At 44.5% G+C, this 288,358-nt stretch overlaps 1 protein-coding gene across 1 annotated transcript; it reads right to left on the reverse strand.

Annotated features, from left to right (window-relative positions):
• Nucleotides 1-4,719: 4,719 nt before the first annotated feature.
• Nucleotides 4,720-161,268, reverse strand: LOC120919380 (G protein-activated inward rectifier potassium channel 1-like). Its single transcript, XM_040331524.1, has 3 exons — nt 160,374-161,268; nt 21,249-21,465; nt 4,720-5,611 (listed from the first exon to the last, which is right to left on the reverse strand). Exons 1-3 carry the CDS (start codon nt 161,037-161,039, stop codon nt 5,010-5,012), a joined length of 1,485 nt encoding a protein of 494 aa, XP_040187458.1. The 5' UTR covers nt 161,040-161,268; the 3' UTR covers nt 4,720-5,009.
• Between the last annotated feature and the right edge of the window lie 127,090 nt (nt 161,269-288,358).

Consider the following 288,358-nt stretch of genomic DNA (forward strand, 5'->3'; position numbering starts at 1 on the left):
CGTTCTATACCTTATTTCCTAGCGCCACTCTGCACTCATGACAGGCTGCCTCTCTCCTCCTCTCATTCTTCTGACTGACGTCAATAGGGGATACTCGGCCCCTCCTGCTGTAGCTGTCAGATGAAGAGAGGAGAGAGGCGGATGGTCACGTGAGCGGTGCTAGAAAAAAATGTATTTGATGGTATTTTTTTAATAACATACACTGGGGCACACCGCGTTATGGAAGACAGGGGATTGCCTAAAAAAGTGGGGTTACAACCACTTTAACGGCTTGCCGACCAAGCGCCGTCATTATACTATGGCAGGTTGCCACGGCTGCGCAAATCGCCGTAGGTGTACGTCAGCCACTTTAAAAGCTCAAGGGGGCACACGCACTGCCAGAGCAGATGACTGGAAGCTGCGATGCCTACTGGTGACGCGCGGTCACTCCTCAGAGAGCCAGAACAAGGATCTGTCAATGTAAAAAGACAGATCCCAGTTCTGTCAGGGAAGTAGAGAGAGCTCTGCTGTTTCTAGTGATCAGGAACAGCAATTTCTCTCTACTCCCCGTCAGTCCGTCCCCCTGACAGTCAGAAGCACCTCCCTTTGCTCGCCCCCTAGGGTTAACCCCTTCCCTGCCAGTGACATTTATACAGTAATCAGTGGCTATTTTTAGCTTTGATTGCTGTATAAATGTCAATGATCCCAAAAAAGTGTCAAGTGTCCGATCTGTCCGCCGCAATGTCGCAGTCCTGCTAAAAATTGCTAATCACAGACATTACTAGTAAAAAAAATTATAATAAAAATGTCATAAATACCGTATTTATTCGAGTATAACGCGCACCCGTGTATAACGCGCACCCCTAATTTTCAATTAAAAATCGGTATAAAATCATTTTAATTGCCAAAAATCATTTATGTCCAGCCATGCCCCCTGTATGTCCAGCCATGCCCCCTGTATGTCCAGCCATGCCCCCTGTATGTCCAGCCATGCCCCCTGTATGTCCAGCCATGCCCCGTGTATAATCAGCCATGTCCCCGTATGTCCAGCCATGCCCCGTGTATAATCAGCCATGCCCCCTGTATGTCCAGCCATGCCCCGTGTATAATCAGCCATGTCCCCGTATGTCCAGCCATGCCCCGTGTATAATCAGCCATGCCCCCTGTATGTCCAGCCATGCCCCGTGTATAATCAGCCATGTCCCCGTATGTCCAGCTATGCCCCCTGTATAACCAGGCATGTCCCCGTATGTCCAGCTATGTCCCCTTACCTTTAATCACGCGGCGCGCGGGAACATTACAGTCAGCGTTCGTTTGAAGCTGTTTTCCCTGCCACGCATAGACACTCCCCCTTGCTCGCGATTGGACAGATCCGTCCAAGGGGGAGTGTCTACGCGCGGCAGGGAAAACAGCTATTCAAACGAAAGCTGTCTAATGTTCCCCCGCGCCGCGTGATTAACGTTGTAGCGGCGTTGGCTTCGGTGGCGGCGGCGGTAGCAGCGGCGTGTGCGGCGGAGGTAGCAGCGGCGTGTGCGGCGGCGGTAGCGGCGGGGGGGACAAAGTCCTCGAGTATAACGCGCACCCAAACTTTGATCTTTTTTTTGGGTATAAAATTTTGCGCGTTATACTCGAATAAATACGGTATATCCCCTATTTTGTAGATGCTATAACTTTTGAGCAAACCAATCAATATACACTTATTGCAATTTTTTTTACCAAAAATCTGTAGAAGAATACATATTATTGGCCTAAACTGAAGAATTTTTTTTTTCGATATTATAGCAAAAAGCAAAAAATATAGTTTTTTATTTTTTTTCAAAATTGACACTTTTTTGTTTATAGCTCAAAAAATAAAAACCGCAGAGGCGATCAAATACCACCAAAAGAAAGCTCTATTTGTGGGAAAAAAGGACATGCATTTTGTTTGTGTACAACGTCGCATGACCGCGCAATTATCAATTACAGTGAAGCAGTGCCGTATTGCAAAAAATGGCCTGGTTATTAAGGGGGTAAATCCTTCCGGTCCTTAAAGCGGAGGTTCCCATCCAGCATACTTGCGTCAGCTACAGTATGCTGGTTTTTTTCACTGTACTTACCGTTTAATCGTTCATTTTCTTTTCATCCTCCCGCGGGGAATAGGCGTTCCTATGAAGAGGCGTAGATGATTGACGTGCGGCTAAGGCACATCACGCGTTCCGAAAATAGCTGGACTAGGACTCGGCTCTTCACGGCGCCTGCGCACAGACTAGGAGCTGACTGCGCAGGTTCCGTATATAGCCGAGTCCTAGTTCGGGTATTTTCGGAACGTGTGACGTGCCTTAGCATGGTTATGGGGCTGCTTTCACACTGATCCACAGGTGCAGCACAGTGCACCTACGGCTTTCCTGCAGGTTACTTGCACTGATCTATAGACTTCTATTATTTCCTGCGGCTTTGGTATGCTTTCAGAAAGTGCACCACACCTGCAAGATATAATAAAGGAAAATAATGGAAAAGCGCAAGAAACCTACGGAAAAGCTGCAGGAGTACTGTGCTGCACCCAGGGTGTGGGTACACCGCACCACAGCAGTGTGAAAGCAGTCTTCGGCCCCTTTTACATGATCGGTCTAATTGGGTCCGTCTGTCTGTTTTTTTCGGTAGACCCGATTAGACCCATTAATCTCCTCTTTGGAGTGGCAGATTGAAACAGACTTGTGTCTATTTACACCCACCTATCTCCAATCTGATCTGCTAAAAAAACAAAAACAGAAGGGGATCGCAAGATCAGAGGGCCCAAAGAGCATGCTCGTATCTCCTATGCATATTCAGGGTAGACTCGGACCTGGCATCCACCCACTCAGCACTGTGAGGAATCGGCAAACAGAGGGGCCATACAGGGGGCTCAAGACAGTAAGGGCTTGTTTACATTACTGTAGCACCCCCTTGCTTTCAGCATGGGCACTACGCCTAAATTTAGTGGGGAAGGGAGAGTTACTTTGCTCCCTTCCAGTGGTTGTTTAAATTTGGGGCCTCTGTCGTTCTGGAAATGTCCACTGGGTCGGTCTGCGGTCAGGGAGTGCAATGCCACCCCTGGCCGGCAGCTGGCGCCAGAGGGGTTCTAGCAGAGCAGATCTACTCCCAGCAGAGGTCATGTGTTGAGGATCTTTTCGCTGGGTTCCCGTTCCAGGTGCGATACCCACCTTCAGGGTACGCGCATCCATGGACCCCGCCGGCGCGGCCCACCTGGCCAGAGCTGAACTTTGCAGCGAGCCTCATCCTGATGAGAGAAGGGATCTCAGCGTTCCGATGGGTTCCAAGGCCTATTGACAGAATCCCAGCCTGGGATTGGGTGTCCGGACCACTGACAGGTATGCTTGCTGTCATCCGGGGACCATTTATAGAAAAGTCTACTGGGAGGTTTCCCTTTCCTTATTCACTCAAGTCCTCTATTGAAATTGGCCCGTGGCAGGGGCCCTAGAGTCAGGTCTGTGTGAGAGACCTGTTCCTCCCAGTATTATCCAGAGTGACGCTCCGGCTGCCAGGCCTGTTATAGGGGTCTGTCCGGGGGCACTTTACCCATTCCAAGCAGAGTGGCGATGTGTTACAAAATTGGTTCGATGCAGAGCAGTGTATTGCTCAGTTCTATATCCAGGCCTGATACCGCATAGTTCTCTTTCTCTTCCTTCATCAACTTTGACCTTCCCAAATTGTGTTGATGTTGGCCGTGTTTGGCCTGGGCAATAAAAGCATTGAAAACTCTTTATTGGATGTCTGGACCTCCACTAACTGTTGCTATTCTCACAAGTTACACCCCTAGACACTGCCAGGGTAACTTAGTAGGCCGATCCCAAATCAAACCAGCGGCTCCTTCGGGGGTAGCGCTACATTACATTGTGCACATGACCAGTTACCAAATCACTTAAGTGACCCTTGCTCTTCAAAAGGTTGAGTACCACTGCTTTAGATGGTGTTGATGGTTGCAGATGGGAAGCACCAACTGAATTGCCATACCAATATCACATCTTATACCTATGATTTCTAAATATCTAGACTATTTATTTAAGAAAGGTTCATTACCACTAAACCTGGAAAGTTGTTCTAAAGCCCTGTACACACGATCGGATATCCGATGGAATCTAATCTGATGGATTTTTTCCAATGAAGCTGACTTTTATCAGTCTTGCCTACACACCATCGGGCAAAATTCCGACCGTGTCCAACGCGGTGACGTAAAACACTACGACGTGCTGAGAAAAATGAAGTCAATGCTTCCGAGCACGCGTTGACTTGATTCTGAGCATGCATGGATTTTTGACCAATGGACTTCCACACAGACAATCGTTAAAACATGTTCTATTTTTTTTCACCAATGGAAAAAAAAAAAGATGGGGCCCACACACGATCGGTTTATCAGATGAAAACGGTCCATCGGTCTGTTTTCATCAGACAAACCGATTGTGTGTACAGGGCTTTAAAGTGTCAAAAGTAAATCTGGATCACTTTGCTCATTACAAGTGGCAGCTGAAAAGACCAAATAAAAAATACATCCTTTTATATCCTTCAGATTTCACAAGCTGGCTGTTACTGGGACAAAATTATATACATATATTACAGATCTGCAGTTAAATCGCAATAAATGTGCTCTGCATTCTGTAAAACGCCTATAAAATAAACATTTCCATTCCTCCTATGCAAAATAAAATTAAACAAAATAAAATAAAAAAAAGCAATTTCTGCTTGATTAAATTCAGAAAAAATTAATTCACAGTGAAAAGAGACACTCTTTATTATTATCTTCAGCTTATTTCCTGATCTGGAACATACTGCAATGTTTCCAAAAACAGATTCCATGCCCTAATTTTCACATTGTATGTGCATTTCATGCATATTAATGAAAAGACAACAGCTTTTAAATGCATGTTTAATGCTTAATGTTTTTTATGACAAAAATGTAGAACAGTGAATGTCTCTTACTGTCACAAATTTAAGGCCATTTTATTATTCCATATAGGATGTCATGTTCCTCTTCCATTTTTTATTTTATAATTTTTTTAGCTGATACAGCCAGAATTCATTTTACGGAGCTTTGCAGGCAGATTGGCATCGAGCATTGTTCCCAAGGACATCATGCCTTGCGCTTTCTTCTGCAGCTGAAGGTTACCAGTAGACTGGGTCATGCACTCGGGTTTAACCTTGAAATATTTTAGTGGAGTACTTCCCTCACTGTCTTCACAGGTGGACACTGTAATCCTTTGGATCTTGAGGGGAAGATCTCCAGTACTGCAAGCTCTCTCTACACTATTGCTGCACATTCGTAATAGTTTATCCTGAACAATGTCTCTTCCCCGACTGAGTTTCTGAAGTTTGTTAGGAAGTATACCGCTTCCAACTTCAAACACATTAAGATAGTCTAAAGAGCAGACCCTGTCCCTGTGGTACTTTTCACTACAAAGGGAATTTAGAGGTGAACTGGGGGGTAATTTCTCTTCCTGTTCCTTTACACTATAATAAGGGGTAGGTACTTCAAACGTAGCATGGAACTGGGAGTAATCCACTCGAAAGAAGCCTTCTTCAAGCGACATGACCGGAAGAAATCTGTGTCCCCATAGTACTTCATCTTCAGTGTAAGATGTTCTTGCCTGGCAGGTCATTCCTGTAAAATAATCAATATCTTATTACATGCATTAAAGGCACACTATATAAATAACCCACACTGGTACTGCAGGCATCTCTGATCTCAATCCTTAACAGGAAAAAAATCAAGGCTGTGAGTTCTGTACATATAAAGGGCCTCCACACTCCACAGGCAAGCAATACAAGACAAATTATTCATAAAACTGCTTTTGGTAAGCAACTATGTTGAAGTGAACAAATGCTAGATAATTTACCTTTAATTCAATTTATATTTAGCCCTTTCATGGCTAGAGGTAATTGAAGCCTAAATGTCCAGACCAAATTTACAAGAATCAATATGCATTGGTTAATTTGGCAACTTGACAATAACTCTACGGCAGGGATCCTCAAACTACGGACCTCCAGCTGTTGTAGAACTACACATCCCATGAGGCATTGTAACACACAATGGTAATGATGATGGTAATTGTAGTTCCTGAACAACTGGAGGGTCGTAGTTTGAAGACCCATGTTCTACAGGGTCATTTAAAAAAAGTGGTATGGCCTTACTGCTTAAAAAAAAAAAAAAAAAGCATATTTAGAAATGTTTCTGGGAGCAGAGCCTGGTTACGTGACCTGTCCAACTCATGTGATCAGCTTGCTTATACCATATATACTCGAGTATAAGCCAAGTTTTTCAGCCCTTTTTTCAGGGCTGAAAATACCCCTCTCGGTTTATACTCGAGTCAGTGTACCTTGGGCGTCCATTTTTTAAAACTTGCGTCTTCCTCCTGGTGCCACCCTGTTCCGTGATAGGTGTTTGACACTGTGTTCAGTGTTCTGCCTATCACGGACGTTCTTTCATTCTCGGACTCAGTTTCCCAGCAGACACTGTGTTCAGTGTTCCGCCCATCATGGACCTTCTCTTGTCCGAGAATGAAAGAATGTCCGTGATAGGCGGAACACTGAACACCGTGTCAAACGCCTATCACGGAACGGGACGGGCCAAGGAGGAAGCCGCGAGTTTTAAAAAATGGACGCCCGCAGCGCAGCCTTTCAAGAATTTCAGGTACGCTGCAATGGGCAAAGTGAGGTTGTACTGGGCACAGTGAGGTAATGGCCACAGTGAGGCGTGCAAATGGGCATTGTTGACCCTCTTTTCCGCTTACAGTGGCTGCTGAATTATCACCCTAGGCTTATACTCGAGTCAATACATTTTCCCATTTTTTTTGTGGTAAAATTAGGTGCCTCGGCTTAGACGCGGGTCGGCTTATACTCGAGTATATACAGTAATCATTATGTTCTCTCTGCTGTATTTAGCAGAGAGAACTCTGTAGGACATCCCAGGTTTTACATTGTTGTTTTATGAATGTGATGCAGTATGGAGTAACCTTGCAGAGTATAGAGAAGTATATCTGGTTTGCATGTTTTTTTTTTAAGGGTATATATTAATTTTATTTGGTACACATATGGTCAAAGTTAAAATCATAGATTGATTTCCAAATTTGAATTTCAATTATTTCTAGTCTACTCATGTTAATCCTAACAATTGTGAGGTTCGAAAACTACATTTTTAAAGAATCCAAAGAATGCAGTGACACGTATTCATTTGCCCTGGCAATTATATACACTGGATGGCATGAAAGGAAGCCATCCATTGTTTACAACTGTCATGTGACCTGCTGTGATTGGTCACAGTGTCACATGGTACCAGCAACCAGCCAGTGCACTGATGAGTCATAGGCTGTGTCCGGTGGACACATTTGGTAACAGATCATGCCGCTGTGTGACCCCATGAGCAGCAATTTCTGAAAGGACATCATATGATCTCCACTCAGAACAGTATAGCCGGGTCACCCAGCAGTCATTCTGCTGTAGGCTGGGCGTGAAGGTGTTAGATAAATCAATATAAGCTTTACAGATGGACAAACAAAAAACTGCACATTTCTATCAAATAACCTTTATCCAAACTTCTTTCACGTACTACAAATATTTCACATACCTTTCTGGTAAACTCCAGTTGGCATTTAATATTTTTGCAGGTTTTCTTCTCATCACCTTTCTCTAAAGCCCATCTTTGTGGGTTGTCTGAATTAAAGGTGCCCGGGTATATATTTTATGCCATTTCAGCTGCTTATCTCTGCAGCTGCTTTAGATTTACCATTGGTCCCATTGTTGTTTCTCTAGGCAACACTAATGTTTTGCTAAAGTGAGGGAAGGGTTATGCCACGTACACACAATCAGAAATTCCGACAAGGAAAGTCCGATGTGAGCTTTTGGACGGAAATTCCGACCGTGTGTATGCTCCATCTGACTTTTGCTGTCGGAATTTCCACCAACAAAAGATTGAGAGCAGGTTCTCTATTTTTCTGACGGAAAAAAAATCTAAAAAATTCTGTATGCAATTTTGACGCGCAAAAAAACATGCATGCTCGGTATCATACCGAAAACGATCACGGTTATCCATGCTTGTTAGTGTGGTGAGTCCACAAATATGCCTACGACAGTCCCTGCTGCAGGAACAGCCTCTAATGCATTTCATATAATAGGGCTTAATCTTGGAGATCTCTACGTATTAAGCCCTGTTGGACTGTTATAGGCATGTTTGTGGACTCTCCACACTGATATACATCAGTAATCCTGTTCAGTGTGTGGTGGCTTCTTTTCCCTGAATTTGGTCTGTAAGCATGGATGGCTTTCTCAACTCCCAACACTCATGCCTCGTACACACGACCAGTTTTCCTGGCAGGCAAACTGCCATGAGAGCTTTTGGCCGGGAACAGGAAAACCTGTTCCCGGCCAAAAAAAGAGAACATGTCTCTTTTTTCCCTCCGGGATTCCCGGCGGTTTTTAAACCGGCGGTTTTTCTATGGGGAAAGCCTGCGATGGAGCATACACATGGCCGGGTTTCCCAACTAAAGCTCTCATGGCAGTTCTCCTGTCGGGAAAACCGGCCGTGTGTAGGGGAAAAAGCTACTGAGCGGGTCCTCGGTATTCCCTGCGGTTTTCCCGGCTGACTTTTTACCGCCGGGAAAACCGATCGTGTGTACAAGGCATCAGAGTCTGAGTGGTAATATGAAGGGGAGGTTTGAAGTGTGTGTGTGTGTGTTCAGCATAGTACTGTATTTGCTGACGTATAAGACTACCTTATACACTTAAAAAAAAATGGCCAAAAAGCAGGGGTCGTCTTATACGCCGGGTCAGCTGCTCGCATGCCTGCTAGATGTGCGGTAATACTGTATGTAGCTTCGGCTACATACAGTATATACCGCTTAGCCAATCCCGGTGAGCGATGTATTCAAATGAATACAGAGCCTGCTCGGATTGGAGTAACAACCTCTGCCAATCTGAGCAGGTTACATACAGTAGCCTGCTCGGCTTGGCTTTGAGAGTCAGAGAGGTGCGGGCTGATGATGTTACAGCCTCTGCCAATCCAAGCAGGCTTTGTATTCATTAATAGAATACATCGCTCGCCGTGATTGGCTCCAGCTCTAGCTCCAGCAAGAATGAAGAATAATATGGTTCCAGCAAGAAAGAAGAAAGAATATGGCTCCAGAAGGAAGAAATATGAAGCGTCGGAAGCCTCGGAAGGGGGGTCGTCTTATACAGTGAGTACAGGCAAAAAATCTTAAACTATAAAATTAGGGGGTCGTCTTATACGCCCGGTCACCTTATACATTGGCAAATACGGTACTTATTATTTAGAGTAGGGAAAAAAAAGCAGCAGTGCAGTCACCCACACAAATGTACCTGCCAACATTAAAGGTCTAATGAGTTAAGGAAATGTACCTTGTCAGCTACCACCCTTAAAGTCATAATAGGTATGCCACTGAGTATATTAAATTGGCTTATAACAATCTTTTCTTTATTTCTATAAGGGTTAAATGTTGCTCTCTTGTGTTTGTTTTTCATTACAACGCGAAATCTGGAAACATGGATGTCAATCATTTCAGAATGTATAATTTTCCATTAGAAATGGTATCAGCTGTTGAGCAATCTAATGGGACATTGGTACAATGGAAACATCAGGGAATGGTTGTTTGGAATTTAATAAGCATGTTCCACTTGTAAAGGTGGGCAGAACATTTTCCTTTGGAAATGTGTTTTTGATCTTAAGTTCTATAAAGGGCTTCTGGGGTATGCTCTTGGCCAATAAAGTGCAGATTATTACACCTTAAGCATTTTTCACTGCCCTTGGTGCGGTTCTGCCATGCCAGGACTAGCCATGGGTGAGCAATAATTTCTAGGTCTTAGGTCCTAGAAATCTGGTCTACGGCCACCACATCTCAAGAAGGCTTCTAGCCCAGAAAATGGTTTGGCAGCTGCACCTGGTATTTACTATGACATATCTTTTGATCTTTTCAGTGATTTGATTATACCTTTTTTTCATCTTCTCTTGCACTGTGGAGAATTTGAAAGACCCAATGTCAATTGTGGGTGTGGTGGTATTCACTGAATAATAGCCTTGGACGATGTGCTCAGATAGAGCTCTTAAATTATGCAGCCACTTGCATCCAGAGTTGAAGGTACATACAGTATAAGCCTTCCTTCTCTTTTTTAATAATGCATTTATTGATGTTTTGTAGAATGTTAATATATATTTTTTTTATTACCCAACCCTGATTAGAGATTTTTTTTAGAAAATCATTCTCCAGTTGCTGGATACCTCCTTGGCTTTTGTGATGCTGTTTGTTTAGATACGGAGAACACAAAATCCGAAATAAAATAAACCGTGAATTGGGAAAATGTTTGTGTTACTTTTATGTAAAGTAAACCTCTAGTACTATGAATTTTATACAACACTAAGAGCATGATAAATGGCCACTGAAATCTGTGAAACACTAACAAAAAAGCAATTCCTGCCTATTGTATGTACATTACAATGCTAATGGCTGACTCTGCAGGAACTTCCATTTTATTTCATATTTCTGAAAAGTATTCCACTAGTTGATGCTGGCAATGTTAATGGGTTAAAGGTACTGTCTCTATGTTTTTGTTTTTTTCAATGATACAGTTTTGTTCTCATGGAAAATTCTGTAAACTGCAAAAAGAATGTCACATTTTATACAGGAGTAGGAGATAAAATGGGGAAAATTGTAATAACCATTAAAGGGACAGCAAGCTTAAGATGTTAACATTACATTACATACATATATTAGTATGTAAATATTCTTAAACATATAAAGGTTGAAATATTTGACATTATGAAAAGTCAAAAAAGGAACCACAATCCACTGATATGACTAAAAGGTGTAAGCCACTTTAGATCTCACTTGATAAGACATCCCCAAAAAAAAACTGAGGGCCAGATCCACAGCCAGCCGCCGTAACTTAAATATTCCCATTTAAGTTACACTGGCTGAAAATTTCTACCTAAGTGCCCGATCCACAAAGCACTTACCTAGAAATTTTAGGCTGTGTAACTTAAATCCGGCCGGCATAAGGCGTTCCCAATTCAAATGGGGCGAGTCCCATTTAAATTAGGCGCGCTCCCGCGCTGGACGTACTGCGCATGCTTGTGACGTCATTTTCCCGACGTGCATAGCGCAAAATTACGTTACGCCGAGCTTCGTGAATCGCACCGGGTCCAAAAAGTTGCGTCGGGAAAAAAAACGAGTTGCGGCGAAAAAAAAACAAAAAAAAACAGCGTAGCTGGAAAGAAGGGTCTGCTTTTACAAGGTGTACTAACTTTACACTTTGTAAAAGCAGCCCTAAATTTACGATTGCAAACTAATACTTACGGAGAAAAAACGAAGCTGAAAAGCTTCGTGGATCTCCGTAAGTGCTAATTTGCATACCCGAGGCGGCATTTCGACTCGAAATGCCCCCAGCGGCGGATGCGGTACTGCATCCTAAGATCCGACAGTGTAAGTCCCTTACACATGTCGGATCTTCTGTCTATCTCTTGGAAACTGATTCTGTGGATCAGTTCCAAAGATAGAAACAGGGATACGCAGGCGGAACAGCAGATCCGCCTCCGTATCTCTTTTGAGGATCTGGCCCTGAGATCTTGGTAAATTAGGATGTAAGGAATTTTTTTGAAATGTAGCTTTTAAAAATCTTGAAAATCCTACAAAATACTTAAACAAGTAGTCCAGCCTAAGCTCATTTGGCTGGGCTTCTCCTATTGGTCACAGGAGTGCAATTTATTTTGCAATCCTGTGACCCGTTTTCAGCAGAGAGTGGGCTGAAGTTCGCCCTCTGCTGACATCACAGGACTGACACCCAGCTCAGCCTCTGAGCAATCCAGTGAACGTGGGGGGGGGGGCAGAGTGGAGAGCTGCTGATTGACAGGCAGCAGCTCTCTGCTCGGAGAGTTGTGAGACTGAGCCATCGGCGATGTTCGAACACTTGGTTCTCAGTGTAGAGGTGCCGGGGGACAGATGCAGCATCGGACCAATGCTGCATCCACTTAGGTAAGTATGATGGGGTAAAACCAAGAAACCCATACTTCTCTTTTAAAAACATTGCATTTTAACATTGTGGGGTTCCAAATTCCATAGGAATCCAAAATGTATAAACAGATTTATTGTCTCTAACAAAACTGAAACGTCCTGTTTATCCAGCGCAATCAGAATGAATGGGTATATTTTGTGCACTAGAATGTACCATATAAATAACACCGTGCATCATATACCAGACCGAACCAAATGTACTAAATTAATCATCCATAATGCCTATTTAGATATTAAGTACTATTTTAAACTGGTCCTTAGTTCTTGTAATATCTGTTCAAACAACACATTCTAGCATATCTGCTTGTCTTCAACATAACATATGAGGATATACAGTTCAGTAAGCAGTGTTGCACTTAACACACATTTTTATGGATTTAGGGTAATAAGTCACCTTTTATATTACCAAACATACTGTATGTCCAAAGAGCACCCTGAGGCCTCATACAGACGATCGGACATGTCTGATGAAAACGGTCCATGGACCGTTTTCATCGGACATGTCCGCTGGGATCATTTGGTCTGATGACTGTACACACCATCAGACCAAATTCCCAGCGGACAGGATACGCGGTGACGTGGCGGCGACGTACGCGACCCCGGAAGTTCAATGCTTCCACGCATCACTTCGACACATGCAAGGGATTTCGGCCGAGCGGACATGTCCGATAAGTCGTACTGACCATCGGACATGTCCGACGGACATGTTTCTTAGCATGGAAACCTAGCTGGAAACCTGTCCGCTAGGCCGGGAATCCGGTCCGGTCGGCCCTACACACGACCGAACATGTCCGCGGACCAGTTTCAGCAGACATGTTCGGTCGTGTGTACGAGGCTTTATAGACATGCCCTCCAGAATTCACAGATTGACTATCTTTTTAGCATACAGTATCTCACAAAAGTGAGTACACCCCTCACACTTTTGTAAATATTTTATTATATCTTTTCATGTGACAACACTGAAGAAATTACACTTTGCTACAATGTAAAGTAGTGAGTGTACAGCTTGTATAACAGTGTAAATTTGCTGTCCCCTCAAAATAACTCCACTCACAGCTATTAATATCTAAACCGCTGGCAACAAAAGTGAGTACACCCCTAAGTGAAATTTATTTTCCAGAACTGCCTTAACCCTCTTGGGTATGGAATTCAGAAGAGCATCACAGGTTGCCACTGGAGTCCTCTTCCACTCCTCCATGATGACATCACAGAGTTGGAGGATTTTAGAGACCTTGCGATCCTCAACCTTCCTTTTGAGGATGCCCTACAAATGCTCAATGGGGGTTTAGGTCTGGAGACATACTTGGCCAGTTCATCACCTTTACCCTCAGCTTCTTTAGCAAGGCAGTGGTCATCTTGGAGGTGTGTTTGGGGTCTTTATCTTGTTGGAATACTGCCCTGTGGCGCAGTCTCCGAAGGGAGGGGATCATGCTCTGCATCAGTATGTCACAGTACATGTTGGCATTCATGGTTCCCTCAATGAACTGTAGCTCCCCAGTGCCGGCAGCACTCATGCAGCTTCAGATCATGACACTCCCACCACCATGCTTCACTGTAGGTGAGACACACTTGTCTTTGTACCCCTCATCTGGTTGCTGCCACACATGCTTGACACCATCTGAACCAAATACGTTTATCTTGGTCTCATTAGGCCACAGGACATGGTTCCAGTAATCCATGTCCTTTGTCTGCTTGTCTTCAGCAAACTGTTTGCAGGCTTTCTTGTGCATCATCTTTAGAAGAGGCTTCTTTCTGGGACAACAGCCATGCAGACCAATTTGTATGGTCTGAGCACTGACAGGCTAACCCCCACCTCTTCAACCTCTGCAGCAATGCTGGCAGCACTCATACGCCTATTTCCCAAAGACAACCTCTGGATATGATGCTAAGCATTTGCACTCAACTTCTTTGGTCAATCATGGCGAGGCCTGTTCTGATTGGAACTTGTCCTGTTAAACCGCTGTTTGGTCTTGGCCACCATGCTGCAGCCCAGTTTCAGGGTTTTGGCAATCTTCTTAAAGCCTATGCCATCTTTATGTAGAGCAACAATTATTTTTTTCAGATACTCAGAGAGTTCTGTGACATGAGGTGCCATGTTGAACTTCCAGTGACCAGTATGAGAGAGTGAGAGCGATAACACCACTGTTCCCAATTCACACCTGAGACCTTGTAACACAAACTAGTCACATGACACCAGGGAGGGAAAATGGCTAATTGAGCCCAATTTGGACATTTTCACTTAGGGTGTACTCACACTGGTTGCCAGCAGTTTAGACATTACAGTGTTTGTTAAACAAAAAAACAGATTCTGTTCCTTTAAAGCATGTTATACAGCACAGTGCTTGTGCTGTGTAATTTGGCACCCTGTAATACCTGGCTGATCCTGCCTGGCTATACCCTCCCCTCTGCAAACAGACCACGATAATTTATGGCTGCTGAGCCCCTGACATCGTGGTCTGTTTACGTGCCTCCATCATCCGCCGCCTGCTCTTCTGTGTCTGTCTCCTCTGTCCTCTCCCCCCCCCCCCCTTCGCTCTTTGCATGTCACCTAGTGACAGTGCCGCACCATCCCCCTCCTGCTGCAGGAATAACTAATAGATCTATATACTATTTGCTGTGTCTCCTAATACAGTGTCCGGCTGTCTCTGTTTCATTCAAAAAATACCTCCTTCACTGTATCTCACAGCGGCTCCCAGCGATCACGTGACCAGCCGCATCTCCTCTCTCCTTTCGTCCCGCTGACATCAGAGGAGAAACCTCAGCCCTGCCCGCTGCTTCTGCAAGACGGGCAGAGAGGAGACACAAATGGTTACATGAGCACCAGGAGCCGCTGTGAGATACGGTGAAGAAGGTATTTGTTTAACCACTTCTGGACCAGCTCACGCCGATATACGTCGGCACTTTGAAGAGGGATTTTGTTGTTATGGCAGCATCCGGTGCCCTCCGCCACTTACCGGAGCTGCTAGCAGCGGCAGAGGCGATTGGATCCTTCTCCCTCTTAGGTATGAAGATGAGTGAGGGAAAGATGACCCCCACCCGTCTCCATACCATTGCAGGGCCGAAGCAATGTCAAAACATCACTTCTGCCCGTAGCTCTTAAAGGGACCCTTTTTTTTTTTTTCAAACGACAAAAAATGTATTTAATTTTTTTATTGCATTTTAGTGTAAATATGAGATCTGAGGTCTTGTTGACCCCATATTTCAAATTTAAAAGGTCCTCTCATGCTTTTTTTCTATTAAAAGGGATGTTTACTTTTCTTGTAATAGTAATAAAAGTGACACCATTTTTTTTAAAAGAACAGTGTAAAAAAAAAAATTAACATAAATACGATTTTTTTTAATACGCCCCGTCCTGCTGAGGTCGCATGCAGAAGCGGACGCATAGGTGAGTAGCGTCCCGCAAACCACACATGTGAGGTATCACCACAATCGTTAGAGCGAGAGCAATAATTCTAGCCCTAGACTTCCTCTGTAACTCAACCTGTATAATTTTTTTAAACGTTGCCTATGGAGGTTTTTAAGGGTAAATGTTTGTCGCCATTCCATGAACGGGCGCAATTTTGAAGAGTGACATGTTGGTTATCAATTTACTTGGCGTAACATCATCTTTCCCAATATAATTTCCTGCCCCATAGCCAAAACAGGAAGTGAGAGGTGATCACTTCATAGTGAGGGATCCCCAGGGCGTCACCAAAACAAATGTTCCCATTGAAAGATTTCTACTGTATCTCTGTTCTGATGACAACCCAAAATCTGAGATTTTTGTTCACTTTCACTCTTAGGCTCTTTTCACACTACAAAATAAATCCGTTTTAATAATCCGTTTTAAAATCCGTCAGATAATGTTAAAAAACGGAAAAGTTATACGTCCTTTATAAAATATCATTAAAGTCTATGGGATTTTTTTATGTTCCGTAAAGATCCGTAATAGTCCGTTATAACATACGGACGTTAGTTATAACGGAATATGTGACGGGTCTTGCACTATTTTTTGTAAATTTTTTGTCCGTTGCAAGTAACGGATATATTAACGTCCGTTATATTTTAACATTGAAGTCTATGGCACATGGACGTTAGTAAATGTCTCCGTAAATGTCCGTTATGTTAACGGACGTTAATTTTACTGAGCATGGATATTCAGGGGAACCCCGCCGTCAATTTAAAACAAAAATGACGTGCGGTTCCCGATAAATATCCATAACCAGACCCTTCAGGTCTGGTATGGATATTCAGGGGAACCCCGCCGTCAATTTAAAACAAAAGTGACGTGCGGTTCCCGGTAAATATCCATAACCAGACCCTTCAGGTCTGGTATGGATATTCAGGGGAACCCCGCCGTCAATTTAAAACAAAAATGACGTGCGGTTCCCCCTAAATATCCATAACCAGACCCATTATCCGAGCACGTTGACCTGGCCGGCCGCAGAATTGTTTTAAATTGACGGCGGGGTTCCCCTGAATATCCATACGACTTCTGGAGCTGGACTTCAAGAAAGGGTGAAATGTTTTTTATTAACGGACGTTAGAAAGGAATGATATAACGGATGTATACGGATATATACGGATAAACATTATCCGTTTTCAATAAAGGAAGAATGGTAAAATATTTATCCGTATGTATCCGTTATTAAATCCGTTAATAAACGTCCGTTAATAGGTGTAATACGGATATTATAAAACGGACATACAATCCATAGTGTGAAAGAAGCCTTACAGATAAAGGTAAACAGGACAACTAGAGAGCATGAATCTCCTTAATGGGGGCAGAGACGGCAATAAAAACCTGAAAGGTGTTGGAAATCCCTTTCCACTCTATCTAAAAAAATAAACAAATTTTCCTTTAGTATTTTATGGGAAATGTGTCTTGAGGGAAAATGGTTAGGCTGATTCCTTCCCTTCATACACTCCAAACAACAATGTATGTGGTGGATTTAGAACTCTTCAGCTGCATAATTTCTCTTAGGCCTCGTACACACGGCCGAGAAACTCGACGGGCAAAACACATCGTTTTGCTCGTCGAGTTCCTTGTGAAGCCGCCGAGGATCTCGGTGAGCCAAATTTTCCCATTGCCATCGGGGAAAAAGAAGACATGCTTTCTTTTTGGCCCGACGAGATCCTCTGCGGTTTCCTCGTTGAAAAGTGTACACATGACCGGTTTCCTCGGCAAAAAAAAAAAAAAACAGCAAGCTTCTTGCTGGTTTTTGCCGAGAAACTCGGCCGTGTGTACAAGGCCTTAGTCAGGAGTTAAATGTGCAAAGAAGCTGACCAATGTTGTGGAGGATGTCAGAGGGCTTCTCTTTATTGTTTCTCTGATCCCACTGACCAAATACCTGACCTACCTGATCTGACCATTATGAGGTTGTTTTTTCACTGTAAATTCTTTCTGTCTAATAAGTAGAATGCTATGATAATCTTAGGTGTGAGTGGTGTTCTTCCAGTCGGAAGACTTCTATAGTGGAGTCCACAAGAATATCTTAGAAGTTAGTAATTTCTAAAACAAGGGGGGGATAGGGTTGGGACTTTAAATGAGGCCTATGATCTGCTTTCAGTTTGGTGGTATTTTGGTTTGGTAGGCAAGTTTTTTGTTCCACTCCTACTTTTCTTTTGATTTCCAGTGCTCTCTTTTGCTAGACCAACCTTAGGTAGGGGCGGGTTTTAGGTTATCACCTGCCCCCTATCTATTGATTAGCACACCTGTGCTCCTTTTCAGGAGACCTTAAAATTCATAGGTAGGACCTGCAGCTTTACAGAGTGCCTTGTCGCTGGCCTGCAGCTTCCCAGGTATCTGCAGATACGTGCAACTAAACCTCTGTTTTTATTTACATACATTTAGACAGATTAATTTGGTTTAGTGCTTTTTTGGTTTACAACTTTGAGCCTAGCTAATATGGAAACATTTTTTATATTCCATATATATATTTAATTGCATACTGCTAAAAACGCATCTCATCTAAAGTCCCAACTCTTGTTTGTATCCTTTTACAGGGATGGAGGCCTGTGGTAGTTCTATCATAGGCCTCATTTAAAGTCCCAACCCTATCCCCCCTTGTTTTTGAACACTATCCAGGGATGGAGATGCGTTTTAGGAGTGGAACAGAGTGCCTCCACAGATCTACCACCGACCAGATTAATTATGCAATGTCATTCTTTGACTAGCTGACCCAGTTTGAGTTGGTCTGCTTTCAGTTTGGTGGTATTTTGGTTTGGTAGGCAAGTTTTTTGTTCCACTCTTACTTTTTTTTTGATTTCCTGTGCTCTCTTTTGCTAGACCAACCTTAGGTAGGGGCGGGTTTTAGGTTATCACCTGCCCCCTATCTATTGATTAGCATACCTGTGCTCCTTTTCAGGAGACCTTAAAATTCATAGGTGGGTCAGCTTTACAGAGTGCCTTGTCGCTGGCCTGCAGCTTTCCAGATATCTGCAGATACGTGCAACTAAACCTCTGTTTTTATTTACATACATTTAGACAGATTAATTTGGTTTAGTGCTTTTTTGGTTTACAACTTTGAGCCTGGCTAATATGGAAACATTTTTTATATTTCATATATATATTTAATTGCATACTGCTAAAAACGCATCTCATCTAAAGTCCCAACTATTTTTTGTATAGAAGTTAGTAATTTAACTCACCAGTATCTACATATAACTGAATATCAACCTCTATATCAGCCTTTCTCGACCTTTTGAACACAGAGGAACCCTTGAAATAGCTTTTCAATCTCATTGAATTCCTGCTAAAAATTACTATACCAACAACACATGATACATTAGCAGGGCCGGTGCAAGGATTTTTGACAACTCAGACGAAGGTGCATTTTGACGCCCCCCCAGCACGCACACACACACACACACACACACACACACACACCATACAGCAGTGCTGTTGAGGGGGGTGGCACTGGTGGTGTTGAGGGGGTGGCAGCAGTGGTATTAAGGGGTGGCAGCGGTGGTATTAAGGGGGAGGCAGCGGTGGTATTAAGGGGAGTGCCGGGGGTGTTGGGGGGGTAGCAAGGGTGGTGTTGAGGGGGGGTGGCAGCGGTGGTATTAAGGGGGGTGGGAGCGGTGGTGTTGAGGGGAGTGGCAGCCGTGGTATTAAGGGGGGTGGCAGTGGTGGTGGGGTTGGCAGCGGTGGTGTTGAGGGGGTGGCAGCGGTGGTATTGAGGGGGGTGGCAGCGGTGGTATTGAGGGGGGTGGCAGTGGTGGTATTGAGGGGAGTGGCAGCGGTGGTGTTGAGGGGGGTGGCAGCAGTGGTGAGTGGATGGGATGATCAGTAAGAGGCAGAGGTGGTGAAGGTTGAAATCGATTGCACTAGCAATTTGTCACTTACTTAGTTCAGGCAATCGATTCCTCCTCAGAACTCTAGGGATGCCTTTTCCTCATGGATTACCAGGAGAGAGCTCCTCCCCCTTTACGTGATTGTTTTTTAGTGACCACCCTCGCCTCCCTACATTCTCTCTGGATAGGGGCAGGGTTGGGCGGTCCACATCCACTGTCTTAGCACTGCCTTCTCTCCCCAGTCCCCTCATCCTCAACACTATCAGCGGACGAAACCCCCCCTCCTCCCGCAGCGGAGCTAACTAACTGGCAGGCCCCTCACACTGGTAGATGGACGGGCTGGGGGGGTCCGAGGGCACCTCACACTGACTCGTCCTGACTCCTTCAGATGCCACCCGCAGCGGCAGCCGGGCCCACAGACACACTTTATGATCGGGCAGGCGTCTCCCGGTCAATTTTCCGCCCTGTTCCCGGGCGCCATAAGGCAAGTGCCCATGTTGCCTTGCGCTAGCCCTAGCCCTGTACATTAGTGTGATGGTTAGTGGGAAGAATGCTTGTTTAACCACTTCATTACCCGCTCATAGTCATATGACATCCACAGATCGCATCTCCCATCCTGAGTGGACGTCATATGACGTCCTTGACTTTGTGGGGGATATCTGAATGATGCCTGCAGCTAGAGGTATCATTCAGATATCATTCTTTCATCCCGGCGATTCTGTGCAGGAAAAGAACGATCATAGCGTCAGTTCCACCGCTTGATCGTTCTTATAGGTGATGGGAGGGGACATCCCCCTCCCGCCGCCACCCCCCCTCCCGCCACCATCCGGTGCTTCTCCGGGCTCTCCCGTGCCATCAGGGGCACAGAGAATGAATCGGCCGTCTTTGAGGATCATAGAGATTTCCGGTGACCAGATAGTCACCAGTCACCTCTATGACCGTCGGAGGCCCAGGCACAACGTTATGACGTCACGCCCAGGTTCCCGGAAGTAAACAAAGCCGCGGTTGCAGCTACTAAGCATGAGATCTGTGATTTATTTTTCCCGATCTCTTGCTTTCCAGCCTGGAGGAGAGATGCGGGGTCTTATTGACCCCGCATCTCTCCATAAAGAGGACCTGTCACAAACCATTCCTATTACAAGGGATGTTTACATAGGAATAAAAGTGATCAAAAAAATGTAAAAAAAGTGTAAAACTAAATTATGTAAATGAAAAAAAAAAAGAAAATTTTTAAAACGCCCCTAACCCTGGTAGCTCGCGCTCAGAACCACACATGTGAGGTATCGCCGCATGCGTTAGAGTGCATGCAACAATTCTAGCACTAGATCTCCTCTGTAACTCTAAACTGGTGACCTGTAGAATTTTTCAAAGCGTTGCCTTTGGAGACTTTGAGTGTGCGCAATTTTAAAGCATGACATGTTGGGTATCTTTTTACTCGGCGTAACATCATCTTTCATATTTTACCAAAAAATTGGGCTAACTTTACTGTTTTGTTATTTTTTAATTCATTTTCCCCAAAAAAAGGCGTTTGAAAAATGATTGCGCAAATACAATTGCAAGAAGTTGCAATGACCGTCATTTTATTCCCTAGGGTGTCTGCTATATATATATATATATATATATATATATATATATATATATATATATATATATATATATATATATATATATATATATATAATGTTTTGGGGTTCTGAGTAATTTTCTAGCAAAAGAATGATGATTTGTACATGTAGGAGAGAAGTGCCAGAATAGGTCCAGTATTGAGGTGGTATAAAAGCAACATCTGGAGGAACCCTAGGGGTCCAACCCCTGGTTCAGAAACCCTGCTCTATATAAACAAATGAAGTTGTAAAATACATTTATGTGTATCTACACACCTATTATTGACAATTATACTATACATTTATTACATTAATGGAAATATCATAATATTCTAGTGCTCACCTGTAGTTTCAACAATTCCTTCAAGAATGACAACAATCTCAAACTGCTCACTCCTTAGTGACTTCTGTGAGAGATCAAAGAATGGACTTCTACGGTTGATTTCATGACAGATAGTTAGCGGAGAAACTAGGAACAGCTGGTCAGCTCCAGTGCCAAATCCAACATCAAGCTCACGTTGGTCGAGTGGCAAGAATTCACCTTCAGGAGTCTGTCTTGACTAGAAAGCAAAACAAAACACAGAATGTGTGGTCAATTTGCAAACATATTTAAATAGATAAAATAATAATAAAAAGAAATAGATAGCTATTTCCTTTTACATCGTAATATCTAAAAGGACTAGCATGTGTTGCAGAGTGGTCTTGCTTTCAAAATAGTGCTAACAGAGAATTATATGATAGTAATTGGAAACAGAGATGAAAGTGGTGTAGTTTCTTAAGAGCAAAGTGGTAATGCCCGCATGTCTATATGTGCTGCACAGTATTATTAATTTTGCCAATGGGACTTTAACTGAGGCACATTACTGGATAAACAAATCAGTTAAAAAGAAAACATAAATGTATTAATAACTACAGAGAAAAGTAGGTACTGGAAAATAAGCCACCGGTTTACTAGTGGAAGCACATCAACACTTCATCCCCCAGCTTATCGTGTGATAGACAGTATGGCGGCACTTCACTTAGTATGTATTATAAGAGACTGATGATTAACACTTAGGAGATGATGGTGTCAGGGTCAAGTAGAAGTTCTGTGAAGAAATGGAGATAAAGGGCAAAATCTGAGCCCAGACTGGCTATGCGTCATAATTCTACCACTTCTGCCAGATACTCTTCAAATAGAAAATTGCGTTTGAGACAGGGTGGATTTGATTTAGATCTCCCTAATTGTAGTACTATGATCTTAGAATTGTGTTGAGGCACGCCAAAATAATTAAATAAAAAAAATCTGTAAATTTTTAGTAAATGTAAATACTAAGAAACAAACTTTATAAATGACACACAAATATGAGTCTATTGGGTGTAACATATTACATATATAAAAAATGTACCAAAGCAACGTCCACTGTGAAAGGGAATTTTTACTTAACCACTTGCTTACTGGGCACATATACCTCCTTCCTGCCCAGCCGAAATTTCAGCTTCCGGCACTGCGTTGCTTTAAAGTGGAGTTCCACCCAGGAAAAAAACATTTGCCCAAAAATCATTAAAAAAATTGAAAAAAAAAATGTGAAAAAAAAAAGTATACTTATCCGAAATACCGGTTGTTCGTAATCTGCCTCTTCCGTAGCCGCGGTCCGTCTTCTTCTTCTTCATCTTCTCCTAGTGAATGGGGCACGCTGCTTTCTGGGAACTGTGTGTGTTCTCAGAGAGCAGCCGCCCATTCACAAGTCGGAACGAGACTCGCGCATGCGCAGTAGGAAATGGGCAGTGAAGCCGTAAGGCTTTACTGCCTGTTTCCCCTAGTGTGATTGGCGGCGCGGGACCTGAATCGATCGTGGGATCGGCATCGGGGGGGCCATCAGCGCGGGCAAGTAGGACAGGTAAGTGTCCTTATTAAAAGTCAGCAGCTACACTGTTAACAAAAATTTGCGGGTGGAATCCCGCTTTAACTGACAATTCGTGCGACGTGGCTCCCAAACATAATTGACGTCCTTTTTTTCCCCACAAATAGAGCTTTCTTTTGGTGGTATTTGATCACCTGTGCGTTTTAAATTTTTTGTGCTATAAACAAAAAAAGAGCGACAATTTTGAAAAAAAAATATTTTTTACTTTTTGCTATAATAAATATCCAATTTATTTTTTATTTATTTCGGTTTAGGCCGATACGTATTCTTCTACATATTTTTTGGGGAAAAAATAAAAAATCGCAATAAGCGTATAGTGACTGGTTTGCGCAAAAGTTATAGCGCCTACAAAATAGGGGACATAATTATGATTTTGTTTTACTAGTAATGGCGGCAATATGCGATTTTTATTGGGACTGCGACATTATGGCGGAGACATCGGACACTTTTGACACATTTTTGGGACTATTCACATTTATACAGTGAACAGTGCTATAAATATTCACTGATTACTGTATAAATGTGACTGGAAGGGAAGGGGTTAACAATAGGGGACGAGGAAGGGGTTAAATGTGTACCCTGGGAGTAATTCTTACTGTGGGGGGAGGGGACAGATTGGAGGAGGTGACCGATCTGTGTCCCTATGTACAAGGGACACATCATCGGTCTCCTCTCCCTGACAGGACGTGTGATCTCTGCTCAGTTACTGGGCAATCGCAGGTGCCCGGCGGCCGCTGGACACACGCATCGTGTTCCCAGTAACGCGGCACGTGCGCCCCCTAGTGGCTCTAAAAGACGAAGACGTCATATGACGTCCTGTCAGAACAATGGAGCTATCGTGCCGCCGTCAATTGAAGGTGGCCGGTAGTTAAGTGGTTAAACTAGAGAATGTGGTGAAAGTACACTTTGCAAAGAATACCCAATCAGGTGCAAGGATAATTGAAAAAACAGGATTTTTGCCTGATTGGATGACTGGATCAGCTTCCCTGCATTTACAAAGTGAAAATTCCTTTGTGAAAACATTTGTCCCCTTTAATAAATTAGATGTATATGGGCTTCTTCTTAGAAAATCATGTGAATATATTTTTCTCCTTTAGTAATGACTGGTTGAAACACTTTTAAAACAAAACACTATTTTTTGAACAATTGGTGATGCGGTATAAGTTAATGTTTTAAGATACACCAAAACAAGTCTGCTGACAATGATAAATGCTAAAATAAATATTACCCGGGTGGTTATGGATTCCCTCTTTTTTTTTCATATATGTATTAACTCGTCTATTCCTATAGTTAGCTAGTCTATTAAAACTGATAATTTTACTGTTGATAGTACAATGATATAAGGTTAGCTATTAAAACAAACACACTGCTTAGTAAAACATCTTATTTATTTCCCAAGAAAATAGGAAATGCTAGCATAAAAACACTGAAGGAAAATATTACAGAGCATATAAAATATAAAACAACAAAGATACGTTGCGTAAGGTTGCCCCCTAGATATTGTCTTGTCAGCTGGGCTCAAAATGGTAACAGAGAGAGCTTTCCCTCTCGGTCAGCACTTTTTAAACTCCATATATACACCGTCCAGACCCAACCCCATTGCCAGCCCATATATTTCTGTTCGTCCTGCTGTATTGACCTCTAGGGGCAGCATTTGTCCATGTATCATCACTATGTGACCCGGGTCATTTTCAGTGACTGTTGATGCTTTGATCTTTTGTAGCCCACCTTCATCAATCATCCTGGCAGCCATGGCTCTCTTTGAAGCTTGCTTGCAGAGTGTTCATCAAGGCTTTCAATCTTATCACATCCAGTTGGTGTATCCAGATTTCATTCAAACACATCTTGTATTATGAAATAAACACAATCAGTAAACACCAATAAAACACTGCAAAGTCAGTTTTCTGAAACTGCTACTTTCCTGAGCTGCTGTCAGAAAAGGTTCCATCCGCTGGTAATAATTTTTAGTTGTCTCGCAGTACTGTGGTTCACCAGAAGGTGTCTCCTGGCAGTTTGGAACTGTCAGGAGAACTTCTCCCTGCTGGTGTTATATCATCTTTGGGACGCAGTACTAATCTCCACCAGAGGATGGATCATGGCAGTGTGGATCGTACGGCTCTTGCTGCACTCAGGTGTGACTTGAAGCCAATCACTGACATCCCTATTTATACCCGGCGAGTGCAAGCACACCTCGCCTTGGTATCTCTCTTCCTGACCCTAGCCTACTTCTGACTCGATCCGATCTGATCCTTATCCCAACCCCTTAATGGACCTGTCCTGTCTTTATCCTGATTTCCCTTTGAATCCCTCCCCCGCAGCCTATCCATCCCTGCTCTCCCTGTCCGTCTTGCTCCTTGTCCCTCATCCTGCTGATATCCCCTGGTGTATGACCTCGGCCTGGCTTATTTACGTTCACGGTATCTCCCCTGTATTTGTATATACTATTTGTTGTGGGTTGTGCACTGATTGTTTTCACTTGTTTGTCACTTTTTTAACAAATACCTTTTTCTTTCACTTATATGCATTTTTGGTCTCCTCTATGCAGTCACACAGTCTGGTCTACTAGCTCTGTGACAGTATACCAAGGCCACTCCTTGACCAGACGTGCCTGCATTGAGGAACCATCCTGGTTTGGTGCGTTTTTCTAATATGGATTACAATGAAACCTTTACTTATCTCTGCTCGCAGCAGAGGATGAGGAATATTGTTGCCAGGTTTTAGAAGGGTGGACTAGTGACCAGCTGATGGAAACCATCCGATCAGCTCATTCCTTGGTGGATCAGGGCTATATGTATCTTAATGATGTTCAGCCTTTAATCCGGTTATGAGTATAGCCAGCCCTGTCATTTATTCCTGATGGAAGTGATGATTTCTCTCCCCCCTTCAGTCGTGACCAAGTTGAATCCCTGGTATGGTTAATAGCGGATGATCTGGCTTCTTTCAATGAACATTATTTCTCTTGTCCCCAGCAGAAGTTATCTGATTGTATTAGTTCAGTGCAGTCTCTGATTAGACAGGGTGTGTGTAAACCAGCTTTTGTTCAACCTGTGCTGCAGGCATGGTCAGATCTCCTGAATTCAGCCAAGCCACTACATTCCAGCCCTGCCATTAATCACATGCCTTTCCAAGAATCTATCCGTCCATCGCCTATGGCAGCCCTCAAAATTTCACTCTTTTGCTCGCATTTTGCGAGTGGAATTTGTTCCAGGGCGAGTGAGGAGCTGGGGAGAACCAGGCTGACAGTTTCCTGGCTGAAGCGATCAGCCAGAAAACTGTCAGCTGAAGGACACAGAGAGCGGCAGGGCTGGACTGCCCTGGCACCGCTTTAAGCCGAGGCTGCAGCGCTCTCCTTCTCCCCCTCTTGTATCACACACAGCGGGCATCTTCCGCTGTGTGTCATGGAGCGGGGTCTGTGTTTGGCGGTGCAATGTGACAAGGTCTCGCCCCCCAGCTAATGTGATAGTAGATTGAATCGGTGTTCTGCCTATCACATTAGCCGGTCTAGGGGGGCGGGACCTTATCACACAGTGCCGCCAAACACAAACCCCGCTCCATGACACACAGCGGAAGATGCACGCTGTGTGTGTGATACAAGAGGAGGATGAGAGCGCTGCAGCCTCGGCTCAAAGCGGTGCCAGTGTTTGTGTGAGGTGAGTCTGAAGTAATGATGGGGCACAGTAATGGGGCAAAGTAATGCAACAATTGATGGGGCAAAGTAATGCGACAATTAATGGGGCAAAGTAATGTTGCAATTGATGGGGCACAGTAATGCGGCTATTGATGGGGAAAAGTAATATTGCAATTGATGGGGCACAGTAATGCGGCAATTGATGGGGCGCAGTGATGCGGCAATTGATGGGGCGCAGTTATGCGGCAATTGATGGGGCACAGTAAGGCTGCAAGTGATGGGGCACTGTAAGGCTGCAAGTGATGGGGCACTGTAAGGCTGCAAGTGATGGGGCACAGTAAGGCTGCATTGATGGGGCACTGTAAGGCTGCCTTCACGGGCACACTGAGGCTGCACAGATGGGTACTGATATGCTTTATGTTACTATTGTTAAAGTTGTTAATATTTATTTTTGGAACTTAATTCTGCTTAAAATATTTAACAGTGTAATTTCATGAGATAATTTACAAGGGCGTGTTTAGGGGCGGACTTAGGGGTGGGGCAGGGGAGGTGTTGGGTGGGGCAACTGGTGGCGAGTAACTCTTAGGCCCCGTACACACGACCAAACATGTCTGCTGAAACTGGTCCGCGGACCAGTTTCAGCAGACATGTTTGGTCGTGTGTAGGCACGAGCGGACCATTTTCGGGCGGATCGGACAGGTTTCCAGCGGACAACTGTTTCCTGGACTTGCTTTAAAACAGTCCGCTGGAAACCTGTCCGCCCGGACATGTACGGTCGTCTGTACAGACCTACTGTACATGTCCGAGTGCCCGCCGTCCCTCGCATGCGTCGAATGACTTTGACGCATGCGTGGAAGCATTTAAAAGGCAGGCCCGCCCACGTCGCCGCGTCATTGTCGCGGCGACACCGCGTCATCAACGCGGCGACACCGCGGACACGCCCCGCGTATTGTTTACGCGCAGAGTTCTGTTCGATGGTGTGTACAGCCATCGAACAGAAGTCCCCGGGCAGACATGTCCGATGAAAACGGTCCGCGGACCGGTTTCATCTGACATGTCTGCTCGTGAGTACAAGGCCTTAAGGCCTGGCTAGTGGCTCAGGACTTGAAATTTTGAGTCCTGGCCTATGGCAACCCCAGCTACAGCCCAGTTTACCCAGCTTCCTGACAAATATTATTACCCAGTGTCTACTGGTTGCATCTACCCCGCCTTCAATCCACCTGCTTCTTCCCTTCCACCTGTAACAGCTCCACAAAAACCTCCTACATCCACTGTTCCTGTGTCTCTACCACATTCCAGCCCTTCCTCTGACTCAATTCCATCCTTTTCATACATCCCTCCCGTTATTTACAAATCTGCAGTGACTAAACCTAAAAAGAAGCGGAAGTACTTCCCGAACCCACACCATCTTGCCAGCTACCCAGGCTGACGTCCCAGTGCCAGCTACCCAGCCTGTCGTCCCAGTGCCAGCTACCCAGCCTGTCGTCCCAGTGCCAGCTACCCAGCCTGTCGTCCCAGTGCCAGCTACCCAGCCTGTCGTCCCAGTGCCAGCTACCCAGCCTGACGTTTCAGTGCCAGCTACCCAGCCTGACTTTCCAGTGCCAGCTACCCAGCCTGAGGTCCTAGTGTTGAAGCCCGAGGTGCCAGTGTTGCAGCCCGATGTTGTGGTGCCAGTGTTGCAGCCCGATGTTGTGGTGCCCACTGTCTGCTGCCCAGCCTGATGAGCCACTGTCTGCTGCCCAGCCTGATCTTCCACCATCTGCTGCCCAGCCTGATCTGCCACCGTCTGCTGCCCAGCCTGATCTGCCACTGTCTGCTGCCCAGCCCGAGGTGTTCCTGTCTGCTGCCCAGCCTGGTGTTCCAGTGCCTGTCTTCAAACCTGGTGTTCCGGTGCCTGTCTTCAAGCCTGGCATCCCGGTGCCTGCCTTCCAGCCTGGTGTCCCGGTTCCTGCCTTCCAGCCTGGTGTCCCGGTTCCTGCCTTCCAGCCTGGTGTCCCGGTTCCTGCCTTCCAGCCTGGTGTCCCGGTTCCTGCCTTCCAGCCTGGTGTCCCGGTTCCTGCTTTCCAGCCTGGTGTCCTGGTTCCTGCCTTCCAGCCTGATGAGCTTGGTTTCCAGTCTGATGTGCCCACTTCCCAGTCGGATAAGCTTGGTTTCCAGTCTGATGTGCCCGCTGTCTGCCCGGATGTGCCTGCTTTCCAGCCTGATGTGCCTACTTTGCAGCCGGATGTGCCTACTTTGCAGCCGGATGTGCCCACTGTCTGCCCGGATGTGCCCGCTGTCTCCCCGGATGTGTCTGTAGCCGCTGCTCAGCTCAAGCTGCTTTTCGTTCAGTTTAAAGCCATGGACTTTCCTCATATCCAACCTGATGTGACTTTACCTGTTGCCCAGTTTGTCACCATGGACTTCCCCCAGCAACAGTTAGTTGGAGCGTCCGGAGGCCGCTCCTTTGAGTGGGGGTACTGTCAGGAAAGGTTCCATCTGCTGGTATTTATTAGTTGGCTCGCAGTACTGTGGTTCACCAGAAGGTGTCTCCTGGCAGTTTGGAACTGTCAGGAGAACTTCTCCCTGCTGGTGTTATATCATCTTTGGGAAGCAGTACTGGTCTCCACCAGCGGATGGAATCTTGACAGTGTGGAGTGTACAGCTCTTGCTGCGCTTAGGTGTGACTTGAAGCCAATCACTGACATCCCTATTTATACCCGGCGAGTGCAAGCACACCTCGCCTTGGTATCTCTCTTCCTGACCCTGAGCCTGCTTCTGACCCGATCCAATCTGATCCTTATCCCAAGCCCTTCCTGGACCTGTCCCGTCTGTATCCTGATTTTCCTTTGGATCCCTGCCCCACAGCCTATCCATCCCTGTTCTTCCTGTCCGTCTTGCTCCTTGTCCCTCATCCTGCTGATATCCCCTGGTGTATGACCTTGGCCTGGCTTATTTACGTTTACGGTATCTCCCCTGTATTTGTATATACTATTTGTTGTGGGTTGTGCACTGGTTGTTTTTACTTGTTGCTTTTACTTGTATGCGTTTTTGGTCTCCTCTATGCAGTCATATAGTCTGGTCTACTATCTCTGTGACAGCTGCCAGCTGAGTTGGGGGTTGTATAGCCATATTAAACTACACCAAAAATTATTCTAACACAGACCCATTCCAGTATTTGTCATGGACGGTGCTTAGTGTCCTTTTAGGTATTTAACCACTTCCCGACCTCCTCATGTACATATACGTCAGCAGAATGGCACGGACAGGCACATGTACGTACCTGTACGTCCTCTGCTAGACGTGGGTGGGGGGTCCGATCGGGACCCCCCACCAGTTCATGCGGAGGTCGGGTCCGCTCGGGGAGCGATCTGGGACGACGGCGCGGCTATTTGTTTTTAGCCGATCCGTCGCGATCGCTCACCGGAGCTGAAGAACGGGGAGAGCCGTGTGTAAACACGGCTTCCCCGTGCTTCACTGTGGCGGCGCATCGATCGGGTGATCCCCTTTATAGGGGAGATCCGATCAATGATGTCATTCCTACAGCCACACCCCCCTACACTAGTAAACACACACACAGTGATCCCTAAATGTTACAGCGCCCCCTGTGTTTAACTCCCAAACTGCAACTGTCATTTTCACAATAAAGAATGCAATTTAAATGCATTTTTTGCTGTGAAAATGACAATGGTCCCAAAAATGTGTCAAAATTGTCCGAAGTGTCCGCCATAATGTCGCAGTCACGAAAAAAATCGCCGCCATTAGTAGTAAAAAAAAATAAAAATGCAAAAAAACTATCCCCTATTTTGTAAACGCTATAAATTTTGCGCAAACCAACCGATAAACGATTATTGTGTTTTTTTTTACCAAAAATAGGTAGAAGAATACGTATCGGCCTAAACTGAGGAAAAAAAAATGTATATATGTTTTTGGGGGATATTTATTACAGCAAAAAGTAAACAATATTGTATTTTTTTCAAAATTGTCGCTCTATTTTTGTTTATAGCGCAAAAAATTAAAACCGCAGAGGTGATCAAATACCACCAAAAGAAAGCTCTATTTGTGGGGAAAAAAGGACGCCAATTTTGTTTGGGAGCCACGTCGCACGACCGCGCAATTGTCTGTTAAAGCGACGCAGTCCCGAACTGTAAAAACCCCTTGGGTCTTTAGGCAGCAATATGGTCCGGGGCTTAAGTGGTTAAAGACAACTAAAGCAACATACAGAAGGGAAAATGTCTCCTCTGAGGTCCCCAGTCTCCCTTTATAGATGACAGGATTAGGATGAACAAGTAAAAAGATGGTAAAAATATTTATTTGAACCCCCGAATTCTAATTTACCATATGTTTTTAAATTCAATACTTTTTTTTATTGTTTCCATACATATATAGCAGAAAAAAAAAATACAAATCCATATTTTATACTCGTGCATTATACTAGTGCATTATATGTGCATACAGAAAATTAATTGCATAGGTTAAAAATTTCCTTCAATCCCATTCCCAACCCTCCCTCCCTCCCTCCTATCTTACTTTTAAAGTGCATACACGTTTTTTGGTTCTGTTCTTTCCTTAGATTATTCTTTACCTAACTTTCCCTGATTAAAGTGTGCGGCCTATTTTACATAACCAGTGCTCCCATATTGCATTAAATTTTTTGATGTTACCACGTCTAATCCATGTTCCCCTTTCCTTCCCAATTGTGCTGTTCATTACGTTAAACCATTCCTCTACTGTGGGTGGATTTTGTGCTTGCCATTTTAGTGCGATCAATTTCCTCGCCTGAAACAGGCATCTTATAGCTGCTACTAATATATCCCTCTGCCCCATTCTCTCCTCAATGCATCCTAATAGACAAACCCTGGCTTCAAGTTCCAGAGTGGTTCCAAAGGTTGCGTTTATAATGTCCAGAATCTTAGCCCAATATCTATGCAGTTTTGGGCATTTCCACATCATGTGGATGAGGTCCCCTGTATTTTGACATCTGGGACATTTGTCATCTGACTTCCATCCAAATCCATATAATTTCTTGGGGGTATAGTAAACCCTGTGGAGGAGAAACAAATGAGAGACCCGTTGTGAGGGGGCTAGTGAAACCACTGTCCCTAGTTCCAGTATCCTATCCCATTGGTCATTTGTTATGAGTCCAATATCCTCCTCCCACCTCTGTTTATTCTTGCTCAGCTTCTCTTTTCCTATTAACTGATCGCTGATCCGTTCGTACAATTCTGAGATAAGACCTTTCAAGACCCCCGTCTTGATTAGTCTTTGGAGATGCGTGAGCTTTTGCCATCTTACCGGCTGTAATTTAAATTGGGCTTGTAGTGCGTGTCTAACCTGCAAATAGGCAAAAAACATAGAATTTGGGATGCCATATTCCCGACTTAGCTCTGAAAAGGGTTTTAATGTGCAGTCTGTGTAGAGTTGTGCCACTCTGGTTATCCCACGTTTATCCCATTCTTTTAATTTTCCCATGGCCAAAATTTCTTTTAAGTTATTATTTTCCCATAGTGGGGAGTATTCTGTTAATCCTTTATAGCCCAAGGCTAGTTTTCCCGCTTGCCATATTCTTACCATCATCTTTACTGTTGGACTTTTTACCGAGAAAGAGTTGGCCTCTAAGGTCTCTATTACCGATCTATGAGGAGACCCTCTTAATATCATTTTCCCACTTGCATTTCCTCCCCCCTCTATGATACACCCCCCCAAATGCTGCAACTGTGCCGCCAAAAAATAGCTATACGGGTGCGGGACCGATAGCCCTCCTCTATCTGTTGGCAGTTGCATACGTAATTCCAATTGGCTGAAGGATGTTTGGTCTATTCAACCTTCAAAATATAAATTTCTCTCACCTCTGTAAGGACATCCATTTAATAAAGATAAACTCATTTATTGATAGCAAATGTTGAAATATCATTGGGGGGGCCCCACTGGTCTAAAGTATTTTATAGACATCCTTATATTCCATTCTATGATAAGCTACAGAATGTCTATACATCTACAATAATCTTATATAATGAGAAATCTATAATGATTTGGCAACTCCTGGCAACTTGACAGGGTGTATTTCATGTGTACCACAGGTGTATAAAAGTCTTCTAAATAGGGATAGCCTCAAGGTTTGGTCTGAACATTGGCTGTTCATTGAACAAACATTGGGCCAGATTCACGTACGACTTACGCCGACTTATCTGTTGATACGTCGCGTCGTATCTATGCGCCGTATTCTTGAAACCAGATACGCCTGAATTCTGGCTCCATCCGACCGATGTAAGTCTCCTACGCCGTCATATCTTGGGTGAATATTTACGCTTTCCGCTAGGGGCGCTTCCATTGATTTACGTGTCGAATATGTAAATGACCTAGATACGCCGATTCACGAACGTACTTGCGCCCGTCGCAGTAAGCTACGCCGTTTACGTAAGGCGTATAGTTATCCCTCATAAAGCAGGGATAAGTCTTGTTAGGGTATGGACGTCGGAACAGCCGTCGGATTTTACGTTGTTTGCGTAAGTCGTACGTGAATGGGGCTGGGCGTAGGTTACGTTCACGTCGTTTGCATTGAGCAGTCGTTTCTTAGGGAGTATATGCGACGTGATTCTGAGCATGCGCGCGCATGCGACGTTTGTTTGGCCATTCATTTACATGGGGTCACGGTTAATTTTAATACAACACGCCCACTACCTTCCAAATTTGAATTAGTCGGGCTTACACTGGCCCATTTACGCTACGCCGCCATTACTTAGGGAGCAAGTGCTTTGTGAATACTGCTCTTGCCTCTCAGAGTTACATTGGCGTAGCGTATGAGAGATGCGCTATGCCCGCTCAACGATACGCCAAGCTACCTGAATCTGGCCCATTTTATTTATATATATATATATATATATATATATATACGGTGGGATAGCATGACATCACTGGGGAGACCCCAAAACCTTGATTGCCTTTAGCGTGGGGGCTCTGGGAGATGTCATTAGGCTCAAGTCAGCGACAACATGGTGAGAGTCTTTCATCATGATTGACAAGGATTTGGATCTCTGGAAAACATGATCTTGCGACATTTAAAAAAAAAAGGACAAAGTTGAATTATGGTTTACCTTTTTCATGTGAATATGTACGGGTGCTATGTACCCCTTATTATTGTTAAAGGGGGCTTCCAGATTATTATAAGCCTCTGCACATTGAACCCCACATCAGGACAGAGTTGTGGGGAAGAGGCTCTTGTCCTCATCAACATAGAAACAAGGAGCTTTGCCAGAGTAGCCCCCCATATTGAGGGGCATGTGGCTTGATATGGTTCTAGGAGCACAGACAGTGCGCCCATTGCAATACAGTCAGCCGCCTGAGACTGCCCCACTCCACCTCCTGCCACACATCCCTGCCCAGGCTCACAGAGCATGCTGTTCAATAGGTGTAAAGAGCCGCCTGGGACCGCCCCTCTCTGCCTCCCTACTGCTGCACATCCCTGCCCAGGCACACAGACCATGGACTTCAATAGGTATAAAGAGCCGCCTGGGACCGCCCCTCTCTGCCTCCCTACTGCTGCACATCCCCGCCCAGGCACACAGACCATGGACTTCAATAGGTATAAAGAGCAGCCTGGGACCGCCCCTCTCCGCCTCCCTACTGCTGCACATCCCCACCCAGGCACACAGACCGTGGACTTCAATAGGCATAAAGAGCTGTCTCGGACCACCCCTCTTCACCTACCTCCTGCTGCACATCTCGGTCTGCCCTCAGTGTGTACCGATGACTGATCCCCGTGGCTGCAGAATGGTAAATATGACCGTGTGCTGGAGGCATTGGTACAATGAGGGATTAAACAGGATGTGTGTTGGGAGGAAGGAGGAGGGGGAGCATGGGATTGAGAACAAGCATGTGCTGGATTTGGGGGGGTTATTCGGAGGCATAGATAAAATGGATTGGGAAGTGGGGATGGAAATGTAGGTCTGTATCTATCCTTCCAATTCCCCCCTCCCCCCAATCCATCATACCTATGCCTTCAATTCCAAACCCAAATCTATCATACCTATTCCACCCCCCAATCCATCATACCTATTCCACCCCCACCCCCAATCCATCATACCTATTCCACCCCCACCCCCAATCCATCATACCTATTCCTCCAATTCCACCCCACCAACACCCCCCCTAATCTATTATACCATATGATAGATTGGGGGAGTGGAGGTGGAATTGGAGGAATAGGTATGATGGATTGGGGGGGAGGGGGTGAATTGGAGGCATAGGTATGATGAATTGGGGAGAATATTGAAAGCATAGATGAGCTGGATTTGGGGGGGGGGGGGGTTGATATTGGTAAAGTTGTTGTTAATATTTATTTTTATAACTTAATCCTGAATAAAGCATTTAACAGTGTAATTTCATGAGATAATTTACAAGGGCGTGATTAGGGGCGGGCAGTTTAGGGTTTGGGTGAGGCAACTGGTGGCGAGTAACTCTTAAGGCCTTGCTAGTATCTCAGGACTTGAAATTTTGAGCCCTGCCCTAAAGCATTATTAAAATTAGCGAAGGTGCTAGAATTCACATAGCTCCCTTCCTTCATCAGGCAGAGGGAATCCATTACTCATGTGCCTAATTATTTTAGCTGCTAGATTTGCCAGTGGGTGGGGGGGGGGGGGCGTCGGTCATATACATAGTGGGATCTTGGGCACAGCTTTTTAGGCAGGCAACAATATGTTTGCAAATATTTACACCATGTCTATGCTATGTATATTATTTTTTGGGCAGAATCTGGTGTTCTTACTTAAATAATACATCAAATTACCCAGTTATGTATCCATGATGTAGTAGTAGACTCTTGTAATTCCCTGCAAAACAGCATTGAGACTGCAGAGGAAAAAACAGCCCTGAGAGCCATTTGATTTGGATATACTGCATGTGGAGGGTCAACTTATTAATATTCTGCTTTTTCTTCAGTGTCCAGTCATAGGCTGGGGCAAAAAGGTGACCTGGCTGTATTACATAACTTTACCAAGGAAATGTCCGGTCACCCAACTGGCTTGACAAAACGACAAATCCTTTGGCAAGTAAGACAGTTTCTTTTATCCATAGTTTGACTCTGGATTTAGCTCTTTCTTCATTACATACGTCAGACATAGCCAAAGAAAAGTATTTATTTAGCAAGAACTCTTTTAGTTTATTACCAAAGAATTCTGTCTCCATGCTGAAGACAAAGCACGTGTTTATGCATGCAAAATGCACAAAGCATTGCAACGCTTCCAGGAAATTAATTTTGTGGCATCGGTGTTTTTTGATAAGTGATCTAATAAAGAGCATCCTGAAAGTTTCCCAAATGTAATAATGTAGACAGCATAGATTGTACTTGCATAAAACAAGGCAGACATTAAGGAAACAAGGTGCTGAAAAACATCACCATAAGAAAATTGCTCTACAGGAAGCACCATCCTGCTTCTGCTTATGCACCTGAAGCACCAAGTGGATCTCTGGTGTTGGTTCTATTCCACTGCCTGCTTACAGTGACTTATGCCCCGTACACACATTCGGAAATTCAGACAAGAAAAGTCTGATGTGAGCTTTTGGACAAATTCAGATCATGTGTATGCTCCATCGGACTTTTGCTATAAAAAAATTCCTATTGGAAATTCTGATCGTCTGTGTGCAATTTCGATGCACAAAAAAACATGCATGCTCAGAATCAAGCAGAAGAGCCGAACTGCCTATTAAACTTCATTGATCTCGGCTCATCGTACGTGTTGTACGTCACCTCGTTCTTGACGGTTGGAATTTCAGACAATATTTGTGTGACCGTGTGTATGCAACACAAGTTTGAGACAACATTCCGTCAGAAAAAAAACCACAGTTTTCTTGTCGGGATTTACGATCGTGTGTACGCGGCATTAGTCAACTCCTCCATTTGACACCCTCATCAGTACCAGCTGCCCGAGTTGTTGAGTACTTGAGGCATCGCCTTACATTGGGCCTAGCTGCCATATGACCCAGCATGTCTACTCCAAGACACACACAGTACAGTCCCCCTGCTACAGGTGACCTCACTCCATATTCACACAATAGTTCTGAGGGTGTTTGCTCAGTATCCCCAAATGGAACCAACATCTGGAAACTGGGACCTCTATCATCATATAACCCTAATCTGAGGAGTCTATTTAAGTTCCAACAGCCAAAGGCTGCAGCACCTCCCATGTCCACGGTAACTACTATATGTGTCCCAACTGTTTCTGCACTGCTACTGGACCATTTTGTACCAAGGGTTCTAATTATGCTTTGTGCCATCCCCGTCAGAGTCTGCCACTTCCTGTACCTGTAAATCCCAAGGGTCTACAGATTCAGAAGCCCAACGGTCAGTTTTTATGTGTCACTGCAGTCACCTGCGGTTGACTTGAATATACTAGGGATTGTTTCAAACCTTATTGCTGCAGTGTAAATCACCTTGCATTTGGAGGATAATCTGCTACAGTACTAGGATCTTTTAGAAATACTGCAGCTGTAAACACCTTTTCCCTACACCAATTGTTTGAGGACTTTTTATGCAGACAGGAAACTGATCCTGGGCCCCACCTGCTAGAGCATTACCTGTTTGAACAGGGATTCTTTAATATGTGTTTTTTGTCCAATGTGGATGCTCCAGTGGTTCACATTAACAAAAATATCACTAGACAGGACAAAGGTATACTTACCTTTTAGGACTTCACTGATAGGAAGTTAAATTCTACTCTTAGATATCAACTTAAATTAACTGGTTTGGCCCTCTGTCGTGTGTGGGTAGTAACTCCAATCTGTCAAACCATTTCAAAATTGATTAAACTTCTTGGAGAGAATCCTTTTACCACCAAGATTGATTTCCCCAATTGTGGAGCAGATATATTGAGCTTTGTGCTTTAGCTATGATGGGTTTTTTTTGTTTACAAGCCTCTGAACGGTATGTTCTGTACAAAAGCATATAGCACTCTGGCTATGTGTGTAGGGTACAAACTAGTTGTCCCAGGAACAGCTGGTTCATATTCCCACTCGAGATACATAATCTCCTTGGATCGGCACTTTCCAAAGTCATTAGTAACACCTCACGGCCACAGTATGCTTTTACCAGAGTACAGGAGATATGTGGAAGGAGCAACGAAGCACTGTTAAGGCTCGTACACACGATAGGTTAAACCGATGAAAACGCTCTGATGGACCATTTTCATCGGTCCAAACCGATCGTGTGTGGGCGCCATAGGTGATTTAACCTTCGGTTAAAAAAAAGCAAACTTGCTTTAAAATTTAACCGATGAATTGCTAACCGATTGGTCAAACCCGGTTAAAATCGGTTAAAATCCATGCATGCTCAGAATCAAGTCGACGCATGCTTGGAAGCATTGAACTTCGTTTTTTTCAGCACGTCGTTGTGTTTTACGTCTCCGCGTTTTGACACGATCGTTTTTTTAACCGATGGTGTGTAGGCGCAAAGGACCATCAGTCAGCTTCATCGGTTAACCTAGGACAACTGTCCTTCAGACTGTTTTCATCGGATGGACTGATCGTGTGTACGAGGCTTTACTCTACTTCATCTGCCTTAACAGTGTATACTCATAGATCCTTGGCGTATATCTTCTTGAACTTAAGCTCCGAAAGCCAAAGATCAGCAAACGCCTCTGCCAAGCCTTCTGTATGAAGGTGCACCACTGCTTTTACAAACTGGGGCTGTTTGCACAATCAGATGGGTATTGGATCTTCTTGACTTTGGATACTCATGATATCCCCTTATGCTCACAGGTCAATTACTTGGAGATGGATCTATTATGCTGCCTGTTGCATATTTCCTACTACACATAGCTATACCTTTACCTAAGCCTCTAGGGATCCCTGCATTATGGGACCCATTGTTTCTGTCTTAGTAGAAACTTGACCTTCCAGGTAATTCCTTACCATGATATTTCTTCCCCTCCTTAGGAACATTTTATATCCTTGAACAATGATGTTCCTCAATATTGTCTCTTCCCAAAAGAACCATCTAGTTTACAGTCAGTTGGAACCAGTGTCCACTGTCACTCAGTGTCATTCAAGTGTTGTTGACTCTGGACCTTATGCCTGCCTTAGTGACTTTTCTTGGTAACCCCACTGTGGGACACTTAGGGGTCCATTTTTTCTGGTATTTTATTGGCAGAATTTTTTTTTAGAAGGACACAACTGTTTAAAGTTTTCACTGACTAGAGCCTTTCATATATTTAGTGCTGGTAACTACTGGTCAAAAAACAAGAGAAGTTGACCAGCCTAGATATTTGCTGAAGCACTCCACACCCTCTGGGTTGCTGAACTCTTCCCTACTGGGTTAAGGGAATGTGGGGGCTTGCCATTGTTACAATGCTTCCCCCTCTATTGTTGGCTTTCGATCTTCCTTTGTCTCCTCCTTAGTAGACTGGGAGTCTGCATTTGAGGTGGGACTGCAGGTAGTCATTATGGGTGAAATTGTCATGGTTTTGTAGCCTCAGCCTCTGAAGGGTCTATGAAGTGAAATTACCTCCCCACATCATGTTAAAATGCCTATCACAGAGATTTAGATGATTACAACCTAAAGTGTTTTGCTGGAAAAAACACAGCTATTCCGCTCGGGTTGTTCAGCCAACTCCTATGCCACTTACAGTGTGTCTTGCTGCCCACAACCAACACTACCACATATTTCTTTACCTAAGGTGCCCCTACAGCCTCCATCTATTAGCACTGTACCCAATAAGACAAAACCACCTCACCTTACTCCTAAGTCCAAGAAAAAACCTAGAGTTGCAGATTCAACATCTACACCCAGGGGTACCTGACCCAATTCCAAGGCAAGTCTACCCACTCCATCCAACAGCTTCACCCACACCTTGGTGAACCCCTTAGATACAGTTAAAGTGGATGTAAACTCGATTCATAAAATTTGAGCTGGGCACATATAGATGCAGTATTTTCTTATCTCTCTCCAAGTCCTGTGTGTTTCTTCTGTTCAGTAGCTCTGTTGTTAGCCTGACAACTTCTGACAAGTTCTCAGAGATGGGAGATAAAAGCAGCCTGAAGTTAGCGTTGTGGGAGGTTGCTATAAATAGATTAGCAGACAGCTTTCCATCTCACAGCACAGCTCTCAACATTACTTCCTTCCTTTGCCAATGTGTGTGTGTGTGTGTGGGGGGGGTGTGCCTTTCCTCCAATCAGCTGTAACATGATGTGCCCTTTATAAAGGATATATAGAGCTGAAGACAGCAGATATCAATGTAAAACTTATGTAGGGAGATTTGTTTCATTCCTGTGTATCATCTGAGGCTGTATATGTGAGGGTTTACATCGACTTTAAGCCCTGATCATGATCACCATGGCTGTTCTATCCCGAATGCTACAATTCCACATCCCCTGCTCATGTGGGCTCTATGCAGCCTCATGTAGACATTCAGCCTCATATTCAGCCACAGCATCCAGCCACTTCACAAGCCATTAACAATGCCACCATAGCTTCCTCTTTGAACAGTGATGATTTTTTACAGAAAGACCCCCTGCAGAGCCTAACAAAATAAAAATACGGAGAAGAGGACGGAGGAGGGGGGGTTGCAGAGGTACAAAGAAGGAAAGAAAAATGTATAAACTTTAAAAATCTATAACCTTTCCACCCAATTGGAGAGGTTATAGATATAGAATGCATTAAGGTGAAAAAACATGAGGGTTTACAACCCCTTTAAGCTGAGCAAAAACATAACAGATTCCTCAATCCACACATTCTGACTGCAGGAACCATCACTGTCAGAATATACTGATCAGTGGCCACGGCTGCTAATCTACAAAAGTTTTCCAGCATGCCCTATTAACGGAATTTGATCAATCGACTACACGCTGATTGGGATTTCGACTGGACCCTGCTGCACCGGACTAATTTTAATTAGTGTTTGGCCAGCTTTACATACAAGTCAGGCTTACTATAGTTATCCAGTTCTAGCTTTTAACCCTTCATAAACAACTGTAAAACATCCGATTTACACCAGTCTTGTGGGATTGTCTCAGTAAGAAGACAGGCTACAAAAATAAGCTAATAGATGTAATCTCCCTCCATTAATTGATATATTTTTTCACTTTTTTGCATTTTTTAGGGATTTAATATAATTAGTAATCTGTTTTTTAAACCTGTTACTAAACCCACAACAGTAAAATCAGTCTGTATATGCAGTAAATCATGCTTGTTACTCACTGTGGAACCTAAGGGGTTAATCGTTTGCATTATGTATAAAAGCTGTCTCTCTGATCTTCCTCTCTTTCCACTGTCTCTAAAAAATAACTTGGTATTTACAGAGCCAGGGGATGGGCTGCACAAGTTTGGTATGTAGTGCTAGAGAGTTTTTTTTTACTTGAGAGGGTGCTTGTGATTAGCACAGGGCCAATCAGCACTGCCCAGCCATGTCTAGACAGAGGAACAGGAGAGAATGAAAACTCCTCCTAAAAGCTTTACTAGGAACTAATATAAATCACAGGACTGCGATATACTGCTGCTGAGAAAAGGTATTTATCGGTTTGTTTTTACAGGTGAAACTCGAAAAAATTTAATGTTGTGCAAAAGATAATTTATTTCACTAATGCAACTTAAAAGGTGAAGCTTATATTTGAGATAGACTCATTACATGCAATGCAAGATAGTTTGAGCTGTGATTTGTCATAATTGTGAAGATTATGGCTTATAGCTCATGAAAACCCCAAACCCACAATCTCAGAAAATTTGAATATTGTGAAAAGGTACAATATTCTAGGCTCAAAGGGCCAGATCCTCAGAGCGAGTACGCCGGCGTATCTACTGATACGCCGGCGTACTTTCAAATTACCCGCGTCGTATCTTTAGTTTGAATCCTCAAAGCAAGATACGATGGCATCTGGGTTCGATCCGACAAGCGTACGGCTTTGTACGCCTTTGGATCGTAGATGCAATACTTCGGCGTCCGCTGGGTGGAGTCCTCGTTGTTTTCCGCGTCGGGTATGCAAATTAGCTATTTCCGTCGATCCACGAACGTACGCGCGGCCGTCGCATTCTCTTACGTCGTCTCTAGTCGGCTTTTTCCGGCGTATAGTTAAAGCTGGTATTTTGCGGCGTATAGTTAGACTTGCCATGTTAAGTATGGCTGTCGTTCCCGCGTCGAAATTTTAATTTTTTTTTTTTGCGTAAGTCGTTCGTGAATCGGGATGGACGTAACTCACGTCTAAGTTAAAAAAAATGACGTCCTAGCGACGTCATTTAGCGCAATGCACGGCGGGAAATTTAGAAACGGAGCATGCACAGTTCATTCGGCGCAGGGACGCGCTTCATTTAAATGAAACACACCCCCTAATCGCAGATTTTAATTCCGCCGCCAGAGATACACTATGCCGCCGTAACTTACGGCGCAAATTCTTTGGGGATTCGAAATTACTCCAGGTAAGGTACGGCGGCGTAGCGTATCTCTGATACGCTGCGCCCATCTATTTCTATGTGGATCTGCCCAAAAGTGTCCCACTCTAATCAGCTAATTAAGCCATAACACCTGCAAAGGGTTCCTGAGCCTTTAAATGGTATCTCAGTCTGGTTTAGTAGGAATCACAATCATGCTGACCTGACAGTTGTGCAGAAAACTATCATTGACACCCTCCATAAAGAGGGAAAGCCTCAAAAGGTAATTGCAAAAGAAGTTGGATGTTCCCAAAGTGCTGTATCAAAGAAAAAGGTGCACAAGCAGCAGGGATGACCGCAGCCTGGAGAGGATTGTCAGGAAAAGGCCATTCAAAAGTGTAGGGGACTTTCGCAAGGAGTGGATTGAGGCTGGAGTCAGTGTATCAAGAGCCACCACACACAGACGGATCCTGGACATGGGCTTCAAATGTTGTATTCCTCTTGTCAAGCCACTCCTGAAAAACAAAGAATGCCAGAAGCGTCTTACCTGGGCTAAAGAAAACAGACCTGGTCTGTTGCTCAGTGGTCCAAAGTCCTCTTTTCTGATGAGAGCAAATTTTGCATCTCATTTGGAAATCAAGGAACCAGAGTATGGAGGAAGAATGGAGAGACACACACTGCAAGATGCTTGAAGTCTAGTGTGAGGTTTCCGCAGGCTGTGTTGATTTGGAGAGCCATGTCATCTGCTGGTGCTGGTCCACTGTGCTTCATTAAGTCCAGGGTCAACGCAGCCGTCTACCAGGAGATTTTGCAGCACTTCATGCTTCCTTCCGCAGACGATCTCTATGGGGATGCAGACTTCATTTTCCAGCAGGACTTGGCACCTGCCCACACTGCCAAAAGCACCAAAACCTGGTTCAATGACCGTGGGATTACTGTGCTTGATTGGCCACTAAACTCGCCGGACCTGAACCCCATAGAGAATCTATTGGGCATTGCCAAGAGAAAGATGAGAGACATAAGACCGAACAATGCAGAAGAGCTGAAGGCCGCTATTGAAGCATCCTGGTCTTCCATAACACCTCAGCAGTGCCACAGGCTGATAAATTCCATGCCACATTGAGGAAGTAATTTCTGCAAAAGGGGCCCAAACCGAGTACTGAATACATACGCATGCTTATACTTTCCAGAAGTCCGATATTGTTCTATGTACAATCCTTGTTTTATTGATTGCATGTAATATTCTAATTTTCTGAGATTGTGGATTTGGGGTTTTCATGAGGTGCAAGCCATAATCATCCCAATTATGACAAATCACGGCTTGAACTATCTTGCTTTGCATGTAACGCGTCTCATATATTAGTTTCACCTTTTAAGTTGCATTATTGAACTAATTGAACTTTTGCACGATATTAAATTTTTTTGAGTTTCACCTGTACTAAAAAAAAGTTTTCCATGTACTGTGTAGACATGTGCACAACAATTTTTTACTTTTTATTTTCTTGTTTCATTTCGTCTCGTTCCATAGATTCGTAAAGATGCATAATTTCGTAAGACGCAAGTTTTCCTATTCAGACCCATTCGTATTCGTTGATACTGAATGATTCGTAATCCTGTCTAATTTATTTTCGTTGATTCGAAATTCGTAATTTTGTTAGATAATCATTTTCGTTTATTCGGTACACTATTCGTAATTTAGTAATTAGAACTTTGTAACATTGTTTTTGTTTTGGTTGATTTGACTTCGAATGGATTCGTAATTTTGTACTTTTCGTAAATACATTCGCAATCTCGTATTTTAGTTTCATTTTCAACACGCGGCTAATCCATATTAAGACTTTCTCTTAAGCACCGTACACACGGTCGGACTTTTTGCCAACAAACTTCAAAATGAGCAAGTTTTCCAAAAAATCAGACCGTGTGTACGCTCTATCGGACAAACTTTTTCGGTTTTCATCGGACAAAAGTTCGCTCTGCAAACGGACAAACTTTTCGGCAACAAAAGTCCGGCCACCTCCCGTTGGACAAAAATCCACGGAAAAGTTTGTTTGAAGTCCGATCGTGTGTACGAGGCTTTACACTGTCCAATGTGACTCAGCACAAAAGGGATAAGCTGATTGGTTAAGATATTAAGTAAGATACATCACTCACTAACTACACTGCCCAGTGCCCATTCGAAAGAATGATTCGAGTACACAAATTTACGAACAGACAAAGAAACGGATTTACAAAACACACGAATGAAAATACGAACATACGAATGAAAATACGAATATACGAAATTACGAACAGACAAAGGATTTAAAATACGGAATGCAAATCGTTCATTATAGATGCAATTTTTGTTCTTTTGCTGTTTCGGTGTTTCGTATTTTAGTAAGTTTCTCCAATCGTGTAATTCCGTAATTTTCGTATTTTAGTACTTTCAGCTATTCGGTGTTCGAATTGATCCGAATGTACGAATACTAACATATTCGTACGAAAATCCATTTGTTACGAACCGAATCGCACATGTCTAGAACTGTGTGAGTCCAGGTATAATGAATGTAGGGTCCTGGGTTTAGTAACACTTTAAGCCTTTGGTTCAAATTATTTAAAATTATAAAAAAATGTCCTAGTTATTATTGAGTTATATTTGAATAATTAAGTAATGCGATCCTTATGCGATCTTCTTTTCTGCCTTTATCATATTTATAACGTTCCTACTTGGCCAAGTGTTATTTTATTCCAAGAGACTTTGTTCCTATAGTATATGTACTTGTCAGAATATTTGTTAAAGGTATGCATGGTAGAGGTTTTATTATAGAGTTTTTATATAGCACAAATGTGAGTACATATTTTCAACAGCAGTGTGTTTCTAGACATTATTTTGAAAAGCTGTCTCACAGTGCATTACAGTATTAGTCTATTAGAAATGTGAAATGATTTCTTAATATGGACTGGTTAATTGATGTTAAAATCAACATTATTCAGCAAAAGCTAAGAATGAAGAATCTGAATGTAGATACAGACCTTAACTAACAACATTTCCTGCTGCCCATGCAACCTGCCTTTGGGCATCTGTCATTCCTTTACATCTCAGCTAACATTTAAAAGTCTAACAAGATGACTGTTCCATCCCTTGGTAGAACAATATGCTATATACTGTATATAATATATGCATTTTTTTTTAATTGAACCAGTGGCATGATCACTTATGCTCCTGTTTAGTTAGCATGCTGGAAACTAGAGATGCAACTAATGATTATTTTCATAATCAATTCGTTGGTCGATTATTGTTTCGATTAATTGGATAAAAAAATAAAAAAAGTGTCATGTGCAATTTAGTTAATATGCAATGTTAAAAAAATTGATATATATTCTTAAATATCAATATGAAGTGGTAAAACAGAAAATCGTATATTTACCTGACCGTCATTTTCCTTTCCTGATGAATAAGCATGACAGCATACCGGTATGGGTACACGCCACGACTATTCATGTATGCTGTCATGCTTGTGTCAGGAAAACTTAAAATTGTTGGTTAATTTTAATTTTCCTTTCCTGATGCATAAGCATGACAGCATACCCGTATGGGCAGAGCCTGTACCCATACCTGTATGCTGTTATGCTTGTGTCAGGAAATATAAATAACCAGCTATATGGTTAGGGAGCAGATTATCTAATCCACTTTCAGAACAACAGAAGAAATATATATGTATAAGAACTTATATCATATACAGTAGGTATAGAAAAGAACCATCCCCTTTAAAATAATCACATGCTGATGCTTTGCAGCCTGAAATGAAGACATGCCCCGTTTTTGCTTTATCCAGCTGTACCTTAAAACATCCAAGTGAAAGATATAACATGTGCAAAAACAATAAGGATATGGACAGCCGCACTCCAGTAACTTGAAAAAAAGACGTGCCCTTTATTGGGTACAGGAAAAAATGCACTACAGGTATCAGCACACAGTGGGATAAACAGCTGACGCGTTTCGCATTGAGTGTCAATGCTTAATCATAGCTATAGATGAAATAAAAAATAACAGATATACATATACACACAGAAATCTATGCTTAATTGGACCCACCCAGTATGTGATTGACTGCAGCAATTAGCCAGTATCCAACACACATGCGGGGGGGTGGGGAAAAAAGGCATAGGTGAAAAAAAGCACACATGAAACAAACTGGCTTGCAAAGTGAAACAAATCTGTAAATACAAGTGTGGACAATAATAAATGTGACCAAAAAGGCAACACATAATTATGTAAAAATATAAATAGTAATCAAAAACATATTAAAAGCTGAGGTATGACAGGGATGTGGTGTAAAATATAAATGTGAATAAAGAAAGTGAGTTGATGATTAATGAAAATGTATTATAAGCATGTGCTAAATAAAGACCGACAAGCCCATATAATCGAAGCATGTGATGTCACTTATATTTAAAGCAAGGACAGAATGATGTGAGCAAGGAACCAATTGCAATATATATTATAATAGAAAAAATTGTGATTATTATGTTATGTTAATAAGTATGTATAAAATGTGAAAAGTATACATGGGTATATATACACAAATATATGTGTAAAAGATATATATGTATAAAGGTGTCATAAAACTAATAATGAACCGGTAAAAGATTATATGAATGCAAAGGTGCCCAGTAGTGTGTGGTGTTGGAAAAAAGTAATAAGTAAAAGAATAGACAGAATTTCGAAAGGTACATCACTAAAGGGATGTATCACCTCCCTCAGTGTATGTGTATATGTATAGAGGTCCATTACCGTGTGCTGTGAAAAAGCCCAACAAGGGCAATAAAAAATATATATGTAAATATATATATATATATATATGCACAGAACGTATGAAGGCCGTACACATAAGGAGAGGGGGGGAAAGGGGTACCAAATGAAATGTGTCTTTGGAAGTAGTGAAATTTTTCCAGATAAATAAAACCATGTTTTCTTCATTTTTGAAATTATAGGTAAAATATTAAATGAAAGTAAGATTCTAAAACCAAAATCATGTAAGTGGTAGGTATATTGATGTATTGTATAGATGATGTGACAATCACAACAAGTGTATGAAACCATACCAAATAGACAATTATGGTGGATAACCTGTAAATCATGAACCGATGCCAGAACCCAATAGGTACATGAAATGAGATCTGCAGTTAATCAGGCTAGTAATGGATATATATATATATGCACATGAGGGAAAACCAATGAAAAATAAAAAAACTCCAACTGCACATGTATATAATATGCATGCATGTGAATGCATGTGTATATGTACTCAGCTAGGGCATATACTAGTCCTTACTGCCAATGATGTAGTATATCTGATATTGAGGCGCTTGACCCCACTAGTACTAGAACAAGTGTGAAAGGACCCTGTGTGAAAGGGCCATGTAAAAAGAGGTTACATATGGGAATCGCGTCTAAGCAAAATCACAAAGCATGAAGGGTTGGAGCGGGGTACAAGAGCTATATATAGTTTGTATGGTGGGCTGAATAGCCACACACATGAGTACCCACATGCAGATTAGTAAATACTGCATGCGGACAGCCATTTTAGTACTAGTCATAAACCGTTATCAAAACCCAATAGGTACATGAAATGAGATCTGCAGTTAGTCAGGCTGGTAATGGATGTATATATACACATAAGGGAAAACCAAATAAAAAAATAAAAATGAAAAGCTCCAACTGCACATGTATATGATGTGCATGCATGTGAATGCATGTGTATATGTGCTCAGCTAGGGCATATACTAGTCCTTACTGCCAATGATGTCATATATCTGATGTTGAGGCGCTTGAACCCATTGGTATTGAAACAGGTGTGAAAGGACCCTGTGTGAAAGGGCCATGTAAAAAGTGGTTGCATATGGGAATCACGTCTAAGCAAAATCACAAAGCATGAAGGGTTGGAACGGGGTACACGAGCTGTATATGATATGTAAGATGGGCTAAATAGTCACACATATGAGTATGTGTTTTATCTTCAATTTGTCTTCCTTTATGTGCATATTTATATCTATTACCAGCCTGATTAATTGCAGATTGTATTTCATGTACCTATTGGGCTCTGGTATCGCCTTATGACTAGTACCAAAATCTGTCCGCATGCGATATTCACTAATCTGCATGTGGGTACTCATATGTGTGACTATTTAGCCCACCTTACATATCATATACAGCTCGTGTACCCCGTTCCAACCCTTCATGCTTTGTGATTTTGCTTAGACGTGATTCCCATATGCAACCACTTTTTACATGGCCCTTTCACACAGGGTCCTTTCACACCTGTTTCAATACCAATGGGTTCAAGCGCCTCAACATCAGATATATGACATCATTGGCAGTAAGGACTAGTATATGCCCTAGCTGAGCACATATACACATGCATTCACATGCATGCACATCATATACATGTGCAGTTGGAGCTTTTCATTTTTATTTTTTAATTTGGTTTTCCCTTATGTGTATATATACATCCATTACCAGCCTGACTAACTGCAGATCTCATTTCATGTACCTATTGGGTTTTGATAACGGTTTATGACTAGTACTAAAATGACTGTCCGCATGCAGTATTTACTAATCTGCATGTGGGTACTCATGTGTGTGGCTATTCAGCCCACCATACAAACTATATATAGCTCTTGTACCCCGCTCCAACCCTTCATGCTTTGTGATTTTGCTTAGACGCGATTCCCATATGTAACCTCTTTTTACATGGCCCTTTCACACAGGGTCCTTTCACACTTGTTCTAGTACTAGTGGGGTCAAGCGCCTCAATATCAGATATACTACATCATTGGCAGTAAGGACTAGTATATGCCCTAGCTGAGTACATATACACATGCATTCACATGCATGCATATTATATACATGTGCAGTTGGAGTTTTTTATTTTTCATTGGTTTTCCCTCATGTGCATATATATATATCCATTACTAGCCTGATTAACTGCAGATCTCATTTCATGTACCTATTGGGTTCTGGCATCGGTTCATGATTTACAGGTTATCCACCATAATTGTCTATTTGGTATGGTTTCATACACTTGTTGTGATTGTCACATCATCTATACAATACATCAATATACCTACCACTTACATGATTTTGGTTTTAGAGGGTTCTACTCACTCATTTTTACTTTCATTTAATATTTTACCTATAATTTCAAAAATGAAGAAAACATGGTTTTATTTATCTGGAAAATTTCACTACTTCCAAAGACACATTTCATTTGGTACCCCTTTCCCCCCCTCTCCTTATGTGTACGGCCTTCATACGTTCTGTGCATATATATATATATATATATATATATTTATTTACATATATATTTTTTATTGCCCTTGTTGGGCTTTTTCACAGCACACGGTAATGGACCTCTATACATATACACATACACTGAGGGAGGTGATACATCCCTTTAGTGATGTACCTTTCGAAATTCTGTCTATTCTTTTACTTATTACTTTTTTCCAACACCACACACTACTGGGCACCTTTGCATTTATATAATCTTTTACCGGTTCATTATTAGTTTTATGACACCTTTATACATATATATATATTTTACACATATATTTGTGTATATATACCCATGTATACTTTTCACATTTTATACATACTTCTTAACATAACATAATAATCACATTTTTTTCTATTATAATATATATTGCAATTGGTTCCTTGCTCACATCATTCTGTCCTTGCTTTAAATATAAGTGACATCACATGCTTCGATTATATGGGCTTGTCGGTCTTTATTTAGCACATGCTTATAATACATTTTCATTAATCATCAACTCACTTTCTTTATTCACATTTATATTTTACACCACATCCCTGTCATACCTCAGCTTTTAATATGTTTTTGATTACTATTTATATTTTTACATAATTATGTGTTGCCTTTTTGGTCACATTTATTATTGTCCACACTTGTATTTACAGATTTGTTTCACTTTGCAAGCCAGTTTGTTTCATGTGTGCTTTTTTTCACCTATGCCTTTTTTCCCCACCCCCCCGCATGTGTGTTGGATACTGGCTAATTGCTGCAGTCAATCACATACTGGGTGGGTCCAATTAAGCATAGATTTCTGTGTGTATATGTATATCTGTTATTTTTTATTTCATCTATAGCTATGATTAAGCATTGACACTCAATGCGAAACGCGTCAGCTGTTTATCCCACTGTGTGCTGATACCTGTAGTGCATTTTTTCCTGTACCCAATAAAGGGCACGTCTTTTTTTCAAGTTACTGGAGTGCGGCTGTCCATATCCTTATTGTTTTTGCACATCCTGTGCATTGCCAGCACCCATCTGCTTCTGAGTGGACATCAATTACCCTAGTGAGCTCACCTGGAGCGGCAGCTCTCTTACCTGTTTGTCGTTTTTTGAAAGATATAACACCAACATGTCAGAAAAAATAAATTCAAAAACAGAATCACTGAGTTGGAAAAAGGATCACCCCATCCTAAAAATGACTTGTAAACTCAATCTGACTTTCAAATGTGATCAGCTTTGATCATTTTGATTAGCGCAGCATGAAAAGAGCTTTCCTGGAGCATTTCAGTCCCTGATAGATCAACTGAAGCAGACAATCAACTATGGGTGGCAAGGCACTCTCAAAAGATCTCCGGGCCAAAGCTGTGGACAGGCACACGTCAGGAGATATACAGTACAGACCAAAAGTTTGGACGCACCTTCTCATTCAAAGAGTTTTCTTTATTTTCATGACTATGAAAATTGTAGATTCACACTGAAGGCATCAAAACTATGAATTAACACATGTGGAATTATACATAACAAAAAAGTGTGAAACAACTGAAAATATATTTCATATTCTAGGTTCTTCAAAGTAGCCACCTTTTGCTTTGATTACTGCTTGGCACACTCTTGGCATTCTCTTGATGAGCGTCAAAAGGTAGTCACCTGGCGCAGCACCCCATCACTCTCCTTCTTGGTCAAATAGCCCTTACACAGCCTGGAGGTGTGTTTGGGGTCATTGTCCTGTTATAAAATAAATGATGGTCCAACTAAACGCAAACCGGATGGAATAGCATGCCGCTGCAAGATGCTGTGGTAGCCATTCTGGTTCAGTATGCCTTCATTTTTAAATAAATCCCCAACAGTGTCACCAGCAAAGCACCCCCACACCATCACACCTCCTCCATGGTTCACAGTGGGAACCAGGCATGTAGAGTCCCTACGTTCACCTTTTCTGAGTTGCACAAAGACACGGGGTTGGAACCAAAGATCTCAAGTTTGGACTCATCAGACCAAAGCACAGATTTCCACTGGTCTAATGTCCATTCCTTGTGTTCTTTAGCCCAAACAAGTCTCTTCTGCTTGTTGCCTTTCTTTAGCAGTGGTTTCCTAGCAGATATTCTACCATGAAGGCCTGATTCACACAGTCTCCTCTTACCAGTTCTAGAGATGTGTCTGCTGCAAAAGGTGGCTACTTTGAAGAACCTAGAATATGAAATATATTTTCAGTTGTTTCACACTTTTTTGTTATGTATAATTCCACATGTGTTAATTCATAGTTTTGGTGCCTTCAGTGTGAATCTACAATTTTCATAGTCATGAAAATAAAGAAAACTCTTTGAATGAAAAGGTGTGTCCAAACTTTTGGTCTGTACTGTATAAAGATTTTTTTTTAAATGTCAAAGGCTTCATCAATGCCTAGAAGCACAGTGAAGTCTATTAATAAAAAGTGGAAGGTATTTGGTACAACACAGACCCTCTCTAGATCAGTCTTGTCAAAATTCCTATCGCACAAGTTCCTGGAAAGTATGGCTCTTAAAATGGTGGATGCTGTAGGGATTACCAGTTGGGTCCTGGAAACATCAAGCAAGTGAACATATTTGCCAGCACACCATGGATCAACACTTCTGTCCAAAGGTTTTTTTATTGAAAGAGAACACATCACAGAAATAGGTGCAATGTTTAGGAGCCGTGCAGGGTCCCTTCGTCAGGCATGTGATCGATCCTCTCTGGATCACTCTAAACTGGGTGAAAGAGCCAAGAGGAAACAGCAACAGCTGTAGAGGCCTACAGCAACTCTGAAGCAGTTGCAGGAATTTATGACAAAAAGTGGTCATTGTGTGCATGTGACAACAATATCACAAATTCTCAACAAATGTGGCTTGCATGGGTAGGATTGCAAGAAAAAAGCCACTCCTCCAAAAAAGGTCACCTGCAGTCTTGACTGAGCTTTGCCAAAACACACCTTCTGAGGCCACATGGAAAAGGGTGTTATGGTCAGATGGTACTAAAATTGAAATATTTGGTCTCAACAATGTCTGGCGGAAATCAGTTTACCATCCAAATAACACCATTCATACAGTAAAGCATGGAGGTGGTAATATTTGGTTTGGGGGGTGTTTCTATGCAGCAGGGACTGGAGCACTTGTCAGGATAGAAGGAAAATGTCAGAAAGTTGTCAGTGGGAAGAAGGTTTACCTTCCAACATGACAATTATCCAAAGTATGCTGCTAAAATCCTCAAAACAAGATACGACGGCATCTCGGCTAGATCCGACAGGCGTACGTCTTCGGATCTTGGATGCAATTTTTCGGCGGCCGCTAGGTGGCGTTTCCATCGAAATCCGCGTCGAGTATGCAAATTAGCTATTTACAGCGATGAACGAACGAACGTCCGTCCGGCGCATTTTTTTACGTCGTTTCCGCTCGGCTTTTTCCGGCGTATAGTTAAAGCTGCTATTATGAGGCGTACTCAATGTTAAGTATGGCCGTTCTTCCCGCGTACAATTTAGAATTTTTTGCGTCCTTTGCGTAAGTCGTTCGCGAATAGGAATTTGCGTAGAATGACGTCACCGTTGTAAGCATTGGCTGGTTCCGGTTTAATTTCGAGCATGCGCACTGGGATACCCCAGGGATGGCGCATGCACAGTTAAAAAAAAAAACGCCGTTTACGTCGGGTCACAACGTATTTACATAAAACACGCCCCCATTACATCCATTTGAATTCCGCGCCCTTACGCCGCTGTAACTTACAGCGCGGATTCTTTGTGAATTGAAAAAAAAAAGATAAGTTACGGCGGCATAGCGTATTTTAGATACGCTGCGCCCGGCACAAAGATACGAGGATCTGCCCCTATATGTGCAAATATTGTAAAGTTTATATGTGCAAAGTCTACTTGAGCAGTTCTGCAAAGAAGAGTAGGCAAATATTGCAAAGTCTATTGGTGATTCAACAAAATACTGACACAAGGGGGTGATCCTTTTTCCAACTCAGTCTGTTTTTGAATTTGTTTTATTTCTTTGTTACATGTTGGTGGTATATATTTCACTTGGATGTTATAAGTTGCACTGACTAAATACAGCTGGATAAAAGAAAAACTGTGTCTTCATTTCAGGCTGCAAAGCAACAAAATGTGATTATTTTAAGGGGGTGGTTATTTTCTATACTCACTATATATACAGTGCCTTGAAAAAGTATTCATACTCCTTAAAATTTTCCACATTTTGTCATGTTACAACCAAAAAAGTAAATGTGTTTTATTGGAATTTTATGTGATAGAACAACACAAAGTGGCACATAAATGTAAAGTGGAAGGAAAATGATAAATTAATTTCAAAATGTTTTACAAAAAAATATCTGAAAAGTGTGGCGTGCATTTGCATTCAGCCCCTTTACTCTGATACCCCCAACTAAAATCTAGTGGAAGCAATTGCCTTCAGAAATCACCTAATTAGTAAATAGAGTCCACCTGTGTGTAATTTATTCTCAGTATAAATATAGCTGTTCTGTGAAGCCCTCAGAGGTTAGTTAGAGAACCTTAGTGAACAAACAAGCATCATGAAGGCCTAGAAACACACCAGACAGGTCAGGGATAACATTGTAGAGAAGTTTGAAGCAGGGTTGGGTTATAAAAAAAATTCCCAAGCTTTGAACATCTCACGGAGCACTGTTTAATCCATTATCCAAAAGTGGAAAGAGTATGGCACAACTGCAAACCTACCAAGACATGGCCGTCCACCCAAACTGACAGGCCGAGCAAGGAGAGCATTAATCAGAGAAGCAGCCAAGAAGCCCATGGTAACTCTGGAAGAGCTGCAGATATCCACAGCTAAGGTGGGAGAATATGTAAACAGGACAACTATTAGTTATGCACTCCACAAATCTGGTCTTTATGGAAGAGTGGAAAGAAGGAAGCCATTGTTGAAAGAAAGACATAAGAAGTCCCATTTGCAGTTTGTGAGAAGCCATGTGGGGGCACATAAAACATGTGGAAGAAGATGCTCTGGTCAGATGAGACCAAAATTTTACTTTTTGGCCCTAAAAGCAAAGCTCTATGTGTGATGAAAAATCGAAAACGGCAAACTGCACATCGTGAAACATGGTGGTGGCAGTGTCATGTTGTAGGAATGCCTTTCTTCAGCAGGGACAGGGAATCTGGTCAGAGTTGATTGGAAGATGGATGGAGCCAAATACAGGGCAATCTTAGAAGAAAATTTGTTAGATTCTGCAAAAGACTTGAGACTGGGGCAGAGGTTCACCTTCATTTTCATGTGTTAGAATGGCCCAATCAAAGTCCAGACCTAAATCCAATTGAGAATCTGTGACAAGACTTGAAATTTGCTGTTCACAGACCCTCTCCATCCAATCTGACAGAGATTGAGATATTTTGCAAAGAAGAATGGGTAAAAATGTCCCTCTCTAGATGTGCAAAGCTGGTAGAGACACCCCCAAAAAGACTTGCAGCTGTAATTGTAGTGAAAGGTGGTTCTACAAAGTATTGACTCAGGAGGGCTGAATACTAATGCATAACACACTTTTCATATATATATATTTAGTTATAAAAAAAAATTGAAAACCATTTATCATTTTCCTTCCACTTCACAATTATGTGCCACCTTATGTTTGTCTATCACATAAAATCCCAATAAAATACATTTAGGTTTTTGGTTGTAACATGACAAAATGTGGAAAATGTCAAGGGGTATGAATACTTTTTCAAGGCACTGTAATAACAGATATACCCAAAATTAGGATATACAGGGTACTTTAACTGGATTGGGGGTGGATTATAAATCTTTTTATGTGAAAGTAGTACTAAAGGCTGAGACTTTTTTTGCATGGATTTTTAAATATAATGCACAATACTTTTACATTGCATTTTATTGTGATGTCTTAAAGGGATAATAAAGTAATTTTTATAAAATAACCAATATGTTATACTTTCAATCATTTTGATCAGAGCAGCCACAATCCTCTTCTTTTTTTTTTCCGGCCCCTCCGCTGGCACTCCTGGCTCCTCCCACCTGCTAAGTGCTCCCATAGCAAGCGGCTCCCAAGACCCGATCTGTGTGTCTATTGATGCAAACAATGGGCTCTTCCCCGTCTCCTGCTCTTTCCTCAGGCTGTGACTGGCAGCTTGCAGGCACTTACTGACATATATGCACAGTGAACTGAGCTGTATGTGTGCTGCACTGAGTACACCAACATGTAAACAAATAATGCATTTTGTATACATGCCAAATAATCAGAGGACCAACTAATCGAAAATGAAAATAGTTGACAAATTATCATAATCAATTATGACGATTAGTTGTTAAAACCCTACTGGGAACGATCTATATAATGCTGCTGTTGTTAATTGAGTGGAAGGCTAGCCATTTAGGTGTTGTTGCTTTATTGTATGCTTAATAGAATTTATCTACATATTTTTTCTACGTTATTTTCAAATCTGAACCAGTGGGGGCTGCCATTCTGTGTCCTGGAAATTGCCTATGTATGTATTTTGTATAGTTGTATGAGTAGGGGCAGGTCATGTAGAAATGATGCCAGAGGAGCTGATCATCCTCCAGGTGCTGCTGTGCTTGTGTCTGGGGGGAATTAAGAGTTCCACCCTAAAAATGAACTTTCTATTAACAGCTTGCCTTTAATGTAAAAAAAATTATAAAAAAAATTGTACTCACTGTTGTAATATATGTGGAATGTTATATATATATATATATATATATATATATATATATATATATATATATATATATATATATATATATATATAAATATAATGTCGTATTATTGTGTTATAAGTCCAAAATTGACCAGGCCAGATTTCAAACCTGTAATTACATGTTACACATCAAAAGACGTACATGATCTATTTTAGACATTAAACCTGTAATTACATGTTAAAGACGCTTGTCGATTGTCAATAGGCAAAGAGACAGGATGAATCTGTTTTTACACATCAAGCCATTTATCAGGCCACATGTAATCTAATTACTTATTAGAGGGAGCTTATTGGTATGCAAGGATGTATACTAGTTAGCTCCCTAATACTAATTGGTGACTCCGGTTGGGAGTGACAATTACCTGTCGCTCTGAAAGACAGGATGTAGATCAAAGACGGCCAATCAAATTGCTCAGCTATTCAGTGGATAGAGAATATAATCTTGGAAATGAGCCTGGTCACTCAGAGAATATTTTCCCTATGTATTCTCTGTATGAATATATGTAGGTCTGGAAGTGATCAGAATATATATTCTCTATGTATTCTCTGAGAAATATGGCACAGGTCTAAGATGAGACTTTGAATTACTCTGTTGGATTTTGTATCATCTGTGGAATTTAGACTTTATTCGTTATTGAAAGTTAATTAAAATGCGTTCTCTGGAGAGCCTGTGTGTTGCTGCGGAACAACCTAATTTATAGTCTTCATACTATACATCTATATCACTACATTTATTCTGTATTGGAAATTAAACAAATGCACTCACTTCACTACATTGGATCTTATGGTTCTGTGTTGGATACTTTTATATCACTACACTCACTTCTAGCTGGCTGTTACTAGGCAGATTTCATAATCTGCCTAGTTTCTGGTCCTAGGTGGTTCAACTTTTTGTCCTAAGACCCCATTGCCTCCTGGGAAATGATGACACTCATTTCCCAGGTCTCTGGGCATTATTGTGCCTAAAAATCGCCCAGCATGCACCTCTCCCTGAAAACCAGGAAGAAAATAGAACTGGGCTTCACATGCCCACACATATGATGGATACGGCCACAACATGAGCTGGAGGATATAAGGCAAGTGTTTGCAATGATTTCTGGAACGATTGGGGAGCTATTAATATGTTTTAGGGACTATTTAATGTGATTAATATTAGTTTGCAAAAAAAATAAAAAATTATGCCCGGAACCCCGCTTTAAAGTGACTGTAAACCACAGACATGAAGAATGAACAAAGCACATCCCTCTATAGTATGTATTAACCTGAATCCAAAGTTCTTTGCTATCTGCATAAGTCACTGATAGAACTCTAATGCCCTGTACACACGATCGGAAATTCCGATGGACTTTTTCCATCGGATATTCCGATCGTGTGTAGCCCCATCTGAGTTTTTTCATTGGAAATTCCAATGAATTCCATCAGAGTTTAGATATAGAACATGTTCTATTTTTTTCTGATGGAATTCCGATGTGATTTGGCCGGGCAAAAGCCTGATCGTGTGTATGCGGCATAAGTTGACGAAACACAGGCGCTGCACATCTAATTTTACAGATACAACCGCCCCTTTTGAGGGCAATCATAATGCTGATGCGACCCATGATTAAATTGAGTTTGACACCCCTGTCCTAAAAGATGCCTTTTCTCCCAGCACACAACAGATGACTCATAGACTCAGCTCTGTAAATTTTTCTATGAGCCTGAGTAGGTTGGGGGGTCCCTTTCTTTCATTCAGCTATCAGGTTACAATGGGCTCTGTGCTCTAGCTCTGCAGTGTGTGTGACATCAGATCCCCACCCCCTGCTTTCTGCTGCTGAGAAAAAATCCTTTTAATGTGTGTTTTAGAAGGCTCTACAGAAGAAATGAGTGCAGATAAACAGGTGTGTGTGTGTGTGTGTGTGTATTACCGGAGGCTAGTCACTTCACTTAGCATATGTAAGGGCTTCCAATCATTTCTTTTAAAGGTGTTTGTTTGTTTAAGTTTTTGCTTAACCACTTCCGGACCGCTGCACGACTATATACGTCAGCACTTTGAAGCGGGATATCTCTGTTATGGCAGCAGCTAGCTGCTGCCATAACCCAGATATCCTCGTCTTCAGGTGGCGGTCTGGTTTACGATAATGGTGGACTCTGCGGTGTATTTGCCACGAGATCACAGTTTTCTCCCTTGCCCTCTGTTGCTTACCGGAGCCGTCGGTAGCGGAGGAGATCGGGTCCTCTTGCCGGCTAGGTATGTAGACGAGTGAGGGGAAGATGGCCCCCACCTGTCTCCATACCATAGCAGGGCGGAAGCGACGTCCAAACGTCACTTCCGCCCATAGCTCTTAAAGCGCCATTTTTTTTATATTGCATCATAGTGTGAATATGAGATCTGAGGTCTTTTTGACCCCAGATCTCATATTTAAGAGGACCTGTCATGCTTTTTCTATTACAAGGGATGCTTACATTCCTTGTAATAGGAATAAACGTGACCCATATTTTTTTTTTTTTTTTTTTAACAGTGTCAAAATAAATAAAATAAAGTAAAATAGATAAGAAAAAATAAATAAAAATTTAAAGCGCCCCGTCCCGATGAGCTCGCGCTCGGGAAGTCCCACTAAAAATAAGGTACACACTCCCCAATAAAAAAAAATGACATGCCATGTGGCATGTCAGGGGGCGAGGAGTGCTAATTGCTTTAAATCCCCTTTCTTCCCCATTCTAAATCTTGGTTTGAACTTCAGCAAGTCATCTTTACTATGTGATTGAGTTGATGCCATGTGATTGGCTGATTAGCAATTTTTGTTACCAAGCAATTGAACTGGGGTACTTAATAAAGTGTCCAGTGAGTGTGGGGCTTGGTCTTCTTGGAGTAGTGCTTCTGGATGTGCCAATGTCAAAGTGGTTATATTTGCAATTTCAACTAATGCAATTAAACCAGGGTAGTGGGAGTGGGGGTGGTTAGGGCATAGTGGGGGGGGGGGGGCACTATTTAAAAAAAAGTCTTGGCTACATTCGTCAATAAAATATTGAAGTAGCCTTCAAGGGACGTATAGATACTACACACAGACCATATGAGTCCATTCTCCTATATATTGTTTGTCACATTCCCATCAAGTTAGACAATATATAATGTGATATGTATGGAAGGTTTGTCTCGGTTCCTTGAAAATCTATTTGCCAACAAATGAGATGAAAATACTTCAAAAGCCCTGTACACACGGCCCGGATTCTCGTCAGGAAAAACGTTTTTCCTGACGAGACTCCTGGCAAGATTCTCTTGCTGGCCGAGTGTACACACGTACGATTAAAAAAAACGCTGTTCTTTTGAATGGCACGAACGCGGTGACGTCATCGACTACGACGAGCATGCGCTCGTCACATTTTATGGCGTTGCCGCCATCTTGCTTCACCCTACCTATGCTTTGGAAGCTACCGTGCATGCGTCAAAGTCATTTCGAGCATGCACAGGTTTCCATGGAGAGGTAAGTATACACACGCTCGGGTTTCAAATAGAGAGCAGGTTCTCTATTTTTCTCGTCGAGATTCTGGGCAGTTTTCTTGACGAGAATCCTCAAAGCCTCGTATACGCGCACGGTTTACTCAGCAAGAAAGCTCTGCCAGCAGTTTAAAATGTATAAAAATGCCCAGATCCTATTTCTCAGTATCCAAAATCATGTTCCAAGCTAATGAGAGGTTGTGTTCTGGCATGAGAACAGGTCAACTATATGAGCTTCATTAATGCTACAAAGCCACTTCTAGGTACCTTTTAGAAACCTCAATAAAAAAGACTTTAATTTTGTCATCCCAATTGACACCAGGGCATTTCAACAAAATGTCTAGATTTTTCACCAAGATTCCAGGGCAGCAAAAACAATCAGACAGATGACAGATCTCTAGATATGCCATTAAGATCAAGTGGCAAAGCAGTGAACTGAATGTTCTTTTTGTTTTCTTGATATCAGCATTCCTCTGCTTTCTGTGACAGATTGCCGGAGGGAGACAAAGCAATTGAATGTACAGTATTGTGTTAGAGTTTTTTTTAAAACCCTTTATACTGAAGCCAGAGGTCATTGATGTCTGATCCAAATTTAGATGTATCAACATACATTGGATAATTCCAAGATTATCTAAATCTATTTATTTTTTTAAGCAGATATATAGGGCCAGATCCACATACATTTCGATCGGCGCAGCGTATCAGAGATACACTACGCCGCCGTACCTTACCTGGCGTATATTCGAATCCTCAGCGAATTTGCGCCGTAAGTTACGGCGGCGTAGTGTATTTCTGGTGGCGGATTTCAAATTGGGCGGGTTGGGGGCGGGTTTCATTTAAATGAAGCGCGTCCCCCATGCCGAATGAACTGCGCATGCGTCGTCCCGAAATTTCCTGCCGTGCATTGGGCTAAATGATGTCGCTAGGACGTCATTTTTTTAACTTAGACGTGAGTTACGTCCATCCCTATTCACGGACGACTTACGCCAAAAAAAAATCAAATTTCGACGCGGGAACGACGGCCATACTTAACATGGCAAGTCTATCTATACGCCGCAAAATACCAGCTTTAACTATACACCGGAAAAAGCCGACTACAGACGACGTTAGAAAATGCGACGGCCGCGCGTACGTTCGTGGATCGTCGTAAATCGCTAATTTGCATACCCGACGCGGAAAACGACGCGAACTCCACCCAGCGGGCGCCAAAGTATTACATCTAAGATCCGAAGGCGTACGAAGCCGTACGCCTGTCGGATCTTACCCAGATGCCGTCGTATCTTGGTTTGAGGATTCAAACTAAAGATACAACGCGGGAAATTTGAAAGCACGCCGGCGTATCAGTAGATAATAAAAAATATGTTCTGTTTTTATAGTCTGACAAATGCACAAAACATATTTTTTTCCAGTTTTAATTTGTTCTATTATTATTTTCTAACTGTCATCTGATAATTGTAGCATTAAAACTGTTTTAAACTCCAAAACAATGTACCTTATATACCCGAGTATAAGCTGACCCGAATATAAGCCGAGGCACCTAATTTTACCACATAAAGCTGGGAAAACTTATTGACTCGAGTATAATCCTAGGGTGAGAAATGCAGCAGCTACTGTAAGCGGAAAAGAGGGTCAACAATGCTCATTTGCAGCCTCGTTGTGTCCATCTGCATGCCTCAGCCTCACCGAGACCGGGTCTTATATTAATTTTAGTCTCAAAAAACACACTAGGGCTTATTTTCAGGGTAGGGCTTATTTATTTACGGGAAATAAAATGATGATCTAAAAGTGGTTGTAACCCTAAAAGAAAAAAATTATATATCCTGTTCTTTTAAAGCACAGTGCTTGTGCTTGATGCTGTGTCATTTACCCCTAAATCAATCAAATATTCCTGTGTCCCCTGTCTTCTCTTCGTCTCCCCGAGTCAGTATTTTGACATCATTTAAAAAAAAAAAACATCTTGCTTAAAATTATGTAATCTGTTTTAATAAAAAGATTATACTGGTATAAGTGTATATACTGGCAGTTTTATCAGAAATACGGTACGGTACCTTTCTAACAGATACCCTGGGCCCGCACGTGATCTGCTCTTCTCCGCTCCGAGATCCCTGCTGACGTCAACCCGCTCTGAGCTCTGAGAAGGGAGGGGCCCCAGACGTCAGCTAGATGGAGGGAAGAGCCGAGATCTCCGTCAGCGCGCTCTGAGCTCTGAATAGGGAGGGGCCGCAGACGTCGCCGGGAGGAGGAAAGATCCGGCTGACGTCAGCCCGCTCCGAGCTCTGAAGAGCAAAGGGCTGCAGATGTCAGCCGGGAGGAGAGAAAGAAACCTCCAGCAGAGCGGTGGCTGTAAATACTGTATGGAAATATTAAATACAGTTACAAACGGAGACGCACACTTATACCAGTTTAACCATTTTTTAAAGGAGCGTTACTAGGGCTTATTATCGGGGTAGGGCTTATATTGCAGCCCACCAAGATAATCCATGTAGGGCTTATTTTTGGGGTAGGGTGTATTTTCGGGGAAACGCGGTAGTAGCAGTGCTCAGCAAACGCAACCTCACCAGCAGCGATCAAATGCAACCTCACCAGCAGAGATCAGATGCAATTTCAGTAACAGTGAAAATGTTTACTTACCAGGTGACTGGGGCTCACCTCTGCAGCTGGACCGTGCGGCAGTGGGCAGAGAGGCAGAGCTGGCTGTAGCAGGAGACTGGTGGTGACAGACAACATGACGGTGACCAAGCTTGCTGGGAAACGGACAGATCACTGAAAGTCTGGCACTGATGATCAGAGCAGCGCAGGGGATGTCTCCTTATGTTCCTCCGTTTGATTTAGTCGGCTCTGGGTCTGGGGGAGGAAGGAAGGAATGAATTCTCTACATCTCCCGGTGCTGTGATATTATGCTGTCTAGTCAGCGGCCATGCAGTGTACCAAAGCCCTGCCTTCTCCTCGTCCGTAATAGGCTGAACACTGACGTCCTCGTCCGTCAGTGTTCAGCCTATCACGGACGAGGAGAAGGCGGAGCTTTGGTACACTGCACAGCCGCCGACTAGACTACATAATATCACAGCACTGGGAGATGTAGAGAATTACCACAGATCCTGCCTTCTTCTTCCAGATCATTACCCTTCAAGGCAGAAACCTTCACAGGACAGCCGGGAAGGTGCAGATGGACACAGCAAGGAAACCTGACTTGAGTATAAGCAGAGGGTGGCATTTTCAGCACAAAAAAATGTGCTGAAAAACTTGGCTTATACTCGAGTATATACGGTAATATTTTGCAGATTATTAATCCTTAAATGCAATAGCTGCATTTGTTTTAAATTATAACTAAAGCCTCATACACATAATCGGATTTCAATCGGACAAATCAGTGCATTTTTGTCAGAAGGGCGTTGGCCGTGAATTTGTTCTGCATATAGACGGCAGAACTTTTTCAGCCAACATTCACGAAACTACGTGGTTTTCCTGCTCTTTAGAGTCACCCTTTGGGCAACTTCTGCTAATGTCTGATGGTTAGCATTGGTTCGGAGCATGCGTGTTTGTACTTTTGTTTTTAGTCCGACGGACTTGTGTACACACACTCGGATAAATATTTGTTGTCAAACAATTTGAGAGCACGACCATCCATTATTTGCTGTTGGAAATTCCAACAATTGTCCGATGGAGCATACAGACGGTCAGATTATCCGACAAAACACATCCGACAACAATTGTGTGATGGCATATCCGATCGTGTGTACGAGCCTTAAAGGTGAAACCTTTTGACCCCTTTCACACTAAGACCCCGCTAAAACAGCGCTAAAGTGATGGTCGTTTTTTGTAGTGCTTTAGCTGTGTTTTTGCAGCCATTTTTGGGCGCTAGCAGGGTGGTAACGTGACCTTAAACAAAGAAAAATAAAAATGTCCAGTTTTGTGGCGCATTCAAAGTGCTTTTACAAATCTGACAAATAAAAGTGAAGTAAAAATGTCCACATAAATATATAAATAAATGTCCATATGTGAAAAACACGAACCCAGATGATGTCCTTGGGACGAAACGCGTCGGGAAGACCCCACTGTTGCTACTACTTTGCACAAAGCGCTTGTACATCCATCTAAATGTAAGTGTTCTTTCTACATTAACCACTTGCTCACCTTAGGACGTCCATTGACATCCTCGACTTTGCGCGGTGATATCTGGATGATGCCTGCAGCCACAGGCATCATTCAAATATCCATCAGTCAGATATCCATCAGTCTTATTGACCCCACATCTCTCCATAAAGAGGACCTGTCACAGTGATTGCTATTACAAGGCATGTTTACCTTCCTTGTAATAGGAAGGTGATTTTAGTGATTTTAGTGATTTTTTTTTTTAACCACTTGAGATCCGCACTATAGACAAAATACGTCCGCAGCGCGGCTCTCAAGTGCCAAGTGGCCGTTTAAACACGGCCTTTTATGTGCATTACCCGCACGCGCCACTGGGTGGCGCGCGGCGGGTAGAAACTGTCCCGGCGCATCGCCGAAGACCCGATGCGTGTACCTGGCGGCCGCGATGTCCGCCGGGTACACGCGATCGTCGGTGACACGGCAGGTGACAGCAGGGACGTGGAGCTCTGTGTGTAAACACAGAGCTCCACGTGCTGTCAGAGGAGAGGAGACCGATCTGTGTCTCTTGTACATAGAGACACAGCATCGGTCACCTCCCCCAGTCACCCCCCTCCCCCCCACACAGTTAGAACACACCCAGGCTACACAGTTAACCCCTTCCTCACCCCCTAGTGTTAACCCCTTCCCTGCCAGTCAAATTTATACAGTAATTAGTGCATTTTTATAGCACCGATCGCCGTATAAATGTGAATGGCGCCAAATTTGTGTCAAAAGTGTCCGATACGTCCGCTGCAATATCCCAGTCCCAATAAAAATCGCAGATCGCCGCCATTACTAGTAAAAAAAAAAAAAAAAAAAAAATCATAATTCTGTTCCCCATTTTGTAGGCGCTATAACTTTAGCGCAAACCAGTCGCTTATTGCGATTTTTTTTTTTTTTTTTTACAAAAATATGTCGAAAAATACGTATCGGCCTTAACTGAGAAAAAAAATAGTTTTTTAAAAAAAAAATTGGGATATTTATTATAGCAACAAGTAAAAAAAAAAATATATTTTTTTTAAATTGTCGCTCTTTTTTTGTTTATAGCGCAAAAAATAAAAACCACAGAGGTGATCAAATACCACCAAAAGAAAGCTCTATTTATGGGGAAAAAAGGACGCCAATTTTGTTTGGGAGCCACGTCGCACGACCGCGCAATTGTCCGTTAAAGCGACACAGTGCCGGAAGCTGAAATTTCGCCTGGGAACGAAGGGGGTTTATGTGCCCAGTAAGCAAGTGGTTAAAGTGTAAAAGTAAGAAAATTAAGTAAAAAATTATAATAATAATAAAAAAAAAAATTAAAACGCCCCTGTCCCGGTCGCACGTGTGCAGAAGCGAACACGCATGCAAGTCCCGCCCACATAGGTAAACACCGTTCGAACCCCACATGTGAGGTATCATCGCGTGCGTTAGCGTGTGCAACAATTCTAGCACTAGACCTCCTCTGTTACTCAAAAATAGTAACCTGTAAAAAAAATTAAAGCGTCACCTATGGAGATTTTTAAGTACCGAAGTTTGGCGCCATTTCATGAGTGTGCGCAATTTTAAAGCGTGACATGTTAGGTATCCCTCCCTGGGTTATTTACTTGTAATGTTTTTTTTTTTATTATTATAGGTGCTGGTATCTCAGGGAGGGTTTTGATTGATTTTCCGTTTGATCAATAAAGGCAGATACGTCTCGGCATGGTGACTCCTTTATGCTTACTGTATAAATGGGGTCGCCAGGGCGACTTTTTTTTTTTTTATATGTTTTCCCCCCTTCTTTTCCTCCCTATCACTGTAAGCTTCTCGGGGGAGTGTACCTGGCCAGCACAGAATAATGCGCTATAGCAAGCAGCTGACCGTACTGACGAATGCTTCACAGTTTTCACACCCAGGCCGCTGCTTATCTAAAGATAACTTAGTCCTGTTTATCCTCTGTTCCCCACTGCCAAGTGCCTCAGCCAGACAGTACCTGTCTCTCCGTATCTCTCCGGGAGCGATATAAATTCGATATAAATGAATATGAAAACAAAAAAATGTAGCGCTAATTTAATTAGGTTGGCATAAAATTTCAAATTACAAATCTGACAATAAAAGTGAAGTGAAAATGTCCACATAAATACATAAATATATAAATAAATGGCCATATGTAAAAAACACGAATAGTGTAAAAATACAAATCTGACTATAGAATAGCCCAGCAATAATATTGGTGAATTCCAATGCCTGGTGATAACTTCAAAGAGGTGCTAGAGTTGTAGGAGCGTTGACCAACCTAACTTAATTAGCGCTACATTTTTTTGTTTTCATATTCATTTATATCGAATTTATATCGCTCCCAAGCCGCCCCAAAGATGGTGCTTTTTGCAGAGCTTTTTCTAACGTCCCGCAAGCGCACCACTCTACTGTGAAAGCTCTCATTGTAATGAATGGGAGGCAGTTTTCTGTCACTTTTTAGAGTCTATTTCTAGCGCTAAAATGCCTGAAAACTGCCTCAGTGTGAAAGGAGTCTTTTAGTTTTGGATAGAGTGAAGAGAAATTTAGGACACATTTTTATTGCTGTCTGTGACCTTAATGGCAACCCAGATTAATTATGGTGACCTTAATGGCAACTCACTTTGGAGGGATTTCCTCTTACTGGATAGAAAAAAAAGGTGTTAAAACTGTCACTCTAAATAAAAAAAAAAGTTTTTCCCTTCATTCTACATTAAGCTAATTAACATTACGCAAACTCTCGAACCTGTCCCACAAATATACTGGAAGTGGCTGGCTTTGACCTGATGAACTGTAAAGTCACAGTTCTAGCACATTTGCCAGCATGGATGCACCTGATTGGATTCCAGCGTAGAAAGCATGCTATTTCCTCTGGCACTGGAGCGAAGAGGGAGATGATTTCTGTTAATACAATTCAGGACAAGCATGGAAAGAATACTGAAGCTGAAAATACATTCTGCACGTTGAAGAATAATTCTGCAGACATCATTGTTGGCTTACTACGGAGTGAAACAGGTCTATCAGTGTCCTTATCACTGTCCTAAATTAAATTTGAGCTGTCGCAAGAATCAGAGACGGTGCTGAATCTCAGGAATGTTATACACTGATTGTAAAAGACACTGTTTTCTGTATAAAGTGATCGATTCTGACAACCTAAGAGACATCACATTTTACTATAACATACCAATAACAGAAGCTAGATAGCTCTGCATGCTTCTTGTTATATCTTGATTGTTGCTAAAATTACTAACACAAAAGATTTTTATGAAATGGCATTAGCCTGTACTGAAAGAATATGCAGGTTAGCCATGCTAACCTTTTCTTTCTGAATTATATGGTTGGTTGGCTGTTATACTGATCCAGCAACTCTGATGCCACGTACACACGACTATTTTTAATGGTCTAGAAAAAACAAAGTTTTTTTCAACCCGATTATTGTTAAGCCGGCCTTGCCTACACGCGATCGTGAAAAAAAATGCTCTAGCAAAGCGCGGTGACGTACAACACGTACGATGGCACTATAAATGGGAAGTACCATTCGAATGGCGCCACCCTTGGGGATGCTTTTGTGTTAGTAAAACTTTGGTGAGAGACGATTCGCGCTTTTCAGTCTGTTACAGCATGATGAATGTGCTATCTCCATTACAAACGGGAGTTTTACCAGAACGAGCGCTCCCGTCTCATAACTTGCTTCTGAGCATGCACGTTTTTTTCACGTCGTTAAAGCCCACACACGACCATTTTTTACGACGTTAAAAATGACGTGACCATGTTCTAAATTTTTAATGCCCATTTTTTTACGTCATGAAAAATGCTCTGGAGCACACATGCGGTCGTTTTTAATGACATAAAAAAATGTAATTTTTTACATCCCAAAAAACGGTCATGTGTACGCGGCATAAGGGGCCATTCACAGTAACGCATTATGTGCATCAGTGCAATGTGGTGCCATTCAAAATTAATGGCACCCAACACACCTACATTGCCATGTACCGTAGCGTGCGGCAATGCAAAACATGCTAGAGAAAAGGTTCATGCACAGTTGTTGGTCCATTGCGGTAAGTTAGCAGCCCATTCAAATGGCAAAACCAGCGCAGAGGGGAACCAAACGGGTTATCCCAGAAAGAGTTACATAAGCGGAACCAACCACAATGTGTGTTGTCTAGAAAAAATACTTCAAAACTCACAGGCCAATTGGCCATTACCTCAAAGCACCAACAAGTAAAAATGAAAAACAGAGTGGACAACGTTATCACACACATGCAACAAAACAGGGCCCCACACTCCCATTCTTGCGTTCTACAGATTATCATCCGATGTTTACTTCCTGGTAACGGGCCGAGGAACTAGGCAGGCGAGTCTAGGGTAGAGTCCAGTGCGGTGCACACCTAGCAGGAGGCTATTGTGCAATTAGAACAACCGTGACTCCACACCACTGCCCTTTAAAAATTCTCTAGTGTCCTAATATCTAGCCCTAGTGCCCCAATATCTAGTATTTTTTCTAGATAACACACACCGTTGTTGGTTCTCCTTATGAAACTCTTTTTCTGGGGTAACCCATTTGGTTCCCCTCTGTGCTGGTTTTGTGGATTATTACCAAGTTGCGGAGGTACCCCCTCCAAAGGACGAATTGGTATTCAAACTATCTAGTAGATCCCCTGTATCTAGGTTAAGGCCCCATTTTTTGTTTTTATGTTGGTATATTGTAGCCCACTCAAATGAACTTAAAGCGGTAGTTCACCCTCCTTTCCATCATTAGACCATTACATTCGGCATCGTAGCGCGAGCTACGGTATGCCGGTCTTAAATTTTTAATCCCCGTACTCACTGTGCTATCGATGATTGAAGAATCCGACTCCCGCGGGGAATGGGCGTGCCTATGGAGAGGGAGGATGATTGACGGCCGGCTCTGGCACGTCACGCTCCCCGAAGACAGCCGGAGTAGGTCTCGGCTATTCACGGCGCCTGCGCACAGGCTATGCGCAGGCGCCGTGAATAGCCAAGCCTATTTCGGCTATTTCCGGAGAAGCGTGACGTGCCAGGGCCGGCCGTCAATCACCTTCTCTCACCATAGGAACGCCCATTCCCCGGATTCTTCAATCATCGATAGCACAGTGAGTACGGGGATAAAAAATGTAAGACCGGCATACCGTAGCTCGCGCTACGATGCCGAATGTAATGGTCTAATAAAAAAAAACTTTTTTTTTTTTTTTTTTAACAGGGTGAACCCCCGCTTTAAGGCAATATGCGTATGTTTAACACGATGCAATAGACCTGACTTGTTTGAATGGGTCCTAATAGCCCTAACACAAGAACAAATGGGGCGCTGGATTTATCACTGGGCAAACTGGCTCTGGTTTGGCAGCATTCCACGAAACAGGGACCATCCTCAGGAAAGGGAGTCTAGAATCCATGCATATACCATCTAATGAGAGCACCAAACAAACATCAAAGAGTCCAAGAAGTCTGACTCGGGGTTACATTTTTGTGCTGCGATCGGTAACCCCGAGTCAGACTTGGGCCCGCCTCGCAGAATCCACAGGCATTGTTTACTTACCTTGTCCCTGGAGCCAACGATGCCACGCGCTGTGTGATCGCTATTTCACACAGTGCCTCTGTGTGCCGCCGATCTCCGTTCCCTGCGACGTTACGACGCACGGGGCGGAATGTTGTATTCCATCATCTACTTTTGCATACCTCCCAATTTTTTGGAGATGGGAACAAGGGATGCCTATTAGAAAAATGATGTAGGCATAGAACACCCCCCTGCTACGCCCCTTTAAAGGAGAATTATACAGAAAAAATATGTTTTTGTTGTTTTTTTACCACTACTATTCCTTTATACTGACTGGGAAACAGTTTTTGAAAGATAAATAGTGCATTTTATATACAACTCTATAGATAAGACCAAAATGAGGGACAAATGAGGACGAGAGAGGGAGTTTGTTCCAAATCAGGGACAGTCCCTCAAAATCAGGCCTATTGTTATTGTTCCCCTTGCTATACACAGTTGTCCTTCATGTTGGGAAGGCGCCATTAGCTTTTGGTCTTATGACCGTACTTCACCTTTGGGTATGATCCTGCCCCTATTTTTCCTACACTGCATGAACATTCCTTAACCATGTACTGCATCATTATTGTTTGCCACCATTTATATTTTAACACTCCATATGGTGGGGGCGGGGGGCTGTGCAGGGTTTAAGAAGTACCCCTTGTGCTGCTACTGGGACTTTTTTGAGGGGCCAAAAACCTGATGTACCTGCCTATTCCAGAAGGATCTCACATATCTTTTCTCTGATGTGTATTTGTTAGGCCACGTACACACGACTGAACATGTCTGCTGAAACTGGTCCGCAGACCAGTTTCAGCAGACATGTTCGGTCGTGTGTACGGCCGACCGGACAATTTTCCGGCGGATTGGACAGGTTTCCAGCGGACGAATGTTTCTTAGCATGCTAAGAAACATGTTCGGTCGTCTGTACGACTTACCGGACATGTCCGCTCGGCCGAAAGCCCTCGCATGCGTCAAAGTGATTCGACGCATAAGTGGAAGCATTGACCTTCCAGGGTCGCGCATGTCGCCGCATCATCGTCGAGGCGATGGCGCGGCCACGTCACCGTGTATCCTGTCTGCGCGGATTTCGGTTTGATGGTGTGTACAACCATCAGACCGAAATCTCCGAGCAGACATGTCCGATGAAAACGGTACGCGGACCGTTTTCTTCGGACATGTCCCCTCGTGTATACGAGGCCTTAGACATGTGTCTGGAAGTGCCCCAAACTCTATAGCTACTGGAGGGAAATAGTAGAGAGGATAAATAAGGCATTTGGAACATCCCTTGATCCAGTGGCTAGGACCTGCCTCTTGGGGAGCATAGAAGACACAAGAGTCCCTCAAGACAGCGGGGAAGCTATACTGAGATGCCTCTTCCAGGCACGTAAGACGATAGCCCAAAAATGGCAGGCGCAGACCCCCCCGTCAGTAGTCAACTGGCTAGCATCCATAAAATTAACAATCTCAAATGAAAGAGTATACTTTACCAGACAGGGGAACTATGGGAAATTTGTAAGAATTTGGGGGCCGTGGTTGAAGACGACGGGAAACCTAGTTTAGGGGATCCCGCGTAAACGATTCTAGAACGTCATCCGTCCCCGCCCCCCCGGCATCGATGGTTGTTTTCCCTCGATGCCGGGGTGGGATTGCCGGGAGCGCTGATAGGGCAAACCACCCTGGGGAACTTGTCTTCTCATATTAACACAAGGGGACTCTGTTAACAGAAAAGGGCAGGGGCCTCCTCCATTCTCTTCTTGTTGTCCTACACAGCAGATCAATTAAAGGGCTAATACGCTTCCTTAGATAGGGGTAGGTGGGGGGACGGGGAAGGGGCAAGAATAGATGTATGGCTAGGAGATATAGCAGGCAACAGGTACTCAAGGGTAATTATGCTAGGAGTACGGGCAGTATTGGCTGTAGAAGCTGTTTCCTTTTTTCTTTTTTTTTTCTTGGCTCTTCCGTATTGTATGTATTCTTATATGGTGTAACACTGTTACCTGATGAAATATGTGCCTGCTGTACTAAGTCATTTTAAAATCAAATAAAAAAACAATTAATATAAAGACATGTGCATTCATTTTCGTCCGAATGCATTTTCGTTCGAATTTTAGGTATTTTCGTTATAACGAAAGCACAGAAAACGAAAAACAAAAGATCCGACATAAACAAATGGTTTACTTTCGTTTTTGTTGCGGTCGAATGTGCCCAACCTTAACTCTATTAGTCCAATATTATTCTGCATAAAGAGAAAAGATTCGACATTGAGAGAAAAGATTCGACATTATAGAGACATGAAGAAGAGTCGACATAGAGAGAAAAGATTAGACATAGAGAGAAAAGATTTGACATAGAGAGAAAAGATTTGACATAGAGAGAAAAGATTCGACATAGAGAGAAAAGATTCGACATAGAGAGACATGAATGGGGAGATTTACTAAAACTTGAGAGTGCAAAATCTGGTGCATCTCTGCCTAGAAACCAATCAGCTTCCAGGTTGTATTGTCAAAGCTTAATTGAACAAGCTGAAATTAGAAGCTGATTGGCGACCATGCACAGCTGCACCAGATACTTTGTGCACCACTTTTAGTAAATCTCCCCCGAAGATTCGACGAAGTAGCTAAAAACATACGATCGCAGCAAGCGGACATTTATGGTGAAATGCTAATGTTTGTTGACTAGTAATAATAATTTATAAATATAATTATTACCAGTGTCATACAACATTATAATTCTTCTATAGCTTGTAGGCGGAACATTCCACCGGAAATGTACTATTGCGGCATCGTACAGTTTCGTTGCTCCGTCCAATCTTTTTTTTTTTTTAAAGATTCTGTCGAATCTTCTTTTTTTTTAACATTCCGTCAAATCTTTTTTTTAAAGATTCCATTGAATCTTCTTAGAACATTCGACAGACACCATAAGCCTTCAATGACAGATTCAACCTTAATTAATTTGGATTTTCGGACAAATGCATTTTTTTAACGAAATAAATAAAAACGAATTTTGGGAGTAACTAAATAAATGTATTTTTCGGACGAAAACAAAATTCCGAAACAAAATATTTCAGTTGTCTGTATACTGTAAGTGCCCCTGTGGTTGACTTGTATATCCAATGTATAGTGTGTTTAATATTGTAAATTGTTGCCATCTGTAACATATGATTATGATATATGATTGATTTATGCTTTTGTTGTAGAGATCAACGATCAACCTCTGTTAACCCCCTGAGGATGGCTGCAAACAGTTATGCCATACTCTTTCTATTTTCAGATGATGGATTGAACAGTGCTCCATGAGATGTTCAAAGCTTGGAATATTTTTTATAGCCTAACCCTGCTTTAAACTTCTCCACAACTTTATCCCTGACCTGTCTGGGGTTTCTTGGCCTTCATAATGCTGTTTGTTCACTAAGGTTCTCTAACAAACCTCTGAGGACTTCACAGAACAGCTGTACAGTATTTATACTGAGATTCAATTATACACAGGTGGAGTTTATTTACTAATTAGGTGACTTCTAAAGGCAATTGGTTCCACAGATTTTAGTTAGGGTTATAGAAGTAAAGGGGGCTCAATACAAATGCATGCCACACTTTTCAGATATTTATTTGTAAAACATGTTGAAAACCAATAATTTTCCTTCCACTTCACAATTATGTGCCACTTTGTGTTGGTCTATCACATAAAATCCCAATAAAATACATTTACGTTTTTGGTTGTAACATGACAAAATGTGGAAAATTTCCAGGGGTGTGAATACTTTTTTAATGCACTGTATGCAAAAAAATATAGGTTATATATACACTTTAAAACCTGTTCTTCTCACTCATGTAGCCTGTTCGCCTTTGTGGGTGTACCAACCTACAGGAGGTGGTTACAAGGCCAGTCCTCCTATACATGTAAAAAGAACAGCAGTGACCAGTCTTTATTACAGGAAGCTATATAACAGAGACAAAATGCAAGAGTTATTTTGTGTGGGATTACTACACAAATATTGAGGACATACACAAAGAATACACCAACATTCAAATAACAATAGAGACACGCCTCTTGATATTACACAATAGTTGATTTGCACAGAGTTCAGCTTTAAGTGCCGATACAAACAAAATGAGATAAGAGTATGGGTGGAATTAACAAAGAGTGGTGTAAGCATAATTTTTGCACCACTCCTCCAAACATAAAAATGGAGCAGATGCTGCTCCTAATTAACAAAGGGTTCTTTGTTTTGAAATGTCTGTGATGGATACAGCACATGCCACTGGAACAAAGAGCTGAATCTGCATGCTCCAATCTCTCTACCACCCCCACCCTACTTATCTGGTCAGAGTGGGAAGGAAGGGGAGAGTTTGTAACCCTGCAGGCTCTGCTTGTGTAGTGTAATCACTGCACAAGCAGAAAGAGGGATGGGAGCTGTCTCACATCCCATGTGACAAGGTCACACCTGCTGGGAATCTAAAGCAGTTTTCTTTATGTAAAATTGCTACATTCCCCTTATTAATTAGGGACAGACCTCCACAATTTTCGATTTCACTCTGAAATAGAAATGAGTGCGGGTGGCGCAGCCAGACCAGACAGAGGTCTATCTCCTTCTTCTGACAGTTTGCTGCACAATTATACTGACAAATGGAGTTCATGTAATTCCCCTGAAGGTGAGCAAAGATAGAAGAGCTGTGTAAGGGTTTCTGATTTCATATGCCCAGAGACAGTTGTACCCCCTGAAGCCATCATACAAATTATACCCATCTTGAAGCTTGAGAGAATAAGCTTGTAAAAGCTCTCATACTGCTGATTAATGACATTAATGAAATCATTACAGTTGCAAAATACTGTTAGATGAACAGGACTATTGTATTTTTCTCACTAGACAATAGCAGCCCCGTACATAAAATTCCCTGTTCAGTCATGCTTACAATTCCATTTTCCATGCCTGGGATACAGTGAGATTAATGATTAGCCCATAGCCACAAGGAGCCAGTGCAAACAAAATGTGCCTTCAGTTCTTCATTCAGCTCTCTGCATTCTTATGCCCTATATACAAAACCCTATGCCATGTATCGTATTTAGAGGAAAGCCATTTATATGCTAAATAATAATTTTAATAACATGTTTAAGCTATTCTAATAGATATACTACTCACAAAAATAAATCCCTACACTAAACACAACACACTTGAAAGAAGTCATGTAAAGCTGAACTGTTATATCTCGCAAAGTATCTGTACTTCTGTCCATCCAGTCCTAAGATTGATACAGCTCTAACACACCACACAGCCCTGTCTAGCAGGAGAGAAGAACAGATTTAGTAATACCCCACCCACAGGGCCGGACTTACCATTGGGGTTGACTGGGCTCAAGTCCATGGGCCCCGCCCAATAGGGGGCCCCTTACGTTTAAGTTTTTTCAATAATATGCCAGTGGTGTAATGTAAACACTCGGACACAACATTTTTTTAAAAAAACAGGAATATAGTCTGTGAGAACTTCCCCTCTGTCCGGCACAGAAGAGAAGTCTTGCAGTTTTTAGCTCCTTCCACTCATCCTGATACTCCCCCGTGTGACTAAAGAAGACGTCACAAAAGGGGAGTGAAAGAAAACAGCAGCCGCAGACACAGCAAAGAATGGTTAGGGCGCAACGGCGCATGCGCGAGATTACCGACAGGGACACAGAAAGGGCGGAAGCGATGTCATAATTTGAATCACATAACAGCAGTATGAATGACGCCTGAGATACCCGGAAATACAGAGAAAGAAACCATCCTAAAAAAGGTATTTGCAGGCCTCATTTTTGGGGGATATATATATATATTGTGGCATCAGGCAGGTTAAATTCCCTGGTTGCATCCAAGATGCAGTCTATATATCCCCTAGGTTCAGGCTTTATGCCACTTTATACCTCTAGGGGGAGTGCTGGGAGTCCTGCTGGAGGACTTGATGGGCACAGCTGATTTAGGTGAACTCATTAGGTCCTCTACAAAAGCTCCCAGCATGCACAGAGAGAGGCTCCAACCTGGAACCAGATTTGTGTGATTAGTCTGGGGAGTGTGATCGCTGTGCGGTGAGACCAAGCCTGTGTGGCTAATGCTAAAGAGATTTAAACAACAGGGAGTCAGGGACTGGGGCAGCACAAGGCTGTACCCAGTTGTTAGTTAGGGACACCAACGTGTATAGCGAGCAGGTCAAGTTGACCAGGATTTATTTTTGTATTTGTTTTGTTTTCTGTCATATTTTTATTTTGTATATAGCTCAAATAAAGCCGCACCTTTTTGTTTTCCTCCTACCACTGTCTGCTGTGCCTAGTGTTTTTGTGTGCTGAACCCTTCCAGGGGGTCACACACACCCGCTGCTGGGCTAACCCCTCACAATATATATATGTATTGAAAATAATTGGTAATCAAGATGAATCCGCCCTCTTGATTTCCCACCGTTGCGCTGGCTGGAAAACCCCTAAAGGATCCTAGCTGCCACTTTAAGTAAAGAAATAATGTGAAATAAATATGGTGACTACTAAAACACACTTCAGTGTCAGCAATATTAAGCAGCGTTCAAATGAAATATGTGTATATTCCTCTCAAAAATGCACACACGAATGAATAGATACAAAAATAAATGTAACTATTCTGTTCAGAATAGCTTCCAAAAATGAATGTGAACCGCTATAAGAAAAATAAATGAATATATATATATCCTATGTTTGTTGCTGACATATAAGTAACATGTGTGCCAAGTTTCATGTTAATATCTTTAGCCGTTTGGACGTGATGCTGGAACATACATACATACATACATACATACACACACACACACACGTTGAGTTTTATATATATATATATAAAACACAACGTGTGTGTGTGTGTATATGTATGTATGTTCCAGCATCACGTCCAAACGGCTAAAGATATTAACATGAAACTTGGCACACATGTTACTTATATGTCAGCAACAAACATAGGATAGGTGGTTTAACCCTTACCCACCCCCATTTGCCATGGTCGGGGTTTTTCTTTAAAGTCCCATTCAACTCTATGGGAAATACATGTTACTTCATAACTTCTAAACGGCTGTACATATTTCGATAACACTTGATCACATGTTACTTATATGTCCACTTAAACTATAGGATAGTTAATTTATCCCTTAACTACCCCCATTTGTGAGGGTCGGGGTTTTTGTTTAAAGTCCCATGCAAATCAATGGGAAATGTAGGTTCCCACATAACTTCTGTACGCCTGGAGATATTTCAATAATACCTGGTACACATATTACTTATATGCCAAATAAAAATATATGACAGTTAAATTAACCCTTACCTACACCCTTATATAAAAGATGGGTATATTTATATTACTATGATTTTCCTCCCCAAAAGGTTAAGATAGGAAGACCGGGCAACGCCGGTTATTCAGCTAGTTTAATATATAAAGTAAAAAATTAACACTCAGGTATAGTGCCTAAGGACCGGCACAGAGTCTTTTCGGCAATGCTTTTGGGATTGACATGTAACGTTTAATCCTCCGGGGCTGCCGTGCGGTCCAAGCCTCGCTTTCGTGTGGGTTGGGGCAGGAAGTGACGTTGACGTTACCCAGAAGCCTCTACGTGTTTCACATTCTCTTCAGGAAGCTAATGGCGTCATATTTGTCGTGGTATTTATCCCCATTACCTGGCCAATCATTTAGGCGCAAAACCGGAAGAACATTTACCGCCATCTTACTTACAGGAAACCCATACCCATTCTCAATCTAGTGATTTCCTTTTTCCCCCATATGTGCTATTTCTATAGAACTGGAACCCGCGATCTCGACCGATACCCATCTCCTCCCTATCTATATTTTATTCATTAGTTATTTATTGCTGTGCAGTTTCATGGCACCCGGTACCTCCTAGAAGTGGTTGGGGGATGCAAACCAACTATGCCAACACAGATCTGCTCCTGTTCAGTACTTAACATGGTCAGTTTAAAACTGGAAGCAAGGGAAAGTGACTGGATCGCCAGGTATTTTGTAGCTACACGTCAAATTCAAACATTGAAAGATATGTTAATTAAAAAAAAATATTTGAATAGCCTAACACAAATTTTAAATCTGAACTTTTAAGGGAACATATAGTTTAAATATGTTTCAATCAATAATAGGTCTAAAGTTGACAGGTATGGACCGTAATCTCTTTTTAATTGGAGGTACTACTTGTTTTCTGCCAAGCCACTTGTGCCATGGCAGTCATTAAAGAGCCTGAAACAATGGCTTGGAAATGACTAATTATAGCTCTAAGAAGACGTGGGTGTAAGCAGGGCCGGCCTTAGGCCTTTAGGCGCCCTGTGCGAGAAAGCTTTACAGCGCCCCCTAGTGACCACGCCCCTCAGTAACCACGCCCCTTGGTAACCACACCCCTCGGTAACCACACCCATTTCTCCAATACCGGCTCCATTTAAAGCCTTCCATTCCGTTAAGTTCCCAACAAAAAGATTACAAGCTATGATAAAAATACAACTTTTATTCACACGCTATAATAACGCCACATATAAAGTAAATCACAAGCTATAATAACGCCACATATAAAGTAAATCACACGCTATAATAACGCCACATATAAAGTAAATCACACGCTATAATAACGCCACATATAAAGTAAATCACACGCTATAATAACGCCACATATAAAGTAAATCACACGCTATAATAACTCCACATATACTGTATATCACACTCTATAATAACGCCACATATAAAGTAAATCACATGGTATAATACCACTACCTGTAAATTTACTATCAAATATCAAACATAATTACAATAAAGTATTTTTTAACTTTTGCATTTACAGTTCCATTAAGAAACACCCTATTTAAAAAAGATAATACAAAACAGACATTAAGCAGTACACTGCACTTATAAAAAAAAGAATTTACTTAGAGAAAAAAGTTTTCACATCCGCTGCCTGCTTCTGTGGATTTTTGCCCTCCTTTGTCTTTTCAGTGCGCATTGCATATGAGCTCCTCATAGCAAGGCAAGGACAGCCGCCATGCCGTCTTTCCGGCAGAATCCGCCTGTGGCCTGCCAGGTGTACCTTGAGCATTTGGCAACCGGGGCGGATTCTATATCTGCCCCCCCCCCCATAAAATGTAAAAACACCCCACTGTGCCCCCTGCATCCTTCAATATCTCTGTCACTACTGTGTACCCTCTCTCCACAACTGTACCAATGGACCTCTCTACATTACACAGCACCCTGCACCTCTGGACCCCTTTACATTACACAGCACCCTGCACCTCTGGACCCCTTTACATTACACAGCCCCCTGCACCACTGGACCCCTTTACATTACACAGCACCTCTGGGCCCCTTTACATTACACAGCACCCTGCACCTCTGGGCCCCTTTACACTACACAGCACCCTGCACCCCTTTACATTACACAGCCCCCTGCACCTCTGGACCCCTTTTCATTACACAGCACCTCTGGGTCCCTTTACATTACACAGCACCCTGCACCTCTGGGCCCCTTTACATTACACAGCACCCTGCACCTCTGGGCCCCTTTACATTACACAACACCCTGCACCTCTGGACCCCTTTACATTACACAGCCCCTGCACCTCTGGGCCCCTTTACATTACACAACACCCTGCACCTCTGGACCCCTTTACATTACACAGCCCCTGCACCTCTGGACCCCTTTACATTACACAGCACTTCTGGGCCCCTTTACATTACACAGCACCCTGCACCTCTGGACCCCTTTACATTACACAGCACCCTGCACCTCTGGACCCCTTTACATTACACAGCACCCTGCACCTCTGGGCGCCTTTACATTACACAGCACCCTGCACCTCTGGACCCCATTACATTACACAGCACCCTGCACCAATGGACCCCTTTATATTACACAGCACCCTGAACCTCTGGTCCCCTTTACATTACACAGCACCCTGCACCTCTGGGTCCCTTTACATTACACAGCACCCTGCATCACTGGACCCCTTTATATTACACAGCACCTTGCACCTCTGGGCCCCTTTACACTACACAGCACCTTGCACCTCTAGGCCCCTTTACACCACACCTTGCACCTCTGGGTCCCTTACATTACATAGCACCCTGCACCCCTGGGCCCCTTTACATTACACAGCACCCTGCACCCCTGGACCCCTTTACACTACACAGCACCTTGCACCTCTGGGCCCCTTTACATTATACAGCACCCTGCACCTCTGGACCCCATTACATTACACAGCCCCCTGCACCTCTGGACCCCATTACATTACACAGCACCTTTGGGCCCCATTACATTACAAAGCCCCCTGCACTTCTGGGCCCCTTTACATTACATAGCACCTCTGGATGGACCCCTTTACATTACACGGCACCTTGCACCACTGGGCCCCTTACATTACACAGCACCCCACAGCTCTGGACCCCTTTACATTACACAGCACCCTGCACCTCTGGACCCCTTTACATTACACAGCACTCTGCACCTCTGGACCCCTTAACACTACACAGCACTTTCCCCTTCTGGGCCCCTTACATTACACAGCACCCTGCACCTCTGGGCCCCTTTACATTACACAGCACCCTGCACCTCGTTACATTACACAGCACCCTGCACCTCTGGACCCCTTTACACTACACAGCACCTTGCACCACTGGGTCCCTTACATTACATAGCACCCTGCACCTCTGGGCCCCTTTACATTACACAGCACCCTGCACCCCTTTACACTACACAGCACCTTGCATCTCTGGGCCCCTTTACATTATACAGCACCCTGCACCTCTGGACCCCATTACATTACACAGCCCCCTGCACCTCTGGACCCCATTACATTACACAGCACCTTTGGGCCCCATTACATTACAAAGCCCCCTGCACTTCTAGGCCCCTTTACATTACATAGCACCTCTGGATGGACCCCTTTACATTACACGGCACCTTGCACCACTGGGCCCCTTAAATTACACAGCACCCCACAGCTCTGGACCCCTTTACATTACACAGCACCCTGCACCTCTGGACCCCTTTACATTACACAGCACTCTGCACCTCTGGACCCCTTTACACTACACAGCACTTTGCACTACTGGGCCCCTTACATTACACAGCACCCTGCACCTCTGGGCCCCTTTACATTACACAGCACCCTGCACCTCGTTACATTACACAGCACCCTGCACCTCTGGACCCCTTTACACTACACAGCACCTTGCACCACTGGGTCCCTTACATTACATAGCACCCTGCACCTCTGGGCCCCTTTACATTACACAGCACCCTGCACCACTGGACCCCTTTACATTACACAGCACCCTGCACACCTTTACATTACACAGCCCCGGACACCTATATGTAACACAGACACCCCCCTAACAGTTCTGGACCCCCTGCATGTTACGCAGACCCCCGTACAGTGCATACCCCCTCCCCCTAAAATACAGATCTCTCCTTACAATACAGAACCCCCTCTACAATACAGATTTACCCCTACAATACAGAACCCCCCCCTACAATAGACCACCCCTACAGTGCAGACCCCCCAACAGTAAAGAACACCCCCCCTACAATAGACCACTCCTACAGTGCAGACCCCCCTACAATAAAGAACCCCCCCACATTACAGAACACCCCCTACAATAAAGAACCCCCCCACAATACAGAAAACACCCCCCCCTACAATACAGATCAACCCCTACAGTGTAGACCCCCCCCCAACAATAAAGAACCCCCCCACACACACAATCCAGAAAACACCCCCCCCCCACACACACACAATACAGATCAAACCCTACAGTGCAGACCCCCCCCAACAATAAAGACCCCCCCCACACACACACACACACACAATTCAGAAAACAACCCCCCCCCCCACAATACAGATCAACCCCTACAGTGCAGCAGACCCCCCCCCCCCCAACAATAAAGAACCCCCCCCACAATACAGAAAACAACCCCCCACCCACAATACAGATCACACCCTACAGTGCAGACCCCCCTACAATAAAGAACCCCCCCCCTAAAATACAGACGACCCCCCCCTTCAGCCCTGTCATGTTACATGATATTATTTTTATTATGTACTGTCTCTTTAATCCCTATCTAGTTTGACTCTTGTGGCATTCCTTAGTTTGCATGCTGCTCAGTCTCCTCCTCCTCTTTTCTGTATCAGTCATTTCAATGCTGTACTTCATGTGACCTGTATGTTTCTTCTACCTGCATGTAAGAATCGTTCTTTTACCTGTTGTAACTTGCATTCTACGGATCATACGACGAATAAACATCGCCAGATCTTCTTTCATGTGAGTTGTGACTGAGTAAGCTATCTGGAAAGGTGATTTGGGATGGATAATCTCTTCAGGGCAATGAGCTCCATGTGCTACTGAAAAATACATTCATAGCCTTTGTAGCCGATTCAGAATAGTAAAAGAACGTATCCAGCAGCCTGCACAGAGATAACTGCGTCACAGAACAGATCATAGTGAAGTGTAACTGTGTGTATTGCATGAGAATTCTGCATACAACCCCAGCACAGCTTGTTACAGCTCCTCACAGTATACAGACACTCTTCACTGCTACAGCCAAGCCTGTGTACTGCAGGCCATCATGAGTGGAAAGGGCTCAGTGTGTGATGAAACACCACAGCATGCTTCACACAGAGAAAGCCAGGATGAGGACCCAGAGTCCACTGCATTGACCAAACGCTCTGTGAAACCCACTTGGAAGGTTAAAGAGAACTATGAATCCATGAGAACTGAACTAGCAACCAGTTTGAAGCAGATTTGGGATAAAATCCTCACCCACATTGATGTGATTTCATATTCCCAGCCATGAGGTACTGCAACTAGAGGGCGCCATAAAGCATCTCTCTGCCTCATACGAACTGTACCAGACTACAAGCAAGAAATATAAAACTATTCTGCAAAGCATCAACACTGAGGAGTCCTTAGAGCAACTTAACAATGCCCAGCTTCTTAATGAGGAAAGAGAAAGCTTTATCCAGCGAACTAAAGCAAAGGCAGAAGCAAAATTAATGCTGCCACGGGACACTGTATCTCACAAATCTGTATCCACCAGACGTTCTAAAGGTTCCTCTAGATCCCGAAGTTCAAGGCACTCAACGCTTAGTGAACAGCTAATAAATGCCCGCGCCGAAGCAGAGGCTATCAAGGTACGGGCCGCATATGCAAAAAAGAGAGCAGAAATGGAAACCGAGGCAGCGCGTCAAAGGGCAGCAATTGAAGCTTTAAAGGAACAGAGCAACTACGAGGCAGCTGCAGCAAAACTAAAGGTTTTGGAACAAGCTATCGGTGCAGATGAAGATGCTAGCGAAAGGGTCAGCGTCAAGGCAGATGTAGAAGATCCTTTTGAACGCACTAAGAACTATGTTCTAAACCACAGCAGTGAACACTCAATTACCTCCACGTTTCACGGCAACGCAAGGACTTCACCACATCATCAGGTAAAAGCTGTTCCAGCCACTTCCTACATGCAAACCCACCCCAGTGCAGCTCCCGACTGTCATGCTGATCCCGCATATGTCACAAAACGGCACACTAATCCGCAAGCAAGTCGCCAGCCTCCTGCTAACAGTACTGTTCCAGACCTTCACCCAACAATTCAGCTGAATGCCCTTGCTGCACCATATCTTCCCACGTCTCTTTGCAACGATACCATAAACAATGCTATCCACAACAATCAACCAGCAACCTCCTATGTAAAGTCAGAGGCAACAGAGGTAGTAAAGTACTTACTTCGACATGAGCTCGCCAAGTCAGGCCTAGTAAACTTCGACGACCATCCTGAAAATTATAGAAGCTGGAAAGCCGCTTTCAAAACTACATTAGGCGGTATCGGTTTTACCGCCGATCGTGAGCTGGATCTGCTGATCGGGTTGCTTGGCCCACAGTCAACAGAACGTGTCAAGAGCCTCAGGTCAGTTTACATCGACAATCCAACTGCAGGTCTCACCGCAGCATGGGAGCGTCTAGAACAGACTTACGGTAGTCCTGAAGCCAAAGAGAATGCATTGCTCAAACGATTGGAAAATTTCCCAAGGATATCTGGTAAGGACAATATAGAGTTCCAGAGACTCAGCGACCTTCTTCTCGAAGTCCAGCTTGCCAAAACTGACCCTAAGCTACCTGGCCTCAGTTACCTGGACACTGCTCGAGGAGTTAACCCTATCGTTTGCAAGCTTCCGCATGGCCTACAAGAAAAGTGGATCCAAGTTGGGTCATCATACAAACGGGAAAACAAGGTTTCCTTTCCCCCGTTCTCCTACTTCTGCAATTTCGTCAGGAACATTGCTGACACCAAGAACGATCCTAGTTTTGCATTCAGCGAGTTCAATACTCCCTCACCTAAAGGTGACAACCTACATACTAGCTACAGGAACCGCAGAGGTCCCGTGTCCGTTAGGAAGACAGACATTATTCCCACTCCCGCCCCAAACAAGAGCGGCAAGATCGAAAACCCAAACCGATTATGTCCCATCCACAAGAAGCCTCATCCCCTCAAAAAATGTATCGGTTTCAGAAAGAAGCCCCTACAAGAACGAAAGGAACTCCTAAAGACTTTTGGGGTATGTTATAGATGCTGTGCTTCCACCGATCACTTTGCCAAGGAATGTAAAACTCCTATCAAGTGCATAGAGTGCGGTTCCGAGGACCACGTGCAAGCACTCCATCCCCTTGAGTCCAATCCTTCACAACATGCAGACCTTCCTCCTGGGCAGAACCACAGCGGGAAGAGTACAGATCACGTATCTAATTCCACCATGGTATTTTCTTCGTGCACTGAAGTCTGTGGGGAAGACCACTGTGACAAATCTTGCGCTAAAATATGCCTAGTGAATATTCATCACAAGGATCAGCCAGAAAAGACTTTAAGGGTGTATGCTATCTTAGACGATCAAAGCAATCGATCGCTTGCACGATCCGAACTGTTCGATCTATTTTGCACAAAAGGAGAGGTTCACCCTTACACATTAGGCACTTGTAGTGGAACTACAGAGGTTTTTGGAAGAAGGGCTCATGGATTTATTGTGTCCTCCCTAGAAAATAACCTACAATTACCCTTACCTACACTTGTAGAGTGTAACCAGATACCAGCCAACAAAGAAGAAATACCTACACCAGAAGTTGCCTTCTACCACCCTCATCTAAGGTCAATAGCCAGTGAAATCCCACCACTTGACAAAGATGCTAAAATCCTTCTTCTGCTGGGAAGAGATATTCTAAGGATCCACAAGGTACACAGGCAGGTCAGCGGACCTCCAGAGGCCCCATTCGCCCAGTACCTGGACTTAGGCTGGGTCATCATAGGCAACGTCTGTATAGGCAAAATGAAAAGGCCTACTAACATTTCTTCATTCAAGACAAATGTATTGCCAAATGGTCGTAATACTCACTTTGAGCCATGCCCACATCACTACTGGGTAAAGGAGAAGGTAACTAGCTGCAAGTTGCAACATTGCAACACAAACCTTTCCCGCACCTACGATGACAGCTTTGGTTCTACAGTTTTCAACGTAAGCAGTGAAGACGACAAGTTGGCTCCTTCGGCAGAAGACAAAGAATTCCTTAAAGTAATGGACAATGAGTTCTTTCAGGAAGATTCCAATAGCTGGGTAGCACCCCTACCCTTTCGCCTCCCGAGAGAGAAGCTACCAAACAATCTACATCAAGCAGTCAAAAGATTCTCCTCCTTAAAGCGTACCTTAAGCAGGAAGCCAGAGATGGAAAGACATTTTGTGGACTTCATACAGAATATCTTTGACAGGGGTCATGCCGAACCCGCACCCCCATTGAAAGAAGGAGAAGAATGCTGGTACCTCCCTTCCTTCGGTGTGTATCACCCACGAAAGCCAGACCAAATCAGAGTTGTCTTTGACTCCAGTGCCCAACATGAAGGCTTCTCACTTAACGACATGCTCCTCACAGGGCCCAACTTGAACAACAACCTCATTGGAGTCCTAATTCGCTTTCGTCAAGAACCTGTAGCGGTGATGGCCGACATTCAACAAATGTTCCACTGCTTCATCGTCAAGGAAGATAACAGGAATTACCTCAGGTTTCTATGGCACAAGGACAACGACATCAACAAAGAGGTAATTGATTACCGAATGAGGGTACATGTCTTTGGGAACAGCCCTTCCCCAGCTGTAGCAATCTATGGACTAAAAAAGACAGCTCAGCTTGGAGAAGCTGAGTATGGATCCGATGCTCGTCAATTTGTTGAAAGGAACTTTTACGTAGATGACGGGCTCAAATCCTTTCCTACTGCTAAAGAAGCAATTAATCTTCTTACCAGAACAAAGGAGATGCTAGCTGTAGCAAACTTGAGACTTCACAAAATTATATCTAACAGCCAAGAGCTAATGAATGCATTTCACCCTGAGGACTATGCCGCCAGTGTGAAAGACCTTGACCTTGGGTCAGACACACCCCCTATACAGAGAAGTCTAGGTCTGCTGTGGAACATCAAGGCAGACACATTCACCTTCCAGGTGTCAACCTGTGACAAACCCTTCACCAAGAGAGGAGTCTTGTCCGTAGTGAACAGCATCTACGACCCACTGGGATTTATAGCCCCAGTCACCATCCAAGGTAAGATGTTATTAAGACAGCTTACTACCGATAACCTAGATTGGGACACTCCGTTATCTATTGAGAAACAACAAAGATGGGAGAAATGGAGAGGTTCTCTGAAGACATTAGAACAGCTCCAAATTCCACGTTGCTATGCCCCAGTCTCCATCTCAGCCGCTGTCCAGAGGGAAATCCATATTTTCTCTGATGCATCAGTTGAAGCTATAGCTGCAGTGGCCTATTTGAAGACCTCAGGAGTTAATGGAGACATACACTGCAACTTTGTTCTAGGCAAGACAAAGCTAACACCAAAACCCGCACATACCATACCCAGACTTGAACTTTGTGCAGCTGTGCTAGCAGTGGAAATAGCTGAAGTCATAAAGAGTGAAATGGACATTAACATTGATTCCTTCACATTTTACACAGACAGCAAGATAGTGCTTGGTTACATTTACAACCAAACTAAACAATTTTACGTGTACGTCAGCAATAGAGTAGAACGTATCAGAAGGTTCTCCTTGCCAAAGCAGTGGCACCATATTCCCACTGACCTTAATCCTGCCGATTGTGGGACAAGAGCTATATCTCCAGTAGCTCTCCTCGACTGCTTGTGGCTGTCGCCTCCAAGATTTCTTTCTGAAAACTCCTACTCAATTTCCACGGACACTACCTATGAACTGGTACATCCTGACGATGATAAAGAAATCAGGTCTATGTACACCACACTGTGTACCTCTGCGAGTTCAGAACAAAAACTAAAGTCGCATCGTTTTGAACGTTTCTCAACCTGGTCATCAGCTGTTAGGGCCGTTGCTTATTTGATACACATTGCCCATTGTTTTAAAAGGAGCTCAACTTCAGAATGTCATGGCTGGCATATCTGTACCAACCTCCCTACTGCAACGGAAATTGAGCAGGCGGAAAGGGTTATCATTCGCTGTGTACAACAAGAAGTGTACATGGAAGAGTTGCACAGATTCAAAGGTGGAATACCTCTATCAAAGGGTAGTTCACTATTTAATCTGAACCCTGTAGTCGATGACAATCAGTTGCTACGAGTTGGAGGTCGAATAGAGAAATCTGACCTGTGCAGCAAGGAACAAAACCCCGTCATCATACCAGGTCAGCACCACATTGCCACTCTTCTAATACGGCACCATCACGAACTAATACAGCACCAAGGCCGACAATTTACAGAAGGCGCTATCAGGTCAGCTGGCTTGTGGATTGTTGGAATGAAGAGATGTGTTTCTTCCCTGCTTTTTAAATGTGTCAAGTGTCGCAAGTTAAGAGGTAGACACCAACTACAACAAATGGCAAGCCTGCCATTTGATCGCCTAAGTACAGATCCACCCTTCACCTACGTTGGAGTTGATGTATTTGGTCCGTGGACTGTGGTAACTCGTAGGACTCGCGGTGGAGCAGCCAATAGCAAGAGGTGGGCTGTGTTGTTTACCTGTCTCAGCGTACGAGCTGTACATATCGAGGTGATCGAGTCAATGGATTCGTCTTGTTTCATCAACGCTTTACGAAGATTCTTCTCCATCCGAGGACCTGTCAAACAGCTAAGATCCGACTGTGGTACCAACTTCGTTGGAGCCTGTAAAGAACTTCAACTAGACAATTTCTTAGCAAACAATGGATGTACTTGGCTGTTTAATTCACCACATTCTTCGCATATGGGAGGATCCTGGGAGCGAATGATTGGAATCGCTCGAAGAATTCTTGATTCCATGTTGCAGGACCACAAGTCTTCACTATTGACTCACGAGACTTTGAGTACCTTTCTCTCAGAAGTATCCGCCATCATTAATGCAAGGCCTCTAGTACCAGTATCTTCCGATCCTGATGCTCCAATGATCCTTACCCCAGCCACACTCCTTACTCAGAAGGTTGGAACTACCGTGATATCTTCTGCCGAGATTGACCCGAAGGATATCTATAGGCGTCAATGGAAACGGGTGCAACACCTAGCCAATGTGTTTTGGCACCGCTGGAGAAAGGAGTACCTGCATACCCTTCAAAGCCGTTCCAAATGGCAAACACCCAAGCCCAACCTCAAAGTAGGAGACCTTGTTCTTCTGAAAGATAGAGAAGTCCGTCGCAATGAGTGGCCTATGGGTCTTGTAACAAGCGTAATGCCCAGCGATGACGGAAAGGTTCGAAAGGTTGAAATTAAGATAACTAAAGGAGGTTCTGCTCGGACTTTCTCACGACCAATCACGGAATTGGTGCTTCTTCTCCCAAGTGAGTGACTTAGGCAGGAGTACCGGCTATACCTGCTATGGCGGGGAGAATATCACTATCACTATTGACTGTGCTACTGTTGAAGTCCCACGATTACAAACGATAGACTGCAGGGCTCAAGCCATCTGTTTTTTGGACGTCATGTTTCATTGTTCATTTACTGCGTACCTTCTTGTGTTTGCGGGTATCTCGTATCTATGGTTTACACACCAGTTTTACCTTTAACGTTTCTTCCCCTACAGGTTCAAGTTGGACTTATCTTTATATATGTAATAGACTTTGAAATCTAAAGATTTCAGGCGGGGAGTGTCATGTTACATGATATTATTTTTATTATGTACTGTCTCTTTAATCCCTATCTAGTTTGACTCTTGTGGCATTCCTTAGTTTGCATGCTGCTCAGTCTCCTCCTCCTCTTTTCTGTATCAGTCATTTCAATGCTGTACTTCATGTGACCTGTATGTTTCTTCTACCTGCATGTAAGAATCGTTCTTTTACCTGTTGTAACTTGCATTCTACGGATCATACGACGAATAAACATCGCCAGATCTTCTTTCATGTGAGTTGTGACTGAGTAAGCTATCTGGAAAGGTGATTTGGGATGGATAATCTCTTCAGGGCAATGAGCTCCATGTGCTACTGAAAAATACATTCATAGCCTTTGTAGCCGATTCAGAATAAGCCCTGTAAAGCAAGCAGGCTCAGATAACCTGCTTGCCGCGTGCTGCACACACAGTACAGGCAAGGGGGAGGAGGTTTCACTGCTCGGCTGCGTGACTGAGACAGTCACAGGCAGCCGAGACTCAGACCCGCGGAGCTGCCGAAGAAGAAGGGGGATCACTGCGGCCAGGTCCCGGGTGTGCCGACGGCTCGCTGGGATGCGGCTTGCACGGCACCCCCCCTGCAAAGCCAGGCACCCGGCACCACGCCATGCCACCCGGAAAGGTCCTCTTTAGTCGCGGGGGGGGGGGGGGCGCCGGCCTGACACCCACAGTGTGCGGCACGCCCCCCGCCCACTACTTAATACGCGGGCGAATTAAAAAATCTTTGCGGTCGCCAGGCGCCCTTGTTGCTATGGCGCCCTGAGCGATCGCACTGTCCGCACACCGCAAAGGCCGGCCCTGGGTGTAAGCCATCTGGACCAGGCATTTTGTTCGCATTTATTTTGACTAATCGGTTTGGCCCATATCAACATTAGGCCACTGTGTTACAATTGTATTTTTGCCAATCTAATCTCCTTTTTTGCAGCTCACACTGTGTTGTTTGTAACAATTGAACAATAAAAGAATGTCTTTTATTTTGTATTACTTTATATTTCTCATTGCTTTTCTAATGCCGTGTACACACGGTCGTTTTTCCAACTTCATCATTAAAAACGACGTTGCCCACACACCATCGTTTTTGAAAAATGATGAACAAAGCGCAGTGACGTACAACACGTACGACGGCACTCTGAAGGGGAAGTTCTATTCGCCTTTGGGCTGCTTTTAGCTGATTCCGTGTTAGTAAAAGACGATTTGCGCTTTTTTGTCTGTTACAGCGTGATGAATGGTAGTTTTACCAGAATGAGCGCTCCCGTCTCATAACTCGCTTCTGGGCATGCGCGGGTTTAAAATGTCGTTTTAGCCCACACACGATCATGTTTTACAACCCGAAAAACGACATTTTAAAAAACGACATTAAAAAATGCAGCATGTTCGAATTTTTTTTTTGTTGTTTTTCAGAAGCCGAAAAACAATGTGAATCCCACACGATGATTTTAAATAACGTTTTTAAAAATGTCATTTTTTTTCATGCCGAAAAACAACTGTGTGTACGCGGCATAACACTTTAATTAAGTCACATAGATTTTCATTTCAGACTTTTATACTGTTATTCAGAGTCTTTTATTTGCATTGCCCATAGAAATAAAATGCATAGGAGATGCACAGACAATTGATTTGAAACAATGCTCTACTGTATATACAGTTGCAATAAAAAGTATGTGAACTCTTTTGGAATGATATGGATTTCTGCACAAATTGGTCATAAAATGATCTTCATCTGAGTCACAACAATAGACAATCACAGTCTGCTTAAACTAATAGCACACAAAGAATTAAATGTTACCATGTTTTTATTGAACACACCATGTAAACATTCACAGTGCAGGTGGAAAAAGTATGTGAACCCTTGGATTTAATAACTGATTGAACCTCCTTTGGCAGCAATAACTTCAACCAAACGTTTCCTGTAGTTGCAGATCAGACGTGCACAACGGTCAGGGGTAATTCTTGACCATTCCTCTTTACAGAACTGTTTCAGTTCAGCAATATTCTTGGGATGTCTGGTGTGAATCACTTTCTTGAGGTCATTCCACAGCATCACAATCGGGTTGAGGTCAGGACTCTGACTGGGCCACTCCAGAAGGTGTATTTACTTCTATGCTTTGGGTCGTTGTCCTGTTGCAACACCCATCTTATGTTAAACTTGAGCTGGTGGACAGATGGCCTTAAGTTCTCCTGCAAAATGTCTTGATAAACTTGGGAATTCATTTTTCCTTCCATGATAGCAATCCGTCCAGGCCCTGAGGCAGCAAAGCAGCCCCAAACCATGATGCCCCCACCACCATTCTTCACAGTTGGGATGAGGTTTTGATGTTGGTGTGCTGTGCCTCTTTTTCTCCACACATATAGCTAGATTCACATAGGGTTACGCCGGCGTATCAGTAGATACGCCGTCGTAACTCTGAATCTACGCCGTCGTAAATTTAAGCATATTCTGGAAACCAGATACGCTTAAATTAGGCTAAGATACGAGCGGCGTAAGTCTCCTACGCCGTCGTATCTTAGGGTGCATATTTGCGCTGGCCGCTAGGTGGCGCTTCCATTGAGTTCGGCATAGAATATGCAAATGACTAGATACGCCGATTCACGAACGTACGTGCGCTCGTCGCAGTAAAGATACGCCGTTTCCGTAAGAGGTACGCCGGCGTAAAGATAAAGCTGCCCCCTAGGTGGCCTAGCCAATGTTAAGTATGGTCGTAATTCCTGCGTCAAAATTTGAAAATTTTACGTTGTTTGCGTAAGTCGTCCGTGAATGGGGCTGGACGTAATTTACGTTCACGTCGAAACCAATACGTCATTGCGGCGTACTTTGGAGCAATGCAGACTGGGACATGTACACGGACGGCGCATGCGCCATTCGTAAAAAACGTCAATCACGTCGGGTCACCAATCATTTACATAAAACACGCCCCCCTCATCCTCATTCGATATGCTACGCCGCCTGAAAGATGCGCCCATCTACCTGAATCCAGCTAATAGTGTTGTGTGTTTCTTCCAAACAACTCAACTTTGGTTTCATCTGTCCACAGAATATTTTGCCAGTCTTGCTGTGGAATATCCAGGTGCTCTTGTGCAAACTGTAAACATGCAGCAATGTTTTTTTGGAAAGCAGTGGCTTCCTCTGTGGTATCCTCCCATGAAATCCATTCTTGTTTAGTGTTTTACGTATTGTAGATTCGCTAACAGGGATGTTAGCATATGCCAGAGACTTTTGTAAAGCCCCATACACACCATCAGATTATCTGCAGATTTTTGTCTTCAGATTTACCAAAACCATATAATATAAGGTCAAACCTTAAGAATTTAAATTTGAATGCAATCAGGCAGGCCCTTGTACTACATGGTTTTGGTAAATCTGAAGACAAAAATCTGCAGATAATCTGATGGTGTGTATGGGGCTTTAGTCTTTAGCTGAAACTCTAGGATTCTTCTTCACCTCATTGAGCAGTCTGCGCTGTGCTCTTGCAGTCATCTTTACAGGACGGCCATTCCTAGAGAGAGTAGCAGCAGTGCTGAACTTTCTCCATTTATAGACAATTTGTCTTACTGTGGACTGATAAACAGCAAGGCTTTTGGAGATACTTTTATAACCCTTTCCAGCTTTATGTAGGTCCCCAATTCTTAATCGTAGGTCTTCTGACAGCTCTTTTGTGCGAGGCATCATTCACATCAGGCAATGCTTCTTGTGAAAAGCAAACCCAGAACTGGTGTGTGTTTTTTATAGGGCACGGCAGTTGTAACCAACACCTCCAATCTCATCTCATTGATTGGACTCCAGTTGGCTGACACCTCACAACAATTAGCTCTTGCAGATGTCATTAGTCTAGGGGTTCACATACTTTTTCCACCTGCACTGTGAATTTTTAAATGGTGTGTTCAATAAAAACATTGTAACATTTAATTATTTGTGTGTTATTAGATTAAGCAGACTGTGATTGTCTATTTGTGTGACTTAGATGAAGATCAGATCACATTTTATGACCAATTTGTGCAGAAATCCATATCATTCTGAAAGGGTTCACATACTTTTTATTGCAACTGTATTTCTTTTGAGTCTATGCACTGATGTATGGCTCTTGTATAGCTTGAATTAAAGCAGACTGATAGTTAACCCCTTTGTGCCTATGGGTAAAACACATCTTAAAGTGGATGTAAATCCACTCTCATCCTTTCTAAACTACTGCTAGAGTGGTGATCTATAAGGATATACATGCCTCCTGCATGTATCCTTACCTGTCAGGCCTCGTACAGACGGACGGACTGTCCGCTGAAAACGGTCCGCCGGACCGTTTTCAGCGGACATGTCCGCCCGGAGATTTCTGTCTGATGGTTGTACACACCATCAGACAGAAATCCGCACGTACACGATACGCGGTTACGTGGCCGCGCCGATGACGTGCGTGGCCCTGGAAGTTCAAAGCTTCCACGCATGCGTCGAATCACTTCGACGCATGCGAGGGATGGCGGCCGATCGGACATGTACGGTGAGTCTGTACAGACGACCGAACATGTCCGACGGACAGGCTTCCAGCGGACATGTTTCTTAGCATGCTAAGAAACATTTGTCCGCTGGAAAACGGTCAGCTGGACAAATGTCCACTGGAAACCTGTCCGGTCGGCCGTACACACGACCGAACATGTCTGCTGAAACTGGTCCGCGGACCAGTTTCAGCAGACATGTTCGGTCGTGTGTACGGGGCCTTAAATGTCTCCCCTCTGTTTGTTATAAGAACTAAAAAAATGCAGATTCTGTGGGTGGGTCTGTTGTCTGGAGCTCGGTGGGTGAAGTCGTAATGTCAGTAGACTCCCCACCCACCTCTACACTCCCTTATCAACATGCATTTTTTCCTGTGTATTCCTTACACTGAATTCTGCTATGATCACTAACATCCAGTCAAAACCCAGAGAAGTAACCACATGACTTCAGAAAAGGAGTGGGGGTGGGAAAAATAATGCCTGTCTCAGGCTAGTGCATGAGATATGTAAATCACCTGTCATTCACAGCAAGGGGGGATTTGCCAAAAGTTTTCTCTGTCTGTTAGGATTTATCTCACTGAACAATAAAAGAGGATTGCTCAGAGCTGGATTAACTTTGTGTAGCAAGATTGGGCACAGATGATAGGAAATCTTATTCTCTACATTGTGACATCAAAAATAAATAAATAAAATTTTTCGGGTTTACATCCACTTTAATGCCTAAGCACAATTTTGTATCACTGACATATTTTAGCAAAACAGTACATATCTGCACAACTACTTTGTGCATCCAGGTGGATTATACCTTGTTTTTTCAGGACAAATTGGGCTTTCCTTTGGTGGTAAATGGCAATGGATATATACAGATTTTTTTTTTATTATTAAGCCCTGGAAGAAATGGCTGCTCGATTCGGCACCGCGTCGCTTTAACTGACAATTGCGTGGTTGTGTGCAACGTTGTACCCAAACAAAATTGACATCCTTTTTTTCCCACAAATAGAGATTTCTTTTGGTGGTATTTGATTATCTCTGCGATTTTTTTTTTTGCAATATAAACAAATTGCGACAATTTTGAAAAAACACAATATTTTGTACTTTTTGCTATAATAAATATCCCATTTTTTTTTCAAAAAAGCGATTTTTTTTTATTTTTTTAGGCGGATTTGTATTCTACATATTTCTGGTAATAAAAATCGCAATAAGCGTATATTGATTGTTTGAGCAAAAGTTATAGCGTCTATAAAATAAAATAGGGGATGGATTTATAGCATTTTTATTATTATAATTTATTTTACTAGTAATGGCGGCGATCTGCAACATTATGGCGGACAGATTTGACACTTTTGACAAATTTTTGGGAACATTGTCATTTATACAGGGATTTGTGCAATGCACTGATTACTATAAAAATGTCATTGGCAGGGAAGGGGTTAACACTAGGGGGCGCTCAAGGGGTTAATTGTGTTCCCTAGGGAGTGATTCTAACTGTAGAGGGAGGGGACTGACCTAGAGGAGATGACAGATCGTGATTACTAGCTATTAGGAACTCACGATCTGTCTTTCCTCACAGAACAGAACAGGGATTTGTGTGTTTACACACAGAGTGAGTAACTTGTATAGCGCTACAAATGTGAACTAAATTGCCTTATAACGGCACTGTTCTGCCTCTCGTGCCTGTGATCACTCGCGGTCGGCGGTCATCGCGACCTCCGGTCACGAGCATCAGCACCCTTGCAATGCAGCGCGCACGCATGCTTGCTATCCCGACGTACACCTATGGCGGTTCGCAGGATTGTGCCGACCTGCCGCAGTATAATGTCGACGGCTGGTCGGTAAGTGGTTAAAGAATAACTTGCCCAAAATATAAAAACAAATCTTGTTTTTTTTAATTTAGCTGTTTATTTTTTGCTGTTACCATAACCTTCCACCAAAGAACAACCTAAAATAATTTCTCCTTCTCCTGATGATCGCAGCGACACCACATATGTGTACCGTATTTTCCGGCGTATAAGACAACTGGGCATATAAGACGACCCCCTAATTTTCCAGGAAAAAATTTGGTTTTGGGATATACTCACTGTATAAGACTACCCCCTTCTTACTAGTCTTTCTGGAAGCTGAGGGGTAGCCAGAACCGCTGACAGAAACAGGCTTTTTCAAATCTCACTGCACTGTGCCATTACAATACATTCCTCACTGTGCCATTACATTGCATGCCCCCACTGTGCCATCACTTGCCCCTCACTGTACCATCACTTTCCCCTTACTGTGCCATCACTTGCCCCTCACTGTGCCATCACTTGCCCCCACTGTGCCTGAACTTGTTGCCCCCCAGTGCAATTACCGCAAACATTCACTTTTTTTGCCGGCGGTGACAGTCTCCGTACTGCGAGCGCTAGCGTCAATGATTTGAAAGCCGCGCCTTCTCTTCAGAGTGTTCTGTGATAGGCGGAACACAAATTTTCCCAGCAGCGCCTCTGTTCTGTGTTCCTCCTATCACGGACATCTTCTCATCTCGTCCGAGGATGAGAAGGCATCTGGGTTCAATACTGATTTAAAATGTCTGTAATGCCAAAATGTTTTGATGTTTGGATCCTACCGGGGAGATTTAATATCAACCTCTGTCCTAGAGACACATAAGGAAAAAAAATGAGATCTCTCTAAGACTGTTGTCATCAGAACAGGTTTCTCCATTGGAAGGTTTACCCTCTACTTCTATTTCTGTGACAACTCCAGAATGTTGGCTTTCCTGTAACTTTCTGTACCAGGGCCATCTGTCACCAGGACAAATGTGATGATGAACCCGGGGACACAGACGGCAATAGAACACTGAGAGAGGTTCTAACCTCCCACCCACTACTTACACTAGCCAAATAAATAAAACATGTTTTAGTTTTATATACATTCTAAATCAAACTGAGTTTAAAGGGTACGTTCCCTTTACAAAAAAAATAAAAAATACATGAACATTTTATTGCATTTAGATAGAAAACCCTTTGTGTGCAGCCCCCTAATACTTACTTACCCGAGCCCCATCTTGATCCAGCAATGTTGCACGAGAGACTCAGCTGTTCGGGAACACTCCCTCCTTATTGATACAACAGTGGGCGCCATTGGCTCCCGTTGCTGTGAATTAAAGTCAGCGAGCCAATGAGGAGAGAGAAGGGGCGGGGCCAAGCTGTGGCTCCGTGTCTGAATAGACACACAGAGCAGCGGCAGGGCTTGGGTGCCCCCCCACTGCAAGCTGCTTGCTGTGGGGGGCACCCAGCAGGAGGGAGGGACCAGGAGCGCTGGCGAGGGACCCGAGAAAAGGAGGATCTGGGCTGCTCTGTGGAAAAACATTACACAGGGCAGGTAAGTATAACAAGTTTGTTATTTTTAAACCAAAAAAAAGAGACTATTGTATCACTTTAATGAACTACCACAGTGCTCAACAGTGCCGTGGTAGTTTATTGAGAACTACAAGCTGACAGCTGTAAAGGCCTTTCTATTTGCTGTAGGCTGGTCTCTATGGCCCATACTCATGTTTTCTCATGCTTATGGTACCCAAATGGCTTATACTTTTACCCCGGCTGATGTACTGCAGACAACATTGGTCCTCTTGGCAGCCAAGGCAAATACCGCAGAGCGCTTTCAATTGACTGCCTATTTACAGCTGAACTCCAGGCAAATAAAAATGATCCCTTGCAGTGGGGCTGCACGCACACATTAACCACTCAGAGACCGCCCACTGCATAAATACTGTATGTTGTTATGTGCATGAGACACTTTGGGGAGAGCATGCGCTATGTAAACAAGGCAGATCCCCGTTCTGACAGGGGATGACACTGAGATTGTCTGTTCCTAGTAATCAGGAACAGTGATCTCTGTGTTTTCCCAGTCAGTCTATCCCCCACACAGTTAGAACACACACTGAGGGAACCCTTGATCGCCCCTGGTGTTAACCCCTTCCCTGCCAGTGTCATCTATACAGTGATCAGTGCATTTTTTTTTAGCACTGATCACTGTATTGGTGTCCCTGGTCCCCAAAAAGTGTCACTTAGGGTCAGATTTGTCACAGTCCCGCTAAAAATCGCAGATCGCCACAATTACTGGTAAAAAAAATGAAAGTCCCTAAATCTATCCCCTATTTTGTAGACGCTATAACTTTTGCGCAAACCAATCAATATACGCTTATTGCGATATTTTTTCCCAAAAATATGTAGCAGAATACATAGTGGCCTAAACTGATGAATACATGTTTTTTATATTTTTTTGGGGGTACAGTGCCTGTTGCCGAGAATGTGTTTCCAGCATCGCGCTAATTCTCGGCGACAGGGTGCCGACATCTCGCACTCGCTGGCACTGTGACTGGCAGTGAAGGGGTTAACCACTAGGGGCTAGGAAGGGGTTAAGTGTGTCCTAGGGAGTGATTCTAACTGTTAGGGGGTGTGGCTATGAGTGACATGTCACTGATCGCTGCTCCTGATGAGAGGGAGCAGACGATCAGTGACAGTGTCACTAGGCAGAACGAGGAGATGCTTGTTTACACTTGCCTCTCTCCGTTCTGCAGCTCTGTGACCTAATCGCGAGACACTGGCGGACATCGAGTCTGCGGAACCCGCGGGCACGGTTACGGAGCTTGCGGCAGGGGCGCATGCGCACCTGCATGGCAGGAATTTTAAAGTGACCTAAATATATGTTACTCTGCCCAGCCGTGTCATTCTGCCAACGTATATGTGCAGGATCCGGTCGTTAACCAGTTAATAGTGCTGACAATATAGAAATCACCAAAAAGAAGGTCACATTTAGAAAAATGGATTGAAAAAAAAAATATTGATCAAAGATAGCAACTAATGATTGTGGTGGAGAAGGAACCTCAGTCAACTTCCAGACAAATTCAAGCTGACCTTCAGGCACAGGGTACAATTGTGTCACTCCTTACTATACGTCGCCTTCTAAATTAAAAGGGACAAAATGGTAGGAGACCTAAGAGGTCCCCACTGCTGACACAGAAACAAAAAAGCCAGATTGGAGTTTACCAAAACCTACCTAAGGAAGCCAAAATCCTTTTGGGAGAATGTGCTGTGGACAGATGAACCAAAATTACAGCTTTTTGATAAAGCCCATCATTCTACTGTTTTCAGAAAAATAAATTAGGCTTTTAACCACCCTGGCGGTATGATTATGTCAGATTTTTGCGTCTCAAAGCGATACATTTTTTTGCATAGAAATTTGGCGTTTTATATTTTAGGCCTGTAATTCTTAATACAGTAATAATAATATTAATAACACACTTAAATCTGTCCAAACACGAGTCTAGTAGACATCCCGGGTATGATAAAGTTTGAAACACAAAATCATAAATTATAATATAATAAATAACTATAAATAATTAATAATAAAAAAAAAATTCCCCACAATTCACTATCGCTCAATTCTGCAAGTGTTCTAATTTACTATCGCTGTTTTCTAGCTGGTCTAAACTACTTTTGACGTAAAGGGACACTTTTTGGTTGCCATGGACAATCTCCAGTTTTCAGGCAGAAAGAACAGTATATATAATATAAAAGTGCATGCAGGGAACTGGACAAAGTACTAGGGACAAAAGGAAGGTGAAATTATTTGATACAGTACACTGTAATCTTACAGATTACATTACTGTATGTGTTATGAATTTTGGACTTTTTGAATTTGCCGCCGGGATTCCGCCCCTGTGTGTGTGTCGCGACGCTCGCAGGGAACGGAGTCCGGCACACAGAGTAATCGAGGACAAAGCCCACAGACACAGCGGGGGGACATCGCAGGATCCTGGGGACAAGGTAAGTAACTTGTACATGGATCCTAAGATGTAATCCTGAGTGTGGCTCTGGTTTACCGCTAATGGTACTGAAATTTAACCCCGAGCCACACTTGGGATTACCGCCAGGGAGGTTAAAGAAAAGAATACAGACCCTACAGTGGTGGAGGTTTCACTGATGTTTTGGGGCTGCTTTGCTGCTTCATGCACTGAATGTTTTGACCTTGTGCATGGCATTATATAATCCGAAGACTACCAAAGAATTCTGGGGTGCAATGTAGGGTCCAGTGTCAGAAAGTTGGGTCTTCGTCAGAGGTCAAGTGTCTTACAGCAGGACAATGACCCAAAGCACACATCAAAAAGCACCCAGAAAAGGTTAAACTCAAGACAAAAAGCTGGAGAGTACTGAACTGGTCAACAATCAAGATCTAAATCCCATAGAGCACCTGTGGAAAGATCAACAGTAGTTGGGAATAGGAACCCTTCCAATCCAAGAGACCTGGAGCAGTTGGTAAAAGAAAAAGTGGTCCGAAATTCCAGTAGAGATTGTTACAGGAAGTGATTGATTTCAGTTCTTTTTTTCCAAGGGGTGTGCTACTAAATATTACATTTAGGGTGCCAACAATTTTGACCAGGGCGTTTTTGGAGTTTTACATGGAATGTGTCAGATTTGGCTTTTTGTTTCTCTACTTTTTTTTTGTGCCCTACCAATACAAACAAAATAAATAAACATGAGAAATGCCTAAACATTTGTAATTGCAACAGTTTTCTTGGCAAAGTGGTGCATTATCTGACAAAAATGCAGAGGTGCCAATATTGTTGGCCATGACTGTAAAGCACTTGAAACAGCAAGCCTTTAAAATTAGGGAGCAAATATCTGTATGGGATTTTATGTTAAATATGGCAAAAAAAATCTATAACTAGATATTATTATTTGTAAATAGGTTCAATAATCTGCCTATGAAACAAATAACTTGCTAAAAAAAACATAAAAGAAACAACAAAAAACAGCATTTTCAATACGTAGTGTAATTATTTCAATAATGTGCTTTTAGAAGCTGTGGGCTAAAGAATACACAGTTGTACTGAGTGATTTATAAAAGATTTGTTCATCTCGTATAGTCCCTTAGGGAAGTACATCCTGAATTCCCATTGTATAGTCCTTGCTTCTAGATGTTGAATTACAGTGTAGCACTCTGAAAAAACAGCTATTTTGACCATGTGCATTAGACCTAAATCCACTAAAAAATAAAATCGAAAGAAAAACTCATTCAATGGCTTGAAAATGGATCAGAAAAAAACAAAACCTCAGCATAATAGAATATTAGAAGAATCTAAAACAAACTAAAATCTGAAACCCTTTTATCACGAAGGAAGTTTGCTGCAGCATATTTTCTGCCCATACTGTTCTACTTGTGTCACGAATGTACTTTGCCTGTGTCATTCCACCTTTTCACTTATTCCCCCCCCCCCCCACTGAATATTGGATATTGCAAGCTGTTCCTAAAATTCAGCAACATGCCAGCTCAGCTTGCAACAATCTGTGTAGCAAATATGCAATCCCCAGTTGGATAGATGTGCTAAAGTTGTATGATTTAATCCGCCGGAGAACTAAATGAAAACACTGTAGAATGCATAAATAGCAAAAGTGATGTGGAGAAAGCTGTGGGCAACATTAAAGTATATGTGAACCCTCACCTTGTAAAACAACCCACTTTAACCACTTGACCTCCAGAAGATATACCCCCCTTCATGATCAGGCCATTTTTTGCTATACAGCACTGCGTTACTTTAGGTGACAACACTATCCATAAATATATTTAATGTACATTTTTTACAGAGCTTTCTTTTGGTGGTATTTGGTTACCACTGGTTTTTTTCCCACTATAAACACAAAAAAGACTGTGGGCCAAATTCTCAAAAAGCTGTGCAAATTTAGTATTACCTAACTTATGTCATTTAAGTTACGGCGCCCTAAGTTGGTGTCGTAAGTGCCGTATCCACAGCGCATTTGCGCACAAAATTGCGCCATCCGTAACCTAAATTCCGAGGCGTAAGGCGTGGTTATGGCAAGTGGGAAGGAAGTGGGCGTGCTTCATTGTAATGAGCCGTGACCCCATGCAAATGAAGGGCCGGCCGTACTGCGCATGCGCGCACGAATCTGGACCTCACTGGGCATGTGCAGAACTTTGCTCATCGCAATCAGTGAGATAGGTAAAAGGCCAAGCGTACTTAGTTTGAGGATCGCCCTGTGTCTAAATAGCCCCAGTCAAACACACTTCCCTTGCAAAAGTATTTCCCTGTGTTCCCTTCCTAAAGCAAGTTGCTTCTGCTTTGAACATTTGTCAGTGTTTGTTGGTAAGATTTGTTTGTGAGAAAAGTTGTTGAGGAGTTGTAGAGTATAGTTGGTGTTTGTTTTTGATAATTTGTTATTTGTTTTGATTTTTTGCCTGTTTGTTTTTGATAAGTGTTTGTTTTTGAATTTATAGTAGCTGTCTGTTTGTGTTTTATTTATTTTTTTGCTGTGTTTTTTTTTCTTTGTTGTGTGTGTATTGTTGATTGTTTTTTGGGTGAGTTTCCTGTTGCTGGGTGGTGTCTGTGATGGCCACCAAGCGCAGGAAGCTAAATTTTTCTGTGGCAGAGAAGCATATTCTTGCTCAGGGCATCATAAAATATGGGCGCTTTCTCCATGGCCCTGAGAGCCACAACACCACCCCGGCCAGGAGGAAGGAGATCCTTAAAAAGATCACCGATCGGATCAATGCGGCGGGGGGAGACCAGGACCATCGCTGGAATCCAAAAAAAAATAAACGATTTGAAGAGAGTGTCCCGGAAAAAGCTGGCAACGCTGCATGCCCATACCAGGGGCACTGGAGGAGGGGGACCCTGCCCAGTCAGGATGAGTGAGGAGGAATGGGCAGTGGCCCAGTGTTTCCACCCACAGCAGGTGGTGGGCCTGCCTGGCTTTGACTCTGATGCTCCTGTGAGGACAGGTAAGTTTTTTTTTCTATCTGGTGATTAGCATGTGTGGGTGGGAGAAGGGAAGATGTGGCAAGTGTGTGGATCCACCAACCTGTGATTGTTTTGTGTCCTCCCCAGATGGCCAGGAGGTGGCAGCCCCATCAGCCCAGGAGGTGGCAGCCCCATCAGCCCAGGAGGTGGCAGCCCCATCAGGGCAGGAGGTGGCAGCCCCATCAGGGCAGGAGGTTGCTGGCCCATCAGGGCAGGCTGCTGCACCACCCCCAAGACAGGCTGATGCTGAGTCCCAAGAAGGGCAGGATTCGCCATGGGAGGGGAGTGCCCACAACTCCCCTAATTTGGATGTTGAGTGGGAGGAGCATGAGGGGGAGGAAGATGAAAATATTGTTATTGGCCAGCAAATCCTGATGGGCCAAGATAGGACCTTTGAGTCCTCCCTGACAAGGCTTAGCTGGATAATCAGTCAGTGTCAGTTCAGTGAGGGAGTAGGACGCTTCCCGACGAGTCTGCTCTCTTCAGGGACCAGACAGATAGCCAGCTAGACACCGCAGACAGGCAGGCAGGCAGGCTCCTACAATCTTTGCTGCATGAATCAACTTGCAGCCCATAGGACTGGCTCCTTCCTTCCCTTCGTGTGCCCCTCTCTTCAGGTAAGACCCTGTCTTTCAGGGCCATCTTTCCACCCCCAGGAATCGCTAGTGACCGTCCTTTTCAGGACAGCCACTCCAGCGATCCAAATTGCGGCTGTTTACCTTCTTAGAGCCGCATGCACCCCAATCAGTCACCCATAATCACCCCGGCCACCCGCCGCGCATAGCAGCGCTTTTTTCTGGCGATCTGTGGCTCTTTCCCGCATCCGCGCCAGACCAGGCCTTATTCGCGGCCGCCGCAATTAGGAAAGACCGCGGATTCAGCCGCGGCCTAGCGGCGCGCCGCAAAAAGGAGCACTGACAGCCTGGAAATTTTCCTGGAATTGTCAGGGATCATCCCCCTATCCCTGGAGGATCCCATCCTCCCCTGGATTAACAACCAGCTCATACCCACCAAGCCAAACAGCCCCCAAACCTGAGGCCTGTGGCCCGGTCGGCGGCCATCTTGGTACTCCTCAGCTACAGTGACACCCTCCAAACAGTACTTGATCCAGGGTTTCGTCCGATCGCCTTTCAGGGATCAGGAAGGAATTTTTTTCCCTGCGGCAGCAAATTGGCTTAGCACTGCCAGGGTTTTTTTGCCTTCCTCTGGACCAAGGCCAAGCGAGAGGATTCAGCGAATCTTCCCTCTATTGCAATTAATCCCCCCCCCGGTGACTGGCAACAATGGTTAAACTGCGATACTCTGCAGAAACGATTTGGGGTCTGAGACAATTCGCAACAGTATTACCAGCCGTCACCAAAAAGGCCTTAAAGATAGACCAACTTTTGAGATTCGATCAACGATCGACCATCAAAAATTTCAACCATTTAACCCAACTCAAGCACATATCATGTGCTTTGATCAACACAAGATCGGCAGTAAAACACCGATCAGAAATCCACGATTTCTTACTACAAAACGATCTAGACTGCCTCTTTATCACAGAAAGCTGGCTTTCAGACGACTGCAACACCATTCTTGGAGAATTGGTGCCAGAAAATTATCGAATTATAACGGAAAACAGAATAGGGCAAAGAGGAGGAGGCCTGGCGGTGATCCATAAGTTTCATATTGCAATCACTAAGCCGGTCCTTCAAAATCCTCTTCCATTTATGGAAACCCTTACTCTTCAACTTCAAACTAACCCCCAGGAGACTGTTCACATTCTCCTCTGCTATAGGCCACCTGGGCCAAAATCGCAGCTTCTACCATCATTAACGGAGTTCATATCCACTTATACCCTTAACAGCAAACATCTTTTGCTGCTCGGGGACTTCAATCTGTGGGCCAACTCCTCACAGGATCCCATTGCGGACGCCTGCATCGATCACCTGGAAGGATTAGGACTACAGCAACTTATATGCGGACCCACGCATGCTTCAGGTCACACACTCGACCTAATTTTCAGACAAAATCTGAAAATAAACATTTTGGGAAATGAACCTTTGCCATGGACAGACCACCATGCAATTAGTTTCATAATTTCCAAAATTCCACCAGTGATAAAAGCACCCAAGCCGGTGACAATACACTGGGCTAGATCTCAGAAGAAGCTCCATTCGGAACTCTTCAAATCTACCTTGGGAAACCGAATCGAAACTATTCATCCTCAGTTAACAGCCTCAGATACACTGGATGCCATAAATGCAGCTCTGCTACAATCAGCCGACTTAGTAGCACCGAAACGCAAAGTCAGCATCCGGAAAAAAAAGTCCGGCTGGTTCAACAACCAGCTGTTCCTACTGAAACAAGAGCGCAGAAGGGCGGAAGCCGCCTGGAAAAGAAGCCCTTCAGAAGATCACCTCATCATCTACAAGGCAATAACAACACAATATCATAAAGAAATCTTCAAAGCCAAGAAACATCATTTTTCTATGACGATTAACAGCGTCATGAACCGCCCCCGAGAACTATTCAAGATGGTCACCCAGACCATGAATCCGGGATGTCTTGAAGTCCCCAATTCAGACACCCAAGAGTTCTGTAATGAACTATCGGATTTCTTCATCGACAAAATCGAAAGACTCCGGGTAAGTATTCTGCAAAATAATACCCCCCTCAGCCCCCTCTTCAATCAACTACAAAACACCAACAGAAACCTTCTACAATCAACTAAGTTCACTCTGGAACCCATCTCCATCGATACCACCAAAAATATCATTGGTGCGTTGCGGAACAGCACAGCACCCAATGACATCATTCCCACCAAGCTGCTGAAGGAATGCGCCGACATTCTGGCGCCTCCCATCACACAGCTTATAAATCAGTCATTTAAGGAAGGCATTTCAATCAGGTTTCCGTCCCGGACACGGGACAGAAACGGCCTTACTCAAAATATGGGACGATGCCCTCGAGGCCGCAGACGAGGGAGAATCCTGTCTCCTGGTTCTGCTGGACCTAAGCGCAGCCTTTGACACAGTAGACCACAAAATGTTACTGATGCGACTGGCCGAGGTAGCCAGAATCGCAGAAGGTGATTTACCATGGTTTTCCTCCTTTCTTGAAAACCGATCACAAACAGTGAAACTGGGATCTTTCACGTCGGAAAAACGCACGGTGCCATGTGGAGTCCCCCAAGGATCCCCCCTGTCACCGGTACTGTTCAACATCTATCTTCGCCCTCTCTTTGATATTATCAGTAGCCAAGAACTACTTTATCACTCTTATGCAGACGATACGCAATTGTATTTTCGCATCTACAACAAAAAGGATCATCATCTCAGTTTAGAGAAATGTCTCTCTTCGATAGAAAACTGGATGACTAAGGCCCCATACTCACGACCAAACATGTTTGCTGAAACTGGCCCGCGGACCAGTTTCAGCAGACATGTTTGGTCGTGTGTAGTTACGAGCGTACAGAATTTCACCGTACATTTGCCCGCCGGGTCGTTTTTCAGCAGACATTTATTTCCAAACTTGTTTTAAAACCGTCCGCTCAAATCCTGTCCGAACGGACATGTTTGGTGGTGAGTACACAAAACCAACGTACAAAAACCCCGCGCATGCTCAGACTAAATGAGGCCACGGGAGCGCTCGTTCAGGTAAAACTCACGTTTGTTTGGGATATGGCACATTCGTCAATAGAAAGATTAATTCTAGCAATAGAACACTGAAGCAAACCACACAATAAAAAACGCTTGATGCCGTCGTTTTATTCATTCTTCTCTTGCTATAACTAATCAGTTATTTAGCTCATGTTATTTCAACTGAGTTGTTCCATACTGAAAAGTGACATTTGTTAGCTGTGATGTAGTAATATTTTTGCAAACTTTTATTGGCCCGACGTATCATATTTTTAGTGGTCCTCCACATTTCAAATTTTTTGCTTTTAATGTTTAATGGTTATCTTTCCCACTTTTTTTATGTGTTTATAGTTATGTCACCATTTAGAATATTTTAATAGGAAATAGTTTTGATTTTGCTTTTGTTTGTATATTTAACTGGATTATTTTGAAGGTTGTTTAAATTGTCTACCATGTTGGCACACCAAATGCCCCCCCCCCCCCCATGAGTTAGTGAATATTTTAGATTAAACATTTTATTTGTTTGTAATGTTTGATGCCTAAAATAATACCCACAGTATTACAAACAATAGGCACGTTTTTCAAATCAACAAAAAGGCTTTTATTTGAGCAAATTATAAAAAGGATCAAAAACAGAATGGCAGCACTTGAACAGCTAGCAAAATACATGCAAACTTGCATTTGAAACATGGTGAAGGATAAACTAGCCAACCTCAGGAAGCACACAAAATAAAATCTGAAGCAGCAGCACATAACCAAAGGAACACAAGCTGTGGTAGTCCAAACAAGATGCCATTTGTGGGGGATCAAATGGAAGGCAGGGCATCAACGTCTCCTCTTCCTTGCAACCTTCCTTCCAGGCTGCCTTACAGCGGGTCTTCCCTGGGCCCTTGCAGGTGGGGATGATGTGGCAGCAGGAGTATGATGTTCAGCAAGCCGGGCCGGGTCACATAGCCCAGTGTCTGGGGTCAGCATCTCCCTCTGCATCCACCAAAGGGCCTGGTTGATGATGCCCTTGGCCAATTGCCTCTGCTCCTCCGTGCCTTTATTGAGATCATGTGCCACGGAGGCACTGTAGGCCTCAGTGGGGTTGAGGGGGGCCCTCATGATGGCACTCGCCTCCTGAATCATTTTGAGGCTGGCTTCCTCCACTGCCCCCAATTTCTTCTTACGGCCTGGTGGCCTAATATAAAGGGGAGGAGCCTGGCTGGTGGTGCTTGTCCTGGGGAGCTGCTGAACGCCACTGGGCCCGGCCTCCTCCTGGCTGCCACTGACCCCTTCGTCCTGGCTGACAGTGAGGAGAGGATCTGCCACCTCCTGGCTGGTCTCTTCTTCCTGTGTAAAAAAAAGGGACATGTTGTAATATATTTAGGAATATACTCACTCACATTTTCATGCTTGAATCTTATTTTTTGCCTTGAATTTAAACTTGAAAACAGACTCACCCTCTGACCCCTGCAGTTGTCATCCCTGACACCTATTTGTTTGCCCACGATTTTATATTTTTACTTCCCAGCTTGTATTTTATTAACCAATATCAAGTCAAGAATCAAACAATAATTAAGATTATTACATAAATAGTTATGAAACTACTATACCTCATCATCGTAGAGGCGCAGATCTGCCTCTCTGTCAGCCAGGCCCTCTTCATCTGACTCTGCAGGGCTGTGGTGATCTGGGGAAGTCCCGCTGGGAGGTAGCGTGGAGGAAAGGTTGGGATTCAGACTTGACATTGATGGCCTGCCTTCCAGTTGATCCCGCAAAAATGACATCTGGCTGTAATACCACAGCTTGGGTTCCTTTGGTGGTCTTGCTGCTGCTCCAGATCTTAGCTGCTTTTGGTGAGCTTTGTACGCTCTCCTATATGTGCCCCTGAGGTTGGCAAGTTTATCCTTCACCATGTTGGCACTGCATTCTGGCACCCATGTCCTCATGTATGCTGCTAGCTGTTCAAGTGCTGCCGCTCGTACGTCCTTATTGTGGTAGGTGGGCTGCTTTGAATCCCACAGGATGGGCATTTCCCTAAATTTATCCAGCAAGTGCTGGATAATCTCTTGGGTCTGCAGGAGATCCATTGGGAAATTATGATTTACTCTTTTTTTATTCTAGATTGAAAAAATAAAAAGAAACCAAAAACACAATTAAAAAAAGCCTCAGCATTTACATTGATAGAATATGTTGTTTAAAAAGTAGTACCTATATAGAAATACAAACACAGTGTCTCTTGTTTAGAAAATGCTGGCCAGCTCTGCCCCATTGGTTGGTTTTAGCTAACATTTTTTTTATACATGCCGCCCCTTTGGTTACATTGCAGGAAATAATAGAAATCTACAACCATACACAATTATTACAAATGACAGCATTCATCAAGGCACTATTGCATGTGTAGATATCCTGCCCCTCAGCATTGATTACATGAAAGAAACTTCCTAATGACCTCTGTCCAACCAACACAGAACAATACTTGGCCTGATCTGAATACACCCTACATAATTGATAATGAGTCCCAGCATTTTTGACCTCTCTATTTTGTGATGTCTACAAAAGCATTTGGGTACGAAAATCACATTCTGGTATCCAAGAGACATAATAGCTTAATAAAACTGTGCAACCAACAGACCAAACCCCCATCCCATGGCTCTACATTTTAGAGCCCGCTGCTGATCCCATGTTTAAATTTCTTACCTGCCTCTCTCAAAATCTTCGTTTCTTACGCTCGCTGAATTAACACGTAACCTACGTAATCACGTCAAGCGCCTTTTATCCACTCCGCGTATGTATGAAACGCCGCCCTCGTCACCTTTGCCATGCCCCTAATCAATTGAAAAAGTAAATATGGCGTTAACTGTGTAGGTTCTGGAATCGCGCGAATATTCTCCGCGTAACCTACGTCAATACGTTGTTGGCATTCGCGACACTCCGCATATGCAAGAATCCCCGCCCTCATCTCCGCCCCTGACGGGACATTTCCTCGTTTCCACGCCCCTAATCTCTGTGGGAAGGAAAGATGGCGATGTCACACGAGCGGGCACGGAGCTCTCATGGCGCAAGTGAAGGGACAGAGGCAGGACCGTCCCGATCCAGGCCTAAAAGATATAAAGCCACTAATATGGCGTTCGAAGAAATGGTGGAGTTGGTTTACATCATGAGGAGGAAGGATTATGATGGTGAATGTGGGCCCTACAAAACACCGAACCGTAGAAAGTCACACATAATGGACAAGGTGGCAAGGAGAATGAGGAGAATGTTTGGTGTCACCAGGTCAAAGGAGCAACTACGGAAGCGTTGGTCCGATTTAAAATTGAGGGAGCCACATCACATGAAGAAGATACTCAAAATTCTGCGTAAAAGTAAGTCCATATTATTTAAGGGGGGGGGAATGTCTGCAATAATGTGTTGACATGTATTTTTTCACATCTGCCTCCTTGGCCTGCTTGTACTTTTGAACACGTGTAGATACTGTATTGTGTTTATGTCAAATAACAACCCTTACCAAATTTTGTGAAATAGTAAACACGCGTAATATGACATTGTTTTGCAAAAATGTGACGTTACTCCAGGAACAACACACCTGGACATGGCTGACTGGCCCCAAACTTGGTTTTCCAACATTGTTGAATAGCAAAATCACAGAAATTAAATTGAGTGAATGTGACAGGCAAACAAGATTCATTCTCCAAAATGCAAATAAAGATGATGTTTTAACATCTTGAAATGCAAAGCACCTGTGTCTCAAAAATCAAAGTATATTTATTTGGAGGGTCGACGAGAATTAATGTTTTGGGGGGACATCCATGTGTGTCACTTCTTTGCAAAAAAGGGGCAGGATCAGAGCTTGGCCTAGAACTACGCCAAAAATGGAGGATTGCTGAAAGAATAAACAAACAAAAATCATCATAAATGTATCGTCTATGCAATGTGTGCGATTTATGATATCCAATATCTGTGTGCTGATGAGTATACCTTTTGTTTTTTATTATTTCTTATAGGGGAAAGAAGACGCCAGCAATTGGAGGAGGCAGAGAGGGCCAGACACCCGCAAAATCAAACACCTCCACATGTTGAGCAGGAGGAGGCTGGGGAAGGAAGAGAGGAGGATGTGGAAGGAGAAGAGGATGTGGAAGGAGAAGAGGATGTGGAAGGAGAAGAGGATGTGGAAGGAGAAGAGGATGTGGAAGGAGAAGAGGATGTGGAAGGAGAAGAGGAAGGAAGAAAGGAGGAAGGAAGAGAGGAGGAAGAAGTAATTTTGGACTTAGAATTTATAGCAGATGAAGGGCAAGTGGCGGAAGAACAATTTGGCGAATTGAAAGAAGGTGGATTGATGGATGAAGGAGGAGTCGAAGATGATGGGGAGGTGGTGGAAGAAGGAGGAGTGATAGAAGATGATGGGGAGGTGGTGGAAGAAGGAGGAGTGATAGAAGATGAAGAAATTGGGGATGTGGAAATTATCAGGCCATCAGGTCAGTGTCACCCCTATATTAATAGGGCCAAACATATGCAGATAGGCTGGAAATTATTTACATATTTTGAATGCCAATTTGTTTCTTTTTAGGGGATGAAGATGGTGTATCACATTTTTCACGTGCAAGTGCTTCTATAATTGTACAGCAAGTAATGGAGTGCAGCACGGAAATGGACATTATGCGGGAAAGGATGCTAGTCATGGAGCAGAATGTGCGAAATGTCATTTCAGAGTGTAGCACGGAAATGGAGAACATGCGACAAAGGATGCTAGTCATCGAACAAAATTACAAAAATATCATTGACATGATGGGCCGTGTCAAAGACTGAACCACAGAAGCCCATCCCCCGCCCATCCCCCGCCCACAAAACCCTTTTTAATTTTTGTACTTTATAATACGCCAAAATTTCTAAATGCACACACAGTGTGCCAATATGTGCTATCTGCCATCACAGACTATCTATTGTCTGTGCTTTGTGGGTACAAACCCCTCCTCGATCCTCAAGTAGTTGAGAGGAAGAAGGGTTTGCTCCCACAAAACACAGACATTGATCACCCATGATGTCAGATAGCACATGTGGCCATTTGTCTGTTTAACCAATGACATTTGGCGAGTTTTCACTGAATGTGTGCATTTAGAAATTTTGGCGTGTTCCAGTGTGAAAGCACACCATCCATATGACTGACTGCTGTTATTTTTTTAAATTTTTGTTTGGTGTTGATCTTTTTTGGTTTGTAAATGTTTCCAGTTTCAGATCACAAAACGAACAAGAAATCTCACCTAAAGAAAGAAGTTAACTAATTTTTCTAAATAAAAAAAAAAAATTTGTGTTGTGTTAAAATCTTGTGGAAAAAATTAGACACAAACAAATACAAAGCCAAAAAATGTTTTGTATAAAAACAATACACAAACATTTCTAAATGTAAATAAATGTCTTCGAAACAAATACCCAAAAAAAAATTAGAAAATAAAAAAAAAAAAAAAAAATTTCTAGATAAATTAGTCTGGGTTATTGAAAACCAAACTAAATAAGAACTTTAATTTTTAACCAAAGTCTAAAAAAATTATGTTTAGAAGTGTGTATATATATATATATATATATATATATATATATATATATATCTCTAGAGATAGATATATAGGAGACAAGCCCAAAAATTCTTGCGTATAGTTTCAGTGAAATTATTCTTACATTGTGTTTCGATCATTATTATTGCTAATCACTGTCAATAAAGACAAAAAAATAAATAATTAAAAGCCAATATTTTGTTACAAAAATTTGCAGGAAATGTTTTCTGCCTAAAAATACACATTTCTTGTTAAAAAATGACTAAAAAAAAAAAAAAAAAATGTGACATCAAAAGCAGAAAAATGAGTGGCTTCTTATTTCTAGACTGAATACCCAGTTAGTAGATGAGTGAATAATGTGCAAATGTGGTTAGTTAATACATCTGAGTAAGTAAATCTGGCACTAGAAGTGCACTATTTTTGGAGATAACCTGGAAGACAGAAAAATAGCGAAAAAGCAGTAATGACAAACAACTGTATAAAGTCCAATGGTCTAATTATTTATTAGTTGTGAGAATATTCCTTTCTTTGGGGGCCGAATTAGAAAGAAATATGATCTGGCATAGCAATGGCCCCCCGACCCATGAAGTACTCAACATATTTGTCGCGTACCTCACGAGCAGATTCGGGGGCCAAGCCAGCGCGACCAGTGTCCAGGCCAGGAATGTTCTCTGAGGGTAGTCCTGCCTCAGAGCCCATGGAGGCTAGGTACGTCTGGGAGTGCCTGCGTAGAAAATTGTGCAAAATGCAGCAGGCAAATATAATGGTGTTCAATTTATATTCCGCCAAATGTATCGATGTCAGGAACAGGCGGAACCGGTTGCTGAGGATCCCAAAGGCATTCTCGACTACCCTCCGAGCCCTGGACAACCGAAAATTGAACACACTCCTCTCTGAGGTGAGGGTCCTCTGGGGAAAAGGCCGCATTAGGTGAGGTCCAAGGCCGAAAGCCTCGTCCGCTAGGAACACAAACGGAAGTCCTTCCACATTATCTTCATCTGGTGGCAATGCCAGACCACCAGTTTGGAGACGATCATAGAAATCAGTCCGTGCGAACACTCCCCCATCTGACATCCGGCCGTTCTTCCCCACGTCCACATATAGAAACTCATACTGTGCCGACACCACCGCCATCAACACGATACTATGATAACCCTTGTAGTTATAATAGAAGGACCCCGAGTGGGGTGGGGGCACAATGCGGACGTGTTTCCCATCTATTGCTCCACCGCAGTTAGGAAAATCCCACCGCTCGGCAAATTGGGAAGCCACAGACTGCCATTCCTGTGGTGTGGAGGGTAGCTGTGGGGACAAACAAAAAAAGAGATTTAGTACTTTGGCACATAAACATTGCAAACATAATCATACAAGCATCCTTGTGCAACTTTACATTTTTAAAATAGCATTTGCAAATTATGAAGGGACAATTTCGGGGCACAAATAGATAGGCCCACTTAATTAATAAGAGACTCCACAGCCCTCTGATGGGGACAAAAACACTTTGAAGGGGGGGTGGGGGGTGTTTAAACTGTTTTTAGAAAACAAAAAAAAAAAAAAAAAGTGGCATGGTGGGGGTTGGCCCGAAGATAGCATGCTGGACAGGTTAATATTGGGTAAGATCAAAATATGCAGGTAGGCCAAAATAAAAAGAACATGTAAAAGCTGATATCAACATGCATAGGGAGAAAAGGGAACGTTAGTTAAACACACAGCATATCTGGGAAATAAAATAAAAAGTTAGTTTGCCACATTATTAAAGACACATTGTGAGGTTAAAATGAGGAAACTTACCTTCATATACTCCTCGTGCATAACTTTAATGATGGCAGCACACGTGTCCGGTATGATGACCCCAAGCGCCTGCGGAGAGATGCCTGTCGAGAACTTGAGGTCCTGCAGGCTCCTCCCAGTCGCCAGGTACCGCAACGTGGCAATAAGCCTCTGCTCGGCCGTGATGGCTTGGCGCATCACAGTGTCCTGCCTCGTGATATAGGGGGACAGAAGTTCCAGCAGACTGTTGAATACGGGGTCCGTCATGCGGAGAAAATTCCTATAGTCATTAGGATTATTCTCCTGGAGTTCCCGAAGCAGAGGCATATGAGAGAACTGGTCACGCTGGCGCAACCAATTCTTGGTCCAGAAACGCCTCCGCCCCCTGTTTCTGGCCAAAGTACTGGAATAATGAACATATCCAGCAGCCATCCCATAAACAGCACCAACTCGCGAAAATTGACGCTGCTGCTCCATCATGGCTTCAAACCGGCCGGCTGGTCAGTCAAGAACACACTCCAACAGAAAGCACAATCAAATCCAGCGGTACCTGCAAAGAACGCACGACACACAGATACGAACGCACAGTACGAATCTGCTAAGCAGAACGAACTGCACGCCTGTACCCGAATGCCAACTACGTACCCACAAGCACACGCACTGAACGAGAAAATACTACCTGCTAAAGCCTGGAGACCGAGAAGCGCGAATCAGCTCTAACCAAACCTTCACTAACACGAGCAAAGCCGTAACTAGCAAAAGCGGAACAGAGGGCGTCGCCATTGACTTTGGCCTTTCCCTTTATAGTGACGTCAAACGTGGATTACGTGCACGCGTTCAGGTCCGCAGGGAAATATCGTCCGCTGGTGTGTACAAGCCAGCGGGCCAAATGAAAAAACAGCCTTGTACGCCGGAAACAGCCCGTCGGACATTTCGAGCGAACATGTTTGGTCGTGAGTACTCGGCCTAAGAGTTATCTTAAACTCAACAGTTCCAAAACAGAACTTCTTATGTTTCACGCCAGCCGAAAGAGTCAACTGGCAACAACCTGGACACCGCCGCCCATTCTGGGCCAAAGCATCACCCCTAGTTCCAAAGTCAAAAGTCTAGGAGTCATTTTTGACACCTTCATGACAATGGACGCACAAATAGGGTCAGTAGTCAGCGGATCGCACCATTTGTTGCGCCTACTACGCAGACTTATTCCATTTATCCCCAAAGAAGACGTAGCAGTCGTGGTGGGAACAATCGTGAATTCCAGACTGGACTATGCAAATGCCCTTTACCTCGGGCTCCCAAAGTACCAAATCGCTCGTCTGCAAGTCGTACAGAATACGGCCGCCAGACTGGTGACTGGGAAAAAAAACATGGGAATCAATCTCACCTTCGCTGAGAACCCTTCACTAGTTGCCAGTAAAAGACAGAATTGTATTTAAAGCACTCTGCCTGACACATAAGTGCATCCATGGGAAGGCGCCACAATATCTTTGCGACAAGATAGAACCTCACAATTCTAATCGCGTTCTGCGATCCACTGACCAAAATCTGGTCAAGGTGCCAAAAACCAAATACAAGTCCAAAGGAGAAAGAAGATTTGCTTTTCAAGGTCCGAGACTATGGAACGCTTTACCAACCAGCGTTCGGTTGGAGGAAAACCACCTGACTTTCAGAAGACAGATTAAAACTCTGCTCTTTTGATGTCATGAGACACGAAACATCAAGCACCCAGAGGCGATTCAGTTCGCATGTGCCGCGCTATATAAGTTTTTCATTCATTCATCCCCTGAGGGTACCCCAGAGGCTCCCAGCAGTCAGGCCACCATCAGGGGTGGCCCCTCCCAACCCTCCTCCAACATGCAGCAGCCCCCATGAGTCACTCCAACCCCTCCTCCAAGGCCACAAGCCTCAGGGGCAAGTAGGAGGCCGACCCCGGAAACCAGGGGGGGGTTTGAGCGTCTGCCGGTCAGTCTGCTGAGGGACAATGCCCGGCAGACCCGCAGTCTGGGTGAAATTAAAAAAACAATGACCAAGGTGGAGCACAGCCTGGGTTTAATGAGGGATTCACTGGGTGACGTGGCCACCAACTCAGTGGGGGTCATCACCTGTTTGTGGGACCTGAGGAACGCCACAACAGGCGTGGCCCAGGAGGTGACTGCCCTGACCCAGGCTGTGCAGGCCAATACCTGGGCTGGCCAGGCTAATATGGCTGACATCACTGCCTGTCTGACAAGGATAGCCGTGGCCTTGGAGGGCAGGCCAGCAGGAGGACAGACACCAGGGGAGGCTCCTTCTTCCCCTGCACAGACCCCCCCCGTGAAGATACTCCCTCCCCTGCACAGACCCCCCCTTGAAGATCCCCCAGTTGGCCGTGCCCGTGGTCAGCCCAGAAGGAGCACTCGGCAACATCACTAAGTTGCAGGGGTACTTTTGTTTTTTTATTATACTGTACTTATGATTTGGTTTATGTGTGTGAATGATGTGTGAATGTGGGGGGGTGGCATCCCTGATAACATAAGGGTGTCACCCTCAGTTTTGGTGGAGTAGGGATCCCCAGGACCAGGGAGAAGTCATCCCAGGTTCCTGAATGGTGTATGAATGCACAGTGACATAATTGGAGCCGTGGCGGGGCGTTACTGCTCCCAAGTACCAAAGGGGGGGGTACTTGGATCTAATCCAATTCGATGTGCATGTGATGTGTCTGTGCTAGGGACCACAGTGGCGTGCATTAATGCATTCTCATTGTGAGATAATTAATGTGCGTTTTGTGTAAAAAAAATACATTCTCATTGTCATATAAGTAATGTGCATTTTATGTGCAAAGTAAATGTTTAAAGGTCACATAATCTCTGTGAGGTTTTGTTGTCAAACAAAAAAAAAAGATAATTAAGGTCCATTTACTGGGCAAAGATGCCTTCAGCCAGTTGTCTCCTTATTGCCTGGCCCTCAGCAGACCGGGTAGAGGTGGTTGGGGGGGGATTGCCTGGGTGGGGGGTTAGGTCAGGACATATCTCAACATGCAGGCCCCTTCTCAGAGCAAAATTATGGAGGATGCAACATGCCCCAATAATTTGACAGACAAAGTCTGGGGAATACAAGAGTGTACCCCCAGTCTTGTCAAGGCATCTGAATCTGGACTTGAGAAGGCCAAATGTCCGCTCTACTATTGACCGGGTGTGGATGTGCACCTCGTTGAATTTGCGTTCTCTGGGTGTTTGGGGGTTCCTAAAAGGGGTCATGAGATGGGGTCCCAACGCATATCCAGAGTCACCTGGAAGGGAAAAGACAGGAGGATATTAGTCATGCATGTGCCCCTTGTGATGTCTGCATCATGGGGGGGGCATACCTGACACCAATGTCACTCACCAATCAGCCAGCTGTCTCCATAAACGTTCATCTCCAAGTCTTGGTAGATCTTGGTCTGCCGTAGAATAAAACTGTCGTGGCACGACCCTGGAAACTTGGCACAAACGTGCCAGATGAGGCCATGGGCATCTACAATCATCTGGACGTTGATGGAATGCCACCCTTTTCTGTTTCTGAACAGGTGTTCAATTTCATGGGGGGGGCTGTAGTGCCACATGCGTGCAATCTATTGCCCCGATGGTCCTTGGGAAGCCAGCAATGCTGTAAAAGTCAGTCATGGCTTGCAGACGCTGCTCCTCCTGGGTGGGCTTGACAAATTGGTTGGTCATGCGCCGCAGTATGGCAGGGACCACCTGATGGACACATCGGCTCATTGTCGACTGCACCATCCCAGCCAGACCTCCAGATGCACGCTGGAATGAGCCTGTAGATAAAACATGGAGGGTTGCCATAACTTTATGTAGAGGTGGCAGGGCATGGGAGCGTCTGGTTGGGGTGATAAGATCCTCCATAAGTAGTTGGGTGAGCTCCAGGATGGCTTCCCTATCAAACCTGAAGTTGCCATACACTTCATAATCTGGCATTTGAAACAGATCACGCCATGGCCGATAAACTCTCTCCTGTGCCCTCCTCCTCCTCCTCTGTGCCCTCCTCCTCCTTTGTGCCTGTAAGGTGGCAAGTGCCGTCAGAATCATTGATGTCCCCGGCATTTTTCCAGACAGATCCTTCACAAGTATAGCTCTAGTCACTACCTTCAGCAAACCCTTCCACGGCATGTGTAAAATTAGGGCTGCTTTTATAATGTGGAAATTTACACAGGGAAACTAACAGGTGCGCACAGGGCGGAAAATACGCCGCACACACTTAATTTTGTGGATCGCCCTAACTCCCTCATTTGCATCTTTGCCTATCAAAAACAGCGGCGAGACTAGCGTAATTTGCGCCCAGGGATGCGCAGGTGTAACTATTTTAGGTAGGACGGAAAATCCAGAAATCTAGGCTTAACTCGTTTTGAAGATCGGGCGCAAATATACGCGCCGTGTAAATTTAGAAAACTTTAGTTAAGTCCGCGTATCTCTTTTGAGAATTTGGCCCTGTAAATTTTGCAAAAAAACAAACAAAACATATCCAATAAAAATAATAAAAAAATAGATTTCTTCATAAATTTAGGCCAATAGGTATTCTGCTACATATTTTTGGTAAAAAAACCCAATAAGTGTACATTGATTGGTTTGCGCAAAAGTTAAATCATCTACAAACTATTGTATATAAATTGGATTTTTTTTTATATATACTAATAATGGCGGAGATCAGCGACTTATAGTGTGACTGCAAGTGTCAGTTAGTGTCTCCGATTTGTCCGCCACAATATTGCAGTCCCACTATAAGTCGCTGATCCCCGCCATTATTAGTATGTGTATATATATATATATATATATATATATATATATATATATATATATATATATATATATATATATATATATAAAAAAATCCAGTTTATATACAATAGTTTGTAGATGATTTAACTTTTGCGCAAACCAATCAATGTACGCTTATTGGGATTTTTTTACAAAAAATATGTAGCAGAATACACATTGGCCTAAATTTATGAAGACATTTTTTTAAAAAAAAAATGTATTGGATATGTTTTGTTTGTTTGTTTTTTTTTTGCAAAATGTACCGTTTTTATTTGTTTATAGCATAAACAAAAAAAAACAGTGGTAATTAAATAATCAAGCTCTCACTTCAATGTGATCAGGTTACAACAACCTATAGCAGCGATCAGATGTTTCCAGTTTCATTCAGTCACATGCAAAAGAGGAGGAATGGAAACATAGCGCAATATTGTACCATAAAGATGTGGATAAAGGTTATACTTAGTGCACTCACGTATCCTCGCTTATAATATAAACAGGGTATGTTGCCGCTCAGTTTAAGTGGACTCCTCACTCGGGATAGACATCCGATGGTCCATCACTGTAGGCTCCTCCCCCACATGTATCGTCACTAGTCACGTGACTTAATACCCATGATTAAGTCACGTGACTAGTGACGATACATGTGGGGGAGGGGCCTACAGTGACGGACCATCGGATGTCTATCCTGAGTGAGGAGTCCACTTAAACTGAGCGGCAACATACCCTGTCTATATTAGAAGCGAGGATACGTGAGTGCACTAAGTGCAACCTTTATCCACATCTATATGGTACAATATTGCGCTATGTTTCCTTTCCTCCTCTTTTGCATGTGACTGAATGAAACTGGAAACATCTGATCGCTGCTGGAGGTTGTGGTAACCTGATCACATTGAAGTGAGAGCTTGGCAATTAGGGAAGGAGCACTGCAGACTGACTGATTCAATCATCGGGACTTTTTTCATGATCTACTCACATATATATTAAGAGTTTTCTCACTAGGTTTTTTGCTTGATTGAATATGTACGATTCACATTGCACATGAGTTAATACGAGCGCATCAGTATTTATTCATTTATCATTTGGTTTAGTTCACCGTTTTTTGATTGCTGCTGTATTATTTAGTTATTTTTTGTGTGGTTTCTTTGAGATTATTTGTTAGTAGCGCTGTAGTTCTTTTTCACTTTAAAGCGGGGGTTCACCCTGTTAAAAAAAAAAAAAATGTTTTTTTTTATTATTCCATTACTTTCGGCATCGTAGCGCGAGCTACGGTATGCCGGTCCTAAATTTTTTATCCCCGTACTCACTGTGCTATCGTTGATTGAAGAATCCGGGGAATGGGCGTTCCTATGGTGAGAGAAGGTGATTGACGGCCGGCCCTGGCACGTCACGCTTCTCCGGAAATAGCCGAAATAGGCTTGGCTATTCACGGCGCCTGCGCATAGCCTGTGCGCAGGCGCTGTGAATAGCCGAGACCTACTCCGGCTGTCTTCGGGGAGCGTGACGTGCCAGAGCCGGCCGTCAATCATCCTCCCTCTCCATAGGCACGCCCATTCCCCGCGGGAGTCGGATTCTTCAATCAACAATAGCACAGTGAGTACGGGGATTAAAAATTTAAGACCGGCATACCGTAGCTCGCGCTACGATGCCGAAAGTAATGGAATAATGGGGTGAAGGAGGGTGAACTACCGCTTTAAATCAAATAATCAAAAGAGGCGGCTTTTGCACAAATGCGCAGGAGCCGCCATTTACGGCACAGGACTTTGAAGGAATGGCCCAGGTGGCTGTTCCTTCAGAGCGCATGCGCCAGTGATGTCACCGCTGCATCTACAGTAAATATTTCCTAAACTGTGCATGTTTAGGAGATATTTACAGTACCTACAGCCTTATTATAGGCTTACCTATAGGTACAAAGTATGCATGGGTGTTTACTCCCAATTTAACACTGTTCCGAACTCATTATACATGTTTATTATTTATGGTATTAAGGTTTATTCATGTACTACAGACACAGATTTAGCCACTGTGATAATAATGTCTTTATCAATAAAATTTCATTTCAAATCGTTACCATTTGTTGTCTCCATGACGTTCGTTAGAGTTCGCCCTACGGAACCTATGAATTGAACAGACGTTGTCCTTATTCCTTATAGTGCTCGCTTAGGGGTACAATAAGTCGCCAAACAAGCCAGGTAATTATATTTATTTTCTCAGTAACCCAATTCTCATTCGTTGAGACCCTTGCAGCCATGCAAAACTGCCTCTCTTGAGACCCTTCCAAAACACAATGGCCCGGATTCACGTAGAGCGGCGTATATTTGTGCGGGCGTAGCGCATCTCATATGCGCTATGCCGACGTAACACAGAGAGGCAAGAACAGTATTCACAAAGCACTTGCTCCCTACGTTGCGCCAGCTTAAATTGGTTGGCGTAAACCTGCCTAATTCAAAGTAGGAAGGAAGTGGGCGTGATACATTAAAATGAAGCATGACCCCATGCAAATTAGGGGCCGAACGAACGGCGCATGCACCATCCCATGGGCGCTTCCCAGTGCGCATGCTCAGAATCACGTCGGAACGAACGACTAAGATACGTCGAATCACTGAACGTAACCTAGGCCCAGCCCTATTCACGTAGTACTACGTAAACAACGAAAAAGAGATAGAAAAGTGGGAAGAAAAAAAGGGGGAGAGAAAAGGTAAAAGATCATCTATCTGTTGCATTTACCGGTTCAGGGTGGATCCTCCCGGCGGTGCCACAACTCCAAGACTTCATCGTGGGCCTCCAGTCTGTCCTGCATTCTGACCGTCATCCTCTCCATCAGTTCCACGTCTTTAATCCTGGCATAAAGAGCCTCGGGAGGGGGGAGCTGCGCTTCCAGTGCAGTGCCACCAAACAGCACACTGCCGTGATTACATGGTGGGTCAGTTTCTTGTAGGGGGCAGGGATCTTCAGTGGGGATAGTCCTAGTAGGCAGAATTTCAGGGTAAGGGGGATCGTCTTTTCGAGAAGCCGAGCCAGCAACTGCTGAACCGAACTCCAGATCGGAGCAATCAGCGGGCAGCTCCAATAGATATGTAGGAGGGTACCCCTAGCCCCCTAGCAGCGCCAGCAGCGGTCTGATGTAGTAGGATAAATGGCATGGAGGACGCCAGGGGTCATGTACCAAAAGAAAAGGATTTTGTATGTGTTCTCCTTGTACAAAGTACAGATCAAGCTTTTTGCTGCCTGAGCCCAGATCACCCGCCACTGTTCCACGGAGATCTCCTCGCCAAGGGCCCTCTCCCATTTAGCCATGTAAGCATGTTTGCCCATAGTGTCCTCCGACCAGGCATTCAAAATTTTATAGATATCGGAGATCAGGCCTCTCTGCGTGAAACCCGCCAGAATCAGCCTTTCAAAAGGGGTCAGAGGAGAAAACTGCAAATTTGGTGCGATAGACAAGGTGTAATGGCGTATCTGGAGATATCCGTAGAACTCCTGGCGCGGCAGATCATATTTGGCCTGCAGCTCAGCAAACGAGCGCAGTCTGCGGGTCAGTGGGTCTACCAGATTCCCAAAATGGAAAAGATTTTGTGTGGTCCACGGTGCAGACATACGGTCGGTAAGGCTATCCGGCACCTTGGGGTTGCAATCAAAGGAGGTGAGAAGGGAGCTGTTGGACGTTAGTTTGTGTTGGCGGACCAGTTTGCGCCACATTCGCCGGAGGTGGGTCAAGGGGCCCAACATGCGTTCGGGTTCTACCTCTATGTCCGCGCTCCATAGCAAATTGTTTGGGTGCACCGGGGCGAGCCATTTCTTCTCTTTTTCTGTCCATTTATTGTATGAGCGCAGGGTAAACCAGGAAGCTATTGCCTTCAACTGGGCAGCCTGATAGTATTTAACAAGGTCTGGAAACGCCAGTCATCCATTCGACCGTGCCGCCTGTAGAACCGAGCGAGGAATCCTATGCCTCTTGTAGTTCCAAGTGTACTGGAACAGGTCAGTCTGGAGTTTTCTCAGGTGGGCATAGGGCACCGGTATGGGCAGGGTTTGGAACAGGTATAGTACAGCACACACAGCGCGAAAAGCAGGGGGGATAGTGGGCAACCCTGTCTGGTGCCGTTAGTCACCAGGAACGCAGAGGAGAGGGCAAAGGGGGTCCTAACTTGAGAGGAGGGGCCAGAGTATAAGTGCTGGATAGCTCGTAGGAAAGGTCCCCTGAGCCCTACATGGCGTAACGTGGCGAACAGGAATGGCCATCCCAAGCTGTCAAAAGCTTTCTCAGCATCCAGGCCAAGCAGCAGGGACTGCCGGCCCTCCCTGTTTGCCACCTCAACAAGGTCAATTATTTTCCTAGTGTTGTCCCCCGCTTGGCGGAGCGGGACAAAGCCCACCTGGTCTTTATGAATAAGGGAAGGGAGGACAGAGTTTGGACGAATGGAAAGTAATTTAGTGAATATTTTCAAGTCTGAGTTCAGGAGGGCAATCGGCCTGTAGTTGTCTGGCTTAGGTTTCACCGTAATGAAGGATCGTTGCATGTCTTGGGGGACCGGAGTGTCGTGCAAAAAAGTGTTAAAATAGTTTGCACATGTGAGGGAGCAGGAGGGGGAGAAACGCTTTATATTATTCATAGGAAAAATCGTCTGGGCCCGGGGACTTGCGTGATGGTAGTGATTTAATGGTCTGCTCCAACTCCTCTACTGTGATGGGTGCGTTTAGGGGGGCCAGGTCCGAGGATAAGAGACTCGAGTGTGTGTTTATTAAAAGTCAGCAGCTACAATTTTGTAGCTGCTGACCTTTAATAAACACAGAACCGGATGAAACTCCACTTTAAGGTTTCTTGGCTGTCACTTGGCAACTTGGCAAGTTTCAGCTCCCTTCATAAATTTTCTATAGGATTAAGGTCTGGAAATTGGCTAGGACACTCCATGACCTTAATGTGCTTCTTCTTTGGCTACTCCTTGACCCAAATAGTGTGTCTCACCTGTCCCTTGGCACCCTCTGTCTCATCCTCAGTGGGGCCAGGGCGGGAGATATAAAAGAGGCTGACCTTGTCAATTCAGTCTCCTATCAGGTAAGTGACAGATGGTGTTCTTGGGGTCAATGTCAGCATTTTTCTTCCTCCAAATTTGGGGTGTCGTCCTCCTCAGGAAGGCACATGTACAGTCATGCCAATGAACATATAAATGATTCAGATAAGGATTGGAAGAACGTGCTGTGGTCAGATGAGACCAAAATTAAAGTGGAGTTCCACCCATAAATATAACATTACATCAGTAGTTTTAAAAAAATGTCATTAGTCCTTTACGAATTTTTTTTTTTTTTTTTAGATGCCTTCAAAGTGTTGTTGCTAGGCAGAATAGTTAATCTTCCCACTTCCTGCACCTAGGTGCTTAATGCTTCCTAACCTACACCGCACAGACTCCTGGGAATGTAGTGGGTGTAACTTTCCAGGAGTCTGTGCACTGCCCAGTCTCAAAGAATCATGTGACGTGGACAGCACATGTGCTGAAACCTGATCTGACACTGCTTGTGCAGCACTGAGCATGTGTGAGATCTGCAAGGCTGAAATCCAGGAAGTCATACAGTCTGGCTTCATGATGCCCACACTTAAGATGGTCCCAGTCAATTTCTATTTTATAAAGTGTCTAAATGCTGTAACAACCTAACAAAACTGACCTTAGTTTACAGACTAACTTTACTAGAATACATTAAGCTTGTGTATTACAGGGGTATTTATATTTAAAAAGTGAAATTGTGGCCGGAACTCCGCTTTAAGCTCTTTGGAATTAACACGACTTACCATTTTTGGAGGTAGAAAATGCTGACTATGATCCTAAGAACACCATTCCCACAGTCAAGCACGGAGGTGGAAACATAATGATTTGGTGCTGTTTCTCTGTTAAAAGGTACAGACCAACTTTGCCGCATTGAGGGACCAATGGACAGGGCCATGTATTGTAAAATCTTCAATGAGAACCTTATTCACTCAGCCAGAACACTGAAGATGGGTCATGGATGGCTATTCCGGCATGACAATGACCTAAAACATACCGCCAAGCCAAGGAGTGGCTCAAGAAGAATCACATTAAGGTCATGGAGTGGCCGAGTCAGTCTCCAGACCTTAATCTCATTAAAATTGTATGGAGGAAGCTTAAACTTTTAATTGCCAAGAGACAGCCAGGAAACATTAGGATTTAAAGAAGATATGTAAAGAAGAGTGGATACAAATACCTCCTGAGATGTGTGCAAACCTGGTTAACAACTACAAGAAACATCTTACCTCTGTGCTTGCCAAAAATAGTTTTTTACTAAGTCATGTTTTGATTGGGGATCAAATACTTAATTTACTCACTGAACTGCAACTCAATTTATAGCATTTGTATCATGTGTTTTTTTTTCTGTATTTTTGGTTGATATTCTGTCTCTATCATTTAAAATACCTCTATGATAAAAATGATAGACCCTTCATTTCTTTGTAAGTGGGCAAACTTACAAAATCTGAAGGGGATCAGAATAGAGTGAGAAAATACATGAAAATAAGAAGAAAAAGAAGTACAAAGGAAAATAATCATACACTCCAATAAACTGCTAATAAAGGTATAATCGTATAAAGATAATAGTGTGTCAAAGTTTGAAGTGAAATAGGATGTCACCCCCGGGAGACCAAATGTTTTAAAATTTCTGGATGTCATCGTTCAACACTGGAGACAAAAGACTTCAAGCTGTCATTGATGTTAAAGTGGGCAATACATTGTATTAAGAACTGGGGTATGTAAACTTTTGATCAGGGTCATTTGGGTAGTTTCTGTTGTGATTATATCAAAAAAGTAAAAACAGTTTATTGATAATAAATGGCTTCAGCCAAACACTAACCATGAGTGAAAGAAAAGTTTTTGTGTTATCATTCATAGTCTCTGAAAAATGGCCAAGAAATCATAAATTCTGCCAGGGTATGTAAACTTATGAGCACAACTGTGTTATATCGGTACACTCGTAAGGGCTGCTGAGTGTTGTGGTCTGAGGCATAAATTAATATATATATATACACACACACTGATTAGCCATAATATTATTACCACCCACCTAATATTAAGAAGGTCCCCTTTTGCCACCAAAACAGTCCTGACCCATTGAACCATGGACTCCACTAGACTTCTGAAGGTATGCTGTGGTGTCTGGAATCAAGCTGTCATTAGCAGATCCTTTAAGCCAGGGGTCTCAAAGTACCGGCCCGCGGGCCATTTGCGGCCCGCTTCTAAATGGCCCGCAGGCAGGGCAGGGGGTGCCGCGGAAGTGGGGGGGGTGTAGATTTTCTTCACATGCAGAGTAGCGCAGGAAGCGTCTCTGTCATAAGTTCACTTGTTTGTCATGTCACGCTGCGGCTGCTCCCCGCGCCCGGCGGCCCCCCCTCTCTTCTCGTTCATCCCTATTTGCTTGTGATATCACCTGGGATGGACGAGAAGAGAGGGGGGGGGCGCCGGGGGGCGGGGAGCAGCCGCAGCGTGACATGAGAGAGAAGTGAACTTATGACAGACGCTTCCTGCTTTACTCTGCATGTGAAGAAAACCACAAGTAAACGCTGACCTGTGCCCCATGTACTCTGTGCCCTCATGTGCCCCATGTACCCTTAGTGTGCCCTCATGTGCCCCATGTACCCTGAGTGTGCCCTCATGTTCCCCATGTACCCTGAGTGTGCCCTCATGTACCGAGTGTGCCCCATGTACCCTGATGTGCCCCATGTACTCTGATTGTGCCCTCATGTGCCCTATGTACCGATTGTGCTCCATGTGCCCTGATGTGCCCCATGTACCCTGATGTGGCCTATGTGCCCCATGTACCCTGATTGTGCCGTCATGTACCCTGATTGTGATGTCATGTTCCCCATGTACCCTGAGTGTGCCCTCATGTTCCCCATGTACCCTGATTGTGCTCCATGTGCCCAATGTACCCTGATTGTGCCCTCATGTGCCCCATGTACCCTGATTGTTTCCCCAATGTACCCTGATGTGCCCCATGTACCCTGATGTGCTGGGCTCTTTACCCTGATGTGCTGGGATATGTACCCTGATGTGCCATGTCCTGATGTGCCTTGCCATGCCCCGTACCCTGATGTGGCCTGTTGTGCTGTGCTCTGATATGCTTGGCTATGTACCCTGATGTGCTGTGCCCTGTACCCTGATGTGCTGGGCTCTGTATCCTGATGTGCTGGGCTCTGTACCCTGATGTGCGCTGTGCCCTGATGTGCGCTGTGCCCTGTACCCTGATGTGCGCTGTGCCCTGTACCCTGATGTGCTGGGCTCTGTGACCTGATGTGCTGTGCCCTGATGGTGAGTGGTCAGTGGGGTGTGTAGTGGTCAGTGGGCTGTGTAGTGGTCAGTGTGCAGTGTAGTGGTCATCGTGTAGTGTAGTGGTCAGTGTGTAGTGTTCAGTGTGTAGTGTGCAATGTAGTGGTCAGTGTAGTGTGCAGTGCAGTGGTCAGTGTGCAGTGTAGTGGTCGGTGTGCAGTGGTCGGTGTGCAGTGGTCAGTGTGTAGTGGTCAGTGTGTAGTGGTCAGTGTGCAGTGTAGTGGTCAGGGTTAATAATGCATCCACTGACACCAGTGCTGGGGGGTTAATAATGCGTTCACTGACACCAGTACTGTTGTTTTTGAAGTTTGAAAGTTTGCATGCGGCCCCCCATGGGATATGAAAACTCGTCAGGTAATTTGAGTTTGAGACCCCTGCAGCTGTGAGATAGGGCATCCATGGAACAGACTTGTTTTTTCAGCAGATTCCACAGATGTGTGATTGGACTGACTTTGGTAGCCAAGTTAACACTTCAAAGATACCTTCTTCCACTGCTCCGTGGTTCATTTCTGATGCTCAAATGCCCATTGTAGGAGATTTTGGCTCTGGACACAGGTCAGCCTGGGCAGCCTGACAAACCTGTGGCTATGCAGCCACAAACTGCATTGCACTGTGTGTTCTGACACCTTTCTATTGGCACGAGCATTACTTTTTTCAACAATGTGAGCTGCAGTAGGCTCTTTTATTGGATCGTATTACGCAAGCCAGCCCTCGTGCATCAATGAGCCTTTGCCACCCATTACCCTGTCGCTGGTTCTCCTTCCTTGGACCACTTTTGATCGATCCTGACCACTGGAGACCGGGAACATCCCAAAGGGATTGCTGTTTTAGAGATGCGTTGTCTCAGTTGTCTAGCCATTACAATTTGGACCTTTTCAAAGTCGCTCAAATACTTAATCTTACCCATTTTTTCTGCTTTCAATGCATCAACGTTATGGGCAATATAACATCACTTGCTGCCTAATATATCCCACCCACTTTCAGGTGCTATTGTAACATAATAATCAATGTTATTCATGTTATCTTTTAGTGGTTATACTGTTATGGCCAATCGGTGTAAATATACATATGTACAACATATATATGTGTGTATTGTATTCTAGATATCTGTATATACATCTTATACTGTAGACATATACTGTATACATGTTAATAAATATTTAGCACATTTACTGTGCCAAATAATTATATGGTATTTTACTGATGTTTGTAAAACGATTCATAATAATAGATTAGCACTCTCCGGGAAATCCATAATGGCTGACAGACTTGTGACGACTGTATAAAACACACTGTCCAAACAGAGGCGGATGTTAACCACTAGCCGACCGCGCACCGTCATTATACGGCGGCAGGTCGGCTCTCCTGGGCGAGAGCCCGTAGCTATACGGCGGCTCTTTGAGCCGCCACTAGGGGGCGCGTGCGCGCGCCCCCGCTCGCCCCCGACTCCCGTGCGTGTGCCCGGCGGGCGCGATCGCCGCCGGGCACACGCGATCGCTCGTTACAGAGCGGGGACCGGGAGCTGCGTGTGTAAACACACAGCTCTCGGTCCTGTCAGCGGGGGAAACGCTGATCTTCTGTTCATACAATGTATGAACAGATGATCAGTGTTTCCCCTAGTACGGCCACCCCCCTCAACAGTAAGAACACACCCAGGGACATACTTAACCCCTTCCCCGCCCCCTAGTGTTAACCCCTTCACTGCCAGTGGCATTTTTATAGTAATCCAATGCATTTTTATAGCACGGATCGCTATAAAAATGCCAATGGTCCCAAAAATGTGTCAAAAGTGTCCAAAGTGTCCGCCATAATGTCGCAGTATCGAAAAAAAAATCGCTGATCGCCGTCATTACTAGTAAAAAAATATATTAATAAAAATGCCATAAAAATACCCCCTATTTTGTAAACGCTATAACTTTTGCGCAAACCAATCAATAAACGCTTATTGCGATTTTTTTTTACGAAAAATATGTAGACAAATACGTATCGGCCTAAACTGAGGAAAAAAAAAGTTTTTTTATATATTTTTGGGGGATATTTATTATAGCAAAAAGTAAAAAATATTCATTTTTTTCAAAATTGTCGCTCTATTTTTGTTTATAGCGCAAAAAATAAAAACCGCAGAGGTGATCAAATACCACCAAAAGAAAGCTCTATTTGTGGGAAAAAAAGGACGCCAATTTTGTTTGGGAGCCACGTCGCACGACCGCGCAATTGTCAGTTAAAGCGGCGCAGTCCCGAATCGCAAAAAGTCTTCTGGTCTTTGGGCAGCAATATGGTCCGGGGGTTAAGTGGTTAAATGTCTAAACAATTAGGCATCCATTAGGCTCTGTATCCAACCAATGGAGCATGCTGAGTAGAAACATTTAAACTGTTCATTTATTGCATATAACTTAAAAATATCAGGAAGCAAAACATTTTCTTTAAATAGCTATTAATAAATACATTTTCTGCTGCAAGGCTAAGATTTATGTTTAGTTCGTTTTTTTGGTTCAGTAGTATATTTTATATGAAAAGATTTCAGGTACAGAGTTGTAATCACTAAAGGGTTCAGTCTACATGTATGCTGACAGTTCAGTCTACATCCTTGTTGAATGTCTACTTTGACAAAATACATTTCAGGACAGACCACCAAAAGAGTTTTCTAGATTTTATGCTACCTGACCTGGTTTTCTATTCTCACAGCTTTCTTTTTAAAACAGTTGCTACAAATATACTATAGGTACTAAAAGGTACCGGCAACTACACCTTATGTTTTTCAGTTTCACTTAGTGCTTAATGATCCGTGGGAGCCCATACACCACCCCAGGGTACACACTTTCACTTTGGCCTTGAGTTAAAGCATTTGTTACCCTAAGGCCTCGTACACACGATAGGTTAACCAGAGGACAACGGTCTGAAGGACCGTTGTCCTAGGTTAACCTATGAAGCTGACTGATGCTCCGCTGTGTGTACACACCATCAGTTAAAAAAACGATTGTGTCTGAACGTGGTGACGTAAAACACAACGACGTGCTGAAAAAAACGAAGTTCGATGCTTCCAAGCATGCGTCGACTTGATTCTGAGCATGCATGGATTTAAAACCGATGGTTGTGCGTATTAACGATCGGTTTTGACCTATTGGTTAACAATCCATCGGTTAAATTTGAAAGTAAGTTGCCATTTTTTTAACCTAAGGTTAAATAACCTATGGGGCCTACACACGATCGTTTTGGACCGATGAAAACGGTCCTTCAGACTGTTGTCCTCTGGTTAACCTATCGTGTGTACGAGGCCTAACACTCTATATTCCTGATATGTGGCTGTTGTACCATGTTCGTGTATGAGAACGTATCCTGTTCTCTTTGTATTGCGTCCTTTGTGTGAAATCCCTGGTGTTTCTGCCAGTCCCTCTGCTTTCCTATTAAAAACTGACCACACTAAACAGGATAACACAGTTCTCTAGCTGTACTGGGAACTCAGGCTGCTCTCCTCCAATAATCAGACTTGTTCTGACACGCCCCCCTGCACAGCCAATCACTGGGAGGCTCAGTGCCTGCTGTTTCTCCTCCCCCCAGCTCTTATGCAGATAAGAACAGAGGGAATATGATTGTTTATAAAAAAAGGTATTTGTAGTGTTTTTTTTATATCTATATAAAAATGTTTTGCCTTTAATTTCTATTTTAAACGGAATGGGTTGTTTTACAAGGTGATTGTAGTAAGTTGTAAATATAATAAAACAAACAATAGAGTGTATCTAGCATATTTTACAACCAGATATTTATTTATTTTTTTAACCACTTCAATACCGGGCTTTAAAACCCACCTCCATACCGGACCTATTCTGGCATTTCTCTCCTACATGTACAAATCATCATTCTTTTGCTAGAAAATTACTCAGAACCCCAAAACATTATATATGTTTTTTTAGCAGACATCCTAGGGAATAAAATGGCGGTCATTGCAACTTTTTATCTTGCACGGTATTTGTGCAATAATTTTTTAAACGCCTTTTTTTGGGGGGCAAAAATGGTTTCATGAATTAAAAATAACAAAACAGTAAAGTTAGCCCATTTTTTATGTAAAATATGAAAGATGATGTTACACCGAGGAAATAGATACCTAACATGTCATGCTTTAAAATTGCACAGACTCATGGAATGGCACCAAACTTTGTAACTTAAAAATCTCCATAGGCGACGCTTTGAATTTTTTTACAGGTTACCAGTTTAGAGTTACAGAGGAGGTCTAGTGCTAGAATTGTTGCACACGCTCTAACGCATGCGGCGACACCTCACATGTATGGCTTGAACAACGTTTACATACGTGGGCGGGACTTACGTGTGCGTTCGCTTCTGAGCGCGAGCTACCGGGGACAGGGGCGTTTTAATTTTTTATTTATTTTTATTTTACGTATTTATTTATTTTTTACATTTATTTTTTTCCGATCATTTTTATTCCTATTACAAGGAATGTAAACATCCCTTGTAATAGGAATAGTGTGTGACAGGTCCTCTTTAAGGAGAGATGCGGGGTCAATAAGACCCCACATCTCTCCTCCAGGCTGGAAAGAATGAGATTGTGAAAAAAAATTCACAGATCTCATTCTTACTAGCCGCAATTGCGGTTTGTTTACTTACGGGTGGGTACCCGGGCGTGACGTCATCACATCACGCTCGGGCCTCCGACGGTCATAGAGATGACTGGTGACGATCTGGTCATCAGTCATCTCTATGCTTCCCATTCGGCGGATGGCGATCATCTCTCCGGGCCCCCGATGGCACGGGAGAGCCCGGAGAAGCACCGGATGGCGGTGGGAGGGGGGGATGTCCCCTCCCGCCTCCTTGAGATAACACAGGAAGCATGACCAAGACATTGGTTACATGTGAAAAAAATAGTGCCACTCAAATGCCTCCTATTTGTCCTTCCATCAGTTCTCCTCCCACATTGGATGCTAGACCCTATAGGGGCACAACTCTCTGCATAGAACCACAATAGCAAAATTAGGGGGCTCACACCACACACTCAACCACATTTGCTGGTAAACCAGTAAAGGTTGCTTCCCTACATTTCACTTAATTCATAAAGTTTGGACTACTGTCCAACAACTTACTTTTCATGAGGGATATACCCAATATATGCCCATATGGAATGATCTACGATTACCAGAGGTAGCGAAGCTTGAAAACTTTGACTCATGGAAAAGGCATTGTCCTTCTTCATCAGCTTTTTGATAATGAGGCTTTATACCCTTTTAATAAACTGGCAGAGAAATACCATCTACCTAACAAATAATTATTTCAGTACTTGCAGTTGCGGCATATTCTGCAGAGGCAGCAACTTTCCAATTCAAATATAATCCTTCCTCAAGTTTTAACTGTGTCTACAAGGAGCTCCAAACATGGACAAACATGGACTCATTGGTGACATATATTCCTCCCTACAAACAACAACTAGCACTAGCACGCAGGATGGTGGTCTTGGGCGGTGGCGTAGGGATCTGGAGACCATTAGTGATGAGGCATGGGAGAAAGCTCTGGAGAATTTGACCAGAGTCTCCTTATCCTCCTCACAATGTCTGACCCAGTTATTTATTATTCACAGGCCTCACTATACTCCTCAAAAATGATATACTTGGGGTTAAGCAGCTACACCAAACTGTCCAAGATGTACTACTGAAACAGGAACACTTATACACATGATGTGGCGTGTCCCTAAACTGCATAGATATTGGGAGTATATATTTAATACCTTAAACACTCTATGCTCTCTACTAGAGCTGGGTGATTTTTTCCCCTAAAAAAATCTGCAATTTTTTTTATAAAAAACTCGATTTACGATTCAAATCAAGTTTTTTTTTTTTTTTTTTTTTGATGGACACTGCGCCGGTCCTGAGGAGCTGCGGGCAGGAGTTTTTAGGCAAGGCCGCGGCTTCGGCCTAGTCCGTGGCGTCCGGCCTCGCGGACTAGGACAAAGCTGTGGCTTTGCCTAAGAACTCCTCCGGACCTGCGCGGTGTCAGCGCCGGTCCGGGGGGGGGGAAAAAAAGAACAAATCTTTTTTTTTTCTAAATATGAATCGATTTGACCTACCAACTCGATTTTAAAATCAAATCGATTTTTTTCCCAGCCCTACTCTCTACACATGTTCAATGTAATCCAAAAATAGCTCTGCTAGGGTTTATATCGGAAGATATTCTCCCACCTGAAATGCATGTAATGTTGCTGTGGTCTATGTACTGTATATAGCCCGTAAACTCATATTGCAGAAATGGATATCAAGCTCCCCACCAACAATTTCTCAATGGTCTGATGGGATTAATTCTAATTTAAGAAGGGAGGAATTGACATATAAACACAGCAAATGCCCAAACAAATTCTGGAAAATTTGGTCTCGATGGCTAGACTCCAATTTGTCTGTGCAAATATGTTGAGCCTACCAATGAGTTTGTTGAAAATTAGCAGAGGGATAGATCCCTTGTATGGGATAACATTACCGTATTTGCCAGCGTATAAGACGACTGGGCGTAATTAGGACCCCCTAATTTTCCAGCTAAAATGTTGGTTTTGGGATATACACACCGTATAAGACGACCCCTGCGACTAGTCTGTCTGGAAGCTGATGGGTAGCCGGAACAACCGCTGACAGGAAAAAACGCTGACAGAAACAGGCTTTTTTCAAATCTCACTGTGCCATTACATTACATGCCGCACTGTGCCATTGCCTACCTCACTGTGCCAGTATTTTCCCAGCAGAGCCTCTGTTCAGTGTTCCGCCTATCACGGATGTCCTCTCGTCCGAGGATGAGAAGGCATCCGTGATAGGCGGAACACTGAACAGAGGCTCTGATGGGAAAATGAGTGTTCCGCCTATCACGGAACAGCCTTAGAAGGAGGCGCGGCTTTTGAATAATGGACGCCCGTAGCCTTACAGACAGGTACCGGCGTATAAGACGACCCCCGAGTTTTGAGTCATTTTTTTACATGCAAAAGGTCGTCTTATACACCAGAAAATACGGTACATATAAGCCGTTAAGGTATAATCGTTAAACTGAACTTAATGGCTTGTCTTATTTTGTTGCCAATTTTATATTTGAAGAATGTAATCATTAACCCATTGTTATTGTATGATAAAGGGTCTTAAGTAACAATGATTTTAAATGATAGAAGTTGCAGGATCTACTTGAGTTTTTTTTTTGTTATTGTAATTCTACAGGGGAACCGCAAAATGTTTTAATATTGTGCAAAAGTTAATTTATTTCACTAATGAAAATTAAAAGGTGAAACTAATATATAAGATAGACTCATTACAAGCAAGATAGTTCAAGCCGCGATTTGTCATAATTGTGACAAATATGGATTATAGCTCATGAAAACTCCAAATCCACAATCTCAGAAGATTTGAATATTACGTGCAATCAATAAAACAAGGATTGTACACAGAACAATATCAGACCTCTGAAAAGTAGAAGCATGCATATGTACACAGTACTTGGTTTGGGCCCCTTTTGCAGCAATTACTGCCTCAATGCGGCGTGGCATGGAAGCGATCAGCCTGTGGCACTGCTGAGGCGTTATGGAAGACCAGGATGCTTCAATAGTGGCCTTCAGCTCTTCTGCATTGTTCGTCTCATGTCTCTCATCTTTCTCTTGGCAATGCCCCATAGATTCTCTATGGGGTTCAGGTCAGAAGAGTTTGCTGGCCAATCAAGCACAGTAATCCCACGGTCATTGAACCAGGTTTTGGTGCTTTTGGCAGTGTGGGCAGAGGCTGATTGGTTTCTATGCAGAGCTGCACCAGATTTTACACTCCCCCGTTTTAGTAAATCAACCCCTATGTGTCTATTGCACACATAAGCTGTTATCAGTGGTTTTTGGCGGGGGCGTTTTCTGGCTGGAAAAGGAGGATTTTTTTGAGCTGTAAAAAGCCTGTAACTCTGATAAAAGAATATAAACATTAAAAAACTTGGCCATTCCGCGTTTTTGAGCCATAAGCTTTAGGCCCCTTTCACACTGTGGCAGGACGTGCGGTGGGGTTATAGCGCCGCTAAAAATAGCGTCACTATACCGTCGGAATTGCCGTGGAATTTGGCCGCTAGCGTTGCGGTATTAACCCCCGCTAGCGGCCGAAAAAGGGGGCATTGCCGGCGGTATCACCGTGGTGTCCCATTGTTTTCAATGGGAAGGAGCGGTTAAGGAGTGGTATACACACCGCTCCTCTCACCGCTCCAAAGATGCTGCTTGCAGGAGATTTTTTTCTCTCCCGCCAGCGCATCGCCCCAGTGTGAAAGCCCTCGGGCTTTCACATTGAGACTGTAGTGCAGGAGTTTTTCAGGCGGTATTTAGGCGCTATTTTTAGCGCTAAACCGCCTGAAAAACTCTTCAGTGTGAAAGGGGCCTAAGTGAGAGTATAGTTTTGCTAAAACATGCTGAAAAACTACTGCAAAAACACTGAAAAACTCACTCTACTACAGCTACAGCTTTCTACAGCTAACGCTACTGGCGTTTTTATAATGTCCCGTGTGCATAAGGCCAAAAGACACCATGCTGCCCTATATATATTATAACTGTATCCAGGGAAATCTCATCACTTTCACTATGGGGTTACTCCAAGTGCCTGAGTCTGACAACAAGCTCTCTCGCAGTAGTGGAAAAGGAACTGAACAGCTGAGTGCACATAAGAAAAGACTGACAGATATACACATTTTCTGCTGCAGCTGATCTGATCGGGAGTGATTTTAACAGCTCTCCTCTTCGCTCTCCGGCACAGGAATAAAAGTGCTCAGAAATCCTACTTGTGATGTATTATTTAAATATATACAAGATGAATGTGATTTGTCTCCAACTCTGTGCACGTAAAGTCTTATATAATGCTACACTTTATCCCAGACTGCACTAGGCAACTAATGCAACACGCATAATGCTTTTTAGAGCAAATGTGACAGAGGCTATATTATATTTTGTATGTATTGTACCTTTTTCAGCCAATAATGCCATAATTAATAAGAGCTTGTTATTAACGACTTCATCTCTTACTGGCTTTAATTGTTTTCCAACTAATGCATGTGTATGGTTTATACAATGTAATGACTCAGCCGCTTTACAGTCAAATATAACAAATACATGCACATTTCAGGTACAACTGAGATGCAGGTCAGCTAACCTATCAGTATAAAGAAAGAAAAAAACCGCGCTAAGAAATATTAAAAAAACACTAACAATAAATTGCTAATAGAGCTGCAACAGCGAAGTGTCAATACAAAACACAACAGCATAGAACAGAGGAAAAAAGGTTGTTGCGCTAAAAATAATAAATCTAAACAATAATTGAAAAATATACAGTTCTGAAGCCAATATCTAGATTTGATGTGATATTAAAAAAGAAAATAGTTGCAGTCCCAATACATCCACCGAAATAAAGTTCATATAGGAGTGGCAGTGTTGAAAAACAAGTATAGAAAAAACACCTGGAACCAGTAAAAAATTGGGAGGCTTACCAGATGGCAAGCAGTATGTGCTTGCGACTGCAAACCCCAGTCAGGGCCTTTAAAGTAGTCCTCACAGGGGAAGATGGAAAAGGGAGAGGATTCTTGAAGTCTCCACCGGAAGCCAGATTAATGAGCCATATCATAGGAAAAATATTGCAATGGTGAAGTACGTTTGATCAGCACACATGTAGAAAAAAAGTGACTTAAAAGTCACTTTTTTTCTACATGTGTGCTGATCAAACGTACTTCACCATTGCAATATTTTTCCTATGATATGGCTCATTAATCTGGCTTCCGGTGGAGACTTCAAGAATCCTCTCCCTTTTCCATCTTCCCCTGTGAGGACTACTTTAAAGGCCCTGACTGGGGTTTGCAGTCGCAAGCACATACTGCTTGCCATCTGGTAAGCCTCCCAATTTTTTACTGGTTCCAGGTGTTTTTTCTATACTTGTTTTTCAACACTGCCACTCCTATATGAACTTTATTTCGGTGGATGTATTGGGACTGCAACTATTTTCTTTTTTAATATCACATCAAATCTAGATATTGGCTTCAGAACTGTATATTTTTCAATTATTGTTTAGATTTATTATTTTTAGCGCAACAACCTTTTTTCCTCTAACCTATCAGTATAGCTTGGGGCTGTGGCAGATAAGCAGAGTATGTCTTGGAAACCCAGATGACAAGGGAAGAACTCTGCAGACAGAGCCCCAGTGAAGAACAAATCCCTTATTATTCCCTTATCATCTGCACATCAGCTGAAATTTCTGGTCATACTTACAGTAAATGTTTCTGAATGGAGGAGGGAGAGAGCAGGAGTGTGAATTTCAAGCTCTTGTAGATATGACTGATTGTCTTAGTCCCTACATAGCTATGTCTTGGGATAACAGAGGTTAGTAGACCAATTCTCTGATGGCCTGAGGCCTCGTACACACGACCGAGAAACTCGACGGGCGAAACACATCGAGTTCCTCGTCGAGTTCCTTGTTAGGCTTGTCGAGGAACTCGACAAGCTTGCTTTGCGTACTACACACAGTCAAGCCAAAATCTCCTTGTTCTCAAACGCGGTGACATACAACACATACAGCGGCAGAGGAAGTTCGATTCCACTGGTTAAACTCTTGGGGCTGCTTTTGCTAATTTCATGTGTTTGCGTGCTAAATAAAAGTTTGGTAAGAGACTAGTTGCACTTTTCAGTCTGTTACAGCTTTAAAAATGTGTTATCTCCATTACAAATGCTACTTTTACTCCCGTCTCATACCTTAATCTGAGCAAGTGCGGGTTTCTTAGCATACAGACGTCCGAGTTTCTCGTTGAAAACCAGCCCGACCAGAAACGCCAAATCAGACTCCCGTCGAGAAAATAGAGAACTTGCTCTCTTTTTGGCTCGTCGAGGTTCTCGGCAGTTTCCTCAACCAAAATGTACACACCACCGGTTTCCTCGGCAAAAAAATATCTCCCAGCAAGGTTCTTGCTGGTTTTTGCCGAGAAACTCGGTCGTGTGTACGAGGCCTTATAGTTTGGGCATAGATGGGTTAAATGGTACACTGAAATCAAGCATCAGGTGTGAGGATAAGGATAAGCAGGGCTTTTTTCTCAAACAGTAGGTGCAGGAATTCAACCACGACCCCCCCAAAACCCCTCCACCCACACACACCCTCCAAATCACATCAAATAGTGGGTGTGGTCAGTCAAATTTCACAAACAGTAGAAGGGTCTTAAAGGGGCATTAAATACCAGGATTGCATCACATTACAGAGTGCAGAGTTCACAGGGGTTACACGCAGAGTGCAGAGCTGTCACTTGTAAACACAGAAACCAGACTTTTGTGTTTACAAGCAATTGTGGTGAGCAGCCACCCCCCCCCCCCCCCCCAAGGGTCTGAGCCAGAGGTGGTGGAACTGAGTCCCACCAAGTTCCCTCTTAAAAAAGCCCTGAGGATACGAGTTCCCATTAGAGGAAATGATTGACTGTAGTGAGTTGGGTATAAGTTGTGTAGAGAGGGGGGGGGGGTAGAGTGACTCCTCCTTTGGATCCATGCATCTGTTTTACCCCCCGACATATATGTCCTTTTGTCCATCCAGTTATGAGAATACCGTATATACTCGAGTATAAGCCAAGTGAGGCATGGGCACAGTGAGGCGTGGACACAGTGAGGCATGGGCACAGTGAGGCATGGGCACAGTGAGGCATGGACACAGTGAGGCATGGACACAGTGAGGCATGCACATGGACACAGTGAGGCACAGTGAGGCATGCAGATGGACACCCTAGGCTTATACTCGAGTCAATACGTTTTCCCAGTTTTTTGTGGTAAAATTACGTGCCTCGGCTTATATTCGGGTCGGCTTATACTCGAGTATATACGGTAATTTAAACAAAATCAGATAACACGCCCTGATTGGTAACCTCACTTTTCCCTAATGCAGATAAGCAGTTAGGTTTCCCCAGGCAGTGATTGGGCGATGAGGGATTTCTGAGTCATCCCTCTCCCCTCGGATTCCTTCAGCACATGTGCACAGTAGTAGAGCCTGACCAGCTCCTACAGCTGACCCTTTCTCTCCCAGCTCTGCATTACATAACAGTACAACAGACTGATACCATGACAAACTCAGATAAGTTAGTCACAGTTAAATGGTAATGTAATTATGTTTTATATACACAAAACAGCATATATATATATATATATATATACCGTATATATCTATCTCTCTCTCTCTATATATATATATATATATAGATAGATATAAAATATATATACAGGGCTCAAAATTTCAAGTCCTGAGCCACTAGCCAGGCCTTAAGAGTTACCCCCAGTTGCCCCACCCAACACCTCCCCTGCCCTACCCCTAAGTCCGCCCCTAAACACGACCTTGTAAATTATGTCATGAAATTTCACTGTTAAATATTTTAAGCAGAATTACGTTCCAAAAATAAATATTAACAACTTTAACAATAGTAACATAAAGCATATCAGTACCCATCTGTGCCTCACTGTGCCCGTGAACGCAGCCTCACTGTGCCCCATCAATGCAGCCTTACTGTGCCCCATCAATGCAGCCTTACTGTACCCCATCAATGCAGCCTTACTGTGCCCCATCAATGCAGCATTACCGTGCCCCCATCAGTGCAGCATTACTGTGCCCCCATCAGTGCAGGATTACTGTGCCCCCATCACTTGCAGCCTTACTTTCCCCCCATCATCACTTCCTGGTGCCGCTTTAAGCCGAGGCTGCAGCGCTCTCCTCCTCCTCTTGTATCACACACACAGCGTGCATCTTCCGCTGTGTGTCATGGAGCTGAGTCTGTGTTTGGCGGCACATTGTGACAAGGTCCCGCCCCCCTAGACCGGTTAATGTGATAGGCAGAACACTGATTCAATCTACTATCACATTAGCCAATCTAGGGGAGCGGGACCTTGCAGCCAAACACAGACCCAGCTCCATGACACACAGCGGAAGCACTGTGTGTGTGATACGAGAGGAGGAGAAGGAGAGAGCTGTAGCCACGGCTCAAGGCGGCGCCAGGGCAGATGGATAAGAGAGAGAGGGGGATGAATAAAAGAGAGAGAGAGGGGGGGATGGATAAGAGAGAGAGAGGGGGGATGGATAAGAGAGAGGGGGATGGATAAGAGAGAGGGGGAATGGATAAGAGAGAGAGGGGGATGGATAAGAGAGAGAGCGGGATGGATAAGAGAGAGAGAGAGGGGGGATGGATAAGAGAGAGAGAGGGGGATGGATAAGAGAGGGGGATGGATAAGAGAGAGAGAGAGGGATGGATAAGAGAGAGAGAGAGAGAGAGAGAGAGGGGGATGGATGAGAGATAGAGATGGGGATGGATAAGAGAGGGGGAAGGGTTATACACCAAGCCAAAGATAGGCATGAGAAATTCAGGCTCACTTGGGCTTGCTGGACTCACTATAGGGAAACCTTGAACCCGGCGATTTCCCCTATGCCACATCCCTCTCCCTCGAGACCGGTTACTATTGATGATGCCGGATCCGCATAGTTTCTCTGTCACCTTTCCTCCCCCCTACTTCTACCCCTTCTCCATCCCGCCACTCGTTTTGTCTGTCAACACTCAGCTCACTGAAGGACCTATGGTTTTTGCCGCCTTTAGGCATTTTATCTCTATTGGTCCCCCCACCGCCCACAGTATGTTCCCTCTCGGGGTGGGCTGGAGGGGGGATGACGCTCAATGGTCCGGGGTTTGACCATACTTATACCCTCCTTGTTCTAGGTATATTGACCAGCATAACTTACCCGTTTTTCTCTAAGAGGCCCCCTTAGTGGGGTTGGAATGTCATACAGGGTCACTTCATGAGATTTTTGTTGTTATGCTATGATATGTATTGTATGTTTTGATTATTCTTGACTGTTCTACACCACTACTTGCATCTTTCAGTCTGTATTGTGCATTTTGTGCCCTGTATGTACTTGCATAAAATTCAATAAATTTCTTTCAAAAAAATAAAATAAGAGAGGGGGATGGACAGGAGAGAGAGAGGGGGATGGATGAGAGAGAGAGGGGGGGATGGATAAGAGAGAGAGAGGGGGATGGATGAGAGAGAGAGAGGAGGATGGATACGAGAGAGAGAGCGGGATGGATAAGAGAGAGAGAGCGGGATGGATAAGAGAGAGAGAGCGGGATGGATAAGAGAGAGAGAGAGCGGGATGGATAAGAGAAAGAGAGCGGGATGGATAAGAGAGAGAGAGCGGGGGATGGATAAGAGAAAGAGGGGGATGGATAAGAGAGAGAGAGAGGGGGATGGATAAGAGAGAGAGAGGGATGGATAAGAGAGAGAGAGGGGGGTGGATGAGAGAGAGAGAGAGATGGATAAGAGAGAGAGGGGAGATGGAATAAGAGAGAGAGGGGGATGGATAAGAGAGAGGGATGGATAAGAGAGAGAGAGGGGGATGGATGAGAGAGAGAGAGGGATGGATAAGAGAGAGAGAGGGGAGATGGAGAGAGAGAGGGGGATGGGTAAGAGGGGGATGGATAAGAGAGAGAGGGGGTGAGTGAAATTGACCGCCTGGCCTGCGGTCCTTCCTGTTCTAGCCCCTGTCTGTGGTGGGTGGGTGTGTGCAATGCACCTACCTCCCACCCATCCTCGTCCCCTGGGCACTCGGCCAGACCATCTTTCTTCTTGATGACAGGCTGTCACAGGCAGCTGGGACTGGGAGTCGACGTTGGAGAAGTTGTTCAGGCTCTCTGGGAGGTGCCGGGGATGCCGCGCTTACTGCTGCTCAGGTCAGGGTGGTTCTCCCACCCCGTCTCGCGCTGTTCCTTCAAGCCAGCCTCATACTTAACTCGGAGCTCAGCTGCGTTGGGTCCCAGCCTCCCAGGAGCAGTAGCGCGGAGGAGGAAGTGAAATCCTTCATGTGCCTCGCTTTCAACGCTGACCATGTAGGGGGTTGCAGCCGTTATGTCACTGGTTGCTACACGCTAGGCGGCACTAGCAACCAGTGGCAAGGATTAAAGTCAGATGAAGGTGGTGCGGGAGCCAGCTCTACCGCGGCTCAGTCCGCCCCCCTGAATTCATGATTGTTCCCAGTGTCAGTTTCATTCCGGGACAATAGGAATGAAGCTGTCCAGGAACTGGGACACAGGTGTTCATTACGGGATAGTCCCGGGCAATCCTCACTCGCCCTGAACTAAATTCCACTCGCATTTTGCGAGCAAAGAGTGGAAATTTTGAGGGCTGATATATACATATGTATATATATATATTTTTTTATTTTGAGCCTTGAGATTAGCTTTATGTACTTATTGAATGCAAGTGTATACATTTCTGCTCCTGAAAACAAAATTCAAAGTAAGCACAGCCATAATTTGTGCAGTATAAAGGGGGGCTGCAGCCTGATCTTTTGTATACTACATAAGGGGACATAGGAGGACACATAGACCGTTTTTATATAAAAGTCTAGTAGCTTTGTAAAGTATTCATCATCCTGGCTAATACAAAATCTAACACTGCCTGCTCACTTATTGACTTCTACTGTCTATCTGAAAACCCCTATGGTCCTTGTTTGCTACAAGAGAGGGGGGCTGTGTGTATATACCAGTGATGGCGAACCTTTTTGAGCCCGAGTGCCCAAACCGCGACACAAGAGCAATTTATTTCTTGCAAAGTGCCAACACAGAATTAAACCTTCCAGCGGCTCTGTACAGAGGTTGGGACTTATCTAAATGAGCCCCAAGGGACTAGAAATGGACGATTCTGCCAGATTCGCTCAGACTGCAGGGATTAGGAATGCATTGTGCAACATACACTGACCATTACACTCACCTACCTGACCATTACACTCACCTACCTGACCATTACACTCACCTACCTGACCATAACACTCACTTACCTGACCATTACACTCACTTACCTGACCATTACACTCACCTACCTGACCATTACACTCACCTACCTGACCATAACACTCACTTACCTGACCATAACACTTACCTGACCATTACACTCACTTACCTGACCATTACACTCACTTACCTGACCATAACACTCACTTACCTGACCATAACACTCACTTACCTGACCATAACACTCACTTACCTGACCATTACACTCACTTACCTGACCATAACACTTACCTGACCATTACACTCACTTACCTGACCATTACACTCACTTACCTGACCATTACACTCACTTACCTGACCATTACACTCACTTACCTGACCATAACACTTACCTGACCATTACACTCACTTACCTGACCATAACACTCACTTACCTGACCATAACACTCACTTACCTGACCATAACACTCACTTACCTGACCATTACACTCACTTACCTGACCATAACACTTACCTGACCATTACACTCACTTACCTGACCATTACACTCACTTACCTGACCATTACACTCACTTACCTGACCATTACACTCACTTACCTGACCATTACACTCACTTACCTGACCATTACACTCACTTACCTGACCATTACACTCACTTACCTGACCATTACACTCACTTACCTGACCATTACACTCACTTACCTGACCATTACACTCACTTACCCGACTATTACACTCACCTACCTGACACATGCAATGACACCAATAATGAGGCACAATGTTTTCCAATGACACCAATAATGAGGCACAATGTTCCCTAATGACACCAATAATGAGGCACAATGTTCCCTAATGACACCAATAATGAGGCACAATGACACCAATAATGAGGCAATGACACCAATAATGAGGCAATGACACCAATAATGAGGCACAATGTTCCCTAATGACACCAATAATGAGGCACAATGACACCAATAATGACAAAAAATGGGAGAGCACAATGTTTTCCAATGACACCAATAATGAGGCAATGACACCAATAATGAGGCACAATGACACCAATAATGAGGCACAATGACACCAATAATTAGGTACAATGTTCCCTAATGACACCAATAATGAGGCACAATGACACCAATAATGAGGCAATGACACCAATAATGAGGCACAATGTTCCCTAATGACACCAATAATGAGGCACAATGACACCAATAATGACAAAAAATGGGAGAGCACAATGTTTTCCAATGACACCAATAATGAGGCAATGACACCAATAATGAGGCACAATGACACCAATAATGAGGCACAATGACACCAATAATTAGGTACAATGTTCCCTAATGACACCAATAATGAGGCACAATGACACCAATAATGAGGCAATGACACCAATAATGAGGCAATGACACCAATAATGAGGCACAATGACACCAATGACGACAACAATGATGGGGCACAATGTTTCCTAATGAAACCAATAATGAGGCTGAATAACACCAATGATGACACATGTTTCCCAATGACAGTAATGAGGCTGTTCTTTTTGCACAATTGATTATTTGCTGAGCTAGCACCTGATATCTGAGAGTGGGGCAGGCTTAGGACTAACAAGATAACTGTACCGTACACTGCACATTAACTCCTGTCTCCCAGTGTCTGACCTTGCTCCAGCAGCTCATTATTCCCGCCGAAAGGCTCCTCTGATTCCAGCCGTGTGTGCTCCCAGTCACGTCACCGCTGATTTGTGCGGTGTGGATGAGACAGCTTCTTTGATTGGATCAGAGTGCGTGCGCACACACGCACGCACATCACTCCCGGGAGTTTCTTCTTTGTCACTCCCACTCAGACACGTCATCAATAGCCCTAGAGAACTGTGGGAGTTGTAGTTTGCGGTGCGGTGGGGACAAATGGATTTTAGTGTGTTCTTTTCAATTTTTCATGGCGTGTGGCGTGCCCACCGAAACAGCTTGCCGTGCCAGGAGCGGCACGCGTGCCACGCGTTCGCCATCACTGGTATATACTTTGCCCTATTCAGCCTTGCATGTATAATTCAATTTCTTATGCCCTGTACACATGATCGGTTCATCCGATGAAAACGGTCTGATGGATTTTTTCATCAGATATCCGATGAAGCTGACTTTCATCAGTCGTGCCTACACACCATCGGTTAAAAAAACGATCGTTTCAGAACGCAGTGGTGTAAAACACAACGACGTGCTGAGAAAAATGAAGTTCAATGCTTCCGAGCATGCGTCGACTTGATTCTGAGCATGCATGGATTTTTAACTGATGAACGTACCCACAGACAATCTTTTTTTTCTATCGGTTTTTTAACCATCAGATAATTTTAAAACAATTTCCTAGTTTTTTCACCGATGGATAAAAAAACGATGCGGCCCACACATGATCGGTTCGTCTGATGAAAACGGTCCATTACAGTTTAGGGCTATTCACAGCATAGCAGTACATCAGCTTAGCCGAAAGCTGCAGAGCACCTACTGTTTCCAAGTGATAAATATAAAATATTCATACCATACTCCATATTTACCATATGGGAATATTATATACAAAAAAAAAAAAACAACCTAAGCATTCCTTTGTAGACGGAGTTATGGACTATTTCAAAACTAAGAAGCAGTGGCAAAGCATTAGAGGAAGAAGTGGGAAGTCCTAAAGATAACACTTTTACCTTCCTTTACTTATAAGGGGACAGTAGTATACACACTGGAATTGATTTACTAAAGGCAAATAGACTATGCACGTTGCAAGTGCAGTTGCACTCATATTCCCTAGTGCTCAGTAAGAATGGTAAAAGTTTGGTGATTTCAATCCTCCTATCATGCACAAGCAAAAATATATTTTATATTTCTTTGCACCTGATTGTGTATTCTTTAAGAAAAAAAGATTGAAACTGCACTTGCAAAGTGCACTGTCTATTTGTATTTAGTAAATCTAGCCCATAGGGGGGATTACTAAAACTGGTAGACCCAGAAACTGAAGCTTTGGCAATAAAATCTGAAAGGTTTCTATGCAGAGTTGCACCAGATTTTGCACTCTCCAGCTTTAGTAAATAACCCCCACAGTGTCCATGCATAACCACTCCATTACACCAGGCTGATCTACAAGGCACTGGCATTTTTTTTTGCCATCATGGCAGATGAGCTTAATCCATTTTAGAGCATGCTGAGGAAATAGAAGCTGTACACAGTAACAAAAAAAAATAAATGGTAAACTTTTCCTTATTGTCCCAGTTGGTTATGGTGCAGTTATTTAACCACTTAAGACCCGGACCTTTAGGCAGCTAAAGGACCTGGCCAGGTTTTGCGATTCGGCACTGCGTCCCTTTAACTGACAATTGCGCGGTCGTGCGACGTGGCTCCCAAACAAAATTGGCGTTCTTTTTTCCCACAAATAGAGATTTCTTTTGGTGGTATTTGATCACCTCTGCGGTTTTTATTTTTTGGGCTATAAACAAATATAGAGCGACAATTTTGAAAAAAATTCAATATTTTTAACTTTTTGCTATAATAAATATCCCCCAAAAATATATAAAAAACTTTTTTTTTTCCTCAGTTTAGGCCGATACGTATTCTTCTACCTATTTTTGGTTAAAAAAAATCACAATAAGAGTTTATCGGTTGGTTTGCGCAAAATTTATAGAGGGGTAGATTCAGGTACCGCTGCGCACTCCTTATGGAGGCGCAGCGTCCCGTTTTTGCCCTGCGCCCCCGCAAATTAACTGCGCTACGCTTCATTCACGAAGCAGTAGCCACGTAATTTGCGTAGGGGGCGGGAATCATTTAAATTAGGCGCGCATGCTCCGTCGTAGCATTGGCTGCCCCTGCTATTAGCAGGAGCAGCCTTACGCGAAACCCGACGTACGCAAACTACGTAAACTGCGTACGCAGGGCTCGCGTAGGGTTGTGAATCGGCGTTAGTATGCAATTTGCATACTATACGCTGACCACACTGGGAATGCCACCTAGCGGCCAACGTAAGAATGCAGCCTACGATATGACTGCATAAGGAGCCTTATGCCAGTCATTTCTTAGGCTGCAGTCGGCGTAACGAGGTTCCTGAATCAGGAGTTCGTAACGCCGGCGGACAATTTTGACACATTTTTGTGCAGGAGACGGTCCTTAAGTGATTAATAAAGAAACAAAAAAAGAGGAGATGGGACTATAATGGTGCTAGTAGATCAGGGCTCAACAATATCTGGGCTACCGGTCGCAATTGCGACAAGAAATAGTGACCTGGCGCCCGGGAAAGCTTAGGTCTGCAGAAGGCCGCTGCCTCAATTACCGGCCGGCGTGGGCCCGCCGCGTTCGTGTGGCAGAGGAGGTGGGAGCGCACAAAGACACAGGATACTGTGTCTCCGTGCGCCCCCACCTCCCCCGCCGCGTGATCACGGCAGGCCTGCACCGGCCGGTAATTGAGGCCGTGGCTTTGCGGCCTTCTGCAGGCCTAAGCTTCCTTCTGTGATCTGGCTAACCACCATGATAGTGATCCTAGCCTGTGCACATTTTATGGTATTGATAAAATTAATAGACACTGGCGGGGAACACATATGACCCGTAGGGTCTCACAGAATGAGATGAAGTGGGTGCACAGATTACGAACAATGCAGCCCCGAGGTCTCAATATCGAACTGGATCTGAACTGTTTCTTAACCAACGGTTGATATGGAATGGCACAGATCTGGGTTCACTAAATTAGGTTCCCTTATTGATTGCAGTCAAAATAATGCCTCAGTTTTTTTACGAGTTTATTCATTAAACTCCATTTATTAAACCTCTTGAGGGAAGGAGGGGGTGGTAAGGATTGTTTATTTGTGACTTTAGTCCAGATAGCCAACTTTACGTTGTATGTATAAATTCCTTATATGCATTTTTATGATGGTTTTCCTATTGTTTTTTTAAACTTTCAGGTTAAAATCGTCTTGGTTTTATCTGTGGCCCATTTGTGGTGTGGAATATAGGGACGACCCCGCGATGGGGCTCATAAAAAACCCTATCAGTATGGTGAGTTGTTTATATCATTCACTATGTGAGATTGCTGTGCACATCTAGAGGGAAGCAGGGGTGGTGCCTCTTTGTTTCTCTCTAATGATTTAGTGCTAGGACTTCCGGATGTTTTTTTTTTTTAGAATCTTGGGGCCAGATTCACAGAACAGATACGACGGCGTATCTCCTGATACACCGTCGTATCTCTTGTCCTATCTATGCGGCTGATTCATAGAATCATTTCCGCATAGATAGCCCTAAGATCCGACAGGTGTAATTGACTTACACTGTCGGATCTTAGGATGCAATACTGCGGCCGCCGCTGGGTGGAGTTTGTGTCGTTTTCCTGCGTCGGGTATGCTAATGAGCATTTACGGCGATCGGTTTTCGCGTTCGTTACGCCGTCGCTAGTAATTTTTTCCCGTCGCAAATTTACACCTGCTTTAACATGCCTTAACTTTAGTCGAGCCATGTTAAAGTATGGCCGCTGTTCCCGGGTCGAATTTCAATTTTTTTTTGTTTTGGCGTAAGACGTCCGGGAATATGAATGGACGCTACGCACGTCGCCGTTCTAAAAAATGATGTCACATCACGCAAAGCACGGCGGGAATTTCTAAACTGAGCATGCGCAGTACGTCCGGCGCGGGAGCGCGTCTAATTTAAATGGTACACTCCCCATTTGAATTGGGCGGGCTTGCGCCGGACGTGTTTACGATACACCGCCGCAAGTTTACAGGTAAGTGCTTTGTGGATCAGGCACTTACACTGAAAACTTGCGGCGGTGTAACGTAAACGGGTTACGTTACACGGCCGCAGTTGTACGAGAATCTGGCCCTCAATGACTAATTTTTGTATTTAACTATAGTATCCTCTGTTTGTATATATCCACAGTTTTTCCAATAATGAATCCGTGTGATTTAGGATTAACTGTTCCCTATAAGAGACTACATTGCACGTCTAACGGGATGCAAGGGTGACAATATCTCCTTTTTGACGTTTTGCTGCACTCTGTTAGCGGATTATAGAGATGCAGAATGTGTTTTTTTAATATGCTTTTTTATTTCTAATTGGTTGGTTTATTGCTACTATGTATTAGGCGCTAAGGTTTTGAGCCGAACGGCGCTGAGGCTGCTTTCCAATTAGTCTTCCCCATACGGACCAATGAGTAGTACTGTGAGACTACATATACCATGATGCTCTAGTGACCAGGTACGCCCCCTGGAGACGTTCAATTAACGAAACGTACGTCGGTGGCGGTACCTGGTCACGTGACGTGCTCTCCGACCTGTGGAGCTAGCAGCCGGGAACTCGTGTGTTTGCTACGGAGGTGACAGCGATCCCTGACGACCCACTACCTACCGCATATTGGCGGTGAAGTGTCTGCAGCCCCAGTGCCGGGAGGCACTTTTACAGTAAGAGGCCATTTGGCTTTTCCTTATGTTTTTAAAGTTTTTTTCACATATCCCTATTTGGAACGCCTGGGGACGAGGTTACACATCCATTATCCTCTCTACATGTGTGCAGGCACAATCCTGCTCAAGTCCTTTTGACTATATTTTTCATTAAAGTAGTCAATTCGTTCTGGTAAGCGCATCCATTTTCTTCAGCACATTTTGGGTGTAAAGAAGATTCAAGTGTGGTGGTGGCACTTTATTTCACTTAATCAAGATAACAGCAAATAAGAAGACCGATTTACCTGCTTATTGCACTTTTATATTGGGACTTTATGTCATAGAGGACATCTATGACACAGAGACACTATTTAGTATTTTTCTTAAGTAGTTCACTTTATATGATTGATTATTATATATGTATGTTCACGATTATAGGGGATTTATTTGTTTTATCACCTGTGCTCTAGCGCCCTCTACTTATCCATTCAACTATTGCAATCAGTATTTTATATGAGGAGCAGCTTTTTTAATTGTATTTATTTGATTCATTTTGGCGCTGAATTACACTATTTCCACAAAAATTCTAGACCTGCAGTTATTTAATAGTTTGATTTATATAAAAATAATGCTTAGCTCGAGGATCTCAGGGCAGACATACAATACACATTTTCAACAAATGTAAAGAATATCAATATTTAATGATATCATGAATATTTATCAATATTTAATAAATAATAAATTTTTCATGTTTATTAATGAACATATTTTTAAATGTTGCCTAATCAGCAGTGCACTCATGTCAGACATTAGCATAAGACGGTCCCCAGTGCTGACCCCTGAACCTGCATGATGATGGTGACCCAAATCCCATTGCTGAGTGAGGATCATCCATCTGAGTGACGTTTCCTACTCTTCCTTGACGTTCCTGTACCTTCAAATCTTCGTTTATCCCCAACCTTGAAAATGCCCCTTCGCCTGATAACACCCCCTCTGTTCTCAGTTGCTCTGCTCAAGAGGGAAAGTCTATCACTTCTTTGGGCTTCTTCTTTAAAGTGATTTTAAACCCTCAAGGTTTTTCACATTCTTTGCATTAAGGTGAAAAACCTCCTGTGATGCCCCCCACAGCCCCCCTTTTACTTACCTGAACGCAGTCTTTCCAGCGACGGGGATGAGCACACCAGCTCCAGCCCGTGTCTCGGGTCCTGATTGGATAGATTGATAGCAGGGCAGCTGCTGCTGTCAATCAAATCAAATGACGCAGGAGCCGGGGGGGGAGCCGAGTCCTGCTGTCTGTGTCAATGGATACAGCGGCAGGACATGGGAGGGCCACTGCACGAGTGCCCTGAGGCTGGGTTCACACTACTACACTACTTTCATCCTACTTTGCTCTGTGTTCAATGTTTCCCTATGAGAGCGTCTTGTAGCGTCCTACACAAGTCGGTCCGACTTTGAAAATGCTCCCTGTACTACTTTTGGTCCTACATTGATCCTACTTCAGGCCCATTGAATATCATTGAAGTCGGACCAAAGTAGTATTCTGTTCATTAAAGTAGGATGGATGTAGGACCAATGTAGGATAAATGTAGGACCAATGTAGCAGAGCAAAGTAGGATGAAAGTAGTGTAGTAGTGTGAACCCAGCCTTAAGGAGAGTGGCTCTCCAACGAGGAGCCAGGAGCGCTACTGAGGGACCCCAGTAGAAGAGAATCAGGGCCACAGATGTGAGCTGTCATAGATGGTGGTGACATCAAACGAGAAAAAAGGGGGGTAGGTCCTCTGCTCACTAAATAACAAACTACTGGGCAGGCTGAATGAACCTTTCACAGTGTCCCATAATTAACGGACTCACCTCTAGGGTGCGGTCTCCGTGGGCCTATAACGAATGCAAAAAACAGCCCCCCGGGGAGAGCAAAAAGAAAAGACCCCCCGGATAAAGAAGCCACGGGCGGACCACGCCGTATAGAAAATGGATTTATTGGTAAAAAATTACAAAAACATATTCATAGCAATGGCACTCAAAAACCCTACACCACCACCATAACAATAAAATTAATAAGACAACGTTGTCTATATTAAAAACACAACTAGGTCACAAGGTACATGCATGCAGTACTCAAGCAGTGTGGCCAGCTGGAAAAGTAATCCCAGTTGGCTAGACTGCAATATAATTGGACCAACCAAGTAGGTTGACCAAGTCCCATATAGGGAATTTTGAGCAGTGTAAGAAATGCTGTGCACAGGGGCTCATCTATATTGCAAGCATATTGGTATCAAATACGTACTTATCGTTGTAGAGATAGATGTTCTCCCGCCGCTTCCGGGTATGATCTTCGGGACTGGGCGTTCCTATTTGATTGACAGCCTTCCGACGGTCGCATACAGCGCGTCACCAGTTGCCGAACGTCGGTGCGGCTCTCTACGGCGCCTGCGCACCGACGTTCGGCTACTTTCGGAAAATCGTGACGCGCTGTATGCGACGGTCGGAAGGCTGTCAATCAAATAGGAACGCCCAGTCCCGCAGCCCATACCCGGAAGCAGCGGGAGAACATCTATCTCTACAACGGTAAGTACGGCATTGATTTAAAAAAAAATACCTGTTTCTGCTCCCCTTAATTAGCCTAAATCTAATGTTAAAAATGTATATTTTGGGTGAACTTCCACTTTAAGCATGTCATTCTGCAAGGTGAATAATGTTTTGTACCTTAGTTAAGCACAATTCTTCCTAGGTTTCAGCTGGAACGATGAATGTCCCTCATTAGCAGGACATAAAGCAACCCTGACATGATTTGTTTACAGAATTATTACCACGTCTAACTCACGCTATAAATCAGATTGTATGCGAGGGCTGCGCTTTGTTTTTATTAATGGCTTCTAGCAGACGTTGAGCACCTTTGTTTCAATATCTGTAATTACTATAAGTCCAGACAACAGAGTTGTATATGTTGTAGAAATTTGCAGCATCGGAAATGTTCAGCCTACGTCCTATATCAGAGTTTGGAAGATGGGTGCCTTGGCTTTGAGTGGTCAGATCCCTTCCTTGCACCCAGGACATCAGGGGTATAAGGCCCCTTTCACACTGGGGTGTTTCTCGAGTGTTATTACAGCGCTATTCGAGTGTTTTTCGAGCATTATTACAGCGTTATTCGAGCGAAGCCTCATCTGCAATCCCAATGTGTTGGTAAAGCACCGCTAAGACCCTAAAGTTTTAGGGCGTTTTTGCAGTGCCTCTGTGTGAAAGGGTAAGGCGTTTTTACAGCTCTTTTCAATTCATTTCAATGGAGAGGGGCGTTTTTGGAGCGTTTTTTTCAGCGCTCCAAAGATGCTGCTTGCAGGACTCAGTGTGAAAGGGTCAATTGAGATGCATAGAGAGTGTTTTATGAGCGTTTTAAGAGCGTTATTTTTAAAGCTAAAACTCTGTAAAAACGCTTCAGTGTGAAAGGGGTCTAATGTTATCCAAATGGCTTCTTCATACCACATGCATTATTAGACATTTTGTATGCATTTTCCAGGGAAGACAAATTTAAAAAATCGTGTTTTTAAGTCTTGCTGCACCAGCATGTTATACTGCAGAATGTTGGGGATAAAAGGCTGCAGGCTGTATTTTTGGCTTGTTCCAATTCACCCTTCAAGTCAATTCAACTGAAGCGTTTGAAAAACGCAGTGCATCTAAAACACGTCATTACACATCAATGCAACACTAATCAGACTCGATTTACAAATCTTTGCCACAAGATCAAAGATCTTCATTATCACCATGTGACTTTAATTCTCACATCTCCTTGGACTACTTGGGAAATAACTGTCCCTTATTTGTATCCTGTGTATCTCAGCACATGAACATAAGTTCTGTGTTTAGTATAGGCAAGCACTAAGGCAGGGGTAAGCAAATTTCACACTGAAGCTTTGGCAGTGTCGGCAGCGTCGGGGGTAATTCACTGCTATTTATCGTCGTTTTTTTTTTGCGGAGGTATTCGTCTGCTAGCGGGGGCTTTTAACCCCTGCTAGCAGCTGAAAAAGGGTTAAAACCACAAACAAAGCACTGCTGCAGTGGCACTTTGCTGGCGGTTCGGTCGCGCTGCCTATTTATTTTAATGGGCAGGAGTGGTGGAGGAGCAGTGTAAACAGCGCTCCTTCACCGCTCCAAAGTTGCTGCTTGCAGGAGTTTTTTTAATGTCCTGCCAGCGCATCGCATCAGTGTGAAAGCACTTGGGCTTTCACAGAGACTGCAAAGGAGCCGTTTTTTAGGCTCTTTACAGGCACTATTTTTAGCCCAAAAGCGCCTGAAAAAAGCCTCAGTGTGAAAGGGGTCTTAAAGTGATTGTAAACCCTTTTCAACCACTTTTTGCTACAGGTAAACCTATAATAAGGCTTACCTGTAGCTACCCCGGATATCTTCTAAACCTGTTTAGGAGATAACCCCTGTATGTGCATGTGTCAACGTCATTGGCACATGTGCACTCAAGCAATGGCACGTATGTGGCTAGTATGCCGTTACCGGCGGCTCCTGCGCACATGCACGAGAGTGACGTCATCGTGGCTTCGGTCAATCACAGCGCCGGAGCCCGCGATACCAGGAAGTAACTCAGGGAGTGATGTCGCCGGGCCAGAGTGGTGTTTGAGGACTGCTGCGGGGGCTTCGATCTAAGGTAAGTAATTCATAATGAGCTAGTATGCTATGCATACTAGCCTTGTTATGCCTTTGTCTTGCACGTTTTTTTTCTTCGTTCTTTTTAAGTGGGTTTACAACCACTTTAAAGTGGTGGAGATCTACCTGAAAAACATGGGAGAAGTCAAAGATTACGGGGGAAGTGTCGCCTCCTCACACCTGATTTAAACCTCTAATTGCTGTACTACTGTGTCTTAATCGCGTGCATTGCAGGGAAATTATGGGTTTAAATCAGGTGGTGAGGAGGCAAAGCATCGCCTCCTCACCACCTGTCAAATATTTGGATTGCTTTTCAGAGAAGCAGCAGTGCCTGCAGCACTTGCGAATGAGCACTGCATTTGGCAGCAGCCCCCCTTAGGGCTTGTTCACAAAGTTGTGGGGTTGTACAGTTTAATTTCAGTTTTACCGCCCCCAATCCATACCCCCTTTAGCTGCTGAGGCAGCCACCAAAAGGTGTGCACATGCCGCAGCAGGAATTAAACCCCCTGTTGCTTTTGGTGGGTGCTACCGCCTGCCAATCATAACCCATTCAAGTAAATGGGGCCATTTGGCAAGTGCCCCTGCAACTGCATGCTTCTGTGGTGTCCAAGGGGTTAAAGTTTCACACTGATATGCTGTGGTTTACCTGTACCGTGGGTGTAGCGCAGTGCATCTGCGACTTTCCTTGGTAAGCTGCAATAGACTTCTATTATATCCTGCAGGTGTGGTGCACTTTCTAAAAGTGCACCAAAATGTCTGCATTCAGAAGAAGTCTATGACTAAGCTCAGCAAACCTGCAGGTACATTGGGTAAACCGCAGCACATCAGTGTGAAAGCAGCCTTATACTATTATAATCAGTGTAAAGCCTCGTACACACGACCGAGGAACTCGACGGGCGAAACACATCGTTTTCCTCGTCGAGTTCCTTGTTAGGCTGTCGAGGAACTCGACAAGGCAAGTTTCTCCATTCCCGTCGAGGAAATAGAGAACTTGCTCTCTTTTTGGCTCGTCGAGTTTCTCGACAGTTTCCTCGACGAAAATGTACACACGACCGGTTTCGTCGGCACAAAAATATCTCCCAGCAAGTTTCTTGCTGTTTTTTGCCGAGAAACTCGGTCGTGTGTACGAGGCCTCAGAAGATTTATTTTTTCCTGCTGCTGGCACCACTCTGCAGTCCACTACCCGGGATAAAAGGTGGAGTGCAGTAGTCCCTCTGCATTGCACTCTTTTTGATGCTCTGGAATGAGGGTCAGCAAGCCCAGGCCAAGATCTACCGGTCACCTGGCTGCGGTCTTATGGTAGATAACAAGCTACAGGTTGCTGACCCTTGCACCAAGGATTTTATCTCCCTAGAAATGTTAAAGCTGACTGATTCTTCACATGCAGCCCACCTGCTTTGCAGCTTCTTCCATGTATCTAGTAGCTATTTGAATACAATGTTTCCTTTCTAGTAAAGTATGTTTGTTTTTGCATTTTGCAATAATATAACAAGAAACAAACACATACAAATGCAGGTATGCTAATCTAAAATAAAATGGTATTTTAAAGCTTAACTCTGGGGAAAAACAAAAATCCTCCTTTGTAATGGGGCTGTCCCCTGAACTGCAAGGGTTACATACTTGTTTATGTCTGGGGGACTAGGAAAAGCAGGTTAACTTACCTGAATCCCAGCGTCCCTATGCTCTGGTATGTGGACTGTCCCTTGGCTTCCGCACATCAAATAAAAGACTATGAACCATGCATTGTACTTGATGGCATCAGAACACCTGTAACCGCTGGAGCGTAGGGGAGAAGAGGCTTCTAGTGCTGGCCTTAGAGCATGCAGTGCTTGTGAGCTGTCTTAGCATCCCCAAGTCCAATGCATGGCGATGGGTTCTACACTGTACTTGGTCAAAGAATCTATGACTGCCTTAGAGTAGGGAAGAAGAACCTGTGGGTGACCTACAGCCTGAAATGCTTGTGACTTGTCTCCCAGTGTCCCCACGTCCAATGCTTTGAGCCTTGAATTGTATACTTGATCATGTCAGAAGATTTGCAGGGGAGAAGAGCCGGCAGGCATCGGCCTTACCTCCTGGAGTGCTTGTGAACTGTTTATTGGCCTCCCCACGTCCAATGCAGTGCTTTGAGCCTTGAATTGTATACTTGATCATGTCAGAAGATTTGCAGGGGAGAAGAGCCTGCAGGCATCAGCCTTACAGCCTGGAGTGCTTGTGACTTGTCTCCCAGTGTCCCCACGTCCAATGCATTGCTTTGAGCCTTGAATTGTATACTTGATCATGTCAGAAGATTTTCAGGGGAGAAGAGCGGGCAGGCATCGGCCTTACCTCCTGGAGTGCTTGTGAACTGTTTATTGGCCTCCCCACGTCCAATGAAAGGCTAAGGCCTAATGGACCTGCCAAGGAAAATGGAAAAGTAGCGCTGGACTTGTAAGGTTATCTTATTTGTATTGCTATCTTAAAGTATTGATGTTGGTGTAAAAAACCCAACCCAGGCAGGCAGCTGCTATACCCAAGAGGATCTTCGTGCACTCATTTGCTTGTAGTGTAACAAAAATGGAAATTGAAGGCAACCCACTGCTAAGACCTCCATAAAAGACTTTATTCCAATAAAAGTCAAGGGGACAATCCAAAGTGTAGCCAACAGGTTTCAGGGTTCTAAAAAAAGCCCGAAACAAGAAGAGAAAGAAAGGCGCACCAGCCTAATGTGTTACTGTTGACAGTTTAATAAAATTGTATAAAAATGGAAAACTACTCACAAAGGAGATAACAAAGTAGGCTTGTCAACAACGATGTGGTAGATACCCCTCGAACCACACTCCAGAATATGGGGGATAGAGGTGTGTCACTGCCGGCTTACGAGTTTCGAGGCGACAAGGACCTCTTCATCAGAGCCCACCAGTGCAGATCCTTCCACAGTCACCCCTTTATGTACATACACATGTGCACAATTTTTTTTCCCTTCCTTTATTCATCCATTCTTTTGTGTTTATTATCCCCATTCCCTTGATTTGGGGGTGGGTGTGGTATCCGGGACTGCCCATTTTCTGTTGGGAGGAGTCTGGACGGCCCCTGGGAGGTGCTCCGTGGCTTGCGGTGGGTGGGGATTGTGCACATGTGTATGTATATAAAGGGGTGACTGTGGAAGGGTCTGCACTGGTGGGCTCTGATGAAGAGGTCCTTGACACCTCGAAACGCGTAAGCCGGCAGTGACACACCTCTATCCCCCCTATTCTGGAGTGTGGTTCGAGGGGGATCTACCACATCGTTGTTGACAAGCCTACTTTGTTATCTCCTTTGTGAGTAGTTTTCCATTTTTATACAATTTTATTAAACTGTCAACGGTAACACACTAGGCTGGTGCGCCTTTCTTTCTCTTCTTGTTTCATTTTCTACTAGGACCTCCCCCGTCCATTAAGGGCAGCAAGGCCACTGTTACTGTTTTTGACACTGGTGTTTTCCATGCGGAATATTGAATTATTGTTGGACAATCCACCCGTGTGCAGGAGTTTGTTTTTTTCTGTATAATTCTAAAAAAGCCCCCTTCATCATGAAAAAAAAAACAGAAGGACATTTCCATATCAGTACAATATCCCTTCCCTAGGGTCATAGTAAAACCAAGTACCCAATTGCTAATAATAGTATTGATATATAATAATTAATGTCAGGTTGCAGTAAAGTGGAGCACCAACCCAAAAGGGAAAGCTCCGCTTGTTTGCTTTCTCCCCTTCTCCGCTGCCACATTTGGCACCTTTCCAGGGGGAGCAAGTACCTGTTTTTGACAGGTACCCGTCCCCACTTCCCGGACACCTCGCCGTGGTGAGGTCCCTCGAAGTTCAGCCCCCTCCTCCTGTGTAGCTGCAAAGCTTCACTGCCGGTTCCCCTTACAATGAATGGCGGCGGCAGCACTCAAGAGCCAAATGGAAAAAATGAAAACAATAAAAATGCTAGCTCTCAGGGTGATTATGTAAATTGCAAGCAATAATGGGAAATTAGTCTAAAAAGTCCAGGGCAGGGGAGGAGAGAATTAAAAAGTCTATAGTGAACTGGATGACAAGTCTTAATGGTGGATCTGGAAGACATGCACTGAGTGTAAAGCTTTTCTCAGGAGTGAAGCCAACTCTGAAGCCTCGTACACACGACCGAGAAACTAGACGGGCGAAACACATCATTTTCCTCGTCGAGTTCCTTGTTAGGCTGTCGAGGAACTCGACAAGCCAATTTTCTCCATTCCCGTCAAGGAAATAGAGAACTTGCTCTCTTTTTGGCTCGTCGAGTTTCTTGACAGTTTCCTCGACGAAAATGTACACACGACCGGTTTTCTCGGCTAAAAAATTTCTCCCAGCAAGTTTCTTGCTGGTTTTTGCCAAGAAACTCGGTCGTGTGTACGAGGCCTGAGATGCAACAGAAAAAAAAAGAAAAGCACCTCTAAGTGCAATACACTTACACTCAAAGTAAGAAAAATAAATCTCCCCTCTTTTTATATTGTACAATATACAGTGATACAAAGAGGGGAAAGGGGCAGGTTAAAATGCTCTGCATAGTTAGAATCAATTACCAATTACTAGCAATGTTGTTCATCTGGATACAATCAATGGGACAATCAATATGTCTTAAATAACTTTTTTAAAATGCATATTTCCCATTGATTGTATCCAGGTAAACAGCATTCTAGTAATTGGTAATTGACTCTCCCTGTGCATAGCATTTTAACCTGCCTCTTCCACTCTTTGTATCCCCTGAGAAAGGAGCATGCATGCTCCGTACAAGCTTCGCGCATGCTCTGAAACACACTGTGGTTCTCCCATCACCCCGGTGGCGTCACACGCCTACTGGTGCTGCGCTTCAAGCCGATTCCATGAGGCTTACTCGAAAACAACACAGGACTTGCCGGCTTGTTCCTGGTTCACCGTGTCCCGATGTACCTTCAGACCGGAGGCGTGAAGGACTGTTCCCCGTAGGTTTCTGTTCCTGATGAGCTTACATTCCCTTACTTTGATGTATGTGTTTGATTGACTACTTGCAATTGTACAATAAATATTGCACTTAGCATGGAAAAAATTGGCTGGGGTGCCGACATCGAGGGATCCCTGGACAGGTAAGTATCCTAATATTAAAAGTCAGCAGCTACAGCAGACCTCAAATTTTCCACTCGCATTTTGCGAGTGGAAAATAAGCTCCTCCTGACCCCACACCTGTGATAGATAGAATGCGGTCCAATGCTGGGATGTGTTGTCTATCACAGGCGCGGGGTCAGGAGGAGGCGGGGCTGTGTGAGCGAGCAGAGTGGAGGAAATTTCAATGTAAGTTCTAACAGCGGGCAATACCGCTCTGCGATCCGCGGCTCTCCTCTTCATCTTGTCATGATCTGGCCGCCAATGGGGGCACAGTGACTCTGCAATGGGGGGCACAAGGACTCTCCAATGAGGGGCACAAGGACTCTGCAATGGGGGGCACAAGGACTCTGCAATGGGGGGCACAAGGACTCTGCAATGGGGGGCACAAGGACTCTGCAATGGGGGGCACAAGGACTCTGCAATGGGGGGCACAAGGACTCTGCAATGGGGGCACAAGGACTCTGCAATGGGGGGCACAAGGACTCTGCAATGGGGGGCACAAGGACTCTGCAATGGGGGGCACAAGGACTCCGCAATGGGGGCACAATGACTCTGCAATGGGGGGGCACAAGGACTCTGCAATGGGGGGGCACAAGGACTCTGCAATGGGGGGTCACAATGACTCTGCAATGGGGGGGCACAATGACTCTGCAATGGGGGGGCACAATGACTCTGCAATGGGGGGCACAATGGCTCTGCAATGGGGGGGCACAATGACTCTGCAATGGGGGGGCACAATGACTCTGCAATGGGGGGCACAATGACTCTGCAATTGGGGGCACAATGACTCTGCAATGGGGGCACAATGAGTTTGCAATGGGGGCACAGTGAGGCTGCAATGTGGGGCACAGTGAGGCTGCATTGATGATCACAGGTGAGGCTGTGCTGAGGGGAACTGATAAAGTTGTTGTTAATATTTATTTTTGTAACTTAATTCTGTATAAAACATTTAAGTGTCATTTCATGACATAATTTATGAGGGTGTGATTAGCGGCAGAATTAGGGGCGGAGCAGGGTAAGGATTGGGTTGGTCAACTGATGGCGAGTAACCCTTGAGGCCTGACTAGTGGCTCAAGACTTAAAATTTTGAGCCCTGAGCTACAGTATTTGTAGCTGCTGACTTTTAATGTTTTGGTGGGGGGGGGGGCAGCACTCCTCTTTAAGTAACAATCAATATACAGGAACCTCACATTTGTCTTTTAATCTTGACCTTTAGTGTAATAAAGTTGTATCTGGACCTCTTAGCAGTGGTGTGGCACTGCAAATTCCATTGTTGGTACATCAGAGGACCTGCGACCTCTGGAGAGTATGAAGGATGAGCCTTTTGTCACCGATCTTACAGCCTGGAGTGCTTGTGAACTGCTACATACATAGTAGATGAGGTTGAAAAAGAGACACAAGTCTACCAAGTCCAACCTATGTGAACTGTCTCTCAGTGTCCTCACGTCCAATGATGTCAGAGGACCGGAAACTGTCTTAGTGTAGGGGAGAAGAGCCTGTAGGCATTAGTCTTACAGCCTGAAAGGCTATGGTCCCTGCATGACGATGTCTGAGGACTTGCACCTGCTGGAGCATAATGGAGAAAGCCCGGAGTATCTGTAAATTCTCCAATGCAGTGCTACTATTACCTCGTTGCACTTGATGACATCAGGGGACCTGTGACCGCTGGAGTGTAGAGGAAAAGAACCTGGCGTCAGTCTTACAGCCTGGAGTGCTTGTGAATGTTTTTTTGATATCCTCACATCCAGTGCAATGCTATGGTCCCTACATTGTACCTAATGATGTCAGAGGATCTGTGATTTCATGGAGGAGAAAAGTCTGTGGGTTCCTTGTTTACATCCTGGAGTACCTGCTACATAAAAGTTATTTTTCCAGTCCCTACACCCAACCCATTATTTAAAGAGGTTCAAAAGGCTGAAGGTTTTTACCTTCATGCATTCTATGCACAAAGGTAAAAAACCTTCAGTGTGCAGCTTCGTCCTCAGCCCCCCTCCACTTATACTAACCTGAGCTCCTCTCGATCCAGGAATGTGCACGGGAGCCTCAGCTGTACTGGGTCTCTCTCTCCTTATTGGTTGAGACACAGCAGTGGGACCCATTGTCAATTACAACCAGTAAGGAGGGAGCAGGGGGAAGGAGCAAGCAGCGCTCTGTGTTTCTCATAGACACACAGAGGCAGCTAAGGAGCAAGCACCCATGAGTACCCCCACAGCAAACAGCTTGCTATGGGGGCAATTGGCAGGGGGGGAGGGCCAGGAGCACCGGCGGAGGACCCAAGAAGAGGGGGGTCGGGACTGCTCTGTGCAAAACCATTGCACAGAGTAGGTAAGACGTGTCTGTTATTAAAAAAAATAAAAACAAATCTGAACCTTCACAAACGCTTTAACCCTTGCTCTGTGGGGCATCCTCACTACAAGATTTTTGTTTTCCCTGGAGTTTATCTTTAAATTGATTCATTCTCTCCAGGTGATCCTTGCACCTCCTAGAACACAAGTGACCATTAGTGTCACACAAACAAACAATGATATTAGCGGTACCCTGGGAACACTGGCGTAGCGTGGGGGGGGGGGTCAGCCTGCCCTAGCCAACCGCATACTTACTTACAGCAGATTGGCCATAACGCCGTTACGTCAGGGTTATAGGCTGGCCGCTCTGCTGTGTCAGATTAGTAAGGACTCCTCGTTATTCACAGCCGGAGTCTCTGATTGGCTGGTCGCAGTATTTTATTATTGGTTGAATGCTCTGAAATAGATATTTGACTAACGTAGTCAAAGAGCTGTCTCAGACTCAACCAATAATAAAAGGCTGCAGGGCTGTGGGCAGCCAATCAGAGGCTAAGGCTTTGAATAACGATAATACCGCAGCAGAGCAGCCAGCCTATAACGTCTACGTTAATTACATCTAAATTACAGCCAATCGGTGACTCTGGTTTAGGTGGTAAGGGGTTTAATACTGTACTAGTAGAAGGGACTCTAAAAGTCAATGGGTTAGGGGTGCAAATTACTTGACCCATGCTACGCCACTGCCTGGGAATAATAAATGAAGACCCCCCTGGCCGTAGAGTGTTCCTCCTTACCTTGATGAGCTTGCACCTGATCTGTGCAGACACCATATGACTGTTCCTGAGGTTGCCCACTCTGAACATCAGACACAACTTGCCATCTCGCTGGGAGATGACCGCATTCTGGCTGAACATGAGGGTCTCGGCTCTCTTCTTGGGTTGGGACATCTTGATGAACATGCAACCTATGAGGAAAGCATCCACAATGGAGCCCAGCAGAGACTGGAACAAGAAGAGGATGATGCCCTCAGGACACTTCTCAGTGATGTACCTGAAGCCATAGCCTATGGTGGCCTCTGTCTCTATGAAGAAGAGGAAGGCAGAGGGGAAGTTGTAGACATTGACCACACAAGGGGTGTAGCCGTCATCATGAGCCCTGTTTAGATCCCCTCGGATGTAGGCAATGATCCACCACATTGAGGCCATCACCAACCAAGCCACAGTATAGGTGAGGATGAAGATCAGCAGGTTCCATCTCCATTTCAGGTCCACCAAGGTGGTGAAGAGGTCGGACAAGTACCTGCTGCTCTCTCCTCCTAGGTTCCCATGCTGGACATTGCACCGACCGTTCTTGTCTACAAACCTCTGCCGTTTCCTTTTCACAGAAGGGAAGAAGCCACCTCCCACAGTGGTGGTGACAACGTGGTACTCCTCTCCAAATTTCCTCCTCAAAGCGGACATCTTCTGATGTGTGGGAAGTCCAGCAGCTGTGTGGGAAAAGTTTCTTTAGCTTTGTGTCAGCCCTGCAGGCGTTCCTGATGGCTGTGCATGTCTCCGAGGTGCTGCCATTCAGCTGCCGGCCACTGACTTGTACGGGGACCGTCTACTTAGAGAGCTGGGTGCTGTGTGCACGGAATAGGAACACTCCGCTCCTCTACGTCTTCCTTGTCACCGCCAATCACCGGAGGGAGCCGCCATAACCGCTCATACACACCAGGTGGCGCCAGAGATACAGCCAAACCAAGACACTGCAACAAAAATGGATTGCACAAAAAAAAAAAGCTGGAACACATTACAATAGAATTGTCATCAAAGAGTCTCCCAATGTACAATCAATACCTATCAATACACGGATGGTCATTTTCTGCGGTGTCTGACTGCAGATGTATAGGCAGGATCCTACTTCTTATTTCTGATGGACAGCTAGGACCACACAGCATGCATTTATTGTGGATCTTCCCATGAGATTACTTTTGTTATATGTTACATTTATTGTCAGAGATTGGAGTGCAAACAGTGTGATCTGTGATCCCAACTTATCAATATGCACAAGAAGGAGCTAAGTCTGGGGAGGAGAGCAATGATCACCCAGGACAGGCTGGGATACCTATCATCTATTGTACCTGAGTCATATAATACATGTCCTGTACACATCACAGACCAAGGAAAGCATCCCTACATAGAGACACACACTACTAGTATAGTATATATAGTATTATCATAGGAAGCTGGCCATGCACAGTAAGAGAAATCATGAAATCCCCCCATCCATGCTAAACAACACCGACAGACTAATCTGCAGAGCCGGCTATTACAGGTGCATCTCACAAAATTAGAATCTCATAAAAAAGTTAATTTTATTTCAGTAATTCAATTAAAAAAATGGAATCTAGGCTGATTGACTGGTGCAGGCATGGGCACATTAAGCTCTGGACACAGGTGGAACAAAGTCAGTGTAGGATTCCCCTCAGACGTGCCCCTTGGTGCCACTCATCACTCCCCACGCATACCTCACGACATCCCCTAATAGGACAGACGACTAGAATATGTGCAGAACTCTTTGAAAAGTTCTCCCTCTCGTCGCGGAACTCCCCATTGAGACCGATTATTGGCCACCCCCTTTTTGAACCAGGAACCCAAGACGGGAGATTTCTCGACCTGGCGAGGGCTGACTTATTCCAGGCGTCTCATTTTAGTGCAGGGGGGAGGTGGAAGTCAGCGGCGGAACTGATGGACCCGGAGGGCATATTCCGCCTGGACTTCCTGAGAACACAACAATTACGCCACTTCTTGAACAGCATACCGGTACCTCAGACCGAACAAATTCCGTTGACGACCTTGGAGGACATATGTAATACCTCTGGGGTAATCCCCCACACCCTATCCCAGATGTACACGTTACTGAACACACCGCCAGGGGACTACCAGATCCCGGCCCTAGCCAGATGGGAGGAAGACTTGGGGACGCATTTCTCAGCCACCAAAAAGCAAAACATAGTCCGCTTCACACATAAATCGTCGGTATGCGCCAGAACGCAAGAAACAAACTATAAAATACTCACGCGGTGGTATAGGACCCCCGACTTGTTGAGTAAACTATTTCCCGACACCACAGCTACCTGTTGGAGATGCCAACAGGATAGAGGCACCATGCTGCATATTTTCTGGTCATGCCCGCGGCTTGGAGACTTCTGGAGTGAGGTACGTCGGGTCACCCAGCAATTTACGGGCAGTGTAGTCCCGGATGACCCGGCATACTTCCTCCTACATGCTAACGACTTATCACCTAGAGTATATAAAAAGTCGGTGGTGCGCCACCTTTTGGACGCTGCCAAGGCCTGCGTGCCTCTCCTCTGGAAGTCCTCTCGCCCGCCAACTGTGGCTATGTGGTTAAACAAGGTGGATGAGATCAGCCGTATGGAAGATCTAGTCCTTTCCAGCCAACAGCGAAGGGAAACATACTCAGACACATGGCAACTGTACAACATTTTTAGATTCTCAGAGGAGGGACAGAGACTCAGGGAAACGGACGACCACCAGGCGACTCGACCAGTAGTGGGGAATGCCCCAGTAGTCGGGATGACATGATCCACCAGGAAACAAAACGAGAACTAAACACTTCACTACGCCCTCAGGGGCGCCTTTGGGGCTGGCCATGCTCGTGCAGCCCCCCCCCCCCTCCCCAACTCTTACCTAAACTTTACCTATCCTCTATCTACTCTTTTTTCTATCCTTTTTTCTTCCCTGCTTCACTAGAAAACGGAAAATGGATCGGGAAGCCGCCCCGTGGGGACCTGGTTCACGGGACTGGAAGACATAAAGAGAGATTTCGGTCTCAGACTAGTAAGATGAAGTATGTTTTTCTTTTTGCCTGTATATGTGACTGTACAATCTTGCTGTTTTCTGTCTGATGAAGGGTAATGTTATCCCCGAATGTTGTGTTTGTTTGATCTTGGTCCACACGTGGATCGGCTTTTTTGATGATAAATAAAAAATTTAAAAAAAAAATGGAATCTTTATATTATGTACAGTTGCCACAAAAAGTATGTGAACCCTTTTGGAATGATATGGATTTCTGCACAAATTGGTCATAAAATGTGATCTGATCTTCATCTAAAGGCAAACTTCACATTTGTCCGACCGTGTGTACGCTACATCGGACCAACTTTTTCGGGTTTCGTCAGACAAAAAGTTTGGTCTGCAAACTGACAAACTTTACGACAACAAAAGTCCGATGGTGCCTAGTCCGACCGTGTGTACAGCAAAGCCATCAGACTTTTGTCCGAAGTACAAACACGCATGCCCAGAACCAATGTTAAAATCAACCAACAATAGCAGAAGTTAACCAAAGGGTGGCGGTAAAGAGCAGAAAAACCATGTGATGTTGAGAAATTTTTAGAAAAGTTTGCAGAAAAGTCCGAGCGTGTGTATGCTATGGGTGTGACCGGACAAATCACTTTGGACAAAAATCCAAGGGAAAGTTTGTCGGATGTCCGACCGTGTGTACGAGGCTTTAGTCACAACAATAGACAATCACAGTCTGCATAAACTAATAACACACAAATAATTAAATGTTACCATGTTTTTATTGAACACACCATGTAAACATTTACAGTGCAGGTGTAAAAAGTTTGTGAACCCTTGGATTTAATAACTGGTTGAACCTCCTTTGGCAGCAATAACTTCAACCAAACATTTCCTGTATTTGCAGATCAGACGGGCACAACGGTCAGGAGTAATTCTTGACCATTCCTCCTTACAGAACTGTTTCAGTTCAGCAATATTCTTGGAATGTTTGGTGTGAATTGCTTTCTAGAGGTCATGCCACAGCATCTCAATCGGGTTGAGGTCAGGACTCTGACTGGGCCACTCCAGAAGGTGTATTTTCTTCTGTTTAAGTCATTCTGTTGTTGATTTACTTCTATGCTTTGGGTCGTTGTCCTGTTGCAACACCCATCTTCTGTTGAGCTTCAGCTGGTGGACAGATGGCCTTAAGTTCTCCTGCAAAATGTCTTGATAGACTTGGGAATTAATTTTTCCTTCGATGATAGCAATCCGTCCAGGCCCTGAGGCAGCAAAGCAGCCCCAAACCATGATGCCCCCACCACCATAATTCACAGTTGGGATGCGGTTTTGTTGTTGGTGCTGTGCCTCTTTTTCTCCACACATAGTGTTGTGTGTTTCTTCCAAACAACTCAACTTTGGTTTCATCTGTCCACAAAATATTTTGCCAGCACTGCTGTGGAACATCCAGGTGCTCTTGTGTAAACTGTAAACGTGCAGCAATGTTTTTTTTTGGACAGCAGTGGCTTCCTCTGTGGTATCCTCCCATGAAATCCATTCTTGTTTAGTGTTTTACATATCGTAGATTTGCTAACAGGGATGTTAGCATATGCCAGAGACTTTTGTAAGTCTTTAACTGACACTCTAGGATTCTTCTTCACCTCATTGAGCAGTCTGCGCTGTGCTCTTGCAGTCATCTATACAGGACGGCCACTCCTAGGGAGAGCAGCAGCAGTGCTGAACTTTCTCCATTTATAGACAATTTTTCTTACCGTGGACTGATGAACCAGCTTTATGCAAGTCAACAATTCTTAATCGTAGGTCTTCTGAGAGCTCTTTTGTGCGAGGCATCATTTCACACATCAGGCAATGCTTCTTGTGAAAAGCAAACCCAGAACTTGTGTGTGTTTTTTATAGAGCAGGGCAGCTGTAACCAACACCTCTAATCTCATCTCATTAATTGGACTCCAGTTGGCTGACACCTCACTCCAATTAGCTCTTGGAGATGTCATTAGTCTAGGGGTTCACATACTTTTTCCACCTGCACTGTGAATGTTTAAATGGTGTGTTCAATAAAAACATGGTAACATTTAATTTTTTGTGTGTTATTAGTTTAAGCAGACTGTTATTGTCTATTGTTGTGACTTAGATGAAGATCAGGTCACATTTTATGACCAATTTGCAAGAGCAGTTGCTTCAGAGCTTAATAAATGAGTATAAGCTCTGCTGACTTCTATCATCCAATCATGTGCAAGCAAAAATGCTGTTTTTTTTATTTTACTTGCACGTGATTGGGTATTGTTTGCAAAGTGAAACTTTACCTCATTTACTAAGCTCTGGAGCAACTGTACTTTGCTAAGTGCACAGCCTATTTGTTTTGAGAAAATCAACCCCATGATGTCCCACTCTAATCAGGTAATTAACTCAAAACACCTATGAAGGTTTCCTGAGCCTTTAAACGGTCTCTCAGTCTGGTTCAGTAGGTTACACAATCATGGGGAAGACTGCTGACTTGACAGTTGTCCAGAAGACAGTCATTGACATCGTCCACAAGGAGGGTAAGTTACAAAAGATCATTGCTAAAGAAGCTGGTTGTTCAGAATGCTGTATCCAAGCATATTAAAAGAGAAGTATGTGTTTTTTTATTTTCCAGATTCATATTTACCTAGGTGGATGCTGCATCGTCCCCCACCGCCTCTGCACTCAGAACCGAATGATCGAACACTGCCGATTGCTCGTTTCTCACAGTTCCCTGAGCAGAGAGCTGCTGCCTGTCAATCAGCAGCTCTTCGCTCTGCCCCTCCACCCCATGCTCACTGGAGCGCCAAGCTGTGGAGGGGCAGGAAACGGCTGTCTCAGGCTCTCAGCGGCTCGCCGAGAGGCTGAGCCGGGTGTCAGTCCAGGCACCTGGCGCATCCAGACTTTATTGTCATGATGACGTGGTGCCTGGACTGAGTCCTGTGACGTCAGCGGAGAGCGGATTTCAGATGGCTCTCTGCTGAAGACAGGTCACAGGAGTGGAAAACGAATTGCACTCCTGTGACATATAGGAGAAGCCCAGCCAAACAAGCTCAGACTGGACTTCTCCTTTAATGGAAAGTCGAGTGGGAAGAAAAAGTGTAGTAGAAAAAAGCAACAGGGATAACTGCAGCCTTGAGAGGATTGTGAAGCAAAGGTCATTCAGGCTGGGTTCACACCTAAATCTGGTTCGGCTCGCAGCAGGGGCCTGGTGTGTCACTGTTCTCCGTTTCAGGGATGAATCAGCCCCAAATTTTTGCCTGAGTTCAGACCTGAAACAGAAGCAAAAGACGCACAGGACACTTCTGCAATCTGCACCCCAGAGATGTGTGAACCGGCTCCATTGAGAGCTCTTCACACTGTCCTGTAATGCAAATCGGATACAGATAAATCCACATCTACTTCGCACTAGTGTGAGCCCAGCCTTAAAAATTTAGGGGAGATTCACAAGGAGTGGACTACGGCAGGTGTCAGTGCTTCAAGAGCCACAACACACAGACATATCCAGGACATAAAATACAACTGTCGCATTCCCTGTGTCAAGCCACTCCTAAACCAGAGACAACATCAGAAGCATCTTACCTGGGCTAAGGAGAAAAAGGACTGGACTGTTGTTTAGTGGCAGTGGCGTATCTAGGGTATGGCAGCCATGGCAAGTGCCATGGGCGCCATATGAAGGGGGTGCTGGTGAGTGGCTGGGCAGCAAGGCACTTACCAGGGTCTGAGGGTCTCTTCTTTCCTCCAGGCATGGACGTCCGCTCCATATAGCAAGGGGGGGCAAATGACCCCCCCCCGGAAAATCAAGAAGGTGTTGAAGAGTCTCGCGCCGCGGGCTGTCTGAGCAGTCCCGGGCCGGATGTCACACAGGCACAGCGAGCAGAGTGAACCTGCTGCCTGTGCCGTGCTGATGGCTGATCTAAAGTACTGGATGGGGGAGGGGGGTCCGTCTGTGCTGAAGGGGGGGGTTTGTGCTGAATGGGGGGTCCATCTGTGCTGAAGGGGGGTCTGTGCTTAAAGGGGGTCCATCTGTGCTGAAGGGGGTGTCTGTGCTGAATGGAGGGGTCTGTGCAGAATGGGGGGTCTGTGCTGAACGGGGGTCCATCTGTGCTGAATGGAGGGGTCTGTGCATAATGGGGGGTCCATCTGTACTGAATGGTGGGGTCTGTGCAGAATGGGGGGGTCTGTACATTCTCTAGGCTATATTTATATGGGCATTGAGTGAAGCTGAATTATCTCAAGAGCTATTTCACACTGCCAGCTGGCCGCGTTATCGGTAAAGCGCCGCTAAAAAGCGGTATTTTACCATCGTTTTAGCTGCGCTATTCGGCCGTAAGCGGGTACTTTTAACCCCCTCTAGCGTTTTCCTTTTCAGCACCTGGGACTATTTCTTATGTGGCTGTGTTACTCCTGTGAGTGCAGTCACTGGTTGCGGAATAAGCATGCAGGTGTCGCATTTTCTGATGCTACCTCTATAGTTCCAGCTACAGCAGCCCTGACAGCTGAATATCACTCTGCCGCCTGCTCAGGGATGCCATAGCCAGGATTATAGCGGTGGCATTGGGGCCAATGTATTTCTGGACAGGACACCTGGACTGTGAACTCAGTCAGGAGAAGTCTCTGGCAGGTCTTCTGTACCGGGCTCTGGGTCCTATCTGGGTCCTATCATTCCAAAAGCAGAACCCAGCCACCTGCTCAGCAGGAAGGGGCGGCTGTACTGCTTGTGCCTTATGCTGAGCCTGATACTCTTGATGAAGCTGCAGGCAAATTTTTCATGCATTCCCCTCTCTCTGCAGGCCATGATTCCTGTGTAGTCAAAATCATATTTTTTTGGGCCCCAAGAGATCAAGGCTGTAAAATGGAGGGATTATTATTTATTTTTTTTGGCTTGCTGGGATATCAACTCCTCCCCGAATGTATGCAGTTAATGGCAATAAAGTTCCAGTCCGGCAGAGTTATATCAAAAGACCACTTCACTGCCTGACTCCTCCAGCAGATAAGTTTGAGAAGAAGGCGGGCACAGACTGAGGGGAAGGGGAACTCTTTGGATTCCGATGTAAGGGGGCTCTCTGGGAACTCTAAGAGGGGGAACTGTGATATAACCAGGGCTTTTTTTCAGGGGGAACTTGGGGGAACTCAGTTCCACCACCTTTGGCTCAGACCCTTTGGTGCCTGCGCACCACAATCACTTGTAAACACAGAAGTCTGGTTTCTGTGTTTACAAGTGACAGCTCTGCACTCTGTGTGTAACCCCCTGAACTATGCACTCTGTATGTAATGCAATCCTGGAATTTAATGCCCCTTTAAGACCCAACTACCGTTTGTGAAATCTGAACGGGGTCGTGGTTGAGTTCCTGCACCTATTTTCTGAGAAAAAAAGCTCTGGATATAACACTATTGACTCTGGTGTAAGGAATAATTAAAGAGCTTGACTTGTTTTGTTAGCTGTTTTTTTTGTTAAGGTTATCTGAAAGATGGGTTTCAAATGTTTTGACAGGGGCGCAGTTTCAGTGCTTGCCATAGGCGCTATTTTCACTAGATACGCCTCTGCTTAGTGGTGCAAAGTCCTCTTTACAGATGAAAGTAAATTGTGCATCTCATTTGTAAATTAAGGTCCCTGACTCTGGAGGAAGAATGGCGAGGCACAAAATCCAAGTTGCATGAGGTCCAGTGTGAGGTTTCCACAGTCAATGCTGATTTGGGGAGCCATGTCATCTGCTGCTGGCATTTGTCCACTGTGTTTTATCAAGTCCAAAGTCAGCGCAGCCCTCTAACAGGAAATTCTAGAGCGCTTTATGCTTCCTTCTGCTGACCAGCTTTATTAACCACTTGACAACCGGGCCTATTTTGGCCTTCATGTAAAAATCAAATTTTTTTGCTAGAAAATTAATCAGAACCCCTAAACATTATATATTTTTTTTAGCAGACACCCTAGGGAATAAGGTGGCGGTCATTTCAACTTTTTTTCTCGCACAGTATTTGCGCAATAATTTTTCAACATTTTAAACATGTGACCAGCAACATAGGACTAGAAGCTCCTCCTGCTTATTTTTCCCTCCAAACAGGGTGGTAAAGAGCTGGGTCATGTGACACCTGTATATTGATTAGGAAAAATGTACATAGATTTTTTTTAAATTAAAATAATTACAGCGCCATCATCCTCGTACAGACATAGAAAGGACAATGTAAATTAAACAGTGTGGCCCAGATTCTCGTATATCGGCGCATCCTTATGCGGGCGTAGCGCATCCAAGATGCGCTACGCCATCACAACTTAGAGAGGTAAGCTCCGTATTCCCAAAGCACCGGCGTTCAAATTTGCGCCGGCGTAGTGCAAATTCGTGGGCGTATGTGGGCGTAAGTGAAAGTAGGAAGGAAGTGGGCGTGATACATTTAAATGAACCGTGACCTTATGCAAATGATGGTCTGAACGGATGGCGCATGCGCCGTCACGTGACCGGGTGTCCCCCACCCCTATGCGCATGCGCACAACGCGATTGGCGAGTTGCTCCAACCAAGTGCATAAATACGCCCAGACATGCGCCCATCGTGTGCAAAAGTACACCTGTTAGTTTACTGTTGGTGGTGAGCTTACTTTTGCAGTGCTTTGCCATGTCTGCTGAGCGTACAAGGAGAAGGAAAAAGAATTTCTCTCATGATGAGAGGGCCATCATTCTCGCAGGCATGGAGAGGCACTATGACCGCCTCCATGGGTCCAGGAGTAAAACTACAAGCAAGGGGCGAAGGGATGAGATCCTGCAGAGGATAACGGATCAAGTGAATGCTGTGGGCAATGAGGCGAGGAGGCCCCATCATATAGGCAAAAAAATAAATGATCTTAGGAGGAGGGTCAAGTACAAGATGGCCCTCATGGCGAGGCATGCCAGGGGCACTGGTGGGGGACCTGCCTCAAGGATCCGTCTGACACCAGATGAGGAGGTAGTTGCCCGGTGCCTTACCAGGGTGCAAGTTGAGGGAATGCCGGGCTATGATTCTGTTCATCCGCCCTTGAGGACAGGTAAGTGTTTATTTCAACTATCTGGTGTGTAGCATGTGTGTGGGGGGAGGAAGGGAATATGTGACAAGTTTGTGGGTCCACCAACATGTGAATGTTTTGTGTCATCCACAGGTGTCCAGGATGAAGCTGGCCCGTCTCGTGCCCCTGCCCGTCCCACACCATCCCCTGATGCTGATGCCCCTGCCCGTCCCACACCATCCCCTGATGCTGATGTCCCTGCCCGTCCCACACCATCCCCTGATGCTGATGTCCCTGCCCGTCCCACACCATCTTCATCTGATGAAGATGCCCCTGACCCCCAGGGAAGGCAAGCGGCATTGGTGGAGGAGAGTGGTGGCCACGCCTCCATTGAGGAGGTTCTGCAGGATGCGGAGCATTTGGGGGAGGAGGTGTCACTGTCCCTTTTCATGGAGGATTTGGGAAGCTTGGCTGGTCCATCCCGGACCTCAAGCCCACGATCCTCCATATCCTCGGACTCCATCTCCAACCCAGCCACTCCCTCTGTCTCCATCCCCAACCCACCCCCTCCATCTAATCCCTCCCCCTATGCCAGGCCTGAAGCCTCTCGTGGACCAAGGAGGTCAACGCCGAGAACCAGGGGGGTACCCGAGTTGCTGTCTGTGACCCTGACCACTGCGCAGGAAGACCAGACCCGCCTTATGGGTGCGATGGGCCAGGACTTCACTCGAGTGGCTGACAGCCTTGGGGAGAGGGGACATGTCACTGATGTGATTCAGGACATTGCAGGCAACACCACTGCAATTATCACATGTTTGCGGGATCTCGAAACCACCACAGCAAGCCTGGTGAAAGAGGTGCAGACCCTAAATGAGTCCGTCCAGGGGCACACAGCTGCCATTGTTGGTGTTCAAACCGAGACCAATAACCTCCTGAGGAGGATAGCGGTGGCATTAGAGGGCAGGCCTCCTGCCCCGGTGGATGCTCCTCTGCCTGATGCAACCCCCCCCCAACCAGGCAGTTGAGGAGCCGGGGCCGGGGCCGTGGCCGAAGGCAGGCCAATTAGTTATTTTTTCGTGATGATTATTGCTCGTGTAAAGATTTTTTTTCTATATTTTTCTAAGTATTGCTCTGGTAAAGAGTTTTTTATTTATTTTTCTAAGTATTGCTCTGGTAAAGACTATTTTAAGTTATTGTTGACAAATGCACACGGTGAGGCGTGCAGAATAGTGTGACTGGTGTGAGAATGGGGGGGGGGGTTGACACTCCTGCCAGCAAAGGGGTGTCACCCTCTGCCGTGTGAAAGGTGTATGAATGTACAGTAACATAATTGGAGCCTTGGCGCGGCGTTACTGCTCCCTAAAACAATGTGGTTTGATTGGGTCTAATCCAATTCGATGTGCATGTGGGGGGGGGTGTGCTAGGGACCACAGTGGTGTGCACGCGTGCATTCACATTGTGCCATTTTTAATGTGTGTGTTTAACGTTCAAAGAGACGTTCAACGAGGCATCTCCTGATTGCTGATCCCTCAGCAGACGGGGTACCCTCAGGCAGGGGGGGATTGTCGGGTTGGGGGCTCAGGTCATCACGTAGTTCAATCTCCAGGCCCTTTCTCACTGCGAAGTTGTGCAGAATGCAACATGCCCCGATGATCTGGCACACAAAGTCTGGGGAATACAACAGGGTCCCCCCAGACTTATCCAGGCATCTGAAACGGGACTTCATTTGGCCAAAGGTTCGTTCCACCACTGCACGGGTACTTATGTGTGCAGCATTGTAGTTTTCCTCTCCTGGGGTTTGTGGGTTCCGGAATGGGGTCATTATATGAGGTCCAAGTGCATATGCCGAGTCACCTGGAAGGGAAAAGACAGGAGTATGTTAGTCATGCATGTGTCCCTCGTAATGTCTGCGTCATGGGGGGGACAGTCATACCTGACACCCATGTCACTCACCAACCAGCCAGCTGTCCCCATACACGTTCTGGTCAAACTCCATTGGGATGTCGCTTTGGCGGTAGATGAAGCTGTCATGACAGGATCCGGGGTGTTTGGCACGGACGTGCCATATGAGGCCATGGGCATCCACGATCACCTGGACATTGATAGAATGCCAGAGCTTCCTATTGCGGAATAGGTGCTCTGTGTCACGGGGGGGCTGTAGTGCCACATGGGTGCAATCAATGGCCCCGATGGTGCGTGGGAATCCTGCAATTCTGACAAAATCTGCCCTTGCCTTATTCCGCTGGACCTCCTGGGTGGGTCTGACGATTTGGTTGGACATGTGTCTCAGGATTGCGGGGACAACCTGGTGCACACATCTGCTCATGCTGGTTTGTGACATCCCAGCCACACCTCCACTTGTGCGCTGAAAAGATCCAGTGGCCAGGAAGTGGAGTGTTGCCAGGACCTTGATCAGTGGCTGCACTGCATGTGAGCGGTGTGTTGGGCTGGTAAGGTCATCCTGCAGGATTGTGGTTATTTCCTGGATGGCTTGAGTATTAAATCTGAAGAGGCGATACACCTCTGCTTCCCCGATGGTCAAGACGTCTAATGGCGTTCGGTAAAAACGCTGCCGTGCCCTCCTCCTTCTCATTCTCATTCTAAGCGCCTGGGCGCACACTAGTTGTGCTATGACCATGCCTGCCCCTGGCATGTTGGCATACAGAAGTCTTGTCCTGCAAGTGTGGTTGCTCAGCTCGTCCGTAAGGGTGCTGCTAAAGCTGCTCTCCAGCTGACCTGCACACGTCTGGTGCAAAGTTGCCCCTGCTTTTATGAGGGGCAAGTTTACACCGGACGAACAGCTTACGCGCACCGCTCGTAGCCTGCGTCGGGCGGTCGTACGTTCGGGAATCTCCGTATATCCCTCATTTGCATATTTGATTATGAAATCAATGGGAGCGCTGGGCGTTCTCGGCGTAAATGTGCGCCTACGCTACGCCAGAGTACAAACGTTGCGCCGATCGAAACAAGACTAATTTCTGGCGTACCTGGTTCTGTGGGTATGGCGCACCGATACGACGGCGCATCTGTTCAATTGCGCCGCGCATATCAAGGTGCCCCGGCGTAACGCCTTTGAGAATCTGGGCCTGTGTGCTTAGTGTCACTTTAGGCTTTTTATGTGTATACACACCAATCAGCCATAATTTTATGACCACTGAAGGGTTAAGCGAATAACATTGAGTATCTTGTTACAATGGCATCTAAAAGTCAGTGAGATATATAAGGCAGCAAGTGAACATGTTGCCCCTAAAGTTGATGTGTTGACAACAGAAAAAATGGGCATTAGAGGTCGTTGTATACAGGGCTGTGTAATCGCTCTGATCAAAAATAGCCAATGGGAGCCAGACACCTCCCAGCACTAGAATTCACTTATATAGGCGATCCCCCAACATGCTAATCTGGCATCCAAACCTGCTGGCATCACAACAATCTCCTATAGAGAAAATGGCACCAATATAATTGAATTTGAGTGCTGGAAGATGGCTGGATCCTCTTGGCTAGTTTTCGTTCCAGGTGTCCCTGTCTGGTATTATCTTTAGGTGCTGTGATTCCCACCCTTAGAGATTTGATTGGGTGTTATTGCTTCATGTTACCATCCACCCTAGAATCTATTGGATCTTCATTTAGATTTGATGTTGTCATCCATATCTTAAGACTGCATAAGCAAGTGGATCTTGAGGAAGCAAGACTATGCAAAGCGCGTTGATCCACCAAGTCTTACATGATGTCTATTATACATTTGATATGGCGATTCTATGGATACAGTTTTTAGGTGTATTTTATTGTATAAATAAAGCTGTAATCATTTTAAGTAGTCATTATTGTGTTGGCACATGTAAAATCCCCATGTTCCAGTCTTCCTGAGTGTTGACTAGAAGTTTTTGATAGGAACAGACTATTTTTCTTTAGTAAATCGATCCTATAAAGTGCAAATACTGCATATAGACATAAACAAATATACACAGTGCAGATGGACAAATCTCTCACTGTCTCCCAAGCCAGCCATGGCAGTTTTCAAAATACCCAAACAGCAGTTCCATCTGATTGGATGTAGGCACTTTTTAGTCAATTATTTTCCACCCATCTACTTGTTTTTTCAGTCAGCATATTTCTGCACCCCTGCCCTGAATGAGCATGTAACCCCTCCAGTGCAGGGCGGGGGAGGGAGAGGGGTATACTGCCAGGATAGATTTTGGAGTTGATTTACTAAAGTATAATAGGTTGTGCACTTCACTTTTATAAGGAAACAAGGAATAGAAAAAAAAACATTACCACATTTATTAAGCTCTGGGGAAAATTAGTGCAATTACACTTGGAAAGTGCAGAGTTAATTTGCCTTTAGTAAAAAATTGAAGGGGTTGTAAAGGTTTATGTTTTTTTTATCTTAATGCATCCTATACATTAAGGTGCAAAAACATCTGATGATTACCGGCCCCCCAGCCCCCCATTTTACTTACCTGAGCCCTGGAAAGTATTACGTCGCGAACGCGCTCTTCCTTTGCCTCGGCTCTTCATTGGATAGATTGATAGCAGCGCAGTAATTGGCTCGCGCTGCTGTCAATCAAATCCAATGACGCGGGGCCGAGTCCTGTAGTCGACGGCTATGGACGCCGAATGCAGGACTCGGGAGCGTGCCCGCAAGGTAACCCCCTTGGGAGAGCGCTTCCTACTGGGGGTTATCTGAGGCGGGGAGGAGCCAAGAGAGCCGCCAGGGGACCCCAGAAAACGCAGTTCGGGGGCACACTGTGCAAAGGTAAGGTGGAGGTGGAGGTAAGTATGACATGTTTGTTATTTAAAAAAAATAAAATGCGAACCTTTACAATCACTTTAACCCCAATGTAGTATCCGTAGTCAAGTTTTGAAAAATGCATCAGTTTTTATTCAGACGATAGTCCTGACAGAGCATTGGCATAATCTGAAATTAAATTGTGATGCTCACTTTTGTACTGTGTAGTGTGGTTGAATGGCATATGTTTTTCTGCATTTATGGGTATTGATGTAGCCAGTGGTGTACCTAGCATTCATCCAAATCGTTTTTAGCAATAATCATAAAATGAAACATAATGGAGCACCACTGGATGTAATTTAACCACTTAAAGGGGTTGTCAAGGTACAATTTTTTTCCCTAAATAGCTTCCTTTACCTTAGTGCAGTCCTCCTTCACTTACCTCATCCTTCCATTTTGCTTTTAACCAGTTAGCAACCGCCCTATAGACGAAATACGTCTACAAGGCGGTTGCTTAACTCTAGGAGGGCGTCAATGTACGTCCTCCTAGAATCACGCTCCCGCGCGCCCTGTGGGGCGCGCACACGGGAGTCTCCGTGACCGCCGGGTCCTCCGGACACGGCTGATCACGGGTCACGGTAAATCGCCGCTGATAGCGGCGGTTTACCACGTGATCGCTCCGTCCAATGACGGAGCGATCACTAGTAAACAAACCGGCGTCATGTGATGATGCCGGTTCCTCCCTCTCCTCTCTGTACCGAACGGTACAGTGTGAGAGAGGAGAGGGGAGAGAGCGGAAGCTGCTGCTGCTGCTGCGGGCTGGATCTGTGACACATGCAGTCACAGATCCAGCCATCGATCCCTCCCTGTGCAATACTCTGCAGTACCAGCCATACTCTGCAATGCCCCCACACTCTGCAATGCCCCCACACTGTGCAATACCCCAAAATACTCTGCAATGCCCCCACACTCTGCAATGCCCCCACACTGTGCAATACCCCAAAATACTCTGCAATACCCCAAAATACTCCGCAATGCCCCGCAATACTCCGCAATGCCCCGCAATACTCCGCAATGCCCCGCAATACTCCGCAATGCCCCGCAATACTCCGCAATGCCCCGCAATACTCCGCAATGCCCCACAATACCCCACAATACTCCGCAATACCCCGCAATACTCCGCAATACTCCGCAATACCCCGCAATACCCTGCAATACTCCGCAATACCCCACAATACCCCGCAATACCCCGCAATACCCCGCAATACTCCGCAATACCCTGTAATACCCCACAATACTCCGCAATACCCCACAATACTCCGCAATACCCCACAATACCCCACAATACTCCGCAATACCCTGCAACGTCGTCTATGGGGATTTTTAAGTAGCGAAGTTTGGCGCCATTCCACGAGCGTGTGCAATTTTGAAGGGTGACATGTTAGGTATCTATTTACTCGGCGTAACTTCATCTTTCACATTTATGCAAAAGAATGAAGAAAAAATACTAAATTTGCCAAATTTTATAACAGAAACAAAGAAAAATTATTTTTTTTTACAGAATTTTCAGTCTTTTTTCTTTTATAGCGCAAAAAATAAAAAACCCAACGGTGATTAAATACCACCAAAAGAAAGCTCTATTTGTGTGAAAAAAAGGACGAAAATGTCATTTGGGTACAGTGTTGTATGACTGAGTAATTGTCATTCAAATTGTGAGAGCACTGAAAGCTGAAAATTGGTCTGGTTATTAAGTGGGTTTTCGTGCCTAGTGGTCAAGTGGTTAAATGTCCTTATTTCTTCTGAGAAATCCTCACTTCCTGATCTTCTGTCTGTAACTCCACACAGTAATACAAGGCTTTCTCCCTGGTGTGGAGTGTCGTGATCGCCCCCTCCCTTGGACTATCGGAGAGTCAGGACGCTCTCTACGTTGCAGATAGAGAAAAGAGCTGTGTGTTAGTGGGCGTCCTGACTCTCCTGTAGTCCAAGGGGGGGGGGGGGCGAGCACGACACTCCACACCAGGGAGAAAGTCTCACATTACTGTGTGGAGTTACAGACAGAAGAATGTATGGATGGGCCGCTACTGATCCCCATAAAGGACGCAGCAGAATGTGGAACACGCACCTGCTTGCATTAGTCTCTCCGTTGCCAGCTGCAAAAGCAAGGGTCACTCTCTCTGGCAACTTATATTTTAAAGGTTTTTTGGAAGTGAGGGTCACTGGAAAATTCTCACTTGTGACAAGATTGCAAGTGTGACACTAACCTAAGGGACCTATGCACACTTGTCTATTTTCCTGCAGTAAACACATTCATTGTACTACATGAAAAAGTATTTGAAGCACAAATGTGGTTCTTTCTTATGTGACTGATTCACAGCTGTGTGTTACAGTTTTGGGCAGACTATAAGGACCCATTTATACCACTCGTATAGGAGTGAATGGACATTTTTCAAGGTGCATTTTGCATGGTCTTGCCTTAATAATATTATATATGTATGTATGTATGTATGTATGTATGTATGTATGTATGTGTGTGTGTGTGTGTGTGTGTGTGTGTGTGTGTGTGTGTGTGTGTGTGTATATATATATATATATATATATATATATATATATATATATATATATATATATATATATATATATACATACATACACACACACACACACACACACACACACACACACACACACACACACATATACACACACAGTACATTGCAGGCCATTTATGCAGGCTGTCTTCTCGAATACATTGCAGAAACCGAAGAGGCATGATTGATTTGTATGATAGTTCATGTTTGTTACAGTTTTGCTTGCCTTAGCTGAGTGCGCTAATCCATTATTCCATAGCAAACCGCTTAGATGTGACTATAAAAACTAATCTATATGCAAAGGATGTGACACTCTTTATATTCTCTGCAGGTCTAACCAGTGAACCCTAAAAGGTAACTCTTATTTCTTAATTTAAAATGTCATACCTGCCCTTTGTATTGCATATCACCACATGTATCAAAAATGATATCAGCTGTTTGGACCTCTTGCTTCATGTCTTTGTTACTTTTATCTGAGATAAACAGATACTGTATATTTTATAACAAGAAATGGCTGTTACAATTTGTGGCCTCCATGCATTTTAATAACACATATTTAATGCATGCCAACTATATACGCAGGTTAGCCATGGTTTTAAATGGTTCTGGTTTAGATTTGTGTGATGTGCGGTCGTGCACAGGCATGCGTTATAGAAATTGTTATAATATGTTTGTAAAAATGCATGGAAACACACAGAACGGCTGTGGGAATCCAGCCTTAGTGTGCAGTGGGATATATATATATATACATACATATATATATATATATATATATATATATATATATATATATATATATATATATATATATATATATATATATATGACAGACGGTATATTACAGGTAAACTGGCTTTAACATTTCCACAAAGGACAATTTGCAACAAAAATAAATATAATCAGCATTTAGATGTTTATGCAGCCTAAAAAATTCCAGGGATCACAGGGTGTCATGATTTTGGTGCTGCCGTTGGAATCAGTGAAATCCACCTAAAGAGACCCTGTCACAAGCTTAAGGCTGAGTTCACACTGTCACCGCATTCGGTGCACAGGAGGATCTGGTGCGTGCTGGTTCACCGGTTCAGGTCCGATTCCAGCCTGAATTTTGGGCTGAAATCGAGCCTGAAATGCACCAAAAAAGGCACATGTTTTTCCGGCACACCGCAACGGACCCGCTGCAGAGATATGAGAACCAGCTCCATAGAGAGCCAGTCACATTCTCCTGCTATGCGAATTGAATGCGTGGAAACGGGCATTCAATTCGCATAGGTGTGAACCCGGCCTTAAAGTTTGCAGGTAAAGCACAGAAAAATTATGCTTTTGAAATGCTAACTTGCAGCAATTTTTCACATGCAATGTGCCTTTTGAACTTTTGCCTGCTTCTGTAGGAAGAGTCAGTTTCCTAGCTTAGCCCCTTCTTTCTTGCACATCATAGCCCTCTCTCTCCTGGGAGTGTCTAATTACTGTCTGTGCTGTCCCAGCTCCTCCACTTACCTCCTACATAACGTTAAATAACAGCTGCTGGGAGGAGCGAGGGGATATATAGAGCAGGGCCAGGACAACAGGTGGGCAGGAGGGGCGGCTGCCCTGTGCACTGTGGTATCATGTGAGGTGGGGGGGGGGGCACCACAAGGGTGTTGGGAGGGGGGATTTTGAAGGTGGCAGGGAATAAGAGTTGTTCTAGGAGGGGAAATGGGTGTTGGGAGGGGGGATAGTGGAGGAAGATTTGTGCTAGGAGGTGAATTTTGAGGGGTTTGTGCTAGAAAAGGTAATATGGTGGTGGAATTGTGCTAGGAGGTGAATTTTTTTTGGGAGGGGGCTTGATTTATTCTAGCAGGGATGGTTGAGGTGATTTGTGCTAGGAGGGGAAATTTGGGGGGGGATTTGTGCTAGGATGGGGAGTTGGGGAGAATTTGTGCTGGGAGGGGTGATTTGGAATGGGGGGAGAGGGGTAGATGATTTGTAATAAGAGGGTTTTTTTGTGGGGGAGGTGGATTTGTGCTGGGGGCTTATGTGAAATGAGAGGATTTGAGCTGTGGGGCTTGAGCTGGGGGGTATGAGAGCAAAGATTTGTGCTGGGAAGGGTATTTCAGCAGGGACAGATTTGTAGAGGGGGAATTTATGCTTAAGGGGTAAGCATGCAGATTAGAATATGCTCATAGATATTGGGGGGGGGGGCACAATTTGGCAAGTTCTTCCTGGGCTTTGGATGAACTTGTACGAACACTGATATAGAGTGTCGCTTGACTGACATCCCTAAATCTGCTGGGGCTACCAACATCACATCCAAGGGCTTTTGGATGTCTACACCAGTGGTTCTCAACCTCAGTCCTCAAGTACCCCCAACAGACCATGTTTTGGGAATTTCTCTTAGGTAAAATAGCTGTCCAAAATAATAAGCCATTGACTCTGATTTAAAGCACCTGTGCATGATAAAACCTGCAAACATGGCCTATTAGGGGTACTTAAGGACTGAGATTAAGAACCACTGCCCTACACAATGGAGCAGTGTTGCCAACCTACCAGATAGAATTTTACTGACACAGTACTCAAAATTTACTGTCACAGCTAAGTTTTTACTGGCATTCCCAAAAGTTACAAAACTACAGTTTTAAGTGCAAATTAGATTATTTAGGCTACAAAGAAATACAATGTGCAATTAGGTATATGATTTAAGGTAGATAATAAGGCAAAAAACATATTTTCCTATTTTGTTTTCGAAATAGTAAGTAAGTAGCTCAGGGACAGGCTTTAGGTGGGCAAGAAATTAGAATGGGCAGCACACACACATAAGATTGACTCTCACAGTGATACTGACACAACATGTCCCCTCCTGAGTCACAGTGATAGTCTCTCTCCAAGCCAAGTGATCCCTCCAGTCCACTCCAGTTCAAACAGCCCTGACGATCCCAGTCCCAGCCTGCCTTGCTTCCATACAGCTGATCCACACATGAGGCTCTTGCCGCTCTGCTTGGCTCCATTGCACCATGACATCACACGACATGCTCAGGCACCGCCTCCACCAGAGCCACCCGATCACACTGTAGTAGGCACTCAGATGGTCTCAGCTCCGGACCAAGCCGAGCATCACAGCCATATTTTTTACTGACGACCTTTTACTTTTACTGGCATTTACTGTACTCATTAGAAAATGTACTTACATTTTTATACTAAAAACATTGATATCTTGTTATACTATAGGCACCCTTATCGTTCCATCAATCTTCCTTTTTTTAGGACTTTTTCTTTAAGTTTATCCAATGGATGATGGTGCCCAAAAACACTTATCAAAAACACTTTTTGATAAATAGATCTAATCATTCCAACATCTTTTTTCACTTTATAGGGAGATTGTTGTTGGAATAAATTATCTGGGCCTGTGGATGTTGATGACAATATACTGATCAAAAAAGGGCTTGTGTAGGTAGGAACATGTGAATTCAGGTAAATTCAGCTTCCATTTGAGATCAATCAGAGATGCTCTTTAGATTTATCTGAGTTATTTTAGAGTAGGGGTCTCAAACTGACGGCCCTCCATCTGCTGTGAAACTACAAGTCCCATGAGGCATTGCAAGGCTAACAGTTACAAGCATGACTTCCATAGGCAGAGGCATGATGGGAATCGTCGTTTTGCAACAGCTGGAGAGCCGCCAGTTTGAGACCCCTGTTTTAGAGGCTCTTCTGGCCTGCTTCTGACATCCTTTTAAAGCCCTTTTGCATTCCAATTAACTTGTAGGAAAAGCTTGAGTACACAAACCATAGATTGATAATGTATTTTAAGGTGATTGACTAAAGAAGATGGGAATTTTTGGTGATCAAATGAATACGGTAAAGCCATGATTACTTTAATCATCCACTCACGTTCAATCATTTTTTTTCCCTTTCGTTGCATATGATGGGGCATCCAAAATTAAGAAATCTCTGTTTAATTCACCAAGCTTGGAAAACATTTAAACACTAAAGCCTCATACACATGTTAAGATTTTGCGACGGGAATTATGTGACAGACTGTTGGCGGAAAATCCGACCACTTGTATGCTCCATCGGACAATTGTTGTTGGATTTTCAGCCGACAAATGTTGGATGGCATGCTTTACAATTTTCCGCCAACAGCGGACTGTTGGATTTTCCGAGCGTGTGTACAGAAGTCCAAAGTAGAAAAACGCATGGTCGCAATCAATGCTCACCAAACACAATATTAGCAGAAAGTGCCCAAATTGTGGCGCTAAAGAGCTGAAAGAACATGTCGTTTTGTGTTTGTTGGCTGACAATTGTGTGCCGTTTGTATGCAAGACAAATTCCAGGCCAATGCTCCAAAGACCTACGCTTTGTCTGCTGAAAATCCGATTGTATGGGCTGTAATGAACAATTTCTTCTCCTTTAGTAAATGACCCAATTAAGTTTGTCAAATAATTTTTATAGGTTAAAAAAAATGGCATTTACAGTTTGGCATCATGTTGTTATTGTTTTTTTTTATTTTTTACTATACCTAAATTGAGCACCAGAATTATTGACTCCCCTGTCAAAATGGTGAAAAGTAATTGCACTACTGTTCATTCACAGAACTCCGCCATCAATCAAAGAATTATTTATGATTGATCACTATAGCTGTATAGCAGTGCAGTCTTCTTAAGAGTCAGTGCTACATCATTGGCAGGCAATCCTGTGATAGGTCACAGACATAATTTATATGTACAGTAACCATACCCTATACGTTGGTTCAGCATTCCCAATGCCCGTCTCATCCGTGTACTGAGCACAGGTCATTTTATTTATTTTTAGGATTCTTTTTAGGATTATGTGCTTGATTTAAAAACAGTGGCCCAGATTCAGGTACGACTTGCGCGGGAGCAAGTGTGATTTGCGCCGTGCAAGTACGGATTTGCTCCCAGGCAAATTTGCGGGTGACCCAGAAAGCAAGCTAAGCCTGAAATGTGCCATTTTTGCACGGAGGCAGTTTCTCTGCCCCGGCACAATTAAGGGGCAATTTTGCTCAGGGAGCAACTTGCGCTCTCATGGTTTTCCCTCAGCAAATATGCAAATGAGGAACTGCCACTGATTCATAAACTTGCGCGTGTGAGGAGCATTTTGCTCCCAAAGCGCGCAAGCTGTTTGGCCGGGGCAAATTTGCACTTTATAAAAGCAGGGGCAAGTTAGCAACAGATGACCACAGGTCAGCTGGAGAGCAACTACAGCAGCACCAAGACGGACGAGCTGAACAAGCAGAGCACCCACACTTTCTGGATCTCACATCTGTGTGCCAACATGCCAGGGGCAGCTACAAAATAAAAAAAAGCTCATAATCTGAGCATCAATAAAAAAAAAAAAAACTAAATCTGAGCATAACCAAAAAACAAGCTCATAATCTGAGCCACCAAAAAAAAAAAAAAAAATGGTCATAAATTATTTTTTTCTTTTGGCCATCCTTGGCCCAAGGGTGCCCCGGCTCTGGCTCCTCAGACGCCGTGGTGGAGCATGGGGTGGGGATGGAGGGGGGGGGAGCATCAACCCCTACTTCATCTCTCCTGGCAGGTGGTGCCTGCAAGCTCTCCATGGCATTGGCCAGGCGGTTGAGGACGGTGTTGGTCTGTCCCAACATCCTCATCTGCCATGTGGTGGTGATCCTCAACTGCCGTCAGGTAAGTCTCCCCTCCTCCCGCACAGCAGCAGTGTTGGCCTCCACCGCACCTGCCAACCTGCTCACCTCCGAAGTTAATAATGCAGTGGCATCCTGCTGTTCAACCAGACAGGTCACAATGGCTGCGCAGTTGCCACTAACATCCTCCAGGGTCTCATTCTGTCGGTCCCCCCGGTCAGCATGGTGGGTGAGGGCCTGCTGAACAGAGGAGGAGGAGGATGCCAGGCTGTCCGCCACCCGCCTCAGGTCTCCCACCATCTCCCCTATATGGTGGGTCTGCCGGGCCTGCTCCTCCTGCAGACCCTCACGGAGGCTGGAGGGTACACCCCTAGTTTTAGAAAGAGCCTTCCTTGGAGGAGAGGCTGGGGCACGAACTGAGGGAGCAGAAGGGGAGGGGGTCACACAGGAGGGAGTGACACTGGAGGGAGGGACACTGGAGGGAGGGACACTGGAGGGGCTTGCCCTGGAGGGGGATGATGTTATGGTGGGGGGGGTGGGGGGTCGGTCAGGGATGGTGGGATCCTCCTGGAGGGACACTGCTTCCTCCAGATTGAGGATAACGGCCTCCTCCACCACGTCCTCCTCCCTAGATGGACTCTGGCCGATATCATCCTCCACCAACATGCCCAGGATCTGCAGAGGGCCTGACTGCACCCCATGATGTTCTGGGGATGGCGTGGGTCGCCCTACAGCCGACGACGGCCCAGCCTCATCATCAACATCTGTGGATGACACAAAACAAAAATGTTGCTGGAGCAACACACTTATCATATGTTCTCTTCTACCCCCTCCCATGATACACAGCAGATATGAGAAACAAAAACTTGTTACATGTTCCCTTCTACCCCCTCATATGTTCCCTTCTACCCCCTCCCATGATACACAGCAGATATGAGAAACAAAAACTTGTTACATGTTCCCTTCTACCCCCTCATATGTTCCCTTCTACCTCCTCCCATGATACACAGCAGATATGAGAAACAAAAACTTGTTACATGTTCCCTTCTACCCCCTCATATGTTCACTTCTACCCCCTCCCATGATACACAGCAGATATGAGAAACAAAAAACGGACCTGTCCCCAAGTCCCCAACAGTGGAGTCATAGCCTGGCAGTCCCTCCACCTGCTCCAGTGCTAGACTCTGAGAGATGACCTCCTCCTCCGGATTGAGTCGCACAGAACAGCCTGGTCCTCCTCCGGTGCCCCTGCTGTACTTTTTAATGAGGACAATTTTGTCCCGGACGCGACGCCGCATGTCCGTGAACTTTTTCTGGATGTCCATCCAAGTCCGGTCCTCAAAGCCCAGGGCATTGATGTCTAAGGTTATCGTCTCAAATATTGCCCTCCTTTGGGCTACGGTAGTATTTTGGCGTTCAGCGCCATACAGAACAGCAGTATAGCGCGTCAGTGCCGCCAGCATGATCTCCATCTCCGCTGCCACAAAATTAGCCTTCCTCTTTTTTTTTTGGGCGGGAGGTGCCATCTCGCAGCAAAGGGCAAAATTACCTTGCTCAGGGGGGGGTGGAACAAGCAGGATGTAATTTTGCACAGGACCTGCACAGGTCTGCCCCTATTTATTTGCTCAGTGCAAGCAGGTGGGCAAAATTTGCCCTGAAAATAGGCACAAACCACTGCTGAGTGGAAAAAAGATCATTTGCATAGGGCACACCCACTTTCACTTGCGCTGACTTAGGCCCTGATTTTTGCCTTACAAAGGAGCAAGTTAGCAGACAAAAGGAATCCTGAATCAGGTGGCAATCTTTCCAATTTGCCCCAGCGCAGAGCAAATCAGCTGCTCTTCACATGTGCAACTAATGGGCAAATCTACCTGAATCTGGGCCAGTGTATGTTCTGGAAAAATGTATGTATTCTTACTTGTGTCACACCAGATCTGATTCATCCTAGTTTTTCTAACCAATGTGATAAATTGTTCATGTCCTAATACTAATACACGATCTTCTACTGATACGTTACTAGGGATTTTACTCACCAGCTGTATCTACATTTGTATTCCAGTTTTGGGAAAGATGTCAACACTGCCATAGTTTTTAATAGCTTTTTATATTGGAGCTGAGTGATGCTCAGGGCTCTCTCTTGTGTTATTTACTGTGAGATCATTCTGCTGGATGAAAAGACTGACTGCTGACAGAATGATAAAAAGTAAAAGAGATGCCTGTTTTGAAAAATCCATTAGGGGCACCGGTTTAGTGAAAAAAATGACATAAGTTTAGTTAGAGTCTCGGACGAGTCGATGTTTTGTTTGCATTATGCTATGAACTTGTATCTGTACAAATCAAGGCTGTATCAAAATTGTGTTTGTTTGGTGCCTTGCTGTATAGAATTGCAGGACAAACCTTCTTGGACTGTTCCTGGGTGTTTCTATCGTGTGCATGGATTACTGCTGCCAATACCATGTGATCCTGTTTCCCTTACAAAGTGATGTTTGGATGCAGGCAGTGCCTTAAGGATATAGATGCCTATTTGGAGGTAGCAACAACAAGAAATTTAGCAGTGTTTTTTCTGGCCCAATATTTACAAAACTGTATTGTAAACCTTGGTATTAGTGTCAAAATAATACAACCCAATACTAATTTTTGGACTCTGCTGGTGCCCGTTAAAAGGTATTTTTCAGAGGGTTGCCATGGATCTGGTTGGGCCACTGTCTGGTTTGGATGGGCCAAATTAATGGGGTGGGCAACTGGATGGCAAATGAGGTTTAATGTAGAAAAAAATTAAAATAATCATTTGTGTGGCAAAAATATGAATGCAGTCTATGCACTAGGGAGAGGACCTCTGGGGGAATCTAGGATGCAAAAGGGCCTGGGTGTCCTAGTAGATGATAGGCTCAGCAATGGCATGCAATGATATTGGGGAAGGTAGTGCTGCGCTATTGGGTAGTGGATGGACGGGTAAATGGACAGGTGGGGGAGGGGGAAGGGAAGATGGTATGACTGTGACAGTATAACCAAAATAGCATAAAAGTCAAAATGAAAATGATCAGTGAACAATAACAGTGCTAATGCAAATCATATAACTCCACAGGTTCCTCTTGGTGCAATGAAATACACTATAAATAAAGTAATAGAAGGTGCAAAATAATATGTGTAACACAACACCCAAAAAACTGTGATGGGTAATAAAAAATAGTGATAAACAGTCCATAAACAGGGTTTGAGAAAAGTCAGAAAAAATATAAATAATATTGCCCACCTCCCTCTTACCCCCCCTGATAAGCGCGGTAATAATGCAATGCCACGCTGCTGCTAACAAAGCAAATATAATATTGATTGACATGCATTAAAAAAGGGATTAACTCCAGGGATAAAGCGATAATTCTCCCACTCTGTGCCAGAGTATGCTGTCCAGTTCTGGGCACCAGTCCTCAGGAAGGATGTACTGGAAATGGAGCGAGTACAGATAAGGGCAAGAAAGCTAATAGAGGGTCTGGAGCATATTAGATATGAGGAAAGGTTGCGAGTACTGAACTTATTTTCTCTGGAGAAGAGACGCTTGAGAGGGGATATGATTTCAATTTACAAATACCGTACTTGTGACCAGGGATGAGCCGAACACGTCCCCATTCGGTTCGCACCAGAACCTTCGAACGGACCGAACGTTTGCGCGAACATTTAGAACCCCATTGACGTCTATGGGACTCGAACATTCAAATTCAAAAGTGCTCATTTTAAAGCCTAATATGCAAGTTATTGTCGTAAAACGGGTTTGAAAACCCGGGTCTTGCCCCAGGGAACATGTATCAATGGAAAAAAACGTTTTAAATGTAGCGGACCAATATATTCATAAAGATCAGTTGGGATTCATTGTTGGGCGCCAAACACTAGACCAAATTCGTAGAACTATAACGTTGATTTCAGCTGTCCGGTCTAACTGGGATTCCCCCCTATCTTGGGAGCTTTTGATAGTGTAAATTGGAATTATTTATTTACTACTTTAGAGATTTTTGGGTTTGGCCCTAACTTTTTATCCTTGCTGAAAACTTTATATGGATCTCCGTCAGCTCAGGTTTCGATAAGGGGTTACAAATCGTCGCCAATTACTATCAAGCGTGGCACGAGACAGGGATGCCCGCTTTTACCTTTACTTTTTGCACTCGCCATCAAACCCTCAGCAATTGCAATTCGGTCCCACCCTAGTATTTCTGGTATTAGTTGTGGGCAACAAGTCCATAAATGTGCCCTATTTGCTGATGATGTTCTTATGTATATTACCAACCCAAAAGTTACTCTCCCCCATCTACTATCATTATTGAATCAGTTTTCTAGACTCTCTGGTCTCTCCCTGAACCCTAACAAAACAACAGCCCTCAATGTCCCCCTTCCCCACTCCACGGTGCAGAGCCTTCGGGATGATTTTAATTTTCAATGGGCACCACATTCTCTTTCTTATTTGGGGGTCCAAATAACGTCTTCTATTGAGACGCTTTACAAAGCTAATTACCCCCCTTTGTTTAAAAAACTGAAAGATGATCCTTGCCGATGGGCAGATTATTTCTTATCATGGTTTGGCAGAATCAATTCCGTCAAAATGACGCTTTTACCCAGGCTACTCTATTATTTTCTAACTCTACCAGTGGCTGTCCTGAGAGGAGACTTGCAGTGTCTACAAGCCGAGGTCCTCCGCTTCATATGGGGTAATAGAAGATCTCGACTGAGCAAACAGACTTTATATGCCCCAAAACTAAAAGGGGGTCTGGGTCTTCCTAATTTGCAAAATTATTTTCAAGCTGCTCAGATTGCCCAACTGGCCTGCACTACAGCGGCAGGATCCACGCCTCTTTGGGTTTCGATTGAGGCGCTTTCCTGTCACCCATTGGCCATAGGATCATTGATGTGGCTTCCCAGTCGACTACGCCCTCCTATATTATGCCCTTCTTTATCACATTCATTGGCGGTTTGGGACAGAGTACGTCACCGGGCATCTTTAGCATCTCCACACACTCCTTTAGCTCCCATTTCTTGCATCCCGGAGTTCCCACCTGGGTTGGTGCCACAATCATTTCACTGGTGGCTGAATAGGGGATTGCTTAGAATTGGTGATTACCTTAATGGTTATCAGATACATTCTTTCCAACATTTTAAGGACGAGTTGCAGGTACCTGATAGTGAAATATTTCGATTTAATCAAATTGTATCTTTTGTCAGATGTAAGCTTAATCTTGTTACTGAACCACTTATACTTACAACATTTGAGTTGGTTTGCCAGGCAAAGGGGCTAGTGAAGGGGCGGATATCTGCGGTCTATTCGTCCCTCGCTGAACCAAACTCAAAGCTCCCCTATATGAAGCAGTGGGGAAAAGACCTGAATATTGCTATTGATTTATCAGATTGGCAAGACATGGCTTATAATTTATCTAGAGTTTCCATCAATACCACGTTAATTGAAGCCAACTATAAAACGCTTTTACGTTGGTATCTGGTACCGAGTCGGGTGGCTAAAATGCATGCGTCCGCTTCGCCTAACTGTTTCAGGCGTTGTGGTCAATTGGGGACAATGTATCATGTTTGGTGGCAGTGCCCTACGGTGACTAGGTTTTGGATTAGGATATTTAATTTGATACATTCAGTGACGGGGGTAAATATCCGTAGATCCTTTGAGATAGCCTTGTTTCATAGATTACCTGATGAGGTGCCCAGGACATCTATGAAATAAATCACGTATATATTGTTAGCGGCGAGAATAGCAATAGCCCGTCAGTGGAAACAATTGGGTATTCCTCTGGACCATGTTAAAAATAAGGTCAATTGGATTATGGTAAATGACAAACTCACACACATACTCCATAATAACTCTAAAAAATTTGATAAAATCTGGGACCCGTGGATCCATTATATTTCGGTTCCCCAATGAGCTCTGGGTTGACCCTCTTTTAATTTTACTTTTACTTTTCTTTTTCTTTTTTCTTTTTTTCTTTTATTTCCTCTTTCTTTCCCTCTCTCTCTCTTCTTCTATTTATACTTGAATGTATTTGTTTTCAATTTATACTAGGTCGTTTTGGAACCTTGTTTGACCTTCAGATTCTCAGGAATTGTATAAAGATTCCATGTTATGTCTTACATGGTATTTCTCCTTGATCCTTACCCTACTTGCGTTTGATCTTGTGACTGTATATTCAGGTTCCTATAGGGGTTTGTTTTATTTTTTGTTTGTTTAATTTTTTTGCACAAGGTATTGATACTGTGTGTTAAATAGATTTGCCTTTTGTTGGAAACTGTAAATGTTTGAAGATTGGCCTATGTATGCTGACTATTTTGTCCTTTCTTGGATTTCTTTTCTTTAATAAAAATATTGAAATATAAATGTAGCGGACCCTTCCCTGTCAGAGTTTAATGACAGGTCATCCCCGCTGGACTTGTATTCAAAATTGTAAAAATGTTGGACATTTCTTAGGAAGTTATACATTGCGGGATTACTAGTAGCAGGAGACACGGACTCCATAGACTCTTCGGAGAAATGGACTACATTTCCCGCAATGCTTTACCACCTAGAAGGATGTAACGTTTCGCTCAGGCCAGTGGAGGAGGTTACTTAACCACTTCCCGCCCGGCCTATGGCCGATTTACGTCCGGGAAGTGGTTATGAAATCCTGACAGGACGTTCCAGAACGTCCTGCAGGATTTCATGCCGCGCGCGCCCGTGGGGGCGCGCATCGCGGCGATCGGTGATGCGGGGTGTCAGTCTGACACCCTGCATCTCCGATCTCGGTAAAGAGCCTCCGGCGGAGACTCTTTACCACGTGATCAGCCGTGTCCAACCACGGCTGATCACGATGTAAACAGGAAGAGCCGCCGATGGCTCTTCCTCCTCGCGTCTGACAGACGCGAGTAGAGGATAGCCGATCAGCGGCTCTCCTGACAGGGGGGGTTCGCGCTGATTGGTTATCAGCGCAGCCCCCCCTCGGATCGCCACCCTGGACCACCAGGGATGCCCACCCTGGACCACCAGGGTGGGCAAAAAAAAAAAAAAAAAAACAGAAAAAAAAAAAAGTTAAAAAAAAAAAAAAAAAAAAGCATAAAGAAAAAAGATGCCAGTCAGTGCCCACAAATGGGCACTGACTGGCAACAATCAGTGCTGCCACCCCAGTGTCCATCAGCGCCACCCCAGTGTCCATCAGCGCCACCCCAGTGTCCATCAGCGCCACCCCAGTGTCCATCAGCGCCACCCCACAGTGCCCATCCATGCCCAGTGCCCACCTAGCAGTGCCCATCTGTGCCACCCATAAGTATACATCAGTGCCGCCCATGAGTGCCCATCTGTGCCGCCTATGTGTGCCCATCTGTGCCGCCTATGTGTGCCCATCAGTGCTGCCTATGTGTGCCCATCAGTGCCGCCTATGTGTGCCCATCAGTGCCGCCTGTGTGCCCATCAGTGCCGCCTATGTGTGCCCATCAGTGCCGCCTATGTGTGCCCATCAGTGTCGCATACCAGCGCCGCCAATCAGTGCCACCTCATCTGTGCCCGTCAGTACTACCTCATCGATGTCCATCAGTGCCATCTCATCGGTGCCCATTAGTGCCGCCATATCAGTGCCCGTAATTGAAAGAGAAAACTTATTTACAAAAAAATTAACAGAAAAAAATAAAAACGTATTTTTTTTTCCAAATTTTCAGCCTTTTTTTAGTTGTTGCGCAAAAAAAAAAAATCGCAGAGGTGATCAAATACCACCAAAAGAAAGCTCTATTTGTGGGAAAAAAAGGACGCCAATTTTGTTTGGGTACAGTGTAGCATGACCGCGCAATTGCCATTCAAAGTGCGACAGTGCTGAAAGCTGAAAATTGGCTTGGGCGGGAAGCTGCGTAAGTACCTGGTATGGAAGTGGTTAAGGGAGGGGAGTGGCGCCTTTTCGCTCTTTTTGGGACCAGCCTTCTCTCCTGTGCGGAGCTGTGTACAGAGCCGGTTGTACTGTTAGGCCGGAAGCCTGGGCCCAGTTGGACCGGGAGACCTGCCATCCGGACGGAAGCAAGACCTCAGCGTACCAGCCTGTGTTCCGAAGATCGGAGAAGCAGCCCAGCTGACATCCGCAGCAGTGGAGCACCCTCGTCCGGGATCCAGTGTGTTGTGGAGTGACATCTTGCCAGCGCGCTCATTCTTCTGATGAGAAATCAGACGGGTCGGCCTGTTGGGTGAGAGAGCACCTGCTCAGCTTTTTTTTTTGAAAATTTCTGTTTATTAAAGGTTTTATATATATATAACAAAACATTTCTTGGCACTCCGCCAAGCTTAACTATCGGCCAACATGACCGGAAACATATAACTGTGCCATCGCAGATGGCATAATCTACAAGCACCCCCCACCCCCCCACACCCCCCCCTCCCCCCCACACCCCCCCTGCTCAGTTCCCCATCCCCATCGAACCATAGCTGAGGACTCATTCAGTACTGCACTCCTCACGGTAGTAAGTCACAAATCCTTATTCCAGACGCACCCTAAATCAGTGCTCATTACATTTTAGCACAGACAACAATAAATTTCAATTATCCTTCACCCTACCCAACCGTTTGGTCGGATTCATACCAGGCCCTCCACACCTTTTCGAACTTCCCCACGCATCCCCGAGATAAGTATGTTGCCTTGTAATATGGGAGCATTGCGTTTACTAAACCCTTCCAGAAAGCAACCTCCGGGGCCCCCGAACACCTCCATTTAAGCAAAATAGCTTTCTTCCCATAGAACAACAGGATACTTAGTAATGTTCTGTGGGCCCTAGACGGGACCACCTCCTCCACCAGTCCCAGTAAGCAGACACTAATTTCTCGCGGAACAGGAACCCCCAGAACCCCTTCAATACAGGCAGTGACCCCAGTCCAAAACAGTTGGATCTGGGGGCATCCCCAAAATACGTGATGTGCATCCGCAGGTGCAAACGTACACCTCCAACATTCGGAGGGCACCGAGGGATATATCGATGCCAACCTGGCAGGGGTGTAATACACCCTGTGCAGGAACTTAAATTGAATTAGCCTGTCCCTGGCCGCTACCAAGTACTTAAAGGGACGGTCCCACATATCGTCCCACTCCTCCCCCTGCAACCCCGGGACCTCTTCCACCCACCACTCTCTACACTTAAGTAATGCTTTGGGACTAGCTTTAAATAGTTCTTTATAGGTCACTGACAAGGTCTTGGGCAGGTCCTCTGTCATAAGTAGGTCTTCCAACCTAGAAGGGAAGGATTCGACTGTCTGAGTTCCAAACTGAGTTTGATAGGCATGTCTCAGGCTCAAATATCTAAAAAATTGCGAGTTGGGAAGATCATGTCTGGCTTTCATTTGATCAAACGTCAAAAGTTCTCCATCCCGAATAACATCCTTAAGTTGTTTAATCCCCCTAGATGCCCACCCGGCCGCAGCGTCTAATTTATAAAAGTGTTGTAGTTTTGGATTCATCCACAAGGGTGTTGAGGGGGAGAGCCCTTTGTAACTCGGAGAGGCCAGCCTCTCCACCTCCTCCCAAGCCTTGACAGTAGCCTTCATTGAGTATGTAAGAGGAAGATCCCGCCCGTGCCCCTATGAATGGCCAGACGGAGAGACTCGTACGACCCCAGATGAGCTGCCTCAAGCACTGTGGCCGAATCTCCCACATCAGAGCTCAGCCACCTGTGCACAAACACCAACTGTCCAGCCAAGTAGTACTTGCGCCAATCAGGTAGTGCCAGACCCCCCTGACCCCACGATTCCTGCAAGACCTTCAACCCCACCCTAGGCATTTTGGGTGCCCAGAGAAAAGAGCTAGTAATACTATCTAGTTTCCGAAAGAAGGCCTTCGGTATCCATACCGGGGCATTCCTTAGAAAATACAATATAACCGGGAGAATCTTCATTTTAAGGAGGTTAATCCTACCAATCAATGATAAGGGGAGCTTTTGCTAGGGCTTTTTGTTTGAAAAATGTCAAAAGCGGCAGCAGGTTGAGGGACATGAAGTCCATCACATTTGCTGTGACCTTCACCCCCAAATACATTATCTGTGTGACCCATTTAAGTGGCAAGTCGGGATTCGCTCTTGCCCTAGCCTCATCATCCAAGGGAAGTATGGACGACTTCCCCCAGTTGACTTTCAGCCCAGAGTATGTAGTGAACTTATCCATAATACCCAGAGCGGTGACTAATGATTCACCAAGATCCCTCAAGAACAGCAGAAGGTCGTCAGCATATAAAGCCAGCCCCTCATCAATACTACCCACTCTAATTGCCTTGACCTCAGGGCCACCGCCAGGGGCTCCATCATAAGGGCGAACAAAAAGGGTGACAGGGGGCATCCCTGTCTAGTGCCTCTCCCAATTGTGAAATACTCAGAAACAGATCCCCCCATTCGAATGGCCGTCCTGGGCGCGCTATATAACAGTGAGATCCACTGCCGAAATGACTGTCCAAAGCCCATAGACTCAAGAACTGCATGCATGAAATGCCAGTCCACTGAGTCAAAGGCCTTTTCCATATCAATAGAAACTATTATCCTGCAGGATGAGTCCAAGTTGGGAAGCTGTAAATGTGTAAAAAGTCTCCTCAAATTGGTATCAGTGGATTTACCCGGCATAAAACCCGTCTGGTCCACATCCACCAGAGATGATATTACCGGGGCCAGCCTCTTTGCCAACACTTTCGTCAGAATTTTGAGATCCATATTGAGAATGGCAATGGGTCTGTAGGACGAGCAGTCCAACGGGTCCTTACCCGGCTTAGGTAATAGGATAATGTAGGCCTCAAGCATTGACGCCGGAAGCTCCCTTTTTTCCAAGCAACACGCAAACAAGGCCGTAAGTCTGGGGGCCAGTTGTTCAACATATAGTTTATAAAAACCTGCCGGGAATCCATCCGGACCCGCTGCTTTATTTGGCGGAAAAGCAAAAATTGCCGCCTCTACCTCCTTTTTTGTAATTGTGGCATCCAACGCCATGCATTCTTCCTCTGTAAGTTTGGGAAGGGACAAACTACCCAGCAATTCCCTCAGGGCATTACAGTCCTACGACGGGATGGGGGCGTAAAGGGCAGAAAAATATGCCTGGAACTCAGCCAAAACTGCAGTCGGGTCTCCAACCAGATCTCCACCTGACCCCCTTACCACAGAAATGTGCTCAATATGGTTTTGGTCAGCCACCAACCTAGCCAGTAGTTTCCCGTTTTTATCTCCCTCAGAAAATAACGAGTTTGTTCTATGCTTAGCTTCAGTATGCACTAGGTCAATGTAGTGGATAGAAAGTCTGCGTCTAGCTTCCAACAGGGCCGCATACGTGTCATCAGTTTTGTTTGCAGCATGAGCAGCCGCACATTCACGCTCCCTATCCTGCAGCCCCTGAACTTCAGCATTTTGGTCTACTCTCACCCTCTTGATAGCCGTAATAGATTCTCCCCGAATAACTGCCTTAAAGGCGTCCCAGACCACCGGCGGATTAGCCGAGTCCACATTCAGGGCCCAATAATTATCTACTGCTTCAAGCAAATGTGCAGAGACCTGTTCTTCCTGTAACCAACCCGGGAGCACCTGCTCAGCTTTGACTTTCTTTGGTCATCATAGATATTCAGCCCAGTTCCTAGGCTACGGACACATGTTGGCCCATAGTTGAAATTTAGAGGCCTAGTTAAATTGTTCCAGTGCTTAACGAAAGTAGTTAATGCAGACGAGTATCAACTTCATAATATTCTATTACCATAAACATTTTGTTGGGTGATCCTTTCCGCTAACTGTTGCCCGTGGATTACAAATTTTGACATGCACCGACCGGCCGCTACGTGAATTTCAACTGGTCTACAGGACCGTTAGGGGCGCTCGCGAGTTTAGACTGACTTTGAGTTTAGAAGAGTGGTACCACTTTCAGGTTTAGAATATTATATCGCACCCACATTCATCACTGACTCCAGCAAGGGCCCTTGCGGATCAGACTGAGTTGCTGTTGTTATTAAGAGAGTTTATGTCAAAAATCTTATATCTGAAGTTTATTGAATATATATATATATATATATATATATATATATATATATATATATATATATATTCATCAGGGGTCAAGTCCTGGGGAAAAAAGTGTGGGAACTCCCACCCAAGATCCACTTCCCCACCAAAAAATAAACAATTATGGGGATGGGTGGTATGTAGATGAGAGGGGTGCGGAGTGTATGGGGTGGGAAGTATCAAATACACCACTGGCCACTGATGCATTGGTGACCAGTGGCAGGTAATTAATCCCTTTGTGCTGCATTAGTGACACCAGTGTCAGTGTTTATGAACCCTTTCATGCTGCACCAAATAGGGGTAATAAACACTGACACTGGTGTTACTAATGCAGTACAAAGGGGTTAATTACCTGCCACTGGTCACCAATGCATCAGTGGAAGTACATTAACCAGTCATTGCTGAATACCATTGTAAATTAACCCCCCCCCCCCCCCAAGAAGCAAAAATGTCAGACAGTTAACATAGCTAAGCCACTGTGATACAACACTGTCTTAGGTAGGTTAGGTCTCCACAACTGCACCTCTGGACCCCTTTACATTACACAGCACCTTGCACCTCTGGGCCCCTTTACATTACACAGCACCCTGCACCTCTGGACCCCTTTACATTACACAGCACCTTGCACCTCTGGGCCCCTTTACATTACATAGCACCCTGCACCTCTGGACCCCTTTACATTACACAGCACCTTGCACCTCTGGGCCCCTTTACATTACATAGCACCCTGCACCTCTGGACCCCTTTACATTACACAGCACCCTGCACCTCTGGGCCCCTTTACATTACACAGCACCACACCTCTGGGCCCCTTTACATTACACAGCACCCTGCACCTCTGGGCCCCTTTACATTACACAGCACCCTGCACCTCTGGGCCCCTTTACATTACACAGCACCCTGCACCTCTGGACCCCTTTACATTACATAGCACCACACCTCTGGGCCCCTTTACATTACACAGTACCCTGCACATCTGGGCCCCTTTACATTACACAGTCCTTGTACCTCTGGACCCCTTTACATTACACAGTCCTTGTCCCTCTGGACCCTTTTACATTACACAGCACTCTGGACCCCTTTACATTACACAGCCCCCCACAGCTCTGGACGCCTGTATGTTACACAGACACCCCCCCTAACAGTTATGGACCCCCTGCATGTTACACAGACCCCCTACAGTGCAGACACCCCCCATTCAGTACAGACCCACCCCCCTACAGTAGATCCCCCCATTCAGTACAGATACCCCCCTTCAGTACAGGTTCCCCCCATTCAGTACAGATTCCCCCCCATTCAGTACAGATTCCCCCCTATTCAGTACAGACCCCCCCCCATTCAGTACAGATCCCCCCCATTCAGTACAACCCCCCCCCCATTAAGTACAGATTACCCCCCATTCAGTAACCTAATGTACCTCAGATGATCGGGACATGCCAGACAGCACTTGTGGACTTGTCGGATCCCCTCCCCCTGTGTATCCATACAGGAGGAGGGGGAGGCGGGCCGCTTCACTCGGCTGTGCCAAGACTGATCAGAGCAGTGACCACGGAGAGCAGGGAGGGATCTGACGGCCGGGTGTCACTCCAGTGCGGTTCGCACCACGCAAAGCCACACTATCTCAGGCTCTTCTCTGCGCGTGTTTTCTGAAATTGCGTGCCGCTGCCTAATCCCGCCCGCTGTCTCTGAACCCGCCCGCTCAGCCTCGCTGTCTCTTCAGTCGCGTGGGGGGGATGGGGGCGGCCTGCCGCTCCGCTGCCTAACCTTCCTGCAGTCTTGCTTCAGTCAGAGGGGGAGCTCCAGTCTGACACCTCCTAGTGTGTGCCCCCCTCACTGCATTCCCACCTATTCTCTGCTCGAGTCCTGCAAAGGAAATGGCGTTCCTGCTGTGAAAAAAGTTCAGGGATGCCGTTCCCACGCATTCCTGCAGGACTCGAGCCCTGATGTACATACAGTAAACTATTATATATATATAACCATATTCACTGTGTAAGTGTGTTTTACTCATCTGGAGGGACATTCCAGGAAAGCAGGTAATACTATTGCTTATTTGTCACTGCATATTATGTGCCTGCTATTGTGACCCCCAGCCCAGCAGAGGTCACAATGAAAAGGGGCAGAAAGATTGGGCCTTTGTTGGAGGTGGTGGTGGCGCTGGTGACACAACTCTGTAAGCCCTCACAGTTAGGCCCTGTACACACAAGAGGATCGATCCACTGAAATTGATCCGCGGATTGGTTTCAGCGGATAGATCCGCTGGTGTGTACGATCCAGCTGATATTTATCCGCGGATATATTTCGGGCCGACCGATTTCCAGCAGATACATTTTTTTTAGCATGCTAAGAAATCTATCCGCTGGAATCGGCTCCAGCGGATCGATCCGGTGGTCTGTACAGACTCACCTGATCGATCTGTCCGATTCCCTCCCTCGCATGCGTCGTAATGATTCGACGCATGCGTGGATATCCTTATATGACAGCGTCGCGCACGTCGCCGCGTCATCATCGCGGCGACGGCGCAACACGTCACCGTGGACGGAATTCCGCTGGGATTTTGATCTCCTGGTTAGTACAACAAGGAGATCAAAATCCGCCAGAGGATTTATCCGCGGATACGGTCCGGAGGACTGTTTCCGCGGATAAATCCTCTCGTGTGTACCCGGCATAACTCTTGGTGGGCACAGGAATGGACCCTGCTGTGAAATATTAGATCAAGAATTGTAAGTACATGCCCCTGTTGAACAGGGGCAGAAAAATTGGGCCTTTGTTGGTGGTGGTGCTGGTGCCACAACACTGTAAAAGAGATGCCTGTTTTAAAAAATCCATTAGGGGGCACTGGTTTAGTGAAAAAAATTACATGAGTTTAGTTAGAGTCTCAGTTACATCAGCACCAGGTGCTTGGTAGCTGGTGGTGATCCAAGCCTAATTCATTTTTATGAAGGTCAGTCGATCGACCGCGTCGGTGAAGAGGCGCACCCTGTGATCGGTTACAAAGCCTCCAGCAGCACTGAATGTGCGTTCTCAAAGAACGCTGGATGCAGGACAAGCCAGTAGCTCAATTGCGTACTGTGCAAGCTCTGGCCAGTGATCCATCCTCAAGACCCAGTGAGCCAGAGGATTTTCGGTTGGAAAGGTGTCCAAGTCTGATCTTGCCCCTAGGTATTCCCATATTATGTAAATCAGACGCTGGCGATGATTGCTGGAACCGGTCATACATTGGGGCTGCGGACTAACCGCTCCTTCTGTGACTGACCGAAGCCTCAGCAACACGTTGTCCAGGAGCAGGATTTTGTAACCTCCCAGTATCTGGGAACGCGTTGCACAGACCTTTCTTGCAAGGCCTCCCAAAGATGTTTCATCTTCTGCTCCCTCTGGGCCGCCAAGATAAGGTCCGCAACCTTACTCTTGTAACATGGATCAAGGAGGGTTGCCAGCCAGTAATGATGCCTCTCCTTGATAGCACGAATACAAGGATCCTTCCGCAGGCTTTGCAGGATCAGGGAGGCCATACAACGTAGGTTTGCTGAGGCATTCGGTGCGGAGTCCTCTGGGTCACTGAGGACGACATGATCCGCAGCCACCTCGTCCCAGCCACATACAAGTCCATGGATTCCTTGGGACTGTAATTGATCCCTTGAAGACTGCTGCTGATGCTGAGTGCTATGCTCCACCTCCATGCTGACACAATCCTCCTCCTCCTCCTTCTCATCCTCTTCCTGTGTGATAGGCGGGCAAGCAGGAACACTGTCTGGATAAAGGGGGCCTTGAGAGGTAAGGAAGTCCTCCTCTTCCTCCCTCTGTTCTGCCTCAAGGGCCCTGTCCATTATTCCACGCAGCGTGTGCTCCAACAGGTGAATAAGAGGGACAGTCTCACTGATGCATGCACTGTCACTGCTCACCATCCTTGTGGCCTCCTCAAATGGTGACAGGACAGTGCATGCACCCCTTATCATGGCCCACTGGGGTGGGAAAAAAAATCAAGCTCCCCTGACCCTGTCCTGCTGCCATATTGGCACAGATACTCATTGATGGCCCCCTGCTGCGTGTGCAGCCGATGCAGCATGGTCAACATAGAGTTCGACCTGGTGGGCATGTCACAGATTAGGCGGTTCTTGGGCAGGTTGTATTCCTTTTGGAGGTCTGCCAGCCGAGCACTGGTATTATATGACCATCGGAAATGCACACAGACTTTCCTGGCCTGCTTCAGGACATCCTGTAAGCCCGGGTACCTGCCCAAGAACCACTGCACCACCAAGTTAAGGACATGAGCAAAACGGGGCACATGGGTCAGTTGTCCCTGTCGCAGGGCGGAGAGGAGGTTGGTGCCATTGTCGCAAACAACCATTCCTGGCTTAAGCTGGCGTGGCGTCAACCACCTCTGAGCCTGCCCCTGCAGAGCTGACAGAACCTCTGGCCCAGTGTGGCTCCTGTCCCCCATACACACCAGCTCAAGCACCGCATGGCATCTCTTTGCCTGCATACCTGCGTAGCCCCTTGAATGCCTACGGAGCACCGCTGGTTCCGAGGACACATCAGCAAAGGAAGAGGCCACAAAGGAAGAAGAAAAGGAGGGGGTGGAGGAGAGAGGTGTGTCACAACCAGTAGTAGCATTTTGGAGGCGTGGTGGCGGAACAACCTCCAACACTACTGTACCTTGTCCTGCGTCCTTCCCAGCTGCCAGCAGAGTCACCCAATGCGCCGTGAAAGATAGGTAACGTCCCTGTCCATGCCTGCTGGACCATGAGTCAGCGGTAATATGCACCTTACCACAGGCAGTACACACCACGTAGCTTTAGGTGCACACTGCAGAGGACACAGGCAGTACACACACACCACGTAGCTTTAGGTTCACACTGCAGAGGACACAGGTAGTACACACACCACGTATCTTTTGGTGCACACTGCAGAGGACACGGGCAGTACACACACCACGTAGCTTTAGGTGCACACTGCAGAGGACACAGGCAGTACACACACCACGTAGCTTTAGGTGCACACTGCAGAGGACACAGGCAGTACACACACCATGTAGCTTTAGATGCACACTGCAGAGGACACAGGCAGTACACACCATGTAGCTTTAGGTGCACACTGCAGAGGACACAGGCACTACACACACCACGTAGCTTTAGGTGCACACTGCAGAGGACACAGGCAATACACCACGTGAGAATACTGCAGATAGCACAATCACCTGCCTGCCTGTCAGTTAATTAGGAGCGGGTCTAGCTAAACTATACAGTGTATAAATATATATACAACACCTGGGATGCATATATATCCTCTACACCAGTGGTCCCCAACCTTTTTGGCACCGGGGACCGGCTGTGTGGAAGAAATTTTGCCAAGGCCCGGTTGGGGGGAGGTTGGGGATGGCATTCGGGGGGTAAGCGATTTTTCGCGGGCAATTTGTCAGCGCATTATTTCTATTACATTGTAGTAATAAATTAAATAGTTAAACCCACCATAATGCAGAATCAGTGGCAGCCTACCCCCCACATTACATTCCCAACCTCCACTTTAATATACTCAGCCCCCCTCACATGACAGTTCTTGGTCACCCCAATTTAACTTCTTCAGGCCCCCCCACATTACAGTCCTCAGTCCCCCCCCCACACTCCAGGCCTGCCACCTACAGCCATGTCACTTGTCACCTGCAGCCTGCCACCATGTCACTTGCCACCTGCAGCCATATCACTTGCCACCTACAGCCTGCCACCACAGCCTGTCACTTGCAGCCATGTCACTTGCCACCTACAGCCTGTCACCTGCAGCCATGTCACTTGCCACCCAGAGCCTGCCCCTGCCACCAAGTCACTTGCCACCTGCAGCCATGTCACTTGCCACCTGCAGCCATGTCACTTGCCACCATGTCACTTGCCACCTGCCACCATGTCACTTGCCACCACAGCCTGTCACCCACAGCCTGCCACCTGCAGCCATGTCACTTGCCACCATGTCACTTGCCACCTGCAGCCATGTCACTTGCCACCTGCCACCATGTCACTTGCCACCATGTCACTTGCCACCATGTCACTTGCCACCACAGCCTGTCACCCACAGCCTGCCACCTGCAGCCATGTCACTTGCCACCCATGTTCCCCTGTATAACCTTCCCCTCAGTAACTTCACTTGTCACCTTTATCAGTGTCCATCTGTGTGACTTATTTCTTTACCTTTCACACGCTCTGGTGTATGGTCTCTCAGTGAGTCGGGCCATGGGTGGGAGGAGGAGGAGTCGGGAACTCGGTCGGCAGCCGTTGATCCGATCCAGCAGGTACACAGAACAGACACCAGACGACCATGTCCCTGCTGCTGTCACACCCTCTCCATGCCGCCGAGAGATCACAGTCACACTAGTCCCTGCTTGTGCCTAAGGAGGCGGTCCTGATGTGGGCAGTGGAGAGGACTGTGCACAGCATGTCTGGATAGGGACATGAGACTGAGGAGAGGTGTTGCAGGGAGGGAGGCGGGGCAGTTCTGGATGGAGGGCCGAGGTAACAAACAGGTGATTGACTGCTAGGATGAAGGACAGTCCTAGCAGCCAATCGCCTGTTTGATAACCTTGGGCAGCTCCGCCCTCCACCCAGAATTGTCCCGCCTCCCGCTGTCGGCTCTGTGAGGATTACAGAGCGATGGCAGGAGGAAGAAAAGTCTCATGCCGCCTGCTCGCACTCGCGGCCCGGCTGCAGAAGGGCTGCGGCCCGGTAGTGGGCCGCGGACCGGGGGTTGGGGAACACTGCTCTACACAAAACTCTACTTAAAACCATCAAACAAATATTTTCCAAAAGCAAAGGAGCAGGAGAAAAAAATGTTGGTTGCAATTTTTTAAGTCACACAATATTTGCACAGCAGTTTTTCAAATGCAACTGTTTTGGAAATTTTAATGTACAATATAATACCCATTCTCGAAAATAAATATATATATATATATATATATATATATATATATATATATATATATATATATATATATATATATATATCTATCTAACACATCATGCTTTAAAATTGCGTACACCTGTGGAATGGTGACAAACTATGGCACTTAAAGATCTTAATAGGCAATGCTTTAAAAGCCTTTACAGGTTACCAGTTTATCCCTCCTTGTCGTTTCTTCACTAGCAAGTGCCGTGACTGATGGCTCCGGCCAGTCATAGAGCAAGAGTCCGCGGCCCCGGAAGGAAGAGGGGCGAAGAGTGGCAAAGATGGATGTGGGCTTCGTTTGCAGGTAAGTGGCACATAATGGCCTGTATGTGATGCATACTAGCCCAATATGCTTTTACTTTGCAGGGTTTACTTAAACCGGAGGTCTGGTGTTAGACCTATTGCTCTTTCTATGATGTTCACAGCGATACCTCACATTCACATTTACTGTATTTATTGGCGTATAACACTCACTTTTTTACCCTGAAAATAGAGGGTAAACTGTGCCTGCGTGTTATACGCAGGGGGCTGTGGAAAGTTTTTTTCCTGAAACTGCCCTCTTAAAGTTAGGGTGCGTGTTATACGCCGATAAGTACAGTATTTTTTACATACTGTCACCAGTCAGTGTCCCTGATCACCCCCACACCAGTTATATGATCACTCTGTACTGCACTGCTGACAGTATGTTAAAAAAATATATATTGTAACAAAAAATTACAACTTCAAAACACTTGCCATGCCTCTTAGTAAATACCTTGAACTGTCTATTTTTCAAAAAGGGGTAATTTGGGGGTATTTGTACTGTCCTAAAGTTTTTGGGCCTCAGGAAATTAGATAGGCCTTCAAAACATCAGGACTGTTCGATTTTCAGATGTACAGCATTACCCTAGTTTGTGGACTCTCTAACTTTCCTACAGACTATTTAGTATATATATATATATATATATATATATATATATATATATATATATATATATATATATACACTGACTTGGGTTATTTTAACCAAAGAAATGTGTCAAAATACAGTTTGGCATAAATTTACAAGAATAATTTATTTGCAATATTTTATAACAGAAACAAAGAAAAACATTTTTTGTTTATTTATTAAAAAATCTCATTCTCTGTATGACAAATAGCAAACAAAGCCCATTTTGCTTTGCTATATATATATATATATATATATATATATATATATATATATATACACTGGGCCAGATTCATAAAGACTTACGACGGGCGTATCAGTAGATACGCCTTAAATACCGAATCTGCGCGGTCGCAACTTTAAGCGTATGCTCAAACTGAGATACGCTTAAATGTTGCTAAGATACGACCGGCGTAAGTCTCCTACACCGTCGTATCTTAACTGCATATCTACGCTGGCCGCTAGGGGCGTGTACGCTGATTTACGCCTAGAATATGTAAATCAGCTAGATACGCCTATTCACGAACGTATGCCCGACCGTTGCAGTAAAGATACATCGTTTACGTAAGGGGTTTTCAGGCGTAAAGATAAACCACCAAAAACATGGCGCAGCCAATGTTAAGTATGGACGTCGGAACTGCGTCAAATTTTTCAAATTTTACATCGTTTGCGTAACTCGTCCGTGAATGGGGCTGGCCATAATTTACGTTCACGTCGAAAGCATGACAATTTGCCGTCATGCTTTCGATCAAAAGGTCATTTACGTGGGGTCACAGTTAATCTACATGAAACACGCCCACAGCTTCAACATTTGAATTAGGCGGCTTACGCCGGCCTTAATACGCTAAGCCGCCGTAACTTCAGGGCAAAATCTTTGAAAATACCAAACTAGCCTCTCAAAGTTACGGCGGCGTAGCGTATAGGAGATACGCTACGCCCGCCTAAAGGTTCGTGAATCTACCCCACTGTGTATATGTATATGTATATACGCATACACAGTATATGGATCGTATTTAATTTAGATTTGATCTAAATAAAGAATGAAGAGAAAATGAAGAAATTGATGTTGTGTGAATTTGCAAGAAATATATATAGTGCCTTTGGGCTGGGTTCTCATTCCTGTTGTTTCTTGTACATTTTATGCCACTATTTTATTTTGCATTTTTAGAAATGGCCTCGTGGGTGGAATAGGAAGTAACATTCCCATAATTGTTGACGATGCACAGTTATATAGAATTATAAAAACACCATCTAGCATGTTAGTGACTTACTACATAAAAAAAATCAATGTAAGGTTGCCCGCCAGGGTAATACAATTGCTTCTTAACATAGAATTGGGATACTGTTGGGGTAACACAGAGCTGAAGAAGGACATAGGAATGAGGAGCAACATTAAGCAAAGCAGCAGCAATCAATAAGCAACAAATAAATCCTGGGGTGTGTACAGAAGGAGATCCAAGCACTCATAATGTAAGTATAGTAATGCCTACAGCTGGCACAGTCACAGACAAATAGTTATTAATCAAATCTAGTAATTGCTTTATAGCAGCTAATGTATAATGAGTGGATTTTTTTTTAAGATGAGCTCTCCAAGGTGCTGAAACCGTGTGTTAAAGTATAGCTAAATGCAAAAATGGCCCACCTTATGTCCATACCCCAGTGGTCTTTTTTTTGGTCATGCTCCAGGCCAGCTGTTTGTGCATTTTGTCGGTACTTGTTGCTCTTGTTTACAGCAAGTATACACCCCCCCCCCTGCAACTTCTCCTCCAGGTTCAGCATCTCCTGGTGTTGGAAGACGCAGAAAATTGGATGTAAATCTTCCTGAAACTGGGGGCCCTGAGTGCAAAGGGAGCTGGTGTTAAGGGCTTAACCCATAGGTGCAGAGCTATGCAAATATGCAGCCCCACTGGACTGAGCTTTTTTCCATGTGGCAACATATTTGTGCATCTCAATTTGTGCTAGAAGCACAGAGACTGCGGTCTCACCGAGAGCGTCGGGCCCCGTACTAACAATCGGGATCCGGGAACTTCAGGTTCTGGGTCACCTGATCACTGTGATAGAATCTGATTGGCTATCACAGTGATCAGTCACTGTAAAACCCATTTCCATGTTTTCTCTTTCTGTGAATGAAGGAGAAAAATACATTGTATCTTTCGCTCTCTATCCTTGCAGAGAGAAAAAAAGGTGTGTGTAAGAAAATAAAATAAAATAAAAATAATAGTAAAAAAACCAAAAACCTAGGTCAAGGTTTGATCTAAGTCAGTGCCAGGGTTAATGTTTGGGTCAAGGTCAGAGTTAGTTCTATTTTGGACAGGATTTGTTATTTTTTAGATTAGTATCAGTTTTCGGTAGACCCCTTTCACACTGGGACAGTTTTCAGGCACTTTTGGGCTAAAAATAGCACCTGTAAGTTCGGGCTGCCACCATGGATGTATTTTAGGTTCCTGCAACTGAAACATGCCCTTAGAGCGCAATTTCCCGGGTCTATTAAGGTCGAGCCTCACACGGTGGAGAGATTGCTCATGTCTCGGTTTGCGGGCGGGACGCTGTCCTCCATCTACCTCCGCCTTGCCTGTGCGGGGGGCACTGGAGCTACCAGGGCCTTCTCGGCTTGGCATCGGGACTTTCCGGCGATGGACGAGGAGGACTGATCTGAGGGACTACAACAGTTTATTCCCCTGATGATCTCTGCGCGCGATTAATTTATACAGCTTAAATTTCTTCATAGGGTATATTATACACCTCAGAGACTGGCAGTGATGTATCATACTTCCGATTACAGGTGCCCCAGGTGCAGGCTAGAGATTGGTAATTATATTCAAATGGTCTGGATGTGTTCGCGGGTACAAGAGTTCTGGAGGGCAGTGGCTTCTGACATAGACTCGATTAGTGGAATATCTGTCGGGCTTGACCTCTTGGTCCTATTGCTGGGTATCACGGATAATTTGCCTACGACCACGAAATTTTTATGTTGCATTTTATGCCAGAAAGGCCATATTGCTCCAGTGGAAGGCTGCCGAGCCTCCCCCGGGTTGCTGTTTGGAGAAACCTGGTTAACGCAGCTTTGCCTCTATATAAACTGACGTACATGGGGCGTAACTGCCCTGGGAAGTTTCACAAGATTTGGGCCGCGTGGGTGGAGGCGAGACATCTCACGCTCTGATCCCGGACTGTGGGTCCTCCTGTGGCCCAGTCTGGTGGCCTCTGGGTCTGCCTATGGTGGAGCCTGACGGAGATATGTCCCCTTCTCCCCCTCTCCTTGTCTCTTTGTCCCCTGCCTTTTGTTAGGGTGTTCTCAAGAGCAAATTTTTGAAGCTGAACCTTAATGGTTTCTCAATCCCACTTCATTGTCTATCGGGCTTATTGTCCGTGATGTCTAGGTACCTATAGTGTGCCCGGATACTGCCTTTTCTCAAATGATTATGATAGGTACCTTGCTGGGATGTGTTAACCTGATTCTGCATGGCTTCTTGCTTTATCATATGATTGTGTCTGTTCTTTTTTATTCTCTCCTGATGTCATATTGCTTACTGTATCCATTCCCGAGAGGAGGTCGGGAATGCTGCGCTCCGGATGGATGGATCTTCTCATAGCTGGAGCGGAGATCACTCGTCGCAGGATCTTCTCATCGCTGGAGATCACCCGCAGCCATCGCAGGATCAGGACAATGTTGAATGTCACAGCTGCAGCGCGTCATTCGCTGGGCTGTGTCCAGCGGTGAGAAGAGGTCGGCGATGCTGCGCTCCGGATGGATGGATCTTCTCATCGCTGGAGCGGAGATCACCCATCGCAGGATCTTCTCATCGCTGGAGATCACCCGCAGCCATCGCAGGATCAGGACAACGTTGAAGCAGGAAGCCAGGAACGAGTGGATTATCACCGCTGGAGTTTTTTTCTTTTTATTAATAAAGGACTTTATTCTACGGTGTGTGTGTGTGTGTGTTTTTTTTTACAAGACTTTACACTTCCTTCGTGAAATGGTAGGGGTACAGTGTACCACATTACCATTTCACACAGGGAGGGTCAGGATCTGGGGGTCCCCTTTGTTAAAGGGGTCTTCCAGATTCTGATAAGCCTCCCGCCCGCATACCCCCACAACCACCGGGCAAGGGTTGTGGGGATGAGACCCTTGTCTGGACCTCCGCACATTTTTTTTCCCCGAACTCCGATCCCGGACCCGAACCTTTTCAAATTATTCGGGTCCGGGTTCAGGAAAAACCCAAAGTCCGTACCGAACCCGAACTTTATAGTTCGGGTTCGCTCAACCCTACTCATAACCCAAAGATTACTTTTCTTGTCTACTTCTGTTATGCCCACATGTTCTACTGAGGCCTTACTAAAGACCTAACCGGTCTACCAAGCTCTTCCCCTGATGATTCCATACTCTCCTCCCCTCATTTATTTTGTACTAGTTCTTGTTGTCTGATTCAGAGCATGCAATGATTATTTGCTGCTCTGCACAGTGTTCAATTAATCTGCATTTTCTTAAAAATACCAATAAAAACGATTGAAACAGAATTTTATCTCAACAAGGCCATAGTGCCTGTACAGCCAGAAGAGCAGAAGCTGGGATATTGCCCCCAATTCTTCTAGTATCCAAAGCATCAAGGGCATTCTGACCTTTTTTGGATTTTGAGAAATGAAACAAATACAGTACCTCACAAAAGTGAGTACACCCTCACATTTTTGTAAATATGTTATATCTTTTCATGTGACAAAACTGAAGAAATTACACTTTGCTACAATGTAAAGTGGTGAGTGTGAAGCTTGTATTATAGTGTAAATTTTCTGCCCCCAAAATAACGCAATACACGGTCATTAATGTCTAAATCGCTGGCAACAAAAGTGAGTACACCCCTAAGTGAAAATATCCAAATTGTACCCAAAGTGCCAATATTTTGTGTGGCCACCATTATCTTCCAGCACTACCTTAACCCTCTTTGGCATGGAGCTCACCAGAGCTTTACAGGTTGCCACTGGAGTCCTCTTACACTCCTCCATGATGACATCATGGAGCTGGTGGATATTAGAGACCTTGCACCTCTCCTCCTTCGGTATGAGGATGCTCCACAGATTCTCAATAGGGATTAGGTCTGGAGACATGCTTGGCCAGTCCATCACCAGTACCCTCAGCTTCTTTAGCAAGGCAGTGGTTGTCTTGGAGGTGTGTTTGGGGTCATTATCATGTGGCGGGGTGTCACTGCTACTGCCCTGAGGCCCAGTCTCCGAAGGGAGGGGATTATGCTCTGCTTCAGTATGTCACAGTACACCTTGGCATTCATGGTTCCCTCAAAGAACTATGGCTCCCCAGTGCTGGCAGCACTCCTGCAGCCCCAGACTATGACACTCCCACCACCATGCTTGACTATCGGCAAGACACACTTGTCTTTGTACTCCTCATCTGGCTGCCACCACACAAGCTTGACACCATCTGAACCAAATACGTTTATCTTGGTCTCATCAGACCACAAGACATGGTTTCAGTAATCCACATCCTTAGTCTGCTTGTCTTCAAGCAAACTGTTTGCAGGCTTTCTTGTGCATCATCTTTAGAATAGGCTTCCTTTTAGGATGACAGCCATGTGACCAATTTGATGCAGTGTGTGTTGTATGGTCTGAGCACTGACAGGTTGGCCCCCCACCCCTTCAATCTCTGCAGCAATGCTGGCAGCACTCATATGTCTATTTCCCAAAGACAACCTCTGGATATGACACTGATCACGTGCACTCAACTTCTTTGGTAGACCATGGCGAGGTGTTGTTGTTGCTGTTCTGGATGGAACCTGTCCTGTTAAACTTCTGTATGGTCTTGGCCATGTGCTGCAGCTCAGTTTCAGGGCCTTGGCAATCTTCTTATAGCCTAGGTCATCTTTATGTAGAACAACAATTATTTTTTTCAGATCTTCAAAGAGTTATTTGCCATGAGGTGCCATGTTGAACTTCCAGTGACCAGTATGAGAGAATGAGAGCGATAACACCACATTTAATAAACTTGCTCTCCATTCATACCTGAGACCGTGTAACACTAACGAGTCACAATACATCAGTGAGGGAAAATGACTATTGGACCCAATCTGGACATTTTCACTTAGAGATTTACCCATTTTTATTGCCAGCGGTTTATGCAAGCCATCTTCCCATGTATGGGTTCCCACTTGGAACAGGGGCATGCCATGGGAGGGGGGTGGGGTGTTTGGTAGGTGCAGTTGGCTTGTCTACCACTAGATGGCTCTGATGCTATTGTGTGCTAAAGGGAGACTTATAAGGGGTCGTGGGTTCCCCTTTTAGAGAATTCCTCCTCTGGTGATGTAATGGGTGGAGTTTGTACCCATATAAATACTACCTGTGGGTGGGGCCCAGGATATGGGAATGGGACACTACAGAGATGCAAAGATGTAATCCTGTTCTGAGCTGAGCTAAAGGGCCCTTTGCAGGGCCAAATTCCCAGACTAGGTGGAACAGATCATGCAAAGAGAGGCTGAAGTTGCCTTGTCTCATGTGACTTTCTTCTACTAGTCCTGTAGCCCTGTGCCTTGGAGGCCTGGACAGAGATCTGTTATGTGAGTACCAGTGGAAGCCTGGGAATAAGTCATCTGGGAACATACCTGGCTGGGAAAAATTACAGAAGGGACATTGGGAAGAGACTGATATACTAATGAACAGTTTGTGTGCTCTGCTTTGGTCTGTGTCTGCAGCTCAGGATTAAGCCAGGTACACACTAAAACAAAATTGGGTGAACGATTGTCTGTTTTCCTCAGTTTCACAACAAGTCAAAACTAAGGATGGTACTAATTATATGAAAATTCTCGTACGCCAAAGGGGCTTTTTTTTTTTTGCTTGATTATTATTTCTGATCATGTGCATCATTTCTTATCTGATTGTTCTCCTACAAAAACAGTACACATTAAATGAAAATTGTTAGTTCTGTTCATATTTGAAACATTTTGGGTGTTGGCCCTTTGGAAAGTCTGAATTGGATGTTGAAAGTTGTGTACACACTATATGAAAATATAATTCTCGTTCCTCGTATGGAATTTTTTCTTCCAGTTTTCTCATAGTGTGCTTAAAGTATAAGTTCACATTTTTTTTCTAAATTTCAGCTCCCCTATGTACCAATATAGCATTAATGTACTTCTGTTGCAAAAAAATATAAAAGCTTTTCATTAATTCTACAGACACTTGCCTTACTATTCTCATCAATGTTTCTAAACGTATCCATAAGTTCTGCCTTACTTCCTGGACCGACTTTAGGTCATGACACATGGAGTTGACCAGCTGACCTCATTAGCACACACCCTGCATCCTCCACCCTCCACCCATGAAATGCAATCAATCAGTGATCACCCATCTCACTAAATACACAATATACAATCAGATTGCATAGTGTATGGCCATCTTTATACAAGTACATTGGAGGGTGTGCACAGAAACATCCTGCTGTTAAGCCCTGTTCACATCTCTGCATAGCGGGAAAACTTGCATTCCCACATTTCTCTTTTTTAGCAAGGTGGGGGGGGGGGGGAGGGGTATTGGAGCATTTTCAATCATCACACATAGGGCAGACCATCCACATGAATGGACTTCCCTACATGCAACAATCGCACCAAAGAAGCTTTAGAACTTTTTTTTAGGATGAAGCTTGGTACGTATTTTTGGTGCAGCATATTTCTGAAACGCACCAATGTGAATGGAGCCTCATTGTTCTTGTGTAAATGCACCAATTTCACTTTCAGACCCCATTGACATGTAGCATAGTGGGGGGCACACATTTGTGGTTTGTTTTTACTGTGACACGCATAGTGCAGCCCATCGATTTCAATGGGCTGCACTACATGTGGCTCATGGGACATTGCAGCGTTCTGTGGGATGTGTGGATGTTTTTCTTTTTTTTTGTGTTTTCAAGCATTTGCCACTCGTTTTTTCACATGGCAAAATGTGTGTTTGCTTCTGTGTTTGATGTGCCCTTAACAATTAATGGCACTGCAAGTGCAACTAGTAATTTTAGATGTAGTTGCTGGCTCATGGACTACAATCAGCAGCTTATTTCACACATATGAGATTGTGAAAGCAGGCCAGATAAGGGGCAAAAATAGACCCTGAGTTCATGTACAAAACTAGACTTCAGTCAGGTGTTATCAGGCTGAACTACTTTCTTCTCTGCATGTCTGAACAGTTACTCAGTTCCCTCCTCAGGAAAAGTGTTACAAGTGAGCAGGAGTGAGAAGAGCAAATTCAAAGTTTTAAACATGCAATCTCCTACACTTAAAAGGGGGCCCAAGAGGAGTAACTGCTCAGAAATGCATGGAAAGGTGTTTTAGTTCAGCCTGATAACACCTGACTGAAGTCCAGTTTTGTACTTGAACTCAGGGTCTATTTAGCTTCTTATCTGACATGCATTCACAATCTCATATATGTGTGAAAAGAGCTGCTGAAGTCAGTCCAGGAGCCTGCAACTACCCAAGTTTGACAGTCTAATCCAGAGCTGGAGATACAGACCAAAGCAGATCACACACATTGCCTGTAGCTTGGAGGCATAGGGGGAACATTATTTATAAAGGAAGACTGATGCAAAGTAACATTTCTTAAAGGAGTTGCAAGGTAGACAGACAGAATAGTGTAATGATTCTGTTAAAAAACGAGTAAATACCTATTAAATTCCTTCATCTATATCACCTCCGGCATTCTAGTTTCTGTTCTCTCATTCACTTCCTGGTTTGCGGCGCTCGTTCATGTAAGAACTACATTTCCCAGTATGCATTGCGGCACGCCCAGTAATTCACACCTCCTTGAAGTCTCTAACACGTAGAGAATGTCCTGCTGCACAGATGTAGTTCCCAGGAGGGGGCGAGCATGTCACTGACCACCGCAGTAAAGCCTCCCTTCACTGTGGTGAGTTACAATCAGTCAGGAAGTGAACAGAACAGAGAAGAAATAGAGCAACTTCTGAGCAATGAGTAATGTCTGCAGGTAAGGATGCTTATTATGAAAAAAATGTTTTTCCTTTACAACCCCTTTAAAAGAGAAGTATGGGTTTGGGGTTTTCCCCCCACCATACTTTCCTAGGTTGGTGCAACACCAGTACGATGCTGCATTTGTCCCCTGGTGCCTCTACACTGAGAACTGAGCAATCAAACAATGCAGATGGCTCGGCTCTCTCTAAACCCTGAGCAGAGAGCTGCTGCCAATCAGCAGCTCTCCACTTTGCCCCTCGCTCACTGGAGCGCTGAGCTGTGGAGGGGTGGCCGTCTCAGGCTCTCAGCCGCTCGCTGGGAGGCTGAGACGGGTATCAGTCCAGGCAGAAAACTGCACCAATAAGCCACATTAAACATAAAAATGGCATATTAAAAATGACATAAGTAATAATTAGCACATGAAGTGATGTTACACAAAACATTGTTATGATTAATTTTCACATGAGCCCATATCTTGAATCAATATTGTCCAACCAAAAAGATCAATAGGCTATATACTGAGCGAAGCAAAATGGAGTTTTTAAATTCAATCCAATCTCCCTGAGCAGCACCCAAGTGATTCACACAATAGCAAGTGCCCACCAACGTAATAAACGGCCTCTTAACAAAAGGCAAGCACAAAGAGCATTCGGCTGTAACCCAGCCGCAGCCTTTGGCTTGCACGCAGAGTGGAAAAGACCAGGATTGAACCTGGAAGCGGAATGACCAGCTGGATATTCCTCACCGTGTCATAGGTGTCCGTGGCAATAGGTTGGATAACTACTCTGTGTAGTGGTTTTGCACAGAGAAGCCCCGATCCTCTCTTTCTTGGGTTTTCTGCTGAGTACCCCAATAGCAAGTTGCTTGCACTTCCGATTTGCTTGAGAGAAGTCTGCTCTCTGCTGAAAACGGTTCACAGGAGTGCAAAACTAACTGCCCTCCTGTGACACATAGGAGAAGCCCAGCCAAATGAGCTCAGGCTGGACTTCTCATTTTATTAAAGGTGCACTAAACTGGCACATTAGGTGAGGATAATATATCCATACCTCCCAACTTTTTGAGATGGGAATGAGGGACACCTATCAGCAAAAGTATGCAGGCATAAGACACACCCCATTGCCACGCCCCTTTAAAGGAGAATTGTACAAAGAAACAAGATTTGTTAAACACATAAGTGCTTTTTTTATCACTACTATTCCTTTATATTGGCTTTTGGAATTTACAAATGCAGCAATTTAGAAATCAGATGAAAGGTTTAGCACTGGGAAACACTTTTTGATAGATAAAAAGTGCATTTTGTATACATCTATATAGATCAGACCAAAATGAGGGACAAATGAGGAGAATGAGGGACAGAGGGACATTGCTCTGAATCAGGGACAGTCCCTCCAAATCAGGGACAGTTGGGAGCTATGTATATCCACTTATTGTTTTATCTGATATGGCTACTCTAATGGCCCGTACACACGATCCGAATATCGTACGACGGATCGTACGACTTTTTTCGCGTAATAGTCGCAAGTAAAATGAAATAGGTTATTAAAGTCACGAAAATTCTCGTACGACCGAAAAAAATAATCGGAAGTGATGTCATGTGTTGTAATGTATTTGTATTGTATTGTCGGACGACAACTGTACTGACTAAACGAAAATCGTACGATCTTACATCGTACGAGGAAAATTTTCGTGCATGTCCGATCGAAAAATATCAGATGAACGGTCGTGATCGGCTCTCGAAAGTAGTGTACACACGATCCGAAAATCGTACGATTCTTCATCGGACGATCGTTTTCGTCCGATATTCGGATCGTGTGTACGGGCCATAAGAAGCACTTTTTCCTATTTCTTTTAGATTGATTTCACCTGTCTGTGAATAATCCTGGGTGCAGCAGCTGACTACCAAAAGGCCTATTTTGACCTTTTTGAAGACTGTGGGGTAGATTCAGGTACCTTTGCGCAGTTTTTACGGAGGCGCAGGGCAACGTTTTTGCCCTGCGCCCCCGCAAATTTTCTGCGCTACCCGCGATTCACGGAGCAGTAGCTCCGTAAATTGCGTGGGCGCTCCGGCAAAATGCCCGGCGTAAGCGCGCGCAATTTAAATGATCCCGTAGGGGGCGGGAATCATTTAAATTAGGCGCGTTCCCACGCCGATCGTAGAGCGCATGCTCCGTCGGGAAACTTTCCCGACGTGCATTGCGGCAAATGACGTCGCAAGGACGTCATTTGCTTAAAAGTGAACGTGAATGGCGTCCAGCGCCATTCACGAATCACTTACGCAAACTATGTAAAGTTCAAATTTTGCGACGCGGGAACGACGGGTATACGTAACATTGGCTGCCCTTGCTAATAGCAGGGGCAGCCTTACGCGAAAACCGCGGTACGCAAACGACGTAAACTGCATACGCAGGGCTCGCCTAACATTGTGAATCTGCGTTAGTATGCAATTTGCATACTATACGCTGAGCACAACGGGAACGCCACCTAGCGGCCATCGCAAGAATGCAGCCTAAGATATGCGGGCATAAGAGCCTTATGCCACGCATATCTTAGGCTGCAGTCGGCGTAACGAGGTTCCTGAATCAGGAGCATTCGTTACGCCGGCGCAAGTAACCAATTGCGCTGCGTAACTATGGTTACGCAGGCGCAATTGCTCTCTGAATCCGGGCCTGTGTGTATATGGACTAATGTTCATTGGCTTTTAAAGATTGTTGGAATATCTCAGACTGACTCTTCTAGAGCTCCCCTACATTGGATTGTAGAGTATTTGTACAGTCAGGTCCATGAATATTGGGACATCGACACAATTCTAATCTTTTGGGCTCTATACTAGGGATGAGCCGAACACCCCCCTGTTCGGTTTGCACCAGAACTTGCGAACACACCAAATGTTCGTGTGAACTTTAGAACCCTGTTAAAGTCTATGGGACTCGAACATTTGAAATCTAAAGTGCCAATTTTAAAGGCTAATATGCAAGTTATTGTCCTAAAAAGTGTTTGGGGACCTGGGTCCTGTCCCAGGGGACATGTATCAATGCAAAAAAAGTTTTAAAAACTGCTGTTTTTTCGGGAGCAGTGAATTTAATAATGCTAAAAGTGAAACAATAAAAGTGAAATATTACTTTAAATTTCGTACCTGGGGGGGGGGGGGGGGGTGTAAAGTTAGCATGTGAAATATCGCATGTTTCCCGTACATAGAACTGTCCCTGCACAAAGTGTTATTTCTGAAAGGAAAAAAAGTCTTTTAAAACCGGACTTGCGGCAAAAATGATTTGTCGGCTCTGGCAATCCAGAGAGAATTCATTCATAAAAAAAAAAAAAGCGTCACCAGTGGCACACTTCCCATCCCTAACAATCGCAAATATATAAAAGTAGTTGCCCTGGGACTTTGAATGAGGTGAGTACAGTTAGCTACTAAGTAACAGGAGTGAATACAGTAAAAATGTTTGTTCAAAGAATGGTATACATACAAGGGTGGTGTAAACAGCTGCCGAGCCAACAAAATTGCTCATAGTAAAATTAACATGTCATACAGTATCGACAGGCTTTAAAAGATCTGACATGTTTCTGCGAGACCGTAGCTCGCTTCCTCAGGGGTAGATGCATGTTAATTTTGCTATGTGCAATTTTGTTGGCCTGGTAATGGACTGGGGGGGACTTATGTCTTTTTTTCAATGATTTTTACGTATATGAACAGGATCCAACAATACATTACATTGTCACCTGCGCCCCCGCACCTCTGGCCAAATGTGGTTCTGCACATCCCAGAGGCCTAAAGGGTCACTAAAGGAATTTTTTTTTTTTAGCTAAATAGCTTCCTTTACCTTACTGCAGTCCTGGTTTCATGTCCTCATTGTTAGTTTCATTTTCCAAACCATCACTGCTCTATGGCTCTGTACATGCCATTTCAGCAAAAAAAATGTTTTCCTTTACAACTCCTTTAAATCCTGCTCGTCTTGCGAGACAATGCTCACAAAACGAGCCAGCAACTAAAAAAATTGCTTGTATTGCGAAACACTTGTAAAACTGTGTTACTCGCAATCTGAAGTATTCCTGTATATTAAAGTGACAAGTGCTTTTGCGCTAAAATGGATCCTAAATGAGTGAATCCACCAAAAATATATAGTGCAGCAAAACCTAATTATGTTTACATGACATAAAACAGGAATATAAATAAATGGTGATTCTGCGCAACATATCACACTAATGGAATAGTGATATCACATAAGCAAGATAAATGTAAGAGCTGACAAATAATCAGCATATAGTATTAAATGCAAAGAGAATAGTGAGTCCAAATATAAATATATATATACTCAAATAGTGAATAGTGAGTCCAAAATATATAATACTCATAAGGCGAATGTGCAAAAATATATAAAGAATATTGTGCAAAAAAAAAAAAAAACGGAATGGAAGTTCAATCCCAATAGTAAACACAAATCAGCTGTCAGGGCAGATATTCTGAATGCACTGGATGAAGGTGAGCACCAGCTCTATGGTGTGAGTGCACGGCCGTGCGATAGAAGATAAACCAGATCCCTGGCTGAGCTCCCGGGACTCTTACCTCTCAGCCCTCCTAAATGGGCATTGATGTACAGGTCACTCGCAGCCTTCTATGGGTGGTCCCTGATGTTTCCTCTCTTGATCTGATGGATCCTTCCTTAATTGGGACAGATGCTCCTCGAAACCAGATGGATGATGTGGGTTATAAGAGAGAGAGAGAGGGGACTCCCATAGTGAGGTAACGTTTGGTGCAGGTAAAATATGTTTATTGAGGAAAAACCTGCACTTACATTAAAAGAAAAATAAAAGTGCAACGAGGAAACAAACAAGCGGCGTTTGAATCGCCAGCTTACGTCACTCCGGGTGTACGTCCTCCAATTCCTACGCGTTACGACACCACGTGTCTTCGTCTGGGGAATCAGACGAAGACATGTGGTGTCGTAACGCGTAGGAATTGGAGGACGTACACCCGGAGTGACGTAAGCTGGCGATTCAAACGCCGCTTGTTTGTTTCCTCGTTGCACTTTTATTTTTCTTTTAATGTAAGTGCAGGTTTTTCCTCAATAAACATATTTTACCTGCACCAAACGTTACCTCACTATGGGAGTCCCTTCTCTCTCTCTCTTATAACCCACATCATCCATCTGGTTTCGAGGAGCATCTGTCCCAATTAAGGAAGGATCCATCAGATCAAGAGAGGAAACATCAGGGACCACCCATAGAAGGCTGCGAGTGACCTGTACATCAATGCCCATTTAGGAGGGCTGAGAGGTAAGAGTCCCGGGAGCTCAGCCAGGGATCTGGTTTATCTTCTATCGCACGGCCGTGCACTCACACCATAGAGCTGGTGCTCACCTTCATCCAGTGCATTCAGAATATCTGCCCTGACAGCTGATTTGTGTTTACTATTGGGATTGAACTTCCATTCCGTTTTTTTTTTTTTTTTGCACAATATTCTTTATATATTTTTGCACATTAGCCTTATGAGTATTATATATTTTGGACTCACTATTCACTATTTGAGTATATATATATTTATATTTGGACTCACTATTCTCTTTGCATTTAATACTATATGCTGATTATTTGTCAGCTCTTACATTTATCTTGCTTATGTGATATCACTATTCCATTAGTGTGATATGTTGCGCAGAATCACCATTTATTTATATTCCTGTATATTCATTGAAAAGCCCTTCTTATTATCTTAATCAAGAAATATTATAAGTATAAAGAACTTATATTCTTACATAGAGGTTTGAAAAAATATATATATATCTTCGAGAAATGTGATGCCTTATCCCTTTGCGATGGGGGAAGGATAGCCTAATTACTACCACATTTTAGCTCTCCAAAGCTATACTTTTCCGAATATAGAATATAGAATCTAACCCATTCATATGTTAGTAATGTTACTTGCTAAATATTAGATATTTAAGGAAGGCTTCTAACATTTCCCTCTCAAAATGATTAAGTAATCTTAATAATTTTTCTAAATCCTGACCTGCATGCTTTGGTCAATCACAGCATGCTTTGCTGAGAGAGACAAAATTGGCCTATAATAGCTCAGAGGGCTAAGTCCATGTCCCACATTGTAAGACTGCTAACATAGCAGTCATACATAGTGTAATAAATTAGAGCAGCAAAATTACATTTCTAAAGGGAAAACATTTCATTTAAAACTGCTTGCGGCTGTAATGTATTGTCGGATCCTGTCCATATACGTAAAAATCATTGAAAAAAAGACATAAGTGCCCCCCAGTCCAAAAATGGCGTGGGGTCCCCCCAAAATCCATACCAGACTCTTATCCGAGCCTGAAACCTGGCAGGCCGCATGAAAAGGGGGGGGGGAAACGAGAGAGCAGCCCCCTACTGAATCGTACCATGTCACATGCCCTCATGGGGATGTTAATGGAAACAAGGACCTCATCCATTGTACCCTTACTCATTCACCAAAAAGTGTCAAAATGTAAAAATTACAGTAGATCATTTTGGGCAATTCATTTAGTTTTAAAAAAAGTGTCCCGCTATGTAAATCCATCTTCAATCACGGCACAGATGAACCAAAAAAAACTCTGCCTCGGTGGGAGGCGTCCCACGACTGCAGCCATTTTTCAATGGCAACTCCTACATATCAAGGGCGGGGCCACCCTGTGACATAAATGGGTGACCCAGCCCCTCTGACATCACATAAAATTACATGATGTCAGAAGGGGGCGGGGTCACCGGGTGGCCCCACTCTTGTTTATATAAGAGCTGTTATCGCAAAAAGGCTGCAGTTGGTGGGTCGCCTCCCATCAAGGCAGAGTTTTTTCCTTTTTTTTTTGGACCGTTGCCATTGTGATTGAAGATGGATGGACATCGCGGACATTTTTATTTATTTATTGTATTTGTTAATAAAGAAATTGCAAAACTGTCTCCTGTAATTTTTACTTTTTTGACAATTTTTAGTAGGGGTACAATGTACCCGATACCCATATACATAGGGGGGGCTGGCATCTGGGGGCCCCCTTGTTAAAGGGGGCTTCCAGATTCTGATAAGCCCCCTGCCTGCAGACCCCCACAACCAAGAGTTGAGGGGATGAGGCCCTTGTCCCCATCAACATGGGGACAAGGTGTTTTGGGGGGACCCCAAAGCACCCTCCCCATGTTGAGGGAATGTGGCCTGGTACGGTTCAGGAGCGGGGTGCTCTCTCGTCCCCCCCGGAACCACCAAAGGGGTGGGAGGGGACAGCAGGAGGTCTAGGAAGACCCCCTTTAAAACATGTCACAGCTCCTAAGCTGGAAAACGGGAACCGCTGCTGCCGGGGAGCAGCAACAGAGACCAGGGCCATCCCAAAAACAGCCTGCCTATCTATATAGGGCAAATTGCAAATATGTACCGATATATATAAAAGATGTAATGGCTAATAGTGGCAACAGACCAGGTTGTGGGCTAAATGGGTGTCTTCCACCTGGGTTACATGGGAACATAATATACTGTAAGGTCTGGTGTATTGTAATAAAGATGGAGGTGATGTTTCTGGTGACACCAGACCTTATATTATGTTCCTATAATAGGGGTAAGTGAGTCCATCAGGGCCTGGTGATTTATGTGATGGCAAATGTCGTATAATGTCAGTTATTTCCACGGTAGTTATAGGCATATTTAATTTAGACCGGTCAAAGAGTCAAATTTCTTTTGTGGTGGCAGTTATGGTCTGCACTCTAACAGTTATAACGTTTTTGGTAAAGTTCGCTAAAAACCTTATACGTTGTCCAGGGGCAGTAGGTTGGGGTACCATTGGATTGCATAAAAAAGGCAAAGAGATAAAGGGACATGGTTTCAAGTTATGAACTAGCATCCTATGAGGATTATTAGCATAGTCATAAACTTTTGTTTAGTCCATAGGTGCTCAACCTGTGGCCCTCCAGGGGTTGCGGAACTACAGTTCCCATCATACCTCTGTGTTTTGAAGTCATATTTGTAACTGTTAGCAGTTTGCAATGCCTCATGGGACTTGTAGTTCTGCAACAGCTGGAGGGCCACAGGTTGAGCACCCATGGTTTAGTCCATAACATAGATTTAGATATCTTACTCAAGTCCAGTGACTTAATACGATTATCGAGAGAGAGAACAGCAGGGAGACGGTCCACAGTGGGGGGAAGGACGCTTCTCCGCCACAGCTAATTGAGTTAGAAAGGGAAGATTGTTGAAGGTTAGATGCACGTTTCAGGCAAGATCCAGTGGATACACATTCACCCCTGAAAAAAGTCTTGTGGGCTTTCCATAAAGTGGAGGTCTCCGATGCCTTGTCCTCATTAAGTTAAAAGAATTCAGTCACACTCTGTTGCAGTTGAATCTTGATATCGGGGAAACCAAGAAAAGATTAATTAAGGCACCAATGGCATGTTCTAGGGGTCGGAGCAGAAAGAAGAATGTCAAGGATAATAGGTGCATGATCGCAAAGGAAATCCCCAGCGATATAGAACTTGATGATTATGCAGATGTACAGTGACAGGGCGCAGAATCCGTTGTTTCGCTAAAGTTATGAGTGACAGGTCACTGAAGATTTGAATTTTGGCACCTTTAAATTCAACCCGTGTTTTACTACGGGTGGCTATCGTGAGAGCCTCTTTGCTTTCATAATAGTGGAAACAAACGATGATTTCTCTGGGATTGACACCTTGAGGTGGTTTAGGGGCCAAAGATCTATGAGCCCTGTCCAGGCGCCAGTCAATATCTGGCATATGGGGTGCCAAATAAACAAACAAAGTGAGGTAGGGACATATCTCTTTATCATTGACAGATTCAGGGACCCCAAGGATCCGTGGATTCTGATGACATTTTTTCTGTTTTCCAAATCCTCTTGTTGCATTTGCATTTGGGAGACTGTATGTTTAAGAGCAATGTTATCTTCCTCTAAGACATGAACATACTGCACTAGTTCATCAGTTTTGTCCGTTCCCCAAATGATCAATCTCCCCTCTGAGCTCATGTGCTATTTTTTCAACTTCTTTAGCAATGTTCTGAGTTAGATTCTGAAGCAGGGATTGCAGCTTTAAATCTAAGACCTCCACAGTCACCATCACTGCAGATTCTAGCAGTGGAGATTAGTGTGCCTTGCTTAGGGGTTTTTCAGTAAAAAGAGAAGTATCAATGAGTGCCAGCAAGTAAGTGGGCTCTGCGGGGTCCACCTGACTACCTGAGACCAGGGATTGTGGCCTACACAGGAAGCGATCCATAAGTTGGGAAGGCCTAAGTGAAGACCAAGGTACGTTCTTCTGGTATATGTGTTTTTGGTCACTGATCTTACCAATGAGATGCCTGTGAGGTGCCTGGGTGCTTCTGGGATCGGATAAGGGGTCTTCCGGTGTTTTAGATGCAGCAGAAGTGGAGTCGGGGTATCGGGAGAGGGAACAGAGACTGGAGCTCAGATTATACAAGTCTGCCATCTTTCGAGCAACGCATGTGCCCCAAATTGCAAAAGTTTTAACCATAATGAACTAATTTGCTCTGGAAGAAGTTTTAGTGATAGATCAGGTGTCTGTAATATGATCTTACCAGATCTCACAATGTTTTCTGTTACTTGCAAAAACTTGACTGCAAAAAAAACACGTAACAATTGCTTAATATGTGTGTCAAAGGTCTTTTCCATATTTGTCAAACCTCTGGAGAAGAAGCCTATTATTTTCTGATCACTTTCTTTTAATTGCGACAAAGTCACTGAGATCAAATTCTCAGATACATCAGTTTGAAATACAAAAGGAATAGAAGAACACATTTCAACAATATTCAATGAAGGAGCTTTCTGCAGATCCCTTTTCAACATTTCAAAGGCATCTTTCTGGATTTGACCCCATTGATCAAACACACCTTTTTGCCTCAAAAGATCAAATAATGGTTTAACTTTATCATTACATTTCTGTTTTAACTCTCTGTAATGATTTACTTCACTCAGATGTTTATCGAATGCCTTGTTGGAATTGGAATAGCAGAAATGGTTCTAACCTTTTCCTGTGATAATTGTCTCTGTCCATGACTAATTTGCATATGAACGAATTCTACCTGACTTTTCATCAACTGAACTGTCTGTGTTCAGTTTCAGCCCTGCTATTTGTAACAGTAAATAACTCAGATAAAAGAGTGATATGTTCCTCTATACTTTGTGTAGTCAGCAAAATCTGGTCCACATGCTGGAAAATACATTCTCGTCTAGAGAATTTTGATAATATTTTCTCAAACATTTGTGCACTATACTGTCACTAATGTCCAATTCTGGAATTATTCTAGTGAATGCATACGTTTCTTTATTAAAGCTGAAGGCAAGTTTATTTTGACAGCTTTTAGCTAATGGTACTGAAAAATGGCTGTTCGAGATTTCCAGTACAGAGAATACTTTGGCCTTGGCATCCAGGTGTGACATTAAATTTAAATCATGAACAACTGGTTTGTTATTTGTAATGCGTTATTCAGTGATCTTAAATCAACTAATAAAGAATACGAATTATCAACATTCTTGATAGGCCAAATTCAACTATTTACCACTCATTGTGGTTTCTTTAATATTCCGTGTTGTGAAAACTCTTGTATAATGTCAGAAACTGGGCCTATTGATTCTTGTGGCAATTTTCTATTCTATGCATTAAGGTGAAAAAACTTCCGACTATACCAGCCCCCCCCCCCCCCGTTATACTTACCTGACCCCTCGAAAGTTCCACGCTCGGCCCCAATATCCTCTTCGCCGCTCAGCCTGGCCGTTGATTGGCTAGAGCGGATGGATTGAAAGCAGCGCAGCCATTGGCTGGCGTTGCTGTCAATCACATCCAATGGCGCAGTGCGCCGAGGGGCGGAGCCGAGTGATACAGTGAGCGGCTATGGCCGCTCGCTGTATCATGGGAGCGCACCCGCAAGGACTCCACACAATGCGAGGGAGCTCGCATGAATGTGAGGAGTTCTTGCAGGGAGGATTAGAGACAGCCACCAAGGGACCCCAGAAGACGTGGATCAGGGCCACTCTGTGCAAAACTAGCTGCACAGTGGAGGTAAGTATAATGCTGAGTACACACGATTGGTCCATCCGATGAGAACGGTCTGATAGATCGTTTTCATCGGTTAACCGATGAAGCTGACTGATGGTCAGTCGTGCCTACACACCATTGGTTAAAAAAGCGATCGTGTCAGAACACGGTGATGTAAAACACAATGACGTGCTGAAAAAAACATAGTTCAATGCTTCCAAGCATGCGTCGACTTGATTCTGAGCATGCCTGGATTTTTAACCGATGGACGTGCCTACAAACGATCTTTTTTTTTCTATCGGTTAGGTATCCATCATTTAAATTTAAAACAAGATTGCTTTTTTTAACCTATGGATAAATAACCGATGGAGCCCACACACGATCGGTTTGGTCCGATGAAAACGGTCCATCAGACCGTTCTCATCGGTTTGACCGATCGTGTGTACGCGGCATAACATGTTTGTTATTTTTTTTTTCAAATGTTTTCTTTACAACCCCTTTAAGAGAAACTTTAGATTTATGTATATTAAAATTATCCTGTAATGCCCTGTACACACAATCGGGCCTTTGTCCGACCAAATTCACATCAGAATTCTGAAGGAATTCCATCCGAGGAAAAGAGAACATGTTCTCTATGTAAACTATGATGGAATTCATCGGAATTTCCGAAGGAATTACTCCGATGTAGCATACACACGGTCGGAATTTCCGATCGTGTGTAGAAGGCATAAGCATTCATTGAACATGTAACTTCATAATTCATCATCTTTAACAAATTTTGACCGATTTTTTTAATTCTAATTTACTCTCTCTAAGTTAATTCATCAATAAAATGTATCACTTACCAATTTAGGACAGACCTTCACTTTTTTTGTAACGCGCGTTCCCTCTCTTGGCGGAAAATTACGTCATCAAGAAACAGGGTTTTTCCTCCACATGCGCACGTCTCACCAATTTTGATTCTAGGTTCATTCGATGATGCTGAAAGTTCATCTGCTGTTTTTTATGTCTCCTGAAAGCTTGACTTCATAGTCGTCTTCCCTCTCTTCAAGTGGAAGGAGAAATAATTTAAAACAATTTAATATTCGGACAAAGCAAAACTGGCTGGTGTTCCACTGTTAAATATAATAATATTCTCTTGATATTCTGTAAACTTATATTGATGAGAAAAGTCCCAAAATAGAGAGTCCGTTCAGTTCTTGTGTAAAAACTCAAAAATGGATTTAATAATAAAATTGCATAAGATTAATAGAATGATATTAAAATACATAAATAAAAAGCAATGCAGCGCTCAGATAAAACTACTGACACACATAAAAAAGTTTGCTCAATACAGTACATTTGTCACTAGAGATGATTGTTGAACTAAAAAGACAAAGAAGTACTTTAAACCATCCAATTTTAGTGGAAGGTGGGGGCTGTTTTCATGGAGTAACAAGGTAGATGTGCTAGGGACAGCAGGGAAGCTACCATTTAGCTTCACACAGACACACACACATCTGATTATATACACTATCTTCATCTCAAGAATATAACTACATCATTGATATTTTTACATTTTGTATTTTAATATCAAACAGTACAAAAAAATCTGCGCAAAACCAATCCTAACAAAATGTAGCTGAACACTGAAGGTCAATATAAAACAATCCTTAGGTTAAACATAAATAAAAAGCAGTGCAGCGCTCAGATAAAACTACTGATACACATAAAAAAGAGTCCCAGAGTGTGATGTTCTGAAGCAAAAAGGTGTTGACAACTATCACTATCACTATCTCACTATCAAGGAGAAGACTCCTTGATAGTGAGCAGGGTGCTTGAAATTGATAATTAATCACTGTGCATCCAATTCAGTGTTCCCACCACCAGAGGTACAGGCTGCTCACCTTAGTGAATGAACCTCTGAATAAACAGAAAGGTCATTCATGCAGTCCCTTAATAAGGGTAATCATAAAGTTGAGAGGGCTGACCAACAACGGCATCCTGCGACACTGTATGTCCCGCCCACCTCTCCTATGTCAGTCAGACGGCAAGGGCACATGACGCGTGATGCTTGTACTATGTGGGGATCTACCCCGACAGGCCAGCTATCGTGGTACCATAAAGCGACAATGGTGGACGGTCAGACCCGCCCACCTCACCTGCGTCATCCAGGCTTCAAAGCAGGATAGCCACACATAGGTGGGGCGAAAGCGGATACTCAAAAACAGGAGTAATTTGGTTAAAGAGTAACCCAGAGGACACCAGGAACGCTGCTCAGTCACCAAAATTAATAATGAAATGTAAATGGCCTCAATACATGTACCCACAATTGACATGTGAATGGAACATAAAATTACATAATACTATTAAGCAATGTAATAGCGGGGAAGTACACTCAAAAGAAACATATAACAATACGACCATATAAAACAGGCACAATGGGCGAATCATAACATGTATAGAACATAAAGAACTATCCCCTCCCCCAGAGCCAATGAAACCCTAAAAGGAAACCTTAAAGAGCCAGGAACATGTAAAAAGATACAATCATAAAATGGCAATAATTGCCCAATGTTAGATTAATAATTAGTAATGGACATCAGCACAACCACCTTTCCTGTCAATACAATAACACATAAAAGATAGCATAAAAAATGGTGATAAGAGAACTACTATAGACCATCACGGCTGATGTTGGTTCTTTATACATGATCATCAGTCATGAGGATGCTTTATCCTCGGTTAATTGGGCATTGGGATCATCTGGTTTATCTAGAAAACATCGGAATTTTTTGATTGATAGCTTAACTTTCTGTTTGTCAAAGAATTATTTTTGGTCAAAGGTCAAAATACGCTTGGTTTGCGGGTCTTCAATGAGGTGCCATATTGAACTTCCAGTGACCAGTGAGAGAGGGTGAGAGCGATAACTAGGGATAAGCCGAACACCCCCCCGGTTTGCACCAGAACATGCAAATAGTAAAAAAAATTGTGCGAACCCTATTAAAGTCCATGGGACACGAACATGAAAAATCAAGTTCTCGTTTTAAAGGCTCATATGCAAGTTATTGCTATAAAAAGTGTATAGGGATTCGGATACTGCCCTAGCAGACATGTATTAATGCAAAAAAAAAAAAAGGTTTTAAATCAACAGTTTTTTTTAAGAGCAGTGAATTTAAAGCTTAAAGTGAAACAATAAAAATTAAATATTCCTTTAAATATTGTACCTGGGGGTCCCCTTAGTCTGCCTATAAAGTGGCACATTTGATTTGTTTTACAGTGCCACAGCAAAATTACATCTCTAAAGGAAAAAATGTAATTTAAACTTGCCGGTGGCTGTAATGTATAACAATCAAGGAAAAAAATCAGCAAGCCCCCCCCCCCCCCCTGAAACATACCAGGCAACATGCCCTCAACATGTGAACCATACATACACGCCCCCCCCTGAACCATACCAGACCACATGCCCCCAAAGCACCTTGTCCCCATGTTGATGGGGACAAAAAAGTGTCCCACTTTGTCCAGCCATCTTCAATTGCACCACCTGACGGACCAAAAAAAAAAGAGAAAATACTCTGCTTCTATGGTAGGGCCCCCGGCGGCTTCTGTCTTTTCGCTGTGACAGCTGTTACATAGGCAACGGTGGGGCCACCCGATGATGTAACCGAGTGACCCCTTCTGATGTCATGTGCCGTCAGTGGGCGGGGGGGGGGGTCATCCGGTTATGACAGAAGGTGGCTCCCGCCCTTGCCTATATAACAGCTATCACAGCAAAAAGACAGCAGTTGGCAGGAGCCCTCCCATGGGCTTTTTATTTGTGTCCATCAGACGGTGCGCTTAAAGATGAATGGACATTGCGGGACACTTTTTTTTGTCACATGACACTGGGAGGGAAAATGGCTAATTGGGATCAATTTTCACTTAGGGGTTTAGACATTAATGGCTGTGTGTTGAGTTATTTTGAGGGGACAGCAATTTTACACTGTTATACATGCTGTACACTCACTGCTTTAAATTGTAGCAAAGTGTAATTTCACATGAAAAAATATAATAAAATATTTACAAAAATGTGAGATGATACTGTGTGTGTGAATGTGTGTGTGTATATATATATATATATATATATATATATATATATATATATATATATATATATATATATATATATATATATATATATATAAATCTATATTAGGAGATACGGATCCAGGTCACCTCCACTCATCAACTCAGCCATGGCAATAAAGCAGAGGTGTGAAATATGCACCAGTTGATCAAAGCTTTTTGTTATAGGTCAAGAAGCAGAATTGTGAGCTATATTAACATGACAGCTCCGTTAAGGTCATAGTGGGACATAAAACTCTTGTTTGTATTTAGGACACTGTGTAATGTATTACATTTCTGCATGAATGCATATTCCAGTTCTTTCTGCCTCTGTATTTTAAAGATGAACTCCACACAGAAAACTGTGGGTTAGTTACGAAAGGCAAATCCACTTTGCACTACAAGTGCAAACTACAAGTGCAAAGTGCATTTGAAATTGCACTGAAAGTGCACTTGGAAGTGCAGTTGCTGTAAATCTGAGGGGTAGATCTGAAATGAGGGGAAGCTCTACTGATTTTATTATCCAATCATTTGCAAGCTAAAATGCTGTTTTTTTGCACTTTGCACTTGTAGTTTGCACTTGTAGTGCAAAGTGGATTTGCCTTTCGTAAATAACCCCCAATGTATTTAACTATATTCCTCAATAGCTACAAGGGAGATAAATCCAATTTGTGTGCATCAAATGCCTTTGCCTACCCAGAAATTACCTTGATTTACTGTATTTGCTGTCGTATAAGACTACCTTTTACACTTAAAAAAAATGCCCAAAAAGCAGGGGTCGTCTTATACGCTGGGTCAGCTGCTCGGATGCCTGTTGGATGTGCAGTAATACTGTATGTAGCTTCGGCTACATACAGTATATATAACGCTTAGCCAATCCCGGTGAGCGATGTATTCAAATGAATACAGAGCCTGCTTGGATTGGAGTAACAACCTCTGCCAATCCGAGCAGGCTACATACAGTAGCCTGCTCAGATTGGCTTTGAGAGTCAATGAGGCGTGGGCTGATGATGTTACAGCCTCTACCAATCCAAGCAGACTTTGTATTCATTAATAGAATACATCGCTCGCCGTGATTGGCTCCAGCCCAAGCAAAAAGGAAGAAGAATATGGCTCCAGCAAGAATGAAGAAGAATATGGCTCCAGAAGGAAGAAATATGAAGCGTCGGAAGCCTCGGAAGGGGGGTCGTCTTATACGGTGAGTACAGGCAAAAAATCGTAAAAAAATTTATAATTAGGCGGTCGTCTTATATGTCTAGTCGCCTTATACACCGGAAAATATGGTACATAGATTTGTGAAGTGAGCAGGCTGACTATAGAAAAGTATACAAGGTGGAGGAGAAAAAAACAGTCACCCTGCACAAGGAGAGAGAGCAGCATAAACAATCTTTATTACAGGAAGCTCCTACACAGATGAAACGTTTCACACTGGATTACTGCACAAAGCTGGAAGAAATGCATGAAGCACATCAACATGCAAGGAGGAATACACATGGCTCTTGTATATAGACAATATTTGCTTATTCTAGAGTTTAGCTTGAGGCTGGGTTCACACTATTGCAAATTGGATGCAAATTGGATGCAGCCATAAAGTTCTCCAAAAGAGCAATGACCATGGATTCTCAAAACTGTGGTCAGTTTTATAACCAAATCTAGACACATGGGAGGGATTCCCTGCACATGCAGAGACTGCAAAGTTTTGAGGCATCCACTTCAGCCCCTCATTTGTACATGGGCACAGTTTGAAGTCCTGCAGGACGTCTGCTAATGCATAGAATCAATGGGAGTCTGGCACAGGAACACCATTCCTCGTCTAGGTTAAAAAGTGTTCTTGACTGCAGCACAAAATAAAAATGATTAAATTAATACATATAATATTAACCACTTACCCCCCGGACCATATTGCTGCCCAAAGACCAGAGTACTTTTTGCGATTCAGTACTGCGTCGCTTTAACAGACAATTGCGCGGTCGTGCAACGTGGCTCCCAAACAAAATTGGCGTCCTTTTTTTCCCACAAATAGAGCTTTCTTTTGGTGGTATTTGATCACCTCTGCGGTTTTTAGTTTTTGCGCTATAAACAAAAATAGAGAGCCAATTTTGAAAAAAAATTATATTTTTTACATTTTGCTATAATAAATATCCCCCAAAAATATATAAAAAAACATTTTTTTTCCTCAGTTTAGGCCGATACGTTTTCTTCTACATATTTTTCGTAAAAAAAAATCGCAATAAGCGTTTATTGATTGGTTTGCGCAAAAGTTATAGCGTTTACAAAATAGGGGGTATTTTTATGTCATTTTTATTATATTTTTTTTACTAGTAATGACCGCGATCATCAGATTTTTTTTTCGGTATTGCGACATTATGGCGGACACTTCGGACACTTTTGACACATTTTTGGGACCATTGGCATTTTTATAGCGATCAGTGCTATAAAAATGCATTGGATTACTATAAAAATGCCACTGGCAGTGAAGGGGTTAACACTAGGGGGCGGGGAAGGGGTTAAGTATGCCTGGGTGTGTTCTTACTGTGGGGGGGGGGTGGCCTCACTAGGGGAAACACTGATCCTCGGTTAATACATTGTATGAACCGAAGATCAGCATTTCCCCTGCTGACAGGACCGGGAGCTGTGTGTTTACACACACAACTCCCGGTCCCCGCTCTGTAACGAGCGATCGCGTGTGCCCGGCGGCGATCGCGCCCGCCGGGCACACGCACGGGAGTCGGGGGCGAGCGGGGGGCGCGCGCGGGGGGCGCGCGCGCCCCTAGTGGCGGCTGGGAGAGATGACGTCATACTACGTGCTCTCGCCCAGCCGAGCCACCTTGTGGACGTATAACGGCGGTGGGCGGTCGGCAAGTGGTTAATATGCATATGTCAGAGATGGAAAGAAGAGTAGGCAGGGCAAAATGAAAGTCTGATTTTAAGGATCCAAGGATCCATTCAGTTAGCCTATCATTGACCGGTTTGCAAAATGTACTCATCTATGGGTACTGTTGGTAAGCGGAGCAAGATTCTTTATACCAGAGGTCTCCAAATTTTCTAAACAAAGGGCCAGTTTACTATCCTTAATACTCCAGAGGGGCCAGACTGTGGCCAGTGGGAGTAGAACATTTCCTGGTGTCAATAACAATGCCTCTTCATTGGTGTTCATGATAAGAATAGCACCTCGTTATTGGTGTCTGTTGGAGCAATATTGTCCCATCATTGTTGTCAGTGGGAGGAATAGTGCACCACTGTTGGTGTCAGTGGCAGGAATTATGCTTCAGTGTTGGTGTCATTGGCAGGAATAATTTCCTATTGTTAATGTCAGTGGGAGAAGTAGTGCCCCAAGGAATGGATAAAGGCAAGTGTAGCGGATGGTTGCTACTAGTTACTATCATCCACCATATCACTCTGCTGCCAGACCTCAATATATCACTCTAAGGCCTCGTACACACGACCGAGAAACTCGTCAGGCGAGACACATCGTTTTCCTCGACGAGTTCCTTGTTAGGCTTGTCGAGGAACTCGACAAGATTGCTTTGCGTACACACTGTCAAGACAAAATCTCTTCGTTCTCAAACGCGGTGACGTACAACACATACAATGGCTGGGGAAGTTCGACTCCACTGGCACAACCCTTGGGGCTGCTTTTGCTAATCTCATCTTACTGCGTGTTAAGTAAAAGTTTGGTCGGAGACGATTTGCACTTTTCAGTCTGTTACAGCATGAAAAATGTGTTATCTCCATTACAAATGCTACTTTTACTCCCGTCTCATACTTTATTCTGAGCATGCAAGGGTTTCTTAGCATACACACGCTTGAGTTTCTCGTCGAAAACCAGCCCGACGAGGAACACGACGAGGAAATTGAGACTCCCGTCGAGGAAAAAGAGAACTTGTTCTCCTTTTTTCTCGTCGAGTTCCTCGACAGTTTCCTTGATGAAAAACGTACACGACCGTTTTCCTTGGCAAAAAAGCTCTCCAACCAAGCTTCTTGATGGGTTCTGTTGAGTTTCTCGTCGTGTGTACGAGGCCTCAGAGACAATGAACAGTCATTTGCTTTGTTTTGTTTTTGTTTATTGGGGGATATAACTTGGTTGGGGAAGGGGATATAGGATGCCCATAGATATAATCACTTTGCCATTATGGTTACAGAATTGATTAAATGATTTGAGCCTTTAAGAACTGATGGACCCTAATAATCAGGGCCGGTCCTAGGCAGGGTGCACAGGGTGCTTTGCACCCAGGCGCCTGCAGAGGTTGGGGCCCCGAAGTGGCAGAGTTCTCCCCTCCCTCCTTCTCTCCTCATTTGTGCCAGTCCTGAACTGAGCATAGGTGTGTCTGTCCAGAACTCATGTGTTTCTGACCATCTCCTGTACCAAGTCTGCAGTCTCTGACCGTCTCCTGTACCATGTCTGCAGTCTCTGACCGTCTCCTGTACCATGTCTGCAGTCTCTGACCGTCTCCTGTACTATGTCTACAGTCTCTGACCGTCTCCTGTACTATGTCTACAGTCTCTGACCGTCTCCTGTACTATGTCTACAGTCTCTGACCGTCTCCTGTACTATGTCTACAGTCTCTGACCATCTCCTGTACTATGTCTACAGTCTCTGACCATCTCCTGTATCATGTCTGTAGTGTGTCTGGGGATCTTTCTAACAGACTCTCTAACAGAAGCCCTCTCTGTGTCCATCATAGAGGCCCCCCTCCAGGTCCCAATAAAGTACTCTGCTTCTCTTCCTGTATTTTGTTTATTGTTAAAAGATAATGAAGACTTTGTGGGGGAGAATCTGTTGTCGAGTCATTGCCATAGAAACATGTGTAAAGGGGAGGAGTTAGTAAAAATGACCACGCCCATGTGGGGGCACCAGAAATATTTCTGCACCCAGGCGCCTGTGACCCTAGGATCGGCCCTGCTAATAATCACAGTCACTTCCCCTGCATAACTCATGCAGACAGTTGCTTCTCCTCTGCATAAACTCCTGCAGACTGTTACTCCCAGGACTCCTCTCCTCCTGCACAAAACTTCCACTGTAAACTATTATGCCGTGTACACACGATCATTTTTCGGCATGAAAAAACGTTGTTTTTAAAAAATGTCATTTAAAATGATCGTGTGTGGGCTTCACATAATTTTTCAGGTTCTGAAAAACAACAAAAAAATTTTTTTTCGAACATGCTGCATTTTTTAACAACGTTTTAAACAATGTTTTTTTTTTCGGGTTGTAAAAAATGATCGTGTGTGGGCTAAAACTACGTTAAATCGCGAATCGTCTTTTACTAACACGGAATCAGCTAAAGCAGCCCCAAGGGTGGCGTCATCCGCATGGAACTTCCCCTTTGAATGAATGAAAAACTTATATAGCGCGGCGCATGCGAACTGAATCGCCTCTGGGCGCCATTTAGAGTGCCATCATACGTGTTGTACGTCACCGCGCTTTTCTAGAGCATTTTTTAAAAATGATGGTGTGTGGGCAACGTCGTTTTAATGATGAAGTTGTTTGTTTTTTCTACATGCCGAAAAACATTGTTTTTTTTTCAAGCTGAAAAATTATCGTGTGTGGGCAGGGCATAAGTCCTCCTGTCCTATCATCTTCACTTTACACAAGGAATCACTCTGAATAATCCCAGATGTTGGCTGAACTGGCTGACTTGTTAATAGGCCAGGGGCCTGCAGTACCCCCTTGTTGCGGCCTAGCTGATTAGCAGCTTGCATTAGTTGGTGGACTACTGATCCCAGCTAGTCCGACTTGCAAATCCTGTGCCCGCAGGCCGCATCGATTTGACACAAAAACCCACAGTCTCTCCTCTGGCCTTGCACCCAGCTCCCCCGGCATGCCTCCAGATATCCACTGTGTCACACCCACCAACCTTCTCCTGCCCTGAGTCCATGGTAAAGAACTTAACTGGACATGCATTCCAATCACTTCTCCAGCCCCTCTGTTCCAGCTGGGAGGATGAGCCTCATCCTCCCAGCTCCTGGGCTCCTCCGCCGAGGCACGCATCTCCCCCAGATGGGAGCACTCCATTTTTTACTTCTCCCAGCCAGCAACTCCCCTCCAGTGGGCTGGACCTGAGCTTATATGGGAGGCCTGCCCCCTGCCAATTCCAGTTGGGTGATTGGTCAGGGCTCCTCACATGAGCTTCCTGTCACTCCAGCTCCCAGCCTTGCCCCTCTTCCAGAACATTTTCCCTGGAAGCAGGGGAGGCGCCCAAGAACTGAAGCACAGGGGTTCGAACCCACTGCTACACTAACCACTCCCTGCCCCCCAGATTAAAACAAGCAGGCCTAGCCTGAAGCATAGGCCTGCCTAAATGTACCTGCTTGGCAGCTAACCACACAAAAATCCTCGCCTCTAGCACCTACCTATGGTAGCGGGTTCTACACTGCTTTATACCAAAATCTAAATGGTTAACTTTATTACAGATGTTCTTTCCTGAGTTGAATATCAGGAAATATTTAACTCTGTCTAGGCTAGTGCAGTCCCTGGATATCTGTAGCTGTTGACCAGCATATTGACACTGTTGTCCCAGAGGATCCATGTGGCGGTGACTGGGATCACGTGATCCTCTAACAGGAAACCTTGTGGATCGAATGACAGAACACCCCCCTGGTCTCAATAAGGTCTTGATATATAAGCCTTTCTTGTGACACTACACCACAGTGTTAATGAATATTGATGGGTTTTGACCCAAGCTATTTATGTAGTTGCCTTGGTCCTGATTCCCTTATCCTCCCACCTTCCCCCTTTTCCACTTCCTCTTTTCCCTTTTCCCCTCCCCTTTTGCCAACATCCCCTCTTTCATATCCCCCTGTTTCCCTCCTTTCCCCCTCCCCCAGCTGTATCTACTGTCTGTCACAGGTTTTGTGTCAGGAATCAAGTACTTACCGAGATCAAAATGCAGAGGGTGGTTCACCTTTACGACCAGGCACGCCCGCCCCCTGAGGTTTGGGACAGGTAGCGGAAGCACGAGGCGGTACCGGTGCCAGCGGAGAAGCGATGCTTGGTGGTAGTAGTTGTAGATAGCGGAAGCTTCAAAGTGGCTGCAGCCGGAACAGGAAACAAACGATGATAGGTCCGGAAAACAGGTACTGAACGAGTTCAGGTAAGCAAGCAAGATAGTCCAGGATACAGGCCAAGTTCAGGGGGCGGAGACAACAGCAGATCCGGGTCACAAGCCAAGATCGGGGGTCAGGAGAGTTCAGTAGAATGGTGAGGCAAGCCGAGGTCAGGTTCCAGGAGAGAGGTGAGTCGGAAGGAATTCCAAAAGGCAATGGTTTCCAGGAAACAGGTTCGGGTCAATAGCTGAAGATAAACCAGCAACCTGTCTGCTGACAGGAGCTGGTTTAAATAGGGCGGTCACGCTTGTGATTGGCCCCGAGTGGTCACGCGCCCGTGCACGCGCTTGTGCACACGCCGGGCCGCCGTGCGCGCGCATGCGCACACGCCTGAAGTGCCCAGGTAAACGCTGGGAAGCCAATCTACTGCGCAGGCGCGCCATACGAGGAACTACGGCGCTTTGGCCCTGACATTTTGGCTGCAAGAGAACCATTCCCTGGAGAACTCTGTGTTTTAATGAGTTCTTAAGTTATCCAGACAGAGTTGGTCACTAATTGCTTTTGGCTTCTTATGCATAAGTTAGTCCTATGGGGGGGGGGGGGACTGGTGTTGTCTTGGTTGTCTGTGGTTCTTGGGATTTCTATAGCCAGATCCATTGGTCTCCTGTTCCAGGACTTGGGAAGCAGATTCTTGCGAAAATGCCTAAACAGGGTATCCGGATTCCGTTGCACTGTCCGTTTAAATTTTGCATATTACTAATATGGTCTCATTGATTCAATAGGTAACAGTCACATTACCATGTATAAACTGCTGTTTATGCCACTAGTATTGTTCAAACATATGTTCCGTTATAAAAAATACACCAATATCTAAAATCAAATAAACAATCTATTGGTAAACAGCGCTATTGTTGGATAAGTGTCCAGCTTCACATATAAATAAATAAATAAAATGATGACGTGGCAGAAATAGTCCTAAAGTGGTAAGTGCTTCTAGGGTTAAGTGGGTAGTGCACTCTCCACCAACTCCAAATCTTCACCAACAGTGGCACTCACCCTCTCTGGTGTTCAAACTCACCAGAAGGATGAATCAAAAAAGCCTTGAAAACTAATTCCTTTTCACTCAGAACTCCGTCACCACCTCAGAAAGCAGCCGGGGTTAATTCCAAAGGTTGGTTCATATAAAACACAAAGAACATGAAAAATAGTGCAATACTGCTTTAATAAATTTACCCCTCATACAAAATACCCCGCTTCTGATCTGCGTACATTTAGGTCACTTGATAACGCACTCCTCACTCAAAATACTTCCTGGTTACGCCGTTGTAGCCACGCCCTGACGCATTTTGTCACTTCTGACTTCGCCCTCTGTCGAAGTCGGAAGTGGCGAAACACATCAGGGCATGGCTACAATGGCGTAACCAGTAGTGTTGCTCACGAATATTCGCATTGCGAATATTCGGCTCGAATATAGCATATTCGAGTAATCGCGCTATATTTCGAATTTCGCGGTGAATATTCGCAATTCCGAATATTCGATTTTTTCCAATGTTATTTTTAGAACAGATCACATCCTAGATATCTCCATCGACGTCTAAAAGCATTGCTGGTATGATTAGAGACCCTGGGCCGAGTAGCTGAAGCGTTCATTGTATTTTGCCGAAAAATCGCAATGCGATTATTCGGCAATCGCAATATCTCGCGATTATTTTCTTCGCCCCTATCTTCCGCATCAGAGCGATTTTTACAGTTTCATTTTTAAAACAGATCACATCCTAGATATCTCCATCGACGTCTAAAAGCATTGCTGGTATGATTAGAGACCTTGGGCAGAGTAGCTGAAGCGATCATTGTATATTGCCGAAAAATCGCAATGCGATTATTCGGCAATAGGAATATTGCGCGATTATTTTCTCCGCCCTTCTTTTGCATCAGAGCCAATCAGAGTTCTCCTACCACAGTTGTCATAGGTTTGCAACCAATAGGAACCTGCCTGCACGGACATTATATAAGGTCACTCCCAGCACCATTTCATTGCAGATTCAGAAGGTGGCTAGAGAGTGTGGAGACTGTTTCTGTGTTCCTGTGTCTGTGTTCCTGATTGATCTAGCATCATCAGCATTGTGCTGCATTGCTACTTAGTGATTCCAGTGCATATTTTCCAGTTTATCAACTGCTTTTTTCAAAGCAATAGACCCAAGAGCTTTTTTCAAAGCTAAGTTTTGTGCTGTGTTGTTCAGCTTGTGTTACTGTTTGATCTTGCAGCTTCGCTTTTCAGTGATATTTGCTAGTGATTTCAGTGCACATTTTGCTGAGCTTTTCTAAAAGAGCTTTTCTAAAAGCTAAGTTTTGTGTTGTTTAGGTTGTTTCTGTGTAGTAAGTGTACATACTGTTAGTGTACATTTATTTCAGCTAGCTTAGCTTAGTGTGTGTTTAGTGTCTGTGTTTTGTGTTAAAAAAAAATAATTTTTTTTTTATTAGTTAGTGTTTGTTTAGTGCATTTTTTTATTTATTTTGTAGTCCTTGTCTTTGGTGTACTAGTTTTATTATAGTTTAGTAGCTGTCTGTGTACGTCTTTGTCTGCGTGCCTGTCTTAAAAAAACACATAAAAAAACATTTTCCTCACATTTCCCCCCCCAATAAAGTTTACCCCCCCACACACATCAGCAATCATGAGCGGCATCCGTGGCCGTGGCAGCAGGGGTAGGGGAGTTACTCCCAGTGCTGGGTCGCTGCCAGCACGGGGTACCTCTCGTGCCCCTACTAGTGGTAGAGGATCGGGTGCAAGGGGAGTCCGCCTTATCCGGGAGTTCTTTCCATCGGGCAGCCGCTCGATATTGCCATCTCAGGCTGAAGTAGTGGTGGACTACATGGGGCACAGCAGTGCCACTGAGTCGTCGGTCCCGACTCCCAGTAGTACCACCATTACACCGGTGCCTGTAGTACCCCCCCCCCCAGCCCCCAAGAGTCCAGCATCTTACTGTTCGACAGCGACAGTGAGAGGGATCTCTTGGGGGAGGCCATGCATCAGGCAGACCTCCAGCTCTGTCCTGATGGTCAGGACCTTTTTGAAGGGATGGATGAGGAGGATGGGATACCTGCTGGCAGTATCCCAGAGACATCCCTTCAAACTGGTGCTGCTGTTTTGGTGCAGGAAACAGCAGCACCTAGTCAGACCCAGGCGTGGGTGAGGGGACAGCGGAGCCAGGCTAGAGGCTCCATGTCAGTTGGTTCCCTCAGACCAACACATCTCAGCCCTTGGTCTGACATCTCTGGGGGCGAAGAGGGTGACCCATCATGGTTGCCATCTGATGCGTCGGCTCACTGCGTCAGTGACGACGGGGAAGGTAGGCACCCTGGGGAAACGGTGCGCCAGGTCACCACCAGGGAGACCATCGTCAGGGTCTCCACTGGTGATGGCAGCAGGAGGTGTCAGGAGCAGCAGCAGCAGCAGCAGCAGCAGCAGCAGGCAGCTCCACCTGTGCGCACCGAGTCCCAGCAGGTGCAAGTCAGCGTCACCCCATCTGACAGGAGGGCGGCGCTGAAGTCACCTGTCTGGAACTACTTCACCCTGGTGGCAGACAACCCTACCGTGGCCGTCTGCCGGATCTGTAAAGTGAGGGTGAAGAGAGGGAAGTGTTTGGCTTGGGTGGGTACCACAGCCCTGAACCAGCACCTGAGGATAAACCACTGGGGGGTGTTTGACGAGATGAAGCGTGGTGGTGGTAGCAGCGCCACCACCACAAGTGAGCAGGGTACAGCAGCCCCTGCCACAGCTTCATCTCTTTCCAGCAGGTCATGCCCCCCCGCTCCCTCTAGTAGAGGTACTGGTACCGGCAGCCAGACCTCTACTTTGACAGCACCCTCCGCGTCTGTGTCCCGCACTGCCGTCCGCCACTCCCTTCCCCCCTGGAGACCAACGTGTGCGTTCCCTCAATGGGCTCCTGGCAAGGGTTATTGCCCAACATCTGCTGCCCTTCAACATAGTTGACAGCAACCCCTTCAGGCAGATGTTGGAGCAGGCCCAACCCCAATGGCATGTCCCCAGCCGCCATTTCTTTGCCAGGACTGGTGTCCCTGCCCTACACCAGCACATTGTGCAGAATGTAACCCTGTCGCTGGATCACGCTGTCAGCGACAGGGTTCATCTGACAATGGATGGCTGGACCAGCAGGCATGGGCAGGGGCGCTACATCAGCTTCACGGCCCATTGGGTTTCCCTCCCAGGCGTCGGTGAGGGATCGGCGGCAACCGATCTTGTGGTGCTGCCCCGGGGTGTCCAGGGGAGAACTGCTGGTTACATAGTTACATAGTTAGTCAGGTTGAAAAAAGACACAAGTCCATCCAGTTCAACCACAAAAAACAAAATAAAAAAACACAGTAAAATCCTATACACCCAACTCCATACCCACAGTTGATCCAGAGGAAGGCAAAAAACCCAGGCGGAGCATGATCCAATTTGCTACAGCAGGGGAAAAAATTCCTTCCTGATCCCCCGAGAGGCAATCGGATTTACCCTGGATCAACTATACCTACAAATCTTAGTACTCAGTTATATTCTGTACATTTAGGAAAGAATCCAGACCTTTCTTAAAGCAATCTACTGAGCTGGCCAGAACCACCTCTGGAGGGAGTCTGTTCCATATTTTCACAGCTCTTACTGTGAAAAAACCTTTCCGTATTTGGAGGTGAAATCTCCCTCAAGCCACTGTCTCCGCAGCTGCTGAGCCTCCCAGCAAGCGCCCCCGTAGCTACTCAAGTGTGGGGCACGTGCGCTGTCAGGCCGTGCTCCAGCTTGTTAGTTTAGGGGACCGGAGACACACTGGACAAGAAGTGCTGAAAGCACTTCAGGCTCAGGTCCAGAAGTGGCTGACACCCCGAAGGCTCCAGGCAGGTATGGTTGTCTGCGATAACGGCAGCAACCTACTCGCCGCCCTCAGTGCTGGCAGTCTGACCCACGTGCCCTGTCTGGCACATGTCCTCAACCTGGTGGTGCAGAAGTTCCTGCGCACTTATCCCGGGTTGAGTGACATTGTGCCAAAGGCGCGTAGGATTGCCAGCCACTTCAGGCGCTCCCCAACCGCTACCGCGTCCCTGTCCGAGTTGCAGCGGATCAACAGGCTGCCCCTTCACAGGCTGATTGTGGACAGTGTGACGCGGTGGAACTCCACCCTCCACATGCTGAAGAGGTTGTGGGAGCAGCGAAGGGCGGTGAAGGAGTACCTGATGGACCTAGGCACTGAGAGGGCTTCACTACAACTCCCTTTCATCGCCTGTGCGGAGTGGGGGCAGATACAGCAGGTCTGCCAAGTGTTGTCCTCCTTCGAGCAGGCGACCAAGATGGTCAGCAGTGAGCATGTCGGCCTCAATAACAAGCTGCCAATAGTGTTCATGCTGGAGAGGACACTAGATCGCCTGCTCGAAGCTGGGGAGAGTGCCTTGGTAGAGCAGGAGGAGGCAGCAATGCTCCACCGAGACCAGGGCCAGGACGAGGAGGAGGAGGAGGATGATGATGATGAGGAGGTGGTTGCTGGTGTCGTCCCGGAGTCAGGGCCTGGTCAGGAGGGAGAGCCAGTGTTGGGGGCACCGATAGTCCGGGGGTTGGGCATCTCTGAGCGTGACCAGCAGCGCCTCAGGGATGAAGAGTCGGACCTCATTGACCTGGGCAGCAGTGAGGAGTCACAGCGGGCTGTGCTCTTCCCCATGGCTGCCCACATGCTGAGATGCCTCAGGAGGGACCCCCGGGTTAAGACCATCAAGGCGAGGGATGATTTCTGGATGGCCACCCTTTTGGATCCCAGGTGCAAGGGGAAACTGGAGCAGTTCATCCCAGCCAGCCGGAGGCAGCACCGGATGGAGGAACTGCAGGCAGGCATTGTCAGCCGGTTGGAGCAGGCAACTCCCCGGCCTCCAGTTGTCCCCCCTCATCTCACCCAGCAGGTGGCTGCACCCAGCAGCAGCTGAGCAGGGGACCTGATGGATGAGATGAGGATGTTCTTCCAATCGGAGCGACCCAGTACCAGCACCAGCAGCAGCAGTCACCACCAGCGGCTGGCCCACATGGTGGCAGACTACATGGCGTCCGTCGGTGCTTCTGACAGTATGAGCACCGACGACCCCATGGAGTACTGGGTTGCCAGATTGGACACCTGCCGCGAGCTCGCTCAGTATGCACTGGAGTTATTGTCTTGCCCCCCCTCCAGCGTACTATCTGAGCGGACATTCAGCACGGCAGGTGGGGTGGTCACGGACAAGAGGACCCGTCTGTCCACAGACTCTGTGGACAGACTCACATTCATAAAGATGAATGAGTCCTGGATCAGCGATGACTTTCTGGCACCCGTCGTCGGTTCAGGGCGCTGAAGGGTCCCTTGTCATGCATTCCCTGATGGAGCCCCGGACCTGATGTATTTACAGTGCTGAATATACCTATTTGAACACCTGAGAAAATCAATGTTAATATTTGGTACAGTAGGCTTTGTTTGCAATTACAGCGGTCAAACCTTTCTTGTAGTTTTACACCAGCTTTGCACACACTGGAGGAGGGATTTTGGCCCACTCCTCCACACAGATCTTCTCTACATCAGTCAGGTTTCTGGGCTATCGCTGAGAAACACAGAGTTTGAGCTCCCTCCAAAGATTCTCTATTGGGTTTAGGTCTGGAGACTGGCTAGGCCACGCCAGAACCTTGATATGCTCCTTACAGAGCCACTCCTTGGTTATCCTGGCTGTGTGCTTTGGGTCATTGTCATGTTGGAAGACCCAGCCTCGACCCATCTTCAAAGCTCTAACTCAGGGAAGGAGGTTGTTACCCAAAATCTCGCAATACATGGCCCCGGTCATCCTCTCCTTAATACAGTGCAGTCTCCCTGTCCCATGTGCAGAAAAACACCCCAAAGCATGATGCTACCACCCCCATGCTTCACAGTAGGGATGGCGTTCTTGGCATGGTACTCATCATTATTCTTCCTCCGAACACGGTTAGTGGAATTATGACCAAAAAGTTATATTATGGTCTCATCTGACCACATGACTTTCTCCCATGACTCCTCTGGATCAGTCAAGACAACTATGTCAAAAGTTATTTCCCACTCTATATACTCCTATTACCACTGCTGTTCATCATGGCACCTCCTGCCCAAGTGATATGACTCTGTATCTACTACTACTACTGCTGCTGCTGCTGCTCAGTCAAGACAACTATGTCAGAAGTTATTTCCCACTCTATATACTCCTATTACCACTGCTGTTCATCATGGCACCTCCTGCCCAAGTGATATGACTCTGTATCTACTACTACTGCTGCTGCTGCTGCTGCTCAGTCAAGACAACTATGTCAGAAGTTATTTCCCACTCTATATACTCCTATTACCACTGCTGTTCATCATGGCACCTCCTGCCCAAGTGATTTGACTCTGTATCTACTACTACTGCTGCTGCTGCTCAGTCAAGACAACTATGTCAGAAGTTATTTCCCACTCTATATACTCCTATTACCACTGCTGTTCATCATGGCACCTCCTGCCCAAGTGATATGACTCTGTATCTACTACTACTGCTGCTGCTGCTCAGTCAAGACAACTATGTCAGAAGTTATTTCCCACTCTATATACTCCTATTACCACTGCTGTTCATCATGGCACCTCCTGCCCAAAGGATATGACTCTGTATCTACTACTACTGCTGCTGCTGCTGCTGCTCAGTCAAGACAACTATGTCAGAAGTTATTTCCCACTCTATATACTCCTATTACCACTGCTGTTCATCATGGCACCTCCTGCCCAAGTGATATGACTCTGTATCTACTACTACTACTGCTGCTGCTGCTGCTCAGTCAAGACAACTATGTCAGAAGTTATTTCCCACTCTATATACTCTTATTACCACTGCTGTTCATCATGGCACCTCCTGCCCAAGTGATATGACTCTGTATCTACTACTACTGCTGCTGCTGCTGCTGCTCAGTCAAGACAACTATGTCAGAAGTTATTTCCCACTCTATATACTTCTATTACCACTGCTGTTCATCATGGCACCTCCTGCCCAAGTGATATGACTCTGTATCTACTACTACTGCTGCTGCTGCTGCTGCTGCTCAGTCAAGACAACTATGTCAGAAGTTATTTCCCACTCTATATACTCCTATTACCACTGCTGTTCATCATGGCACCTCCTGCCCAAGTGATATGACTCTGTATCTACTACTACTACTGCTGCTGCTGCTGCTCAGTCAAGACAACTATGTCAGAAGTTATTTCCCACTCTATATACTCCTATTACCACTGCTGTTCATCATGGCACCTCCTGCCCAAGTGATATGACTCTGTATCTACTACTACTACTGTTGCTGCTGCTGCTCAGTCAAGACAACTATGTCAGAAGCTATTTCCCACTCTATATACTCCTATTACCACTGCTGTTCATCATGGCACCTCCTGCCCAAGTGATATGACTCTGTATCTACTACTACTACTGCTGCTGCTGCTGCTGCTCAGTCAAGACAACTATGTCAGAAGTTATTTCCCACTCTATATACTCCTATTACCACTGCTGTTCACTGATACCACTGATAGTTAATTTATCCCTTAACTACCCCCATTTGTGAGGGTCGGGGTTTTTCTTTAAAGTCCCATGCAAATCAATGGGAAATGTATGTTCCCACATAACTTCTGTACGCCTAGAGATATTTCAATAATACCTGATATACATATTACTTATATGCCAAATAAAAATATATAACAGTTAAATTAACCCTTACCAACACCCTTATATAAAAGATGGGTATATTTATATTACTATGATTTTCCTCCCCAAAAGGTTAAGATAGGAAGACCGGGCAACGCCGGGTATTCAGCTAGTAATAGTATAAAATGTTTTCGGTTATTATTAAGCTAGATGTGTTGATGTTGATGTTGATGTGTTAGATGTGAAGTTAGATGTGTTTAAAAAACTAACAATCTCAATAAGAAATGAAACCTTTGCAAAATATAACATTTTTTATTATAACAAAAAAAAAAAAAAAAAATTAAGACATGAACTTCTGAAGCTCTGCCACCTCATCGATGGTTTTCGCCAGTTGTTGCGCCAGCTGCTGATTTTGGCGGGTAAAAAAAGAATCTGCTGCTCATTTGACAGTATTCTCTGCGTCATATTTTTCTTTTTTTTTTTCCAAAATATTTTATTGAATATTTTAGCAATACAGAAATGTAATATAAGTACATTGTAATAAATTTTCGATGAAGAAAAAGCAAATCAAGATTATGTGAATTACAACATAGACCATGTTATATTATGAACAGCCAAATCGTAAACAGTCTAAACATAGACAAAAAGTTGAGGCTAAATTTATTGAGCATCCATACAGCTCTTTAGAGAGAACATTCAAGTGTGTATATAAAAAAAAAAAAAAGGGAAAGGGGGAGGAGGGAAGGATACTAAAAGGGTATACTCCACCCCACACGTCCCGTAAAGGGAGCATTCTGTGAGAGACGATAGGGGGGAGAAAATAAGTCGGGTCTATAACATGGCCCAGGGTAGTCGTCCAGAGTTTTGAACCAATACGATCTAACCCCCCCCCTAAGGATTCTCTTGTAGAACCCGGGGGAATCTATACTCATCTTATATCTTTAGGAACTTTTTACCCTAAACGGTGAAAAAAGGGGGGGTAAAGCATGGGTCGGAGAGGAAAAGGAAGTGCAGGGCCTGGGATAGAATAATGAAGAGTAAATGGGTGACTAAGTAGGTGTAGTGCCTGACCTCAGGGATTCTTTGTAATGTAGCCAACTGTCCCAAGTAATTCTATATTTCTCATGTATGTCCTTAGCTTGGTGTATCAGCCGTTCCATCTCCTCTATTTTGTTGACCCGTGAATGCCATTCTTCTAGCGTTGGGGGGATTTTAGATTTCCAGTGCAAGGGAATGCATTGGGTTGCTGCATTCACAAGATGGAGCGTTAATGAATTCCGGTACTGTGATTTTGGTATAGGAGTGTGATGCAATAGGAATTGCCCTGGGGAGAAGGCGATCTGCATGGTAGTGATCTGTACTATACTATCATATATCTCCTTCCAAAATTGAGCCAACGAGGGACAGTCCCACCAGATGTGTAATAAAGAGCCTTTCTTCCCGTCACATCTCCAGCAATCTGGAGAAACCGCTGGGTAAATTTTGTGGAGTTTTTCGGGTGTCCGGTACCATCTGGTACAAAGTTTGTATCTGTTCTCCTGTGCTGAGACGTTTATGGAGCCCTTGTGAGTGTAGTCCCAGATGCGGTCCCAATCACCGTCAGAAAGGGCAAGAGATAGATCAGTATCCCAAGCCGTGCGTATGTTAGAGCTAAGGGCCGCATCTGGGACCAGCAGGGAGTACATTTTGGAAATCAAGTGTCTTTGGGGTTCTTTGGTCACACAAATCTTTTCCAAAGGGGAAAGATCTCTACACCACCGTGGTCGCATATGGGTAGACCCAAAAAAATGTTTAAGTTGTAGGTATCTAAAGACCGTCAGATCAATGTGTGGGAGCACTGAATTCAGATCTGTGTACGTAAGCAGATTACCATTCCGAAAGAATTGATGGGCTCGGAGCGTTTTGAGGTCGGGGTCCGTCGTCGCGTGTTTAAAAATGATACCGGGTTTAAAGTCTGGACTTTGGGACAGAGGTGTCAAAGGTCCAGGGGAGGGGACCAGTTTGAGGGCTTTGCATGCGGTTTTAAATATTTTAAGTGTGGGGCCAATTAGAGGATGTTCTAGGCAAGCCTTAGGAATCGAGTGGTGTTCCAGCCATGGTAAGTGGGATAAGGGATAGCTAAGGAATGCATTTTCTATTCTAATCCAATCCTTATTCTGACCATGGAGATGCCAATCGACAAGCCTCGTGAGGTGACAGGCTTTATGGTATAGGGTGATGTCTGGTATACCCAAACCTCCCTTACATTTTGGTTGGACTAGTTTGTTCCAATTTAATCTAGGTGTTTGGCCCGCCCAGAGGAATAGCCTGCAATGTTTCTTAAATGTTGCGAAAAAGGATTGTGGCAAGGAAATCGGCACTGCTTGGAAGAGGTATAAAATCCGTGGGAGGATACTCATTTTGAGGATCGCTGCCCTACCGAACCATGAAAATCTTCCCTTGTTCCAATCAGCCAGGTCTGCTTTAATAGCCTGAATGGCTGGAAGGAAATTTAGGGTGTATAAGTTTTTCAGATCTTTCGGGATTTAAATACCCAAATATGTAATATGTTCAGATTCCCATTTAAAGGGAAAATTTAGTTTACATAGTTCTACCACCTTGGAAGGGAGAGATACGTTCAATGCTAGTGATTTCTCGAAATTAATTTGAAGGTTAGATAGATTATTAAATATTTTAAAATCTTTAAGAAGGTTGGGGATCGTGGTGATTGGGTCAGAAAGAAACATCAAAATGTCATCCGCATAAGCGGCAATCTTGCACTGTTCTCCCCGGACCTCGACACCTTTGATGGTAGAATTTTCTTTTAACCTTCTGAGAAGGGGTTCCATAGAAAGGATTAAAATAAGGGGGGAGAGGGGACAACCCTGACGCGTACCATTGGTTATGGGGAAGGCATTCGATAGGTGGCCATTAACCCTAACTCGAGCTGTGGGATCCGAGTACAACATTAGAAACATTCGTACAAGGCGAAGTGGCATACCCATTTTATATAAAACTGCCGACATGTAATCCCAGGCCACTCTATCGAATGCCTTCTCCGCATCCAGGGATAAAAAAAATCCAGCTTTTTTCGACGAGGTTAACCAATGGTGCACATTGAGGGCTTTAGTAGAGTTGTCCCTGGCTTCTCTTCCCGGGACAAACCCCACTTGGTCAGTCGAAATAAGTCTGGTGATTAGTGGGAGTATATGATTGGCTAATATTTTTGCGTATAGTTTAACGTCAACATTTAATAATGAGATCGGGCGGTAATTGCGTACTAGAGTGGTGTCTTTGTTCGGTTTAGGGATTAAAGATATGTGGGCCTCTAAGATGTCTTTAGGATGGTAAGGGGAGTCGGGAAGTTCGTTATATGTGGTAAGGAAATTTGGGATCAGTATGTCAGAGAAGGTCTTATAATAACTGACTGGCAGACCATCCGGCCCTGGGCTTTTCCCGGGTTTGAGTTGGTTTAAAGCTTGAATGGTTTCCTCCCTGGTGATGGGGTCACCGAGGTTAGATATATCCTCATGGGAGGAGTAAGATGGGCAATGCTTATTTAGGAATTTTTCGATTAAGGTTTTTCTGTCAGTTTTGGGGGATAAACCTGTTTCTGTATGTAAGTTATAGAGGCCGGAAAAGTAACGTACAAACTGTTCGGAAATACCAGTGGTGGTCGATATGGGATCCCCGGAGGGTGATGTAATGTTGTCAATGGTGTAAGAAGCTTTCTTCTTTTGGATAGCGGCTGCTAGTAGTTTACCTGATTTATTGCTGTGTTCGTAAAAGAGCTCATTAGTAAGGGTGTATTTCTGTATAAGCTTTTTACGGATTGCTCCCAAAAGTTCTCCTCGTGCTTTTAACAATTCTTCATGAATGTTTGTATCTAGCGTGTTTTTGTGTCTGTGTTCCAGAGCCTTAACTTTATCTGAGAGTTCTTGTATATGTGCTTTTCTTAACTTGGCCCTTTTGGCCGTCAGTGAGATGAGCGTGCCCCGAACCACACATTTGTGTGCAGCCCATACTAATGGTGCCGGTGTATCGGCAGTCGAGTTATCAACAAAGTAATTTGACAGAACCTCAGAGATGCACACATTGTTTTGGGTATCCAACAGAATGGAGTCATCCAATCTCCAAATTTGTGATTTGGGACGGTGAATGGGGGTCTTCAGGGATAAGGTGATCGGATGGTGATCCGACAGCCACATGGGTTCAATAGTAGCGTCAAGTAATGAGGTTAGGTCATTTTGTGAAAGAAAAAAATAGTCTATACGCGAATATTTCTTGTGTAGAGGTGAGTAATAGGTAAAATCTTTTTCGTTTGGGTGTAAGGTACGCCAAGCGTCGTGTAGGGATAGTGTAGTCAAGCTTGATTTTATGGCCTTCAAGGCACTGAATTTAAGGCAAGAAGAGCCATTTGATGTATCGAGAGTTGGCATTAAAGGGACATTAAAATCTCCTCCAAGGATAAGTGTACCCCTTTGAAAGGCTGTTAGCTGGTAGAGGACCGTACGAAGAAAGGATACTTGTTTTGTGTTTGGGGCATAGATATTGGCTATGGTATATGTCAAATTGTGTAGGGAACCTCGGATAAAGATGAATCTACCTTGGGGATCCCTTTGGATGTCTGTGATTTGAAGGGGGCATTGTTTGGAAACTAATATCGACACCCCTTTAGATTTCGCAAACTCATTAGATGCGTGGAAGACCATGGGGAAACTTTTATCCGTCAATTTTGGAATTCCGTCTGAGCGGAAGTGAGTTTCTTGGACCAATGCAATGTGTACTTTCTCCTTTTTAAGGGTATAGAGTAGGCTTGAACGCTTCTCCGGGGTATTTAAACCTCGTGTGTTTAAAGAATAAAGTTTGATGTGGTCTAAAGGTCCCTTCTTTATCGCAGCAGTTGGTGGGGGCGGGATGGGGCACATCTTTGTAGAGGGGGAAACCTAAAGAGAAAGGGGTAAACGTAGGTTGGGGAAGATCTGGGACAGATAAGGGTAAAACTTGCGTCTAAAGAGATTAACTATACAGGGTGTAAATTAACTATGAGGGCCTATGCCCTATTACTTTTAAGTACCGATTAAGTGGAGGAATAAGATCCACACACACTTACTATATACACAGTACAATCGGAGATGTACAGGGTGCACCAAGTCTTCCACTCCAAAGGGGGTCAGAAGCCCCAGTGCACCACTGTTTTGGGGTTGACCAAAGCCAAACAACAGAAGTGAAACGCCTTAAGTAAACTTTAAATCTTAGATCCAAAAATGAACTGTAAATAAACAATGTAGTGGGTCCATGCCACCCCAGATTTGATTCAAACTGAGAGAGTACAAAATTAAGGAGCGTGTTTAACAGATTGTAAGGACCCCTACCCTTTAGTACATAACCGGGTGTTGGCAGGGTGTAAAACAATTTTCTGAATCTCTCAGTGTGAGTCCAATCCTGAGGTATGTATTGGCATCAATGTCCACTATGCTTAGGAATCAAAACAAAACCTAAACAAGAATATGTTAATTCTTTATCACTTTGTAAATTATTCAAATAATACCCTCCTACTAAACAACATTAAGATACAGTAGAGTATCAGCCCGGGACATGTCAATCTGCTACCGGGGCCAAAGAAAGAGAAATAATTGAAGTATTAACCCTACAAGACAAGCCTGGGAGTTTCTACATTCCTGTTGTGATCTATTGATCACTATGAGTATTTCTGGTGTAGGATTGAGATGCCTTTTTGCATGTCACTCCCATTCTTGGAATTTTTGTGTGTCTGTTTACTAAGGTAACGCTGGCATACTATTTTGTTATAGCCAAGACCATAGACGACAAAAGTTGAACTTAGAGAGTTATTTAGTCCCACAAGTAGCGTGGGTTACAGGTTCTGATAATGATATTTTGGGAACCTCGCCTCTGCCCTCATCACTATTTAAAGGCCTCCGTGAGGCCAAATGTATCCTGGGGGAGGGGGGACTATAGAGGATTGCCCATGTAATATTACATCAGAAACAAATGAAAAAATGAAAAGAGGAATATTTAGTAGCTATCTCCCTATATTTATGTCAGGGCCTAAAGCATTTCCCTATAGCACTTCTCGGAATGAGGGAGGTAAGTAAGTACCACCCTGCTGTGTGGGCCTAGTGCAGCAAAGCTAACAGTTATACACTCCCTCACTAAGAGAATATGGCTATAAATAGAGGGTCAACCTGCAATAGCTGTATATTCCTCTAATAAAATGGTTTAAGTGAGACATTCCTCTTAATAGGTGATGGCACAAATTAAACAACAAGCTGTGTTAATAATGTTATTGACGAAGAGGGTAAATATGAGATTACGTCAGGAGATCACTCACAATTGTCCCTTCTGGCCCTCCGGGTTACCGGGGGAGTTGACTGATCTTGGTCCCTTCCTGCTCCCGTGGGTCCCTGGGAGAATCTGGAACTGGAGGAAGATCTTCTTCTGCGATAACTTACTGATTGGGTTTCCATGGGTACCTCTGGCGTTTTACCCCATCTACCTACTGAACGACGGTAAGGTGCGTACCAATTGGGCACTGAGATTGGTGGTAGTCCGAGTGTTTCACAGAATCTGGGTAGATCCTCTGGCACTCTCAGTGCCGCATTGCGACCTTGGTGTGAGGCAGAAAGGCAAAAAGGAAACTTCCACTTATACCTGATCTCTCTTGATTGCAGGGCTTCCAATAGGGGTTTGAGGTCACGTCTATGTTGTAGTGTAATTCCCGAGAGATCTTGGTATATTTGAACTGGAGCATCTCCGCATTTAAGTTTTTGGCCTCTGGCCCGACTCAGTATCTCTTCTTTCAGCTTGAAGTCGGGCAAGCAACATATCACGTCCCTAGGGGGGTCTGTATCTCTCCCCTTGGGGCGGAGGGCCCGATGTATTCTCTCGAAGTCGATATTAGACTGGGGGGGTTTCCCTATAATGGAATTAAATAGGGTGACGATCTCCTTTTGGACTTGATCTCCCTCAATTACTTCAGGCAGTCCCCTCACACGCAGGTTCCGGCGGCGGCCTCTGTTGTCAAGGTCCTCTAGATGACGTTTTTCATCTCTCAGCTGAAGGGTATGGTCGTCTATTTTCCTGGTAGATTTCTGGAGCACCATGTCATGGTCATCTATTGTCTGTTCGGTGCGAGAGACCCTATCAGACAAGGAGCGTAGATCAATACGGAGTTCTGCGATGGCTGCAGAAAGGGTGTCTTTTATGTCAGCCGCCACTGACTTTAGATCCAGGATGCTAAGGTGAGGTAAAGTGTTGGTGCCGGTCCCGGCCTGGTCTCTTATCGGTGGATGCGATGGGTCTAATTCATGCGTCATGAGCACTATGTCAGCTTGTGACTGGGGACTAGATTGCGACAGGGTCTGAATTTGAGGGGACCCTCGGCGGTTCGTCGCCATATTTCCACGGGGGGTGCGAAACTGTACCGCTGTGTTTTGACCCTGTTGCTCTGTATTTTCCCTCGGGGATCGGGAGCGAGATGCCGAAGAACGTCGGGAAGCAGTGCCCATGCTATCCAGTTCCCACTAAGAGCAGGTATCTGTCATCAGTTATAAACAGCCAGCTAGTCAATTGTTCTCCGTTCTGTCAGACAGAATAATGTCACGGTTCAGAAGCAGTAGTCCCTTGTGAGGTGAGGGGGATTTATAATAATGTTTCTCTGGGAAGTGTACAGTGTGGGAGCAGATAGCTAACTGACAATCAGCCACTGTGGGGTTAAACAGGCAGCTTCAGGGTGGACCATTATGGTTGCCAGGCCAAGGGTGCATAAAAAGTACATATAAAGGTTGTGGCCTCTCAAACAGCTCAACACCGGGCCGAATGCATGAAAGCAAAGTCCCCTGTCCCTCTGGTTATCACCTCTGAGGGTTTAGGAGCAATGGGGAACAAGGAGGGACATTGGTGAGTGAGGGAGGTCTTCTGTGAGGGGATCAATATGGCCGCCGAACGTGAGGTACCTGAGGTCTTTCTGGTCTGCAGGATAGGCTGTGCTGCACCTCAGTGATGTCCCCCGGTCTCGCTGACCCTTCTCCAGGAGGTGTTAGAGTGTTAGCTCACTCGGTGAGGCCTGGAGTGATGCTGAGAGCCGCCGCCGGGGGGCCAAAACGGCCGCGACTTCCGTGACTAGGCCGAAGCCGCGGTCTTTCCTATGGCGCCTCCCCGGATTCGGTAGCGCTGTGTCCGGCGGTGTTTTTTGCCCCAAAAGTTGCCAGGAGTGGAGGTAGGGTGGGTATGGCTACCTTGTGGTATACTTCCCACTCACAAATGCTGCCAAAAATCGCTGCTTAAGCCGTTGGGCTGTCTGAGGTGGCAGGAGCTTCTCAGTTAGGCGTCCATCCCTGCTGCTGGCTCGGCCACGCCCCCTCTGCGTCATATTTTTCATGGCAGATTGTTTCCTCTTCAGCTTTTGTATAACTGTTAGGATATAAGAAAAAAACATTTGGATTTCAAAGACCGTTACGAAAGATTATTTTCAGCCCTAAAAATAATAAAGTCGGACTTAAGAGACTCTATGAAAGAGGATCTGGCAGAGGCAATTCTCTTCCTTAGAACTCTACATTGCATTTATTTGCATTTGCTAAGCCTAGAACTACATTTCAAGATTAATATAAACCATTTCTAGGTTATTCAGATTTTGTTTTTGGTTCATTATAGATAAGCTTTTTTTTTGTTCTAAAACAACCAAATAATGTGGTCTGTATTTTTGAACTGGTAAAGATCCTGTTCCTGATGTTTATGCCTGCTGCTACTATCCAGTCACTTGATTGTTTTCATTGTGTTTGTCTTTTGCTTAAACTGTGCAATACAGTAGACTGTTGGCTTCCCAGCCAGTAGTCCTGTGGTAGGTTGCGTTTCTTTCCCTCAAGGAATCTATAAAATACATTCGCATATTAATACAGAGGAGTCGGAGTCGGGGAGTCGGTGAGTCGGAGTCTGAAGTACATATAACTGAGGAGTCGGAGTCGGAGTCGGAACATTTATCTACCGACTCCACAGCCCTGCTTTAAATGCTGTCCATTTTTAAAGCTACATTTTATTGTTGCAATTTTATTAATCTCTGTGCACATATTTACCCTCCTGATTGATGGTAAAATTAACCGTCTCATCCTGCTCCTCTTCCTCGTCACCCACTACTCCACCAGAAGTTTTTGGGGGGGGGGTGCAGCTCCTCCTCTTGCTCCTCCACAGGAGCTGGGGGTGGTGATGTGGATGGCCCTGGCTGCTCCTCCTCATCCCTCTCCTCCTCTTCCACATCCTCCTCCTGCACATCCTCCTCCTGCTCCTCCTCTGCGGCCTGTCGCCTTGTGCGCTTGTGGCGCACAGCTGGTAGAGAAGCTCCTATAAAACACAATGTTCATATATGTCAAAATGTTTTCGAATGACGTATGCAAATTCTGTGTACTCTGCTGTATTGTATATGAATACAAATTAATTTATATAGACAGTTAACCAATGGGACAATGTTATATTAAAGGGTCTTGTGGGCACTACAGGGGACTGAGCGTGAGCTGGGCTGCCACCATGGTAAAATGAGCTGTTTTTGTCTCCTTTTGTTTTGTTCAGACGATCTCATGTTAAAAAAAGGGCCTGATGGAGTACACGGGATTACTATAACAACCCCACGCCTAACACAGGAATTTAGTGGGAATCTATATATATAAAACTCAACGTGTGTGTGCATGTATGTATGTATGTTCCAGCATCACGTCCAAACGGCTAAAGATATTTACATGAAACTTGGCACACAGGTTACTTATATGTCAGCCACAAACATAGGATAGGTGGTTTAACCCTTACCCACCCCCATTTGCCTTGGTCGGGGTTTTTCTTTAAAGTCCCATTTAACTCTATGGGAAATACATGTTACTTCATAACAGCTGTAGATATTTCGATAACACTTGGTCACATGTTACCTATACGTCCACTTAAAGTATAGGATCGTTAATTTATCCCTTAACTACCCCCATTGGTGAGGGTCGGGGTTTTTGTTTAAAGTCCCATGCAAAGCAATGGGAAAAGTATGTTCCCACATAACTTCTGTGTTCCTGTCTGCTGTCCCATGTCTTTTTCCAACAGTACTATGAATACCTTGGCTGGTGGTGATATATGTTACAACAACATGGCGTCTTGGTTAACAACATCTGACCTTACATCAATTGCCACTGCGCTGACAAGCCATTCACCTCTGCAGCTAGGGGTTCGGATCCTGCTCTCGGCTACATGTGAATTGAGTTTGGTGGTCTCAGCCCGGCCCCCGGTGGGTGTGCTATGCGAGGTAAGCCTGCGCTTAGTACGCCCAACTCCCTCCCACAAAAACCACCAAACTTACACACGCACTCGAAATTGGGTTAACATGCACGCACTCTGACCACGCGGTCTCTAAAAAGAGAGGCGAAGGACTAACGGGGCTGGTTGAGTGGGCAAATCCTCTCACTCCCTTATAGGGTGTCCCTCTGCCCCGTTGGGCTTCGAAGCGGAGCAGGTAGGACGGTCTGTGTGGGAGGACCCCCTCACACCCGCCATTGCCACCCGGGGCATGGAGAAAGGTGGCAGATTGCCTCTGGGGGAGGCCTGCCTACTCCCAACTCCTGCAGTCCGGCTCCTCTCTCGACTTCACGCACAAAATACACTTTGTAAAAAAAACACATAACTGTCACCAATAACTTACCTGGATGATATTTATTCCGGATATGCCTGACACGGTTCATGTTGCGCCTCTTCAAATCGGACCACTTTTTCACGATCGCCAGGCAATTGTGTTGGCCGCCTAATTCCTCCATTAGGGCGCTGACAACGGCCTTTTTCTCAGGCTGCCTGCGGAGCTCATCATAGCCCTTTTCTAGGAACCTCTGCAAGATGAAGAACAAAGTATATTGTAATACTTTTGTTTAAAGCCTTATGGATATATGACGTAAATGTATGGTATTCAACAATTGGAAGCATTCTTGCCTTATTAATCAATGACAGGGGTAACATGACAGATTTTATATCCTGCCATTTCGGTCGCCACCTTTTTTCCATAAATATAGCAGCCATTATCATTTGCATAATTATGTATATATGATTAACAACACAGGATACACGTATAGGGGAGATATGCGTTGCTATTCATCTGACCGCTATAATTATTTTTGGACACTGATAATGGGCCTGTACAATAGATTATTTGTTTTCATCCCTATCTTTATATAGGAACAATAATATGTTTGTTTCTTTTGACTTTTTGATGAATTAATTTTGAATAAATAATGGAGTTGATGTTATTTAACTACAACTACCAGCATGCTCTGATACACCATGTAGCTCACCGTCACCAGCTGTACAACAATTATACTTTAACTCCCAGCATGCCTGGACAGTTAATGGCTGTCCGGTAATAACGAGGAGTTGTTTTGCAACAGCTGTAGGCTCCGTTTAGGAAACAGTGCCGTACAAGATGTTTTCTTTTAATGTGGAGGTGAGGGTGGCTATGTAGGGGTATGTGTATATGTTTTGTTTTTTCATTTATATTTAGTGTGGTGTAGTGTTTTTAAGGTACAGTCAGAGGGGCATGGGGTTCACAGTAGTTTCCCGCTGAGGGTTTGAGCTGCAGCGCCAAATTTGCTTCAGCTAGAAGCACACTGTAAGCCACAGCCCATGTGAATGTACCCTGTACATTCACATTGGGGGAGAGGGGGGGGGGTAATTGCAGCCAGTTGCATGCAGGGAGTTGTAGTTTTGCAACAGCTGGAGGCAGAATTATTTCACATTGGTCACTTTCCTCACTCTCCCATCTTCCTTTTCCCCACTTTCTTTTATTATTTTTCCCCGTGTTCTGTTTTGTTTGTCACTCTTTTTGTTTTGGTGCTTGCACTTTATGTGTGGCGAGTAGGGTGCTGGTCCTCGGGCCGGTCTCTGAAAGTCTTGGGAGTTGGTAGACTCGGCCTTCTGGTTAGGTTCACCGGCTCTCATGGGGTCTCCCTTCGGGGGAGCCTCACCGAGGAGGGTTCTGTTTCGGCAGTCCCTCCGAGGATGTTGGGTCCTTGTGGCTTCGGCTGCTTGGACCAAGATGGGTCCATATGGCTTCGGCTGTATGGACCACAGTAACTCTTTTCCCTGTCAGGAGCCTAACGCCCCGGGGGATCAGAGACGGGACCTTTTCGGAGGACCACTGACGTATGCACCCGTCGCAGTTTTTTGTGATGTCACTCTTTAGGTGTGTGCACATTTTTCCCTGCACCGGGTGGAGTTTTTGGGTTGTGTTTTGCACGCCACAGGCTTTTCAACAGAAAAAAAACAGCTGGAGGCAGAATGGTTGCAAAACACTACGGGTTTGTTACCTAACTCAGGATTTCAAGACCAGTCCACCTCCAGCTGTTGCAAAACTACTACTCCCATCAGCCAAGGTCTGTCAGTGCATGCTAAGAATTTTACTTTTGCTGCATCTAGGGTGCCACAGTTTAGAGACCTGTGCATAAAGGCCTGAAAAATGTGGGCCTGCAGAACTTACAATACTAGAAGTGCCAGCATTCCCAGGCATGCTGGAAGTTGTAGTTCTGCAACATCTAAAGGGCAATATGTATTCGAACATCCTTGGGCCTTGAGGACCCTGTCCAAAAACATGTTAAATTAATTATGCTAAATAACAAGGAAAAGTGCCTAAATACACATTTACCAACCAGGGTGTCTGCAGCTGTCCAGGCATGCTGGGAGTTGTAGTTTTGTAACAACAGGAGACACATTGTTTGGGAAATACTAATATCTGATCTTATATACTAACTTTTAAACTAGACTAAAATACAGTTAAAGATAATGAAATAACAGTGGTCAAAATACTTACACAAATCAGCATCTTTTCCTCAGAGAGTGTGAAATTACTTCCAACCATTCTGCTCTGCTATTGCGATGCGATCACAAAGTTGGAAACTGGCAAGGGTCCAGGAAATGGTCGCGTGTTGGGCGCGTGTTGTTCGTGCGATTGCGCATGCGCGATCGAAAAATCGCAATATATATCGCAATCGCAATCGCAATATTTTTTTGGCTAAAATATCACAAATATTCGATTTCAGAGTGCTCCTACAGCAGTTTTCGAAATATCTGCAATCAGTTTCGCATTCGCATTTTGTGAAATTGCGCTAAAATATCTCGAATATTCGATTTCTGAATGAGCCAATCAGAGCGCTCCTACAGCATTTGGGGAAATTTCGCAATAATTATCGCATTCGCAATATTGCGAAATTTCGATAAAATATAACGAATATTCTGAGCCAATCAGAGTTCTCCTACAGCATTTGTCGAAATTGCGCAATAAATATCGCATTCGCATTTTGCGAAATTTCGATAAAATATCATGAATATTCTGAGCCAATCAGAGTGCTCCTACAGCATTTGTCGAAATTGCGCAATAATTATCGCATTCGCATTTTTGCGAAATTTCGAAAAAATATCAAGAATATTCTGAGCCAATCACAGTGCTCTTGCCGGGAAAAAAAAATCACAATTATTTTCGCATTCGCAATAGCGAAAAATCGCAATCATTTCTTTTCGATAAAATATCACGAATATTCGAATTTAGCGAATATATCTCGAATATTCGAATATATATTCGAGATATATCGCGAAATCGAATATGGCGTATTCTGCTCAACACTAGTAACCAGGAAGTATTTTGAGTGAGGAGTGCGTTTCACCGCTCTGAGACCTGTATCCAGGAAGGATTTCTCCAGCTCTGTGCGGGCATCATCAAGCGCGGCTTCCGGGTATTGTACAACAGCGGTGATTACACACTACCTTACATGTTCATTATCAAGTGACTTAAATGTACGCAGATCAGAAGCGGGGTATGAGGGGTTAATTTATTAAAGCAGTATTGCACTATTTTTGGTGTTCTTTGTGTTTTATATGAACCAACCTTGGGAATTAAACCCTGCTGCTTTCTGAGTTGGTGACGGAGTTCTGAGTGAAAAGGAATGAGTTTTCAAGGCTTTTTTGATTCCTCCTTCTGGTGAGTTTGAACCCCAGAGGGGACGAGTGCCACTGTTGGTGAAGATTTGGAGTTGGTGGAGGGTGCACTACCCACTTAACCCAAGAAGCACTTACCATTTTAGCACTATTTCTGCCACGTCATCATTTTATTTATTTATTTATATGTGAAGCTGGACACTTATCCAACAATAGCGCTGTTTACCAATAGATCATTTATTTGATTTTAGATATTGGTGTATTTTTTATAACAAAACATATGTTTGAACAATACTAGTGGCACCTTTCTTTCCATATGTTCTGTTACTGTTTTCTTTTTATATGTTCCCTGATCTGATCAATTTAGCTGTCTATGCCACAACCGACTGATGATTGGGTGATGAAGGGGAGGGGTTTACACTCCCCTACAGGTTCCCCTACTCCCTGTTCAGTCACCTATGCCCCCTCCCTGCCTGGATCGCTTTCGATTTTCCAGCCTCAGTCATGTATGGGCTCGCGCAGTGCAGGGGAACTAACCCGGTGACCTAATGCGCCGGTGCTGTCCGGTGCACTGTACTCACCGGCTTGGGGTATTTAAGTATACACAGGGTGGCCTCTCCTGCGACAGACCCCTTTTCCCTGTGGAGGAAATCTCACCCTTCTGGACATTTTATGGTGAGAGGTGTTTGGTTGATTTGCCAGTTCATATGTGCAGCTTTACCTGCTTCTAATTTTATCTATCTCCACATACTTAATGGTACACCTGTTGGTGTTTGTGTCTGAGATGGTGTAAGAGCACTGTATATTTGTTAGCACTTCAGCCTCCTCAGATTCACCTATGACCCTAGTGGCTTCTTTATGTATGCCTTATTCTATACTTCTTAAAGTGGATGTAAACCCAAAAATTGTTATTTATTTTTTTGATGTCACAATGTACAGTATAATATTTCCTATCATCTGTGCCCAGTCTTGCCACACAGAGTTAATCCAGCTCTGAGAAATCATATTTTATTGTTCAGTGAAATACAACAGACTTCCAGATAAAAACCAAAGTCCTTGCTTCTGAAACAAAGTGCACAATTCACATCCCCTCCCCTGTGTTTTGATTAAATGTTTTCAAAATATGGGGTGAGTCACAGTTCAGTGCCATGAGAAAATGCAACAGCCATCAGAATATAGATAGAGCTGGAGGGAAGAGGGGAGGGGGATGTGAATTGAGCACTTTTTACAGAAGCTGTGTATGTCTGCAAGCAGTGCACGAGATATGTAAATAACCTGTCACTCAAGCAAGGACTTTGGTTTTTATCTGGAAGTCTGTTTTATTTCCCTGAACAATAAAAAGGGGATTGCTCAGAGCTGGATTAACTCTGTGTGGCAAGACTGGGCACAGATGATAGGAAATCTTATTCTCTACATTGTTTACATCCACTTTAAGTAAATCTCCTCAGCCACCATTGACTTGACAGTTTATTTCAACCACACTGTACCAACCTCTGCACTATTATTTTTAACAAACTACCTTCCCTCACCATTAAGTGGCTGCTTAGTGAGGTGGGCTGATCACAACAACCCCCTCCCTCATTCCCCCCAGGGTGGAGCTTTTTTCTTTCTATCAAGATTTTTTTCAGGTCAGTTCAAGGATTTTTTGAAACTTTGGGTGTTTTGAGATGTCCACTAACTACACCTCCTCCCTCCCCCCCCCTGTCCTTTTATCTTCCCTCCCCTCTTTCCTTCTTCCTCTCTACCATCTCCATTTCTTCTTCAACTTCAGCCCTTTCCCTTCCCTTCCCTCCCTCCCTCCCCCAAGACCCCCTCTTTTTTCCTTTTTCTCTCTTCCTGTTCCTCTTTGCCTCCCATTTTCTGCCCCCCCCCATCTCTTGTTTTCCTCTTGCCCTCCTCCCCCTTTTTTATTTTTCCCTCTATCCAAATCCTTTGCCCTAACTTTCTTCTCTTCCTTTTTTTGTATAGTGGGAGACAATACCCTACTAAATAATAGACATTTACTTTTTATTTATTTTATCTTATTATATTTATTTTCAGTACCTGATCATGTGTGTCTGCTTATTGCCCCCCATGCTCACTGTGGGGGAGAGCCTTCAGGCACCCCTTATCCTCACTGTCCCTATTTGCTTGTTCCTTCTGGGTAAGCAACTAAGTTACCCTGTTCCCTCTTATATCATGTTTTGGTATACATAATTGGCATTATGGTGACTGAAAATTGTATCGTTGTAGATTAAATATATTTCGCTCCTTCTGAAAAAGCGGTTCTCACCACAAAACATATAGAGGACCCAGCTACATTCAAAGAGTAGCCACATTTCATCAGCCAATACCAGCTTGGAATGGTAAGGTTCTTTGAAATGTTTTGCAACTGATGTATTTTACTTCTTTAGACATATGTCCTTGTTTTTAACTACGGATAAATAAAACTTTATATTTTATTAATGCTATTGTAATCCTTGGGTACCGAGATAGTCCATTTATCCTCTGGTTGGGGCACAAGAGTGGTGCCCCTAAACCTCTCTCTAGATACAGTTGTGTTCAAAATTATTCAACCCCCCAATGCTGTAAAGGGTTTTAGGGAATTTAGTGTACATTTGTAATTGTATTCAGAATGAAATCCTACAAGGACTTCTTAAAGAACCATATGCAACTAAAATGACATCAATCGGTTTTGTAATACAGTAGTAAATATTTATTTTGTGAATTCTTCATTTACACAATTATTCAACCCCTTAAAGACTACCACTCTGAAGAACAGAGGTTCATTGAAGTGTTTACAATCAGGTATTGAAAACACCTGTGGATGTCAGGGAGCAGCAATAAAGCCTAATAAGCACCAATCAGGCAGCTTTAAAAAGGACTGTGATACTCAGCTCCTTCTAGACATTTACTGGTGTGGTTACAAACATGGTGAGGTCAAGAGAATGGTCCAGAAAGACAAGAGAAGAGGTAATTACATTTCACAGGAAGGGCAATGGCTATAAGAAGATTGCAAAGATGTTAAACATACCAAGAGACACCATAGGAAGCATCATTCGCAAATTCAAGCCAAAGGGCACTGTTGAAACGCTACCTGGTCGTGGCAGAAAGAAGATGCTGACTTCGCCTGCTGTGCGCTACCTGAAGTGTAGAGTGGAGAAAAGTCCCCGTGTGACTGCTGAGGAACTGAGAAAATATTTGTCAGATGTGGGTACTGAAGTTTCTGCTCAGACAATACGGCGCACACTGCGTAATGAAGGCCTCCATGCCAGAACTCCCAGGCGCACCCCCTTGCTGTCTCTAAAGAATAAGAAGAGTCGACTGCAGTATGCCAAAAGTCATGTGGACAAACCACAGAAGTTTTGGGATTGTGTTCTGTGGACTGATGAAACTGTTTGGGCCCATGGATCAACGCTATGTTTGGAGGAGGAAGAACAAGGCCTATGATGAAAAGAACACCTTGCCTACTGTGAAGCATGGCGGGGGTTCAATCATGCTTTGGGGCTGTTTTGCTTCTGCAGGTACAGGGAAGCTTTAGCGTGTGCAAGGTACCATGAATTCTCTTCAGTACCAGGAGATATTGGATAACAATGTGATGCAGTCCATCACAAACCTGAGGCTTGGGAGACGTTGGACCTTTCAACAGGACAATGATCCCAAGCATACCTCCAAGTCCACTAGAGCATGGTTGCAGATTAAAGGCTGGAACATTTTGGAGTGGCCATCGCAGTCACCAGACTTAAATCCGATTGAGAACCTCTGGTGGGACTTAAAGAAAGCAGTTGCAGTGCGCAAGCCTAAGAATGTGACTGAACTGGAGGCTTTTGCCCATGACAAATGGGCGAAGATACCCGTAGATCGCTGCAAGACACTTGTGTCAAGCTATGCTTCACGTTTAAAAGCTGTTATAACTGTAAAAGGATGTTGTACTAAGTACTAAGATTGAATGTCACTTGGGGGTTGAATAAAACTGATAATGGTGTGAGCACAGAAAAGACATTTGTGGTTATTTCATTATAAATGTTATGTTATATTTGTCTGACCTACACGTGCCTCTTTGATTTAATTGTAAGCAGGATGACAGGATGATCAAAATCAATGTCAAACTGGCCAAAACAATCAATTTCAGTGGGGGGTTGAATAATTTTGAACACAACTGTATATATTGACACTGTATAGTTTATACTGATATACTGAAGTGTTGATCTTTTCATTGTGATTGTGCTGAAAGTTATGATTGATTATTATTAGTATTAGACTGGAGACAGTGTGGCTGGAAGGAAGATTTAGACAATAAGGCCCAGATTCTTGTAGGAGATACGACGGCGTATCTCCAGATACGCCGTCGTATCTCTGAGTCTGAGCCGTCGTATCTTGGCGCCTGATTCAAAGAATCAGATACGCCAGAATTTGTATAAGATACGACCAGCGTAAGTCTCCTACGTCGTCGTATCTTAACTACATATTTACGCTGGCCGCTAGGGGCGTGTACGCTGATTTACACCTAGAAATATGTAAATCAGCTAGATACGCCAATTCACGAAAGTACGCCCGGCCGTCGCATTACAGATACGCCGTTTACGTTGGGCTTTTCCCGGCGTAAAGTTACCCCTGCTATATGAGGCGTAGATGAGGTGTACCAATGTTAGTTATGGACGTCGGAACAGCGTAGAATTTTTCAAGTTTTACGTCGTTTGCGTAAGTCGCTCGCGAATAGGGCTGGGCGTCATTTACGTTCACGTCGAAAGCATTGGCTTCTTGCAGGTTAATTTGGAGCATGCGCACTGGGATACTTTCACGGACGGCGCATGCGCCATTTGTAAAAAGCATCATTTACGTGGGGTCACATTAAATTTACATAACACACGCCCACATCTTCCACATTTGAATTAGGCGGGCTTACGCCGGCCTATTTACGCTACGCCGCCGCAACTTTGGTTTGAGAATACTGCACTTGCCTGTCAAAGTTGCGGATGCGTAACGTAAATAGGATACGTTACGCCCGCACAAAGATGCGTGCTTCTACGTGAATCCGTGCCTAAGTGTGTATGACTTTTTATATGAACTTTGCCTACCAAAGCAGTTCAGTATAACTAATGCATTCTGGTCCGGTGATTAACAGCTATTGCACAATACACTATATTTGGAAATTGCCAAACCTTACAGTAACCATTAGACCCTGTTCACACTGGTGTGCTTTTCAGGCATTTTAGCGCTTAAAATCGCACCTGCAATGTGCCTGAAAAGCACCTCTCAAGTCACCCAGTGTGAAAACCTGAGTGTTTTCACACTGGGGTGGTGCGCTTGCAGGGTGGGAAAAAAAGTCCTGCAAGTAGTATCTTTGAGGCGGTGCGGGAGTGGTGTATACACCGCTCCTGCACTGCCCTGCCCATTGAAATGCATGGGCAGCGCTGCTGAAGCACCTGCAAAGCGCTTTGGCAGTGGCACAACACGGGCAATATTAACCCTTTCTTTTGCTGCTAGCGGGGGTTAAAAGTGCTAATGCTCGCACCTCCCCAGTGTGAAAGGGGTCTCAATGTGGTAAGTGGATCCATATATAAGAGGCTCGGGTTTATTATAGACAAAGCCCATTAAAAGGTTCTTTTACCAGATTATTTCTGACACAGAACTTTGTTTTTGGAACAGTTTGGTTTGTTTTCAGAGAAAAGTATGTAGATATGGGATAAAAATATAAAATGAAGAGAGGGAGAGAACAGTAGAAAGCGGCAAGTACCGAATGCTTGACAGATGGATGTGCATTAATCAAATGCTTGGGTAAACAGATGAATGTTAAGTCTGTTTTATATATTTTCAGTTAGAAGGTCTTTTGGACTATACAGAAGAGATAAATCCACAGAATATGAGGGAGTGGGATAGAAATACACTCAGACACTGAACTAGACAAGGACAGGTGCTCTTAAATGGGTTGTAAAGGTTTGTTTTTTATTTTCTAAATAGGTTACTATAAGCTAGTGCAGCCCTCAAAATTTCCACTCGCCTACTAGCATTTGGCGAGTGGATTTAAGCTGGGGGCGAGTGATGACAGGGCTGCATGACCAATGTCCCTTCAATCTGTGGCTACACTTAGAGCCCCGATGCAATTGGCGGTCGAAGAGGAAAGGTGCATGCTCGGGAAAAGTAGTCTGGTGAGCTGCGCACAGGCAGAGCAGTACACAGGTGCTCTCCTTACAATTCTCATTAAGCCATGGGACCTAACAGTATGACCTCTCTGAGCCTGCCCCCCTCCCCCGGGCCCCGACCAATGTAGCTGGAGAGCAGAAAGTAATGAGTGAGGTGGAGGATTGCAAAAATTACCACTCCGGTGCAGCGCTCACTGAAAGTTGCCCTGACATGAGAGCGGCAGCCTTCTAGTTTGTCCAGTTTTCTTCTCCTTGTGCTCTATGTAAGTGTCCAGCAGTTTAGCCTGAGCTCTTTGAACAGACTGGTCTCAATGTGTGCTGTGCGCTGTCAGTGTGCGCTGTGCTATGGTGTCAATGGCTGTGCAGTTGTGTGGATCTCAGCGCTGGATTGTACTCCCTCCCGCTGTGCTGCAGCTCCTCTCCTCTCTGCCAGCCTGAATAAAAGGGGGAAGTGGGGACATGCAAGCGTGGAGCCGCACACACAGGCTCCTGATGATGAGATGAATGGGAGAGAGAGAGAGAGGATGGATGGGAGTTGCAGAGGAGACAGCAAGAGAATTGGGAAGAGACCCAATTCTAGTGCCCTGTCCCTCTGGTCTGACCCCAGTGCCCTGTCCCTCTGGTCTGCCCCCAGTGCCCTGTCCCTCTGGTCTGCCCCCAGTGCCCTGTCCCTCTGGTCTGCCCCCAGTGCCCTGTCCCATTTTGTTAAAGTTGTTGTTGGTAATATTTAATTTTGTAACTTGATTCTGCATAAAACATTGTCATTCCATGAGATAATCTACGAGGGCGTGTTTACGGGTGCAATTAGGCGCAGGGCAGTGTATGAATTAGGTGGGGCAACTGGTGGCGAGTAACTCTTGAGGCCTGGCTAGTAGCTCAGGACTTGAAATTTTGAGCCCTGAGCTAGTGCATTGTTGGTTCACTTACCTTTTCCTTCGATTTCCCTTCTAAATGTTTTTTTTTCTTTGTTTTCTTTGTCTGAATTTCTCACTTCCTGTTCCTCCTCAGTAAGGTGTTCAGTACCGAGAGGTACCGGAGGTGACTTTGGCAAACTATTTTTCCCTCGTTTTATATGCCTGTTTTTATCTCAAACCATGTGAGTACCCGTTTGTATTCTTTCTGCTAAATACATTTTTTAAAAACGGTATCACACTATTGGTGCTTTATCCCTCTGGGTGCGAGACATTGGCCATCTTGAGACGTGACCACCAAGAGGGACCTGTGTTTCCTTGAATTAGAGTCCATCTGGATAACCACCCATACAGATACGTTTGGAAAGTTTGCTTGGATCTATATGCTGTTACCTTACAGCAGTAAGGTAAGGGGACATCCTCATTCACCCTGAAGGAATCACTGGATATCCATCCTTTTTTTCACCTTACATGTTGGGATCTACACCAGCACCTTTCAATTTTGGACTTTAATTTTGGACTTTTGATTATTATTTATATTTCCGTTCTTATTATTAAGCTCTGCTGCATGGACCTTTCAGCTTAGCCTATCCCAGCCACTTGGGTGTTGTGTGACGCACATTGTTTATCTATATTTGCATTTTTCATCACTTATTTTATTGTTTATTTCACTTCACCTTATAGAGTTCATGAAGTTATCTTTTAGCACTCATGCATAGAAGTGATATACTTCTGTCAGCCAGTTCACTGATTATCTTTTGATGCTATGTTGTTTATATTGCTATAATCACATATAGACCATCCTACTTCCTCTACACACCTCTCCCATCCCCCACCTACAGCGCAGAGCTACCTTCTTTTTTGTTATTACCTTAAGGTGTTCAGTACGCTGTTCTAAATAAATTTCCACCTCCCGGATGATGGTGCAAAGCTTACTGAGGCGAAAGAGGAATTGAGAAATTCAAACAAAGAAAAAAAACATTTAAAAGGGAGGTCAAAGGAAAAGGTAAGCGAACCAACAATGCACTAGCTTAACCACTTAAGCCCCGGACCAATATGCTGGCTAAAGACCCAAGGGGTTTTTACAGTTCGGGACTGCGTCGCTTTAACAGACATTTGCGCGGTCATGCGACGTGGCTCCCAAACAAAATTGGCGTCCTTTTTTCCCCACAAATAGAGCTTTCTTTTGGTGGTATTTGATCACCTCGGCGGTTTTTATTTTTTGCGCTATAAACAAAAATAGAGCGACAATTTTGAAAAAAATGCAATATTTTTTTACTTTTTGCTATAATAAATATCCCCCACAAACATATATAAATCTTTTTTTTTTCTTTAGTTTAGGCCGATACGTATTCTTGTACCTATTTTTGGTAAAAAAAATCGCAATAAGCGTTTATCGATTGGTTTGCGCAAAATTTATAGCGTTTACAAAATAGGGGATAGTTTTATTGCATTTTTATTTTATTTTTTTTTTTTAATACTAATGGCGGCGATCAGCGATTTTTTTCGTGACTGCGACATTATGGCGGACACTTCGGACAATTTTGACACATTTTTGGGACCATTGTCATTTTCACAGCAAAAAATGCATTTAAATTGCATTCTTTATTGTGAAAATGACAGTTGCAGTTTGGGAGTTAACCACAGGGGGCGCTGTAGGATTTAGTGTACACTGTGTGTGTGTTTACAACTGTAGGGGGGTGTGGCTGTAGGAATGACGTCATCGATCGAGTCTCCCCTATAAAGGGGATCACTCGATCGATGCAGCGCCATAGTGAAGCACGGGGAAGCCGATCGCGACGGAGCGGCTATAAACAAATAGCCGCGCCGTCGTCCCGGATCGCTCCCCGAGGGAACCCGACCGCCGCGTGTAGCGGGGGGGGGGGGTCCCGATCGGACCCCCAGACCCACGTCTAGGCAGGGACGTACAGGTACGCCAATGTGCCTGTACGTGCCATTCTGCCGACGTATATGTATATGTACATGCGGCGGTCGGGAAGTGGTTAAAGGAACCAATTTAGAAAATAAAAGACAAACCTTTACAACCCCTTTAATATTGATTGATACAGTGTCATTATTTCCTACGTCCCTGTGACGGTAAGGCTGAGTACTCACGGCAGGACATGTCCGATGAAAACGGTCTGCAGACCGTTTCCATCGGACATGTCTGGCCGGGGACTGCCCGGGGACTTCTGTTCGATGGCTATACACACCATCGAACAGAAGACCGCGCGTAAACAATACGCGGGGCGTGTCCGCGGTGTCGACGCGTCGATGACGCGGTGTCGCCGCGACAATGACGCGCCGGCGTGGGCGGCCTGCCTTGAAAATGCTTCCACGCATGCGTCGAAGTCATTCGACGCATGCGAGGGATGGAGGGCGGCAGGACATGTACGGTAGGTCTGTACAGACGACCGTACATGTCCGGGCGGACAGGTTTCCAGCGGACTGTTTTAAAGCAAGTCCGGGAAACAGTTGTCTGCTCAGAAACGGTCTGTCAGACAATTGTTTGCTGGAATCCTGTCCGCGCGGCTGTACACACGACGAAACATGTCTGCTGAAATTGGTCTGCCGACCAGTTTCAGCAGACATGTTTGGTCGTGAGTACGGGGCCTAAGATTTAGACTATTTCTTAATTGCTTTTGACGACAAAGATGTTTTTGCATTCTTTTCACACATGTTTAAAAATCATGTTAGACCTGAAGATTACGTAAAACCCCCCAAGCATATGTTTTGTGAAAGGAAGCACCCTGAAGAACAAATGGATGGTAGTGCCAATTTTTTATATCACATGATATTTGCATAACAGTTTGTCAAGTGCAAAGCTTCAAAAGCAATATATTATCCAAAGTTTTGGTAAAATATAAAAGATGAGGCTGTGTCGGGTTAAAAGATACCCAATATCTCAAGACTCAAAATTGTGTGTGCCCCTAAAATGGTGCCAAACTTTAATACTCTAAATTTTCCATAGGCATTGCTTTAAAATTCACTACTGGCCATCCGTTTAGAGGTACAATTATTGCTCTCAGTCCTAGTCTCAGTGTTCAGTGATATGTAACGTGTGTAATGCAATAAATGTTTTTCTGTGTGGGCTATTTCTCCAGGGAAGAAACAGTTAGGAATCTGCAACAAAGTTTGTTAAAATCCTTGCAATGTACATTGATCACCCAAAGGGATTTATTTTCTCAACAAAAGTGAAGTTACGATTTAGCTTTGCAAATGAGTTCTTGTAAGTGAAATAATTGCTAGGTATTATTGAAATAGGTGTATGTGACACTTGCATCACAGTACTTTTTTTTATATACATATGTGTTATTAAAGTGGTTGTAAACCCACTCTGACATGTTTCACCTACAGGTAAGCCTATAACCACTTGATTACCTATTTTTCAGATTCAGTGTTTATGAGACTAAAACAGTTTTTTTTTGCTAGAAAATTACTTAAAACCCCCAAACATTATATATATATATTTTTCTAACACCCTAGAGAATAAAATGGCAGTCATTGCAATACTTTTTGTCACACCGTATTTGCGCAGCGGTCTTACAAGCACACTTTTTTTTTGGAAAAAAAAAACTTTTTTGAATTAAAAAATAAGACAACAATAAATTTTGCCCAATTTTTTTATATATTGTGAAAGATAATGTTACGCCGAGTAAAATGATACTCAACATGTCACGCTTAAAAATTGCGCCCGCTCGTGGCATGGCGTCAAACTTTTACCCTTAAAAATCTCGATAGGCGACGTTTAAAAAATTCTACAGGTTGCATTTTTTGAGTGACAGAGGAGGTCTAGGGCTAGAATTATTGCTCTCGCTCTAACGATCGCGGTGATACCTCACTTGTGTGGTTTGAACACAGTTTTCATATGCGGGCGCTACTCGTGTATGCGGAGCGCTTCTGTGCGCAAGCTCGTCGGGACGGGGCGTTTTAAAATATTTTTTTTTCTTTTCTTATTTATTTTTATTTAGTTTATCATTTTTTACACTGAAATAAAAAAATAATTATCACTTTTATTCCTATTACAAGGAATGTAAACATCCCTTGTAATAGAAAAAAGCATGACAGGTCCTCTTAAATATGAGATCTGGGGTCAAAAAGACCTCACATCTCATATTTAGACTTAAATGCAAAAAAAGAAAAAAAAAATTAAACTGTCATTTTTTCAAGACGCTGGGCGGGACTGACGTTTTGACGTCACTTCCGCCCAGCAGAGCTATGGGGACGGGTGGGGGCGATTTTTCCCTCACTCGCATACCCACACAGCTGCCGAACGGACCCGATCGCCTCCGCCGCTACCGACGGCTCCGGTAAGCGGCGGAGGGCGCGGGAGAGTGGCGGGAGGGGGGGCCCTCTCCCGCCACTGATAACGCAGATTTTGCAGCGAATCACCGCGGATACCGCCGTTATCGTTTACAGGACCGTTGGCACTAAAGATGGATACCTCGGTTGTGGCAGCAGCTGCTGCCGTTACCGAGATATCCATCTTTAAAAACAGGACGTCTTTTGACTATGGGGCAGTAACCAAGTGGTTAAGGTTTACCTGTAGGTGTTTGCAATAGAGACAACGGCGCAGGCGCACTGAGAATGCCGGTATTATCAATGGATAATGCCGGCTTTGAAGGCTCCCGCACGCATGCGAGGAGTGACGTCATCGCCACTCCAGCCAATCAGAGGGTCGGAGCGGTGATACCCGGAAGTAACCTTCCGGAGAGATGTCTGCGGCCGGAGGGGGAGACCAGGGCGGCTTCGGGGGCTTTGATCTAAGGCCTTGTACACACGATCAGTCAAAACTGATGAAAACGGACTGAAGGTCCGTTTCATCGGTTAACTGATAAAGCTGACTGATGGTCTGATGTGCGTACACACCATCAGTTCAAAAACCGATCGAGTCCAACACGGTGACGTAAAACACAACGACGTGCAGGTAAAAATTAAGTTCAATGCTTCCAAGCATCCGTCGACTTGATTCTGAGCATGCGCGGGTTTGGAACCGATGCTTTTGCGTACTAACAATTTGACTTATCGATTATCAGTCCATCAGTTCAATTCTAAAGCAAGTTCTATTTTTTTTGACCGAAGGATAACTGACTGATGGCGCCTACACACCATCGGTTTGGACCGATGAAATGGACCTTCAGTCCGTTTTCATCAGTTTGGACTGATCGTGTGTACAGGGCCTAAGGTAAGTAAGCTATTAGCTTATTATGGCTTTGCCTTGCAGGGTTTTTTTTATCTATTTTTGGGTTTACAACTGCTTTAAGAGTTGATGTAATTCAGACTATAGCAGGTGACATCTGCCAGCAATGGTGAGTATGATCACTGACACATCAAGGTATACTGTAGTATAGAAATGACAAGACCAGCAAATCCTGTTTCACACACACTCATTCTATAAAATGGTCAGGCCTATCATCACATGCATCTCTTAAATTGGTTTGAAAGGGTAACATCTTTATCAGTAATAAAAATGTCAGAAATGACTGAATATTAAAGTTATGTTGCTTAAAGTGGAGTTCCACCCATAAATATAACATTACATCAGCAGTTTTAAAAAAATGTCATTAGTCCTTTACAAATTTTTTTTTTTTTTTTTTTAGATGCCTTCAAAGTGTTGTTGCTAGGCAGAATGGTTAATCTTCCCACTTCCTGCACCTAGGTGCTTAATGCTTCCTAACCTACACCGCACAGACTCCTGGGAATGTAATGGGTGTAACTTTCCAGGAGTCTGTGCACTCCCCAGTCTCAAAGAATCATGTGACTTGGACAGCACAGGTGCTGAAACCTGATCTGACACTGCTTGTGCAGCACTGAGCATGTGCGAGATTTGCAAGGCTGAAATCCAGGAAGTCATACAGTCTGGCTTCATGATGCCCACACTTAAGATGGCCCCAGTCAATTTCTATTTTATAAAGTGTCTAAATGCTGTAACAACCTAACAAAACGGACCTTAGTTTAGAGACTAACTTTACTAGAATACATTAAGCTTGTGTATTACAGGGGTATTTATATTTAAAAAGTGAAATTGTGTCCGGGACTCCGCTTTAATAAGATGACATTGTGAACAGGAAGGATTTTTAAAAGTACATTTTGTTAATAAAATGTAATAAAACGTTAAATGTAAGTAAATGTAAACCCAAACAATGTACTATTCTTATTTGCTCACTTTTGGTCAGTCAACCACTTGCCTACTGGGCAGTGGGCACTTTCACACAATTTCTGCCAAAGCCAATTTTTTACTTTGAGCGTTGTCATACTTTGAATGACAATTACAAAAAGGCAAGCAGATTGGGCTTAGAGGTGGGTGCAAATGTAAGGCCCTTACTCAATAGGGAAGTGTCATAGGTGGATAATACATAACTGGATAAATTGTACATTTTTACAGTTTCATGACTTTTGTTTTTGTTCAGATTTACCTCTGCCCCCCCCTCCATCCTCTTCTGCAAATTTTCTTTTTCTGTGACTCGGTGGGGGGCATGACGCTAAAAAATTGTCAGAAGGAAGAGATGTTGTAGTAGTAGGATCATTATTAAGGGCAGAATTATGCATGACAGACACAACTTGTGTCCTAAAACCAGTGAGTATGGAGCTGATTGAGCAGAGGGCTGGTTTAGAGTTCGAATGATCAATACGTGGGGTGTAAAGGGGGTTGAGGTCAGTGTAAAGGGGGGTGAACTGAGATTGAGTGTTATGAACTGAGGTAGGTGCAGTCGATTCAGCAGATGCTGGGTCTGGAATGAGTGGGAATTTCACAGGGTGTGATGGTGGAATTTGTGGGACCTGAGTTGTATCATCAGCACAACTGGTAGTAGTAACAGAGGTAATTTGGGGTTTTCACCTAATCCGCTTCAACATGCTTTTTCTTCAGCAATTGTGGCGGTTGAGTGCATTACTTACTGTAACTGCTAATTCCAGGTCTTTCTAAAGCTCTCCACAAGTGGTCCTTGGCTCTCAGACAACTCTTCTGATAATTATTTTCACTTCTCTGTCAGAAATCTTGCGAGCAGCAGATGGTCATAGCCAGTTTATGGTGAAATTTTGTTCTTTCCACTTCTGGATTATGGCCCCAACAGTGCTCACTGGAAAAAACCTTGAAAAAAAAAAACCTGCAAGACAAAGGTGAAGGCATAATGAGCTAGTATGCATTGCATACTAGCTCATTTTGAAAAACTTACCTCAGAATGATGCCCTGAATCTGAGTCTGCACTGCAAGTACAGGGCCGACATCTTCCACCGGAGTTACTTTCAGGTTCGCGGCTCCGGCGCTCTGATTGCGATGACGCCACTCCACACGTGGGAGCCACTGGTCATGACATGGCTACTGAAGAAATGGCACCAGCAGTCCTTTTCTTCAGTGCGCATGTGCCAATGACATCGGCAACAGTGCATATACGGAATATCTCCTAAACTTGCTTTTATGTGTATTTGATGCTTCTGTGATGATGCTATGATGCTTCAGTGATGCTTTTTTGAAGCTTGGCAAATGCCCTGTGTGTGCGCGTGTGTGTGTGTGTGTTGATTTTCATTTTTTTTTAAAGGGGCCCAGAAGAACCCCAGCTCAATAGTACTCCCATTCAGCAGATCCCCAGCTCATTAGTACCTCTGTTCAGCAGATCCCCAGCCTATTGGTACCCTCATTTAGCAGATTTTCAGCTTAATCTTATCTTTGTTCAGCAGATCCTGGTAGTACCCCCAGTTCTGCTGATGCCCCACTCAGTAGTAACCCGCAGCTCTGCTGGTCTCCTGTTCAGTAGTAATCCCCAGCTTTGCTGATCCCCTGCTCAGTAGTAACCTCCCACACTGCACACCATGTGTGACATTCCTAGTTTCTTCGGCTCCATTCCCCAAGCTCTGCTGATCTTATGCCCCTCAGTCCTCTTTCTCCTGTTCCTGCTCACCTTCCACTATAGTGTTCCCTAGTTGCTCCACTCCAGTCTAGATCCCACTCGCCTGAATAAAAGCCTCTCAACAACTGCAGGTGCTATTAGTGAGCTTTGTCATATACTTCTACGGATGCTTTAGAGATTTTTTGAAGCTCCAAAAAAAGCGACATGGGGGATAATTTTTTAAGCAAAGCCAAGGCAATGTGTAAGTAGGTCTGCAAGGTAACTATTTAGTGACAGCTGCTTTTATTGGCATTCAGAGTGCTTTAAAAAGCATTTCCAATGCCACATTTTGAAGCAAGTGTAAACAAGCCCTAGGAGTATTGTAGCACAATCCTTTAGGAAATCTGTTCATTGCATGAAGAGAAACAATAGTTCAGACTCTTCCTTCCATTGGGTGAAATGGCACTGGAGCTTTTTTCCAAGACAAAACAGGAGAAAAATTCAGTGGCTTAGCATGAAAGGTATGAGAGTCCACCCAACCAAAACTCTGGCATTCCATGTATTGCTTAATCACCTGGGAGACTCTGCAGCTTTGTTTACATCCTATGATGGGGACTGGGAAATATCATTCATTACAAATAAGTAATCAGGTGTTGGTAGTTTTGTTTATTTTGGCAGCTCAGTGGGCATCGTTCATCACGATCGACAAAAAAGTACATCACTGGATGACTTTATTGAAGATGGATTTACATTGAGGGCCATTTTTTGAGGGTTTTTATATATAAAAAATAAATAAAGGGCTTGTCAAAAAGTGTGTGTGTTTTACTACTTATATTTTGTTTTGTGAATGAGTAGGGTTACTATGTACTGCTTACTCATTCCAGATTCCAATAGGTCTCCTACCCAAAAAACAAATGGCATGGGCATGGGGAATTGGTCCGTGTTACATAGTTGGTAAGGTTGAATAAAAACAGTGTAGGTGTATAGGTGTGTGTGTGTGTGTAGAATTTTTCCCCCCATATCTCCCTATATTGTTTTCGCTACGATGAACGTCTAAGGCCCCGTACACACGACCGGATCTATCCGCTGGGATTTATCCGCGGATCAGTTCCAGTGGATAGATCCGGTCGTGTGTAGGCCCGAGCGGACAATTTTCGGCGGACATTTTTCCAGCCGACGGATTCCCAGCGGATAAAAATTTCTTAGCATGCTAAGAAATCTATCCGCTGGAATCCTGTCCCTCGGACTTATCCGGTCGTGGGGGTACATGTGCCCCATGTACCCTGATGTGCCCCATGTACCCTGATGTGCCCCATGTACCCTAAGGTGCTGGGATCTGTACACTGATGTGCTGGGCTCTGTACCCTGATGTGCTGTGTCCTGTGCCCTGTACCCTGATGTGCCATGTGCCCTGTCCTGATGTGCCTTGCCACGCCCCGTACCCTGATGTGGCCTGTTGTGCTGTGCTCTGATATGCTGGGCTCTGTACCCTGATGTGCGCTGTGCCCTGATGTGCGCTGTGCCCCATACCCTGATGTGCACTGTGCCCTGATATTCTGGGCTCTGTGACCTGATGTGCTGTGCCCTGATGGTGAGTGGTCAGTGGAGTGTGTCGTGGTCAGTGGGGTGTGTAGTGGTCAGTGTGCAGTGTAGTGGTCATCGTGCAGTGTAGTGGTCAGTGGGGTGTGTAGTGTGCAGTGTGTAGTGTGCAGTGTAGTGTGCAGTGTAGTGGTCAGTGTGTAGTGGTCAGTGTGCAGTGTAGTGGTCAATGTGTAGCGGTCGATGTGCAGTGTAGTGGTCAGGGTTAATAATGCATTCACTGACACCAGTGCTGGGGGTAATAATGCGTCCGCTGACACCAGTGCTGGGGGGGTTAATATTGCGTTTGCTGACACCAGTACTGTTGTTTTTGAAGTTTGAAAGTTTGCATGCAGCCCCCCATTTGATATGAAAACTTGTCTTGTGGCCCTCAGGTAATTTTAGTTTGACACCCCTGGTTTACAGACTAAATCCCTGTTCTCTTAGTTAGTCCTATCCCCTCACAGTTAGATCACACCTAGGGACCACACATTTAACCTCTTGATTAGCCCTCTAGTTTTAACCGGGAAAGAATGTACATATAGAGCTTGCAGAAGTAGTACTAAGGAAATAGCCAAAAGCATTACCGTCCCTGGTAGAGAAATGGATATATATTCCCAATTAAGGGATGGGGCATGGGACTATATGAATGAAATTTGGGTGTATCAAGCAATTAGCAAGAAATGGGGATGTTAGCTCTGGAACTGCAGAAACCATACACCATAAACAAAAATTGTATATATAAAAAATAGTTTAATTATAATTTATCACATAAATCCATACAAACGAAGCTAAAAAAGATCATATGAGATGTTGTATTTCACCATTGGTAGAATTGCAAACTGTTATATACAGTGGGTACGACATGTTTCACCCATTCGGGCTTCCTCAGGGACAAATATGTATATAACACAATCTATAGATATGTATATTGATACACCCAACTTGCATTCATATAGTCCCACGCCCCATCCCTTAATTGGGAATATATATCCATTTCTCTAGTGTTAACCCCTTACCTGGCAGTGACATTTACACAGTAATCAGTGCATTTCTATAGCAGTGATCGCTGTATAAATATCAATGGTCCCAAAAATGTATCAAAAGTGTCCCCTCTGTCCACCGCAATGTCACAGTAGACGCTATAACTTTTGGCCAAACCAATCAATATACGCTTATTTTGATTTTTTATTTATCAAAAATATGTAGAAGAATATATTGGCCTAACCTGAGAAAGAAGTGTGTTTTTAAAATACATTTTTGTGGATATTTATTATAGCAAAATAAAAAAATAGTTTTCTTTCAAAATTGTCCTTTTTTTTGTTTATAGCGCAAAAAATAAAAACCACAGAGGTGCTCAAATACCACAAAAAGAAAGCTTTATTTGTGGGGAAAAGGATTAAAATTTTGTTTGGGTACAGCGTGACGTGGCAGTTTTGGTTGCATGCAGAGCACACCACCATTCTGCCTGTGCTATTAAGCACACACTTCATCTTAGTGAAATAATCCATCTTTAAGCTAAAAGGTTCACTCACCATTAGGGATGAGCCAAACATACCCGCGTTCGGTTCGCACCAGAACTTTCGAACGGACCGAACGTTCGCGCGAACATTTAGAACCCCATTGAAGTCTATGGGACTCGAACGTTCAAATTCAAAAGTGCTAATTTTAAAGCCCAATATTCAAGTTATTGTTGGAAAACGTCTTTGAGAACCCGGGTCTTGCCCCAGGGAACATGTATCAATGGAAAAAAAACTTTTAAAAACTGTAGTTTTTTCTGGAGCAGCGATTTTAATGATGCTTAAAGTGAAAGAAAAATCAAAAATTCCTTTAAATATCGTACCTGCTGGGTGTCTATAGTAGTGGTACGTGTTTAGAAATGTCCCTGCACAACATGAGATTACTATAAGAAAAAATAAATTTAATACTGCTTGCGGCTTTAATGTAATGTTTGATCCCTGCAATATGGATAAAAATCATTGAAAAAAATAGCATAAGTTTCCCCGCCACCACTCCTCCCAGGTCATTACAAGACCCAGTGCCGATCCTGACCTCCCTGGGGCCCTAAGCAAAATGACATGGCACATTAAAAATGAGAAGCAAGGGGCGCTGACGACAGTGACATGTCACATTAAAGAAAGTTGAGAAGCGGGGGGAGGGGGTGTTCTGCTGTCGGAAATGACTCAGCCAGCAAATTTAGAAGCGGGTTGAGGGGGCAAAAATTACTTCTCACCAGGCAGGGCCTCTAGTAATTTGGGGGGCCCTTTGCAGCTTTGCGGGGCCCTAAGCAGCTTGCATAGTGAGCCTATTGGGAGGATCGGCCCTGACAAGACCCGTTGGCCCTATATACTTTGAACAGCAGTATACAGGCAGTGCAAACAAGACAAGGACTGTAGGTTTGTTAAGTAGAATCTGAACCATGTCATACTTTGCTGCTGCATATTGCACAATTTCCTAAAGAGACCCTCAACAAACTACATGATGCTTGTGCCTGGTGATGAGGCCATTGATGTTCTGGTGGTGGCCCGTGAGCCTGTGGCCATACAGGCTTGGCCCCCCAAAGCGCACGTGCTGTGTGGCAACAATATGTCGATTATTTTAGGGGTGGGGGGGGCATTACAATGCCAGATCTTGGCTGAATAAGTTATTTTTTTGGGAAAGAAAAAAAGGGGGCCCCCTTTGAACAAATTCTGTGAAGAACTCCTGTTCTCTGAAGGCCTCCATTATTTCTGCAAGTAAAAATTTAGCAAAAAAAACTAATGTCAGTCAAGCCTTAGCTTTCTCCCCATATCTAACCCACAAACTCATCCACTGATCATAAAGTCCAAAAATCAAGTTTCGTATTGTCGTACTGCACGATCGTTTTCCCGACGTTTTCTACCGACTGCGAACAACGTTCTCACTCACGCAATATCCCTTTATACACTGCGCATGCAAGAAGCTCCACACATATCCCCGCCCATGACGATCGTGCTAGTAATTTCCACGCCCCTTTTCGGTCGGTCAATGCACTTCACTGAAGACATGATGGAGGAGACTCAGGAGAGACAGGAAGCTGCAACCTCAAGTAAAGAGAGAGGCCAGGCACACACCAGGAGCAGGAGGAGGTACAAAGCCACCAACATGACCTTCGATGAGATGGTAGAGATGGTTGCCATTATTAAAAAGGAGGACTATGATTGTGAAAAGGGGCCTTACAAGAACCCCAAGAAGGTCAAGGCCAAGATAATGGAGAGTGTGCAGAGGACTCTCCATCAGAAATTCAAGGTGCAGAGGTCAAGGGAGCAGTTGAGGAAGAGGTGGTCAGACCTAAAAAGAAGAGAACCGGAGCAGCTCGAGAGAATTCGAAGAGTCCTCAGAAGACGGAAGTAATTTTAATGTGTACTCTGATTATTTGTTTTTATTATTTTGCGGCATGTGCTTTTTCTTTCAGGTTGTGTATATATACAGTTCAAGAATAGATGTCTCAAGATTCATGTTTGTGGGCATAATAATCGGTTGTTCATTCTATTTATGATCATTTTATGTGAGACCAATTTTTTATTTAATGTAGATGTGTTATTAACTAGATTTAAATAATCCAACTTAAGTCAATATACAGTAAAAGGAGTGTATGCTCAGCACAGCAGTTGATTACACATATGGACTCAGTAGCACAATGGTTGGCATGGCCGATCCGCCCTATAGGCTCACTATGCAAGCCGCTTAGGGCCCCGCAAAGCTGCGAAGGTCCCCCCAAATAACTAGAGGCCCCGCCTGGTAAGAAGTCATTTTCGCCCCCTCACCCCGCTTCTCAACTCGCTGGCTGCATGGGAGAAGAGGCAAGAAGTCAGCACCTCTTGCTTCTCAATTTAATGTAAGATGTAATTTCCGACAGCAGAACACCCCCTCCCCCCACTTCTCAACTTTATTTATTGTGACATGTCACTGTCGTCAGCGCCCCCCGCTTCCCATGTCATTTTGCTTCGGGCCCCAGGGAGGTCAGGATCGGCACTGAGTGTTGGCCACAAGAACAACCTAGTTAGGGTGTCACACAGAGGTGATCCAGTGTATACTTGTTGTTTTTCCATGTAGGAAACTTGGCCAAAGATAGAGAAATGCAGCAGCTTTGGTAATGGATAAAATCCTGTGTTAAGCTTAGAAGGATTGTAAAAACAGACAATTGTACACACTTTTTAAAAAGAATGATTGATATTCCTCTTTCAGGCCTCTAATCTTTTTGATTCATGTATCCCTTTTTTTACAATCTCATAGGCCACAATCAAGCTGCAGCAGTGGAGCCGACCAACCCAACACAGAGCCAAGCCCCACCCTCGCCGGATGTGAAGGAAGTGCAAAATGCCACCACATCAGGTCAGTGTCATACAGCACAGCTTCAGGTAATACATGTAGGCCTGCATAATTGTAATACATGTTTTTTTTCCAAATTTAAGGAGGTGTTCGAGCTGTTGGGGGCGGATTAGACACCTACAGTGCCCATGTTCTAATTGGGGAGATCATGTCCTGCAGGGCAGAAATAGAGGACACAAACCTTGCCTTAGAGAAGATTATAAAGAAAAATCGAAAGGTGGACCAAAACCTGAAGAATCTCATTGATGTGCTGGGGAGGGTTTAAAAAAAAATAGATGTAGATAAGTATTTAAAAGCAAAAATATATTTCTTGACAAAAAAAATTTAAGAATTTATATTAAGATATTTTTTGAAAAAATGAAAATGACACATTTTAAGTGTGATACAATAAATATTTTTGGATACTCAACAATGTGTGGCTTCTTATTATATCAATGCTGCCTAAAAGAACAAATCTAGATTTGTGGTGTTTACATTGACAATGATGAGTATTTAGTGTAGGAAAATAAACATGACACTATGATAACGTAGGAGAAAGCTAGAATGAACTTAAATTAGAAAATAATCAAACAAAGAAAAGTACTAGAACAGCGGCAGAAAAATTGGGCCTTAGGCACTGGTGGCGGTGTCACAACACTGCAACCCCTCACAGATACTGTAATTGGAGCACAGCAAAGAGCCACATGCAAAGTATTGCATCAAAAATTGTTATTAGACGACCCTGTTAAACAGGGGCAGAAAAATTGGCCTTAGGCACAACACAACACTGCAACCCCTCACAAATACTGTAATTGGAGCACAGCAAAGAGCCACATGCAAAGTATTGCATCAAAAAATGTTATTAGACGCCCCTGTTAAACAGGGGCAGAAAAATTGGGCCTTAGGCACAACACAACACTGCAATCCCTTACAGATACTGTAATTGGAGCGCAGCAAAGAGCCACATGCAAAGTATTGCATCAAAAATTGTTATTAGACGCCCCTGTTAAACAGGGGCAGAAAAATTGGGCCTTAGGCACTGGTGGCGGAGCCCAGAAAAAAAATTCTTACTAGCTATCAGCAAGATCAGTGAGGAGGAAAAGGATATTCAGTCAGCAGCATAACAGGACAGTCACTCAGCATCAGCATAGGCAGTCTCCAAGGGATTTGTCATTTCCAAAAAATTATTCAGTTACATCAGCATCAGGTGCTTGGTAGCTGGTGTTGATCCAAGCCTGATTAATTTTTATGAAGGTCAGTCGATTGACAGAGTCTGTGGAGAGGTGCACCCTGTGATCGGTCACAAAGCCTCCAGCAGCACTGAATGTGCATTCTGAAAGAACGCTGGATGCAGGGCAAGCCAGTAGCTCAATAGCGTACTGTGCAAGCTCTGGCCAGTGATCCATCCTCAAGACCCAGTAAGCCCGAGGATTTTCAGGGGGGGAAGGTGTCCAAGTCTGATCTTGCCCCTAGGTATTTACGCACCATGTAAACCAAGCGCTGGCGATGGTTGCTGGAACCGGTCATACCTTGGGGCTGCGGACTAAAAAATTGTCTGAACGCATCGGTCAGACGACCACCTACTCCACCGCTCATTTTGTGACTCACCGAAGCCTCAGCAACACGTTGTCCAGGAACAGGATTTGGTAATCCCCCAGGTTCTGGGAACGCGTTGCACAGACCCTTCTGCAAGGCCTCCCGAAGATGTTTCATCTTCTGCTCCCTCTGCGACGGCAAGCTAAGCTCCGCAACCTTACTCTTTGTAACGGACCTATGAACTATTCTGAGCTCAAAGGGTTAATTGTAGAGTGACTTTTTCCACTGCTGAATGCTAATATTCCCTTTGCATAGCTAATGGACTCTCCTTTGTGTAGTTACAGCCTCCTGTCAGGTGTATGCCGAGGGGATGATGTGTGAGTGGGTAATTGTTTTAAAGGTTAATTGAATTCTATTGTCTGATCTAGTCATGTTAAATAAGATTGGAGCCAAATGGTCTAGAGAGTGAGTGGATCAAGGGAATGTCATTATTTCAAAGCATGTGTATTGAAGCTCCCCCTGTGTGAGGGGGGGGGGGCGGAGAGTGTCATTGTTCATGTAGGTTTTTGTAACCACATATAAGCAAGGTGAAATGTGAAAATAAAGTCAGTCTTGTTTGACCCTTCAACACGCAGTCTATCTCTCTCTGGATCTTGGGGATGGAATGATACCGGTTTTACTTGCATATCGCACTTTGCCAGGGAAAAGGACTTCTCCAACGGCTGATACCCTCTAACTAGCCCGGGTAGCCGTTACATTGGTTGGCAGCAGTGGGATGGTCCTTTTATCCAAAGAGCAAGTGCTGAATGGAGTCGCAGTACGCCAGGCTGAAAAGATCCACACTAAAAGATTTATTAGAGAGTCGTGGTAGGAGCGCCAGCAACAGACCACGGAGGGAGATGATAGCTGACCTGCTGGAGCTGGACGAAATGGATGGATCCATGGAAGAAACGGAGCCCCTTGCACCGGTCAGCAAAGAAGATGTAATTACTGGGATTGTACAGCGGAGATTATCCTTGTATCCAGAAACGTCCGTGGAACTAATCAACCAGCTGTTCCGGGAAGCAAGGGAGGAGATACAAACGAAGAGGGGACAAGAACTGGAACTGGTAAGAGCGAGACAGCCCATTACACATGCATTTCCTACCCCCCCACCCGCGGCTACAGGAAAGAAAATACCGTTCACTGCATTTAAAGCTTTTGTAGAAAGTGAGGAGGAAATCGATGGATATTTGGCGGACTTTGAGAGGCAGTGCTCACTACACCAGGTACCACCAGACCAATGGGTCACTATTTTGTCTGGGAAATTGTCAGGCAAAGCCAATGAAGCCTTTCGGGCTCTCGCTCCAGAGGATATTTTACAATATCAGCAAGTTAAAAAGGCGCTGCTAACCCGATATGCCGTAACACCAGAAGCCTACCGCCGGCGCTTCCGGGAGTCCAAGAAGAAGGCTGTGGACTCCCACATGGAATGGGCCAACCAGTTACAAAGGGTGGCATCCCTTTGGGTCCAAGGGTGCAAGGCCAACACCGGGGAGGAAGTATTGCAGCTGTTCCTAATGGAACATTTCTTCCAAGACCTGGCCGCAGACATACAAGACTGGGTACGAGATCGCCGTCCCGCTAACTTAAACGAGGCGGCTCGGCTAGCAGATGAGTACGTGGAGACAAGGAAAGTAAGCCAGGGTACTACGCGGCTGGCTCAGAAGGTAGAACCGCGTACTCCAACCGTCACCCCACACCCAGAGTTTCAGGCTCCAGTCCCACCACGTCCTCAGGGGCCTAGCAACTATCCCCGGGATTCGCCTAGGGTGACGTGCCATCACTGCAGCGACACGGGACATATTGCTCGTTATTGCCCTTTGAGAGCTACAAATAACAACTGGAGACGCACAACACCCAACACAGAGGTCACTCCATCACGTCCCTCTACGGCCCACTGCCTGGAGACCGAGGGGGGCCCTGAGGAATGTCTGGGAATTTGGTATGAGGCAGACCCAATACAAGCTGCCTCTCCGGATAACCGTCAGCATCACCGTCAGGAGGTACGGGTGAATGGGCAAGTAGCACAAGGCCTAAGAGATTCCGGGACTACTATCACTCTGATTCAAAAACATCTGGTAAAGCCAGAGAACGTGTCCACTCGCACAGTTGCCGTCCGGGTCGCAGGGGGTGCTGTATTTCGCGTACCCACCGCCCGGGTGCACTTAGACTGGGGAGCCGGGTCAGGAAAGACCACAGTTGGTATCATGGACAACCTACCTGCCGAGGTGGTGCTGGGCAATGACATTGGCCCTCTGACTTCGGCTTATTTACCTACACCTGCTGCTGCTTGTCCCGTGACCACCCACGTTGCTGGAATCAACTCGCTTGCTGCTGAGACCCGGGTAAGACTACCTTCCCCGACATGTACTGTAGATCCGGCACAATATCACAGTCTGAAATGGGAATGTGACAAGTTGGCCAGTGAGAAATCAGAGATTCAACGACACTATGTCATGTATTATGAGATGTCCCGTGGCTTGAACATTGAAATGCACAAACAGGCGGAAATTGTCAAAAGATTAAATGGGATTTGCATCCAGGTGGTGCCGTATCTGTCCCAAGAGCATCAGCAACAGGTTTTGGGAGACATTGAGAGAGCAAAGCAAGTGACTGTTCCAGAACTGAATTCTATTATTCACCGTCACCATCAGCTACCGACCTGGTAAGCCAATGGGAAGGCCGACGGACTGTCCAGGCAAACGGAACTTTTACCCTAACAGCAGACCGGACATCCCCAAGTTGACCCGAAAAGGATCAATCCGGGTCTGCCGGAGTGTTCCACAAAAGGGGAGTAGTGTAACGGACCTATGAACTATTCTGAGCTCAAAGGGTTAATTGTAGAGTGACTTTTTCCACTGCTGAATGCTAATATCCCCTTTGCATAGCTAATGGACTCTCCTTTGTGTAGTTACAGCCTCCTGTCAGGTGTATGCCGAGGGGATGATGTGTGAGTGGGTAATTGTTTTAAAGGTTAATTGAATTCTATTGTCTGATCAAGTCATGTTAAATAAGATTGGAGCCAAATGGTCTAGAGAGTGAGTGGATCAAGGGAATGTCATTATTTTAAAGCATGTGTATTGAAGCTCCCCCTGTGTGAGGGGGGGGGGACGGAGAGTGTCATTGTTCATGTAAGTTTTTGTAACCACATATAAGCAAGGTGAAATGTGAAAATAAAGTCAGTCTTGTTTGACCCTTCAACACGCAGTCTCTCTCTCTCTGGATCTTGGGGATGGAATGATACCGGTTTTACTTGCATATCGCACTTTGCCAGGGAAAAGGACTTCTCCAACGGCTGATACCCTCTCACTAGCCCGGGTAGCCGTTACACTCTTGTAACGTGGATCAAGGAGAGTTGCCAGCCAGTAATGATCCCTCTCCTTGATACCATGAACACGAGGATTCTTACGCAGGCTTTGCAGGATCAGGGAGGCCATGCAGCGTAGGTTTGCTGAGGCATTCGGTGCACAGTCCTCTGGGTCACTGAGGACGACAGGATCTGCAGCCACCTCATCCCAGCCACGTAAAAGTCCACGGGTTCCTTGGGACTGTAAGTGATCCCTTGAAGACTGCTGCTGCTGAGTGCTAGGCTCCACCTCCATGCTGCTGATACAATCATCCTCCTCCTCCTCCTCCACCTAGTCCTCCTCGCCCTCTTCCTGTGTGCTAGGCGGGCATGCAGGACCACTGTTCTGCCTCAAGGGCCCTGTCCATTATTACACGCAGCGTGTGCTCCAACAGGTGAATAAGAGGGACAGTCTCACGGATGCATGCACTGTCACTGCTCACTATCCTCGTGGCCTCCTCAAATGGTGACAGGACAGTGCATGCATCCCTGTTTAAGGCCCACTGGCGTGGGGAAAAAACCAAGCTCCCCTGACCCAGTTCTGCTGCCATATTGGTACAGGTACACATTGATGGCCCTCTGCTGCGTGTGCAGCCGCTGCAGCATGGCCAATGTAGAGTTCCATCTAGTGGGCATGTCACAGATTAGGCGGTTCTTGGGCAGTTTGTATTCCCTTTGGAGGTCTGTCAGTCGAGCAGTGGCATTGTATGACCTTCGGAAATGCACACAGACTTTCCTGGCCTGCTTCAGGACATCCTGTAAGCCCGGGTACCTGCCCAAGAACCACTGCACCACCAAATTCAGAACATGAGCAAAACAGGGCACATGGGTCAGTTTTCCCTGTCGCAGGGCAGAGAGGAGGTTGGTGCCATTGTCGCTAACCACCATTCCTGGCTTAAGCTAGTTCAGAGGAAACATCAGCACAGGAAGAGGCCATAGAGGAAGAAGAAGAGGAGGGGGTGGTGGAGAGAGGTGGAGGAGAGAGGTGTGTCACAACCAGTAGTAGTGTTTTGGAGGCGTGGTGGCGAGACAACCTCCAACACTACTGTACCTTGCCCTGCGTCCTTCCCAGCTGCCAGCAGAGTCACCCAATGCGCCGTGAAAGAGAGGTAACGTCCCTGTCCATGCCTGCTGGACCATGAGTCAGCGGTAAGATGCACCTTACCACTGACCGCCCTGTCCAGCGAGGCATGGACATTGCCTTCCACATGCCGGTAGAGAGCGGGAATCGCCTTCCGTGAGAAAAGTGGCATTTGGGTACTTGCCACTGAGGTACCGCACATTCCACAAACTCACGGAAGGGGGCAGAATCTACCAACTGAAAAGGTAGCAGTTGAAGTGCTAGCAATTTCGCTAAGGTAGCATTCAACCGCTGGGCATGTGGATGGCTGGGAGAGTACTTCTTTCGGTGCTGCAGCAGCTGGGGCAGGGAAATTTGTCTGCTACCATCAGTAGATTTCCCGCATGTACTACTAGGTTGTGACACACCTATTTCTACACCTTCAGTCCTATCAGTGCAGGCTTCAGAGAGGACTGAGGGTCTAGTGGGGTTGGAGCTCCCAGCTGATGAGGGGAAAGGGGAGGTCCGCTTTGTTCTTTGGTGTGGGTCTTTCAGGTATGCTTGCCAACGAACTGCATGGCAGGTCGACATACAGTATGTCTGGTCAAGCATGTGGTGCCCAAGCGAGTGATGTTTTGGCCACGCGAGATACGCTTGAGACATATGTTGCAAATAGCATTGGTGCGATCTGATGCACATGTCTCAAAAAAGGCCCACACCAAAGAACTTTTGCAGTACAGTTGAGACACAGCAGCGCCCTGCACAGGCATAGCTCTGCGATGTAATGCAGTTGGTGTGCTGCCCTTAAGCTGGCCCCTGGAGGGCATCCTGCCTCTTTGGAGATGTGCCTGTGCCTCTTCCTCCTCCTCCTCTTCCTCCTCCTCTCTCCTATCAGTTACCCACATAGAGTCAGTGGCCTCATCATCCCCTCCCTCCTCATCACTGTCGAAAACTTGTCAGTATGCTGCAGCTGGGGGAACATGACTGCCAGATTGCTGTCCCTCTCGGGCACCTGCTCTCTCTGGGCTCACATCAATGCCTTCCTCTATCTGTGTTCCGTCATCGAAGCCTTCAAAACGCTGCGCATCTTCATGTAGCATGTACCCAACACTGTGTTGAAACAGTTCGGGGGACTCCTCAGGAGGACATGGTGGGACTAGGGAAGGATTGTGTAATGCCATTGTGCAGAGGGAAGAGGACGCTTGGCAGCTGCTTTGCCAGACAAACTAAGCTCAGCCTGGGTGAGAGAGGATGAGGAGGATGAGGACGGCTTGGTCATCCACTCTACTAATTTCTCTGCATGTTGAGGCTCAACATGGCCAGCTCCCGAAGAGAAGGACAAGCGTGTCAGACGGCCACGTGCTGAAGAGGATGCACCGTGTCCACCACCAGCGTTGCCTCTAGATGCAGAGCCTGCTTGCCCTCGTCACTCTCTGCCTCTCTTTGTTGTCCTTCCAGACATTTTAATGGCCTGCACAGGACAAAATCAGAAATAAATAACACACGTGCACTAACAGCAACTGCGTCTATGTGCAAATAAATAGCACACGTGCAGTAACAGCTAATGGGTTTATGTGCAATTAAATAGCACACGTGCAGTAACAGCAACTGCGTGTATGTGCAATTCAATAGCACACATGCACTAACAGCAACTGCGTTTATGTGCAATCAAATAGCACACGTCCACTAACACTGAGTACTATGTTTAGGTGTAAACTAAACAGCATGCAGGCAATACAACACGTTAGAGCACTGCAGCTAGCACAATCTACTGCCTAACAATAAGAATAGCTGATCTAGCTAAGCTATACAGTGTAAAAAAAAATGTACAACGCTAGGATGTATATATATCCTCTACACACTGTAAATTTAACTAATCTGACTAGCCTGCCTGTTCTATCTATCTATCTAGTAGAAAAGACACTTGGGTTGATTTACTAAAGGTAAATCCACTCTGCACTACAAGTGTACTGCAAGTGCACTTGAAAGTGCAATTGCTGTAGATCTGAGGGGTAGCTCTAAAATGAGTGGAAACTCTGCAGATTGTATCATGTAATCATGTACAAGCAAAAATGCTGTTTTTTTATTTTCCTTGCATGTCCCCCTCAGATCTACAGCGACTGCACTTCCAAGTGCACTTGTAGTGTAAAGTGGATTTTCCTTTAGTAAATCACCCCCACTGTGTCTCTCTCTATCTCTCTCTCTTTAACTGACTGACTGACTTCTCTTTAACAAAGCCGGAACACACTACATGCGGCCGCCTTGCAGGCGCCTTATATAGTGTGGGGCGTGTACTAAACTCCCTGAGCCATAATTGGCCAAAGCCACCCTGGCTTTGGCCAAATATATTTTTCTTTTGTTTTTTGCGCGCTGTGATTGGCCAAGCATGCAGGGTCATGGTGCATGCTTGACCAATCATCAGCGCGCAATGCCGCAGTGAATTATGGGCCGTTGCGCGTCACTCCAATTTGGCGCGAACAACCCGTTTTGTTCGAAATTCGTCGAACGTACGAACAGACAATGTTCGAGTCGAACATACGTTCGAGTCGAACACAAAGCTCATCCCTACTCACCATTCATCCCCTTCCATTGCTTCAATAACAGACCATATTCACCAGCTTGTTCTCATCCTAGCTCCCAGCCATCACTGACCAGGAACAGCCTGCTGTTTTTTTATAGTGTCAACACGAGTAACAAAAGAAGGTGGTGGCTTCACAAAACAGCCAATGAGACGTTTTGTATACTTTCAAAAGAACCAGTCACAGACATGTATATATTTAAATTGGATGCTATCAGTGATGTGTGCAAACAGCTGGGTGCAGGGGTCAATGCTCTCTGTGAGACAAAGGAACTTGAAAGCATGGCTTTGCACAAAGCCGTAGAATAGGGGTTAATCTGCGCTTAGGCTCTAGCCAGGCTAATATATATGACAGTAGATACTAGACAGATGTCTAATCAAATCCAGGAAAACCGATAAATAAAATAATCAGAATAATTGTAATAAAAATATTCAATAATCAGGCTGCAGCCCCCCAAAAACAAATCCCCATAGGAGATAGTAAAAGGACTGGATGAACGTGTGGAGGGGTAGTGGCGCTGCCCTACCTGCAACTGGGCACAGCAATAATTGTGAACAGTAACCCAAATGGGTGTGAGGTGATGTGTAGTGGTCAGTACAGTAAGTAAACCAGACCTGTATACCGACAAAATATTAGGTGAAAATACAATATTAAAAAATTATAACATAAAATGCCCCACCACATATAAATATGTGTTATGGGGTGGGGATATATGCAAATATCACTGGTAGGCTATAAACTAGCCTGTGAAGATTCCAATGTGCTATAAGTAAAACAATAATGCAAATACATATACATGTGACAAAAGAAAAGCATGTAGCCAAAATATAAAATTGTGGTACTTATAAAAAATATATAAAAAATGTATATATAGTAATAGTCCAATAATGTGCTTATATAGAAAAAATATAGAAAAAATATAATCCAGCAATATGGATGCGGTGAAAGTACTTTTTACAGCAATAATATGAAAAAAGCCATCCAGGGGGTGATAAAGTCCGTGCTGTGATAGGTGCACCTGTGAAGGTGAGTGCTCAGGTATGCAGTAGTGGAACTTGCACGCAGTGTTCACGGTGCTCCCCCTTGTGGGTCCCCACTTACCAGAGGCACTAACCCCTGCAGGGGTAAAGTGCAAAGTAGTCAGCCTCGGACGGCTCAGTGGTCTCCCGTAGTTCCTCAGTTGTACTTGGGACCTCCTAGATGTAGTAGTGGTGTGTTATCCGAATCCAAGGTGGGTAGTTGTTTTTTTAAAAACCAGCAGCCCTCCGGAGAAAAAAACACACTGACATAGCGTGGTATGTTTGGAATAGGTGCTTGGTTTATTTAGCACTCACAAAAGCATGCAGGGTATATCAGAAAAATATATAATAAAAAATAGTAAAAAATATGAACATAAAAATAGGTTTAGAGCGGGGGTGGTTGCTCAAAGAGATAAAAGTTTGTTAAAAACAAAAAGATATCTGTGGAGCAGCTAACAGCCTGTTAGCATGGCTCCGTCGCTGCACTGGGTATGTCAGGAAGTATCGGCTATCGCCTGGGAGCGGCGTGCGTTCCACTGATACTCCAGCTAGAACCGGGAGTGCGTGCGTGTCTGCGTGTATCCGCTTTACACGTGTTTCGTCGTAATACGTCTTCAGAAGCGGGTGCACGCATCCAGCAGAGGGTGGCCTAAATAATAGGTTTCAATATGCAAACCCCCACCCACTAACAGCGGTAGCCAATCGTATTTTTCATGCGGAATTCCCATCGAATTCGATCGTAGTGGAGGTGTAACCTTGGGTTTGTCCTATTTGCATATTTACGCCCTATTATCCTGACTGTGGCCGTATTGTATCATAGCCATATTATCCACAGTGTTTATGCGGGTCTGCCATCACCACAGTCAGTAAAACTCGATACATATAGAGACAGGCAACCTAATCTGCTACTTGCGCCATTAACTAGCGGTTCTTTACAGAAATCAAAAAACAGATATATAAAACATAATAAAATGAAAGTAAGGTGGTTGAATATTAGGTATCAATCTTATATATATTAGAGACACAGGCGTGAGGTCAATTAACATAAGCCCTGTTTTAAAGGGGTACAGCCAAACTGATCATGGGTAGCTCAGGCCATGGGAGAAAATCTATATATACAATGTGCTATATTACCAGCACAGATAATTGGGTATGTTTATTAGGGCCATGGTAGAACTA

Source organism: Rana temporaria, chromosome 12 (assembly GCF_905171775.1).
Source record: "Rana temporaria chromosome 12, aRanTem1.1, whole genome shotgun sequence".
Taxonomy (NCBI): Eukaryota; Metazoa; Chordata; class Amphibia; order Anura; family Ranidae; genus Rana; species Rana temporaria.

Coding starts and splice junctions, on each gene's coding strand:
- LOC120919380 (XM_040331524.1), bottom strand. CDS start 161,039: ATGTCCGCTTTGAGGAGGAAATTTGGAGAGGAGTACCACGTTGTCACC. Junction 21,466..160,373: donor TCAGGTGCAAGCTCATCAAG/GTAAGGAGGAAC, acceptor TTTGCTTTCTAG/TCAAGACAGACTCCTGAAGG. Junction 5,612..21,248: donor AGGAATTGTTGAAACTACAG/GTGAGCACTAGA, acceptor ATTATTTTACAG/GAATGACCTGCCAGGCAAGA.